This window comes from Callithrix jacchus, chromosome 5, assembly GCF_049354715.1.
Source record: "Callithrix jacchus isolate 240 chromosome 5, calJac240_pri, whole genome shotgun sequence".
Taxonomy (NCBI): Eukaryota; Metazoa; Chordata; class Mammalia; order Primates; family Cebidae; genus Callithrix; species Callithrix jacchus.
The window spans coordinates 59629214-59913332 of NC_133506.1; the positions used below are offsets into that span (position 1 = coordinate 59629214).

A 284119-nucleotide genomic window follows, 5' to 3' on the forward strand; every position below is an offset into this window, starting at 1 on the left:
TATTCCCTGAAAAACCCTCTTGCGCCCACGAAGCCACGCTGCACATGTTGGTTTCTCCCTGATGCCACCTCTGCTTCGTGGTGGTTTCTTAGGCCTGACTATTGCATGTCTGAATTAAGTCACTTTCATGAAACCTTGGGTGTTGTTGGGAAATAAGGCTGATTCAGCAGTGGCCCTCCCTTTGATTCTATCTCCATCATGGAACAATGGCCTGCAAGCCTGCCCGGAGCCTGCAGCCTGCCGATAAGAGTTTAATAGAATTTCTGAATGCCGAAGGTTTGGGATGTAAAACATCCTAGCACAGTATGTCCAGAGGAGATAGAAATGGTTTTTCAGGAGATCGCTCAGCTGAATGTGTCCTTTTATGCTAATGGATATAAGTTTATGAAAGAATTAAAAAATGGCAGGCAGTCATTGTGGAAACCTCAAACTGTTCTCATTTGACTAATTAATATTTCATCCTCAGTTTGACCAGTGCAGGCCTGCATTAATTTCCTTGTGCTCAATCTAAACAATAGCTCTATGTGCATTTTGTGTTTTATTTGTTGAGGATAATGTGTGTGTAGAAGAATCTAAGATACTTGCCTTTGGGGTGAAGCTCATTGATTTGTATGTAATATGTAAAGCACTAACTGCATGTTAAAAATAAGCCACTAAGATTTTCAAACCTGCTGTCGTGGAGAAAGCAGAATATTTCAGTTCTGTCTCATTTACACTTTTGGTGGCCTGGGCCCTTTAGCGCCAATTAAGTTGGGGTTAATTGTGTTCTTGCATAATTTACCAAGAAATGATGTTTACTGTCTGTTGCAATCTCTGCATTTAACTCCTGAGATGAGAGTTTTGCTGGTTCTCCAGCTGGCCCCTGATGGTAGCATCTCTGCAGGTGTCTCACATTCACTTTTCATCCTTAGGTTTCAGTTTAGTTTTTGACATCCTGATATGATAATGGACAACTGTTTGCCTGATTTATTAGTACAAGAAGGAGATTTGGGCCGCAAACAAGAATAATACTCTGGCTCTCGATTACTTGTACTGAGGAAATTCCTACATTTATCCCTGAATGTCAGGCAAAAAATCACAAACTGGCAGATGAGAAGGCAGACAGTCAGGTTGCATAAAGAGTGGGTGGGCACGTCCATTGTGTGTGTTACGGATTTTTATCTTCATTTTCATTGGATAGCTTCTTCAGGCAGTTTGTAAAAGAATCAGAAAAAGAGTAGAAAACTTGGGCAGTGTTCTTCCCTCTAGTCGGAGTAGACTTAGTGTTTTTAGGGGTGGGTTACCCATGCCCCAGGGATCCCTGAGTTCTCTTTGGGAAGGTTTTATTATTGTAAAAATTAAAGTGAAAGGGAACATGTGATAACAGAAAAATGTCTTTTGCTGATCTATTCTTTGTGTGCATGACTTTATTTGTTGGTCTGTGGCTATAGTTACCTTTTATGCAGTTAAAAAAATACATATCCATTTATGTCATGGGTACTTGAATATGCAGATGAGCCAATATGTAATATTCCTTGTTCATTTGAGTAATAAATTCTGCAGCCCGTTCTTTATGATGGAAGGTCATATTCCTAACCACCAATAAATATTGTAAAGTACTTTCGCTGTAGCCATGCTAACCCAGGGCATCTGTCATTCCGGTTGCTGCTATTAGGAATTATTGGACTGAACCACTGGCAGAGAAAGCAGAGGGGGGTGAATGTGGTGGTTGTAATACTCTCTGCCCTTTCGTGTGTTTTGCATTTAAAAAAAAAAACTCAGTTGTGCTGCACATTGATTATGAATCAATGTGGACAAATGTAGGCACCTTCTGTTGGCCGAGCCTCCAAGCAGGGGACAGTTCTCTGCTGGCCTCGGACACCTCTCACCCCCAATTCACCAGATCCATCTTTCTGATGCTATACTGTAAATTTATTTCACCTCAGAGAGTAAACAGATATATTGGAGCCCCAAGGGTTCATGGGTAGCGTATTTACAAAGGAGCCTCCTCCGCCAGCCCGTGCCACCGCTGCTAATGAGAGCAGTCATTAAGTAAATGAGACGTCGCCTTTAGCTGGCTTAGGAGTTCGCACACTAAGGGGAGAAGATATTTAATTGAAACCCGCACGCAGGCTTCCCCACATGTGACCGTGTAAGGGAGGCAGCTGCCTTCCCTCTCCTCCCCCAGTCCACCCTGCACCCCCCATGTAAATTTCATGATTGCTTTCCGTGATGTCATTTTGAAAGAGGACAGACAATAGCTGTGGGGAAAGGTAAGTCAATGTTATGTTCTTTCTGACAAAGGCAGATACCCAATGCCTGGCTTTTCCTCTTGGACAGAGACAGGGAGAGGGCGCGAGGGCAGAGTTAATTTCTAAGATGAAGGCTCTCTTTGCAGGAAAGGCAGGTCTGAGGGTGGCTTTTTGAAACTGCTCAGGAGGACTGATGCTTTCTTCTCCTCCCTGGCCTGCCGTGTGCTGTTTTCCTCTGGTCTCTCTGTTGTTCCTGCTCCTCTGAGATTCCAGGGGACATGTTGTGCGTCTGACAGAGGAGACATTCGTGGAGGGGAGTGCAGCTTGAGACGAGAAACTTTATGCGCATTTCTGGAAGAGGAACAACGGATGTGTCTGTGGCCCTTGGACCCAGCAGCTCTGTACCTGGGGAAAGCACTGGCCCCGTAAACAGAAGATCTCTCTGAAGTAGGGTCTCAGAGTCTGGGGCATGTCATGTGTGACCCCCCACCCAAGGTACTGAGTAGAGGTGCTCACGTGAGCATTTTGTCTGCATGTCATGTGTTTCTAAACTTGAGGATCAATATTGAGGGTGCATGTGTCTGTGGATAGATGTACAGAAGTAAATATCGGCCGCTCCTCTCAGCCCCTTTTCTCCTTACGTGTCCGTGGGGTTGTGGAGTGTGGTTGTGTATGGTGGTAGTGTAACTGGAATTTTATATTTAAAACTAGAAATCAGGGTTAGCTAAGAAGTTGGTGTAAGCGATGAACACCTTCATGCCGTTGTCTGCAGTTCTGGGGCCGTGGACTTTGGTTCTGTCCATTGAATTCACTTTCTTCTTCACAAACCAGGAAAATAAACAAGTGCTGGTGGCTTTGTGTTGGAGGGGTGGGTTCTCACTGCTCCTTCTGAACCACCCAGGGCTTTTCTTGTCTCAGCAGCACCTTTGAATCAATGGACACCATTGGCTGGTAAAGTTGGTTTTTAATTTTGGAAACAAAACATCTGCGGTGGCGGGGGGGGTTCTGTGGCTGCATGTGGGTTTGGTCGTGGGCATCGACACTGTCACTATAATGATGATAATGACAGCGATGATTATAATTATCCTTTTGGGAGAGGGAGGTGGAGAATTTTGCCCTTGTAGTTGTTTTTTTTTTTAAAATCACAGAAACCCGAGGACACTTCTAACACCAGTGGCTTAGTGCACAAAAGGTGGGAGGGATGTTGGGGCAGACTTGGGGGCTCACTTGGTGCTGAGGGGTGTGCTCTGGCTCTGTCTCCTCTGAGGTGCTGACAGAGCCTGCCCTGGCTGCACTCTGGCCTGGGGAGTGGGGTGCTGTGTCCTCACCCAGGGCTGACTAAGGGAGGCTCCCCTTGGCCCCCAGGCCGACTGCCACCCAGGGCTCCCCTCCCATTGGTCCTTGACTGTGATTATCACCTCCTTCCATATGGCCTTGTTAATTAACGGTAAACAAAAGAGTAAGAGAGCAGGGATTGGGGTCCAGTGGTACCAGCCAGGGCGCTGCTACCCTGCCCTGTCTCCCTGGGTAGCTGTTCCTTGTGCAGAGGAGGCTGGGTCAGGGCTTAGAGGGCAGTTTGTTTTCAAAGAGAAAGAGTCAGCTTTATGAACTCTTCTGTCCTGTAGAGACTGAGACTCCCACAGGGTTCTCCTGCCCCCTGGGCACCTGGTCAGTGCTGAACTTCACAGGGTGCTTGCTGATCCAGGAGCCTGAGCAGGAGCTACAGAGAGTTAGACAAAGAGGCCTTTCCACTCAGGAACAGCCTGAGCTCTGACCCCTTTGGGCTATGAATCCCTGAAGAGGGCCTGGGAGCTTACCCAAGGCAGGGGGCTGCTTCTGTCTAAAGTGCCACTCAGTGGGCTGTGTGACCCTCAGTCATTGCTCACAGATCTCGAGGTAGCCTCAATTGTTCAGTGCCAATGCTCTGACCCCTCTTGGAAGATTCTGGCAAAGGCAGTGGTCACCCACTGCCTTGAATGCTCCTGGTGCATGAGTGGGGAAAAACTCTGAGATGACCCTTTCTAGCCATGTGGGATGCGAAGTTGCTCTGGTCTGGGGGTTGCAGTAGCTTCTACTTTGAATCTCTCTTAGTGCCCAGAGATGTCAGGGAGAGGCTGGCAGAGGGTATGCGGGCACTGGCATGCACGCTGGGCAGCTCTGGCAGCTGACCAAGGCAGTGCTGGCTCCGCAGTCAGCCTGGATTGGCTGGAGCTTGGCCTGTCCCCTACGTGGACGTTGTGGGCGCTCTCCCTGGTGCTGCCCAGAGACCCAGCCCCCCCAGCCCTGCCTCCGCCCGGGCCTGGGGTCACTGAATGTGCAGACAATGACATTTGTGGTGGTATGGGGGGCAGAGCAGACCCACCACTCTGCATTGGGGAGATGGGGGTCAGAGCCTGACTAACCTCCTTCCTCCTGCTCAGTCTAGTGATGGCTGGGCCATTTGGAAATGCCAGTTAGCAGAGAGAGCAGGAGAGGTTCCTGAAGACTGACAAAGTGCCAGAGAGCTTCCCGGGGCCTCCAGCAGCTGCTCAGGGTGATGGGCAGGCTGGTGGAGGCTGAGCTTTTCCTGGATGGACTCGGTGCAAAAGGCACGTCTACTTTGGAAAAGACTGATCAGGGATTGGGGCCACCCAATCCCTCTGTCAGGACTCAGGGTAGGGATGAGACCAGGAACAACCATAATGCTTTAATCAGCACCGGGCCTGGAGTGGATAAGGAGGTAGAGAACGGAGCCAGCTGGTGGATCGGGGTCAGGGGTTAGCTGTGGGGTGGGTGGGGGCTGCTGGCGGTCACCTGATCTGCGAGCCGGCAGGGCACTGGACGGTCAGCTAGACTTCATGTTACTCAGGCATCTTGGAGAGCAGATGATCTGCCTGTCCTGATGCTGGAAGAGGCATCTCAGAGTCCCTCTTTTGTTGCCTCTTCTCTTGCAGAAACCTGGGCCAGAGAGAAACCTGCGGGGAGCTGGGGGCTTTTCTTTCTTCCTCTCTCCCATCCTCCTCATCTTAGATCCTCCCCCTCTGCCTTTACCTTGTGAACTCACTCATGAATAAACCAGAAGTTAGTTGTCTACAGACATAATTTTAACAGGAATTTTGTTGTGTGAGTTTACTGGAAAATGGTCTTTGGGAACCAGCATCATTAGATTAGTCAGACCCAGAAACACAGTGTTTCCCAGGAGGGAAGAGAGCGGTGGTCGCTGTGCCGCTGTGCCGTGGGAAGAGAGCGGTGGCTGCTGGGCTGCTGTGCTGTGGGAAGAGAGCAGTGGCTGCTGGGCTGCTGTGTGGCTGCTGGGCTGCTGTGCGGCTGCTGGGCTGCTGTGCCGTGGGTTTTCTGCTCCTGGGAGACCATAGAACCCCTCCCTGCTTCAGGACAGCCCCCAGGGGCAGCCACTGCCCAGCCCAGAACATCTGCGGGGCCTCAGGGTGGGATGTGCGTTCATGGCCTCTTGAGGTTCCCAGCACTTTTTCTGTCTTTCAGACAAAATCTCCCCAAACGCCACTTTAAAATACTCAAAACAAAAATGAGCAAGAGGAATTTCACCTGAATTAAAATGTTTTTGATCTCAGGCTTCCACTGAGCCTGATTCAGAGAGAATGATTAATAAATACCTGCCAGTGGAAGTGTAGTTTGGAAATGTCTCCCTTTTTATCTTCAGTGTTGAGGAACCAGCCTGATACAAATATGGTCTCTTCTCCCCACGGGTAATGGCATGAGGCACTTTCCTTGTGGGAAGATTGGTTTCACCCATCACTTCATCCTTTTTCTCATTTTACAATTTGCACTTTAAATTTTTTAAGTGCAAATATTAAGTGTTTTAATTGGGAATGAAATTAACTCAGAGGATGCTTTAATCTGCCCTGGCTGAGCACATCTGCCTTGGCTAGGATTAGCAATCAGGCCTTGCAGAGGAGTGAGGTTGTTGACACAGGTGTGGGTGTCTGTGGCCCTACTCCCATCCCTCGTCCTGCAGCACCAGAAGCCTCTACTCAGCAGCCCTACCTTCAAGAGGGTGACTGTGTGCTCAGGCTACCGAATGTGTGGTTTTCCCTGGAGTTGCATGGAGTTGTAGGATATGTTTGCTGTGCCTCAGGGTTTATTTCGGACTGTGGCCGGGGAGCATGGCCTGTACCAGGAAGGTGCAGGTGGGGTAGCCCTCAGGAAGTAGGCTGCAGCACTCTGCATATGTCAGAGTGACCAGGCAAGGTGGGGGTGAGCACTTGGGATGTAGACGCTGGGGAGGAAAAGTGGAGGCACCATATGGCCTGAGCTGCTGACAGATGAGCTTGCTGGGCCCCACCTCTCTCTCACGCCTGGCTTCACACCTCCATCGTGTTCAACATTGGTCTGAGGGCTCGGGCAGCAGCCATCTGGGTCCTCTTCTTTTTTCCCATTTTGCTGCCTGCAATCCACACACCAGAAGAGGAGTGTGAGAAGAGGGGCCCTGGGTCAGGGCAGGTGGAGCCTCTCACCTGGTCCTGGGGGCCCCTCCAGGTCTCCCAGCTCAGGGACCACTGAGCTGCCAGTGGCTGACCTGCCTAGCCTGAGTGGGAGGAGAGCGGGAGCTTAGGTGCTGCATTATGCTCCAGGGCCTGCTTTAGAAGGCTCTAGAAGATCCCTGAGACTCTTGGACAGCAAACTGACAGCAGCAGGTGCCTGGCGTAGTCTCACAGTGAGCCAGACCCATGGTGCATCCCCGGTTCCCCTGTGCATCGTGCTGAGGAACTTGTCAAAGCACTTGGGTTTTTACACCTACAGGGTTTTTTTGAGTTCTGAAAATCAAAAGTCTTTAGCAGTCATGCTCTGTGGGCAGCCCAAGTGGCTCCTAACTGGAGGTGCTGCCCACTCTTTACAATACTCAGAGCTGGGGGACAAGTTCCCTCTCGGCTCTGAGTTTCCAAGGCGTCAGCTGTCCTACGGATCCCAGGTGTGGGTGGTTCAAACCCTGCCCAGTTGCTGCCAACTGAACACTTGGTTTGTCAGTCATTCGTCAGCACCTGGAATTGTGCTCATTCTGCCCTCACCGAAGTTTTGTTTAGGGAAAAATGGATTTGAAATTGGGATGACTTACTATATTTAACATTATTTTCATTGAGACTGGGCCTTTATGAAATGGAACAATAAATATGACTTAGGTAGCAAGGGGCAAATAAACACATTTGACAGTGTTATTTTAATCATTGGGACTGTGCTAACTCGTTTAATTCTCGTTAATGTGTTCTGTGCTGGACACTGAGGCTGGGAGGCAAATTAGCTTCCCAGGTGAGTGGTGTAGCTCGAATCTGAACTGTTTCCAGGACAGCCCCCGTCTCAGTCCCACCCAGCCCCACCCAGCCTTCCTGCCCAGTGTCCCAGACTGCCGTGGAGGCTGCCTGCAGACCACAGGGTGACCCTTACTGCTCTCATGTCTCTTCCTTTCAGCCTGGGAGGCACCTAGGTCCTGTCCCCAGCTTTCCCTCCAACCTTTTTCTGCATCCCAAAGTGGGTTGTTGCCCAAGATCCCGGAGCACACCTCCCTATCTCCCTCCATCTCCCGCTGCTGGAGCTTTGCTTCTCGTTCAAGGCTTCGTGCAGATGCCGCCCCGGGTTCTTTACCTACGTTTACTCTCATGTGTCTCACATTTGAAATCCCTCTCTCAGCAGCGCTGCTGTGACATTGCATCAGAGTGATGGGTGTCCCCGCTTGCCTTCCAGGAAAGCCTGCAGGCAACCGGCTCCAAGGCCTGCTGGGCCTGGGGGGCACCCCAAGTCTAGGACATGCTGGGCCTGGGGGTACCCCAAGTCTAGGACATGCTGGGCCCAAGAGGCACCCCAAATCTAGGACCTACTGGGCCCAGGGGGGCACCCCAAGTCTAGGACCTGCTGGACCCGAGGGGATACCCCAAGTCTAGGACCTGCTGGGCCCGAGGGGATACCCCAAGTCTAGGACCTGCTGGGCCCGAGGGGGCACCCCAAGTCTAGGACCTACTGGGCCCGGGGGGACACCCCAAGTCTAGGACCGGGACCCGATGGGGCCCCCCAGTCTGGCTCTGGCACAAATGCATGTGCTTGCCTGGGGTCCCCTTGTCAACACAATGTGTGGAGTTTTCAAAGCTGATCTGGACCAGGAAAGGATCTAGTTTTGGCTTTGAGGTTGGAAGGATACTTGTGGTGGGAGGAAAAGCTACTTAAATGCTCAGCTGTGGAGTTCTGAATTTTCCTGCAGCATCTGCTCCTCCTTGAGGTTGAGCCCTGCCTTCTGGTTATTTGAGATAATGTCCACCCAGATAAAATGTTGGACTATGAATGCACATTACAGAGGTACCTCTTACAGTCACTTTTAAAAAGTGGTCTGATTTTGAACAGGTTATTTAGAGTTTTGTGCTACCTTGTTTTATTTCTGCAAAGGCCATGCCCAACCCTAGCCTTGGTGAGTTGTGACCCAGCCATGTCACTGATGCATCAAAGTGGGTCCGCTGTGAAGTGTTGGTTCCCTCCCCATGACACACACAGACAAATGTGTCCAATTATATTTTATTTTTTCAGATGGAGTCTTGCTCTGTCACCCAGGTGGAGTGCAGTGGGGTGATCTCAGCTCACTGCAACCTCTGCCTGTGGGTTCAGGCGATTCTCCTGCCTCAGCCTCTGGAGTATCTGGGATTGCAGGTACATGCCACTATTCCCGGGCTAATTCTGTATTTTTTAAGTAGAGATGGGTTTTTGCCACGGTCAGGCTAGTCTTGAACTCCTGACCTCAGATGATCTGCCTGCCTTGGCCTCCCAAAGTGCTGGGATTACAGGTGTGAGCTACCATGCCTGGCCTAATTTGCCCAGTTTTTAAGAGTTAAGAGGCGCTGTGAGCTTGCTGCTTTCCCTCATCTGGCAGTAAGTCCTGTAGGTAGGGAGTCTGCTTCCTAGGTGCACCAGCCAGATGGGAAAAACAAAGTGGGTTTGTTACTGAATGGCATCAGGGAAGTAATCCTCTAGAAGGCTGCCTGGAGCCTGTCTTGGGGCCCTGCCCCTCTTCCCTGTGAGCACCATCACACTGGTTATCACACATCATCCACACTGGTGGCCTGGGCTTGTCTGGCTGCAAATCGCACCTGCAGCTTCTAAGTCAGAACCTGCTACTGGATGTGGATGGAGCTCCCTCCATCTCCAGGGTCTCAGCCTTCAGGCTTGGCTGACCCCCTACACCTCTGGCATGTGGAGGAACCCAAACCCACTTTGATGTAAGATTTAGAGTCCAGACCGGGCGTGGTGGCTCAAGCCTGTAATCCCAGCACTTTGGGAGGCCGAGGTGGGTGGATCACGAGGTCAAGAGATTGAGACCATCCTGGTCAACATGGTGAAACCCCGTCTCTACTAAAAATACAAAAAATTAGCTGGGCATGGTGGCACGTGCCTGTAATCCCAGCTACTCAGGAGGCTGAGGCAGGAGAATTGCCTGAACCCAGGAGGCAGAGGTTTCGGTGAGCCGAGATCGTGCCATTGCACTCCAGCCTGGGTAACAAGAGTGAAACTCCATCTCAAAAAAAAAAGAGAGTCCAATTCCTCTTCCAGGAGAGCCCTCTGAGGGTCTTGGACCTGGTGAGCTCTCCCCTGCCAGCCCCTCCTTCTGGGCACCTACTTCCTGCCCACTCCCTAAGAGGCCAGGCCACCTCTGGGGTCTGTAAAGTGTTTGTGTTTTCCCCAAATGCTGTTCTGTTTTGGCTCTTGTGTACTGACCACTGTCCATCCAGGTTGGGAAATTAGCATACACATTGCCCCATCCCCCACAATTTTTCTAAGTCTGAAAAGCAGCACAGGGGGCTGCTCTGAGCCCTGGAGCTGGGGCTTCCGTCAAACCCACCAGAGAGGAGCTGCCTGGGCTCACCCTAGCCAAGCAGGAATTTAGGTAGGGGTCCTGCAGTGAGAGAGCCTGGGGTTAGAGAAGGAAAAGGGAGCGGCTGTCAAAGCCATAATCCCCAAGGGCTCTGAGGCCTGGGGATCTTCCCTCGAGCCCTCTCTCTTCTGAACTGGGGATGAGCCAGGGCATGGACAGACCTGAAAGAGAATGTGGGATGCCTTTCCTAGTGGAATAATTTTCTCTTCAAGGCCTCAATAAAATGTGTTCTTTTTTTTTTTTTTTTTTTTGAGACGGAGTTTCGCTCTTGTTACCCAGGCTGGAGTGCAATGGCACGACCTTGGCTCACTGCAACCTCCATCTCCTTGGTTCAGGCAATTCTCCTGCCTCAGCCTCCTGACTAGCTGGGACTACAGGCACGCACCACCATGCCCAGCTAAGTTTTTGTATTTTTAGTAGAGACAGAGTTTCACCATGTTGACCAGGATGGGCTCGATCTCTTGACCTCGTGATCCACCCGCCTTGGCCTCCCAAAGTGCTGGGATTACAGGCTTGAGCCACCGCGCCCGGCCCAAAATGAGGTTTTAAGGAAGAAGGAGATGGCCATTGCTTCTCTTCTTGGGCTGGAAAGCTGAACGGTTCTAAGAGCAATTTCTGGGACTGAGGAACCAAAGTGCTGGAGCAGAATTCCAGAGCAGGCCCCCTTGACCATGCAAAGCCAGCGTGTCTTCTGGGGAGTTCCCAAAGATCCATGGGGAGGACGCCCCCAAACCCAGCCCTGCTGGCTCTGGCCATACCCTCTTTTTATCTTTTTTTAAAGATGGGGTCTCGGGCTGTTGCCCAGGCTGGAGTGCAGTGTCTCGGCTCATTGCAACCTCCGCCTACTGGTTTTAGTAATTCTGCGCCTCGGCCTCCGAGTAGCTGGGATTACAGGCATGCGCCACCTCACCTGGCTAATTTTTGTATCTTTAGTAGAGACGGGGTTTCATCATGTTGGCCAGGCTGGTCTTGAACTCCTGACCTCAAGTGATCCAGCCATCTTGGCCTCCCAAAGTGCTGGGATCACAGGCGTGAGCCACTGTGCCCAGCCTCTTAACTCTCATCCTGCATCTGGAATACCTGTTGGACCAGGCCTGTTTCCATCGCAGCCCCTTCTTACTGCCTTTGTTTTCTCTGTGTTCTCCCCCATCTGTACCCCGGGATTCAGGCAAGCAAGTCTAGTTGTGCCTGATCTGAAAAAGGGTCTCTGATGGTGGCCCAGTGAGGCAGGGCCATGGGTCAGCCTGGCTACCTTCCCTCCCTTCCTGAGCACTGTGGGTGGGTCAGGCCTCAGGCAGCCCTGGGAGGCAGCAGCCACAGACGGAGGTGGGCTGGTGGGCAGGTGTGGCTGACAGAGTGGATGTCTTTTGTGGCCTGGCCTGGTCAGTGGAGATGGTCAGGGGAGCAGGGGGAGCCCCCAGCCCAGTGCCTGAAGCTGTGTCCATTTCCCCCTCCCTGGCTTCTCTTCCTGTTGCCCTGGGTGGGCTCTTGGGAGCCACCTATTTCTAGAGTTCTCCTTTCCGGGCTCCTTGTCCTGGATGTGGGGTGAATGTGCCGGACTGGGGTCACAGGGTTGCACCCACCTGGAGCTGAGGCTGTTCTTGCCCCAGAAGGAAAATCCCACCTGTCTGCGTGGAGCAGAGTGTGGATTGGTTTGCTTGCTGCCGCCTGGGTCCTGGTGCCCGGCCTGAGGGTGATGCTGGTCCCACAACTGGACTCTCCCAGGCGCCCCGGGATGGATCAGTGTGACACTTTCGGCATCCCTCCGGCACACTGCCTGCCCTGGGCTGGGCACACCCTCCCCATCGGCAGCTAGGGATGACAGGCTGCCTGGAGAGCCATCCTATGATTTGGTTTGGAAAGTCATTATTACTGCAGAGCAGTTTAGCTGTTGTTTTTACAGCTTGGTAAAGTTAAAAGAAATAATAATAATAATATAAGAAAGACTCAGCCACAGTAACTGCCTGCAACATGCTATTTGCATTTTTAAGGAAACAGTTCTTTGAGACAGCCTGGGTGAAAGGTCACTATTTGCATATAAATGGAAAAGAAAGTGTATGATGCTGGAAGTTACATCTGTATTATTTTCTCAGCAGTGAGCTGCTGTTGGAGAGATTAGAGGACATGGCTTGCATTTGGCTTTTATTGAATAGAGAAAGTAGCAGCGAGGCTGATTTAGAAGCAAAATAATGAGAGAAATGTGCAAAGCTATAGAATTGCCAACTCCCCCTGCCCCCACCTCTCCCTTCTCTCATTTTCACCTAAACTCAGCAAAAGCTGGTCTGCCTTTGCGCCACTCAGCAAGTCTTCATTTTACTTCTCTCTGGATTCCAGAGAGGAAAAAAGGGAAAGAAAAAGAGCAAAACTTGCCCTCATTTTCCCCTCAGTCCCATGTGTGTCTCCTACCAATGTTTCCTCCAGATGCCCCAAACCCAGGAGCAGAAGCCCCTGTGACTGCACTGCTCTTCCAGAGTGTGGAGCAGAAGAGGCCTTCGGGGGGCAGGGACCAGCAACCAGGGAGCACCCCTCTCTGGAGTTAGTGGGGCTGTTCTGGACCTGCTGCTGGGAGAAGCTGGGGGCAGGGATCAGATGAGGGGGTCCTGTTCTGCCATCATCACAGCCCCATGGGACCCACAGTTTCTGGGACATGGCTTCCACTTTCTTCATGGAAATTTCCAAGCTTGTCAGACTTTCCCAGGTGCCTGGTCCCCTGGGCTTTCCAGGAGGCCCCAGGAACAGAGCCGACCATCCCTGAGAGAAGCCCTGGGTGGAGCTGGGGCCTGTGCCTGTCCAGCCAGCTTTGGCAGCCAGCTTGTCTGAGCACATCATAGACTTTAGGGGCCTCCAGGAGCAGTCCTGGGACAGAGGGAGGTGGAGTGTCCTGCCTGGAGGAGGGGCTGCAGGATCCCCTGGGTCCCAGCTTCTCTCCTCACAGAGGCCTCCACTGACCACTGATTACTTAAATCGCACCCCCATCCTCATTATTTTCAAAAATGCTTTTTGAAACAATCTCAAGCCCACAAAAATGTTTCAAGTCAAGGCCACACTGCTTTTCCCGAGCTGTTTGAGAGTGTATCACCCAGGACACTTGGGCGGGTGTTTCCAACGACAGGGTCGCCTCCCACTTACCATTGTCTCCTTCACGGCCATCTGGTCCTCAGACCCATTCAAGGGTGGGCTGAGAATCCCGTGTGTGCTTGGTCATGGTGCCTCGTCGGCCTCAAGTACTTTTCAGCCTTGTCTTCCCCAACCTTGTGGTTTTGGAAAAGCACTGCTCAGTTACCTGGTGGGACGCCCGTCACAGAGGCGCCTGTGGCTGGGCTTGGGTTATGCAGGAACACCCAAGTATGAACTTCTTTCTTCACCTGCCCCTGATTTGTTCCTTAACTGATGATGCTGACTTGGTCACTGGATTAGATGGGGCATCCTGGCACCCCTATGCCAAAGGGAAATGCCAGTCATTTTCCCTTTGCAATTAATACATATTTGGGGGGAAGTTTCTTTGAAACTGTGGACATATCTCCATCCTCAACAAACCATCACTTAATTTTCACGGCTATCTTTATAGACTGATTATTTCCTGTTTTCTCCAACGGGCTGAAAGCCTTTCAGATTGCCCCGACTGGCCAGCGGGAACTCAGTGCAGAGGCTCCCCTAGCCTCAGCACAACACCACTGCTTTTTCTTGTTCTTGCCTTTTCTGCTTGGGGCCTGGAACTCTGGTTCCTTCGATTAGAAAATGGTGGTTAGCCTGAGACCTGGGTGTTGGGCCTCGAGTGGACAGGGCTGGAAGATGTGTGTGTGCACACACATGGTTACACACACGCTCCTTTTCACCCAGGTCTGTATTCTCTATCTACCGATGTATATCGCAAAACACAAGTTCACTTTGACAGTTTCTGATTCCAATTCCCACACAGGGTTCACTCCAGAGCTCTGCCTTTCCATAGGCATAACTTACTCTTCCAACATTGAGAAAGCTGATTTCTGTTGTCTTTAATATATTTACGTATTTGGTCCACCCCCTTCCCTGTACCAACAGCCTCCTTACTCCACAGAAGTGCTGACCCCTCTCTGGGCCCCTCTCTCAGGCCAACCCTCTGGCTCTCCAGGATACCCCACCCTCTGCTCTAGGCCCTGAGGGCCACCTCTCCCCTGCAAGGGCTCTGGTGCTAGGGAGCCTCACGGGCCAGTTACCCAGCACTGTGGGGCTCATGGGGTGTGGGACAGGGCAGCCCCAAGTGTCATGGGGTGGTTGGCCTCCCTGTGGCCCCAGAACTGGACCCATCTGCCACTTGTGCTCACAGTGACCAGTTAGCTTCCTTTGTAGCATTGAGCATTATCTTTATCTTCAATGTTTCACTGCTGGACCAAGCAGTATTTACCAGTGTTGTTTCTCATACAAGATTTTGTGTTTTGTTTTTCTTGAAGAAAATTATCACCACCCCTGCCCCATGCACCGCCCTGGCCTCATTCCACTTGCTTAGTGTTCAATGTGCAGTATTTGCGACTCTGCATATCTGATGTATTTTTATTCTACTACATCCCTTGATCAATATTTTGTCTGGGCATAGAGGGTATGCCCTGAAGTCAAAAATCAACTCTTAAAATTGGGAAGCCTTTCTCTGCTGTCTGTGAACACCCCGCTGCTCCTGACTAGTGTGATCCTATTCCAGTTAGAGGTTTCGTTTGTGACTTTTTTCCCCTTTAAAAGTTTTTAGGGACTTTTTTCTATTCCTGGTTAAAATTTTACAGTGCTGGGCTTGGTTACATGTGGGTCTTTTTTTATTCACTGTGATGGGCACTTAATGGGCCTTTTAATCTAAGAATATAATTTCCTTTAGTTCTGAGGAGTTTTTTTCATTATTTAACTTATGCTTTTCCTTCCCATTTTCTTGATTCTCTCTTTCTGGGACTCCCAGATTGGATGTCAGGCCTCACCCAGTGTTTCTTCTAACTCTTCTATCTCTTTTACCTTTTGTTCACTTTTTTAAAGTATATGTCTTTGACTCTATCTCCCAAGTCTCTATTGAATTTTTCATTTTGGTTTTACCATTTATTTCCAAGCTGGGGAGGACTGACATGATGGTATTAAGCCTTCCCAGGCAACTCCTCCTGTCACCGTCTGGATGGGGCCATGTCTGTCCTGTCCACATGCCTGCTGGACAGTCTGTCCTTGTTCCTGCTCTAACCGCTGTCCACACTGTTAGTGGAGGGAGACTGAAGGAGCTCCTGAAACATTCATTTACTCATCCAGTGCAGGTTCCTCCTGCAGGCCAGGGACAGTCCCAGGCACAGCTGCTACTGAGCACCCTGGCAGTGCTCAGACTGGGGTGCGGACCTCCCATTTTGAACCTTGAGAGACAGATGCGGCCTCCTCCAGGAGCCGTGTGGCATGGATGAGTCTGTTTGCCTCTGAGGGCTCACCTTCCCCTGTCTGGGGGCCATGTTTTGGGTGTCAGAGGCTCTTGGGTCTAGAGAGGGGAAGCCTGGGCTGTGGTGCTCCCAAGAGTCTCCTGTGACCTGTGGTTGGTTTTGTACAGGCCTTAAGTGGTTTCTAAATGTGTATCGTAAACCTTTTCTTGGTGCGTTGCTGGGCTTTGCTTTAAACCCAAGTAGCAGCAAGAATAGGGATTAAGAGAAGTAGGAAGAATGTTTGTTTTTTTCCTTTGGAGTGGCAAGATGTAAGTTTATACAAAATCCAGGGCCCAGCTGTTCAGTTTCACCCTGCATGAGGTATGATGAAAGCTAAGAAGGCCTGCTCTCTCTGGGGAAGTGGCAGCTGGAGCAGCCACAGTGTCCTAGGATGTGGCAGGCCCAGCCATTGCACATGAATGCTGCTGGTTGGTTACTAGGTGGGATTGGCCCTGGCCTCAGCTCAGCTGCCCGGAGAGCTGTGGGCACATCCTGACAGAGCCCTGGTGGAGGTGGGAGGTGAGCTGCTGCTGTTCTGGGTCACGACTCTCCTGGCTGCACAGAGGCAGTTGCCTTCCTTTGGCTCTGTTGGATGAGTACAGCCCTAACTGCCCTGGGGAGCGGGAGGGTGAAGTGGACCAGGGGTTCTCACTCTGACCTCCATGGCCTGTCTCCTGCCACTAGCATTACCCATTCTCCTGTTGTATCCCTGGACCTGGCCCTCCCTGGCCTCCAGGGGCAAGGAGTGATAGGCATCCAAGGTGGTACAGCTGGGGTTGAGCTGGGGTCGAGGCAGTGTCACCCAGGACATAGGCTTGCAGAACCCAGTCTAGAGAACCAAAGGGGGCTTGCTGGGACCTCCTGCCCTGTGCAGGAGTCCCCAGAGGCGTCCCACTGACCATCCATGGGCTACTGTTTAAAAACAGCTTTATTGGAATGTAATTTACACATCACAGAATTCATCTATTAAAAGTATACAATTCAGTGGTTTTAGTGTATTTATAGAGCTGTGCATCTATCATCACAACCCAATTTTAGGTGATTTTGATCACCCCGGAAAGAAACCCCGTGCCCACGAACAGTCATTGTCCATCTGCTCCTCCACGCGTCCGAGGTGACACAAATCTACTTTCTGTCTTTGTGGATTTGCCTGTTTTGCACCTTTGGTAAATACAGAATTGGTCAATACGTGGCCTTTTCTGCCTGGCTTTTTCCACCAAGCATGATGTTTTGAGATGCACCCACATTGTCCTGTGTATAAGCGCTCCATTCCTTTTTATTGCCAAAGACTATGCAACTGTATCTTGTCTCACTCAGCGGTTGATGACATTGGGTTTCTCCACTTTTCTGCTAGTGTGAATAAAGCTGCTATGCATAGTTGTGTACAAGCTTTTATGTGGACATATGTTTTTATTTCTCTTGGGCAAATATCTAGGAGTGAAATCCCTGAGTCATATGATAACCCTATGTTTAACATTTTGAGTGACTGCCATGCCATTTTCCAAGTGATTGTCCTATTTTACACTCCCATCAGCATTATATGAGGGTTCCAGTTTCTCCATACTCTCACCAACACTGGTTACTGTCTGTTTATTTTTAAAACTACATGGTACAGTGGTATCCGAGTGCGGTTTTGATTTGCATTCCCTGAGCCACTAGATGATGGGCATCTTTTCATGAGCTTATTGGCCATTTCTGTGTTATCTTCGGAGAAATGTCTATTCAAATCCTTCACTCATTTTTAAATTGGATCATTTCTCTTATTATGGAGTTGTAAGAGTTCTTTATTCCAAATACAAGTTCTTTTTCAGATATATGATTTGCAAATATTTTCTCCCAGGTTTTGGGTTGTCTTTTCACCTTACTGACAGTGTTATATATTTATTTTTGAGGTTGAGTCTCACTCTGTCACCCAGGCTGGAGTGCAGTGACATGATCTTGGGTCACTGCAACCTCTGCCTCCCAGGTTCAAGTGATTCTCCTGCCTCAGCCTCCTGAGTAGCTGGGACTACAGGCACACACCATCACACTTGCCTAATTTTTTGTATTTTCAGTAGAGACGGGGCTTTATCATGTTGGTCAGGCTGATCTTGAACTCCTGACCTTAAATGATCTGCCCACCTTGGCCTTCCAAAGTGTTGGGATTACAGACGTGAGCCACCTTGCCCAACTGACAGTGTTATTTTAACTACAAAAGTTTTAAACCTTGTTGAAGTCCAATATATTATTATTTTTTTAATGGCTTGTACTGTTGTTGTCATAGCCAAGAAACCATTGCTTAACCCAGAGTCAGAAAGATTTACTCCTAAGTTTTTTAAGAGTTTTGGTTCTTACATTTAGATATGTGATCCAGTGTGAGTTAATTTTTGACAGGGGTCCAAGTTCATTTTTTCAGGATATCTAGTTGTCCTAGCACATTTGTTGAAAAGACACTTTTTTTCCCATTAGATTTTTTAATGCCTTTGTGAAAAGCAAGTGACCATCAATATAGGGTTATTCCTGGACTCTCAATTCTGCCCACTTACCTACATGCCATCCTTATGCTAGTACCACATTGCCTTGATGACTGCAGCTTTGTAGTAAGTTTTGAAATTGAGAAGTGTGTCTCCCAACTTTGCTCTTTTTCAAAATTGTTTTGGCTAGTCTGTGTTACTTGAATTGCCATATGAGTTTTAGAATGAGTTTGTCAATTTTTGCAAACAGAACAAAACAACACAGCTGGAGAGGTCAGAAATGGTCACATTCTGGTGAGATTTAGGAAACCATGTTGGCAGGATTTGGGGCCAAGGATGACCCTCAGGGTTCTGTCTTGAGGAGCTGATGACTGAAGATGGGAAGAGGAATGCCCAAGTCACATACCAAGCAGAGATTGTGGGCAGAGGGGAAGCAGAGAGGACAGGGTATCTGCCGTGGGGTGGCCAGTGGCCAGGAGGAAACTATACAGTGACTGACAAGGTCGGGGGCAGGTGTTTGCCACAGGAGTGGGGAACAGACGTGCATTTCAGCAGTGCATAGTGGGCCCTCATGTGCCCTGTGACGTGACGCCGGCTGCTGTTTCAGTAGTGGGATTGGGTGGAGGCCAGTTGTGCTGGGGCTGTAGGAAGAGTCAGCAGGAAGTATAGTTATGAAGCAGGAGGTGAGGGAGAGGGGGCCGGCAGGAACGTGGGGTCCAGAGAGACTGTTTTTAAATATGGTTGCCTCAAGCCTGCTGAAGAGTTGGAAAGAGCAGTTAAATATTCCAGAAGAAAGGAGGGAAGAGTTGATACTCCTGGGAACTTTAACCGACAGTGGGAAGAAGGTAGGTATAAATCCAGATGGAGAGGCCTGCTCAGCAGGGAGGCAAGATCCCACCTCCTATGCTGGAGACACAGGAGGGCTGAGAGGGTACACGGGAGAATGGAGATGTGGGCTCCTCTCGAGAGACTCCATTTCCCCTCTGCATGCTGAGGAGCAGGTGGTAACAGCTCCTGGCCCCAAAGGCAGCCCTAGTCACCAGTGAAGACTGAAAACGTTTGTCTTTCCATGCTCACCACCTGGCCTCTCACTCAGCTTTCCTGTGGTTTTGTTCTTGTTTTCAGAGTAGGGAGGTTGTGCACAGTGGAAGGGGGTCGGGTTGCCAGTGCTAGAGTGGTTCAGAGCTAAACACCACAGGACACCATGAGGGCAGGTTGGTTCAGGCCAGATTCCAGGCCACCCAGCCAGCACGAAAGCAGCCATGGTCACCTGTGTGAGGTCCCTCATGGGGTTGTGAGTGGAGTGGCCCCAGTGCCAGTGCAAGGAGGAAGTGTGTGATGGCAAAGTGTCAGTGGGTGGCTCTCCTTGCCATGACGACAGAAGGAAACCTTGGGGTAGGCCAGCAGCACTCCCTGGGAAGAGCCCAGCAGAGTACTGGTTCTCGGTGAAATGTCGTGTCTGGGGCCTGGGTCAGACTGGTCTCCAGTTTGCGGTGCTGCTGAGTTGGAAAAAGAGGGCTTCGTTAGGAGAGGGGCAGAGAGGCTGCAGCTCAGCTCTGCACATCTCCCTGGCCTCTGCTAGAGTCTCCAGCCAATGAGGGGTGGTTGCCTCTCTGGACCCTCGTGCAGCAATCTCAGCCAAGCAGGCTGTTTGTTTACTGAGTTTTTCTGCCCACCAGAGTCCCACAAAAGTGAGTCTGGGGCCACTGTTGGGACAGATGTGGGAGCAACCTTGAGCAGGCAGGACTCCAGGTACAAAGATGCCAGGTCTATAGAGAGGGGTCCCAGCAAAGCCAAGAGTAAGGGCTTGTCTTGATGAAAACCTCCTCTTCACTTTAGATTCCCGACAGGAAAGGCCATGGTGGTGACGGCAGTGCTGATGTCCTCATGCTTTCAGTTCCAGGCTCTTCCTATGCACGTCTCTCCATCTCCAAATACATCTTTTCCTCCCATGTTATGGGTGAAGAACTTAAGTCTCACAGAGGGTTGTGACCTGCCGGTCAGGTCTGAGTTGCTAGCAGTGCTCTGTGTGAGCTTTGGGGGCCCTTGTTCCCACTGCAGAGTGTCCATGGAGCAGCATGACTTCTGGAAGGGGCGTCTTTATGGAACCCCTTACATTTTGGTGGAGAGTTTTCCTTTAGCACGTGGCCCTGGTACGTGTGGACTTAATGTGCTGCTGGGGATGCTGATTGCGCAGAGCCTTTGGACGTGGAGCCTACTGAGCCCACGGGGCAGGGCGTGGCCACACACAGGACCCAGTAGGGGACTGAGGGAGCCATAGGAGAGGAGCTGGTAAACCTTACTGGGCTTCTAACAGTGCTTGTTTGCTGCCAAAACATTTCCTGGAAAAGGGAGGCTAAATCATGTCAAGGTCGAGCTGGGTCCTCAGGTCCTCACAGATGAGGTTCTGAGCTTGGGGGTATGTACTTTGATTACTTGTGTGCTCTGCATCCAGGGGTGTGGTGCAAAGGCTTTTACCAGGTGCCATTCTGCTCTTTTGCCCAGATAAGCTCAGTGGCTTTGCTGCTGCAGGGAGGCAGGGGTGGCTCTTTGGAGGAGCACAGGACCCCGTGACCCTAGTGCTTTGCCTGAGCAGGTATGGGGCCTCAGGGCCTCAGGGCCTCAGACTCCAGGTCTGACTGACCTAGGATGGAGTGTCAGGGATGTGAGCAATGAAGAGTTCCACAGGGCTTAATTTCCAGACCTTCATGGGTGGGTGTGGGTGGAGAAGCCCCAGTGAGCTGGTTAGCTCCCATCAAACAAAACATCCCTTTGCAGAGACGTTTGCAGTTCATGCCCACCTGGCTTCTCTGAGAAGCAGGAAAGACTCAAAGCAGAACTCAGGGGAGTCACCATCGGGAGAGGCAGTGCCTGTGGAGCACCCAGACCTTATGCCCTTTCCTCCAACTGTCAGTCAGACATGCCCCAGTTGTCTTGCGTATTTACATATGTAACCCTAACAAGAAATTCTGCTTGAGCCTTGCCAGTCAGCCCAGTGAGCAGGTTCCCGCAGCATCTTGTCTCCTGGGACAGATACTCAGAAAGCGAGCCCTGTGCACTCTGGGGCTTTGCCTCTCGCCTTCTGTTGTGACCACACAAGAGCCACCCAGAGAACCCCACGCCCTGTCTTCAAAGTGTGAGGCATCCTCCCTGGCTGGGGGAATTATTCTTTGTTCAGGTGCGGAATCTTCTGGTACATTTTGCCTCCCTATGCCCTGCATCCCTGTCATAGAGTTGAGAATTTGGTTACCTGGTGGGCAGGCTGGGCCCTCTCAGAGGCACCTCACACTGGCTCAGTGCAGATGGGAACCCAAGGGGCCTCGAGATCTGGGGTTATGGGGAGACCCCCGCAGCTCACTCCTCACTAGTCCAGGCACCGGTGCCTGTGGTGGGAGCCCTGTCATCTCAGCGATGGCCTGTGATTTTGTTACAGCTCAATGAGGGGAGGCACGTAGTAGGTGCACACAGTAGGTGCTGAATCTGAGTGGTTTTATTCTTTCCTCTGAAGACCTTGTATTATGCTGTCTCCTTGACGACCAAATCTGCTTTCCTCTGTGTTTATGCTCTGGAAGGTAATCCGAAGCCCTTTAATAGGATGGAAGCATTTCCAGATAAGAAGAAGATGCTGTGGCCAGAGCCACAGGGCTGCCTGGGGCCAGGAGTGGCCAGAATCCTAGAGAAAAATTGCATTTGGGGATGCATGGGGAAGCATAAGAAAAAGGAAGAAAACGGGTGGGAACAGTGTGCCTTCAGCAGAACCCAAACTGACTTCCAAGGCAAAGGCAGAGCAGAATGCAAGAATATTCATTTCCTGTTTTTATTGTTGGTTACTTAATGACCTTTCTTTGAAATGCTGCAGTTATGTAGAAAGCAGGTTGTCATGGAAACGGGGAGTGACGTGCAGGGAATAGGTACACAATGCATTTCTTTGTCATGTCCAGCTGATGCATTCAGCCTCTGTTTAGACATGGGAATTTATGTGAGGAATTAAATATTAACTGGAGGCATTGCCCTGGAGAGAGGCAGAAACACAGGGTGAGAAAGGACGATGAAAACCGGGGCAAAGAGCCTGGTGGGGCCCCCAGGATCCTGTGGGAGGCAAAGCTGACTGGACACCATGGGTGGATCTCACTTTCTTCCATCAATGGGCTCCAGAGAAGTTGTACAAAACAATCTGCTTTTTCAAATGAATATGTACTGTGCATTCTTTTGAGGGGCAGAAGGATCTGGTTGTAACATGAATAATGACTCGTTAGTCAGCTCATTTTCAAAGCTGGAGAGATTAAATGCCACATTTTCTCAGGTGGGTCTCAGCTGCCTTGTCCCAGCACTCTGGTGAGCACGGCTGACAGTGGGACCCAACCACCTACCCAAGGCACGTTGCATGAGTAGCACCAGAGCTGGGACAATGGTGGAGGGCTCTGAGGAGGCTCCTGAGTCGGAGAGAAATTGTTTCTTGTCCCTGGAACAGCCATGGAGCCATGACCTTGTCTGTTGCTCCATTAGATTTCAGAAAATAGGGATTGAATGTATGATGTATAAAAAAGTACCCCAAGCTTCTCACTTTTTCCTCTTGAGCCAGTGTGGCTGGCACCCACCAAGCTTTCCTTTTCTGAACTTGTATCTTTTAAACCCTCAGAAAATGAGTTCCAGGGTGAGCTGCTAAATCAGAGGTGGACACACGGAGGCAAGGCCAGCAGCTGCAAGACCTCAAGACCCCTCCTGGGCAGACCCTGCAAGGTGAGGCACTAGACGGCGGCCCCTGTCCTGGGGCTCCACCACGTGGTTGCCTGCACAAAGCCTCTCCTCGGCCGCAGGCACAAAGCGCGGAGGTGACTTTTGGTCTGATTATCACCAGAGTCCAGGTCAGGTGAAGGGTAAATGGGGACCAGGATCAGCAATGATCTGGTAACTTTAAAATTAAGGGAAGAGGCCAGGCGCAGTGGCTCACACCTGTAATCCCAGCACTTTGGGAGGCTGAGGTGGGTGGATCACAAGGTCAGGAGTTCAGGACCAGCCTGACCAACATGGTGAAACCCCATCTCTACTAAAAATACAGAAATTAGCTGGGCGTGGTGATAGGTGCCTGTAATCCCAGCTTCTTGGAAGGCCGAGGCAGGAGAATCAGTTGAACCCGGGAGGCGGAGGTTGCAGTGAGCTGAGATCACACCACTGCACTCCAGCCTGGAAGACAGAGAGCAAGACTCAGTCTAAAAAAAAAAAAAAAAAAAATTAAGGAAAGAAAAATGACTCTGAGCAGATCAAAACTAACATGTGACCCCAGGCTGGGTGTGGTGGCTCACACCTGTAATCCCAGCACTTTGGAAGGCCAAGGCAGGTGGATTATTTGAGGTCAGGAGTTTGGGACCAGCCTGGCCAACATGGTAAAACCCATCTTTACTAAAAATACAAAAATTAGCTGTGCTCAGTGACACACGCCTATAATCCCACCTACTTAGGAGACTGAGGCAGGAGAATCACTTGAACCTGGGAGGCAAAGGTTGCAGTGAGCCGAGATTGTGCCACTGCACTCCAGGCTGGGCAACAGAACAAGACTCCATTTCAAAAAACAAGCAAGCAAGCAAGCAATCAACCAACCAAACAAAAAAACCCCACAAAACTAAAATGTGAACCCAGAGTCTCACTTCCCTGCTTTGAGATAGGAGCACTTCTGGGCTCTGTGATGTGCCTGAGCAGCTGTTCTCTATTCACTGGCTTTTACCAGGGTGGGCTGAGTCCCTGCAGGATCTGACAGCAGAGTTTGCCAGCAGGAACTTATGAGGTCTATTGGCCTTATTTTGATTTTCCTAAGGGGAGGCAGATGGTGCATGCCCTTCCTATACCTTCCCAGAATTCGGGATGGAGGGGACCTCCCCTGGGGACACTCCCAAACTGTGATGTCACACGTGCTTATAGCCACTGTTCTCCACCAACACTCTGATTCTAGAACTTCCCGCCAATACTCTCTGGTGAGGCCAGGTCCACTCAGAGCTGGACGTAGAGGCCGACAATGGCTTAGGGTGCAGCCCTTTCCAGGCATCAGATTCTGTCTGCCCTCTTGTTTTCTTGCATGTGGGTGCTCTCCAGCAAGGACCCAACTGTGATGCAGGGACTCAGGGCTCAGGGACAGTGATGGCCTAGGGTGTAGGCAGGGAGGGCTGTGCAGTTACAGTGGGACCTTCATTTGAGGGTGCTTGTAATTTACTCTCAAGACCCAACCTTTTTATTTTGAATCTGGTGGTGAAAATGTACATTTTAATGGGTCTGTTATAGATACCTTGTTCAGCCTCTCCGCTCATATTTTGGCTCCCATAGGATTATCCATGCTCTACTGATTCACCTTGGAGCCTGAGGCACAAGGAAGTGTCAGTCATATTGGTCCTGTCTTTATTTAAAGTTTTGGTATTTTGTTTATCATGGTTTTTTTGTATCATGTTGATGTTTCTAAATATTGAATTAAAATATTATTTATCTTGATCGCTGAGTTTTTGGCCTCATTCCCCTCACACTACCACAAGCCCTGAAGATTCACATAGAGCTGTCCTGGCATGAGGTCATGTGAGAAGTTACTTGATTTGAGGACAGGGCCTCTGCATGAAGTGTTATCTACAAATGTCTGATGCCACGTCAGGGGTGGGTAGGAAGATTTTTGTCTACCCCTGGCCCCAAATATGACGCACTTATAGAGTTTGGGACCTGCCATGGATGACCCATGGCTGTTCAAAGTGCAAATTCTGTGAACAAAGCCAGGGGCCCATGCCCAGGTTCTCGCGGCATCACCAGCTCTTTCATCACTGCTCTGTTTGAGAGTCATTTTCCTTTGGGATAGGGCCTGAGTTACTGCTCTGAATAGAGAAGCTAAGATGAAAAGTGTGCCAGAGAAGGCGAGAGGATGAGAAAGGTCGACTGCCCAGAGGACAGTGGGGCTGGTGCAGGTGGCGTCTCCTGACTTAGGGGCTGAGGAGGGTGGCAGCACAGGTCATGAGAATGTCACACAGCTACAGCAGCACTGGATCAGCCTTGCAGAGGCTGGCTTCGGACAGGAGACAGGTGAGGTGAGGAGCCAGCACGGGAGGGCAGTTAACAGACAAAGCCTGTGCCAGGGACCGTGATAGCGTGCCGCTTGCTCTGAGTTCAGCACCAGGCATGTGGACAGCTCAGGACCGGTTGGAAGCGGCTGCCAGAGAAGTTAGGTGGTGGTGTGTCAGTGGGAAGTGCAGGTGCTGACGGTAACTCCTTAACTCCCTTCTTGCAAAACATTCAGTGGATGACTGTGGAGATATGGAATCATAAAAAAGGGCAATTGCATGACCATTCAGCCAACACTTCTTCTGCCACCCAAGGCAGGGGGTGCCTCTGGCAAGGGCGACTGGATAGAGGCTCCTGCAAGGGAAGGAGCTGCCACAGGGTGTGGCCATTCTGCTTGCCTCACTTGATGTTGCAGGAGTCTGCCCTGGGTAGGTGTGAATTCCACTTATGCTGGGGTTTTTAACAGATGGTTGCAGATGTGGCTGCTTCACCAGGGTACCCATTACGTAGGTATAATTCTTAATTTGGGAGTGAAGTGAGCCAGTAGCCCATGCTTACAGCTGTCAAGAGAACCCCTTCTCAGACATGTGTTAAATAATGCCCCATGGAGGTGTCCTTTCAATGTCCTAAGGAGGAGGCTGGTGTAATCTGCTGAATTTGTCAGGAGAATTTCAGAATTTCAGATGTGCAACAGGACATCACCCAATGTGGAGAGAGAACTATCACTACAAGGAACCAGGGGGTGCTCCCAGTGGGGCGCAGGGGTGAGGGCTCATGGTTTAGCCTCAGAGATCAAGGGAGTAGAAAGCAGGATGTGTGTCAAGGTCACTGACTTTCTGTATCTGTTCTGTGGGCTGAGCTGGCAGGCAGGTGACCCTCCCGGGATTCTTGGGAGGGGAACGAGGCAGATGCTTAAATGCTGCTCTGAGATCGCTGAGTGGGAACGTGCACCTTCCTCAATACTGTCTGCTGTGATGGCTTCCCAATGGTGACAGGGAAGTTGGTGCTGCCTCAGTACATAAGTGAGAGAAGAAAACAGGTCAGAAGATGGCTCTGTCCATCTCCCCTCCCCTCACTGACGAGAAGTGAAACTGAATGTAGTGTGAGGCACTGCTGGAGCCAGGCAGGGTGGGCAACGGCCAGCTTCTGGCCTCCTCCTCTCCCCCAAGTCCTTCTGGGAAGGGGCTGCCTGTGGTCCCTGGAGCTCAGCAGGTGCTCTCCTTCTTCTTTTGGGTCTCTGGGAGGAATATCATCATGCAAGAGGCTCAAGCATCCCACCAGGACACCCAACCTATGTAATTTTATGGATTTTTAAGAATAGTTGTAAGACCATCCTAAATCTCCAGATTTGCTGGCTGTCAGAACATATTTTAAATAAAATGAAACACTAATGTGTCTCCTCCTTTAGTCCAGAGCTGGGGTATATGGTCCCTGTTGTGTCAGAATGCCTGGAATCCCCCAGCTCAAGGCCCCCACATGTGGCCTTGTGTCGCCCCTCTGACCACGGCTCTCCATGTACCACAGCCCCAGGATTTCAGAGATGTTTCTGCCTGTCCCCATTTATTCATCCATCCACCTGTGCATCCGCCCATCCTCACATGATATGCACTGAGCAGCTCTCTGGAGGAGAGACAGTGACCTTAACACCATGAATGCAGGAGCTCATTTCAGACTGAGAAGAGGACTGCGGGGGAAGCAAGCAGGCACATGGTGGGGACTTTGAGAGGTGGAGGAGGCAGGGTGCTGGCCACGCACGAATGCACCCAGCTCCACGTCTGGAGTGTCTCCCACTGCACATGTCTTCGGATCACTGCTCCTTTCACCCTTCCTATCCCTACCTGGCTCTCAAGCCTTAGCAGCTCCCTCTGCCTCGGGCTCTCCCCTCACCACTCCCTGCCTCCTTGGAGTGACATACAAACCTTGGGGTGCCAGGCTCATGCCCCTCAAGGCCAGGACACCCTCATGCCAGGACCAGGATTCTGTCCTTTGAGCAGCCCTGGGCCCTTGGTACAGAAGGGATGTGATGGGGGCTGAGGGAGGGGGCTGTTCAGCTTTGAAGCATGAGAAAGGAACGACAGGGGCAGAGAGAGACAGAGAGGGAGTGAGTGACTGAGCAAGGAGAAACAGGCATCCCTGAGCTGGGCCAGGGAACGGCGGGAAGTCACAGCTTCTGGGGCAAGGGTGGAAGTTGGCACAAAGCCTGTTGGGCTTCATGGAAAATCCCTAGCCCTGACATCTCTGGCAGTTGAGTCCACCATTTTCCCTTAGAGATGAGACCTGAGTCGTTTGCTTCTGGCTATGTTTCTGGTTGTTTTTCTTGTTGTTTTTTGAGACAATCTTGCTCCAGCCCAGGCTGGAGTGCAGCGGCGCAATCTCGGCTCACCGAGGTCTTCGCCTCTTGGGTTCAAGTGATTCTCCTGCCTCAGCCTCTTGAGTAGCTGGGACTACAGGTGGCTGCCACCACACCCAGCTAATTGTTGTATTTTTAGTAGAGTCGGGTTTCACCATGCCTGCCTCAGCCTCCCAAACTGTTTGTTGGGATTACAGGTGTAAGCCACCGCACCCAGCCCTTTTTCTGGGCTCTGAGTGCATTTCTCACAGCTTCAGCCTCAGAGTCCAGATTGCTCTGCAGGCTTCTGGACTGCTTATTGCATTTGCTTTTTTTTTGGTTCCTGAGTTTGTAAACACCCAACTCAGGGAACTCTGTTTTGCCAAGGGCCGTGTGCAGATGAGTCTGGAAAAGGGGCTGGTCTTCGTAGCATGTCATGGTGACAACTACGTGTATATATATATCTATATTTCCTTTTTTTTCTTTTTTGAGATGGAGTCTTGCTCTGTCACCCAGGCTGGAGTGCAGTGCTGCAGTCTCGGCTCACTGCACCTTCCGCCTCCTGGGTTCAAATGATCCTCCTTCCTCAGCTTCCCAAGCAGCTGAGACTACAGGTACCTGCCACCACTCCCTACTAATTTTTGTATTTTTAGTAGAGACAGGGTTTCACCATGTTAGCCAGGCTGATCATAAACTCACCTCAAGTGAGCCACCTGCTTTGGCCTCCCAAAGCGCTGGGATTATAGGCGGGAGCCACCACGCCCAGCAGAACTACGTATATTTTCAAAAGAGCTTACATGATTAATCCTGACTTTACTAAAAAGTAATATAAAACAGAACACACTTTTGAGGAGACTGCTTTTACATGGTACTAGGGAAGCAGGTTAAATGGATGGACAAAGAGACAATTCTCTTGGGTTAATTTGGCAATATACAATGTATTTGCATTTGTGAATTATTCTCCTCCCCATAGTTTTCCTATTGAAGGCAGAACTATTGAAATATTAATTAGAGCCCCAAGACATGTTCGCACTGGCAGAATGAAGTTGGCATTGGAGCAACAGAGCAGAGGTTCTTGAGAGAGATTCTGGCCCAGCAGTGAGAGTGGGTAATGGGGTCATCCTGTCTCAACAAAGGAAACTTTTCACCCTCAAGGGGAGAGGGCACTGGCTTATTTGTGAGTTGTACAAAAACAGGGACCTGGTTGGCTTGTGTTTGGAACAAGTAAAGTGTGTTTTAAACATCAATGAAAAATTGAGAAGTGTTTAGTTTTCTTCGAATCATTGAGCTGCCCTTAAGGGCACAGCTGCCACTGTGTGATGGGGGCAGAAGGTCTGGGGGGTTGCCACCAGTAATCACCAGGATGAGCCTGGGTGGTGCTGGGCACATGGCTGCCCCCACACCCCTCTCCATCTCCCACATCGGGGTGCTGATCTTGCGGCAGGAGGAGAGCAGAGAACCCACCTCTGAAGTGCTTTGAGTTCGTTGGAAAAATGACGTAAATCAAGCAGTGTCAGCCAGCACTGCTGATTTCAAACAGCTCAGAAACCAGTGTCCCAAGTCACCCAGCTCTTATGGATTCATTCTCATATTAAAGAGCCTGTTTTTTTTTCTTCAGTAGTTCATTTTTTCCCTTTAAAAATAAAAGCTACATGCACCTAAGAGAAATTCTCGCTTATTGACCAGTCAATGCAGATAAATTGCAAATGTAGGGTGCTCAGCAGAGGAAGCGGCAGAGCTGTCAGCTTCATCAATGGGAGCTCACAGTTTACAAGCAGCGCCCATTACACATCCCTGCAACCCTCTCTATTCTCTGCTCTTTGAATAATTTATCTGCAGGAAATCCAAATTGCCCAGGCACGCTTTAACCTAGCAGAATGCTAGCCAATATCCTTGGGAACACTGACAAAAAAAATAAAGCCGTAGATTGCATTTCAGCTGAGTGTGGGCACCATGCAATCAGACACATCAGCCCCATTGTGCATCCTGCAGCGGAAGGCATTGCGCACTGGCTCAGAGCAGACGACATTTGAAGGCTCATAAATGTAATGAAGTCCCTGTGACACCTGCTCCTCTCTTCACTTTAAACGTGAACCATTGGTCCATGGGGAACCTCCGCTTTAAAAATAGAAATTGTAGTAATTGTCTTCTGTTCTATTGGAAGGCTGTAATAAACGCATGGCTCAGAGCACTGTGCTCTGCAGCCCAGAGTCGACAGGTTGCATAAATTACCCAGGTTTTGATTTTTCTTCCTTAACAAATCACATATATCACTGTATGTTAGTGCTGCTGCTTGGGGAGGTTCAATTTGCAAATTTTGTCTTACTAATTGGGGGAATTCCTTTTTCTTTCTTCCCAGGTGGTACTGTAGACATTTGTCTCTTGCTGGCTTTCAGGAACTAAAGCCCCAGTTAAGATGTAGGGGCCTCTGAGCCCCCTCCTGCTGCCTCCCTTCCTTTCTTCTGCTACTTCTTCCCACACCCCTGCTTTCCCTTTGACAACCTCGCACATGGAGCTCTTGCTGCTCTTGTGTCTGTGGCCTGGGACAGGTGTGGATTTGCTGTGGTGATGTGGTGGAGTCCCGTGCTGTCCTCTTGGGCCTCCTGGGGTGTATGGAGCATCCCCTGTCCAGCCAGAGATGGCCTCCCCGACCTGGCATAGCTCCCTGAGAAGGATGTTTTGCATAGCATGGAGTGTGTGAGATTTATCTGCCTGCCCAGATTTGTCATGGTGACACAGGATTGGGATTCTGTGTGTGATCCTCACCCCAGGCATGTCCTTTCTGTGATTGTCACCCTCTTGGGGGCTCCTCCTTGACTCCCTTGCAGGACAAATGCTGTGGGCAGCATCCCCATGGAGGCCAGTCAGACTTGGGGATCAAAGGTGGGGAGGGTCACTGATGGGCTCAGGCAAGGCAGCCAGGCCCTCTAGGCCAGAGAACATATGGGCTGGGGCTGCTCCAGGCTGCCTATTTGCTCCTAGTGTAGGAGGGGCATTGAAGCCTTTGCTGTAGTGGGAAGAAAGGGCCCATGGGAAGCTGTGCTCTGGGGACACGTTGAGGTCAGAAGCTGTTGGATGACCTGCCCTGCCACGGTGGCTGAGTGTGGTGAGAGGTGAGCAGTGGGTGCTGCTCTGTGTCAGGCCAGGAGACCCTCATAGATAAAACATGAACTTTCATAAGGCTTCGGTGGGGCAGGGCCCATGCCTCGGCACTCGTTGGCAGGTGCACCCAGGGGCAGCGGGAGGGCACGGTGCTCTGCAGCCTCCTTGCCAAGGGCTGGGACATGCCGAATGGGATACTTCCAAGCCTAGTAGAGGGTCCTTCCTCCACAATGTCCTACCTGCTGCTCCTGGCCCCAGGCCTCTCCTGTCCTGTGAGCCCATCCGTGTCATTCTGTGCCCCAAACCACCTTCACTGTCAAAGCTTGAGACAGAAAATGGCCAGACTGATGGTTCTGTATTCCAGAGGCACTGGCTGGTGTTCTTGTTAACGTCACGGTTTTTTTGCTTGCAGATGAGCTTAGAAAATGAAGACAAGCGAGCTCGCACCCGATCCAAGGCCCTGCGAGGTGAGTGCTGCCCTTCCTGCCTCCAGGGCTGTAAATGCCACTTTCCTCTGCAGTCTTCCTCGGGCGTGCAAACCCCTACCACACATATGCAGAGATGCCCTGGGGACCTTGGGCCTCTGCAGCCTCTTTTATCCTCAGGCCTGCTGAGCTTTGAAGCTGGCATCTAAGAGGGCTGCTGAGGGGCCTTTGCCCCAGATGAACCTGCCTTGAGGCAGACCCAGCTCCACGGTGGGAATGGCAAGGCTCAGTTAAGAGACCATTCTGTTTGGAAATGGGAGGCTGCCAACCTTTCACCACCAGCCCCCATCCTTCCCAAGAGATCAGTCTTGGTGCTGATGGGGAATAGGAGGGTGTTGGGTTGAGCCAGCAGTGCAGTGGGGGGAGATGGGGCTGAGGCCTCACTCACTCTGCTAGGATCTAAGCCCTAACCCTTGGCTGGACTTACCTCCCTGATACATGGTTGGGGGAGGTCTTCCTGTTGTGTCCCACGCAGTGGCCAGGAGCTCCCCGCATTTCAGCTGTGCCTGCCTGGTCGGTGCCCTGCACATCTTTGCAGCCGTCACTGAAGGACCAGCTGCTTGGTCCGGTTGTTCTCTTCTCTGTCCAGCTTGATCTGGTGGTTTGTGTTCCCTGCCAAAAGCTGACTTCTATCTGCAATTAGAGAAAGAGACCCCATCCCTGGCCCTGAGGTCCCAGAGATCGTGCTTGAGGTGGAGTATCTGTCCCATTCAGCAAAACAGCCAGGCTTCTCAGGGGGGCTTCTGGGGTGAGCATCAGGCTAGAGGGAGCAGCTCACTCTGTTGACCTTGGACTCTCTGGGAGGTCAGGACAGGGTGAGGGCCCCAGAGAACCACGCAGGTCTCACTGAGATTGCCTCCACTTGTCTTTGGCAAACCTCTTGGCTGTTCAACTTGGTTTCTGCTGTTAGGGCAGTGAGGCTTTAAAATCACAATACCCATGTTTTCCCTGTTTTTCTCTTTTTTCCAGGAGCCCCAGAGACCACAGCTGCAGACCTCAGGTAAGGAAGTCTTCCTGTTAGCACCAAGCATTGTCTATGCATCTGTGACCCTGGAGATATCTTAAATGTCCCAATCGAGGTCTTCTTGGATTGACTGAATGTGCCTGGTGAGCCCCTGCTTTCCTTAAGGAGGCTGCCTTTCTCCTGGCCATGCATCCAGCTATCTTGGCCCCATCTCTACCCTTTCTCACCTCTGTCCTGGCCCCAGCACCATGGTGGAGACACAGATGTGCTTGCACCTGGTCACCATGAGGACCTGGACTGTCACCACGGTCCCCCAAGCCAGGAACAAGCTACTCTTTTTGCAGACTCTTACAAATGCTTCTGTGTCAAATGGTTGGAGGCCCAGTTTGGGGATGAGATAAGAGAAGAGGGTCTCCTGCATCCTGAGTCTTCCATTGGCTCAGGATGCAAACAGCCGTTCTGTGTACTGATGATCTGGCTGGCTGAGCTCTGTGACTGTTTTCTCCCTGCTTCTTAGGGATACGGATTCTCAGGGCAGGGACCATCTCTGTTCACCATACAATTGAAGAGTAGATGGCTTCTGCCAATCCAGAAAATGAGAGGCCTGTAGTTTACTTTGTAAACCTTTCGCAGAGGTGGGACGGAGGGATGCTGTAACTTGGAGATGAAGTAGAGGGCTAGGGGAGGGAGCTGGGGTGCTCCAAGCCCCAGGCCCTGTGTTGGTCACAGACTCTGTGCCTGCCCAGTCAGAGCCCTGTACCTCTTTGCAGCCATAACTGAAGGACCAGCCACTTACATTACAGCCACAGCATTACAGTCTTGATCTCTGGGAATGTCATGGAAGCACTGCCTGGTGTGTTACCACCCCGTTTGTGAAGTGGGGAAACCAAGACTCAGGGATTCACCCTCACCTAACCAGAAGAGCTGTATCACATGGGCTACTTGCTGGAAGCCCCACCCTGGGTAACAGGTGGGAGAGGCGGGGTGGAACCTCAGACAAACCAGGTTATGTGGCAGCACTTGTGGTCTGGTGTCCTCCGCATCCCATGGGTGCTCCCCAGAACATAGCCCCCCAAAGCACAGGGGTCGGCTCCCTGGAAGGGGGACACTGTCTGCTTGGCCAGCCTGCTGAGGAAGCAGTAATTGCGATGCCGAGAGATACTCAGAAGGACCCTGAGAAAAGGGCAGAGGAGGTGCCAGGTGGCATTTGCCTGGAGACACCGTGGAGGCAAAGACAGAGAAGAATCCCGAGCAAGGGTGCAGCAAGTGAGGCACAGGAGTTGCGGAAACTCCAGGCCTTTTGGGTAACAGATGGAGTGTGGAGGAAGCTGAAAAGGCAAATACAAATGGCTGGGTGCTCCCTTGTAGCTTTGAAACAGCAGAAGGAAAAATGACTCTCAAATAGATTTGTCTGTTTTGAAACATTCTGAGAGGACCTATCCAGCCTAACTGAGGGGGTTCTGTGAGCATTTAGATTTTGACACCCTCATTAGTCTGTGCTCCCAACCTATTTACTTGGTAATAGTGAGACTCTGAAACTTTTTAATGGAGAAACTATGGGGAAATATGTTGACATCTAGTGTTCCAACAACAATTTATTCAGCAATTTTTCATGGCTGAAAAGTGATGCTTAGAGGAAAATAGAACAAAGATTATGTTCCAAGGAATCAGATGCATTCTGCACGGAAGCTGCTGTGCATTCTTGTGTTCCCAAACATCCGTTGGCCACACGCTTCACGTGGGCGTGCCTGTGACTGTGCGCCCAGCCACGGTGGCAGCATTTACACCACAGAAATGGCAGAAATGGGCTGATGATGTTCTCCCTCCCAAAGGCCTGCGTTCTTGCCTACTGTGGGTGCTGACTGACAAGCAGATGAGGCCTCTGTCCTGGTGGGGCCCACACTGTGGGTGCTGGAACAGGGAGCGTGACCCCAGAGAAAACCCACTGCTGTGGCCTGTGAGAGGAGCAGCCCGTGGCATGGGACGAGCTCGTAGACACAGTCACCTTTTGGAATCCCTGCATGCAGGACTTTCTCTGTGGATGAGGGACTTAACACTCAGAACTTCCCAGCCCGCAGTGCCCCAACCCCAGCTCATCTCCCCACCGGCTCAGAGAGACCTCCCAGGAAGACACTCTTGGTTGTTTACGAGGTGAGCTGAGGAGTGGTCGGACTTGGATCGAGTAGGACCCTGAGCTGCTATTTCCGACTTCAGAGCCCACTGGGAGTGTCTGTGTGCCCTGATTTTAACACTCCAAGTGCCTGAGAGAAGAAGTGGTTCAATGGTTTTTCCTTTCACCCCAGTGGAAGAACTGATGACATTTCAGCTTGTGTTTTCGTCTGGGTCCATCTGTTGTCACATGGCCTCAGACAGACTCTGCTGGAGGGTTAGGGTTGGGGTTAGGGTTAGCATCTTTGAGACAGCGAGGTGCCGACAACACTGAGTTCAGGGCCACCTCTGAGCTCAGAGAGAGAACACGTCTGTGTCCTGACTCCCTGCAGCTCACCCTTCCCTTCTGGTGCCTTCTCCTTGAGTTGTTGGCCAATTCCCAACCAGATGACAGGAGGGAGTGGGGGGTTTTCCACCTGCCCCAGGGGAGGGAGGGAAAGCAGTGCCTGCAAAGGATGGTAGCTGAAGCTTGGGGCCCCAAGCCAGGCTTCAGCCCCTCTCCTGCCTTGCCATCTTCAATGCCAAGTGTGGGTTCCAGGTGAGCTGACCTCTCCTCAGCTCACCTGGTAAGCTATGCAGGTTGCCAGCTGAGGGGTGACTGTGAGCCACACCCTCTTTCCAGCCTCAGGTGCATCCTTTCCTTGTATCTCTGACACCAGCCCCCATCACAGGTGGGGAGTCAAGGCTGGGGAATTCCCTCCTCCCAGAGAAAGAGGCTCTGGAGTCCTGGAGCCCTGGTCATCTTCCTCTCCCTATAGCCCTAGCCCCAGAGGAAGTCAGTGAATAAGAGCTGGAGTGCTTGCAGGTGAAGCGGCAGGGCTGTCATCTGCTGTGGTAACACCCCTGGAGGCCCTGGCAGGTCTCTGGTCCGCTCGGCTGTGGGGTAGGGAGCAGGCATCTGTATTTCCAGCTTCCTGTCCCGGAGTGGCCTTGTCAGCTCCATGCACTTGGGCTCACAGCCCTGTCTCATGCCCTCTGAGACTGGGGCTGGAAGGTGCAGGACCACCTTTCTGGGGACTGGACTCTTCTGAGCTGAGGGTGATGTTCAGAGCAGTGCCAGTCTCCCCAGGCCTCAATGGCAGCTGTCACCTAATTTCCTGATTAACTCAGTGATTTAATCGACTAATTGGGACCTCAGCTTCAAATCCCCAATAACAAGGAGGTTTTTGTGAAAAGCTTCAAAGCTAGTTCTTGAAAGAGTGAAAGCAAGTGTGGGCCTGGATTTTAGAAGAGACTGGAGGCGGGGAGAAGGGGTGGCAGCAGGAGCAGCTCCCTCAGTTTGGAAAGGGAATCTGCGGTAGAGTGTGGCATGCCCTCCCTCTCTCCCTCTTCCTCCCTCCTCCCCTCCTTTTCTGCTTGGGTTCCTTCTTACCTCCTCCCTCCTTCCTTCCCTTCTTTTCTGTCTTCTTTTTAACACTCTAAGCCGGCATTAAGATCAGCCCCGCCCTGGAAGGCTGCAGGGAAGGTCCACCTTAGAGCTCCCACACCCGTGGTTGCTGTTGAGCCTAGGGATGGGGTGAGGCTGGATTCTCCTGACAGTTCTCCCTGAGGTGGTTGGGGAGTGTGGCCTGTAAGGCCAGGTGGGCGCCACAGTTGTCTGCAGTCAGGCCTGTGGTCAATCAAATTAGAAAGGATCAGAGGTGTCTAAACAGAGGTTGGGATGGTGTTCTTTTCCCTGGGTCTCAGGTGTGGGGGTGCCAGCCCTTCCCTTCCTCCTTTCGCAGGCTCTGGAAGATGTGCTTGTGTTTCGGAAAGAGCTGAGACTCACAGTGTCAATCCTGTTAAAAATAAGGTACTCCCATCTTGGCAAGGAAAGCCTCTGTCTTCCCACAGGCAGCACAGGCCTGCCCCTCCTGCCTGCCTTAGGTGACCTTGCATGGGCATCTCCCTTTATAAGCAAGGGAGACGCCAGTGCAAGGTCACCTAAGGCAGGCAGCTTAGGTCAGTTTGTGGTCAACTCTGGCCTCACACTCCACACCGGCCCCTGTCTGGCCACTTTTGCCGGAGGCTGCTGTGGGAGCCATGGTCCTGTTGCTATGGTTGGTTGGCATAATCAGTACTCATGCTCAGAGGCTTCCAGAGCTTCCTGCTGTTTTGGTTATGTAGGGAGGCAGATGATGGTTCAGGAAGAGGAACTCCTGGGTGTCCTGCCTTGGGCTTACCAGCCCGGGGGGGAGAGACGCAAGAAGGTCAGCATCACCCTTCTTCAAACTGCTCTTAGCATAGCCCGAGTCCTCCACCAAGGCGGATACTGTCAGCTCCTGGTTCATTAGCCCTCCTGGACTCATTTTCCTCCATGGGAGCCTCAACCCACACCAGCTACAGGCACTGGGGTGGAATCTTCACCTCCATCTTTGGCTTGGGCCACAGAGTCCCTCCTGCCTGGCAGTCCCAGCTCAGTTTGTTGGGGCATGAAGGTCGCAGCTGCCAGGGAAGGCAGAGACTGTTGCCCTTGATGGCCATAGGCCTTACAGCATTAGTGATGGCTGCAGGCCTTATAGCATTAGTGGTGGCCGTGGGTTTTACAGCATTAGTGGTGGCCACAGGCCTTACAGCATTAGTGGTGGGCATGAGTCTTACAGCATTAGTGGTGGCCGTGGGCCTTACAGCATTAGTGGTGGCCGTGGGTTTTACAGCATTAGTGGTGGCTGCAGGCCTTACTGTATAGTGGTGGCCGTGGGCCTTACAGCATTAGTGGTGGCCGTGGGCCTTACAGCATTAATGGTGGCTGCGGGCCTTACAGTATTAGTGGTGGGCATGAGTCTTACAGTATTAGTGGTGGGCATGAGTCTTACAGCATTAGTGGTGGGCATGAGTCTTACAGCATTAGTGGTGGGCATGAGTCTTATAGCATTAGTGGTGGGCATGAGTCTTACAGCATTAGTGGTGGGCATGAGTCTTATAGCATTAGTGGTGGGCATGAGTCTTACAGCATTAGTGGTGGCCATGGGCCTTACAGCATTAGTGGTGGCCACAGAGAAGGCCAACTTTTGTGCCTTGGGCGTGGGTCCTCTGTAGAGAGGGTGCTGTGTTCGAGGCCCCTCAGAATGTTTTGTGTCTCGCCCTGGAACCCTGCAGGCGAGATGCCTGCAGAACAGCTGTCCCAGAGACTCTGGCCTTGGAAGTCTTGCTCTTATATACATAGATCTTTAACCGAATCTTTTAAAACTGTAATGAGCCATGAATTTATTTGAATGAGGGGAGTTATTAAATTTCAGCAAATGGCAAGCAGTATTCTGAGCTGAATTGTTCGGAGGTAATCTGCTCTCTGGGGTGAAGGTCTGGGATGGGCCCTGAGATCTGAACCCCTTTGCCTTATTATTTCCCCTCAGCTGTCCCACCCCTGGATGCACTGGCTCAGGACATGTCCGGGGCAAGTACTCCAGACACCGAAGGTAAGAGGACTCTGGGGTGTCACAGAGGTTCCTGGGAGTAGATTTGGAGCCTTCCCCTGCTCTAGGCCCTTTTGCGGATAGAGAACCTTCCATCTTTGTCCACAGCTGACGAGGACAGGCTGCTGCCCCTCCTGCGAGGTGGCATCCTCTCACTCTGGCATGGAGGCCAGGGTGGCTGTGGGCACGCCACGTGGGGGCAGACAGATTACCGGTCCTCCCACACTACACTTGGGCTTTTCTGTCCAGGTCCCCTGAAAGGACTGGATGAGTGTGTGGAGGAGGGAGAAAGGACCCTCGGGAGGGGCTCATGGGGTGGCTGAGGCCTCTTGTGGCTCTAGCCTGGCCCTCTCCACTGCCTACTCCTCCCTCCCAGTTTACAGAGCTGCCCCCTGGCCAAGAAGAGGAAGCTGGAGGGCACTGAGGCTGAGCACCTGGTGTCCAAGAGGAAGTCGCACCCCCTGAAGCTGGCTCTGGACGAGGGCTATGGTGTGGACAGTGACGGCAGTGAGGACACTGAGGTGAAGGACGCCTCTGTTTCAGATGAATCGGAAGGAACTCTGGAGGGGGCCGAGGCTGAGACATCAGGACAGGAGGAGATTCATCGCCCCAAGCCAGCTGAAGGTGCTTTGTCGCTCTTTCTTCTCTGAATAAAGGACGCTTAGTGTGGCCCTGGAGAATTGCAGCCTGTGAGCGGGAGGGGCTTACTCTGGGCAAGAGAAAGCCCTTCCTGAGAACAAGGCATGTCTTGTCCCAACATGTGCTGGGCTTCCTGGGAGAGAGGTCTGCCCTGGTGTTTGTGGGGCCTATGGTGTGTTTGTGTGCGAACACTGTGTACGTAGGAGGGAGGCAGGGCAGACAGACTCAGGGCTGTGTGTGTGTGTGTTTCGGCAGGTGTGTCTGCATGTATGGGAGAGAGACAGACAAGGCTGTGTCTCTGTGTCTGTAAGCAGGGAAGGAAGGGAGGGTCTTAGACTGCCTCTCTGTTTGGCCTGGCCCTCTGGGAGACCTGCCTGGGGGCAGGGGTGAGGGGTCTGCTTCCCCCTGAGGCGCTCACAGGCAGATGCTGAGGAAATACCTGAGCTTGAGTTCAGGGGACCAGGTGGGGCCTCTGAAAATGGGGTGCCCAGGGAGGCCAAGAGGGGAAGAAGGAAAGCAGATGAGTCCCCCACTTCCTGTGGGGTCGACCAGGACTGCCATGTTGGGGCACCCAGCTCTTGGCAAAAGCGGGTGAAGTAAGTGCTTGGGCCCTGGGTTCCGGAGAGAGGGATCTATACCCCTGAGAGCCCTGGCACATTTGTAGACCTGGGGTCAGACGAGGCCCAAGGTCCACCCCACCCCTACTAACTACCACCCAACACTCCCCAAGCTTCTGCAATGGGGAAGGGTCTGAGATGGATTTTAGAAGCAAAGCCAGAGAGGGTCCCCAGACTCAACTCCCTTGTGGGGCTCTGGAGTGAGTGTGCTGCCCCATGGGATCAAGCTATCCCTAGACCCCAGGTAGAAAAGACACAAATGTTCCTGCTTTCTTATAACGAAGGGCACCTGGAGTTTAGGCATCAGCCTGGGCTTGGACTTTCCCCTCCGAAGTGGGTGGATGGCAGGGATGGTTCCTACCACTGTGGGGTGTGCTGGCCCGAGAGTCCTGCTGACAACCCTGCAGGGCCTGCGCGTAGTGAGCACCTACCACATCTTAGTTTTGTTTTGTTTTTTGTTAGTTTTGAGAGAGTCTCACTTTGTTGCCCAGGCTGAATTGCACGATCTTGACTTACTGCAATCTCCTCCCGGGTTGAAGGAATAGCTGGGACTACAGGCGTGTACCACCATGCCTGGCTAATTTTTGTATTTTTAGTAGAGACAGGGTTTCTCCATGTTGGCCAGGCTGGTCTCAAACTCCTGACCTCAGGTGTCCCGCCCACCTCGGCCCCCTCAGATGCTGGGACTACAGGTGTGAGCCACTGCGTTTGGCCACATCTTAGTTATTTTGGTTAAAAGAATTAAATCTAAGTCCTTTAAAAATATAAATTTATTTACTGCTTTTGTTTTCCTTCCTTCCTTCCTTCCTTTCTCTCTCTCTCTCTCTTTTTCTTTCTTTCTTTTTGAGACAGTCTTGTTCTGTGGCCCAGGCTAGAGTATAGTGGTGCAATCTCAGTTCACTGTAACCTCCACCTCCCATGTTTAAGTGATTCTCCTGCGTCAGTCTTCTGAGTAACTGGGATTACAGGTGCGCGCCATCACGCCCAGCTAATTTTTGTATTTTTGGTAGAGACGGGGTTTTGCCATGTTGGCCAGGCTGGTCATGAACTCCTGTCCTCAGGTAATCCACCCCCCTCAGCCTCCCAAAGTGCTGGGATTACAGGCATGAGCCACTGTGCCTGGTCTTATTTACTGCTTTTATATTGTGAAATATATATATTTTTAAATCAGATTTGCTGTTTCAGCCCCATTGTATGAAATGCAGGTTTATCTGGTTTGGGAAAGTAAACGTGATGGGAGAGGAGCAGGAATAAAAAGTATCAAAGTAATTCTCGGTTTACAAAGTATGTCAGTGGCTCATGACCTGCCTCCTAAGATATATTCACTGTGATTTCTGGATTCAGGCAGAAGGGTTGACAGAAATCCCCATACCAAACCCCCACTTCTGGAATTCCTTGTTTCCCCAGGCTCCCGTATGAAGGGTGAGTGGTAGGTCAGGTACAGGGAGGCTGCCCTGTTTCCCTGGGCTCCCGTATGAAGAGTGAGCGGTAGGTCAGAGCGTGCTGAGGGCTGGAGACATGAGGCTTCCCACATGCCCTCTGGCCCCCATGTTGATTCTGCTTTTGTGCAGGAAGGAGCCCCGTCAAGTCCCATTTTGGATCCAACCCCATCAGCAGCCCCACTGGCTCCTCCAAGGGCAGCTATAGCAGCTACCAGGGAATCATTGCAACTTCTCTCCTGAACTTGGGCCAACTTGCTGAAGAGACCCTGGTGGAAGAAAACTTGGGCCAGGCAGCCAAACCAGGTCCTGGCATTGTGCACCTGCTTCAGGAGGCCACAGAGGGAGCTGCCAGCGTGGAGGGTAAAAAGGGCCTCTTCATCCAGCCAGAGGATGCCGAGGAGGTCATTGAAGTCACCAGCGAGCGTTCCCAGGACCTGTGTCCCCAGTCCCTGGAGGATGTAGCCAGTGAGGAGTCCAGCAAGCAGAAAGGCATCCTGAGTCACGAGGAGGAGGATGAGGAGGAGGAGGAGGAGGAAGAGGAGGAGGATGAAGAGGAGGAAGAGGAAGAAGAGGAGGAAGAGGAAGAGGAGGAGGAGGAGGAAGAGGAGGAGGAGGAAGAGGAGGAGGAGGAGGAAGAGGAGGAGGAGGCAGCCTCTGATGTGATCTTTCAGGAGGACGCCTCCCACATCTCTGCCCAGAAGGCCCCTGAGCTCCGGGGCCCAGAATCACCCAGTCCCAAGTCTGAGTACTCTGTTATTGTGGAGGTCCGCTCGGATGATGACAAGGACGAGGACACCCACTCCCAGAAGTCAACAGTCACTGATGAGTCGGAAATGCATGACATGATGACCCGGGGAAACCTGGGCCTCCTGGAGCAGGCCATTGCTCTGAAGGCTGAGCAGGTGCGCACAGTCTGTGAGCCGGGCTGCCTGCCTGCCGAGCAGAGCAAGCTGGGCCTGGCAGAGCCAGGGAAAGCAGCAAAGCCCCTGGACACTGTGCGGAAGAGCTACTACAGTAAAGGTAGGGGTCAGGGGTGGCCTGGTCCTGCACACTCATCCTTTCACCCCGCCCCAGGTGTGCAGATGCAGCTGAGAGGCCTTACAGGACAGGGGACTGGGGGAAGGCAGAAAAGCAGACAAAGGGACAAATACATTACACAGACTGTGGTCAGATACTGAGCAAATGGGCTCCTACACTGCTGTATGTAAAGCAGTCTGGAGAGAGACGCAGAGCTGAGATGTGTGAGAAAGAACCAGGTGGGAGAGACAGTGACCCAATGCAGTGACTGGTCACAGCACCATCTGCTGTCTGGAGAGGGTGGAGACTGTCCTGTCCCTTCCACCCTGGCACACACTTGTGGCAGGGTTTGTGCTGTGACAGAGCCCGCTGTTTCCGACAGCCACGCTGGGTCTTCCTGACCCTCTTGTTGGGTGGAGACCTGCAGGCAGATGAGAGGGGTGCCCTTGCTCCTCAGTGGGAGCAGCCTGCCACTGGCTCTGCATCTGCCTCTGGATTTGGCCCTAAAGCATGCAGGGCATAGGGGAGGCATCCCTTGCCATACTGAGTGCCTAATGTTGAGGTGAGGATAGGCAAGGAGGGCTGCTGGGAGTGGCCTGGGGCCGGGCGGAAGTGGTTGGGGAGCAACTGGGAGCTTGGAGTGCTGAGGTCTGAGGATGGATTCTGAGTAAATGGTTGTGGCCTTCATTGTTACTGGGGTGTCAGGGTCTGGACAACAGGCTGGCTCTGCTCTGCAGACTGCCCACCTCAGATTCCTCCTTGGGACAGGAGTCTGGGGTGCAGGCTTCAGGGCTGGCCAGGGGCTGCTCCCTTGGTGAGCCATGCCAGTGAGGCCAGGCCTTGGACAGGTCAGCTTTGGCCCACTGGGCCTGGCACAGGGGGCCTCCTGCAGGTGGGCACCTGGCCTCTGCTCTCTTGAGACTGGAGCTGCCCTGACCTCGGTCTCTTTTCCCTGATTCCAGTTCTTCATGTCTTCTCCAGGTGGACAGGGGCAGTGGGAGTTCTCAGTGCTCTTCCAAGAGTCCCCTCCCCTTGGAAGGGTGAGCTGAGACCAGGTCGGGAGCAGATAAGGAGAGAGAACTGGGCTGGGAAAGGACTCAGGTGCTGGAGCCAGAAACCAAAAATGGAGGAGACACAGACTCGGGGCCAACCCTGGGCAGGTGCACTTGGGACATGGGAGAGACAGACTTGAGTGAGATGTAACTCAAGGGGCATGACAGCCGGGCCAGTGGAGATGTGAGGGGTGTATTTTCTGGGAACCCCCATGCGTAAGAGACAAGCTCAGGGGAAAGACACTAAGGGGTCACAGGTAGGGACGTGGTTTCAGGGTGAGATGGACCCAAGGATGGCCTTGAGGGGAGACCCTTTAGGGCAACACAGACTGCGGGACAGCTCTTTGGGGACCCAGATTTAGGTCAGCACTGTCAGGCTGTGACCTTGTGTGGCCATGGGCACAAGGAGACACAGGCTGCAAGTGAGACTTAGGGACAGGTGGCATGGGCCCGGTGTGGTTACTAGCTTGGGCCCCACAGCTCAGGGCAGAATTTTGTGGGATACATGTAAGGAACACAGACATCAGGTGACAGCCCTAGGCCCAGATGTTTGAGGGTCTCAGACCTGTGGGACAGACATAGGGGGACCCAGCAAGTTTTCTGCCTTCGGGAATAGATTTTCAGTGCTTGGACCCAAAGGGACACAGGCTCGGTGACACAAGTGGCCAGGCTGAGAACACCAGGCAGAGCTGAGTTGGGCTGTGTTTGTGCAACGTGAATGTGTGGGACTGCCTCTGAGGACTGAGGACATAGCTGCAGTGAGAATTCTGGACAGAGGCTGGGGACAAGGTGGCAAACCCAGGAGACAGATGTTGGGCACGGATTTGAAGCCCTTCAGGACACCCCTGCCTGTCCACATGGGTGGAAGTCTGACTTTCTGCTCCCTTGAACTTGAGGCAGCAGAGCAAGGGCTCCTTCCCTTTGGAGTCCACTGCTGGGGCCTTCCCCTCTAGGGTGGGGGCTCTGAGTTTGGCTCTGTGACCTCTGTACCCTCCCAAAGGGGACAGCGCGTCTAGAAGGTGTTTCACTGAGACGTCAGCTCTGCTCTGAGGGTCCTCTGTGTTCCTGCTGGTCCCTACAGTGACCAGCCTGGGCTTGCAGGGCTAGACGAAGTCAATAACTGAGATTTGGGTTTAAGTTTCTGCCCAGGCGTACATTAGTCATGCAGCCTTGGGTGAGTTACTGAACCCCTTTGTCCTCTTTTTGCAAATCCCAGGATATCTCCTGGCAGGAATATTGTCAAACGCCTTGACCTCTCTAGGCAGAAGGCTGAACCTGGAGGCCCCCTGCACTGTCAGAGGAGAGAGGAAAGAGGCTGGCAGCTGCCCTGTGGGTTGCTCTCCTTAGAATACTGCACATCCTGTTATTTGGGATAGTCAGGGTGGTCTCTTCAGGGTCACCTCACTGCCCAGCCCCAGTCCCTGTTCAAGCTCACCGGCAGTCTTGCTTCCCTTCTCTCTGGACAGGCAGAGAGAGGGTTCATGAGCTACCCCTGCCCCTCCCTGCTTACCACCCAGCTTCCTGGCTCTAACTGATGCAACTTGTGTGTTTTAGATCCATCAAGAGCTGAGAAGCGTGAGATCAAGTGTCCCACGCCAGGCTGTGATGGCACTGGCCATGTTACCGGCTTGTACCCTCACCACCGCAGCCTTTCTGGCTGTCCCCACAAGGATAGGATCCCCCCAGAGAGTGAGTAGCCCTGTGCAGCATTAGCCCTAACTGTGAAGCTAAGGCTGCCTCTGTGGTGTTTGGGTGGTATCTGTGGGAGGCGTGGCCTGCCCTGGGCCATAACCTGTCCCTTTGGTTTGTCCAGATGCTCATCCTTATGTCTTCCACCCACATACCCCCTGCTGCCCACAAACTGCCTCAGCTCAAACTTGAGCCCTCTGAGGCTGGGGCCCTGCAACCTGGGTCACAGTTCCAGATCGATGGGAGGGGACAGGCTAGTGCCAGCTAAGTGGGGAAGGTAGAGTTCTTGCAGCAACCTCTGTGCTCTGAAAGCTTAGAAGCAATTACTTGTTCTTAGTTTTAGGCTAGAAGCAGTAATTGTGAAAATTAAATTAATGAAAGGTTTAAAAGCTGAATCTGGCTTCTGTCACAGGAGGGAGGGAACATAGTGGTGGGGGGCATAACCTGACCTGGTGGGGGTGTGCATGTCTGCAGGCTCTTGGGGGCTGGAGCTGCCCTGTGTTGCTGCCCTAAGTTGCTGTGTTCCCCAACTGCCTACCAAGCAGCAGCCTTTGGACAGGGCTCCTGCATCCTTCTCGGCTCAAGGTCCCCCCACACACAGCTGGTGCTCCCCAGATTCTCTGACAACTTTGGCTCCCTCCACCCCCGGTTCTCTTTCAGTCTTAGCCATGCATGAGAACGTGCTGAAGTGCCCTACTCCTGGCTGCACGGGCCAAGGTCACGTGAACAGCAACCGCAACACGCACAGAAGGTACTTGGACTGAGCTGGGCCACGGTGGGCCATGTGGGGCCTTGGTGGGGGCCCATGTGTGATAGGGCACCTGGGTTGGGCCTGTGTGTCTCTGCCTGGGCATTGAGCCATGACATGGGATTGGGATCTGGCCTGCCAGGTAGCTCCCTCTGTGCTGCTGCCCTGAGGAGTGGGTATAAGGTTGGGGCACACCTGGGATGTGAGGGGCCTTGCCGTGGCAGAGCAGCAGCTGGAGGCACAGTCACCCAGGGGTGCTGCTGCCCACACCCCTGTGAGCTGGGGTCCCAGGAGAGCAGGGGGCGGCCTGCCTAGGAGTGAGCATGCACCCTCCGTGAAGAGAGGTGCAGTGACCACGTGGAGAGCCTGGTGAATGGTTTGTATCCTGGCCACATTCAGAAAACCTCTGTCCACTGGCTGTTGCTCACGAGTGGAAAGGACAGACACAAGCAGTAACCTCGGCAGGCCAGGGCTGTGCTCTGGGCTGCTTTGTGGGAATTCTGAGGCCCAGGTGGACCTGAAGCTTCCAGACCACCCTCGAGATATAGATGTTGGCTGGTCTTCTGTGGTGAGGGGGGACTACTCCCCCAGCCTTACCCAGAGTGCCATGGGTGGCCATGGTCTTAGTGGGATGTGCCTTTGCCCCAGCAGGCATATGCTCAGCTGAAAGGACTGCCAGAGCTTTTGAGGTCACTTCGTTTGAAAAGAGGCCAATTCCCCATTACGTCACCTCCCCAGGCTGGCTGGGGGCCTGGCACTGGAGCTCACAGTTGCTTAATTCTGACAGATGAAGCTGCTGCCTCCATGTCTTAGACCGAGTACTTTCCTGGGCGTGAGTCTTCCAGGGTCAGTGCCCACGTTGTGGTCCAAGTGAGGCCCTGGGCTGCCCTGGGGCAGCTAATGGAACAAGAGCCAGAGATGGTTGCAGAATCCTGCCCCGGAAGCTGGGGAGGGAGAGGAAGTGGGTGAGGGGCAAGCCTGTCACCCAGACCCATGCAGAGGAGGCATCTTTGCCCAGAGCTTTCAAGGCCTTTAGGATATATTTCATCTTTGTGGTCATTGGCGTAGAATGTTCTAAAACAGAAACTGACTGGGCAGCTTGTACTTTGAGGGCTCAAGGGCAGAGCCAGAGAGAAAAGCCCTGTCCTGCAGAAAGACAGAATTATTCCCAGCTCTGGGCTTCTTGCACACCTGGAGTTCTCACATCTGAATAACCTTGCTGTGAGACACCAATACACACAGAGACACCCAGGACAGGACAGGTGTGGAGGGCAAGGCTCAGATACCCCTCCTTTTTCTTCCTCTAGTTTGTCTGGGTGTCCCATTGCTGCCGCTGAAAAATTAGCCAAATCCCATGAGAAGCAGCAGCCGCAGACAGCAGATCCTTCCAAGAATAGCTCCAATTCTGATCGCATCCTCAGGTGAGTGAGATGAGCCACAGAACTGAAGAGCTGCCTCCCAGATGCCTGCAGGGGGCTCCTCAGTCTCCCCCAGGATGTATGTGCATGTGAGTGTGTACATGCCCCAGGCCCCCCAGGAAGAGAACTGTGGGGCCGTTTTGGGGGCACACAGGACAGAGTCTCATGTCTGCCATGTTCACCAGTGCCTCAGCCAAAGCACAAACTCCTGCACAGCTGCCTCTACCTTGGACGTGGTGCTCTGCCTCCTCAGAGTCGTCTGAGGTGCTCACTTAAGGCTACTTGGGGATTCATTTGTGGAGATGCTGGTCCTGTCTGGAGAGAGCAGACTGCACCAGCCAAGGACCATGGCTGTCCAAGAAGCACCATGAGCCACTAATCCCTGGTTGTCCTGCCTCTCCCTCCCCGACCCCAGAGATAGACCCCAAGTCAAGGAAGAGGGGCGGGTGCAGGCCTTGCTCCCCAGAGTGTGGCCCTGGAGGTTCTGAGATAGCAGTAGGTGTGAGCATGTGTGAGTGTGTGGGAGTGTGTGTGAGCATGTGGGAGCATGTGAGTGCAAGTCTGTGTGTGTGTGTGTGCATGTGTATATTTGGCTCTCATCACTAAGGACCATTCAGAATGTGTCTGATTAGTGTCCCCTCCTTCCATGTGGCTCTAAGAATAAGTGCCAGAGGTTCAGAGACTTGCCCAAGGCCAGTCTGCCCAGCCTGCCTGCTTCAAAGTGTCCCCTCTGAGTCCTTGGACCTGAGGTACTCAGTGTCAAAGAGGACACTTCCACCTGCTCCTTCGACCTGCTGTCCTCACCCAGCAGACATTGCTCCCCACTTCCCTGAGGACCTAGAACTCATACACAGCTCCTCCTCCCCAGTTCTCAGACCCCTGTTCCATGTCTGTTTCACCAAATGAGAGTGTGGGAGACCCTGGCTGGGGTGAGTGTGAATGACTGCGTAGCCCCTTCCACCCGTCCGCCTCCTTTTAGGGCCCACCTGACCCGGTCCCTCCCTGGCACGTAATTGGCAAAGCCGTAGCCAGATGACCTTGGCTACTGGCCCTGGCTGTGTCATACCCAGGCCCTTCCCTGGCCTGCTCCAGAGGGTTCCTCTGAAGGTGCAATTCCCACACGTGGGATCTCTGGGTGGAGGACAGAGACTGCCTTCCTGCTGTATGGGCATACTTGCCATCCCACCCATGGGGCACCTTTAGCCCTGCAGGTCCCAGCAGGCTGCTTTCCGCCAGCTGGCTCTCACTATGGTTCGAAGCTGCTTTTTCTATCTTGTCTGCCATTCCCTCCAGCTTCTTGTCAGTTGCTAATTCGATCCTTACCCTTTTTGATCAAAATCACCGATAAAATGTCAAACCACAGATTTGGTCCCCGTGTGAGGCCAGGTGAGGCCAGGAAGGGGTGTCAAACAGGCTCCAACCTTGGAGACTGCACTTCCTGAGACTAGGACCTCAGTTTGTTCACTTATAAAAGTTGGACAACAAACTAAGTCGCTCTCATGAGGCTCAAGTGACACCCTGCTGCCCTCAGCCTGTGGTGAATACTCACTGAATGCTAGAGACTGTGGCTAGGGTGGAGTAGGCCTCCCATTAGGCTCTGTTGATTCTACCTAGCCCACATTTCTGGTTGTTGAACTTCGGGTGTGAGGACAGGCTTTGCAAAGCTTCGTTGGCATTGCAGACAATCAGTCTGCAGATTCTGACAGAAGCCTTGGACAAGGAAGCCATCGAAAGTGGTCCCAGCGTTAAGTTTATTATTATTATTTTTAGTGGTAGAGTCTTACTCTGTTGCCCAGGCTAGAGTCAGTGGTGCCCACAATCATAACTCAACGTAACCTCAAACTCCTGGTCTCAAGTCATCCTGTGACCTCAGACTCCTGGGTAGCAGGGAGTACAGATGTGCCACCATGCCTGGCTATTATGTTAGGATTTTTTGTAGAGAGGGTCTCACTGTGTTGCCCGAGCTGGTCTCTTACTCCTGGCTTCAAGAGACCTGTCTTGGCCTCACAAAGTGCTTGGATCATAGACATAAGCCACCGCACCTGACCCAGTGTTAAGTTTAAAGTTAGTTTTTTCCCTCCTGGCCTCACTCTTAGCAATTTTTCTCTCTGCCACCAGGGCCAGGGTCCATCCCGGGGCTCCCACCCTTCCTAGAGAAGGAGAACACACCCATTCCTGGTAGGGTTCGGTTTTCCCAGGCCCATCACAGCTGGTCATGGTTGCAGGGCTGGTCTGGAGTTCCTCTGTGCTGGGCTGTGTTCTTAGTCCACACTTAAGTTCTCATAGAACCCAGAACCTTGGACGCTGCCACTGTTAGCTCCTTCTTAATTTCACTGATTGCACACTTTCCAGATGGAAGTCATTGCTTGGTCCAGACAGGAACCAAGAAAGCCATGGCTGCTTGCCGGGACCACCTCTCCTCTGAGTTGCCAGGTTCAGAAGCCCCTCTGTGCCTTTGTGGTCCCCAGCATCTACCACCAGTCTTCCCGCCTCCTTGCCTTCTGGGCCAGTTTCTTCATGCCATCTTTTGTGCTTGTAAAATCCTGAAGTCTTCCAAGAGCGTTAGTGGCCGTGAACTGAGTGCTCGTAGTAGCCTTTTCATGGCTGTCATTAACCCGCCCAGCAGTTCCTTGAGGGTCCACGTCAACATGGCTTTAAGAAGAGGACAGCTGAGGGCTGAGTCCCTGGCTGAGTGAAGAAGGGTCAGGCCTGGCCCTAAGCCCACTCCTCAGAAATGTACCTGACATGGCTCCTCAGTCTCGTGGTTGTCTCCTCAGATTCCTCGACTTCCTCCTCACTGGGGAGTTCTAGGTTACTCTGCCTTGAAGGGGCTCGCTGCTGGCCTGGGCTTCGCCATGTATGGCTCCCGCCCAGTCCTCACTCCAGCTGTAGCTGAGCTGTTTGAAACCTGCTCTCCTAAGTTCTGGGGAAAATCTGAGGTCCTCCCACCTCTAGCTGATGCCATCAGCAGAACAGGCCGAGAGTCCTATTGCTTCCGCACTGTAGGCAATTCTTCACAGGACTGCTCTGAGAGCCCTTGACCCTGGGAGGTGGAACTCTGCCCAGCTTCAGTGGCAGACAGTGCAGGCGAGTGCCTCCCCGAGTCTCCTTCCTCACTAGATGCTGTGAAGCCCCTGCCTCGGCTGTGAATTGGAGTTGGGGAGGGTGGCATGGGAACCCCAGCTCCCATCTCACTGGCTGTGCATCCCTGTACTGCACTCCAGGCCCATGTGCTTCGTGAAACAGCTCGAGGTCCCTCCATATGGGAGCTACCGGCCCAACGTGGCCCCCACCACGCCCAGGGCCAACTTGGCTAAGGAGCTGGAGAAGTTCTCCAAGGTCACCTTTGACTACGCAAGTTTCGATGCTCAGGTTTTTGGCAAACGCATGCTTGCCCCAAAGATTCAGACCAGCGAAACCTCACCTAAAGCCTTCCAATGTAAGTTGGGGAGAATTGTTCTTGTTTCTCTTCTGCGTTGCTCCTGGGAGGGGCAGGATTCAGGGGGCAGTGGAGGAGGGACGCTCTCAAGGAGCTAGTAGGGAGGGAATCTCTACTCTCATGGGGGGACCACGATGCAGGCTGGAGGTGTTAGCTGTCTCAGTGGGCACTGTGGTAGCTTTTTTTGGGGCCTGCATCTCAATCATGCTGCCACCTTCATGTTCACCGTTAACATTTATGTGTCTCCTAATTATTTGTGAAACAAAATCCAGATCTGTTATGGGCCTGTATGTCCAAAGACCAGAGCAACTTCACCAACATGGTTCACCCTGGGAGATCCCCCTCTCCCCACTGTCCTCATGCAACCTGTTTAATCCCAATGCAGCTGGTGTCCATTTCCCACACTGCCTCTGGGCGGGGCCAGTATCCTGGCAGGAAGCCATTGCTTTCCTGGTGGGGCAACTTACTGGATACAATGTGTTGTTTGTGACATTAGTAACACATTTTCTGGGTAATTGTACTGAACAGAATCATTTCTACAAATCGTTGAGAACAATCCTTTCAGTCTTTTCTTGTCACTTACGGCCCTAATTTGTGGAATAAGCCCATTAGCCCTAGAAATGCTGGTGAAATGGAAAAGCGTGGCCTGTACACATGAGATTGGGAGTGGCATCTTGTGGCAGATGGTCAGCCCCAAACCTGACAGTGACGAGTTTCCTACATGAGAATAATAAAAGTACTGATTGATGCAGCTGCCAGTGGGGTGTGAGCCTCTCTTCCTAGCTTTGACAGAACCTGCTGCTCGTTAGGATGGTTCCTGCCTCTGGGCACACACATGCCTGCTTGGGTGCAGGAATGCAATGGTGCCAGTGGAGAGGGGACCGCACCACTAGTTTTCCATATATCTAGACCTTTCTGGATATACTGGTGACATCATGATTACTGAGAACATCGTGTTTGAGAATGATTTTGTGGCTACGGTACAATTACTAGAAAAGATGACATTCCATGCCTTCATTTGTCATGTTCATTTGAGCAATCAGTGACGGTTACTGGGGACACCAAGTCAGCCTAAATATGAGTACACCCTTTTGAGATGATGTGACAAAATGCCCATTTGGGGGATGTGGCAGAACACTTATCTTATCCACAGAATGCTTTAGTTTCTGATAGACAAGTTATTTTTGTTTGAAATATCAGGGCTGCTGGCATGTCTTGGAGACTTTTAATCTTTCTGCCCACATTTTCATTGAGCCAGAAATGAGATTGTCTTCTGAAGGAGGGTGGGTGGGAGTGAGGTATGTGAGGGCCTGGGAGTGGCATGGGTGGCCAAGCCCCTGGCTAACTTCGACAGCTGTGCCCTGGGCCCTCCCATCCCTCCCAAAGTCTCCCTCCCCACTGACTTGTCTGCATTGCTGCCTCTTTTCAAGTTGTGTATCAGCCTGGTGTTGTTCCCTTTTTGCAGCTAAACCTTTCCTAAAGGCCTCTTCCCCCAGGCACAGCCCCTCCAGTAGTTATGTGAGGAGCACTTCATCCTCTTCTGCAGGCTTTGACTATTCGCACGATGCCGAAGCCGCACACATGGCCGCCACCGCCATCCTGAACCTCTCCACGCGCTGCTGGGAGAGGCCTGAGAACCTCAGCATGAAGCCACAGGACCTGCCTAGCAAGGTTAGTGCATCCGTACAGAGCCTTTCTTTGGAAAGGTGAGTTGGTGGAATTGCAGTCAGGCCTATCCGCACCTGCACAAAATGTCCCTAGGAATGGCTAGTGTCTAGTTGTCAATTCTCATTCTTTCTTTTCTCCCTCCTTGCCACGACCCAAGGACTGCAGAGGTTGTTGGAGGGGTGCACCAAGAGAACCCTTGCGCTGAGTGAAGGGAGACCAGGGGCTGTGGGCACACGCTCCCACGTGCTTCCCTCTGAGCGTGAGGTTGAGCCCGCCCTGTACTTCCATGCATCTCACTCTGGGCCTGAGGGTGGTGTACACACATTCCTGTGCGTTTCCTTCTGAGTCCAGGGTGGTACACGTGCCCTGTTGATGTATGTTTCCCGCAGAGTCTTCTGGTTGCTGACACCATCTCCTTGATCAGAGGACCCAGTTTTCCCCTGGTTTATGACATGTCTCAGGGGATTGGTTTTTGTGCTGTTGGGAGGCAAGAGGAATTGTAGGGCTTCCTTCATGGCAAATAAAGAAATGGCAGTTGGATTTTTTTCTCTCACTGCCTGTCTATTCTTGTTCTGTTTCCTTATATGGGAATCAGTGTTCTGGACTCTGTGTATTTGATTAAAATGTATGGAAAGCACGCACGGAACGGGGCTGGAATCTAACAGATTTCACCTTTGCAATTACAGTCTGTGGATATTGAGGTAGATGAAAATGGAACCCTGGACTTGAGTATGCACAAACACCGCAGACGAGAAAACGCTTTCCCCAGCAGCAGCAGCTGCAGCAGCAGCCCTGGCGTCAAGTCTCCCGACCCCTCTCAGCGCCAGAGCAGCACCAGCGCCCCCAACAGCTCCATGACCTCTCCCCAGTCCAGCCAGGCCTCCCGCCAGGACGAGTGGGACCGGCCCCTGGACTACACCAAGCCCAGCCGCCTGAGAGAGGAGGAGCCTGAGGAGGTGGGTGCAGGGCGCCCGGGCGAGCAGTCAGGCGGCTGCAGCCAGCTTGCCCTGCCTGAGGCTATTGTACCATTGGCTTCTCAAGGCAGCTCCTCCTCTCAGGCTTCCTGCAGAGCCTCTGGGGGAGCCATCACTTTCTATGAAGAGCCCTTCATCTTCTGAGCAGCTGGGACTCAGGGGCCCATCCTCTGGGTGGCATCTTCGCAGCAGGGCCATGCTGTCGCCTTGTCTGTAGAGAAGGAGGTGGTCTTCTCACCCCCTGTGGAGCATGGTGGCCAGTACCAACGTGGGCATTCTGGAAGCATGGGGAGGAGAAGGGTATCCTTCAGATCCCAGGAGCTGATTGGGGAAAAGCTTGGGTTTCGAGCCTCCTGGCACCCTGCAGAGCTGACCTGCTGTCCAGTTAAGGGCCCAGCCACTTGGCTCCTTGGGCTGAGCCCATGAGAGAACTCCTGGCTCAGGGGTCCTGGGCTTAGAATCTTCCATGGTGGGCAGTGACAGGTCTCTGACACTGGACCAACCTGGCGTAGGTGTCAGAACTGTGGTCTGGGAAGCAGGGGGTCCTTCCCTTTTTAGTTGTTCCTTAGAACATGAAAGAAAAGCCCTCAGAGCCAAGGGAATTCTGGGCTTCTTCCAGGAGACGTGTGTCTTGAAGGGCAAAGTCCAGCTCTGAGGGCAGCCCAGGGTCTAGGCGGGTACCAGCTGCATCTGTGAGACTAGCAGGCCCCTTTCTCTCTCCTTCCCCTCCTTGCAAGCCCCTCAGAAGGTGGAAGGGGTCCCTGTGGAAGGAGCAGGGCCAGACCCCCAAGGAGGAATGAGGGAGCTGGGGCTAGGGCCCTATGAAGGGTGGGGGCTGGGTCAGGCCCCCTCCATAATCCGGCCTCAGTGGGAGCCAGAATTCCTCACTGGCCCTCATCCCACCCTCAGGTGGGCCTCACAATTACCCAATTTTATAGAGGAGCAGCCTGGGAGCCCACAACAAGGTCCGCTCCCAATTATCCAAATACTGTTATTATGCTGGGCTGTGTGCTTCATGGGAATTTCCTCATTGGACCCCCCAAAAACCCATGAAGGGCTGCTGTTATCTCAAGTTTGAAAGTGTGGCATCTGGGCCCCAAGAGCCTGAGCCACTTGCCTGGGACACATGTGAGTACTTGTCAGGACTGGAATTTGAGCACTGGTTACAGCATCCTGCAGAATGTTGGCCTTCTGCCACTTCATGGGCCCCAGGCCCCTCTGTGGGAGGGATTGTGTCCTGCTTACCTGTGTCCAGAGCCCTGAGTGTCCATACCCAGCATTCCGTTTGAAGCTTTTATCAAGTACCCACTGTGGTCAAGGCCAGGTGGTGTCAAGATCACTGTAGTGATCGTAATTTGTATTTTTTTTTTTTTTTTGAGACGGAGTTTTGCTCTTATTGCCCAGGCTGGAGTACAGTGGCACGATCCCTGCTCAACGCAACCTCCGCCTCCCGGGTTCAAGCGTTTCTCCTGCTTCAGCCTCCCAAGTAGCTGGGATTACAGGCACACCCCACCACGCCCAGCTAATTTTTATATTTTTAGTAGAGATGGGGTTTCACCATGTTGGACAGGCTGGTGTTAAACTCCTGACCTTGTGATCCGCCCACCCTGACCTCCCAAAGTGCTGTGATTACAGGCGTGAGCCCCAGCACCCAGCCTCGTAATTTGTGTGTTATTACCCTCATTGTTCCATCTCATCTTCAGGACATTTCAGGAACACTTATTTAGTGCCTGGTGTCTATTGAGTGCCTTCGCTTGCTCTGAAGGGAACTGTATACTGATGTTTACACTGTGGAGTGACATGGTGGCGGGACCCACATACCTGAGGCCAAGGAAGGTGTCAGGAGCCTGCCACACTGGGCAGCACCAGGCCTCCTCGTTTCTAGGGTGGCTCAGGAGCTCTGGCTGAAGTGGGGAGGAGTCCAGCCCCTCAGGGTTGTCATTTGCTGGGGGGAGTTATGCCTTCTTCCCTTATCCAGAAGACAGGAGACTCCGGGAAATGCTTCTGTGGACACTGCCCTGAAGGGTCCCTCTCCCTCGCCCACCGGGTTGGGCGCCCAGGCCTCCCCGCCAGCTGGTTAAAACATCTCCCTGCTGGTTTTTTGCAGTCAGAGCCAGCAGCCCATTCTTTTGCTTCTTCTGAAGCAGATGACCAGGAAGTGTCAGAAGAGAATTTTGAGGAGCGGAAGTATCCGGGGGAAGTCACCCTGACCAACTTTAAGCTGAAGTTTCTCTCCAAGGACATAAAGAAGGAGCTGCTCACGTAAGTCTCTGCTTTGGCTGACACAACTCCTAGGGACCCTCTGTGGCCTGGGGAGGAACAGGCCCTGGTCCCAACCCATGGCGGCCAGGTCTGCTCAGCCTTCCCCCAACATGTCCTGACCACCCTGAGCCAGGCAGCCTGCGACAGGAGCCAGGGGAGTCAGAGGCTTCCCAACACCTTTGCTCTGTGCTGGGCTTTACTGCAATCTTCTAAAAGTGATTAAGAACAAAGAAATGCCCTGGCCAAGCTCACCAAGCAGGACAGAGCAGAGCAGGGAGAGAGCGGAGGAGTTCAGCAGAAAGCTTCACAGGAAGCCCTCGGGGCAACCAGGAGCCGGGCCCTCTCCCTGAGGCCGCAGCTGGGCATGTTCTGCCTTGGGCTCCGTGCCCAAGGCCTGGAATGTACTACCTTAGGACTTGCCACACTCACCTCTGTCAGCCTGGCTGGCCCTGATGCTGCGTGTCTGAGCTGGTCCTCATGGGGTTGGAGCAGACAGAGTTGCTGATGGATGTAAGTCAGATGTCAGTGACCTTCTGGTCAACCTTCATTGCCAGCCACCTCTCTAGGGGATTGTCAGAGGCTGTGCCTGGCACCTGCCACACAGGTGATCCAGCTCTCACATGTGCTCAGTGTCCATTTCTGGGGTCTCTCTTCTCCCCAGCTGGAACCTCACTTGTATCCTCATACTTGTGGCTTGTCCTCCTGGGAATGGCTGGATCCAGAGAAGGCCTTGCTGCTTCAGGGCCTGGAAAAGGGAAGAAGCTCCTTCCCACAATGTTCTTGGGCATGTACATGTGCACACACAGCAGGTGTGCATCAGAGGCATCCTAACTTTAACCTCGACTTTAATTTGGTTATCTTTTCTTCTTGAGTTAAGTTGTGTGGAAGAAACTTCTAGTCTGAGAGGCATGGGCTGTGCCTCAAGGACAGAGGGGAGGAAGAGCCATGCTTAGCTTGTGGGTGAGCCAGGAGTGGGCCCCAGTGCCCTCCCAGAGCAGGCTCGGCCTAGGGGGCAGGCCTGCAGGTACACACTGCTCTCTGGTCTGACACTCTTTTTCCTTTGTCCAGCTGTCCCACCCCTGGCTGTGACGGCAGTGGCCACATCACTGGGAACTATGCCTCCCACCGCAGGTTTGTCTCCCGCTCGGGTCTGGCCTGGCCTGGGTGCTTCGTGGTGGGTCTTCCTCCTCTCCTCCTCTGCTCCCCCTCTTTGGCTTACCCCAATATCCCATCTCTTCTCTTTCAGCCTCTCTGGTTGCCCTCTTGCTGACAAGAGCCTCAGAAACCTCATGGCTGCCCACTCTGCTGACCTCAAGTATGTTTGCGCTCCCTGACCTCCTGTCTCTTGGGCGGCACCCTCGCTTTGCTCTCCTTCCATGAGGCTCCTGCCAAAATCAGCCTTCTCCAAGGTGTCAAGCCTCAGCTAGCCCTGGCTCTCCTGAGACGGGCAGAGGGGCAGGGCCATGGAGGGGCCGATTCTGCTTGGCTGGGGCTGCTCTGTGTCCCCCTGCTCTGAGCTCTGTTACTTGCCTCTCCACTGGGGGCTGGGGGCTGCTGCAGGCTCCTGTGCTGCCCTTGCCCCATCCCCCATCCTCCAGCCTCTCCTGAAGACCCCCGACAGGGCTGCCTGGGCCTGCTTTCCCACTGCCCTAGAGATTTGGGAAAAGCCCAGAATCGGCCAAGAAATGTAAGCCCTGTCGTGGCTCGACAGGCCGCAGGCTGTGCGTCTCTTGCTAAATGATAATGAAGAGAAAGCTCCTTGGCCTCCCTCCTCCTGTGATGCTCCGGCTGCTTCTGCTTTGGCCCTGATGCCCTCCTCCATGCCCATACCTTCCCTTTGCTGGGCCCACCTGTTTCTGCTTCTGCACCTCTCTGCCCATAATGCGTGGGCAGGGCAGGCCCCGCAGGCACACGCTAGCCTGCTTGACAGCCCTGCACAGCCACGTGCAAGCACTCAGAGGTTTCCAGGTATGAGTGTCCTCTTGGGGCCGGAGTCAGGGACTGTTACTGCGTTTGGTTTTCATGCCTCCAGTTGAGCTGTGTGACTCTGCAGCCTGTGTGACCCTGAGCCATGGGGAGCTCATCTTGGGCACCGGGACTGAGCTGAGGCCTTGGAGGAAGGGGGTCTCATTCTTGTCTCCTTAGGTCACCCCTCTCCAGGGGTGTCCCTCCCCACCACAGGCCTCTTTGTTGGGGGCCCTGATTCTAGGCCAACACACCCTGGCTCATTCCATTCTGGGACCAGACAGGAGCCTGGACGCTGGTGCCTCTAAGATAAGGAAATGAAATTGCTCAAGGTTTCTAGGGACCTTAGCTGGCTCAGAGCTGGACAGAAAGCTATAGGTCTCCTAGAGTCTCCCAACAGCAGCCTTGGCTCCGTTCCTCAGTGGAGGCTGGTCTGGCCCCAGCAGCCAGGAGGAGTGTGTCATCAGGCCCTTCAGTTCCCACAAATGGGGACAGGGTGCACCATCTCAATTTCCTTTCTGGAAGTTAATAGCTTCAACATAAGCATTTTCTGAGGCTTAGATCACCACAGCAGATTCATTCATTAATTTATTCATTCATTCTGCCCCACCCACATTGTCTAGTCCTAGGAACCCAGAGATGAAACACTCAGTCCTGCAGCCTCTGGGACTATCCTCTCTCCCTCTTTCTTTCTTCTGTTGCATCCCTTCTTCCTTTTCCAGTTCTATTTTCTTTTCTATGATTAGTTTCCATGGTGTTCCCATTTGAGGGCCTGAATAATTTGAGAGCGAGAAGTGTGGCTGCATGCACTCAGTGGCCCCAAATGTCACAACTTCCTTTCTGTCCTGCAAAGTGGATGCCCAGGCCTGATGGAAAGGAGCTTGGCACCATCCGGGCCTGGACACATGGCTATCTGGGAGAGTTGGTGCTCTTTTAAGATGAAGAACCTGTGAAGAACTTTAACCCACACTCTAGAAATAATGGCCAAAAGTCTCCCATGTGTGAAAATGAATCACTCATCAGCATCAGCAAGGATTGGGCTGGCAGCCCAGGCTTCCAGGTTCCTTCAGAAACTCCACTCTCCCCCAGCGGACTTTTCATGGGAGGCCACTTCCTCTCCTCCCTCAGACCACTGCATGAACTTGGGACAATGGTGGTAGTACCCCCACATGTCCTGATGTACCAAACTTCTTGCTCTCTGACACCTCCTGTTTGAGGGGGCATCAGGCACTGGCTCCTCGTGATCAGCTTTGTGGCAGCCATGGGTGAGGGTGGACTTGGGGCAAATGAGGTTCCTTTCATGACCTCCCTATCTATACCTGGCTGCAGAGACAGTCAGATGATCTGTTTTCTGTGTTTTAAGTGAATCCCAAGTCAAGGACTGGGCACAGGGCTAAGAGGGCATGGCTGCCTCAGGCCACTCAGCTCGTCTTGCGCTGGGAGTTGAGTTGCAGCCACATACCTGCCTGGCCATGACAGGCTCTGTGCAGGGTGAAGGAGGTCTGTCCACAGCACAGGGATGGGGCTTAGAGAGGTGATACCTGGTGTGTACTGCCAAGGCAGAGGTGCTCCTCAGACATGGCGCTCCTTTTTGCCCAGATGGGGCACTCAGAAGCAGGTAGTGGGAGTGGTGAAGGTGGCTCCGGACTCTTGCAGCTGACCTTGGGGGTCCACAGAGCCATAAGGGGCCTGCTCCTCTGACTATGTGAGCACTTTCCTCTCTTGGACACAACTTGAGAAAAGCCATTGAATCAGGCCTCAGTGAGAAGTGCAGTGTGTCCTCATGTGTGTTAGTACCTGCTGGCCCCGAGGGAGTTACACCCCCACCTGAGACTTGCTCACAGATGCCATCAGGAGTATCTGCTCTGCTATTATTATCCCTATCGAGGCCTGCAGCCACTGTGGGTTGTCACCCTAGCCACCCGAGTGTCCACTTGCCCACCGCACTGACCCTAAGCTCTACCCGCGGCTTTCCTGCCACTGACACAAGGAGTTGGAGCCCCAAGTGGCCACTTGAACAGCCACCAACCCAGGAAGGAGAGGCAGGCTGTCTTCGGTTCTCTGGGCTGCACAGCAAAGTATCCAATGCGTGGCCCACGGGGTGAGGATGAAGGAATTTGAGACTCCCCAGGAGGAACCCCGAGAAAACTCCTAGGGGTTGAAGACAAGGTTGCAGGAGATAGGGCCAACTCTGCTGTGCTGTCATAGCCTTTTGGGTGCCAGGCAGTGCCCAGCTTTGTCTTCCTCCAAGCGAGATGTCCTGCCCAGTGGCCAGGTGTCATGTGTTCTGGTAGAAGACTGGCAAGGAAGAGCCGTCAGTACAGAAAGTGGGATGTCCTCCCTGGGGTCTGAGCGCCCCAGCAAAGTGCCCATGAGTAGCAGGTGATCTGGACACAAGCACTGACCTCCTGCCTGGCTCCTGCAGGGTCAGGATGCCTGTGAGGAGAGTTGCAGAGAGCAGGCCTGATGGAAGACGGATCTGACCACAGAATCAGGCCATCTCCTCCTACTCTGCAACACCAGCAGGAACTCACATCTTTTTCCTCAGTAGACATTCGGAAGAAAATGACATCCATGCTTGTAACATTAAAGTGGGATATTTTACTGCCTTATATGATACATTCATCTAATATTTTTGGGTAGATAAAGCTGGACTTCTGTGTTTTGTGTTTCTCCTCCTTAATCTCCGCTGGCTGTGTGAACTCTGCGGTCACGCTACATAATAGCCAGGCTTGGCATGGCCCGCGCAATCTGCTATGCAGCAGGTGTGCAGAAAGCCTCTGTTCATTTACCAGCCTGTGGTGGCAACCCTAGGTGAGGGCCAGCTCCCAGCCTATCCAAGAAGATGAACTGGTCTTAGGATCTGGAGCTCTCATACTTAAAGTTATGGCTTAGATATGTTCTGAACGCCTCTAGTCCAGCCTAGACCCTACAGAAGTCTGAGTTGGGAACCCATCGTGTCCTTTGGCTGCAGTGCACCCTGGAGGCCTGTCCCAGTGCCCGGCTTGGGTGTCTCAGTGTAAACCCATCCTGGAGCAGCAGTTGGCTGCTCTCATCTCAGACTTCCTGGTCTCCCTTGGGGAGACTGGGGAGCAAAGTACTAAAACTCTGAGATGATCACATCAGACACCCTGTTGCTGGCAGCAGGCAGCTGGGGAGAACATGGGTGACATTCTTCTGTGGACAAGAAATGTGGATGGGCCCACTCAAGGGCTGAGCCCAGAAGGCTTTCCTCTGGGGGTCCCAGGGCTCTGGGCTGGGGCTAAACATCTTCATGGGCTCTGGTTCCAGTTCTGCATTCTTCTGCAGGTGCCCCACGCCTGGCTGTGATGGCTCTGGCCACATTACAGGGAACTATGCTTCACACCGGAGGTGAGCCTGCCATACCCTCAGGTCCTGGGCCTCAGGGGTGGGTAGGGAATCTTTTCCTTAGATGAAGATTAGAAGACATTAATGTTGCTGACAGCTAGAGTCCATTTTCATCTCTTTAATCTGAATTGTTGCTGCTTCCAGAACCTGATTAGATTGTCCTCTGCAGTAAGATACAATGACAAAGGGTGAGGGTTAGGAGCTCATGGCAATGCTTCTCATTTCCGATCCTTCTGCCTTGTGTGAAGGCTTTGTGTCTGTGGATTCTGCTTCTTACAACTGATCCATCAGTTGTCCCCACTCCCTCTCACCCCCACCTGGGGTCACAGAGCTTGAGGGGAGAGGATGAGATGAATGGGTGTGAGAAGCTGCTGTTCTAATACTAAGGTGGCCTTTTTTCCTCTTTCAAAATCAGCTTGTCTGGCTGCCCTCGTGCAAAGAAAAGTGGAGTCAAGGTGGCACCCACCAAGGACGACAAGGAGGACCCCGAGCTGATGAAGTAGGTTGGGCCATGCTGGCTCTTTTGTTGCTTTGCAGAATTGGGATTTTCCTGTGTTTTATAATGTAAAAAAACCTCTACTGGATTCCCTTTTCTTTAATACGGACGGGTCACCAAACTGATCAATGCCAACATTCTTTTTTGTGGAAGCTCTCACACCCTGCACATTGGTACCTACAAAGATGTGAGCCCTTGATGTTAAAACGCACGCACTCTGACTGAAGAGACCCCCCCACAAACAGGCTTTGTGTGAGCAACATGGCTGTTTATTCACCCGGATGTGGGCGGGCTGAGGACGAAAGTGGAGCCAGCGAAGGGTGGTGGGATAGGAGTTGGTTTTATAGGTTTGGGTGGGCAGTGGAAAGTTACGGAAGTTAGAGTTGACGTTTTTTTTTGCAAGCTGGGAGGGAGGGGGTTGTAGGGTGTGGAGTCAAGAGGTTGACCAAGGTTGCTTACAAACTCCAATGGCCTTGTCAGTTGAGGCCAGAATAAGAAACAATAGTGCATGTCTCAGGTTAGTTAGGCTCCACAGGGGTTGATGGCTTCTTCCAGGAACTCATCTGGGGTGTTGTTCAGGTCACAGAGATTACCATGCCGTTTATGGCACAAGTCAGACCTTACACTGGATGTTGTATGGAGGGCATGGGTGGCAGATCCTCTGGGCTTCTCAGGTCTGAAGTATTTGATGGGGGTGGAAGAAGCAGAGCACCCCACTATCTGTGTCTTAGGACCACCTGGGAGTGGGACCCAGGGCCTCAGGGTGGCCCCAGGGCTTTGCAACCTGAAGACTTTGGTCTGGCAGGAAAGGTAAGATGCAAGAGTCAAGGAGTAGAGGATGCTTAGAAAGATGTTAAAGCTTTGAATCCCATGTGTCCGTCCACCCACACACCAATGCAGAGAACTGGTAGATTGAGAGAGCCTGGGAGGATCTAAACTGGGAACCAGACACTGTTGGGTGAAGGAAAGAGGACATCCTCAGCCTTAAGTGACCCAAGTCCTTGAGGCAAAACGACTCTCCTCTATTGCTCTTCTAACTGGGGCAAGGTGGGGGCTGATAGGTGGACCCTGAACCCTGACTCTGCGTGTTACCCTACTTGGTGGGGGTTTGTGTCCTTGCAAGCTTATTCTCCCAGTAGGGAACTGGTTCCCTGCACTGCCCACTTGTAGTTGGGGGCAATGCTTTGCCAGAGACTTGAACTGGGTGACCAACTGGTCAGTCTGCCCAGGACTGACGTACTTTCAGAGTTGACATCTGGCAAAATGGGCAGTGAGTTCCCCAGCAGGTGAGCAGTGGAAGTGATGGCTCTGGACACCTTGTTGCCCAGGGCCTTGGGGCTGGCTTGGTGGGGACAGGGCCCCACCATGCCCACAGGAAGCAGGTTGCCCTGATTGTGTTACCTGCTGGGCCAAGAGCAGCCAGACCTCACCCCTGGAGAGGGGCAATTTGCCTGAGAGTGGGTTGCTCCTCCTGGTAGGTTGCTCCAGCTGGGCCCAAACATCTGCTCTGCCACACTGGAGGAGCCTGATCAGCCAACGTCACATCCTTCAGAAGGGGATGGCCCCCCCAGCTGTTTGGCATGATAGGCTGTGGCTTGTTTAGTTATTTAATTTTTTGCAATAAAACTGTAATCAATGCTAAATTAACAATGCAAAATGTGTAGTTGTTAGTACTATGAAGGCTGCATACTAAATGCTGAGGTGGGTAAAAAGCATTTTGCCCCTGAGAATCCAGGAATTTGCCTATGATTATGTAAGTGCAACACCTTTACGGATTTGGCAAGGATCCTGCTGGCAGGGATATTATAAGTGAATTGTGCTGCATTTGCAAATGATTAAAATCAAGATCAGCATTTTTCAAATTAACCAGGAAAAATAAATGGTCTTCCTTTCTAATGTGCTGTCAACTTAGCTTTAAAAAAAAAAAAAGAGTTCTGCAGTCAAGTGGAGACTGTGACTTTCAGAAACACTTCAGCATTTGCAGGAGAGATGAAGTTCCTAATGGTTCCATGGCAGAGGGAACCTGCCCACTTGACACGCCCATTTTACAGGGTCTGCGTACCCCCAGCCATAAACTTTAACTGCATTTGTAATTGCCTAGCATCTTTAAACGATGCATATCAAAGCAGAAACTTTAATAGATGTGTCAGGTCATGCTGAAGGATGGGATTTTGTCAGCGTGTGTGAGCTGTGATTTGGAGAGCCTGCTGGATGGAGCAAGAGTTCCCTTTTCTGACATCTCACGCCTGCACTATTCAAAATTAAGTCACATCAGGCACTTTGTGGTAAATCCTTTTGCCACAGCTTTATAACTGGTCGTAAGTCTTGCAGAGGTTCCATCATGGGAGTCAAGAAATGAATGCTCCCCCTGCCCTGCCCACTATCCCTACAGGGAGCCCATGCTGCCCCTGGCCACACAGACACCCAACAAATGAAATGCACCTCTGGTTCCTGGTCCTGGCCATGTTTCTCATGTCACTGGCACACACGGCTTCTGCAGCCCAACACGTGCTAGGAAACACTAGGTCACCCAAGAAGCACAGAGGCCACACCAGCTCAGTGCCTGCCACCCACCCACCCCAGCATGTATTAACATGATGTCCCTGATGACTTGGAAGTTTCCACACCACGTGTTGTGAGAAAGGGAACATAGCTGAAATCTGAAATACCTTCCATGTATGCGACTCAAGGGAACAGCAACAGTTTCTCTTGATGAAGGGGAGTAGTGTTTTGCAAGAAAAGGAGTAAAAATAATTCTGATTTGGGTCAGGCACAGTGGCTCACGCCTGTCATCCCAGCACTTTGGGAGGCCCAGGTGGGTGGATCACCTGAGGTCAGGAGTTTCAGACCAGCCTGGTCAACATGGGGAAACCCCATCTCTACTGAAAATATAAAGGTTAGCCGGGTGTGGTGGTGGGTGCCTGTAATCCCTGTTACTTGAGAGGCTGAGGCAGGAGAATCGCTTGAAGCTGGGAGGCGGAGGTTGCAGTGAGCCAAGATGGTGCCATTGCACTTCAGCCTGGGCAACAAGAGAGAGACTCCATCTCAAAAAATAATAGTAATAATTCAGATTTGACTGTGGGATGACTGAAGAGCCACCTCCCATTTGGCCAGTTCCTCTTCTCAGCCCAGGCCCTCACCTCAGGGCACCATGGCTGGGAGGCACCCCCATCTGAGGGGGACACCCCCATCTGAGGGGGACTTGCCAAAGCCCCCATAGAGGCCCCTGGCATTGTCTCTGCTCTGGACAGGGATGAGATGACCTTGGACTGGCTCAGGGAATGTCCTGTGTGTTTCTGAGGGATGGGTGGGTGGGATGAGTAATAAAAGGAAAAGAACCAATAGAGGGGCCGGTGGGGAGAGAGAACGCAGGGCCCTGGCCAAGGTGGCTGGGAAGGGTCCAAAATGGCAGCTTTGGAGATGAGGCCAGAGTGTGGGGGCAAAGAGTCGGAAGCTGCCCTTCCTGTCCAGGCCTTGCCAACCTTCCCCTGGGCAGTGCAGCCCATGCCCCCATCTCAGCCCTGCAGCAGGAGCCTTTGCTGCGGACCCCGCCCCCGTCCCCGCCTCCACCGCTGTCCCGAGCGCTTCCTGCACTGACCTGACTTCCCTGATTGCCGTGGAGCTCCTGGTAAAGGGAGAAGTGGTGTCCTCTCGTGGGGTCCTGTGTTGTCAGGTCTTCAGCACACAGTGAGTGTGTGACAGATGGTAATTTGGATGAGTTTCATTTGCTGGAGAGAGAAGAGTGAACTTTGCAGATTGAAGATCTTGTCCTAGGTCTGGCGTGGGTTCCTGGATGACCTGGTCCCTCAGATCCCCAAATCCTGGTCCAGGTCCTTCCCTGAGGCAGCGGGGACAGACACTCAGAGAGGTCGTGGCCCTGGGCCATCTGCATTGTCCTGTTTGTCTCTGGCTCACACTGTGCCCAAGGCGTTTGCCGGTCTGAATCTATGTTATTTTCATAAGGGCCTCTATCCCTCTCCTGGAACACTCAGAACAAAGAAAGGAAAGGAAAACACGGTTCAAGGCAGGCATCAGGCAGGAGTGACTGTGGGATACCCTAGCGGAGTCTCCCCAACATGAGGTCTGTGTTCTTTCTTCTAGAACATAGATCTCAGTTGTGGCAAAGCTGCAACATCTATGGGCATCACCCCCCGATTGCACTGGCCTCAGGCTGGGGAGCTGTGGGGTGACAGGCCCCTCCTGTCCCTGAGCTCCCTTGCTTAGGGTACCTTGTCATTCTATTGTGATCCATAGGCCCCCAGGTCTATGCTTGATGCAAGCTCCCGGGGAGTGGCCACTGGGTGAGCTCAGCTGACAACATGGCTCCACGTTGCTGAGTGACATGGAAGTGACTCCAGCAGCAAGGCTTGGAGTGAACCTGAGGGCAGCCCCCAGGCCCAGGGTCACAGCTGCTGGAGGGCAGGGAAAGAAGGTGGCTGTGGAGACTCCAGCCATGCAAGGGCTGTGAGGCCAAAGCAGAAGAGGGAGTATGGCCCCATGGCCTTCGTATTAAGGGCCAGGTTCTTCCCTGAGGCTCCAGGACCTCAGCTGCCCTCCCTGCCTTACTTGGAAGTCCTTTAATGTGTGATGTTGGGCTCCCTTATGTCTGGCTTGGGAGGGTCTCCAGGCTTCTCCTCCCAACCCTGGCGCCACTGTACTCATCCTGGCCTTTCTGTGCCCAGGTGCCCAGTTCCAGGCTGTGTGGGGCTTGGTCACATCAGCGGAAAATACGCCTCTCACAGGAGTGCCTCTGGCTGCCCACTGGCCGCCCGGAGGCAGAAGGAAGGTTCCCTCAATGGCTCATCGTTCTCCTGGAAGTCCCTGAAGAACGAAGGCCCAACCTGCCCCACCCCGGGCTGTGATGGCTCTGGCCATGCCAATGGGAGTTTCCTTACCCACCGGAGGTAAGTGTGCCTGCACTCCCTGCCCCTCTGTGCTCCCAGAGGGGACCCTCACCTGGGCGCTGGGGCTGAAGCTCCTGAGGGAGGGCCAGACCAGGGCTCAGTGTGACCCAAGTTTCTCAAGGGAAAGGCAAGGCCACATGGGTAGTGCCTGGGGCAGGGTTAGGGTCTGTTGGTGCCGGGTGATGGTGTTGGCCGTGTCTTTGCCATGCGTCTCCCATCATGAGCCTTCCACATCCTGATGGAGCCCTTCCAGGCTGGGTGTCATGCTGGACACAGAGGCCACACATGAGCAGAGCCCTGGGTCTGACATGTTCTCTTATCAGGCTGACAACTTCTTAGGAAAGGTTTGTTTCCTAACCCTTATGCCCTGCCCTCCCATTCATGTGTCTTCTTTGAACTCTGGGCAGAGACTCCTGCCTGCTTTGCAAGGGAGCTTGTGACCCCTCACTGTCTGGCAGTGAGCCTGGGCAGGATTCACCAAGTCTCACCTGCCCTCCAACACCTGCCCCATGCTGAGAGACCTTGCTTCACCACCCTGACTTCCTGTCTGTGCCCTATGGTGACAACAAGTGCCTGGTCCCATCAGAAACCCTGTGTCTGGGCCTAGGGCCAATGTGACTCTTCGTTCCCTCCCCTCCCCTCCTTCCCTCCTCCTTCCCCTCCTCCCTTCTCCCTCCCTTCCCCTTCTCCTCCCCTCTCCTCTCACTCTCTTCTCCCTGTCCCTCCCCCTCTGACTCCCCTCCCTCTCCTACCCCTCTCCTACCCCTCCCCTCCCCTTCCCTTTCCCTCCCCCTTCCCTTTTCCCTCCTCTCCCCTCTTCTTACCCTCCCTTCTCCTACCCCTCCCCTCCCGTATCTTTCCTCCACCTGCCCTCTCCTTTCCTTCCCCCCTTACTCCCTCCCCTTCTTCCTCTCCCTCTCCCCTCCCACCTCACCTTCCCCTTTCCTTCCCTCTTCCTCTCTTCTTTTTCTTCCCCTCCCCTCCCTTCTCCCTTCCTTTCTCTACCTACAAGATTAATTAACTCATTCATTCAGCAAAAGCCTTTGCACCACATACCTAGCCTTGGAGAGAGAGCAGAGACAAAAATGACAACTAGCCCTTCAGCAAACAAATAATAAGTAAAGTACTTAGTATGGTGAATGGTGGCTTTTGACAGAGTAGGTGGGGGGACAGCCTGTAAACAAATAAATAAGCAAAATACTTAGTATGGTGAATGGTGGTGTCTGCTCTGGGCAAAACTGAAGCAGGGAAGAGGACAAGGAAGTCCTCTTTGAGAAGGAGGTAGCAGCTTGGCCTGAGGTGTCTGGGACACAAGCCCTCAGTCAAGTGGCTGGAGCTGGGAACAGTCTGGCCCCCTTGACAAGGTTGGAGGAGCTCGGGAGCTGGAGCCAGGGAGAGGGAGCAAAAGGAGGTGAGGTAGGAAGTTCTGAGCCGGGGCTTATCTGGCTGCCAGCTGGCAAGGATTCAGCTTTCACTGTGAGTGAGGGGCCCTGGCAGGAGGCAGAGGAGAGACTAAATCTGTTGTGGGCAACTGGCAGGAAGGCCACTAAAGGAAGCTACCGCAGCTGGTCTCAGGTGGGCAGAGGAGACTCACTCTGGGCTTCCTAAGGACAGTCCACCTTGCCTCAACCTTTACTTATAGTGGGGATACAATCACTTCTTAAATGAAATCATGCCTGAGAATTGACACATTTTGACGCATTTTACTGCTTGAGTATCTACATTAAGGAGTGATCGGTGACTGTCATTACCACCACATCCTGTGGGTAGCTCAGGGGCAAAGTCAGCTGGGACAGGCTCCTCTGGGAGGTCAGGGCTGCAAAGTGCTGGCAAGAGGGTCCTGTGGACCTTAGACCCCAGAGGGAGCCCTGCTCAGAGTATCAGGCAGGGTCAGCTATTGCTGTGCCAGATGAGGTGAGCTCTGTAGTGTCTCCTTCCCAGCCTCTGCCCTCCTAGAAGTAGCTTCTTTTTCCCCATAGAACACAGTTTGGCCATAGGGAGGCCCTCTGGGTGATCTAGGCAAGGGGGAACATGCCTTCTATTAACCCATAATGTGTGACCCTGGGCTGGTCATGGTGTCTGACCCCAGACTATCCATGTTGACCCCTAGACTAGCCCATAGTGTGTGACCCTGGACTGGTCATGGTGTGTGACCCTGGGCTGGCCCTGGCATGTGACCCTGGGATTGATCATGGTGTGTGACCCTTGTCTGGCTCTGGTAGGTGACCCTGGACTGGCTCTGGTGTGTGACCCCTACACTGGTGAATGATATGTGACCTCTGCTTCCAGTTTGTCAGGCTGTCCCAGAGCAACATTTGCTGGAAAGAAGGGAAAACTGTCAGGGGATGAGGTCCTCACCCCAAAGTTCAAGACTAGCGATGGTAAGGATGGCTTCCTGGATTTCCCTGCTCATGACTGGGTGCCGGGTGAGTGAGAACTGTGCACCTTTTTGTGCTGCTGGGAAGAAGGCAGAGAGATGAAGCCCCTCCTGGAATGAGGCTGAGGCAGATCCCTTGACCTGAGCTGAGAGCATTTTGGACCTTGACACTGAAGCTCTTGACACCTGTGTCTGGGACCCTTGGCCCTCAAGAGATCATGACTGCACTAACATGTGGCTTTGACCACTGGGATCAGAGTCCAATGGAGCCCATGTGCTATGCGTTTGTGGAGAGGTGTGACTCATTCCCACTTAAGTGAGGAAATTCAGCATCCCCTGAACAAACTTCCATCTTTAATTTGGCAATTAATACCTCCCAAAGAGATTTAAGGCTTTCCACCTGCCATCCAGCTCAGGAGGCAAACTATAAACACTCATCTTACAATTGTCAAGACAGACTTCTCCAGCGTGTAGCGTGGTGTATGAGCTCCAGAGAGAGATGAGGTCAGAAAGCCAGGAGAGGGGACCTCTGCTGCACAGCGGGTTTCAGTTCCATCTAGAAAGCAGGCTTCCCTACACCACTCTGGCTCAGGCCTGAGGCCCAGAGCCACAACTAAGGTTTCTCTCTGGATCAGTGTTGGAGAATGACGAAGAGATCAAGCAGCTGAACCAGGAGATCCGAGACCTGAACGAGTCCAACTCGGAGATGGAGGCCGCCATGGTGCAGCTGCAGTCCCAGGTGGGTGGTGCCGCTCCCCACTCCTGGGCTCTTTGCTCTCCCAACCCCAACATTCATCCTGGGGACAGTGAGGCATCCATCAGCAGGGCTGAGCCAATGGACAGTGCAGTGCCTGGCACACAGGCACACTTAGGACTTGCTGGCCACGCACACTGCAGTGTCTATGAGGTCACACTGTGATGCTGGCAGACTGCCAGAGCTGGTTGTCCTGGTAGGGCTGTGGTCTCGTTAGGGTTAATAATACTGTTAGTTTTGGTAGGCCCATTAAGATGAGCAGCACTGTCGCTTTTACTCTCGTTAGAATGAGTAGTCTGTAAAGGCTAGTGGGGCCCATTAGGGTTACTAGTCTTGTGAGCACCAGCAGTCTGTGAGCTGGTGCCTCTGCTGGGCCTCTGGAGCCAGGTTTCCTCCAGCACAGCCTCATACCAGCTGAGTGACCTGGCAAAGCTTTCGGCCTCTTCCTCAGTCACTTCCTCCGTAAAATGGAGTTAAGAAAAGGATTCTACTCCAGGCGGTTATTGTACAATGAATGCTTTTCTATGAGGAAAACATTTAGCATATGCACCCGATCCAGAGTAAGTGTGGTCGATGAGAGCTGCTGTTGCTGAGGAACAGGATTACAAATTACTTTAAATGTTTGTGTCCTATTTCATGATTTCCCTAAAATGAGCATTTGTAATCAGAAACAAAAAAAAAGCAGTAAGGATCTTATTTTGAAAATAAGAGCATGCCTCACCTGTGGCTGCTGAGTGGAGTCTGCAGCAGTGCTGGGGCAGTGGGCACTCATCAGTGTGTGGACCAGGCCCCACAGGGAATTTGGGCAGAGCCCCCTGGGCAGGGACAGATGGGGAGATGGCGGCTTCCAACAAGGCTGCAGAATATGCGTGACACATTCCAGCCCCACGTGTCTTGTTACTCTGCTCTTGTTTCTACTGGCAAACAGGCCCACGCTGACCACTTATTACTGCTTATTACTCAAAAGCCTGTGTAAAGATAGCCTCACCCCACGGGGATCAGGAAGAGTTTTTGCTGTCATGCACATGGTGATGCCTCCCTCCCCCGGGGTTCATAGGCAGTGACAGCAGGGAAGGAGGGGTGGCTGTCCTGGCAGGGCTGTCCCCGTCCCCTCATGGTGTCTCTGGAGATGCAGAGTGTAGTGTGGGTGTCCCACTTTGTGCCCCCTGCTCCTCCCCTTCTCAAAGTCCTCAGGGCCCTCATCAGTGTCTGTGTCCTCGGATAGCACCTTAGATTTCTCTTTATTTGCCGAAACCAATCTTTTTAAGGACAGATGATTACCTTTTACTAGCATCCCTTTGGAAGGACTCAGAAGCGCCTGTCCCTTTGAGGGAGTTTGGCGAGTGGTACCCTCTGCAGAAGGCAAAGTGAAGGCAGGTCCCTGTCCCCCATGCAACCATTTCAAAGCCACATGCTTATCACCAGGTGGCGGAAGAAGCGTGCTTGGCCCCATCCACAGCTTCCCAGGAAGGAGCTCACCACTCCTGCCTCGTGTGTCACACACACTGTCTTCCTGTGAGTTTAGTTTCTGCCTCTGTGGCTCCCTGAAGATAGACGGTCAGCCTGGGGGCTATCCCTGGACGCAAAAGGGAAGACTTGCCTGTAGTCGGCCTGGGGAAGGCGTGCTTGGGAGGCCCCGAGGAGCTCTTTGTTGGTCTTCCTGGTGAGGAGAAGACCCAAAGGCAGTTTGACACCCCATGAGGTGGGTGCAGTGATTCCCACTTCACAGCTAGCAGCAGGAAGCATGGTGAAGCTAAGACCACAGCAGGTGGTGTCCAAGATTGAGATAGGGTGCTGTGAAGTCTGTGCTCCCACCCCATCCTCTCAGGACAGACAGGGTGGAGAGACATGCCACGGTAGTCCCTGGCACAGTCCTTGCATCCCCTTCCTGGCTTCCCTGGAGCCAGGCCATGTTTCAGAGGGCCCTTGCCTTCCTCTCCTCTGCCAGTCCCTCACCTGTGGCAGGATCCCCTACAGGAAGGCAGGGGCCCTGCCTCTTCCCCCACCCGAGGGTTTTGCATTCTCCTGGAAGGTTGTGAGAGGCAGCCCAGAGAGAACCCCCAGGAGGATGGGGGCCAAGAACGGGTGGCACCTCAAATCTGTCTCTGGCACAGATCTCCTCCATGGAGAAGAACCTGAAGAACATTGAGGAGGAGAACAAACTCATTGAGGAGCAGAATGAAGCCCTGTTTCTGGAGCTGTCCGGCCTGAGCCAGGCTCTCATCCAAAGTCTCGCCAATATCCGCCTTCCACATATGGTAGGCAGCACACGGCCCTGTGGGCACCATGGCTACCCCCCAGGGTTTCTTCAGAAAGCAGTAGGGCAGGTCTCTCCCACCCCTCTGCCTCTGGGTCCCACCTTAGGGGTCCTGTGCCCTTGTGGAGATTCTCTCGACCCCGAATGGCCTGGGCAGGATGTTGGCTGTGGTGGCTTTAGCTCTCCTGAGTAGCTGATGAATCCAAAGCAAAATGGTGATTCCATCAGCAGAGAGGCTACTTCTGGGTTGGCTGCAGAGGGGAGTAGGCGTGGTTGTTTCAGCATGAGGACAGTGCAGCCAATGCTGTCTCTAGCTGGTATGGGCTTGTCTTGGGTCACGTGGGGACATAGGTCACACTCCCACATCAGGTTCTGTGGCATGGCGCCCACTGAATGGATGGGGCTTGCTAACCTGGTTCTGTTCTCTAGGAGCCAATCTGTGAACAGAATTTCGATGCCTATGTGAGCACCCTCACCGACATGTACTCCAACCAGGAGTGCTACCAGAACCCGGAGAACAAGGACCTCCTGGAGAGCATCAAGCAGGCTGTGAGGGGCATCCAGGTCTAGGCCAAGTGGTACCCAGGAGTTTCCCAGCGCTCCACACCATTTACCTCCCCTGCCCCACCCTGCACTGTGGGGATTCCCAACTCACAGTGACTACCTGTTTGTGGCCTGGTGTGGCCTCGGGCAGGTTTATCCAAAGGGATGCCTGGAAATTGGCTTCTCCCATGATGGTCCCTCTAGGCTTGGGGCCACGGCAGCCCCATCCTTGTGCATAGGGGCACTGAAGAATTACAAAGTAATTTATTTTTGTTTTCTGAACGAAATCTGAAGAGCAGCTCAAAGTCTCCAGTGGAAGCTCATGGACAAGGTTCTCAGGGAAGTTTTGGAGTTTGCAACCACAGTATTCCTTTGTCTGTCGAGGCTGGGAGGGTAACCGTGAGCGTGGTGGGCGGGTGATTTGAGTGGCATCTTGGCCTGGAGGATGTGCCCGGGGCAGTGTGTCTGTGCTCAGTGAGGCCCCTGAAGCAAGTGTGTTTTCTGTTTCCATTTAATTCGGTTTTGCGTTAAGGGTGGAACAAAGCTCTGTCCCTGAGGGAAAGTTAGGAATAGGCCTCCCAGAGGACACTCCAGACAGTTGGAAAGCATCGTAGCTGCTGTCAAGTCAAGGAATTTTAGCCTGGGAGACTCCTGAAAATCAGCCTGATGTCTGGGGGCAGCTGGTGCACTGAGGCTGTGCAGGTGTGTGTGGCCTTGGGTCACAGCTCCTACTGGGGCTGCAGCCTTTAGACCCTGGGTCTGGGCTCCAAGTCCAGGGATGACTCTGGCTTCTGTGCGTCCACCCAGGCCCCTGACCTATCACTGCCACATTATCCGGGCCGTGGCCAAGCTTGACCTCTGCATCCATGGTGATGGAGGTGGGGATGACATCATCAGGGTCAGAGGGTAAATTCCTAACAGGAGACCACCAAGGTTTCACTCCTTTTAGATCCATTCAATATGTGAAAAAAGGGTAAATTTTAATTTAATGTGTTAAAAACACAATATTGTTACTCTGTAAATAGAATCCAAGTCAATTGTGACTGCTATTCCAAGTTAGTATTTAAAAGTAGAGAGACTGCACTTCCTGGAAAAAATTAAAAAGTAGTTAGTTTAATTATTCTGTAAATTATTTAATTTTGTCAAGATGTAAGTATTTATATTCACAACCTCTTATGTTACCGTTTGCTATTTATTTAACATTTTTATTTATTAATTTTATACTATTTCAACTAGACCCCATACCAGGACACCATAAGAGGGGAAAAAAGTGAATTCAAAGCAAAAATAACTATTTGACTGTAATATAGGCCACAACAAAATCTTGATATAACTCCTAGTTATAATTTTGAGGCAACCAAGTTATTTTTTATATATTTTGTTATTTATTCTTTTAATAATGGAATTTTTTAAAAAAGTATTTTGTAACTGAGTAATTTTGATAATTTGGGGATTTTTTTTCCTCAGTCCAATGGAGAGAAAGACATTTTTGTTTTCTTTTTCCCTTTTGGGTTCCTTTTGTTTCAGGCACAGATAACAGCCAGTGGAATTCTGTATTTATGATTATTTAAGTGTAGCGCAGATGTGTATGCTTGGGCGTGTTTCTCATGTAGTGTTTGTGTGTCCGCTCTCGCGACGGAGCCTTGTGCTGAGGGAGTGCTGGCCGCCAGGCTCACAGGCTGTGCCACCAACCCTCCCTCCGACAGCTCCAATACTGTGACCCTCCTTCCTCAGGAAACGTGTTGAACCCACAGAACTCCGTGGTGTGTTTGCAGGGTGATTTCCTAATAAAAGTCCACTCTGACTGTGAGCCGGTCCTGTGGTCTGTGGGGAGGACATTGTCTCCGTTCCTGGTCAGCTCTGTTGTGCCCCCTTCTGGGAGTGCATGGGTAGGAGCGGGACCCTTCCATCTCTGGTCTCTCCTTGGTATCATAAGTGGGGCCCCCCTGCTGTCAGCTTAGCCAATATCTCCTTTTGAAACCACCCTCCCCCCGGCTTATGAGCATTTCTAGAAGATCTAAGTCACTCTGTCTTGCCTTTTCCCATATGACCAGTCATATGCAAATTGAAGTTTTTCCCAGGAGTCTTCTCCTAGGGTCAGGGAGAAAATGTTTTCCTGCTGAGGTTGTTAGACTTGGGGGTGTGGAACTGGGGCTGTTCTGGGCTATCTCTCCTGGCCAGAGGAGGAATCCATCAGTAGTAGGAAAGAGTTCGGACATCCTGGAGGAGGCAGAGCGGACAGTACAGGTGGACATGGAGGAAAAGAGAGCTCTCTGATATTGTTTTTAGAACTCATGGACCCAGCCATGCCTGAAGGCAGTCTACCCTTGAACTGCCCAGTTATGTAAAGCAATGGATTTTTTCAAGCTGGTATACAAGGTCAAAAAGCCAATGCAAACCAGTTTAAAAAAAAGTGACTTCTCCCCTTTTTCATTTTCATTCTTTAGTGACAGGAATGAAAGTGCCCAGAGTATGACTTGGACTGGGGCTTCTAGTCACATTTAACCTGAACTGTCAACATGCTTTTGACCTCCCTGGAATCTGGCCCCAGTGGTAGACCCGGAGCATCCATCTGACGTGCAAACAAGGGTCCATCTTCACTGACAAATTCTTAGAAATTCTGGACTCAGTTTCCACCCTCTGTTGTAGTCAGACAGGGTCCAGAACAGCTGTGGAGGACATTTGATCTGCCCTCAGGGCTCCAACTGCTGGCTGTGGGGGCCAGAGCAGGTGCCAGCACCCACTAGCAGGTTATGCAGAACCTGTGTGACTATGAGGAAGGGCTCCTGGGGGTCCCCTTTAGCAAGGCCCCATTTGTGACAGGCAGATCAGTGGCCTGGAGTTGTACCCCCTCATGTCAGCATGACAGATGCTGGGGTGGGTGTCAGCAAGATCGATTCTAAAGTGTCCCCTCATGGAAAGTCATTCTGGGGGCCTGAGAGCTGGCTGGAGAGGTGGGGGCTGTGATGTTCCTGCTAGGGGAGTCAGGCTGTTACCATGATGTTAGAAAGCTGCACAGTCCCACAGCCTGATAATGGCGTGAACTGGTCACCCCCAAGAAGATTCTCTCACTTTTTGCTTAGAAGCACTGGCTGAGCCACCAGCCTGCTGGGAGCTGGGAGAGAGTGTCTGGAGTCACAGGCATGTGCTCTCAGGATTTATTTTTCTCTGCTATCCCGCAGAGCCTCCTGTTTACCATCTCCAGAGGGTAAGCTCAAGGTTTCATCAAGAGGGAGGGAGTGTTGGCCTGGCTCTCTGAGTCTGGGTGGAGTTCTGGGGAAGGGCTCCCGAAACACTTTTCTACCAGTTGTCTTCTTGCATCTCCAACAGAATCTGGTGCTGCCAGTTCTTGTGGTTCTGAGATGTGGACTGTGTTGGTTCTGAACTTTCTATACTCTGGCTAGAGTTCAGTGTTTTGGGTCTCCTAGGCCATTTCTTTTACATCTGTGAGTTTTCTGGCTTCTAAATTGCATTGTTGTCTCCTCTTTCATCTCCAAGCTCTTGCCAATTTTTTCCTAAAATCTGTCATTTTAGCCAGGTTTAAGAGAGAACAAGGGTAAATGCACACGTATACCTGCTTTCCTTACCTGAATGGGTTTGCTGCAAGTTGATGAGCGCACGACTGTCTCCCTGCTGGGTCGACGTCACCCCGTGAGTAAGTAAAGTCTCAAGTTCAGGTGAGATTTTCTCCTATGAACCACTCTGCCCCCTGAAGCCAGTGGCCACTCAGAGGCTGCTAAAGACATGGATGTGGAGGGTGTCCTAACCGTCAGCCGACTGGGAATTGTGCAACAAAGGCCACCCATGCTCCCAGGGGTTATAGCCTCTGTGCCACTCTCTCTGCCATTCTTAAAATACGGAGGTAGAATGTGGGCCTCTCTAATAGAGCCTTAGTCTTCACAAGGGCACCCTTATCCATGATGGTGGACGGCCGGGCCAGGCAGCTGACCTTTGGTAGAGCTGTGCTCTGAGCCACTCTGGCCCTCACAGCACCCCAAGCCCACCCCACCTCCTGGCTGTTCCCATCGTCTCTGCCTCTCTGTCTTTCTCTTCATATCTACAGCATGCAGGTCTCCATGTATACTGACTTTTCTAAAGCCTGGCCCATCCTCTTCCAGCACCTTCTGTGGCTCCCTCATCCTCTCCCTCCACTGTATCTTCCCCCCACCTGCTTCTGTGCTCCGGCCTCTCCTCCTTCCTGATTTCCACCCTAGCCTGCAGCTGCCTTGGGGCTGTCCCAGCCTGTGTCTCAGTCCTTTTCTCCTCATTCCCAAGGCCAATGTCTGCTATGTGCAGAGAACTCCTGTACTGTCTCCCAATCCTTTCTTCCCTGGCTCTAGTACCTTTGCGGTCTGCACTTGGATGCTGCAGAGGAATCATGTCACATGGCTGGGTGACCACAACAGCCTGCCCACTACTCCCACCTGGCCCTCTCTGAGCCCAGCGAGGCCCGAAACCCCATCAGCCCCTGGTCTTCACTTACCCAGCTGAAGGTCACATGGCCATACGAGAGCTGCCAAGAGGGGCCACAACTGCCTGATGTGCCACATGAATGTGAATGCCTCTGTGGTGCACCCAGCTTGTGCTATGTGCCACCCCAGAGGGCAACCACAGAGCAGCCCTGACCAGGCAGGTGTACGAAGTGGGGGAAGAATGGATGCTTATTTTAGATCAGAATAAAGCCATGCAGGGATGTGTGTACAGCAGCACAGTCTGTGCCCTGCCCACCATGTGGATGTAGTGACTTTCCTGAGCTCCAAGGAGACCCTCCCAGTAACTCGTGTGACAGTTTCGCTGAGTTGTCTACTTGAGCTGATTGTAGCTCCTGAGAGCTGGCCACACCTGGCAGCCTCTTGAGCCAGCCTCTTGAGGGTCACACTGGGAGACCCATGAAGTTGGAGGCTGTGGTAGTCTCAGCCCTGCAGATCATCCCCGAGCACCCACCACTCCAGGGTGAGAAACCTTGCTGGAGGGGTAGAGGGTGCATGTGAAGCCGCCCTCCACCAGCATGGGAGCAGGAGGTTGAGCAGGAAACTGCAGCCAGCACTCCAGCACCCAGTGAACACTCCTCATGGGAGCCATTCGTCTCTGCTCATGGGGCACCTTTGGCCAAATTAGACACACTTTTGCCTATTTATTTCACACACTGTCAAAAGTGTTTTCCTTGTCTTTTATTCTGTCACAGCTCTCTCTGTAGAAGTTGTCAAAATAAGCAGAAGACAAACCTGGTAAGGTTTATGACTAAAGATGGTGAGGAGCCATGTGAGAACCAACCTGCTGCCTAGAAAAGACCAACCAGAAGTGCTGCAGGTTCTACCCTGTATCCCCTTGGGCCACTGCTTGGGACCCCTGATAGGTGGGTCATCTCAGACCCCATCAGGCACCAAATGTATAAGGGCTCCATTATGGCTTCCCTAACTCCCATCCCACGCAGAAGCCCTCCTTGGCTCAGGTATGAGCAGTTAAGGAGAAATAAAGACTGACCATTATTGAATCTTATCCCTTTCTACACATATGGGCTCCTTCTTCCTCTCAACCACCTGTGATACAGGCAATAGGATTGCCCCATCATGCAGATGAAGAAACCAAGGCCCTGGGAGGCCCAGAAGGCTGCTTAGCCTTCACATGGCTTGGCTGTGCAGCCAGGATTTGCCTGCAGGCCCTTAACTCCAGAGCTGGTGCCTTCACAACCACATGATGGTATCTGTAGCATATCCAGAAGAGTGGATCCTCACAGAGCAGTAGGATTCAGTGGGTAGCTAAGGGGCCAGAGGAGAAGAGGCTGCTCTGGTCCCTAGGCCAGTGGGAAGGGCAGGAGGCACCAGGAAGAATCTGCCTGGACAGGACGGGGAAAGACGGGAGCTCACAGCTGGGTTGCTCCAGTCTCAGGAGAGTTGGGAACCATCTGGGTCCCCAGTCAGGGTGCCTGAAGAGGAGGGCAGGGGAGGCCAGGTAGATGTCATTGCCTCTGGGGGCAATCTGACCATTGCTCAGGGCAGGTGGGACTGGCTGGAGACCACTAAGTCTCCTCGAAATGGAGGCAAATTCTCCAGCCTCATCTGCCTCAGTATTTGGTGAACAGAGCTACAGAGAAATCATGGAGGGAGAATGAGATACAATGGTGGTCAAGGGATGCCCCTTCTGAGGGGTTTAAACTTGACCTGAGGGAGGCGAGATCCAGCCCTGTGGGTGTCTGAGGCAGGGGCAGGGACCCTGGTGGGAGGGAGGAAGGGTGCCAGCCAGTGGGACTGGGCAAGGGGGGGAGGGGCAGAGGGAAGCATGATGGATGAGGGGCTTCAGCCACTGCCAGACTTTGACACTGAGTGAGATGCAAACACAGGGGACTTGGGGCAGTGGCGTGACCTTGCTGGTGAGTTTTCTGGTGTATTTGTCTGCTCAAGATCCCTAAGATAAGGGACTTGTAATACTAACCCTGGATGCCCAGGGCCAAGAGAGCCATCTGCCCTTGCAGGCAAACAGTGCTGTGTGGAGGGAGGGAGGGGGAGTCTAGGGCTGGCCTCAAGTCACTGGGGACATCTGGATGAGTGCTGAGACAGGGCAGGGGGCTCCATGTGGCATTTTCTCACCCAAATCCCAGCGCTGGGCTGCCTGTGGGAAGCTGACTTGGAGCTCGCTCTCCAGATAGTTGGCAACTGGGTACCTCTCCCTGTGCCTGGCACCCCTGCCTGCCACATAAAGCCATTCTGCAAAGGTGCACTTTGGTCCCAGATTCTGGGACATCCCTACATCTCCCATCTATATCAGCCACCCCTCTTGGCTTCGAGGTCTGCTCCTGGTGGGTTGCTGGCTACCTGATGTCTGACAACAGCTGCCAGCCTGGTTCAGAAGTGTTACCCAAGGCCCTCCTGTCTGCACCTCCAGGTCCAGCTGCAACCCACCTGGTGTCCAGGGAGTGAAAACATCCTCTTCTACCACCTCATCCTCACGACAAGTCTGGTCTACCACCTGTTGCAGAAAGACATTTCTTGGGGGGGGTCCCTCCATCTTCAAGGCCGACATCCACTCAAGCGTTCCTCTCCAGTTTTTCCTTTCACAATTCAGAAGAAGCAGTGAGGAGTGGGGAGTGGGGAGTGGTGCAAGAGCTGGCACAGGGGAGTTCCTGAGGGTGGCAGCAATGCCACCAAGAATGCTAGGTCCCACATTCTAGGAAGTGTGGGTGTCAACTCAAGGCATTCCCACCTCAGGTGTCTTGTGGACAGGGCTCTGGGCCCTGAGTGTGACACCTCTTCTCTGTGAGGACCTGTATTATACAGGGTCCCCAGAGAAACAGAACCAATGGGAATACGTATGTGTCTCCTACATAGACCCAGCAAAGTCGACATCGCAGACCTCTTCCCTATGCCTACATAAAGTGGTTTGTTTTAAGATAAGAAATAATTTTTAAGAATCATTTCCAACCGTTTTATACATGTGAATATATTTGAGTTCACCGGTATTTTCAAATCAACATCAAACTGCTGTCACCTGTGTGGCATGAATAGCAGAGAAGCCTTGACAGATGTCTGAAAACAGACCAGCTCATTCCACTCTCTGGCTATGGGGATTAACATGAGGAAGAACACCTTCTCCTTCCGGATGACCCAGTTTGTCTCCTCCCAAGAGAGCAGCTGTGCAGCAGTGACACCTGGTGGTAAATTCCTCATATCAGCCTCCACCCTGGCTCTTTGCATAGACTGGCCAGAGGCAAGAGCAACCAGGTGTAAGGCCATTCCTCAGGAATGCAGGCCTCCTACCCCTGAGGCCCTGACAAAGCCAATCTGTGTTTGATGCATCTGTGGGCAAGTATCTCAGAGGTCCAGGACACCCAGAGTGGGCATGAGACCCTGCTCCTCCACCGGACTGCAAAAAGCACCCAGAGGTGACGTTGGAAGAGTGGCAGGGAAGGGGCTGAGGTTGCAGGGTAGCTTCTGCAGAGCCTGTTCACATATTCACCCACTTCCCTTGTGAAAGCATTGCTTTCTGCTTAGGATGGGGGGAAAGCTCCTGGCACATCTTCCATCAGAGCTTCTTGTTCTGACTCCCCTTCATCTAGCCAGCCCTGACTCAGTCATCCCTGACCACCACCAAGTACTGAGCAGGGAAATGGTGAGGCAGCCACTGTCTGGTACTAAGGAGTTGAGCTCCTCAAGAATAGTGTGCTGCTGGCGCGGTGGCTCATGCCTGTAATCCAGCACTTTTGGAAGCTGAGGTGGGTGGATCACCTGAGGTCAGGAGTTCGAGACCAACCTTGTCAATATGGTGAAACCCTGTCTCTACTAAAAATACAAAAAAAAATTAGCCGGGCATGGTGGTGGGCACCCGTAATCCCAGCTGCTTGGGAAGCTGAGGCAGGAGAATCATTTGAACCTGGGAGGCAGCGATTGCAATGAGTGAGATTGGACTACTGCACTGCAGCCTGGGTCACAGAGTGAGACTTCATTAAAAAAAAATAAAGAGAATGGGGTGCTATTTGTAAAACCCTTAGAGGATAACAAAAAAAATTAAATTGTTGTCATTGCAAAAGCAACATTGCCCATCATACAAACAGATATAACAGAGGTAAATAAACTGAGAAGTTGTGTCCTTAGCCAGAGCTGATAGATACTAAGAAATTAACCTTACATATTTATTCATGGAGTTCTCATTTCCAGTGTTCTTTCTTAAATGTAGATCTACTCTTCCATCTGCTTCATCTGCTATCTGCCGGAAAAATTCCCTTTAATATTTCTCATTGTGTGGGTCTGCTACTGAATTCTTTTAGCTTTGTATGTCTGAGAAAAATCTTTCACTGTTTTAAACACATGACAATAGAGCAGTTTGAGGTTTACAGAAAATTTGGGCAGATGGTACAAAGAGTTCCCATAGACCCCTCTCCTGCACACAATTTTCCTTATTAGTAACATCTTGAATTACTATGGTATGTTGTAACAATTAATATATCAATATTGATGCATTGCTATTAACTAAAGTCTATAGTTCACATTAGGGTTCACTCGTTGTGTTGCAGTTACATGTTTTGTTGTTTCTTTTTTTTTTTTGGAGGCAGACTCAGGCTTTGTTACCCAGACTGGAGTGCAGTGGCACAATCTCTGCTCACTGTAGCTTCAACCTCCTGGCCTTAAGCTATCCTTCCTGCCTCAGCCTCTGGAGTAACTGGGTCTACAGGCCTGTGCCACCATCCCTAGCTAATTTTTTTTTTTTCGTAGCGATGAGGTCTCACTATGTTGCCAAGGCTGGTCTTGAACTCTTCCTGCCTCAGCCTCCTAAAGTGCATAAGCCACTGCACCTGGCTAGTTATATGGGTTTTGACAAACACATGATAACATGTATCCACCATTACAGTTTCATACAGAATAGTTTCAGAGCCCTAAAAATTCCTTTGTGCTCTGCCTGTTCATCTCTCCCTCTCCCTCCAACCCCAATCCCTGGCAACCACTGATCTTTTTACAGTTTCTACAGTTTTTGCTTTTCCTGAATGTCTTATCATTGGAATCATATAGTGTTAATATGTATCCTTTTCATTCTGGTTTCTTTCATTTAGCAATAAGCATTTAAGGTTCCTCCTTGTCTTTTCATGGCTCCAAGCTCATTCTTTTTATGATTGATTAATACTCCACTGATCAGCATGACGAGTTTGCTCATTAATTCACCGATTGAAGGACATCTTGATTGCTTCCAGTTTTTGGAAATTGTGAATACAGCTGTTATAAAAATTTATGTGCAACTTTTTGTGCGGACATAGTGGTTATTTGAGTAAATACCTAGGAGTGCAAATGCTGGGTCATAAGGTAAGACTTGTGTCTTTCATAGAGCAGAAGTTTTAATTTTAACAAAACCCACCTAACCAATTTTTACTTTCATGGATTGTGTGTGTGACTTGTCAAAAAAACCATCACTAATCCCAATGCCACCAGGAGTTTCTCCTATATTATCTTCTAGAACTTTATGTAAAAACTAGATCTGTGTCTAGTTTTTTGTTTTTTTGTTTGCATGTGGATGTTCAGTTGTCCCAGCATCATCTGTTGAAAAGACTATTCTTTCTCCACTTAATTGCTTTTGCTCCTTTGTCAAACAACAGTTGACTGATTTGTGTGTATTTCTGGACTTACTGTTACATTCCACTGATCCATTTGTCTCTTCTTTTGCCAACATCACAATGTCTCGATTATTGTAACTTCATAGTATGTCTCAAAATCTGGTTGCGTCAGTCCTCCAACTTTGTTCTTCTTCAGTATTGTGTTGGCTATTCTGGGTATTTTGTCTTTCTATGTAAACTTTAGAATCAGTTTGTTGATATCCATGAAATAACTTGCTGAGATTTTGACTGGCATTGCATTGAATCTCTAAATTAAGTTGTAAAGAGCTGATATCTTAGCACCACTGAGTTTTTCTATCCATGAACATGGAATATCTGTAAATATTGGCTTTAAATATTTGATTTATTTTCTGAGAGCTTTGTAGTTTTCCTCATATAGATCTTGTACTTTTTTTAAGGTTTATGCCTAAGCATCACATTTTTTGGTGTTATTGTAAACATTATTGCATTTTTAATTTCGAAGTCCAATTGTTCATTGCTGGTATATAGGAAAGCAATTTTGGCTTTTGTTTATTAACCTTACATAGTAGTCCCCCATCTATGGTTTTGCTTTCCATGTTTTTAGTTACCTGCAGTCAACCACAATTTAAAAATATTAATTTGAAAATTACAGAAATAATTTGTACATTTTAAATTGAGTGCTATTCTGAGTAGTGTGATGAAATATCGTGCCATCCTGCTCCATGCTGCAGAACAGTACATGAGTCACATTTCTGTTCTGCATACCCACACCATACACACTACCTGCCCATTAATCACTTAATAGCTGAGAGGCCACATTCATGCAACTTTTATTACAGTACATTGCTATAATTGTTCAATTTTATTAGTTACTGTTAATCTTTTGCTATGCCCAATTTATAAATTAAACTTTATCACAGATGATCCATATAGAGGAAAAAGCATAGTATATAAAGGATTTGATTCTATCCCTGGTTTTAAGCATTCCTATATGTACTACAGGGTCTGGTACAGATCCCTGACAGGGTCTTAGAACATATCCCCTAAGGATAAGGTAGGGGGGCACTACTAGATCCAGCAACTCTGCTGTAGTCACTTGTATTAGTTTCAGGAGTTTTTTTTGGTAGTATCTTCAGGATATAATATACAGTTTATCTTATCATCTGTGCACAAAGACAGTTTCATTTCTTCCTTCTAAATCTGTAAACCTTATTTTCATGTCTTATTGCATCAGCTAGGACTTCTATATGATCTTGAACAGAAGTAGTGAGAGGGGACATTCTTGCCTTATTGCTGTTCTTAAGGGGAAAAGGTCCACTTTCTCACCATTAAGTATGATATAAGCTGTTGGTTTTGCGTAGATGTTCTTTATCAAGTTGAGGAAGTGCCCCTCCATTACTAGCTGGCCGAGAATCTTTAACGTGAATGGGTATAGAGTTCCAGTTGGGGGTGATGAGAAAAATCTGGAGCTAGACAGTAGTGACGTTGGACAATAATGCAAATGTACTTCATACCACTGAACTGTACGCTTAAGAATGGTTACAATAATAAATGTTTTGTATATTTTACCATAATAAAAACTGTATTTTGAAGACAACAACACAACCTCCCATGTGTGGCTGTAGCCACTTGCTCCTCAGACACCCAGCCGCACCCCACCTCAAGCTCTTGCATGAGGCTCCTCCTGCAGAAACGACAAAGATGAGTGGACAGATGCAAGGGGATGGGCAAGGGGATACTGGAGACACATTCAGAAAACTCCCTGTAGATGTTATCTGTGAGGAGGCCAGGGCAGAGGGAGGCTCAGCTGTAGCTGGTAGAGGAGCTGGAGTCATTGCTACTAACTGGGAGAGGATACATAGATTTTGTGGGTGGCACAGTGACCCAATTATTTGTGCTTAGACAAAATTATGACATGGCCTTGGATCATGATGGTGCTCCTCCACAAGATTACTTATGTCCAATAGGAGACCACGTGGCCTTGATCTGAGCGCCAGGCCAGTTCCTGATGTCACGGTCCACTTTTCTCCTTGGAAGTCATGTTAGTACCTATTTCATGGAAATAAGCTATGTAGAGTGCTCAGTATGTACCTTATGAAGGGTTAATGCTATGAATGCTGATAGCAGTGGGAGCTGATATGGAGGTGAATGGAGGAAACACCTTGGAAAGCCACACGAGTCTGAAGGTGTGGCACGCCAGGTCTCGCTGACTCAGGCCTCCATTATGATTCCAGCATGGACTGAGTAGCCAGGTTTCACATCCAAAGCTGATCGAGCCACTGCCTTTATACAAAGGTTGGAATGTAACGAAGAGCCCACCAAGAGTTCTGCCTTGGCTTTTCCTGGGCCGTGAAGCATGACAAGATAATGAATGAATTCTTAACAGGACCCTTTTTAGTATTAAACAAATTTTACTGGGGTCTGAAGAAATTCCCCAAGCCTCCATAAACGAGTTTATTGGGGTCTAAAGGAACTCCCCATACCATAATGATTTAGCAGGAGACAAGATAAGGGCAATCACCCCAGCGCCTAGACCCACTTATATTAAGTAAATTTACTGAGGCTCCAGAAGAGGGTCTTCAGGACTTAGACCTTAGTTACAGATTAAAAGAAGTTAATCACTTACGTCTTTAGTTAGCTGAACGCACACTTACATGTAGACATATAGCTTAGAAGGTGTATAAGCTCTGGAAAACTTTGTAATTTTGAGTTGGTCCGGTGATAATTTCCAGGCCTTCTCCCTGTAACCAGTTGCAGAAATAAAACCTCTCTTACTCCCCAGTTCTTTGGCATCTTGTGTTATTGGGCCACAAGAAACAGCAGCCCGACCCTGTTTGGTCCGGGAACAAAGCGACTGTCTGAAGACAGCAGTGATGTGATCACACTGTTTCAGGAGGACCACTCGCCAGAGCCCAGGGGAGCGATGGGAAAGGTGGGGAGAGGTGGGGGAAGCTGGGGCAGGGTAAGGAGGGATTATGGGGGACGTGTCCCCTGGCAGTGGGAAGAGGGTCAAGGATGACTCCAGGGCTTCTGTAATTTGAAAAAGTCACAGATAACCACAGGCTCTCGGGTGGAAGGACGCTGAGAACCCCGTGAAGGTCATGAGGTGGTGGGCAACCTCAGGTCCATGGATCCAGTACCGTGGATCAACAAGAGAAGTGAGATCTCCGTGGGACCACATACGTGGTGAGGGCGCCGGCCTTTGGTTTCAAACTCTGCTCCTAAGTGGAGTTCCAGGGTCTGGGAGGAATGCGGGGCAGGAGGGAGGCCGGGACCGGAGACCCAGGCCCATTCCTCTGCAGCAGTGACGCTGGCACTTGCCGCACATACGAGGCTGTTTGCATGGCTGTCCTTGAAGAAAGGGTTCTGCAGCTAAAGCCCCATGTGAGGTTTGGGCAATGGGTTGTGTGAACCCAGAAAATCTGAGACAGGTCTCAGTTAATTCAGGAAGTTTGTTTTGCCAAGGTTGAGGACGCGCCATGACACAGCGTAGGGAAGTCCTGGCGACAGGTAAGCAGTGGTCAGGGTTAGGGGGACAGAAGACATCAACACGCAGCGCATTGGTTCGGTCCGGAAAGGCGGGACAACTTGAAGCAAAGGGGGAGGTTACGGATAGGTTACACACAAACGGTTACATTCTTCAGAGTTTCCTATTAGCCTTTCCAAAGACGCCAAGCCAGATACCTATCTAGCTCAGTGAGCAGAGCAGTGACTTTGAACGCAAGGCAGGTTGCCCTAAGCAGTTTCCTGCCAGAATTTTCCTTTGTGATCTTGGAAGCCGGTTGGGTAGGAGGGCCCCAGGGCCAGGTGGCAGAGAGGGGTCCTAGGCGGCTACGCGCCGTGCAGGGAGGCCGCCCGAGGGCAGCGCCGGCCCGGAGTCCGCAGCCGCAGGGCGCCCTCAGGATGCGGAACGCCCCCAGCGGTGGGTCGGCAGCGGCGGCTCAGGTAACCCTCGGGGAGGCTTCTCAGGTAGCCTCGGCGAGTCGGTCCTCCAGGCTGAGCACTGCGCGGACGGCGCGCCCACGAGACTCAGACACGGCCGAGGGCCCAGGGGGGCGGGCGGACACCGGCAGCCCAGAGGAGCGGGGCCCTCCCTGCGCCGCCATCGCCCCGTTAAACCTCAGGCCCGTGGCGCACGCGCAGTCCGGCCGTTGTGCGCAGGCGCAGAGGCGGCGGCGGCGGATGTTTACGGTGGCCGAGGTTGGAGCGGCGTACCCGGGGCGCGGACATACCAGGGACGCGCCAGAGGAGCTGCAGGTCGCAGCCCAGGCAGTCCGAACCCGCCGGCCGGCCGAGCCTGGAGGTAGAGCCGCCGCCGCCGCCCCTCGGCCCGGCCTGCGGCGAGCGGGCGGTGTGTCCCCTCGGCCCCTTCCCTCCCCCTACACCCGGCAGCCCTGTCCCCGGAGCGGTCCTCTGGGGGCCTCGCTCCTCCCCACCTCGGGACACCCTCACCCCCCAGCGGACCCCGGGGCGACCCGCGTTTCTCTCTCCCAGCGCTCGCGGTTTCCCGGCGGTCCCTCCTGGGTGTGCTTAGTCCAGACCTGCAGCTTGTCCTTGAGTCCTTAAGTGGGAAACGTTTGCAGTTCAAGGCAAGCCGGGCACTGCGGTTTAGAACAAAGTATATATACATTGGACCCTTTCAGAAGATGACAGAATCTTTTAAAAAATCGTTGCCCCCCGCCCCTGCGCGCCTTGGAGATAGTAAGACTTAGAGCAGAGCTCTAGGACCTCAATTCACGCGTCGAAAAAGGTCTTTGTTAATTGGAGGAAGGAGAACTGGCCTGAGCTCCGCGCCTTTGTTTTTGTTTTTGTGAGAGGGATGTCTCTCAAATGGATGTGTGCCCCAGCGTTGCACCTCAGATAAGTCATCCAAGTATCCACCCCCTCTTTACTCGTGTGAATAGTTTTCTTTTTTCTTCTCACAAGGGAATGGCTAAACAGCTCCGATCTGGGCGTTTGATAGACTGTCCTTCAAGAATTAGTGAAGTTGAGGTGCCTGTCAGCAACTCAGAAATTGCTGCGGTCGTGCTTGGGGGAAACGGAGCTGTACACTCACGTGATGAGAGGAGACCTCTGAGGTGATATGGTTCAGCTTTTGAGGCCAGTGCCTTTCACCCTGCCCCACTCCAGCTCGTACCTCCAGTGTAGTAACTTGGCTGGGGGCTCTTTTCATTCTTTGCAACTTCAGTTGTTAGAAAGCTTCTCTGTGTATTTAGGTGGCGTTGTCTGCAACATGTACCGCTGGTCTGGCTTTTGTTAGGCCCGTTAATGGTGTGCATGTGACAGCCTTTCAGGTACAGATGCTGCTTGACTTAGGATGGGGTTGCATCCCAGTAAACACATCGTTAAACCTTGAGTCGAACCATCCTAAGTCGGAGATTATCTGTATTTGAAAAATGCCCCTTTGCCTTCCTTGTAAGAGTTCTGGTTTTCTAGGTGAGAAATCTATTTGTGTGTGTGTGTGTTTGGTCGTTCTGCCCAAAGGAGATGTGGCTTTGGGTTCTTTCCCCATTCATCTTCCACAGTGAATTACTTTGTCCATATTCCCGTTAAGAAGTGACATCAGGTTGGATTGTGGTCTTCTGTATGTAGCCTCCCAAACTGCCATTACCATAGCTTCGTGCTTGTGTTGACACAGCCACAATCACGACCTCCTCAGGTATCAATTCTGAGACCTTCCCATGCCTGCTGCCACTCAGCAAGTGTTCCTCATGTGCCCTGGTAGTTGGTATTTTAAGGAGCAGCAAGGTTGTTATGGACTGCTGCTAGTTACTGCAGAGGAGTGAATAATATTAAGGATTACAGCAGATAATTTGCACAGTATAATCGAGTGCAGCATTCTGAAAAGATTCTACACTTTGAAAAATTGGATTTGACTGGATTGTAGAATCTAGGTGAAAATGATAGGATTTGGTTTTGCAAGGAGCTTAGTTTGTTGTCAGTGTTTTTGGTGACATGACTGATCACATCCACAGTCTGTTGTTAACAGCCCTGGTTTCCAGTGTGAGGGAGTGTTAGATTACCAGGCAAAGATGGTAATAAATATCAGACCCACAGATATTCACATTCACCCTACCATTGGCAATAGGTATAGATAGGATTACCCCATAGTCAAAGGATTACCAAAGTGTTGTGTGATAAAGAACATTGCTGTCTTGAGTATTTTTAAAAGCTGCATTGGTGTGGTATTAAAAACACAGGCCTTTTGCCATACAGTCCTGGGTTTGAATCCAGTGCCCTCCTCACAAACTGTGTAATCATGAACAAATTAACCAACTAGCTCCAGTTTGCCTCTTAGTGTTGCGACTCTGAATGAGGCCATGACTGACAGGTGGTACCTGGAAAACACTTGCTAGCTGTTTTTACTAAGAAGCGGTCTGAACTTTCAAATTAAGGAAGAGTTTAAAATAAATGATAGTTACTTAGTAGAAAATGAAAATGAAACCTATCCAACATACAGTTTGCGGATACCTTCTAAAGATGTGGTATTGAGATAGAATGATAGAACATTATATACAGGCTTGTGGATGCAGAGGTGGCTTTCACTGAGTAGGGTATGTGATTTCCAGCTCTTTTCCTAAATAGATCCTTAAGCATCAAAACACCTGATTCCGCTTTTAACCACTGACCTAAATTTTAAGATGACTGTGTTAGGCTATGGGTGTAGCCTCAGAACTAAGTGGCTTATCCAGGATTAAACTCGACCTCATTAGGACTTAATTCCTCTAAGTCAACTGGCTATGGACCGTAATCTAACAAGGGCTCCAAAACAATTCAAAAAATTCAAAAAGGGTGTGAAAATTTAATGACTGGACCATCCTATTGATTTGCAAAACCTAACATTTAGCTCTAAAATCTTGATTATGAAGATTGAGTAGTCTACCATAAAAACAGAAGATAATTTGTGTTGAGCCACACCCTTCACACTTTTTGTTCACTTGCAAGAAACTATGTGATTATTTTCACTCCTGGAAAAACCTCTCCCACCACTGTCACCAGTTGTGTTCATGGGTGTGTATGAAGTCTGCCCACTGCCCCCTCGGTACCCCCAGGATTTCTTTATTATCCTTTATTATCCTGCTGTTAGAAATCCAGAGGAATGTGAGGAGGAAAGCAAGAATGAACTTCATCATAATTATAAAAGGTTTTTAAAAAGGCTGTGTTCATGAAAATGTCTTCATGAGGTCTGGTGGTCTTTTCCCCCAACAATCTGTATCTGGTGTTTTGTAAAGCATTACCATTTTATGTGAAGTTAAAGCTTTGAAAAAGTTACATGGGGTAAGTATAAAATTGGAAAGGATATTTTTGTAGCTTTAAGGAGGGTAAGACTTCTCCACATGAAAGAATGTTTTCCTGTGAATTAGATGAAGCTACACTGTATGTTTTAATAGTTAGGCTCAGAGGTGACACCTCCTGCACTTTTTCTTTTTGAAGGCAGCTTGGGAGAAGGTAAGACAAGTAGTTGTTATTTTTAAAGAGCTGGGAAAGCTGCATATCATGCAATTGAGAAGGGGCTGTATGTAGGAAGTTCTGGTAGCGCCCCGCTCCCCCCCCGCACTTAAACCTGAGCCAGGAAGCTGATTTTGCATTTGTTAGAAGAAGGTATTTGTCATAGTATGTTATATTTGGGAAGAGTGTTTTCTTGATGTTTTTATCTAAAATTTGAACATCAAAATATCCAAATCAACAGGTCGAATGGATTGCTTGACTTGGGTGGGTACTTTTGTGTATGTTGGGGATGTAGAGTTCCCAGATACAATATAGGACACCACTAAATTTTCTTTTTCTTTGTTTTTTTTTTTTTTTTTTTTTGAGACAGAGTCTTGCTCTGTTGCCCAGGCTGGAGTGCAGTGGCACAATCTCTGCTCGCTGCAACCTCTGCCTCCCGGGTTCAAGCAATTCTCCTGCCTCTGCCTCACAAGTAGCTGGGATTACAGGGATCCACCACCATGCCTGGCTAATTTTTGTGTTTTTAGTAGAGATGGGGTTTCACCATGTTGGCCAGGCTGGTCTCGAACTCCTGACCTCAGGTGATCTGCCCACCTTGGCCTCCGAAAGTGCTGGGACTATAGGCATGAGCCCCTGCTCCTGGCCTAAATGAGAATTTCAAATAAACATCAAACAATTTTTAGTATTGTTTACTTGAATTTTCAGTTGAACTGAGATTTTTTTTCCTTCTAAATCTGGCAATTCTGGGTGGTGGTGAGGTAGGTGTTGACAGAAGATTATTATTTTCAGAATTCAGCATTTGAAATTGGTATCTGTTTAGAACTTTTATTGTTCTGCTCTTACCTTTAACATATATAGCTCTTTTTAAAAATTTTTAATTATAGTATTGCCTAAGTGTAATCTTGAACATGGGCGGTGCTGTGAGTGCTGGTGAAGACAATGATGAGCTGATAGATAATTTGAAAGAAGCACAGTATATCCGGACTGAACTGGTAGAGCAGGCTTTCCGAGCTATCGATCGTGCCGACTATTATCTTGAAGAATTTAAAGAAAATGCTTATAAAGACTTGGCATGGAAGCATGGAAACATTCACCTCTCAGCCCCATGCATCTACTCGGAGGTGATGGAAGCCCTAGATCTGCAGCCTGGACTCTCATTTCTGAACCTGGGCAGTGGCACTGGGTACCTCAGCTCCATGGTGGGCCTCATTCTGGGTAAGTGTGGAAGGAGAGTCTGAAAACTCATCTGTTTCAGGGAAGTAGGCACCTACTTTGACAGAAAATATAGTCTGCTGATGGGCTGCCTGGGTAGAGACCACAGCCTTTTCAGTAGTTACCTGACGTTGACCCATCACTGGGTGGTGGATAGAGCGATGAGGGAGGAAGGCCTGCATGGCTCTCTTGGGCCCCAGGTTCTCCAGAGGGACCCCTCTTGTTCTCTGTCCCCTTTGCCTGAACTTGCCACAGTCTGTACTGTGCACCTGCCCTCTGAACAGTGGAGAACAAAGACAGTTGTGTAAATCTTGACCCCACTATGATTTCTTGATCCAATTTAATCACTCAGTCTCCCTTGTCACTCTTTCTCTAAACCAGTGAGAATTAACTTTAAAGTCCTTCTGGAGTTAAAGTACTTCTAAGCAGTTTTTGTCTTGTTGGGTTTTGTTTTTGTTTTGACAGAGTCTTGCTGCATGGCCTAGGCTGGAATGCCGTGACGTGAACAAGGCTTACTGCAGCCTTGACCTCCTGGGCTCTAGCAATCCTCCTGAGTACCTAGGGCCACAAGCACACACCACCATGCTTGGCTAATTTTTAAATTGTTTTTAGAGACGGGGTCTCGCCATGTTTCCCAGGCTGGTCTCAAACTCCTGGGTGCAAGCTGTCCACCTGCCTCAGCCTCCCAAAGTGCTGGGATTACAGGCATGAACCATCATGCCTGGCCTGCTTTGTTGTTTTAATAGTAACAGTAATACCTGTAGATTTTAAAATTAATTTCAGAGATGGAAGGGATTTCACAGGTTATATTATTTGAAGCAATTTAGCCTATTTTCCCAAACAAATGAGTTGTGAGGGAATTCTGCACATGGGAATATGGCTATTTTTAACAATAACAGTACCAAACAACTGAGGAAAAATGTCACTTGGTGCAAAATGGAACAGGTGGGGAAAGGCATCCCTTTTTATTTTATTTATTTATTTATTTTTTTGAGTGAAGGAAAGAAAAAAAAATGAGTAAAGGAGAGGAAGAAAGAGGAAGAGAAAGAGGGAGAGTGAATGGAAATATTGCTTTATTCTGAAAAAAAAAAGGGTATTAATAATGGCCAATCAATGTTTCATTTAAACCTATGAGTAGGTGTGATGTGGTATTGACTAGAATGTTTATTTTGTGTATTTGAAGTGGAGAGCTCTATAAATATTTATTAAGTTTACTTGTTCCAGATCTGAGTTCGAGTCCTTGATATCCTTATTAATTTTCTGTCTCATTGTGTCTAAGTCTGTATGTAACTGGGTGTTAGGATCCTTAGCTCTTGTTGTTGCATTGATCCTTTTACCACTATATCTTTGTTGCTTTAAAATCTATTTTATCTGATATGAGAATTGCAACTCCTGCTTTTTATTTATTTATTTTTGCTCTCCATTTGGTTGGTAAGTCTTTCTCCATCCCTTTGTTTTGAGTCTTTGCGTATCCTTGCCTGTGAAACAGGTCTGGATGTAACATGCTGTTGGGTTTTGGCTGTGTTTTTTGATTGGGGGATTTAGTCAATTTAAATTTAGGGTTACTGCCATTTGATGTTAACTGGCTGTTTTATCCATTCGTTGGTGTAAATTCTTCTTTATGTTGGTGCTCTTTACTTTTTAGAAGGGCTGATACTGGTTGTTTCTTTCTGTGTGTAATGCTTCTTTCAGAAGCTCTTGTAAAGCAGACCTGGTGGTAATAAAATCTCTGAGTTCTTGCTTGTTCATAAAAGATTTTATTTTTCCTTCAGTTGTGAAGCTTAGTTTGACTGGATGTGAAATTCTGGGCTGAAGGTTCTATTCTTTGAGGATGTTGAATATTGGCCCCCACTCTCTTCTGGCTTGTAGAGTTTCTGCTGAGAGATCTGCTGTAAGTCTGATTGGCTTTCCTTTGTGGATAACCTGACCTTTCTCTCTGGCTGCCCTTAGTATTTTCTCCTTTGTTTCAGCCCTAGTGAATCTAACGATTATGTGCCTTGGGGTTGCTCTTCTTGAGGAATATGTTTGTGGTGTTCTCCGTATTACCTGGGGTTGAATATTGACCTGCTTTGCTAGTTTAAGAAAATTTTCCTGAATAATTTCCTGAAGGGTATTTTCCATCTTGGATTCATTCTCTCCGTTGCATTCAGGTACACCTATCAAACGTAGATTTGGTCTTTTCACACAGTCCCACATTTCTTGGAGACTTTGCTCATTTTTTTTTGTCCTTTTTTCTCTAATCTTTTCTTCGCATTTTATTTCATTAAGTTGGACTTTGACCTCTGATATCCCTTCTTCTGCTTGAACAATTCGAGTGTTTAAACCTGTGCAAACTTCTCGGAGTTCCTGTATTGTATTCTTCAGTTCGATTATTTCACTCATACTCCTCTCTAAGTTGTCTATTCTCAATAGGATTTCATCAAACTTTTTTTCAAAGTTCCTAGTTTCTTTACATTGGGCTACAACATGGTCTTTTAACTCACCGAAGTTTGTTATTATCCATTTCCTGAAGCGATATTCTAGCATTGGGATGCGCTAGTTCTCCATCAAGCCTTGTTCCATTGTTGATGGGGAACTGTGATCATCTTTAGAGGGAGAGGCGTTCTGACTTTGAGTATTCTCAGCTTTTTTACACTGGTTTCTTCCCATCATTGTAAGTTTATCCTCCTGTGGTCTTTGAATTTACCAACTTTCAGATTAGGTCTCTTGAGTGGGCGTCCAGGTTGTTAGTTCCCAGGGACAGAGCAGCGGCGTTAAAACTGATGGTGCTTTTCTCTCCAGGATTCTCTTGTCTGGCTTCCTTCTTGTGTCAGTAGTGGGCGACTCTGCCTTCCCGGGGCTCCAAACCTCGGTCAGAAGGGGAGCCGGTCCCGTTTACTCTGCGCCGAGTGCTGCCACGCTGAGGTGCCGTCACAGCCGCTGCGCCGGGCTCTGGTGTCATGCTGGGGGCCCTTGTGGGTCCTCTGAACCTGTTTACTTTGCTCCAAGAGCTGCCGCGCCGAGGCCCGGGCGGAAGCGCTGCGCGGGCCACGAAAGTCGCGCTGGTGACCCGTGTGATTCCTCCACTGGGGATCTTCTGCTCCGTGAGCGACCAGAATTTGTCTGAAAGTGTGGTGTCTTCTAGTTACCTGCGCCTTCACTGAGAGCTGCAGTCCGAGATGTTAGAGATTGGCCATCTTGGATCGGACCCAGGCATCCCTTTTTAACTCAGTAAGGTGGAATGGTTTTGCCAGAGGAGTGATAGGAGCTGATCTATGCTGTACAACCTTGCTCTAAAGAGGAAGCAGGGGTCAAGCTGCTGTGGCAAGCTGGGTGAGAGACAGTGCAGAGAAGCTGGAGTCTATATTGTTTCCAAATCCTGTTAGAATTGACAGGATTTATGGATGGACTGTATATGGTTGTGAAGGAAACATCAAGAACGTGGCTGGGCTTGGTGGCTCATGCCTGTAATCCCAGCCCTTTGGGAGGCGGAGGCTGGAGAGTTGCTTAAACCCAGGAGTTCAAGACTGCAATAAGCTATGATTGCACCACTTTACTCCAGCCTAGGTGATAAGACTGAGACCCTGTCTCTACTTGATTTTTGTGAATATGGAATGAGAATTTGGGTTTCTTTATATAGTTTGTATAAATTGGAATTTGGTGAAGTTTTGGGACTGATCATTTGGCTTTTGGCTGTAGATTGCTACCTTCAGATATAACAGTGTGTAGATTTTTATAATGCTTTTTGACCTTAATTTCTCTTCAATTGAGACTGTTGTGGCCCGCGTGCTTTGAGAAGAGTGCTCAGATTATTTATCATTTTTGAATTTGGGAATTGTGATTTCCTCCATTGTAGCTGAAAAATTGGAGCTAAGGTAAAATCTTGGGAGAAATAGATGATCAAGCTGACTCAGTTAGAAATGCTACTGAAAAGAGCCAAAATGCTTAGGAAAAGGTCACTTAAAGTAATCCTGAAGTGACCAGGCACGGAGGCTCACACACCCATAATCTCAGCACTTTGTGAGGCCGAGGCTGGCAGATTGCTTGAGGTCAGGATTTTGAGACCAACCTGGCCGACATGGTGAAACCCTGTCTCTACCAAAAATATAAAAAATTACCTGGGTGTGGTGGTATGCACCTATAATCCCAGCTACTTGGGAGGCTGAGGCAGGTGAATCACTTGAACCTGGGAGATGGAGGCTGTAGTGAGCAGAGATCGTGCCACTGCACTCCAGCCTGGGTGACAGAGCAAGACTCCATCTCAAAAAAAAAAAAAAAAAAAGTAAGCCTGAAAGGGCCTTGCTGTACTTGGCATCCCTTAGAAGATATAAAGAGAGGCCTTCCAACTTGATATTGTTGCTTCTCTTTTCTGAATCCCCTGTTTACTGGGAATTTTACTGGATTTTGGGAGGAGAGAGGTCTGAAGGAAGGAAAGGCCTGTTTTCTACTGTAATGGATGTAACATGCTGCTTTGATGCAGTTGAAGGAAGTGACTTTAGGGTTTACTGTCATGGATGCACATCTTGGCTGTGTCTCCAGATGCTGCAGCTTATTCAACCTTAACAGCATTTTGTGCAAAGCACTCCAGAGTGAAACCTTATTGGCTTCCCGGTGCCTGTGAATGTGAGTCTCTCATCTGACAGAGTTTCTTTTTTTTTTTTTTTCTTTTTTATTGCATTTTAGGTTTTGGGGTACATGTGTAGAACATGCAAGATAGTTGCATAGGTACACAGATGGCAGTGTGTTTTGCTGCCTTCCTGCCCTTCACCCACATTTGGCATTTCTCCCCAGGCTATCCCTCCCCAGCTCCCCCTGCCCGCTGTCCCTTTCCATTTTCCCCAATAGATCCTGATGTGTAGTACTCCCTTCCCTGTGTCCACATGTTCTCATTTTTCCTCACCTGCCTTTGAGTAAGAATATTTGGTATTTCATCTTCTGTTCTTGTGTCAGTTTGCTGAGGATGATGTTCTCCAGATTCATCCATGTCACTACAAAGGACATGAACTCATCGTTTTTCATTGCTGCATAGTATTCCATGGTGTATATGTGCCACATTTTCCAGTCCAGTCTATCATCGATGGGCATTTGGGTTGGTTCCAGGTCTTTGCTATTGTAAACAGTGCTGCAATGAACATTCGTGTGCATGTGTTCTTCTAGTAGAACGATTTATAGTCCTTTGGATATATACCCAGTAATGGGGTTGCTGGGTCAAATGGAATTTCTATTTCTAGGTCCTTGAGGAATCGCCACACTGTCTTCCACAATGGTTGAACTAATTTACACTCCCACCACCAGTGTAAAAGTGTTCCTTTTTCTCCACATCCTCTCCAACATCTGTTGTCTCCAGATTTTTTAATGATTGCCATTCTAACTGGCGTGAGATGGTATCTCAGTGTGGTTTTGATTTGCATCTCTCTAATGACCAGTGATGATGAGCATTTTTTCATGTTTGTTGGCCTCATGTATGTCTTCTTTTGTAAAGTGTCTGTTCATATCCTTTGCCAATTTTTGAATGGGCTTGTTTGTTTTTTTCCTGTAAATCTGTTTGAGTTCTTTGTAAATTCTGGATATCAGCCCTTTGTTAGATGGGTAAACTGCAAAAATGTTTTCCCATTCTGTTGGTTGCCGACTCACTCTAGTGACTGTTTCTTTTGATGTGCAGAAGCTGTGGAGTTTGATTAGGTCCCATTTGTCTATTATGGCTTTTGTTGCCAATGCTTTTGGTGTTTTGGTCATGAAGTCCTTGCCTACTCCTATGTCCTGAATGGTTTTGCCTAGATTTTCTTCTAGGTTTTTTATGGTGCCAGGTCTTATGTTTAAGTCTTTATTCCATCTGGAGTTAATTTTAGTGTAAGGTGTCAGGAAGGGGTCCAGTTTCTGCTTTCTGCACATGGCTAGCCAGTTTTCCCAACCCCATTTATTAAACAGGGAATCCTTTCCCCATTGCTTGTTTTTGTCAGGTTTATCAAAGATGGTATGGTTGTAGATATGTTGTGTTGCCTCCGATGCCTCTGTTCTGTTCCATTGGTCTATATCTCTGTTTTGGTACCAGTACCATTCTGTTTTGATTACTGTAGCCTTGTAGTATAGTTTGAAGTCCGGTAGTGCGATGCTTCCTGCTGTGTTCTTTTTGCTTAGAATTGACTTGGCTATGCGGGCTCTCCTTTGGTTCCATATGAAGTTCATGGTGGATTTTTCTAGTTCTGTGAAGAAAGTCAATGGTAGCTTGATGGGGATAACGTTGATTCTGTAAATTACTTTGGGCAGTATGGTCATTTTCACGATATTGATTCTTCCTAACCATGAACATGGAATGTTTCTCCATCTGTTTGTGTCCTCTCTTATTTCATTGAGCAGTGGTTTGTAGTTTTCCTTGAAGAGGTCCCTTACATTCTTTGTGAGTTGTATTCCTAGGTATTTTATTCTTTTTGTAGCAATTGTGAATGGCAGTTCGTTCTTGATTTGGCTCTCTTTAAGTCTGTTATTGGTGTATAGGAATGCTTGTGATTTTTGCACATTGATTTTATATCCTGAGACTTTGCTGAAGTTGCTTATCAGTTTCAGGAGTTTTTGGGCTGAGATGATGGGGTCTTCTAGATATACTATCATGTCATTTGCAAATAGAGACAATTTGGCTTCCTCCTTTCCTCTTTGAATACCCTTTATTTCTTTTTCTTGCCTGATTGCTCTGGCTAGAACTTCCAGTACTATACTGAATAGGAGTGGTGAGAGAGGGCATCCTTGTCTAGTGCCGGATTTCAAAGGGAATGCTTCCAGTTTTTGCCCATTCAGTATGATATTGGCTGTTGGTTTGTCGTAAATAGCGTTTATTACTTTGAGATACGTTCCATCAATACCGAGTTTATTGAGGGTTTTTTGGCATAAAGGGCTGTTGAATTTTGTCAAAGGCTTTCTCCGCATCAATTGAGATAATCATGTGGTTTTTGTTTTTGGTTCTGTTTATGTGGTGAATTACATTTATAGACTTGCGTATGTTGAACCAGCCTTGCATCCCTGGGATGAATCCTACTTGATCATGATGGATAAGTTTTTTGATGTGCTATTGCAATCAGTTTGCCAGTATTTTATTGAAGATTTTTGCATCTATGTTCATCATGGATATTGGCCTGAAGTTTTCTTTTCTTGTTGAGTCTCTGCCGGGTTTTGGTATCAGGATGATGTTGGTCTCATAAAATGATTTGGGAAGGATTCCCTCTTTTTGGATTATTTGGAATAGTTTCAGAAGGAATGGTACCAGCTCCTCTTTGTGTGTCTGGTAGAATTCGGCTGTGAATTTGTCTGGACCTGGGCTTTTTTTGTGTGGTAGGCTCTTAATTGCTGCCTCGACTTCAGACCTTGTTATTGGTCTATTCATAGTTTCGGCTTCCTCCTGGTTTAGACTTGGGAGGACACAGGAGTCCAGGAATTTATCTATTTCTTCCAGATTTACTAGTTTATGTGCATAGAGTTGTTTGTAATATTCTCTGATGATGGTTTGAATTTCTGTGGAATCTGTGGTGATTTCCCCTTTATCGTTTTTTATTGCATCTATTTGGTTGTTCTCTGTTTTCTTTTTTATCAATCTGGCTAGTGGTCTGTCTATTTTGTTGATCTTTTCAAAAAACCAGCTCTTGGATTTATTGATTTTTTGAAGGGTTTTTCATGTCTCTATCTCCTTCAGTTCAGCTCTGATCTTAGTTATTTCTTGTCTTCTGCTGGGTTTTGAGTTTTTTTGATCTTGCTCCTCTAGCTCTTTCAATTTTGACGATAGGGTGTCAATTTTGGATCTCTCCACTCTTCTCATGTGGGTACTTATTGCTATATATTTTCCTCTAGAGACTGCTTTAAATGTGTCCCCAGAGATTCTGGTATGTTGTGTCTTCGTTCTTGTTGGTTTCGAAGAACTTCTTTATTTCTGCCTTCATTTCATTGTTTATCTAGTCAACATTCAAGAGCCAGTTGTTCAGTTTCCATGATGCTGTGCGGTTCTGAGTTAGTTTCTGAATTCTGAGTTCTAACTTGATTGCACTATGGTCTGAGAGACTGTTTGTTATGATTTCAGTTGTTTTGCATTTGCTGAGGAGTGCTTTACTTCCTATCATGTGGTTGATTTTAGAGTGGGTGTGATGTGGTGCTGAGAAGAATGTATATTCTGTGGTTTTGGGGTGGAGAGTTCTGTAAATGTCTATCAGGTTTGCTTGTTCCAGGTCTGAGTTCAAGCCCTGGATATCCTTGTTGATTTTCTGTGTGGTTGATCTGTCTAATATTGACAGTGGAGTGTTAAAGTCTCCCACTATTATTGTGTGGGAGTCTAGGTCTCTTTGTAAGTCATTAAGAACTTGCCTTATATATCTGGGTGCTCCTGTATTGGGTCCATAGATATTTAGGATCATTAGCTCTTCTTGTTGTATCGATCCTTTTACCATTATGTAATGACCTTCTTTGTCTCTTTTGATCTTTGTTGCTTTAAAGTCTATTTTATTGGAGATGAGAATTGCAACTCCTGCTTTTTTTTTGCTCTCCATTTGCTTGGTAAATCTTCCTCCATCCCTTTATTTTGAGCCTTTGTGTATCCTTGCATGTGAGATGGGTTTCCTGCATACAGCACACTGATGGGTTTTGGCTTTTTATCCAATTTGCCAGTCTGTGTCTTTTGATTGGTGCATTTAGTCCATTTACATTTAGGGTTAATATTGTTATGTGTGAATTTGATACTGCCATTTTGATGCTAGCTGGCTGTTTTGCCCATTAGTTGATTCAGATTCTTCATTTTGTTGATGCTCAGCATTTGGTATGTTTTTGGAATGGCCGGTACTGGTTGTTCCTTTCTATGTGTAGTGCCTCTTTCAGGAGCTCTTGTAAATCAGGCCTGGTGGTGACAAAATCTCTGAGTACTTGCTTGTTCACAAAGGGTTTTATTTTTCCTTCACTTATAAAGCTCAGTTTGGCTGGATATGAAATTCTGGGTTGAAAGTTCTTTTCTTTAAGGATGTTGAATATTGGCCCCAACTCTCTTCTGGCTTGTAGTGTTTCTGCGGAGAGATCTGCTGTGAGTCTGATTGGCTTCCCTTTGTGGGTGACCTGACCTTTCTCTCTGGCTGCCCTTAGTATTTTCTCCTTCATTTCAACCCTGGTGAATCTGACGATTATGTGCCTTAGGGTTGCTCTTCTTGCGAAATATCTTTGTGGTGTTCTCTGTATTTCCTGAACTTTAATATTGGCCTTCCTTGCTAGGTTGGGGACATTTTCCTGGATAATATCCGGAAGAGTATTTTCCAGCTTGGATTCATTCTCTTCGTCCCCTTCTGGTACACTTATCAAATGTAGGTTAGGTCTCTTCACATAGTCCCACATTTCTTGGAGACTTTGTTTATTCGTTTTTGTACTTTTTTCTCTAATCTCTAATCTCAATTTCATTGAGTTGATCTTCAACTTATGATATTCTTTCTTCTGCTTGGTCAGTTCGGCTGTTGAAACTTGTGCATGCTTCGTGAAGTTCTCATGTTGTGTTTTTCCACTCCTTTAATTAATTCATATTCCTCTCTAAGTTGTCTATTCTTGTTATCATTTCCTTGAATTTTTTTTCAAATATTTTTTCAAGGTTCTTAGTTTCTTTTCATTGATTTAGAACATGTTCTTTTAGCTCACAGAAGTTTCTCATTATCCACCTTCTGAAGTCTGATTCTGTCATTTCGTCACACTCATTCTCCATCCAGCTTTGTTCCCTTGCTGGTGAGGAGTTTTGGTTCTTTGTATCAGGGGAGGTGTTTTGGTTTCGGGTGTTTTCCTCCTTTTTGTGCTGGTTTCTTCCCATCTTTTTGGATTTATCCACCTGTCATCTGAGTAGTTGCTAGCTTTTCAGTTGGGTCTCTGAGTGTATGCCCAGATTGTTGATGCTGAAGTATTTCTGTTTCTTAGTTTTCCTTCTAAAATCTAGCCCCTCTGCTTTAGGACTGCTGAGGTGCACTCCAGTCCCTGCTGCTGAGGGCTCTGCCCTGCTGCTGTGGACTCCGCCCTGCCGTCCTGGGTTCTGCCCTATTGCCCATGGACTCTGCCCTGCTGTTGTGGGCTCCACCCTGTTGGCGGAGTCTCTCTGTTATGGTGGGTTGCCTTGGCAACGGCAGGCTGTGTCAGCAATGGGCATGTACCTCAGTAGGGGTGGAATGTCTCGGTAGTGGCGGACGCCCCTCCCCCACGGAGCTGCACCGTCCTGGATTTAGCTGTGCCCGCAGTGAAACTCTCAACCCCGAGCGTTTCCAATCGCTGTTTTGTTTGTCCCTGTTGGGGTGGGACCTGCCAAGCCTGATCACCTGGCTCCCTGCCTCCGAGTACTTTCTTCCTCTTTTTTTTTTCTTTTTTTAAGTTGAACGGTTGACTCTCTCCCAGGTGTTTTAGTCGCCTGCTGGTAGGGCACTGGGATCTGTGTGATTTCCCTGTGCAGGGGCCCACTGCACCGGCTCAAATGTCGCTTCTCGGGAATCTCCTTGTCTGGCTCACTGTCCAAGTCCCGTTTAATCAGATGGATATGCTAATCTGCCCTCTCAAATCTCAGATTGCCGGTTTAACAAGGCACCCAGATCAGTGCATTTTGTGTGAGGTGCCGCTGCGCTGCGGTGCCGGCCAAAACGGCCCACGCTAGCCGGGAGGGCTGCGCTGGCTTCCTGTGTCTCTCCTACACCTGGGAATTTCCCCGTTCTGTGGGCAACAAAGATCCGTCTGGAAATGCGGCTAGGACTCACCCTCTGCGCCTTCACTGAGAGCTGCAATCCCGAGTTGTTCCTACCCCGCCATCTTGGAAAACTCCCCTGACAGAGTTTCTTACTGTGACCCCACTGCCTTTCATGAGGTCTGAGCTTCATCTTGGGTCAGCCACGTTTCTGTGCTTGCTCTGTGGGCTCCTCTCCACTTTGCTCAAGGCTGTCGTCCTTACCTTTGTTTGTCATCAGCAGGGGAGAATACAGTAGCTACTTAAGAGATGGTGACTCAGGCTGGGTGTGGTGGCTCACGCCTGTAATCCCAGCACTTTGGGAGGCCGAGATGGGTGGATCATCTGAGGTCACGAGTTCGAGACCAGCCTGGCCAACATGGTGAAACTCTGTCTCTACTAAAACTACAAAAATTTGTGAGGCTGAGGCCTACTTGTGAAGCTGAGGCAGGAGAACTGTTTTAACCCAGGAGGTAGTGTTGCAGTGAGCCAAGATCGTGCCATTGCACTCCAGCCTGGGCAACAGAGTGAGCTATTATGTCGCAAAAAAAAAAAAAAAAAAGATGATGACTCATAAGTAACCTACCTGAAAACGGCTGTGTGAGTAGGGAGCAGGCATACCTGGGGGTGGCCTTGCAGATTTGGCTTCAGTGCCGTGTTCCAGTGCTGTGTCCCAGGTGCTGTGTTCCTAACACCTCCCGGCCACCCTGTGTCCTCTTTCCCCTGCTAGTCATTTTTTTTATTAAGCAGGTGGGTGGAGGGATTTGTGTTACTATTATTTGGTGTTAAGCTTCTTGGGAATAGGAACTGTATCTCATATCTGTTATTAGAATTAACTGCTTATTAAGTATTTGATAGTGATGGTGAGGGGTCAGTGAAAATGAGTGGGAAAAATCAAGCAGCTTTTTTCGGTCTCTGGCATGGTGACAGAGTCATGGGAATTGAAATCAGAGTTGGCAGAAGGTCTTGAAGTTCAGAGTAATTCAGGATATGAGGTTGTAAATAGTGAAAAGATGGACTGTCAGGTAGGGTGTATTTTGATGAGGTAATGTTTTAGCAGCAGCTCTGTGTATGAAATATGGTGAGAGAAAAGAGCAGCAGGTACAGCTGTCCAAATGGGGGCCAGAGAAGCCTTGTCCTGGGCTGGTGGCTGTTGTACTAGGAAGACCCACACAGCAAGATGAAAAAGTGTGGGATAAACAGAAGGTTGCTCACTTACCAGCATTTCTGCTAGATTGTAGACCACTGTGGTATATCTGTCTACTACATAAAGTCCTACATGCCCTCTCGATTTTTACATGTAGATTAAAAAATTAATGTGTAACTTACCTATAGTATGAATAAGCATAAAGTGTGAATTCTGGTGGACTTTTGCATATGCATCCAACTCCATATAAACTCCACCCAGAGCAAGATGCAGAGTAGCAACAGCACCCCGAGAAGGCTCCATTGCCTTCTCCTCCTTCTAGAAAGGTTACCACTGTTGTGCTCCCCTTCCAGAAAGCTGATGACTGTTTTGCCTTTCTCAGCACAGATAAATTTTGCCTGATTTCTACATTCGTGTAAGTGGATTCCCACAAGAAAGAGACTCATTTATGCTGGGTGTCAGTATTTCGTTCCCACTTAACATAGGGGCAGTTTTATATAGAGGGAGCACTTTCATCATTAAGTAGGCTTGTAACATTTCTCAGTTTTATTTCAAATTACTGGTGAATATCCTTTGATGTATAACACGTTTTATTGTGACTTGGAAGCATAGTTTTATTTTAATGACGGTGATTGAACCCTGTTTTGTGAATATTAAAATGCACACATCTGAATGTTTTGGGGAACCTTTCAGGGAAAACAGAATCGTCTTAAATGTTACCTCCAGACAAACAGCCTGTGTCCGTTTCACTTGCAAATACATGTTTCTTCTTTAATTCATTAGTTAGACTTGAATAGTTGTTTTTTTTCCATTTTCAAATGATTCTTTAAAAGTTTGAGGATAGAGAAGCCCAGGCATCAGAACAAGTATTTATGATGTGGTGAGCCATGGTAATATAATGAGACCTCAAAACTTTGTGAATTTCTGTAATTATACATGTTAAATCAGATGTGTTACAGTTGATAAAAGAGAAGCAAATGAATGAGCAAGAGTTCTTGTTCTGTTTTTACATGGTTTCTTATTCTTAAACCTTCTAGGTCCTTTTGGTGTGAACCATGGGGTGGAACTTCATTCAGATGTGATAGAGTATGCAAAGCAGAAACTGGACTTCTTCATCAGAACAAGTGATAGTTTTGACAAGTAAGATGAAATACTATCCATTGGGTCAGAGAATGTGAATTACAGTTTTACAAACTTTTTTTTTTTTTGAGACGGAGTTTTGCTGTTGTTACCCAGACTGGAGTGCAATGGCACAATCTTGGCTCACCGCAACCTCTGCCTTCTGGGTTCAAGCAATTCTCCTGCCTTACCCTCCTGAGTAGCTGGGATTACAGGCACACGCCACCATGCCCAGCTAATTTTTGTATTTTTAGTAGAGACAGGGTTTCACCTTGTTGACCAGGATGGTCTTGATCTCTTGACCTCATGATCCACCCGCCTTGGCCTCCCAAAGTGCTGGGATTATAGGCGTGAGCCACTGCGCCTGGCCAGTTTTACAAACTTTTGATCAGATAGAAAGAAATCAGCTTATTAGTGTTCATGTGCCAGCAAGCATGATTAAACTATGGTAGGATGGGTGGGGTGCAGTGGCTCACGCCTATAATCCCAGCACTTTGGATGGCTGACCGAGGTCTGGAGTTTGAGACCAGCCTAACCCACATGGAGAAACACCATCTCTATTAAAAAAAAAAAAAAAATTAGCCGGACATGGTGGCACATGCCTGTAATCCCAGCTACTTGGGAGGCTGAGGCAGGAAAATCGCTTGAACCTAGGAGGCGGAGGTTGCGGTGAGCCGAGATTGTGCCATTGCACTTCAGCTTGGGCAACAAGAGCGAAACTCCATCTCAAAAAAAAAAAAAAGAAAGAAAAGAACAACAATAACAAAACCCACTGTGTTAGGAGATGATGCCATGTGCCTGTTCTAATTTAAAAAAAAAAAATTCTGTGTATTTGAGGGTTTTAGGTTTTTCTAAATGTTACACCTACATAAAGGTAATTTCTCACCGGGCGTGATGGCCCATGCCTATAATCCCAGCACGTTGGGAGGCTGAGGCGGGTGGATCACGAGGTCAAGAGATTGAGACCATCCTGGTCAACAAGGTGAAACCCTGTCTCTACTAAAAATACAAAAATTAGCTGGGCATGGTGGTGCATGCCTGTAATCCCAACTACTTGGGAGGCTGAAGCAGGAGAATTGCTTGAACCCAGAAGGCGGAGGTTGCGGTGAGCCGAGATTGTGCCATTGCACTCCAGTCTGGGTAACAACAGTGAAATTCCGTCTCAAAAAGAAAGGTAATTTCTCAGCAATATAAGAATAGAAGAAAACACAAAATGTTCATTTTGCTCAATTTTCACGTTTCCTATTTAAGATAACTTTTTACCACCTAATCGTTTCTAAAATAAAATTGTTGCATTTGTCTCTAAACAGTATATGTAACTAGCTTTTGCCATTTTAAAATAAGGCATTACAGTTCTTATTTTAGGGATTAAAATTTTTAGAAACCCCAAACGTAGTTTTGCCACCCCCACATCTCACTCGTGTAGTATTAATAGATCTTACACAAGATGATAAGATGACAAAGACAATAGTGACTGGAGATTGTGTTAAATCCGGGTAATACTTTTGATATTTACTTTTATACTATTCTGTTTGGCATTTCTAGAGTTCTAGATATAAAGTGAAATTCTTTTTGGAATTAATTCTTGGACGTTTGTAATTCTTTTCTTCCAGCTCCCTGGCTCTGTAAACTGTTACATTGCTGTGGGATTTTAACCTGTGGTTAGCATAGATTTACTGTGTATACTTGTTGCAATGTGATACCTTTAGTTGCAGGAAACATTTTGTACTTCCAGGTTTGACTTCTGTGAACCCTCCTTTGTTATTGGGAATTGCCTGGAGATTTCTCCGGATTGTTCTCAGTATGATCGTGTATACTGTGGGGCTGGTGTGCAGAAAGAGCACGAAGAGTACATGAAGAATCTTCTCAAAGTGGGAGGGATCCTTGTCATGCCGCTGGAAGAGAAGGTCAGATTCCCTTCATAACTGACATTTTTGCACACTTTTTGCCAATGTCTGTTCTGGGCAGTTTATGTATACTTAACCCTTTTAAGAAATTCCTGCATTTCACAAATTAGGAACCAGAGGCAGGGACAGGTGAGGGAGCTTGTGAGGTCATACACATATTCTAGATGGGGCCAGAACCTGATTCAGGTATGTACTTCAGAGACTACACGTGAAACTCTTTTCTCCATCTTCCTTCTCTGTTTCTTTTCCTCCTTCTATCCCTTCCCCGTCACCTCCCTCTTCCTTCCCCTTCTCCTTCCCCTCTTCCCCCCACTGTTCTAATTCTAATTGTTAATCTATTATAATTGTTCTGTTATTATAATTATATATAAAAGTATTAGAATAAATGTATTCTCATTGTTAGTCTAATCGATAAATGCCTTGATGTTATGCATTGTACAGGAACCCTTTGCTTAGTGAGAGTCTTGTCCAAGTTTGCTGTTTGGCCATGCATGTTTGTCTGTTACTATATTTCACTGGGTAATATAGTTCATAGTAAATGAACAGATTAACAGACACGAATTGGTCATCAAGAAGAATGCCTCTCAGTCACAAAGAACTAGGAAAATAAAAATAAAAATTAGGAGTTTGTAATTTTTTTTTTTTTTTTTGAGACGGAGTTTCGCTCTTGTTACCCAGGCTGGAGTGCAATAGCCTGATCTCGGCTCACCGCAACCTCTGCCTCCTGGGTTCAGGTAATTCTCCTGCCTCAGCCTCCTGAGTAGCTGGGATTACAGGCATGCGCCACCATGCACAGCTAATTTTTTGTATTTTTAGTAGAGATGGGGTTTCACAATGGTGACCAGGATGGTCTCAATCTCTTGACCTCATGATCCACCCACCTCGGCCTCCCAAAGTGCTGGGATTACAGGCTTGAGCCACCGCGCCCGGCCTGTAATTGTTTAAATAAAAATTTGGAGATGGGATCTTTCTCTGTCATATAGGCTGGAGTACAGTGGCATGATAATAGCTCACTGTAACCTCAAACTCCTGGGCTCAAGTAACCCTTCTGCCTCAGCGTCCCAAGTAGCTGGCACTACAGACACATGCTGCCATGCCCAGCTAATTTTATTTTTTTTAGTGACAGGTTTTCACTGTGTTGCCCAGGCTGATCACAAACTCCTGGCTTTAAGCAGTCCTCTCACCTCAGCCTCCAGAGTTGTTGGCATGAGCCATCACACCTGGCAGAATATTGTTTTAGATGTCTTTACTGATACAAGTGATATTAGAAATCTTTGTTGCTATATAAAAATGCATTGGATTTTTTATTCGAATTGTATCATCTTGATTAATTTGAGGATTGTGGACATCTTTATAATGTTTCATGAAATAGAGGTTTATAGTTTCATTTAAGGTTTCATACATCATTTATTGATTATATTGAAATACTTGTTTTTCATTATAACTAGAAAGTCTACTTTTAAAAATGTTTAAATAAACATAAGTTTTGCTGGTATACAAGAATGTTAGTTGATGTTTACCTAGTACATGGCTACTTAATCCTTTTAGGTTAAAAGATTCATGACATAGAATCTTAGTTTTTAGTGGATTTACTGACTTTGATATTTTTAGAAAAGATCAGCATATAATCATAGCATGAAAGAACTGACCAAAAATAGTTCCGTGACCTGGGTAGGCCACTTGGAGACTGACCCAGCCACGTGCAGCACACAGAGGGTTGTATCTAAGAAGGTTCTCTGGTGCTCCTAATACTTTAATTCAAGAGAAATGTTTTGATGACCTACACTGCAGTATGTTAAGCCACTAGATTCCAGTGCTTTTGCGGGGCTGATGTCAGGGCAAGGCTCCTTTAAACATTTCAGTATTTATCTCCAAAGCATGAGGATAATTGCCTAGGATTTCCAGGATGACAAGTTTGCATTTAAAAAAGTAACAGGGATACTGTAACAGTATCTGTTACTATAGTGCCTATCGGGAGTTAGCCCCCCACCAATAAAAGCAGGTCAGGATTCAGTTGGTTGGTATGTATCTTTAATTACTTTTTACTTTAGAACAGACCCCCTTTTCACCCTCAATATTGACTTTTTTTGGAGAGTGCAAGAGCGTTCTTCCAAGAATCCCCACATTCTTTGTGTGGTTGTTTCCTCTTGCTATCCTATAACTAGTTTCTCTTTAATATATATTTTCTATAAACATTACTTAGGCCTAGGTCCTGAATATATTCAGGTTAAGCATTTTTGCAGGCATATTCATAAGATAGATGCATTACATGGCACATCTCATTAGGGGTCTGTATGTCAAAATACTTCATTTTATTGTAAGCATATCTGTGTATTTTTATAGTATGTATAGGAAGGATTATATTTAAATATGAGCTATTTAGTAGCCAAATATTTTGAATATTCTCATTTTGTTTCTTGGATAGTTGACTAAGATAACACGCACCGGTCCTTCAGCTTGGGAAACCAAAAAGATTCTCGCTGTTTCTTTTGCTCCTCTGATCCAGCCCTGCCATTCAGAGTCAGGAAAACCAAGACTTGTCCAGTTGCGTGAGTATACCAGTCGTCTACCAGTCTAGCAGTCTACCAGTCTTTACTTACTTTATCTTTTAGATCTTTTTCGTCTCATTATATTTTAAAAGGAAACAAAATTTTCAAAGAACCTTCTGATAATAAACAGCACTACTCCCATGCTGAAACTTTAAAATTCTACAAGCAATTTCAGGCATTTAAAAAATTATAATCTATTTTTAGCCTATTTCAGGTTATTTTAGCCATCTTTTAAATCTACAAAGAGCTGTTGTTGGTCACGCCACTGAAAGCAAAGGACGCACATAAAAGGGAGTTCATTTTGCCACATAGGGGACTTAGCGTATTTGCCACCTCCACTAGGAGAGGTCTTACAGAGAGAGCCATCAGCCAAAGAGCTCCTACAGAGTCATGGGGCTTTTGTTCCCCAGGGCTACTTAGCGCCTGCTGCCTTGTGGGTAGATGAAGGGTAGAGAACACATTGCAGCTAATCTACTGGAGTGTGGATAGGAGACTTTCTGTAGAAGCTTCCACAGGCAAGCCTTTGTATTTTACTAGTTTAGGATGCAGACTGAGCAAGGAACTGATACCAGGGCCAGCACAATAGCAAAACGTCCTAATATTTTAAAATTTAAACAACTCACACGGAAGATGCTCTGATCATTTAGAAAATTTGGAAAATACCAAAAATATTAGGAAGGAAAAAAATTGTGCATAGTCCCACCCAGAGACAATAACATTTTGGCAAATCTCTTCTAGAAATGTTTTTTAATTTATTAGGAATCATTTATTAAATGATTACACTTTGTTTTGGTCTCTGCTAAGTACAGGTCCTAAGAAATAGACATGATTCTTGAAATTTGATAATGAGCAACAAGAGGATATGCAAAAGGGTCTGAGTAATTAGGGAAGGTTTGACAGAGGATGATGTATGTGCTTGGTCTTCAAGGGCAAAAAAGAATTCCCTAAACAGAACAAAGGGGAGAAAAGTATCAGCAACGGCAGGACAGAAGTCAAAGGGCGTGTTCCCCCATGTAGTCAGAGTTGAGACAGGTGGGAGAGACTACTGGTATGTAGGTTAGAATTGGGCTTATCATGTAGGCTGGAGAAAGCTATCAGATACTTTAAATAAAAGATGCAGTGCCTCTGTATCCTGGTTAAGCCTGCTGGTTGGGTGGAGGGTGAATCTGTCAAATGCATGCTCTGAAAATCTCACCAGAATAACGTTTTTAGGTAAGTGCTGCTCTTGGTGGGGAAGGCACCAGCTTCCAGAGCCTTAGCAGAGTTTGGGAAGGCAAGGACATCTTTGGGATACTTATGAGAATTTTTTAGGGTCTGGTTAAATGAGTCTTTCCCTGTGAGGGTTTCCTCTGGCCTGATTAAGAATCATGACAACGTGGTGGGCACTTGGGATGCTTGTTTTGAGGAGATAGCTTTGAAGAGAGTGTTAGACGATCAACATTAATGCGATGCTTTTAGAGTTTCTTAAGAGACCCATCAAGTTATTTGCAACTTTTCTTTTCCTGGGCTAGAGTTTCCTAGACTAGTAAAGTCATGTTTGTGAAGACAGTGGAGTAGAAAACTGTGAGTGTAGACATACATGATATGGGATCATGTGAGTGTAGATGCGTGGGGTGGGGTGTGTAAGTTTAGACCTGCATGATATAGGGTCGTGTGGTGTGGGGTCGTGTGAGTGTGGAAATGCAGTGTGGGGTCATGTGAGTGTAGATGTGTGTGGCGTGAGAGGGATAGGTTAGCTCTCTGATTGAATGGACACAGGACACATTGGAAGCAGAAACCAGTGGAAAGCTGTTGGAATTTTCCAGGCGAGAGATAAAGATGAAAACTAAGACACTGGTTTCTACAGTGGAGAAGATTGAATGATACATACAGTGATACAGTCCATCTGAGGAAGGACTTGTGAGCCTGAGGTGTTCATTGTCTGTTGTAGACCTGGGTCTGTGGGAGGATCAGGATCCTGATCAGGACTGGATTAGAAACTTGGGAGCTGTTGGCTGGCCTCTGTCATTTAAAACCACAGAATGGATGTAAAACCAAGGACTAGCAGTCATACCTAGAGGGGGAAATGATAGAAATTGGAACGTTAGGAGCACAACTGGACTGGCTGGAAGAGGAAGAGCCTGCAAGAGAAAAGAGCTGTGGAGATCAGAGAGAGGGCTGTGACTTGGGCCAGGGGAGCAGCGAGCACTGGGTTCCTTATCCCAAGCCGACACCTTGAGATCTAGGGAGGCCAAAGCTGAAGATGAACTCTGAGGACTTCGGAAGGAGTTGTTTCAGCCTCTGGGGCAACAGCAGATCCCAGTGGCTCTGGAAATAATCTTTTTTGTTGTGAGATGATGAAGGAAGGAAGGATGACAGTACTTGAGGAAGGAGCTGGGTCACAGATGGGGCAAGAGGCATGATCGTGTGGTTCAATGAAGAGACGAAGTGCTGGAGCCTATCCTGGAGAAAGGATATGGGACCTCTTGCCTCTGGAGTCAGAAAAGCAGGAAAGGTTGAAGGGGAAAGGTGTCTACTTATTCAGTGCCAAGAGCCCGGGACACAAACAAGCCTGTCTGAGACAGTTTCCAAAGAACAGTGACGATTGCTGAGATTCAGTGCAGGCCTCTCTGATTTTGGTAATAAATGTACACAGGCCAGGCACGGTGGCTCATGCCTATAATCTCAGCACTTTGGGAGGCCAAGGCGGGTGGATCACGAGGTCAGAAGATCGAGACCATCCTGGTCAACATGGTGAAACCCCGTCTGTACTAAAAATACAAAAATTAGCTGGGCATGGTGGCTCACGGCTCTAGTCCCAGCTACTCGGGAGGCTGAGGCAGGAGAATCGCTTGAACCCAGGAGGCGGAGGTTGTGGTGAGCCAAGTCGCGCCACTGCACTCCAGCCTGGGTGACAAGCGAAACTCTGTCTCAAAAAAGAAAATGTTGTGCACAACACAAGAGCGCTTTCTGTAGTGCAGACTTGTTCTTTGGAGAAGCTGAGTACTGTAGGGGAAAAGCTATGCTGATTTTTAGTTTAATGTAATTTCTTTGCCTTTGAGAAATATTGCCAGCATGAAATTGTGAGCTTTAATTGTCAAATCTTTCTCCTAAAAGTGCTTTGATGTTTCTTTTTTTTTCTGAAAAAATGTTTGGATTTGCATTTTCCTACTTTACTGAAAAAGGAACAAATATTCAATTAATAAATAACTATGAAAATATTAATAGATAAAAGAATGTTAGGCCGGGCATGGTGGCTTACCCCTATAATCCAGCACTTTTGGAGGCCCAGGTGGATGGATCACTTGACATCAGGAGTTTGAGAAGAGCCTGGCCTGCATGGTGGCATGTCCCTGTAGTCCCAGCTACTGGGGAGGCTGATGCTGGAGGATCACTTGAACCCAGGAGACGGAGGTTGCAGTGAGTTGAGATTGTACCACTGCACCCCAGCTTGAGTGACAGAGTAAGACTGTGTCTCAAGAAAAAAGAATGTTGGAGACATATTCACTCTATTACTAGTAGTTGAGTATTAATATACACATGAACACAGCAAATAATAGAGTAATGAAACTAGGCTGTCATAAGAATAAACTGTAACCCAGTTTTAATTCCAGCACTGATTAATATAGCCAAGCAATATTGCTCCCTTTTCCTTTCAAAGTTAAGGATTAAGGCATTTGAAAATATCTTTTGAAAAGTATCAGTAAATTGGAGCACTAATTGACATTTGCTTAGCATGCTCTCATATTCTTATAACATATTCGTCAATTTGCCAGTTAATTCAAACGATGTTACGGTTTTTAGGTGTTTAGGTGTGGTGGTGTCACTCAGATGAGTCTGACTGTGTGTCATTCTTTTGTGCTGCAGCGCCAGTGGCAGTTCGCAGCCTCCAGGACTTGGCTCGCATCGCCATCCGGGGCACCATTAAGAAGATTATTCATCAGGAAACTGTCAGCAAAAACGGAAACGGACTAAAGAACACCCCCAAGTTTAAGCGAAGAAGAGTTCGCCGCCGTCGCATGGAAACGATTGTCTTTTTGGACAAAGAAGTCTTTGCCAGTCGTATTTCCAACCCCTCAGATGACAACAGCTGTGAAGACTTGGAAGAGGAACGGAGGGAAGAAGAAGAGAAGACCCTGCCTGAAACAAAGCCCGACCCCCCAGTGAACTTCCTACGCCAGAAGGTCCTGAGCCTCCCTCTGCCAGATCCCCTGAAATACTACTTGCTTTATTACAGAGAAAAATAAGTCTCCTGTTTGAAAGGGGGAAATGAGGAAGAGCAGATTGCTGAGTTTGAAGTTTGTGCTGCCTGTGTGCGGCTGAAGAGTGATCTGGAAGCAGATGTTGTGGGGAAGGGAACTGCTGGACTCATCCACATCATGGTTTTTTTCTAGTTCCCGATTGACCTCTAAAATTTTGTTCAGTTGTATGATTTCTTTACATAATTCAACAAGACTTACATTCCATAGAAGACTGCTTTCCCAAATTGGAGAGGATCTTCATAGAGAAAAAGAGAAAGGTGTTTCTTTTTCAGCTGTGATGAAACACTAAAGTGTGCATAAGAGTGACTGATGACCATTTCTGATACAACATGCATGTTACTCACTATAAATGAAAACTGAAGTGGAAACTAACCTGTGTTGCTTATAAAGTGTGAAAGCACAAGCTTATAAATGTATAAAATCTTTCGCGGGTATGACACACCTGTGTCCAAGTTTGAATTTTTACGATATGTGCCACTTAATTACTGGCACGGAGTATCACTGAACTTGTTAGTTTCTAGTGGGGAAACATTATTGAGAAGCCCTCCCTTATTTTAAGTAAGGTAATTAAATCTTAGGCGAGTTGTCAGTTGTAATTTTTCAAAGGAAAAATTTTGATGGGGTGGAGGAATGAACAGCCAGGTAATCTTTCTGGAATTCCAGAATTCTAAAGAGGTTTTTGTTTTGTTTTTTGTTTTTTTTTGACACCTTCTTTTGATATCTTTAAAAGAACCACTGTCAAGTCATCCTTAAAAGAATATCCTCGAAAATGAAGCAAGTTTTTTCCTGCGTGTAAGCAGTAAGCAAAGTTACATTTGCCCTAACTGCAGGGATGATTCTTTACCCAATTTTAGGTGTTGACACCCTCCATCCTCAGAACAGGTAGAAAGTATTAGGCCTGCAGGAAATAGAATCAGGACTGTGTTATGGGCAGCCTATGCCTTTTGACTTCAGTTTGCTATTTTTCTGTGATCACATTAGAGTACTGATTCATAGATTCTATCTTTTATAAATCTGGAGAAAAAGAGATTTGTTAGTTTTGTAATTTTTCATAAGAATAAATGTATGTATTTTAGTAGCATACATTTAGTGTTGCATGAGAACAGTGTAACTCACACTAGCTTGTGAAGTCGGCCATCTCTGGGCCTTGTGTGTGGAGAGCCGTCTTACTAAGGGTAGGGCTCAAAGTACAGCAGCCCCTTTGGTAGTCACGTGGCAGGATGATCAAAGTTACATCGCTTATTCCAAAACATTGGTTCTTTTTAAAACTTTTTTTTTAACCCAATAAAAAGAGTAGTATAAATTACTAACAGTAAACATAAATTCAGAGTGTTGATGTAGGATTAAATATCCAGATTTTATTTTTAATCTTAATCCTCAGCTTTTTGGGAGTCTGTGGTTTTGCCAGCTTAGCTGAGCTCTGGTTATTTTGGATCTTTTCTGCATTTGTAAGTAACTGAGTCATTTTTGCTACACAATACAGTTTGCATGTATAGCTGGGAAAACGTGTATTGCTCTAGATTGGCCAACTTCAGCCATTTTAAAGAAAGTTAGTTCATAGTTGTTGCCTTTTAACTCATAGTCAAGCTTCATTCTTTCAGAGAGAGAGATGTGTGATTTACATTTACTTGCTAATATGTTGTAGTTTTGAGATCCTTGTGGGCATTATTCTAACTCATATGTAGACACATGGAAATTTTTGGACATATTAAATGAGTGTTATCTGTGAAATTTGTTATATTAGGTGGCTTGACTAATTTTTTTCCTATAATTGTATATGGGCTACATTTTTTAAAAACCACATTTGCCTTTATGCTAGATTATAAAAAATTACATTACAATGCATAAGACATGTTTTTCCCTCATATATTAGACATTTCCTAGCATTTCGTATTTATGTGTTGTCAGTTTGTGCTTTTAAAACCAGAATTTGGTTTAAAAAAATATGGTTGTAAAATTGTGAGAAATAGTTTGGTGTTTACCTTATGAAAATAAAGGATTGTAAGTAAGGTTTCCTGTGCACCTTATACCAGAAATTCAGTATCATATACTACTTTCCATTTTCAGAGAAATCGTAATATATTCTGTATTGTCTGTAAGATCTATATCATAAACCACAATCTTGACAACTATTTACTCTTGAGTAGTTTGTATTTTAATGTGACTTTTGTTTTGAAAAGTAATAAAGCCATAGACTTGTACAAAGCAAATTTCAAGTTTAGAGATATTAAGTATGTAATGTAAAAATCAAATGTTTATGTAAAAATACTTTTGTCAGTCTGGAACTTGGGAAAAATTGAAGGAAACAGAAACATAGATTTTAATGAGCTAATAAACAAATTATGTTAATAAACGTAGTCAGGGCACCTCATCCTGAGCATTGCTTCTGCACCTTGTGTGGGATTCAAATTCTTGAATATGTTCTTTTCAAAACCTTAAGAACGTTTTTTCCTTACTAACATGTATTTACTTTCAGCAAATATTTGTATTATTGCTTGATTCTGTAACATTCACAGTAGATGTAGAGAAGGCATTATTTTTCATTAATAAATGTGGAATTGGAATGAACAAATGGAGAAATGGCTAGCTCCAAGTACATAAGAGAATAGGGCTTTGAAGATGGCGGGTAATGGTTTTGGCATAATCTTCCCACATTCAGCTGTCTGAAGGAGCAAAAATTTTTTTTTTTGTTATCAGTTATCTATTCAGAGCACAAATGTTATTTAGATGTTGGAATTCTGGGATCAGTCTCCCAAAGAACTTATATTTTCTTTTTTATTGTATGTGCTTCTAGGTGCTGGCTGTATAGGAACTGCCAGGGCGTGTTGCTCACTTTCATCAGGGAGCAGGCTCAGTCCTGAAAATTCTAGAACCATGACTCAGCCAGTTGCATCATGTCCATTTTGGGAAAAATAAAATCTCTGGAGCTGACCTTTGACTGGGACTGGACTTCCCAAGAAGTGGCACCTATGCAATGGTTAGAGGTCTGGTCCAACGAGAGGCTGAAGACTTCTCACCCGCTCCACTTCCACCTGTGGGGAGGGGCCACTGCCCTCAGCATCCTTTGCCCAGAGCACCCCCCCAAAACACTTCCCCCTCTCCCCTTTCTGGCCTTATCCCTGACCTCTCTGAGAAGAGGGATATGCCCTTACCTCCTTAAAGGGCCAGCCTGGGCCCAGTGGACACAGGTGAGGCACCATCTTGTGCCTCTTTCTGTGCCTTCTTGAGGCACCTTTACTAGAGATGAATGGGACATGATGGCTGTTCCAAAGTGTGGATAGCTGGAGGAGGAGCCAGGGGAGGTGTGAGAGGTGGGGTTTGGGTTAGCCCTGAGTTTTCAGGGCCCCAGTGACAGCAGGATGGAGGCTCAGGGTCAGCTCTGGGTACAATGGGGTGGAGACTCAGGGAGAGCTTCAGGGAGGCTACTCCTGCCCCATCCCTCCTTGTCCACACAGATTTGTTGTCTCCAAGTTCTGAAGTGCAGAGTCTGGAATGAAGGTGTTGGTGGGGCTGTGCTCCCTTGAAGGCCCTAGGGAGGCATCTGCTCCAGGCCTTTCTCCAGCTTCTGGTAGTTTCTTTGCTTATGACAGCAAAGCACCAGGCTTCACAAACCTTCCCTGTGCATATTTCTGTGTCCAAGTTTCCCTTCTGATAAAGACGCATCATATTCATGAATCAGGCATGAATATTCTGTTGGTTAATTTTTGACATTTGCTTGATTGGATTAAGAGACACATAGCTGGTAAAGCACAATTTCAACATTTCTACTCATTTGATTACAAGTTCTCAGGCATCCAAAATAAACAAAATGACAATTTCTAGGGCTTCTGTGGGAGAATATGGAAGGTCTTTTTGAACTTTTTAACACTAAACTAAAAACAATGATGTGGTTCATAAATTTGGAAAGGAGAGATTTCTTTATTTTTATTTAATTATTTTTTTGAGAAGGTGTTTCACTCTTGTTGCCCAGGCTGGAGTGCAATGGCGTGATCTTGGCTCACTGCAACCTCCACCTCCCGGGTTCAAGTGATTCTCCTGCCTTAGCTTCCCAATTAGCTGGCATTATAGACACCCACCAGCACACCCAGCTAATTTTTTGTATTTTTAGTAGAAACGGGGTTTCACCATGTTGGCCAGACTGGTCTCAAACTCCTGAACTCAGGTGATCCACTTGCCCTGGCCTTTCAAATTGCTGGGATTACAGGCATGAGCCACTGCACCCAGTGAGAGGTTTATTTCCTCTGAAGGGTTGCAGCCTGCAGGGTAGTCCTGACAACCTGGGAAGCATAGCCTCCAGCCAGAAGGCAGAAGCAGACATTTCAATGGAGAGGTAAAAGAAAGAGTAATTTATGGTGAGTGGCATGGCCAAATACACATATATAATAAGCTTTAGGATGGGTCATCAATATTTATGAAAGGAGAAATGCATGCACGTGCAATTGAGTTTCTTACTCCTTCATGGGTCCCATGTACCAAAAATGGCAGTGTTAGCATAATCCCAGGGTGGAGTTTTCAGCCCTCTTGACATTAAAAGGTGAAGCACAGGACGTGAAAACTTGCTCTGTGCATCCTCTGTATGCTGGCCAGAACCTCTTTGTCATGGGTGGTCTCTTATCAGGCAAGAAAGGAGAGGAAGCTTCAGGCAGTTGGTTAGTATCAGTGGTGGAATGTTTTGAAATGGCTGGTTTCTCTTAAAGCCTTTCGTGAGGTGCCTGTTTAGAGTTGTGTGCATCTTTAATTGGGCTGTTTTACTTAGCTTTAAGATTTTTTTGTATATTGAATAGAAATTCTGTCTCATCTGTATTTTGCAAATATTTTCTTTCAATATGTGGCTTGTCTTTTTATTCTCTTAACAAGGTCTTTTCCAGAGTATACACTTTTTTTTTTTTTTTTTTTGAGACGGAGTTTCGCTCTTGTTACCCAGGTTGGAGTGCAATGGCGCGATCTCGGCTCACCGCAACGTCCGCCTCCTGGATTCAGGCAATTCTCCTGCCTCAGCCTCCCGAGTAGCTGGGATTATAGGCACGTGCCACCATGCCCAGCTAATTTTTTGTATTTTTAGTAGAGATGGGGTCTCACCATGTTGACCAAGATGGTCTCGATCTCTTGATCTCGTGATCCACCCGCCTCAGCCTCCCAAAGTGCTGGGATTACAGGCTTGAGCCACTGCGCCCGGCCCAGAGTATACACTTTTAATATTTAACAAATCTGCTTAGTTCTTTGTTCTGTGTGTATTGACACTGTGTTGTTTGTTAAAATTTATTACCAAACCCAAGGGCACATAGCTTATATTCTGTGTTTTCTTCTAGACATTGTATAGTTTTGCATTTTTAGTGTAAGGATGATTTTGAGTGATTATTTGTATGAGTTGTAAAGTTTTCATCTACATTCATTTCTTTTTCTATGGTTTCCAATGAATTGTTCCTTCACTACTTTTGGGAAAGACACAGGATAGTGGGCTCTGTCAGAGTAGGTTGGATAGCTAGACATGAACATGATGGGAAGGCTCACCTGGAGGGATCATAAAAAAATTTATATATTAGTAGCATCTCTAATGCTGGAGTGGATGGGCACTTGTCAGTGTGGGCAGGAGGGAGAAGAGGTACCTATGCAGAAAGAAACACCCTAGAACTCTTCTTAGGGTGCCCCAATCATTTACTCTACAGTTAAAATGTCAGAAAATTGCTATCTACATGCTGATAAGAAGGACAAAGGGGGCATTTTTAAGAGAAACTTGGCACCATAAGTACATATTAGGGCAGGGAAGGACATCCAAAAGAGATAGGCACAGGAGGTACAGACGTGACTGCTGTAGAGCCTTCCTGGGAGGTGGGAAGGAGCCAGCCCCCAACAGTGAGGAGGCCCCACAAGCCAAAGAGGGGCAAGTCGGGGACCTAAGGTAGGAGCAGAAAAACCAGACAAAACACGTGGAGAGTTGAGACAGAGGCAGGAATGTGAAGAAGTACAAAATAAAATTCCCTGCACAGGACTCTTGAGCTGTTTTCCTGCACAATCAGCCCGCGCCTCACCTGGGGCCTACTTATATTTTCTATAATAAGCTCTTTACACTATATTTATTTTCAATAAACTTATCTGCCGTCTTTGTACTGCCTCTTGGTTAAACTCTTTCTTCCAAGTTAGACAAGACCTGGGACATCAGCTCTTTCCAGTAATAGCTCTGTTTCAGTTTGAATTTCCAGAACTGTGGGTGTTGAATAACTGGCTTTCTGACTTTAAGTGTTGCAGAAGGAGGCCAGTAGGGGGCGCCAGCCACCACACTATGAGCAAGAGGGACCTGTGGTGTCCCAGCTTGCACTGTGTGCAAGATGGCCCTGAAGTGTCCCAGCTGCCAGCAGGGGGCGTGACACCTCTACACTGTGAGCTAGAGGACCCTACAATGCGCCAAGCAGCCAACAGGGGACACATGAATACCACACCATGAGCAAGAGGACCCTGCAGTGCAGCACAGGCACCACACCGTGAGCAAGAGGACTTAGCATTGCCCTGATTGCCAGCAGGGGGCATGTTGCCACTACACTGTGAGCCAGAGGGCCCTACAGTGTGCCAAGCAGCCAACAGGGGGCACATGAATACCACACCATGAGCAAGAGGACCCTGCAGTGCTCTAGTTGCCAGTACCGGAATGCTACCAAGACATTATGAGCAAGAGGGCCTTGCAGTGTCTCCAGCGGCCAGCAGGGGGCGTGCCTCCACTACACCGCGAGTAAGAGTGCCCAGCAGCAAAGGCACCACACCGTGAGCAAGAGGACTTAGCATTGCCCTGATTGCCAGCAGGGGGCATGTTGCCACTACACTGAGCAAGAGGGCCCTGCAGTGCTCCAGCTGCCAGCAGGTGATGACGGTCACCACATTGTAAGAGGGCCCTGCAGTGGTCCTAGCTGCCAGAAGTGGGGGGCGCAGGCACAGCAGGGGATGCCCACGCCCGCCTTTCAGATTCCTGATGCTCCGCCACAGGTGTGCATCGTGTCACACCGCCGCCATGCGTCGTGTCACAGCGGTCTGTGGAGTTGCATTCTCCTCAGTACAGACCTGTGGGGCACGGTGAGGGCGGAGCTGCGTCCTCCTCAGCACAGACCCTGGGGCGGGGTTCTTACTGCAAGAGGACCTTGCAGTGGCCCTAGCTGCTAGCAGGGGTGCAGGCACAGCGCCATGAGCAAGAGGGCCCGGCACTGCCTGGCCACCAGCAGAGGGCGCCCGAGGCTGCCTTTTCAGATGGTGTCACGGCGCAGGCGTCATGTCACGGCGGTCTGCGGAGTTGCATTCTCCTCAGTACACACCTGTGGGGCGCGGTGAGGGCGGAGCTGCGTTCTCCACCGCACAGACCTAGCGGGCACAGCCTCGGTTCCAGACAACTCTGGGTCGTGCTACGGTGAGTAAAATCCTTCCTGTTGCATTCCTGACTGCTTAGGGTCAGAGACTAGTAGGAAGATCTCGGTGTGGAAAACTGGACACCACAAGCCCCTCTGAATCCCGTGCACCTGGGTTCTCGCCACCCAAGTCCCGGCGGTTGCAGTGCGAGGTGCTCACCGCAGCCTCAGAACACAAATGGAGCGTTCCTAAGGCAGACATGACATCCAGAGTACGAATACAACACCCACAGTGCTCATGTAGAAAACACCTATGATGCTAATGCGGGGCCTCTCTCCAAAAGTGTTACTATAAAATCCGCAATACTCATGCGGCCTTGTCAATACAGCAGCTTTAACAACCAACACTGACATATCAGTGCAAGTGTAGAAACTAATTTATGGTTAGGGTTTAGGGTGAGGATTAGGGCTAGGGGTTAGGGTTAGAGTTAGGGGTTAGAAGAATTTTAGGCAAAATAAATTTAAATGGCTTATTTGAGCAAAGGAATGATTCATGAATCACGCCTGAAGCACAAGAACAGAAAACCGGGCTTGGGGCTTCAGCTCTTAGCGGTGGCAGCTAAGTGAGGTTTCTCATTGGCTCCAGCTAGGCGACCGTCTCTTGTGGGGATGGTTCCCTCAGCGTCCCTAGTCATCCAGCCGACTGGCAGCTGGGCTTTTTGTCATTGATTGCTTGGTTGGTTCGTGTTTTTAAGTCAGTTTACATGCCTCCAAGTTTGGTTCCGTTTGCTTAGACAAGACCTCAGGCTAATGGCTTCTTCCTTTTTTACTTTAATCAGAACCATAATTCATTTTCATTTTACTTTACTGACATTAATAAAAGTAAGTTCACATTTTTGTTGTCATTCAGAAAGTTGGTTTAATTGGCAACCTAATAGGTACATAAAATAATGTCTGTTAATCATTAGCGTCTTAGATTAGATGAAATATGTTAACTCTATTAAGCTTTGTTATTAAACCATAACAGGAGTTTGGTTTCTTTTTTTCTCCTAGGTTTTAACCATTTAAAACTCAGTCATGCAGCTGGACGCCGTGGCTCACGCCTGTAATCCCAGCACATTGGGAGGCCGAGGCAGGTGGATCACGAGGTCAAGAGATCGAGACCATCCTGGTCAACATGGTGAAATTCTGTCTCTACTAAAAATACAAAAAATTAGCTGGGCATACTGGTGCGTGCCTATAATCCCAGCTACTCAGGAGGCTGAGGTAGGAAAATTGCCTGAACCCAGGAGGCAGAGGTTGCAGTGAGCCAATATTGCACCATTGCACTCCAGCCTGGGTAAACAAGAGCGAAACTTCATCTCAAAAACAAACAAACAAAAAAACAAGCAAAAAAACCCCCCCACAGTCACGCGTCTCCTAATGATGTGGATACTTTCTGAGAAATTTGTCCTTAGTGATTTCATCTTTGTGCAAACACCTTCGAGTGTCCTTATAAAACCTAGATGGTGTAGCCCACTTCACATGTAAGTAATATGGTATAGCTTATTGCTCCCAGGCTACATACCTGTATAGCACATCTCTGATTGTGGATTGTGATCCCAAAATATCTGAGTCAGGTCTCAGTCAATTAGAAAGCTTATTTCACCAAGGCTAAGGACATGCCCATGACACAGCCTCAGGATGTCCCAACAACATGGGTCCAAGGTGGTCAAGGTAGAGCTTGCTTTTATATATTTTAGAGAGACATGAGACACCAGTCAATATGTGTAAGATGTAAAATCATTTGGTTCAGTAAGGTGGAAAAACTAGAAGTAGGAAGGTGGGGTGGGGGGTGGTTCCAGGTCAGAAGTTGATAAAACAAAAGGTTGCATTGTTTTGAATCCTTTGATCAGCCTTCCACTGAATACAATTCAGTCTGGTTCAGTGAATTTGCATTTTTACATATACAATAGGGCAGAGGAATGGTGTGATCTTGGCCCACCACAAACCTCCACCTCCCTGGTTCAAGCTATTGTCTCACTGCATCCTCCCCAGTAGCTGGGATTACAGGCACGCACCACCAAGCCTGGGTAATTTTTTGTATTTTTAGTATAGATGGAGTTTCTCCATGTTTGTGAGGCTGGTCTCCCTCACTTTGACCTCTCAAAGTGTTGGGATTACAGTCATAAGCCACCATGCCTGGTCAGGAAGCTTATTTTGATTCTGATATTGTCAACTGTATTTCAGATATAACTTGTTTTCCTTGGAGCGTTAAATACTGCTTTGGTATTGCATTACACAAATAAAACACAGATCCCTTTTTAATCATATTCATTGCTAGTGATATTGACATCTATATTTAAAACATTCCAGAGTCTGGGCTTCCAGTAATTATTTGTGATCCTCTAAAAGGTAGATTACTTTTTCTCACAAGACACAGCGACATCTAAAGTCACATTGAGTGTCCTCCCACTTTTGTTTCTCTAGTTTCATTGATTTCTTCAAAGCATCTTTGGGGGAATAATTTTGACTATGCCTTTAAACTTTTCAGTATTAGAAAGCATCGTGATGAAACATTGAATAATTGTGGTCACAGATTTCATTTACAGTCTTCCTGTCTTTGAATATTTTTTTTCCAATGGCAAATATTTGCTTTTGTTGTATTGATGCTAAAAGGAATGCTGGGAAACAAAACTAAGACCAGCATTCATTAGAATAAGTGATTCAGTCACAATCAAATGCTATTTTAATTTTTTTCCTTTATTTTATTTTATTTTTTTAAATTTTTTATTGCATTTTAGGTTTTGGGGTACACGAGCAGAGCATGCAAGACAGTTGCGTAGGTACACACATGGCAGTGTCCTTTGCTTTCCTTTTCCCCTTCACCCACGTTTGGCATTTCTCCCCAGGCTATCCCTCCCCACATCCCCCTCCCACTGGCCCTCCCGTTTTCCCCCCAATAGACCCTAGTGTTTAGTACTCCCCTTTCTGTGTCCATGTGTTCTCATTTTTCATCACCCGCCTATGAGTGAGAATATGCGGTGTTTCAATTTCTGTTCTTGTGTCAGTTTGCTGAAAATAATGTTCTCCAGATTCATCCATGTCTCTACAAACGATACAAACTCATCATTTCTGATTGCTGCATAATATTCCATGGTGTATATGTGCCACATTTTTCCAATCCAGTCTATTATCAGTGGGCATTTGGGTTGATTCCAGGTCTTTGCTATTGTAAACAGTGCTGCAATGAACATTCGTGTACATGTGTCCTTATAGTAGAACGATTTATAGTCTTTTGGATATATACCCAGTAATGGGATTGCTGGGTCAAATGGAATTTCTATTTCTAAGGCCTTGAGGAATCGCCACACCGTCTTCCACAATGGTTGAACTAATTTACACTCCCACCAACAGTGTAAAAGTGTTCCTATTTCTCCACATCCTCTCCAGCATCTGTTGTCTCCAGATTTTTTAATGATCGCCATTCTAACTGGCGTGAGATGGTATCTCAATGTGGTTTTGATTTGCATCTCTCTGATGATCAGTGACGATGAGCATTTTTTCATATGATTGTTGGCCTCATATATGTCTTCTTTCGTAAAGTATCTGTTCATATCCTTTGCCCACTTTTGAATGGGCTTGTTTGTTTTTTTTCCTGTAAATCTGTTTGAGTTTTTTGTAAATTCTGGATATCAGCCCTTTGTCAGATGGGTAAACTGCAAAAATTTTTTCCCATTCTGTTGGTTGCCGATCCACTCTAGTGACTGTTTCTTTTGCCGTGTAGAAGCTGTGGAGTTTCATTAGGTCCCATTTGTCTATTTTGGCTTTTGTTGCCAATGCTTTTGGTGTTTTGTTCATGAAGTCCTTGCCTACTCCTATGTCCTCGATAGTTTTGCCTAAATTTTCTTCTAGGGTTTTTATGGTGCCAGGTCTTATGTTTAAGTCTTTAATCCATCTGGAGTTAATTTTAGTGTAAGGTGTCAGGAAGGGGTCCAGTTTCTGCTTTCTGCACATGGCTAGCCAGTTTTCCCAACACCATTTGTTAAACATGGAATCCTTGCCCCATTGCTTGTTTTTGTCAGGTTTATCATAGATTGTATAGTTGTATGTATGTTGTGTTGCCTCCGGTGCCTCTGTTTTGTTCCATTGATCTATATCTCTGTTTTGGTACCAGTACCATGCTGTTTTGATTACTGTAGCCTTGTAGTATAGTTTGAAATCCGGTAGTGTGATGCCCCCCGCTGTGTTCTTTTTGCTTAGAATTGACTTGGCTATGCGGGCTCTCTTTTGGTTCCATATGAAGTTCATGGTGGTTTTTTCCAGTTCTGTGAAGAAAGTCAATGGTAGCTTGATGGGGATAGCGTTGATTCTGTAAATTACTTTGGGCAGTATAGCCATTTTCACGATATTAATTCTTCCTAACCATGAACATGGAATGTTTCTCCATCTGTTTGTGTCCTCTCTGATTTCGTTGAGCAGTGGTTTGTAGTTCTCCTTGAAGAGGTCTCTTACGTTCCTTGTGAGTTGTATTCCAAGGTATTTTATTCTTTTTGTAGCAATTGCGAATGACAGTTCGCTCTTGATTTGGCTTTCTTTAAGTCTGTTATTGGTGTAGACGAATGCTTGTGATTTTTGCACATTGATTTTATATCCTGAGACTTTGCTGAAGTTGCTTATCAGTTTCAGGAGTTTTTGGGCTGAGGCGATGGGGTCTTCTAGGTATACTATCATGTCGTCTGCAAATAGAGACAATTTGGCTTCCACCTTTCCTATTTGAATACGCTTTATTTCTTTTTCTTGCCTGATTGCTCTGGCTAGAACTTCCAGTACTATATTTAATAGGAGTGGTGAAAGAGGGCATCCTTGTCTAGTGCCAGATTTAAAAGGGAATGCTTCCAGTTTTTGTCCACTCAGTATGATATTGGCTGTTGGTTTGTCATAAATAGCTTTTATTACTTTGAGATACGTTCCATCGATACCGAGTTTATTGAGGGTTTTTAGCATAAAGGGCTGTTGAATTTTGTCAAATGCCTTCTCTGCGTCAATTGAGATAATCATGTGGTTTTTGTTTTTGGTTCTGTTTATGTGGTGAATTACGTTGATAGACTTGCGTATGTTGAACCAGCCTTGCATCCCCGGGATGAATCCTACTTGATCATGATGAATAAGTTTTTTGATTTGCTGTTGCAATCGGCTTGCCAATATTTTATTGAAGATTTTTGCATCTATGTTCATCATGGATATTGGCCTGAAGTTTTCTTTTCTTGTTGGGTCTCTGCCGGGTTTTGGTATCAGAATGATGTTGGTCTCATAAAATGATTTGGGAAGGATTCCCTCTTTTTGGATTGTTTAAAATAGGTTTAGAATAAATGGTGCCAGCTCTTCCTTGTGTGTCTGGTAGAATTCGGCTGTGAACCCGTCTGGCCCTGGGCTTTTTTTGTGTGGTAGGCTCTTAATTGCTGCCTCGACTTCTGACCTTGTTATTGGTCTATTCATAGTTTCAGCTTCCTCCTGGTTTAGGCTTGGGAGGACACAGGAATCCAGGAATTTGTCCATTTCTTCCAGGTTTACTAGTTTATGCCCATAGAGTTGTTTGTAATATTCTCTGATGATGGTTTGAATTTCTTTGGAATCTGTGGTGATTTCCCCTTTATCATTTTTTATTGCATCTATTTGGTTGTTCTCTCTTTTATTTTTAATCAATCTGGCTAGTGGTCTGTCTATTTTGTTGATCTTTTCAAAAAACCAGCTCTTGGATTTATTAATTTTTTGAAGGGTTTTTCATGTCTCAATCTCCTTCAGCTCAGCTCTGATCTTAGTTATTTCTTGTCTTCTGCTGGGTTTTGAGTTTTTTTGATCTTGCTCCTCTAGCTCTTTCAATTTTGACGATAGGGTGTCAATTTTGGATCTCTCCATTCTCCTCATATGGGCACTTATTGCTATATACTTTCCTCTAGAGACTGCTTTAAATGTGTCCCAGAGGTTCTGGCACGTTGTGTCTTCGTTCTAATTGGTTTCGAAGAACTTCTTTATTTCTGCCTTCATTTCGTTGTTTACCCAGTCAACATTCAAGAGCCAGTTGTTCAGTTTCCATGAAGCTGTGCTGTTCTGGGTCTGTTTCTGAATTCTGAGTTCTAACTTGATTGCATATGGTCTGAGAGGCTGTTTGTTATGATTTCAGTTGTTTTGCATTTGTTGAGCAGTGCTTTACTTCCAATTATGTGGTCAATTTTAGAGTAGGTGTGATGTGGTGCTGAGAAGAATGTATATTCTGTGGATTTGTGGTGGAGAGTTCTGTAAATGTCTATCAGGTTTGCTTGCTCCAGGTCTGAGTTCAAGCCCTGGATATCCTTGTTGATTTTCTGTCTGGTTGATCTGTCTAATATTGACAGTGGAGTGTTAAAGTCTCCCAATATTATTGTGTGGGAGTCTAAGTCTCTTTGGAAGTCATTAAGAACTTGCCTTATGTATCTGGGTGCTCCTGCATTGGGTCCATATATGTTTAGGATTGTTAGCTCTTCTTGCTGTATCAATCCTCCTTTTACCATTATGTAATGGCCTTCTTTGTCTCTTTTGATCTTTGTTGCTTTAAAGTCTATTTTATCAGAGATGAGAATTGCAACTCCTGCTTTTTTTTGCTCTCCATTTGCTTGGTAAATCTTGCTCCATCCTTTTATTTTGAGCCTTTGTGTATCCTTGCATATGAGATGGGTTTCCTGGATACAGCACACTGATGGGTTTTTGATTTTTATCCAATTTGCCAGTCTGTGTCTTTTGATTGGTGCATTTAGTCCATTTATATTTAGGGTTAATATTGTTATGTGTGAATTTGATACTGCCATTTTGATGCTAAGTGGCTGTTTTGCCTGTTAGTTGTTGTAGATTCTTCATTGTGTTGATGTTCTTTAGCATTTAGTGTGATTTTGGAATGCCTGGTACTGGTTGTTCCTTTCTATGTGTAGTGCCTGTTTTAGGAGCTCTTGTAAAGCAGGCCTGGTGGTGACAAAATCTCTGAGTACTTGCTTGTTCGCAAAGGATTTTATTTTTCCTTCACTTCTGAAGCTCAGTTTGGCTGGATATGAAATTCTGGGTCGAAAGTTCTTTTCTTTAAGAATGTTGAATATTGGCCCCCACTCTCTTCTGGCTTGTAGTGTTTCTGCCGAGAGATCTGCTATGAGTCTGAGGGGCTTCCCTTTGTGGGTGACCCGACCTTTCTCTCTGGCTGCCCTTAGTATTTTCTTCTTTATTTCAACCTTGTTGAATCTGATGATTATGTGCCTTGGAGTTGCTCTTCTTGAGGAATATCTTTGTGGTGTTCTCTGTTTTTCCTGAATTTGAGTGTTGGCCTGTCTTGGTAGGTGGGGGAAATTTTCCTGGATGATGTCCTGAAGAGTATTTTCCAGCTTGGATTCATTCTCTTTGTTCCCTTCTGGTACACTTATCAAATGTAGGTTAGGTCTTTTCACATAGTCCCACATTTCTTGGAGACTTTGTTTATTCCTTTTTGCGCTTTTCTCTCTGATCTAGGCTTCTCGTTTTACTTCATTGAGTTGATCTTCGACTTCAGATATTCTTTCTTCTGCTTGGTCAATTCGGGTATTGAAACTTGTGCGTGCTTCGTGAAGTTCTCGTATTGTGTTTTTCAGCTCCTTTCATTCATTCATATTCCTCTCTAAGTTATCCATTCTTGTTAACATTTCCTCGAATCTTTTTTCATATCTTTTTTCAAGGTTCTTAGTTTCTTTGCAGTGGTTAATACATGTTCTTTTAGCTCACAAAAGTTTCTCATTATCCACCTTCTGAAGTCTAATTTTGTCATTTCATCACAGTCATTCTCCATCCAGCTTTGTTCCCTTGCTTGTGAGGAGTTTTGGTCCTTTCTAGGAGGCGAGGTGTTCTGGTTTCAGGTGTTTTCCTCCTTTTTTCGCTGGTTTCTTCCCATCTTTGTGGATTTATCCACCTGTTGTCTGCGTAGTTGCTGACTTTTCGATTGGGTCTCTGAGTGGACACTCCGATTGTTGGTTATGAAGTATTTCTGTTACTTGATTTTTTTCCTACCAGTCTAGCCCCTTCGCTGTACGACTGCTGAGGTCCACTCCAGGCCCTGCTTGTCTTGGGTGCACCTATAGCAGCTTCAGAATAGTGAGGGATGCTACCAGTTTCTTTTTCTGCTATCTTTGTCCTAGGATGATGCCTGCCAAATGTCAGTCTTTTGGATATAGAGGAGTCAGGGAGCTGCTTGAGGAGACAGTCTGTACTTTGTAGGAGGTCAGTTGCTGAGATGTGAGCTCTGTTGTTTATTCAGGGATGTTAGGCTACTATGTTTAATTCTGCTGCAACTGAGCTCATTAAAAAACCCTTTTTTTTCAGATGCCCTGTCTTGGCGGGTTGGGGCTTTATTTCTGGATGTCTGTTTAGGTGTCCTGTCCTGCTAGGAGGCAGTCTAGTCACTCTTTGCCTGCCGAGGCTCCGCCCTGCTTTTGTGATGTTCACCCTGTTGCTGCAGGCTCTGCTATTCTGCTGTGGTCTCTGCCCTGCTCCCATGGGCTACGCCCTGTGGCGGAGTCTCTCTGTTGTATTGGGTTACCTCGGCAACCATAGGCTGCGTCAGCAGTGGGCGTTTATCTCAGTAGGGGCGGGTTGCCTCGGTAATGGTGGACGCCCCTCCCCCATGGAGCGTCTCAGGGAACGTCTTTACCGGGAGCATTTGGAATCGCCGTTTTGTTTGTCCCACTGTGCTACCCCAAACGCTGTGTCCCTGCAATCCCCTCGGCTAGCCCACTGTTCAAGTCCTGTTCAGTCTCAAGTTCAGCTCTTTCAAGTCTCATGTTGCCGGTTCAACAGGGCACCTGGACAAGCACGCCCTGTGCGGAGGGCTGTGTTGGGCCAGCCGCCGCCACCCCGGCTGCCGCCTGCACCAGACAAAACCTCTGCCTGGCATCCCACATCTCCTTTATACCTGGGAATTTCTCCGTTCTGTGGGCAACAAAGATCAGTCTGGAAATGCAGCTCTGACTCACCTCTTTGCGCATTCACCAAGAGCTTCAATCCTGGGTTGTTCTCACAGCACTATCTTGAGTCCTCCTCCTCCCTCCTGCTGCATTTTAAAGTATACTGGGTGGTGCCTATGATGAGTTCTTCTTTGCTCCTCAGCTGGACAATCTGCACAGTTGCTTCTGTGCCTTGCCGGCCTTGATAGATTCCTGTGCAGGCCCTGGCTCCCTGGCCATGAATTCTCACATGTGAATGATTACACTCTATGACAACGAAGAGGTGGGGTCTGAGAGTGCAAAGGGAACACAGTCACTGCTGACAGAACTGGTGCTGCAGTGGATCTCAGCCTCGTGCCAGCACCTGATGACCTTCGAGGAAGTCATACCCAGGTCCTTCATGATCAGCGCAGACATGGCCCATGCCCATGCCATGCACCCCAGCTACCTGGAAAAGCATGAGGAGAATCATTGGCCCTTATTCCACAAGGGTCCTGTGATCAAGGTGAACAGAAAGTAACACTATGTCTCAAACACAGTTTCAGAGGCCCTGATCTGAGAGGTGGCCAAGAAAGTCAATGTCCCCATACAGGACCTCATGGTCCAGAATGATTCCCCCTGTGGAACCACCATTGGACCCATCTTGGCTTCTCAGCTGGGGCTGCAGGTGCTGGATTTAGGCAGCCCCCAACTGGCCATGCACTCTATCTAGGAGATGGCCTGCACCACAGCAGTCCTCCAGACCCTCGCCCTCTTCAAGGGCTTCTCTGAGCTCTTCCCTTCTCTGAGCCATAATCTCTTAGTGGATTGAGCCCTCTTGGAAAGACTTCTCTGCCAGCTTTTTGTACCTGAAAGGGGAGGTTCTCAGATAAGCTGAAGCTGGATTATTAAAGTGGATTTTTCACTCAGAAAAAGAAATGAATTTACAGAAAGCCACAGAGGTGTAACTTGTCTCTACTACTAGCAAGCCACCAGTGAGGTGTACAAGTACATAAGTACATACATTTTTGTTTTTTTACTGAGTCAGAATTATTTTATCTCCAAAACCACTTTTTCACTAATCAAAATCCACACATAAATTAAAGCACAGTAACAACAACCACCAAAAGCCAGTGAGACCTTGAAAACAGTAGGATCTGAAGTCATTTTCCCACCATAGATTACCTGATCAGCAGGAGCAGCTCTAACCCAGAGAGACCTGTCTGTGGCTTCAGCTCCCCCAGAATGTGGAAGGAGGAAGCAGGGGTGTTGTGGTAGGGCTTTGTGTTTTTTTTGAAACTCTTGGGTTGTTAACAGCTTTGTTGAAGTATAATGACATACCATACAACCCAGCCATTCAACATTCACAGTTCAATGATTTTTAGTATATTTAGAGTTCTGTAACCATCATGATAGATTTTACAACATTTTCATAAACCTCCCAAAGAAAAACTCATACTCCTTAACCACACTTCCTCCCCCTACTTTCTTAGCCCCTCAGGCCACTAATCTATTTTATGACTTAGATTTGCCTATTCTGGACATTTCCTATAAATAAGATGGTAGATGCATCTGGCCTTTGCATCTGGCCTTTTCCTAATTTGAGATAGAGTTTCACTGTTGTTGCCCAGGCTAGAGTGAAATCTCTGCTGCAAACTCCGCCTCCAGGATTCAAGTGATTCTCTTGCCTCAGCCTCCCAAGTAGCTGGGATTACAGACTTGCAGCACCTCACCTGGCTAATTTTGTATTTTCAAATTTAAAGGTGTAACAATGTACATCTTTATGAACACTTGTATGGTGTATGTACAGGCACCAATGCCTGCTCTTGGGGTACTTTTTTGTTTTCTGAAAATCACTCTCAGGATTGCTGTCCTCACTGCTGGGGGCATAAGCCCCAGCCCCTGCACCACCCCTCCTGCTGTCTGGGCAGGGGAAAGTGGGGGGCATGATGCCTGCAATTATTAAACATGAATTCATCTGAAAGTGTGGTATCCTCTCGTTTTCTGCGCTTTCACTGGGAGCCACTATCCCAAGCTGCTAACCATCAGCCATCTTGGATCTATCTCCTTTTTGTCTTTTTTTCTTTTAGTTTGAAAAATGTTTTATTCAAGAATTACATAATTTCAAATATCTTCCAAAATACAGTTTCCTAGATTGCTACAGAAGAAATCTGATAAGAAATTTAATTCATTAAATATGTTTCACGGGGGAGGACTCAAGATGGCGCTGTGAGAACAACCCAGGATTGGAGTTCTTGTTGTGTCTGCGGAGAGGTGAGTCTGAGCTGCATTTCCAGACTGATCTTTGTTGCTCACGGAACGGGGAAATTCCCAAGTGAAGAGGAGACGCGGGACGCCAGGCAGATATTACGCCTGGCGAAGCCGGCAGCTGGGGTGGCGGCGGCCGGCCCTACCCAGCGCTCCCCACAGGGCGCACTTGTCCGGGTGCCCCATTGAACCGGCAACTGGAGACGTGAGAGGGCTGGACTTGAGACTGAGCTAGACTTGAACAGTGGGCCAGCCCAGGGGATTGCAGGAACAGAGCGTTAGGATTGGCCCAGTGGGACGAACAAAACCGCGATTTCAAACAAGCCCCGTGCAGACGGCCCGAGACGCTCTGAGGGGGAGGGGCGGCCACCATTACCGAGGTAACCCGCCCCAACTGAGATACACGCCCATTGCTGACGCAGCCAGCTGTTGCCGAGGCAACCCGTCCCTACTGAGATACACGCCCACTGCTGACGCAGCCTGCCATTGCCGAGGCAACCCGCTACAACAGAGAGACTCCGCCGCAGGGCGTGGCAGAGAACAGCAGAACAGCGGAGCCGGGGCGAGCCTCACAACAGCAGGGTGGAGCCTCGGCAGGCAAACAGTGGCTAGTCTGCATCCTAGCTGGGCAGGACCTCAACGGACATCTAAAAATAAAGCCCAAACCCCTCAACACAGCATTTGAGAAAAAAAAGGGTTTTTTTAATGAGCTCTGTTGCAGCAGAATCAAACATAGCAGCCTAACAGCCCTGAATGAACAACACAGCTCACAGCTCAGCAATTAAACCCCTATAAAGTACAAACTGTCTCCTCAAGCAGCTCCCTGACCCCTCTATATCCAAAAGACTGACATTAGGCAGGCACCATCCTGGGACAAAGATAGCAGAAAAAGAAACTGGTAGCATCCCTCGCTGTGCCACAGCTGCTAGAGGTGCACCCGAGACAAGCAGGGTCTGGAGCGGACCTCAGCACTCGTACAGCGAAGGGGCTAGACCCGTAGAAGGAAAACCAAGTAACAGAAATACTTCATCATCAACATTCAGGGTGTCCACTCAGAGACCCAATCGAAAAGTCAGCAACTACGCAGACGACCAGCGGACAAATCTGCAAAGATGGGAAGAAACCAGCGCAAAAAGGAGGAAAACACCCCCCGAAATCAGAACACCTCGCCTCCTAGAAAGGACCAAAACTCCTCACCAGCAAGGGAATAAAGCTGGACGGAGAATGACTGTGACGAAATGACGGAATTAGACTTCAGAAGATGGATAATGAGAAACTTTGGTGAGCTAAAAGATCATGTATTAAATCAATGCAAAGAAACTAAGAACCTTGAGAAAAGATTTGAAAAAAGATTTGAGGAAATGATAACAAGAATGGATAACTTAGAGAGGAATATGAATGAATTAAAGGAGCTGAGAAACACAATACGAGAACTTCGCGAAGCATGCACAAGTTTCAATAGCCGAATTGACCAAGCAGAAGAAAGAATATCTGAAGTCGAAGACCAACTCAATGAAATAAAACGAGAAACCAAGATTAGAGAAAAAAGCGCAAAAAGGAATGAACAAAGTCTCCAAGAAATGTGGGACTATGTGAAAAGACCTAACCTACGTTTGATAGGTGTACCAGAAGGGGACGAAGAGAATGAATCCCAGCTGGAAAATACTCTTCAGGACATCATCCAGGAAAATTTCCCCCACCTACCAAGACAGGCCAACACTCAATTGCAGGAAATTCAGAGAACACCACAAAGATATTCCGCAAGAAGAGCAACCCCAAGGCACATAATAGTCAGATTTAATAGGGTTGAAATAAAGGAGAGAATACTAAGGGCAGCCAGAGAGAAAGGTCGGGTCACCCACAAAGGGAAGCCCATCAGACTCACAGCAGATCTCTCGGCAGAAACACTACAAGCCAGAAGAGAGTGGGGGCCAATATTCAACATTCTTAAAGAAAAGAACTTTCAACCCAGAATTTCATATCCAGCCAAACTGAGCTTCAGAAGTGAAGGAAAAATAAAATCCTTTGCGAACAAGCAAGTACTCAGAGATTTTGTCACCACCAGGCCTGCTTTACAAGAGCTCCTAAAAGAGGCACTACACATAGAAAGGATCAACCAGTACCAGCCATTTCAAAATCACACTGAATGCTAAAGAGCATCAACATAATGAAGAATCTACAACAACTAACAGGCAAAGCAGCCACTTAGCATCAAAATGGCAGTATCAAATTCACACACAACAATATTAACCCTAAATGTAAATGAACTAAATGCACCAATCAAAAGACACAGACTGGGTGGAGGGACTCAAGATGGCGCTGTGAGAACAACCCAGGATTGGAGCCCGCGTTGAATTCGCAAACGGTGAGTCAGTGCTGCATTTCCAGACTGATCTTTGTTGCCCACAGAATGGGGAAACTCCCAAGTATAAAAAGACACGGGACGCCAGGCAGTAGGTCTGCCTGGCAAAGCCGGCAGCCGGGGCGGCGGCGGCCGGCCCTACCCAGCAATCCCCACAGGGTGCGCTTGTCCGGGTGCCTTGTTGAACCGGCAACCTGAGACTTGAGAGGGCTGGACTTGAGACTGAACAAGACTTGCACAGTAGCCCAGCCCAGGGGATTGCAGGGACAGATCGTTTGGGATACCCAGTGGGATGAACAAAACCGCGATTTCAAACTATCCTGGGCAGACGGTCCGAGACGCTCTGTGGGGGAGGGGCGTCCACCACTACGGAGGCAACCCGCCCCAACTGATATACACGCCCACTACTGACGCAGCCAGCCGTTGCCGAGGCAACCCGTCCCTACTGAGATACACGCCCACTGCTGACGCAGCCTGCCGTTGCTGAGGCAACACGCTACAACGAAGAGACTCCGACGCAGGGCGTGGCGGAGACAACAGCAGAGCCCGCAGGAACAGCGCGAATCACACAACAGCAGGGCGGAGCCTCGGCAGCCAAACAGTGGCAAGTCTGCCTTTGAGCTGGGCAGGACACCTGATTGGACATCCAAAAATAAAGCCCAAACCCCTCAACACAGAGCATTTGAGAAAAAAAAAGGGTTGTTTAATGAGCTGTGTTGCAGCAGAATCAAATATAGCAGCCTAACAGCCCTGAATGAACAACAGAGTGCACAGCTCAGCAATTAAACCCCTATAAAGTACAAACTGTCTCCTCAAGCAGCTCCCTGACCCCTCTATATCCAAAAGACTGTCATTTGGCAGGCATTATCCTGGGACAAAGAGAGCAGAAAAAGAAACTGGTAGCATCCCTCGCTGTGCCACGGCTACTAGAGGTGCAACCCAGACAAGCAGGGTCTGGAGCAGACCTCAACAGTCGTACAGTGAAGGGGCTAGACTGGTAGAAGGAAAACCAAGCAACAGAAATACTTCATCATCAACATTCTGGGTGTCCACTCAGAGACCCAAAGGAAAAGTCAGCAACTACGCAGACGACCAGCGGACAAATCCACATAGATGGGAAGAAACCAGCGCAAAAAGGAGGAAAACACCCAAAACCAGAACACTTCGCCTCCTAGAAAGGACCAAAACTCCTCACCAGCAAGGGAACAAAGCTGGACGGAGAATGACTGTGATGAAATGACAGAATTAGACTTCAGAAGATGGATAATGAGAAACTTTTGTGAGCTAAAAGATCATGTATTAAATCAATGCAAAGAAACTAAGAACCTTGAAAAAAGATTTGAAAAAAGATTCGAGGAAATGATGACAAGAATGGATACCTTAGAGAGGAATATGAATGAATTAAAGGAGCTGAAAAACACAATACGAGAACTTCGCGAAGCAAACGCAAGTTTCAATAGTCGAATTGACCAAGCAGAAGAAAGAATATCTGAAGTCGAAGACCAACTCAATGAAATAAAACGAGAAACCAAGATCAGAGAAAAAAGCACAAAAAGGAATGAACAAAGTCTCCAAGAAATGTGGGACTATGTGAAAAGACCTAACCTACGTTTGATAGGTGTACCAGAAGGGGACGAAGAGAATGAATCCCAGCTGGAAAATACTCTTCAGGACATCATCCAGGAAAATTTCCCCCACCTAGCAAGACAAGCCAACACTCAATTGCAGGAAATACAGAGAACACCACAAAGATATTCCGCAAGAAGAGCAACCCCAAGGCACATAATCGTCAGATTCAACAGGGTTGAAATAAAGGAGAGAATACTAAGGGCAGCCAGAGAGAAAGGTCAGGTCACCCACAAAGGGAAGCCCATCAGACTCACAGCAGATCTCTCGGCAGAAACACTACAAGCCAGAAGAGAGTGGGGGCCAATATTCAACATTCTTAAAGAAAAGAACTTTCAACCCAGAATTTCATATCCAGCCAAACTGAGCTTCAGAAGTGAAGGAAGAATAAAATCCTTTGCGAACAAGCAAGTACTCAGAGATTTTGTCACCACCAGGCCTGCTTTACAAGAGCTCCTAAAAGAGGCACTACACATAGAAAGGATCAGTCAGTACCAGCCATTCCAAAATCACACTGAATGCTAAAGAGCTTCAACATAATGAAGAATCTACAACAACTAACAGGCAAAACAGCCACTTAGAATCAAAATGGCAGTATCAAATTCACACATAACAATATTAACCCTAAATGTAAATGGACTAAATGCACCAATCAAAAGACACAGACTGGCAAATTGGATAAAAAGCCAAAACCCAGCAGTGTGCTGTATCCAGGAAACCCATCTCACATGCAAGGATACACAAAGGCTCAAAATAAAGGGATGGAGGAAGATTTACCAAGCTAATGGAAAGCAAAAAAAAGCAGGAGTTGCAATTCTCATCTCTGATAAAATAGACTTTAAAGCAACAAAGATCTAAAGAGACAAAGAAGGCCATTACATAATGGTAAAAGGATCGATACAACAAGAAGAGCTAACGATCCTAAACATATATGGACCCAACACAGGAGCACCCAGATACATAAGGCAAGTTCTTAATGACTTACAGAAGGACTTAGACTCCCACACAATAATAGTGGGAGACTTTAACACTCCACTGTCAATACTAGACAGATCAACCAGACAGAAAATCAACAAGGATACCCAGGGCTTGAACTCAGACCTGGAGCAAGCAAACCTGGTGGACATTTACAGAACTCTCCACCCCAAATCCACAGAATATACATTCTTCTCAGCACCACATCACACCTACTCTAAAATTGACCACATAATTGGAAGTAAAGCACTGCTCAACAAATGCAAAACAACTGAAATCATAACAAACAGCCTCTCAGACCATAGTGCAATCAAGTTAGAACTCAGAATTCAGAAACAGACCCAGAACCGCACAGCTTCATGGAAACTGAACAACTGGCTCTTGAATGTTGACTGGGTAAACAACGAAATGAAGGCAGAAATAAAGAAGTTCTTCGAAACAAATGAGAACAAGGACACAACGTGCCAGAACCTCTGGGACACATTTAAAGCAGTCTCTAGAGGAAAGTATATAGCAATAAGTGCCCATATGAGGAGAATGGAGAGATCCAAAATTGACACCCTATCGTCAAAATTGAAAGAACTAGAGGAGCAAGATCAAAAAAAACTCAAAACCCAGCAGAAGACAAGAAATTACTAAGATCAGAGCTGAGCTGAAGGAGATTGAGACACGAAAAACCCTTCAAAAAATCAATAAATCCAAGAGCTGGTTTTTTGAAAAGATCAACAAAATAGACAGACCACTAGCCAGATTGATTAAAAATAAAAGAGAGAACAACCAAATAGATGCAATAAAAAATGATAAAGGGGAAATCACCATAGATTCCACAGAAATTCAAACCATCATCAGAGAATATTACAAACAACTCTATGCGCATAAACTAGTAAACCTGGAAGAAATGGACAAATTCCTGGATTCCTGTGTCCTCCCAAGCCTAAACCAGGAGGAAGCTGAAACTATGAATAGACCAATAACAAGGTCTGAAGTTGAGGCAGCAATTAAGAGCCTACCACACAAAAAAAGCCCAGGTCCAGACGGGTTCACAGCCGAATTCTACCAGACACACAAGGAAGAGCTGGCACCATTTCTTCTAAAACTATTTCAGACAATCCAAAAAGAGGGAATCCTTCCCAAATCATTTTATGAGACCAACATCATCCTGATACCAAAACCCGGCAGAGACCCAACGAGAAAAGAAAACTTCAGGCCAATATCCATGATGAACATAGATGCAAAAATCTTCAATAAAATATTGGCAAGCCGATTGCAACAGCAAATCAAAAAACTTATTCATCATGATCAAGTAGGATTCGTCCCGGGGATGCAAGGCTGGTTCAACATACGCAAGTCTATCAACGTAATTCACCACATAAACAGAACCAAAAACAAAAACCACATGATTATCTCAATTGACGCAGAGAAGGCATTTGACAAAATTCAACAGCCCTTTATGCTAAACACCCTCAATAAACTCGGTATCGATGGAACGTATCTCAAAGTAATAAAAGCTATTTATGACAAACCAACAGCCAATATCATACCGAATGGGCAAAAACTGGAAGCATTCCCTTTGAAATCTGGCACTAGACAAAGATGCCCTCTTTCACCACTCCTATTCAATATAGTACTGGAAGTTCTAGCCAGAGCAATCAGGCATGAAAAAGAAATAAAGGGTATTCAAATAGGAAAGGTGGAAGCCAAATTGTCTCTATTTGCAGACGACATGATAGTATACCTAGAAGACCCCATTGCCTCAGCCCAAAAACTCCTGAAACTGATAAGCAACTTCAGCAAAGTCTCAGGATATAAAATCAATGTGCAAAAATCACAAGCATTCGTCTACACCAATAACAGACTTAAAGAAAGCCAAATCAAGAGCGAACTGCCATTCGCAATTGCTACAAAAAGAATAAAATAGCTTGGAATACAACTCACAAGGAACGTAAGAGACCTCTTCAAGGAGAACTACAAACCACTGCTCAACGAAATCAGAGAGGACACAAACAGATGGAGAAACATTCCATGTTCATGGTTAGGAAGAATTAATATCGTGAAAATGGCTATACTGCCCAAAGTAATCTACAGAATCAATGCTATCCCCATCAAGCTACCATCGACTTTCTTCACAGAACTGGAAAAAACCACCATGAACTTCATATGGAACCAAAAGAGAGCCCGCATAGCCAAGTCAATTCTAAGCAAAAAGAACACAGCGGGGGGCATCACACTACCGGATTTCAAACTATACTACAAGGCTACAGTAATCAAAACAGCATGGTACTGGTACCAAAACAGAGATATAGACCAATGCAACAAAACAGAGGCACTGGAGGCAACACAACATACATACAACTATACAATCTTTGATAAACATGACAAAAACAAGCAATGGGGAAAGGATTCCATGTTTAACAAATGGTGTTGGGAAAACTGGCTAGCCATGTGCAGAAAGCAGAAACTGGACCCCTTCCTGACACCTTACACTAAAATTAACTCCAGATGGATTAAAGACTTAAACATAAGACCTGGCACCATAAAAACCCTAGAAGAAAATCTAGGCAAAACTATCCAGGACATAGGAGTAGGCAAGGACTTCATGAACCAAACACCAAAAGCATTGGCAACAAAAGCCAAAATAGACAAATGGGACCTAATGAAACTCCACAGCTTCTGCACGGCAAAAGAAACAGTCACTAGAGTGGATTGGCAACCAACAGAATGGGAAAACATTTTTGCAGTCTACCCATCTGACAAAGGGCTGATATCCAGAATTTACAAAGAACTCAAACAGATTTACAGGAAAAAAACAAACAAGCCCATTCAAAAGTGGGCAAAGGATATGAACAGATACTTTACGAAAGAAGACATATATGAGGCCAACAATCATATGAAAAAATGCTCATCGTCACTGATCATCAGAGAGATGCAAATCAAAACCACATTGAGATACCATCTCACGCCAGTTAGAATGGCGATCATTAAAAAATCTGGAGACAACAGATGCTGGAGAAGATGTGGAGAAATAGGAACACTTTTACACTGTTGGTGGGAGTGTAAATTAGTTCAACCATTGTGGAAGACGGTGTGGCGATTCCTCAAGGCCTTAGAAATAGAAATTCCATTTGACCCAGCAATCCCATTACTGGGTATATATCCAAAAGACTATAAATCGTTCTACTATAAGGACACATGTACACGAATGTTCATTGCAGCACTGTTTACAATAGCAAAGACCTGGAATCAACCCAAATGCCCATTGATAATAGACTGGATTGGAAAAATGTGGCACATATACACCATGGAATATTATGCAGCAATCAGAAATGATGAGTTTGTGTCGTTTGTAGGGACATGGATGAATCTGGAGAACATTATTTTCAGCAAACTGACACAAGAACAGAAAATGAAACACCGCATATTCTCACTCATAGGTGGGTGATGTAAAATGAGAACACATGGACACAGAAAGGGGAGTACTAAACACTGGGGTCTATTGGGGGGAAAAGGGGAGGGCCAGTGGGAGGGGGAGGTGGGGAGCGATAGCCTGGGGAGAAATGCCAAATGTGGGTGAAGGGGAGAAGAAAAGAAAGCACACTGCCATGTGTGTACCTACGCAACTGTCTTGCATGCTCTGCTCATGTACCCCAAAACCTATAATCCAATAAAAAATTTAAAAAAAAATTATTAAATGAAGTTTCAAGAAATCATGGAGTAGGCATATGTATTGTCTATCAAATTAAAATTCAGGGAATATGTGTCAGTTATCAGCTTGATAAGTATGATTTGTAGGGTTGATTTAACTAAAGGTCTAACCATAAACTAAGTGAGCTATTACTGGGTTACTAAATATACATGAATGGCTTCCTTTTTTCTTTAAGGAAGAATCCCAGAACCATGCTTAAATCAGAAGCAGAAGGCTCATGTTCTAAGGACACATCTGATCATCACCCTGAGTTCCACAAAGATACAGCATATTGTAGAAGGCATATCAGTATGCAAGGGGGAGATTTAGAGTATAGATCTCTATGTATTTCTAGCTCTGTCACCAACTGGCAACATGACTTTGGGCAGAAACTTACTTTCTTATTAATTCCATCCCCTTACAATAATATAAAAGGGCATAACTAGATAAGTTCTAAGGCCCTTATAACTCCAAAAGGCATGATTAACCCTGTGAAGCACTGTGAAAACTTGGAGATTCTGAAGATGAATCTCTTCCAATAATATAAAATATAAAAGTGATTGTGATTCTATGAGGAATTAAAGACTATACGTGCACAATCAAATGAGAAACTGTATAAAACCTATGAATCAACTTGTAAATAATCTGCTTTGTGTTATAAAATCTGAAAAGTACTATAATTATTCTTGTCATAACTGATGCCACTAATATAATTTTAAAACATAAAAGCCTAAGTCAGAATACTTAATTACTCACTCTTTTCAAATTATATTGTGTGTGTGTGTGTGTGTGCATATGTGTGTGTTCCCGAGTCAACCTGGGAATTGTTACCATATACCTAATGGGGGCTGCTCCACTGAAGAAAAAATATGAAAAAGTGTGAGATGTACTTTTTTTTACATATATTGTACATGTACATGTGGCACCTATACACTATGTAATGTATATACATACATAAGTGGCATGTACACAGAGTACTTGTATACATACAGTACATGTAGTTCATACTATATATACAGATGTATGTATATATACAGTATATATGTACATATATATATACTGCATATACTTGTACATCCACATATATACAAAAAAGTGTACTGTTCTATATATTGACATATAGATTAAAGTACTGCCTGTTTTTTGCCAGTACTGCCCCCCAGTAAGTATGTATGTAAAGTAAGGGTACTGTAAGTGTCTTTTTTAATGTTTAAAATTAGTGACTTTATTGACAAAAACTTTGCAGTGAAAAGTGTCATCCTAATAGTATAATAAGAATCAGTTTCTGTCTCATACACACTTGACAAAGTAGCCAGATGCATTTTTAATCACATGGTTTAACTTCTGGTTGCTGTCTCTGTGAAATCCAGATTGTCTGGGGAAGGCCAAATTAAATGCCCTGCATTTCCTTCTCCCCTGGAAGTGAGAAAGTGATAAATTCGAAACAACATGCAGCAGTGAACAGATGTAGAAACAAAGCAGTAAAGAGAAGCCACAAAGCCTCCTGCTGACCTTCGGCAACTGGAGGCTCCTGCGGAGTAATGCCAGTAGGGACATATGAGTCACAGGCTTTGCTTTTATTTCATTATTATTAAAAATATTTTTTAGAACATAAAGTTCCCTAAAAGCCCTTTCTCAAAGAATCACAAAATGATAAAGGTTTAGAAAAACTTTAATTTTGTGTATGATAAAGTCTTGTACAGTGATTAGAACACCTAGTTAAGACACAAATCTTCCCTGGATATAAAAGATTCCATTGCAGAGCAATTTGCAACACACACAATATCTTAGGGTCTAATTCAGTCTTCTGGTTATGAAGTAACTGTTAGGTTCAGGATAGACAGTCATGACTAACAAGACCCCAAATCTGTCAACATCTGCATAGTACCTAGCACAGGATGGACATTCAATGTTTAGTAAATAAATATACAATCTGCCAATGGAAGGAAAGAAGGAACAATGACACTACCCATTTGGGTTTGAAGAATAACAGAGTTAGCAGATAAGGAGGTTGAGTACCTGACCTTTGACCCCCATATCAGTTCTCTGGACTATGTTATCTAAATATAACACCATTAGGCTGCCTATTTCTGCTAAATATGGAATTTATTGGTATAGTTTGGTACAACTTTAGTCCTATCTTTCCCAATCCCAGGCATGTTAACAGTCCTTGAAAAATCATGCTCCATTACTTTGCAGGAAAATACTTCTAGTGTACTTACACAATGTAGGTACTAGGTGCACCTACATTGAAGTACTTGATATTCTCAGGGCCCATATATGGGGCGGAGGTTGCATGTCATCAGGAACACTATGCAGAGTGTGATGTAAAGCAGGCCCATGCGAATATCCAAGCAGAAGAAAAGAATTGCATTGGCCACTTTACTAAACATAAAAATGTTGCCTATATGTTGCTCCACCATGATGGATCTGTGGTTCTTCATCATCACAATGACACTAAGTGGCTTCTTCACTGTTGGAGAAATATGTGCTGTATCACGAAGTTATAAGAAAGAAATTGGTCGGTTTTTTAAACTTATTTTGAAAGCGCTAGAAACCAGTGTGGATTTGATTACAGCTGGGGACTTTATGTCCAGGTTCTGTTCCAACCTTTGTCTTCCTAAACAAGTGCAGATGGCAGCTACACATATAGCCCCTAAAGCTGTGGAATTGGACTTGGTTCCTGGGAGGAGCCCCATCTCTGTGGCAGCAGCAGCTATTTACATGGCCTCACAGGCACCAGCTGAAAAGAGGACCCAAAAAGAAATTGGAGATATTGCTGGTGTTGCTGATGTTACAATCACACAGTCCTACAGACTTATCTATCCTTGAGCCCCAAATCTGTTTCCTACAGATTTCAAATTTGACACCCCAGTGGACAAACTACCACAGCTATAAATTGAGGCAGCTAAAGTCAACTTCATGAATACAAAACTTTGCCTATTGTATATAGCCTATACAAAATGATGGGTCGAGCCTTTCATGAGGAAGAAAAAGACATGGTATGCATTCCAGGGATGACTATTATTGCTTGGCATTCTGTATGTATATAGTAGTGAAACATATTTTTTTTTAAATTTTTTATTGGATTATAGGTTTTGGGGTACATGAGCAGAGCATGCAAGACAGTTGCGTAGGTACACACATGGCAGTGTGCTTTCTTTTCTTCTCCCCTTCACCCACATTTGGCATTTCTCCCCAGGCTATCGCTCCCCACCTCCCCCTCCCACTGGCCCTCCCCTTTTCCCCCCAATAGACCCCAGTGTTTAGTACTCCCCTTTCTGTGTCCATGTGTTCTCATTTTACATCACCCACCTATGAGTGAGAATATGCGGTGTTTCATTTTCTGTTCTTGTGTCAGTTTGCTGAAAATAATGTTCTCCAGATTCATCCATGTCCCTACAAACGACACAAACTCATCATTTCTGATTGCTGCATAATATTCCATGGTGTATATGTGCCACATTTTTCCAATCCAGTCTATTATCAATGGGCATTTGGGTTGATTCCAGGTCTTTGCTATTGTAAACAGTGCTGCAATGAACATTCGTGTCCATGTGTCCTTATAGTAGAACGATTTATAGTCTTTTGGATATATACCCAGTAATGGGATTGCTGGGTCAAATGGAATTTCTATTTCTAAGGCCTTGAGGAATCGCCACACCGTCTTCCACAATGGTTGAACTAATTTACACTACCACCAACAGTGTAAAAGTGTTCCTATTTCTCCACATCCTCTCCAGCATCTGTTGTCTCCAGATTTTTTAATGATCGCCATTCTAACTGGCGTGAGATGGTATCTCAATGTGGTTTTGATTTGCATCTCTCTGATGATCAGTGACGATGAGCATTTTTTCATATGATTGTTGGCCTCATATATGTCTTCTTTCGTAAAGTATCTGTTCATATCCTTTGCCCACTTTTGAATGGGCTTGTTTGTTTTTTTCCTGTAAATCTGTTTGAGTTCTTTGTAAATTCTGGATATCAGCCCTTTGTCAGATGGGTAGACTGCAAAAATGTTTTCCCATTCTGTTGGTTGCCGATCCACTCTAGTGACTGTTTCTTTTGCCGTGTAGAAGCTGTGGAGTTTCATTAGGTCCCATTTGTCTATTTTGGCTTTTGTTGCCAATGCTTTTGGTGTTTGGTTCATGAAGTCCTTGCCTACTCCTATGTCCTGGATAGTTTTGCCTAGATTTTCTTCTAGGGTTTTTATGGTGCCAGGTCTTATGTTTAAGTCTTTAATCCATCTGGAGTTAATTTTAGTGTAAGGTGTCAGGAAGGGGTCCAGTTTCTGCTTTCTGCACATGGCTAGCCAGTTTTCCCAACACCATTTGTTAAACATGGAATCCTTTCCCCATTGCTTGTTTTTGTCATGTTTATCAAAGATTGTATAGTTGTATGTATGTTGTGTTGCCTCCAGTGCCTCTGTTTTGTTGCATTGGTCTATATCTCTGTTTTGGTACCAGTACCATGCTGTTTTGATTACTGTAGCCTTGTAGTATAGTTTGAAATCCGGTAGTGTGATGCCCCCCGCTGTGTTCTTTTTGCTTAGAATTGACTTGGCTATGCGGGCTCTCTTTTGGTTCCATATGAAGTTCATGGTGGTTTTTTCCAGTTCTGTGAAGAAAGTCGATGGTAGCTTGATGGGGATAGCATTGATTCTGTAGATTACTTTGGGCAGTATAGCCATTTTCACGATATTAATTCTTCCTAACCATGAACATGGAATGTTTCTCCATCTGTTTGTGTCCTCTCTGATTTCGTTGAGCAGTGGTTTGTAGTTCTCCTTGAAGAGGTCTCTTACGTTCCTTGTGAGTTGTATTCCAAGGTATTTTATTCTTTTTGTAGCAATTGCGAATGGCAGTTCGCTCTTGATTTGGCTTTCTTTAAGTCTGTTATTGGTGTAGACGAATGCTTGTGATTTTTGCACATTGATTTTATATCCTGAGACTTTGCTGAAGTTGCTTATCAGTTTCAGGAGTTTTTGGGCTGAGGCAATGGGGTCTTCTAGGTATACTATCATGTCGTCTGCAAATAGAGACAATTTGGCTTCCACCTTTCCTATTTGAATACCCTTTATTTCTTTTTCATGCCTGATTGCTCTGGCTAGAACTTCCAGTACTATATTGAATAGGAGTGGTGAAAGAGGGCATCCTTGTCTAGTGCCAGATTTCAAAGGGAATGCTTCCAGTTTTTGCCCATTCGGTATGATATTGGCTGTTGGTTTGTCATAAATAGCTTTTATTACTTTGAGATACGTTCCATCGATACCGAGTTTATTGAGGGTGTTTAGCATAAAGGGCTGTTGAATTTTGTCAAATGCCTTCTCTGCATCAATTGAGATAATCATGTGGTTTTTGTTTTTGGTTCTGTTTATGTGGTGAATTACGTTGATAGACTTGCGTATGTTGAACCAGCCTTGCATCCCCGGGACGAATCCTACTTGATCATGATGAATAAGTTTTTTGATTTGCTGTTGCAATCGGCTTGCCAATATTTTATTGAAGATTTTTGCATCTATGTTCATCATGGATATTGGCCTGAAGTTTTCTTTTCTCGTTGGGTCTCTGCCGGGTTTTGGTATCAGGATGATGTTGGTCTCATAAAATGATTTGGGAAGGATTCCCTCTTTTTGGATTGTCTGAAATAGTTTTAGAAGAAATGGTGCCAGCTCTTCCTTGTGTGTCTGGTAGAATTCGGCTGTGAACCCGTCTGGACCTGGGCTTTTTTTGTGTGGTAGGCTCTTAATTGCTGCCTCAACTTCAGACCTTGTTATTGGTCTATTCATAGTTTCAGCTTCCTCCTGGTTTAGGCTTGGGAGGACACAGGAATCCAGGAATTTGTCCATTTCTTCCAGGTTTACTAGTTTATGCGCATAGAGTTGTTTGTAATATTCTCTGATGATGGTTTGAATTTCTGTGGAATCTGTGGTGATTTCCCCTTTATCATTTTTTATTGCATCTATTTGGTTGTTCTCTCTTTTATTTTTAATCAATCTGGCTAGTGGTCTGTCTATTTTGTTGATCTTTTCAAAAAACCAGCTCTTGGATTTATTGATTTTTTGAAGGGTTTTTCGTGTCTCAATCTCCTTCAGCTCAGCTCTGATCTTAGTAATTTCTTGTCTTCTGCTGGGTTTTGAGTTTTTTTTGATCTTGCTCCTCTAGTTCTTTCAATTTTGATGATAGGGTGTCAATTTTGGATCTCTCCATTCTCCTCATATGGGCACTTATTGCTATATACTTTCCTCTAGAGACTGCTTTAAATGTGTCCCAGAGGTTCTGGCACGTTGTGTCCTTGTTCTCATTTGTTTCGAAGAACTTCTTTATTTCTGCCTTCATTTCGTTGTTTACCCAGTCAACATTCAAGAGCCAGTTGTTCAGTTTCCATGAAGCTGTGCGGTTCTGGGTCTGTTTCTGAATTCTGAGTTCTAACTTGATTGCACTATGGTCTGAGAGGCTGTTTGTTATGATTTCAGTTGTTTTGCATTTGTTGAGCAGTGCTTTACTTCCAATTATGTGGTCAATTTTAGAGTAGGTGTGATGTGGTGCTGAGAAGAATGTATATTCTGTGGATTTGGGGTGGAGAGTTCTGTAAATGTCTATCAGGTTTGCTTGCTCCAGGTCTGAGTTCAAGCCCTGGATATACTTGTTGATTTTTTGTCTGGTAGATCTGTCTAGTATTGACAGTGGAGTGTTAAAGTCTCCCACTATTATTGTGTGGGAGTCTAAGTCCTTTTGGAAGTCCTTAAGCACTTGCCTTATGTATCTGGGTGCTCCTGCATTGGGTCCATATATGTTTAGGATCGTTAGCTCTTCTTGTTGTATCGATCCTTTTACCATTATGTAATGGCCTTCTTTGTCTCTTTTGATCTTTGTTGCTTTAAAGTCTATTTTATCAGAGATGAGAATTGCAACTCCTGCTTTTTTTTGCTTTCCATTTGCTTGGTAAATCTTCCTTCATCCCTTTATTTTGAGCCTTTGTGTATCCTTGCATGTGAGATGGGTTTCCTGGATACAGCACACTGATGGGTTTTGGCTTTTTATCCAATTTGCCAGTCTGTGTTTTTTGAGTGGTGCATTTAGTCCATTTACATTTAGGGTTAATATTGTTATGTGTGAATTTGATACTGCCATTTTGATGCTAAGTGGCTGTTTTGCCTGTTAGTTGTTGTAGATTTTTCATTATGTTGATGCTCTTTAGCATTCAGTGTGATTTTGGAATGGCTGGTACTGGTTGATCCTTTCTATGTCTAGTGCCTCTTTTAGGAGCTCTTGTAAAGCAGGCCTGGTGGTGACAAAATCTCTGAGTACTTGCTTGTTCGCAAAGGATTTTATTTTTCCTTCACTTCTGAAGCTCAGTTTGGCTGGATATGAAATTCTGGGTTGAAAGTTCTTTTCTTTAAGAATGTTGAGTATTGGCCCCCACTCTCTTCTGGCTTGTAGTGTTTCTGCCGAGAGATCTGCTGTGAGTCTGATGGGTTTCCCTTTGTGGGTGACCCGGCCTTTCTCTCTGGCTGCCCTTAGTATTCTCTCCTTTATTTCAACCCTATTGAATCTGACGATTATGTGCCTTGGGGTTGCTCTTCTTGCGGAATATCTTTGTGGTGTTCTCTGAATTTCCTGCAATTGAGTGTTGGCCTGTCTTGGTAGGTGGGGGAAATTTTCCTGGATGATGTCCTGAAGAGTATTTTCCAGCTGGGATTCATTCTCTTCGTCCCCTTCTGGTACACCTATCAAACGTAGGTTAGGTCTTTTCACATAGTCCCACATTTCATGGAGACTTTGTTCATTCCTTTTTGCGTTTTTTTCTCTAATCTTGGTTTCTCGTTTTATTTCATTGAGTTGGTCTTCGACTTCAGATATTCTTTCTTCTGCTTGGTCAATTCAGCTATTGGAACTTGTGTTTGCTTCGCGAAGTTCTCGTATTGTGTTTCTCAGCTCCTTTAATTCATTCATATTCCTCTCTACGTTATCCATTCTTGTTATCATTTCCTCAAATCTTTTTTCAAATCTTTTCTCAAGGTTCTTAGTTTCTTTGCATTGATTTAATACATGATCTTTTAGCTCACAAAAGTTTCTCATTATCCATCTTCTGAAGTCTAATTCCGTCATTTCATCACAGTCATTCACCATCCAGCTTTGTTCCCTTGCTGGTGTGGAGTTTTGGTCCTTTCTAAGAGGCGAGGTGTTCTGGTTTCGGGTGTTTTCCTTCTTTTTGCGCTGGTTTCTTCCCATCTTTGTGGATTTGTCCGCTGGTCGTCTGCATAGTTGCTGACTTATCGATTGGGTCTCTGAGTGGACACCCAGAATGTTGATGATGAAGTATTTCTGTTGCTTGGTTTTCCTTCTACGGGTCTAGCCCCTTCGCTGTACGAGTGCTGAGGTCCGCTCCAGACCCTGCTTGTCTGGGGTGCACCTCTAGCAGCTGTGGCACAGCGAGGGATGCTACCAGTTTCTTTTTCTGCTATATTTGTCCCAGGATGGTGCCTGCCTAATGTCAGTCTTTTGGATATAGAGGGGTCAGGGAGCTGCTTGAGGAGACAGTTTGTACTTTATAGGGGTTTAATTTCTGAGCTGTGAGCTGTGTTGTTCATTCAGGGCTGTTAGGCTGCTATGTTTGATTCTGCTGCAACAGAGCTCATTAAAAAAAACCCTTTTTTTTTCTCAAATGCTCTGTGTTGAGGGGTTTGGGCTTTATTTTTGGATGTCTGTTGAGGTCCTGCCTAGCTAGGATGCAGACTAGCCAGTGTTTGCCTGCCGAGGCCTCGCCCTGCTGTTGTGAGGCTCACCCTGGCTCAGCTGTTCTGCTGTTCTCCGCCACGCCCTGAGCCCTGTGGTGTAGTCTCTCTGTTGTAGCGGGTTGCCTCGGCAATGGCTGCGTCAGCAGTGGGCGTGTATCTCAGTAGGGACGGGTTGCCTCGGCAATGGGCGTGTATCTCAGTTGGGGCGGGTTGCCTCGGTAATGGTGGCCGCCCCTCCCCGTCAGAGCGTCTCGGGCTGTCTGCATGGGGCTTGTTTGAAATCGCGGTTTTGTTCGTCCCACTGGGCCAATCCTAACGCTCTGTTCCTGCAATCCCCTGGGCTGGCCCACTGTCCAAGTCTAGCTCAGTCTCAAGTCCAGCCCTCTCACGTCTCCGGCTGCCAGTTCAATGGGGCACCCGGACAAGTGCGCCCTGTGGGGAGCACTGGGTAGGGCTGGCCGCCGCCACCCCGGCTGCCGGCTTCGCCAGGCAGAATATCTGCCTGGCGTCCCACGTCTCCTCTTCACTTGGGAATTTCCCCATTCCGTGGGCAACAAAGATCAGTCTGGAAATGCAGCTCAGACTCACCTCTCCGCCGACACAACGAGAACTCCAATCCTGGGTTCCATTTAATAATTTAAACAAGATTGATTTGGTTTTGCTCTCAATTTTTATTCATTCTTCATAGAATTACAGTTACCTTTATAGATCATATATTATTGGCAGAGATTCCTCAGTAATCTCTGGTCTCAGTGTCTCACAGATTTGATCAATGGCTTTGGAACTAGAAAGACCTTAGAACTTACGTGATTATGCTTACAATAGGCAATAGCAGACAGCATTGTGCAATTAAGAAGGGAGGATACGTATTATTCAATGGGTAGCAAAGAAGGAAGTTAAAGAACCAAAGCCATTTGGCAAGCCCTCAGCCCTGGCCTTTTAGGGCAGGGGAAACCTCAACCACTGCACCCCTTAACCATCACAGAGAGCCACAGTGCATACATCCCAGGTCCTAAACTAATGAGAGAATGTCAAGGAAGGAGGGGAGACAGTTGGAAATATTCTCAACAAATGGTTGATCTCATTATCTAAAAATGGGTATATTAGAAAATTTTTTTCCACGATGATTTTGGATAATAAAAGTTGTATTCACTTAAATTGAAAAAAATGTATAAAGTGTACATAAATATGAATACATATTTTAAAAATATATACATTTTTTGGTGCAAAACCAGCTCAAGTTTAATTGTGACATTTTAAAATTGTACAAGTATTTTGACATCTACCCCCCATATTTAATCTCTTAAAATGACAGAAAAACATCAAGCAATCACGAGTTTGATATGTTTACCCTTTCAGCTCCTATTTGCAGCACCCAATATTTCTTTGAAATATCAAACAGACCTGGCAGTGGCCAAAAGTAAGTTCCTGCCCACTGTCTCCTACCCCCAACAGATTTGAAAAGTTCAGGTTTAGTGTGTTGTTGCAATGGCAACAACACTAATTCTGTTGTCCAGAATTGGTAGTTCCCCATAGTTGAGGGACTTTAAATGTACCAGTGAAAATAGCTTTTTCCCCTTCAAGTGGAAAAAAGAAAATCACTCCTCAAAACCCAGCAGATCTGGCTGTGAGGTTTTTCCTCTTATCTCATCTCTTCAGGTTTTTTTTTTCCAGTGGAGCAAGAGAGACCAAAACCTAACCTGAGTTACAAGAAACAAGATAGTAATGGCTATAAAGGGAGTGACCAGGAGCAACTGGAACACTCCTTTACCTCCCATATACAATGTATGTGATTCACAGAAAAGTGACCAAAATAACAAATCCACAAAATACAACAGCTAGAATTACAAAATCCATTCATCCGATGGTGGTAGAAGGCAGGATGGAAAGGTGGGAGGGTAAATGGCACAGGGAGAAAAAAAAAGTATTCAGAGGAGGACTCAAGATGGCGCTGTGAGAACAACCCAGGATTGAAGCTCTCGGTGAATCTGTGGAGAGGTGAGTCAGAGCTGCATATTCAGACTGATCTTTGTTGCCCACAGAACGGGGAAATTCCCAAGTATAAAGGAGACGTGGGACGCCAGGAAGAGGCTCTGCCTGGTGAAGCCGGCAGCCAGGGTGGTGGAGCCAGCCCTACCCAGAGCTCCCCACAAGGCGTGCTTGTCCAGGTGCCCTGTTGAACCGGCAACCTGAGACTTGAGAGGGCTGAACTTGAGACTAAACGGGACTCGGACAGTGGGCCAGCCCAGGGGATTGCAGGGACACAGCGTTTGGGGTAGTGCAGTGAGACGAAAAAAATGGAGATTTTAAACACTCCCCATGGAGACAGTCCCTGAGACGCTCCGTGGGGGAGGGGCATCCACCATTACCGAGGCAACCCGCCCCTACTGAGATACACGCCCACTGCTGACGCAGCCGGCCATTGCCGAGGCAACCCGCCCCTACTGAGATACATGCCCACTGCTGATGCAGCCTGCCATTGCTGAGGCAACCCACTACAACAGAGAGACTCCGCTGCAGGGCATAGCCCGTGGTGGAGACCGCAGCAGAAGAGCAGAGCCTGCCACAACAGGGCGAACCTCACACCACCAGGGCGGAGCCTCAGCAGGCAAATAGTGACTAGACTGCCTCCTAGCTGGGCAGGACACCTAAACGGACATCCAAAAATAAAGCCCCAACCCCCCAAGACAGAGCATTTGAGAAATAAAGGGTTTTTTAATGAGCTCTGTTGCAGCAGAATCAAACAGAGCAGCCTAACAGCCCTGAATGAACAACAAAGCTCACAGCTCAGCAATTGAGCTCCTATAAAGTACAGACTGTCTCCTCAAGCAGCTCCCTGACCCCTCTATATGCAAAAGACTGACATTAGGCAGGCATCATCCTGGGACAAAGATAGCAGAAAAAGAAACTGGTAGCATCCCTCACTGTTCCGCAGCTGCTATAGGTGCACCCCAGACAAGCAGGGCCTGGAGTGGACCTCAGCAGCCGTATAACGAAGGGCCTAGACTGGTAGAAGGAAAACCAAGTAACAGAAATAGGTCATCACCAACAATCTGGGTGTCCAATCAGAGTCTCAATCGAAAAGTCAGCAACTACGCAGACAAGTGGATGAATCCACAAAGATGGGAAGAAACCAGCGAAAAAAGGAGGAAAACACCCAAAACCAGAAGACCTTGCCTCCTAGAAAGGACGAAAACTCCTCACAAGCAAGGGAACAAAGCTGGACAGAGAATGACTGGATGAAATGATGGAATTAGACTTCAGAAGGTGGATAATGAGAAACTTTTGTGAGCTAAAAGAGGATGTATTAAACCAATGCAAAGAAACTAAGAACCTTGAAATGAGATATGAAAAAAGATTTGAGAAAATGATAACAAGAATGGATAACTTAGAGAGGAATATGAATGAATTAAAGGAGCTGAAAAACACAATACGAGAACTTTGCAAAGCATGCACAAGTTTCAATAGCCGAATTGACCAAGCAGAAGAAAGAATATCTGAAGTTGAAGATCAACTCAATGAAATAAAATGAGAAACCAAGATCAGAGAAAAAAGCGCAAAAAGGAATGAACAAAGTCTCCAAGAAATGTGGGACTATGTGAAAAGACCTAACCTACGTTTGATAGGTGTACCAGAAGGGAACGAAGAGAATGAATCCAAGCTGGAAAATACTCTTCAGGACATCATCCAGGAAAATTTCCCCCACCTACCAAGACAGGCCAACACTCAAAAGCAGAAAATACAGAGAACACCACAAAGATATTCCTCAAGAAGTGCAACCCCAAGGCACATAATCGTCAGATTCAACAAGGTTCAAATGAAGGAGAAAATACTAAGGGCAGCCAGAGAGAAAGGTCGGGTCACCCACAAAGGGAAGCCCCTCAGACTCACAGCAGATCTCTCGGCAGAAACACTACAAGCCAGAAGAGAGTGGGGGCCAATATTCAACATTCTTAAACAAAAGAACTTTCAACCCAGAATTTCATATCCAGCCAAACTGAGCTTCAGAAGTGAAGGAAAAATAAAATCCTTTGCGAACAAGGAAGTACTCAGAAATTTTGTCACCACCAGGCCTGCTTTACAAGAGCTCCTAAAAAAGGCACTACACATAGAAAGGAACAACCAGTACCAGCCATTCCAAAATCACACTAAATGCTAAAGAGCATCAACATAATGAAGAATCTACAACAACTAACAGGCAAAACGGCTACTTAGCATCAAAATGGCAGTATCAAATTCACACATAACAATATTAACCCTAAATGTAAATGGACTAAATGCACCAAACAAAAGACACAGACTGGAAAATTGGATAAAAATCAAAAACCCATCAGTGTGCTGTATCCAGGAAACCCATCTCACATGCAAGGATACACAATGTCTCAAAATAAAGGGATGAAGGAAGATTTACCAAGCAAATGGAGAGCAAAGAAAGCAGGAGTTGTATTTCTCATCTCTGATAAAATAGACTATAAAGCAACAAAGATCAAAAGAGACAAAGAAGGTCATTACATAATGGTAAAATGATCGATACAACAAGAAGAGCTAACGATCCTAAACATATATGGACCCAATACAGGAGCACCCGGATACATAAGGCAAGATCTTAACGACTTACAAAGAGAAATAGACTCCCACAGAATAATAGTGGGAGACTTTAACACTGCACTGTCAATATTAGACAGATCAACCAGACAGAAAATCAACAAGGATATCCAGGGCTTGAACTCAGACCTGGAGCAAGCAAACCTGATAGACATTTACAGAACTCTCCACCACAAATCCACAGAATATACATTCTTCTCAGCACCACATCACACCTACTCTATAATTGACCACATAATTGGAAGTAAAGCACTGCTCAACAAACGCAAAACAACTGGAATCATAACAAACAGCCTCTCAGACCATAGTGCAATCAAGTTAGAACTCAGAATTCAGAAACCAACCCAGAACAGCACAGCTTCATGGAAACTGAACAACTGGCTCTTCAATGTTGAGTGGGTAAACAATGAAATAAAGAAGTTCTTCGAAACCAATGAGAACGAAGACACAACCTGCCAGAATCTCTGGGACACATTTAAAGCAGTCTCTAGAGGAAAGTATATAGCAATAAGTGTTCATATGAGGAGAATGGACAGATCCAAAATTGACACCCTATCGTCAAAATTGAAAGAGCTAGAGGAGCAAGATCAAAAAAACTCAAAACCCAGCAGAAGACAAGAAATAACTAAGATCAGAGCTGAACTGAAGGAGATTGAGACACGAAAAACCTTCAAAAAATCAATAGATCTAAGAGCTGGTTTTTTTGAAAAGATCAACAAAATAGAGAGACCACTAGCCAAATTGATTAAAAAGAAAAGAGAGAACAACCAAATAGATGCAATAAAAAATGATAAAGGGGAAATCACCACAGATTCCACAGAAATTCAAACCATCATCAGAGAATATTACAAACAACTCTATGCACATAAACTAGTAAACCTGGAAGAAATGGATAAATTCCTGACTCCTGTGTCCTCCCAAGCCGAAACCAGGAGGAAGCCAAAACTATGAATAGACCAATAACAAGGTGAGAAGTCGAAGCAGCAATTAAGAGCCTACCACACAAAAAAACCCAGGTCCAGATGGGTTCACAGCCGAATTCTACCAGACACACAAAGAGGAGCTGGTACCATTCCTTCTAAAACTATTCCAAATAATCCAAAAAGAGGGAATCTTTCCCAAATCATTTTATGAGCCCAACATCATCCTGATACCAAAACCCGGCAGAGACCCAACAAGAAAAGAAAACTTCAGGCCAATATCCATGATGAACATAGATGCAAAAATCTTCAATAAAATATTGGCAAGCCGATTGCAACAGCAAATCAAAAAACTTATCCATCATGATCAAGTAGGATTTATCCTGGGGATTCAAGGCTGATTCAACATACGCAAGTCAATAAATGTAATTCACCACATAAACAGAACCAAAAACAAAAACCACATGATTATCTCAATTGACGCAGAGAAGGCATTTCACAAAATTCAACAGCCCTTTATGCTAAAAACCCTCAATAAACTCGGTATCGATGGGACGTATCTCAAAGTAATAAAAGCTATTTATGACAAACCAACAGCCAATATCATACTGAATGGGCAAAAACTGGAAGCATTCCCTTTGAAATCCGACACTAGACAAGGATGCCCACTTTCACCACTCCTTTTCAATATAGTACTGGAAGTCCTAGCCAGAGCAATCAGGCAAGAAAAAGACATAAAGGGTATTCAAATAGGAAAGGTGGAAGCCAAATTGTTTCTATTTGCAGACGACATGATAGTATACCTAGAAGACCCCATCACCTCAGCCCAAAAACTCTTGAAACTGATAAGCAACTTCAGCAAAGTCTCAGGATATAAAATCAATGTGCAAAAATCACAAGCATTCGTCTACACCAATAACAGACTTAAAGAAAGCCAAATCAAGAATGAACTGCCATTCACAATTCCTACAGAAAGAGTAAAATAACTTGGAATACAACTCACAAGGAACGTAAGGGACCTCTTCAAGGAGAACTACAAACCACTGCTCAACGAAATCAGAGAGGACACAAACAGATGGAGAAACATTCCATGTTCATGGTTAGGAAGAATTAATATCGTGAAAATGGCTATACTGCACAAAGTAATTTACAGAATGAACGCTATCCTCATCAGGCTACCATTGACTTTCTTCACAGAACTGGAAAAAACCACCATGAACTTCATATGGAACCAAAAAGAGAGCCCGCATAGCCAAGTCAATTCTAAGCAGAAAGAACACAGTGGGGTGCATCACACTACCGGATTTCAAACTATACTACAAGGCTACAGTAATCAAAACAGCATGGTACTGGTACCAAAACAGAGATATAGACCAATGCAACAAAACAGAGGCACTGGAGGCAACACAACATATCTACAACCATACAATCTATGATAAACCTGACAAAAACAAGCAATGGGGAAAGGATTCCCTGTTTAACAAATGGTGTTGGGAAAACTGACTAGCCATGTGCAGAAAGCAGAAACTGGACCCCTTCCTGACGCCTTACACTAAAATTAACTCCAGATGTATTAAAGACTTAAACATAAGACCTGGCACGATAAAAACCCTAGAATGAAATCTAGGCAAAACTATCCAGGACATAGGAGTAGGCAAGGATTTCATGAACAAAACACCAAAAGCATTGGCAACAAAAGCCAAAATAGACAAATGGGACCTAATCAGACTCCACAGCTTCTTCACAGCAAAAGGAACATTCAGTAGAGTGAATCAGCAACCAACAGAATGGGAAAAAATTTTTGCAGTTTACCCATCTGACAAAGGGCTGATATCCAGAATTTACAACGAACTCAAACAGATTTACAGGAAAAAAACAAGCCCATTCAAAAGTGCGCAAAGGATATAAACAGACACCGTACAAAAGAAGACATATATGAGGCCAACAATCATATGAAAAAATGCTCATCGTCACTGGTCATCAGAGAGATGCAAATCAAAACCACATTGAGATACCCTCTCACGCCAGTTAGAATGGCGATCATTACAAAATCTGGAGACAACAGATGCTGGAGAGGATGTGGAGAAAAAGGAACACTTTTACACTGTTGGTGGGAGTGTAAATTAGTTCAACCATTGTGGAAGACAGTGTGGCGATTCCTCAAGGCCTTAGAAATAGAAATTCCATTTGACGCAGCAATCCCATTACTGGGTATGTATCCAAAGGACTATAAATCGTTCTACTATAAGGACACATGTACACGAATGTTCATTGTAGCTCTGTTTACAATAGCAAAGACCTGGAATCAACCCACATGCCCACTGATAATAGACTGGATTGGAAAAATGTGGCACATATACACCATGGAATATTATGCAGCATAAGAAATGATGAGTTTGTGTCGTTTGTAGGGACATGGATGAATCTGGAGAACATCGTCCTCAGGAAACTGACACAAGAACAGAAAATGAAAGATCGCATATTCTCACTCATAGGCAGGTGATGAAAAATGAGAACACATGGACACAGGGAGGGGAGTACTAAACAATGGGGTCTATTGGGGGGAAAGGGGAGGGTTAGTGGGAGGGGGAGGTGGGGAGGGATAACCTGGGGGTAAATACCAAATGTGGGTGAAGGGGAGAAAGGAAGCAAAACACACTGCCATGTGTGTACCTACGCAACTGTCTTGCATGTTCTGCTCATGTACCCCAAATCCTAAAATGTAATTAAAAAATTAAAAAAAAGTATTCAAATCAGTCCAGGCAGAAAGACTGGCAAATGCTAGAAAACAGTTGCAGAAAAACTGTGGTCCTTTCAGACTCAGGATGATGTTAAAAATCCACACACTTGTGTCAGAAACATTCTGCCTTATGTGCACCAGAGACAAAAATTCCAATTCCCCAGACAGAAGGGAATACACAGAGGGCCCTTGGCAGAGTGGGTCCTGCCTTCCCTAGCAGGGGGAAGTGAACAAGGAAAGAGCTGCCACAGCCTCCTTCCAATCCCACCCATCCCCTTTGGATGACAGGCAACTCAGTGGCCTGTAGCATCCTTCAGTTTGGCAGGAGATGGATTCAGTGAAGGGAACTTCTCTGCAGAAGTGGAGCTACTTAGGGCAGACTGCAGGTAGACTGTCTTGTGGAAAAGTCTGTTGCTTAAGAAGACCACCAAGAAGAAGAGGTGCAACTGGAAGAGATATGCTTTGCCAGGGGTTTTTGCTTCATTGGTGCTGATAATGAATAAAGGAAAGAGGATAGAGAAAATAGAAGTAAGTGTTTGTGTACTGTTTTTGTACATATGTACTTTATGAGCATATGTACATACTTAAAATGTATATAAGTATGTATACTATACATACGTGGATCCCCATGGTATTTTTTTTTAACTTCACAGCGACATTTATTGTTCCAGCCTGGAAATACATCCCTTTTTAAAATTTCAAACCGCGAAACATGTTAAAAACTTCACTCATCAAATACATGTTAATTTAAACAATAACTTGCTAAAGAAACTTTATCACAACAACGTTTTAGGGCCTGATCACGTCAAGTCTATAGGGCCATTACTGAATATCAACCAAGTGTCTTTTTTTTTTAATTTTTATTGGATTTTAGGTTTTGGGGTACATGAGCAGAGCATGCAAGACAGTTGCGTAGGTACACACATGGCGGTGTGCTTTGCTTTTCTTCTCCCCTTCACCCACATTTGGCATTTCTCCCCAGGCTATCCCTCCCCACCTACCCCTCCCACTGGCCCTCCCCTTTTCCCCCCAATAGACCCCAGTGTTTAGTACTCCCCTTTCTGTGTCCATGTGTTCTCATTTTTCATCACCCACCTATGAGTGAGAATATGCGGTGTTTCAATTTCTGTTCTTTTGTCAGTTTGCTGAGGATGATGTTCTCCAGATTCATCCATGTCCCTACAAACGACACGAACTCATCATTTCTGATTGCTGCATAGGATTCCATGGTGTATATGTGCCAAATTTTTCCAATCCAGTCTATTATCAATGGGCATTTGGGTTGATTCCAGGTCTTTGCTATTGTAAACAGTGCTGCAATGAACATTCGTGTACATGTGTCCTTATAGTAGAACGATTTACAGACTTCTGGATATATACCCAGTAATGGGATTGCTGGGTCAAATGGAATTTCTATTTCTAAGGCCTTGAGGAATCGCCACACCGTCTTCCACAATGCTTGAACTAATTTACACTCCCACCAACAGTGTAAAAGTGTTCCTTTTTCTCCACATCCTCTCCAGCATCTGTTGTCTCCAGATTTTTTAATGATCGCCATTCTAACTGGCGTGAGATGGTATCTCAATGTGGTTTTGATTTGCATCTCTCTGATGACCAGTGACGATGAGCATTTTTTCATATGATTGTTGGCCTCATATATGTCTTCTTTCGTAAAGTATCTGTTCATATTCTTTGCCCACTTTTGAATGGGCTTGTTTGTTTTTTCCTGTAAATCTGTTTGAGTTCTTTGTAAATTCTGGATATCAGCCCTTTGTCAGATGGGTAGACTGCGAAAAATTTTTCCCATTCTGTTGGTTGCTGATCCACTGTAGTGACTGTTTCTTTTGCCGTGCAGAAGCTGTGGAGTTTGATTAGGTCCCATTTGTCTGTTTTGGCTTTTGTTGCCAATGCTTTTGGTGTTTTGTTCATGAAGTCCTTGCCTACTCCTTTGTCCTGGATAGTTTTGCCTAGATTTCCTTCTAGGGTTTTTATGGTGCCAGGTCTTATGTTTAAGTCTTTAATCCATCTGGAGTTAATTTTAGTGTAAGGTGTCAGGAAGGGGTCCAGTTTCTGCTTTCTGCACATGGCTAGCCAGTTTTCCCAACACCATTTGTTAAACATGGAATCCTTTCCCCATTGCTTGTTTTTGTCAGGTTTATCAAAGATTGTATAGTTGTATGTATGTTGTGTTGCCTCCGGTGCCTCTGTTTTGTTCCATTGGTCTATATCTCTGTTTTGGTACCAGTACCATGCTGTTTTGATTACTGTAGCCTTGTAGTCCAGTTTGAAATCCGGTAGTGTGATGCCCCCTGCTGTGTTCTTTTTGCTTAGAATTGACTTGGCTATGCGGGCTCTCTTTTGGTTCCATATGAAGTTCATGGTGGTTTTTTCCAGTTCTCTGAAGAAAGTCGATGGTAGCTTGATGGGGATAGCATTGATTCTGTAAATTACTTTGGGCAGTATAGCCATTTTCACGATATTAATTCTTCCTAACCATGAACATGGAATGTTTCTCCATCTGTTTGTGTCCTCTCTGATTTCGTTGAGCAGTGGTTTGTAGTTCTCCTTGAAGAGGTCTCTTACGTTCCTTGTGAGTTGTATTCCAAGGTATTTTACTCTTTTTGTAGCAATTGCGAATGGCAGTTCGCTCTTGATTTGGCTTTCTTTAAGTCTGTTATTGGTGTAGACGAATGCTTGTGATTTTTGCACATTGATTTTATATCCTGAGACTTTGCTGAAGTTGCTTATCAGTTTCAGGAGTTTTTGGGCTGAGGCAATGGGGTCTTCTAGGTATACTATTATGTCGTCTGCAAATAGAGACAATTTGGCTTCCACCTTTCCTATTTGAATACTCTTTATGTCTTTTTCTTGCCTGATTGCTCTGGCAAGAACTTCCAGTACTATACTGAACAGGAGTGGTGAGAGAGGGCATCCTTGTCTAGTGCCAGATTTCAAAGGGAATGCTTCCAGTTTTTGCCCATTCAGTATGATATTGGCTGTTGGTTTGTCATAAATAGCTTTTATTACTTTGAGATACGTTCCATCGATACCGAGTTTATTGAGGGTTTTTAGCATAGGGCTGTTGAATTTTGTGAAATGCCTTCTCTGCGTCAATTGAGATAATCATGTGGTTTTTGTTTTTGGTTCTGTTTATGTGGTGAATTACATTGATAGACTTGCGTATGTTGAATCAGCCTTGCATCCCTGGGATGAATCCTACTTGATCATGATGAATAAGTTTTTTGATTTGCTGTTGCAATCGGCTTGCCAATATTTTATTGAAGATTTTTGCATCTATGTTCATCATGGATATTGGCCTGAAGTTTTCTTTTCTCGTTGGGTCTCTGCCGGGTTTTGGTATCAGGATGATATTGGTCTCATAAAATGATTTGGGAAGGATTCCCTCTTTTTGGATTGTTTGAAATAGTTTTAGAAGGAATGGTACCAGCTCCTCCTTGTGTGTCTGGTAGAATTCGGCTGTGAACCCGTCTGGACCTGGGCTTGTTTTGTGTGGTAGGCTCTTAATTGCTGCCGCAATTTCTGACCTTGTTATTGGTCTATTCATAGTTTCAGCTTCCTCCTGGTTTAGGCTTTGGAGGACACAGGAGTCCAGGAATTTATCCATTTCTTCCAGGTTTACTAGTTTATGCGCATATAGTTGTTTGTAATATTCTCTGATGATGGTTTGAATTTCTGTGGAATCTGTGGTGATTTTTCCTTTATCATTTTTTATTGCATGTATTTGGTTGTTCTCTCTTTTATTTTTAATCAATCTGGCTAGTGGTCTATTTTGTTGATCTTTTCAAAAAACCAGCTCTTGGATTTATTGATTTTTTGAAGTGTTTTTCGTGTCTCAATCTTCTTCAGCTCAGCTCTGATCTTAGTTATTTCTTGTCTTCTGCTGGGTTTTGAGTTTTTTTGATCTTGCTCCTCTAGCTCTTTCAATTTTGACGATAGGGTGTCAATTTTGGATCTCTCCATTCTCCTCATATGGGCACTTATTGCTATATACTTTCCTCTAGAGACTGGTTTAAATGTGTCCCAGAGATTCTGGCACGGTGTGTCTTCGTTCTCATTGGTTTCGAAGAACTTCTTTATTTCTGCCTTTATTTCGTGGTTTACCCAGTCAACATTGAAGAGCCAGTTGTTCAGTTTCCATGAAGCTGTGCGGTTCTGGGTCGGTTTCTGAATTCTGAGTTCTAACTTGATTGCACTATGGTCTGAGAGGCTGTTTGTTATGATTTCAGTTGTTTTGCATTTGTTGAGCAGTGCTTTACCTCCAATTATGTGGTCAATTTTAGAGTAGGTGTGATGTGGTGCTGAGAAGAATGTGTATTCTGTGGATTTGGGGTGGCGCGTTCTGTAAAGGTCTATCAGGTTTGCTTGCTCCAGGTCTGAGTTCAAGCCCTGGATATCCTTGTTGATTTTCTGTCTGGTTGATCTGTCTAGTATTGACAGTGGAGTGTTAAAGTCTCCCACTATTATTGTGTGGGAGTCTAAGTCCTTTTGGAAGTCCTTAAGCACTTGCCTTATGTATCTGGGTGCTCCTGCATTGGGTCCATATATGTTTAGGATCGTTAGCTCTTCTTGTTGTATCGATCCTTTTACCATTATGTAATGGCCTTCTTTGTCTCTTTAGATCTTTGTTGCTTTAAAGTCTATTTTATCAGAGATGAGAATTGCAACTCCTGCTTTTTTTTGCTTTCCATTAGCTTGGTAAATCTTCCTCCATCCCTTTATTTTGAGCCTTTGTGTATCCTTGCATGTGAGATGGGTTTCCTGTATACAGCACACTGGTGGATTTTGGATTTTTATCCAATTTGCCAGTCTGTGTTTTTTGAGTGGTGCATTTAGTCCATTTACATTTAGGGTTAATATTGTTATGTGTGAAGTTAATACTGCCATTTTGATGCTAAGTGGCTGTTTTGCCTGTTAGTTGTTGTAGATTCTTCATTATGTTGATGCTCTTTAGCATTCAGTGTGATTTTGGAATGGCTGGTACTGGTTGTTCCTTTCTATGTGTAGTGCCTCTTTCAGGAGCTCTTGTAAAGCAGGCCTGGTGGTGACAAAATCTCTGAGTACTTGCTTGTTCGCAAAGGATTTTATTTTTCCTTCACTTCTGAAGCTCAGTTTGGCTGGATATGAGATTCTGGGTTGAAAGTTCTTTTCTTTAAGAATGTTGAATATTGGCCCCCACTCTCTTCTGTCTTGTAGTGTTTCTGCCGAGAGATCTGCTGTGAGTCTGATGGGCTTTCCTTTGTGGGTGACCCGACCTTTCTCTCTGGCTGCCCTTAGTATTCTCTCCTTTATTTCAGCCCTGTTGAATCTGACGATTATGTGCCTTGGGGTTGCTCTTCTTGCGGAATATCTTTGTGGTGTTCTCTGAATTTCCTGCAATTGAGTGTTGGCCTGTCTTGCTAGGTCGGGGAAATTTTCCTGGATGATTTCCTGAAGAGTATTTTCCAGCTTGGATTCATTCTCTTCGTCCCCTTCTGGTACACCTATCAAACGTAGGTTAGGTCTTTTCACATAGTCCCACATTTCTTGGAGACTTTGTTCATTCCTTTTTGCGCTTTTTTCTCTGATCTTGGTTTCTCGTTTAATTTCATTGAGTTGGTCTTCGACTTCAGATATTCTTTCTTCTGCTTGGTCAATTCGGCTATTGAAACTTGTGTTTGCTTCGCGAAGTTCTCGTATTGTGTTTTTCAGCTCCTTTAATTCATTCATATTCCTCTCTAAGTTATCCATTCTTTTTATCATTTCCTCGAATCTTTTTTCAAGGTTCTTAGTTTCTTTGCTTTGATTTAATACATGATCTTTTAGCTCACAAAAGTTTCTCATTATCCATCTTCTGAAGTCTAATTCCGTCATTTCTTCACAGTCATTCTCCATCCAGGTTTGTTCCCTTGCTGGTGAGGAGTTTTGGTCCTTTCTAGGAGGCGAGGTGTTCTGGTTTCGGGTGTTTTCCTCCTTTTTGCGATGATTTCTTCCCATCTTTATGGATTTGTCCGCTGGTCGTCTGCGTAGTTGCTGACTTTTCGATTGGGTCTCTGAGTGGACACCCAGAATGTTGATGATAAAGTATTTCTGTTGCTTGGTTTTCCTTCTACCAGTCTAGCCCCTTCGCTGTACGACTGCTGAGGTCCGCTCCAGACCCTGCTTGTCTGGGGTGCACCTCTAGCAGCTGTGGCACAGCGAGGGATGCTACCAGTTTCTTTTTCTGCTATCTTTGTCCCAGGATGATGCCTGCCTAATGTCAGTCTTTTGGATATAGAGGGGTCAGGGAGCTGCGTGAGGAGACAGTTTGTACTTTATAGGGGCTTAATTGCTGAGCTGTGAACTGTGTTGTTCATTCAGGGCTGTTAGGCTGCTATGTTTGATTCTGCTGCAACAGAGCTCATTAAAAAATCCTTTTTTTTCCTCAAATGCTCTGTGTTGAGGGGTTTGGGCTTTATTTTTGGATGTCCGTTGAGGTCCTGCCCAGCTAGGACGCAGTGTAGCCACTGTTTGGCTGCCGAGTCTCCTCCCTGCTGTTGTGTGATTCGCCCTGTTCCTGCAGGCTCTGCTGTGGCCATGCCCTGCGGCGGAGTCTCTCTGTTGTAGAGGGTTGCCTCGGCAATGGCAGGCTGCGTCAGCAGTGGGCGTGTATCTCAGTAGGGACGGGTTGCGTCGGCAATGGCAGGGTGCGTCAGCAGTGGGCGTGTATCTCAGTAGGGACGGGTTGCCTCGGCAACGGCAGGCTGCGTCAGCAGTGGGCGTGTATCTCAGTACGGACAGGTTGCCTCGGCACCGGCTGGCTGCGTCAGCAATGGGCGTGTATCTCAGTTGGGGCGGGTTGCCTCGGGGCTTGTTTGAAATCGCGGTTTTGTTCGTCCCACTGGGCCAACCCTAACGCTCTGTCCCTGCGATCCCCTGGCTGGCCCACTGTTTAAGTCTAGCTCAGTCTCAAGTCCATCCGTCTCACGTCTCCTGTTGCCAGTTCAACGGGGCACCCAGACAAGCATGCCCTGTGGGGAGCGCTGGGTAGGGCCGGCCGCCGCCACCCCGGCTGCCGGCTTCACCAGGGGGAGGTTCTGCCTGGCATCCCGCGTCTCCTCTTCACTTGGGAATTTCCCCGTTCTGTGGGCAACAAAGATCAGTCTGGAAATGCAGCTCAGACTCACCTTTCCGCGGACACAACGCGAGCTCCAATCCTGGGTTGTTCTCACAGCGCCATCTTGATTCCTCCCCCCAAGTGTCTCTTTATAGTCTGCAAGTTGTTTATCCTACAACAAGAAGGCATAACATGTTTTCTTGACTCAGGTGATACATAAGAAAAGAAATCATGATTTGTTTCTTTTGCTGTAACAGGCAGACACTGCATTTCTTGTTGTGATCAGGAAAGATGGAATGACTGATTCCCTTTTCTTGCTGCTATCAACAGTTTTTTATGCATTATCTCAATGCTTGAATAGTCCAGCAACTGAAGATAGTTCACACAAGTCATTACAGAGTGCAAGTAGTCATCTCAGTTTTCTGTTGATTCAAATGTCTTTTGGACAATTGTCAAAGGTGGATTCAAACTTTGGAATCCTCCAACAGGCAATCTTGGGCTACCAGTCTCAAACTAGAGAAACAACCTCTGCTGCTCATTATCAAAACTACTGAGAATCTCAAGAAAAAATTTCACAGCTTGACTGTCATGAGCATAACTGTGATCAGGCCTGCAGCATTCCATCAGTGTCTTTGCATTCCAAGTGTCTGCTTTACTGCCACAAAGGAGTTGATCCACTTCCACCAGGTAGAAGTATTGAAGATGACTGAGTGGGAAGAATGATTCAAATCCATCTCTGAATGAATCAAATTGCCTAGAAATGCCTTCATTTAGTGCCCAGAATATAACCAGTCTTAGATACTCCTCTAAATGGTGGATAGTAACTGGTATATCCTTCCCTCCTTTCTTCAGTTTGATATTGGGAAACCCTGGAAAAATGAAATCCAGCCCTAGATCTTCAACAGAGCAGCCATTCATAGTCAGGGTTTCTAATGCATACTGCAGACTCTCTTTGGTCTGGAATTTACCTTGTTTGAGTCTTTTCTTCTGCCTGACAATGTCTTCTAGGTGATAAACTGATCTGGCTACAACAGGGTCGATGTCAAACAAATCATGTGATGTTAGTGAAGTTTCTTGCTGTAGCATCCGTTTATAAAAGGGTAAGCCAAGGGGAATGTCCACCAATCTGAAATCCATGATAGCTTTGGCCATTAATTTTCCTAAGAAGTGAAACTTCATCTTAATCTTTGCAATATAAGCTGGCTTAGCTGTCCTACCAAAGGGAAGTGCAAATAAGCCCTGGAGGTTTTGAATTTACTTCGTCCTTTCTTGGCCTCCTTTTGGATTGCTAAGAGTTACTTCTTCACCTCTCCAAAGCCCCAAGTCAGCTCTCTGTAGTTCCTGAGATACAAGTGCATAAAACTCCAGTGTAGGCCCAAGACCTGTACCAACCTCATTTTCATACTGGATTTCTAACATGGCCCTGGAGCTGCCAAGGTCCTGCATCACAGATGCAGCCTCTTTCAGCAGCTCCTCTCTGTTCACAGTACATTTTTTTCTAGCCAATCCAGGTGCAACTCTGCTATCTTGAGAATCAGACTGTTTGATTTCTGGGTTCGTATCAAGTAATCTTTGCATTGCTTGATCCCGATCAAATGCACTTACATAAAAAAGCATTTGCCGGGTATCAAAAGGAAAGAAAAATGGGCAGGTTTTTCCTAGCCGAGTAAGCCATGTTGCGATGATTCCTGTCATGATTACTAAAGGATCTTGAAGTTGTCTATTTGCTTTTGCTGTTAACTTACTGTTAATAAATTCACTAGTTGGAATAATTTCCTTGCACATTGCATTATTATACAACTAATACCAGTATCGACTGATAGCATTTAAAACTCTTAGAAGGAGGATCACATCTAATGACGGGTCTTTAAATGTTATATTTTCAGGTTGTGTGGGAATGAGGTAAACTTCTAAAGGATTTGATACTGATGGGCACACTCCATTGTGCCATAACTCATTATGCTTTTTTGCATTTCTAGGAGAAGTTTTTGTTGGAGCTGTCTGGGCTCTTCCTCTTTTACTACCAACACAATCTTTATTATTTTCTTCATCCTCTCTCAGAGGTTTATACCATATTGTATGAGTCTTTGTTCAAATACCAGCTCTGCCTAGAGGATTGCTCTCATCATTTGTGGATTCTCTTTCATCTTCAGCCTGTATACTAAACTGCCATACTGCCTGATACACAGTCATGTTATATGGCAGCAAATGTTCTCCAATATAAAACTGCAGCCTGTGTCTTACATTTTTAGAATGTAGGAGAGGTGGGTACAAGACCTCTCACTTGTCAGGGAAGTGGGAGAAAAGCCCATAGTCACAGGCTTCACCGAGTTCCCATACAAACTGAATGTCTGGTCTCACTCCCACTGTGCCCCCACAATATATATAATGTAGACCCACCTTACTAATCATAAGATAATTCAAACTGGAGTGAAATCCCACAAATGTAAAGAATGTAACAAATCCTATAGGTGGTTCTCACACCTTGCTAGACATAAGATAATTCATGCTGAAGGGAAACCCTACAAATTTAATAAATGTGGAAAAGCTTTTAAGTGGTTCTTGGACCTTAGTAAACATAAGAGAATTCACACTGGATAGAAATGCTACATCTGTCAAGAATGTGGCAAAGCCTTTACCTGCTGCTGAACCATTATTAACCACAAGAGAATTCATATGGAAGAGAGACTTTATAAATATGAAGAATATAGCAAAACCTTTAAGTGCTTCTCAGACCTTACTAATCATGAGAGAATTCACACTGGAGATAATCCCTACAAATGTGAAGAATGTGGCAAAGCATGCAGGTGGTTCTCACAACTTATTGAACATAAGATAATTAATACAAGAGAGAAGTTTCACAAGTGTTAAAAATGTGGAAAAGTCTTTAACAAGTGCTTATATTGTGTTCAACATCAGAGATTTAATACTGAACAGATGCAGGATAAATGTAATGTCTGATGAAGAACATTCAACGCCTCAAGGGGCTCTAAAAAATTGCTTTAGAATCTGGGTGCTTTTGTGTTGGGTGCATATACAGCCCTTTAATATACAGCCATTTACTGTTTAAAAAAACACTTAGAGACTTAGAGATTATTAAAATTGTTTTTTCAGGGAAAAAATTCAGGTGCAGTGGCTCACACCTGTAATCCCAGTACTTTGGGAGGCCAAGGCAGGTGGATCATGAGGTCAAGAGATAGAGACCATCCTGGTCAACATGGTGAAACCCTGTCTCTACTAAAAATACAAAGGATTAGCTGGGCATCGTGGCATGTGCCTGTAATCCCAGCTACTCAGGAGGCTGAGGCAGGAGAATTGCCTGATTTTGGGAGGCAGAAGTTGTGGTGAGCTGAGATTGTGCCATTGCACTCCAGCCTGGGTAACAAGAGTGAAACTCCATCTCAAAAAAAAAAAAAAAAAAAAAGAATGGATCCAGAGGTATCCAGAATGAAGATGGGCCAGACTCAATGCGTACATACACAGTCATATGTGTACAGCCCATAATTATTTGTGAGCTATTTCTCTTTTGGCCTAAGAATTTCACTGGCTATAAAATTTACCTGGATGTCTTATTTATGGAATTACTTTTGCAGAATCATAATTTAGCAACTATTCATTATGGATGAAAGAGATCTGTAAAACCTGCCCATGAACTTACAGAATTTACTCTGCAGAAGTGTTATCTTACTCCATTTACATCTGTGTTACACGTGCTCTGCTTACCAGGCATATTAGGAAATACCTCTTAGGAAGCAATAGTGGTCTCAGGCCAATTACTGTGGAGCAGCTTTCATTCCTACCTGGTTGCAAACTTTGGCACTGTTATCTGAGATTGCTGCAGCCATTCTTGTGTTACAATGGTATTTCTCCAGCTTTATGAAAACCTGCACTTACTTTTCCTTGCATGGCAGGTCCCTGTCTTGTCTGTCATGGGAAGAGTTCTGCCAATTTAAATGTGACTGTGGTATAAACAGCAAAATAATTTAAAATTAAGTCATTTCTCTTTTATTAATTTACTATTAAGTTATGTTTTCATGCTCAGAACAGCCAGAGCTTTCCCTGAAAACATATAGGAAGTGGGTAGCCGTTTTTCCCACTCCATATATCAGAGTTTTACAAAAAGGCTTACTTTTTTTTTTTTTAACCTTCTTTTTTTTTTTTAGAGGGAAAAAGAGAAAAAGAAGGGGAAATAAAGAAAAAGAGGGAAAAAGGAATATTACTTCATTCCTAAAATGGGTTTCAATAATGGCCGATCAATATTTTGAGTGTTTAAAGTGGTTAATGCATATTTTATGTGTTTAAAATGGAGACCTCTATTGTGTTTATTTGTTCTGGCTCTGAGTTCAAGTCCTGGATATCGTTATCAATTTGTTGTCTTGTTGAATCTAAATCTCATTATGTGTCTTATGTATCTGGGTGTTAAGATCTCTTATTGTTACATTAATCCTTTTACCCTTGCATCCTTGTAGCTTTGAAATCTATTTTATTAAGTGTGAGAATTGCAACTCCTGCTTTTTATTTATTTATTTTTGCTCTCCATTTCGTTGGTGAGTTTTTTTCCATCCCCTTGTTTTGAGTCTTTGTATATCTTTAGATATATCATTAGATTTTGTGGATAATGTATATTTTGTGTGTTTAAAATGGAAAGCTCTATTGAGTTTATTTGTTCTGGATCCTAGTTCCAGTCCCGGATATCGTTATCAATTTTCTGTCTCGTTGAATCTAAATCTCATTATGGGTCTTATGTATCTGGGTGTTAAGATCTCTTATTATTACATTAATCCTTTTACCCTTGTATCCTTGTAGCTTTGAAATCTATTTTGTCAAATGTGAAAATTGCAACTCCGGCTTTTTATTTATTTATTTTTGCTCTCCATTTGGTTGGTACGTTTTTTTTTTTTCCAACCGTTTATTTTGAGTCTATGTATATCTTTGGATATACCGTTAGATTTTGTCTGTATCTTTTGATTGGGAGATTTGGTCGATTTAAATTCAGGGTTGCTGCCATTTGATATTAACTGGCTATTTTGTCCTTTCGTTGATAAAAATTCTTCTTTATGTTAATGCTCTTTACTTTTTGGTGTATTTTTAGAAAGGGTCATACTGGTTGTTCCTTTCTGTGTATAATGCTTCTTTTAGAAGTTCTTGTAAAGCAGGCCTGGTGGTAATAAAATATCTGAGTACTTGCTTGTTCCTAAAAGATTTTATTTTTCCTTCAAATGTAAAGCTTAAATTGGCAGGATATGAAATTCTGGGCTGAAAGTTCTGTTGATTAAGTATATTGAATATTGGCCCCCACTCTCTTCTAGCTTGTAGGGTTTCCATTGAGAGATCTTCTGTAAGCCTAATAGGCTTACCTTTATGGGTAACTTGATCTTTCTCTCTGGCTACCCTTAATATTTTCTCCTTCGTTTCAATCTTGGTGAATCTAACGATTATGTGCCTTGGGGTTGGTCTTCTTGAGGAATATCTTTGTGGTGTTCTCTGTATTGCCTGGGGTTGAATAGTGTCCTGCTTTGCTAAATTAGGAAAATTTTCCTGGATAATGTCCTGGAGAGTATTTTCCAGCTTGAATTCATTCTCTCTGTCACATTCAGGTACACCAATCAAGCGTATATTAGGTCTTTTCACATAGTCCCATATTGCTTGGAGACTTTGCTCATTCCTTTTTATCTTTTTTTCTCTATTCTTGTCTTGTCGTTTTGTTTCATTAAGTTGGTCTTCAACCTCTGATACCCTTTCTTCTGCTTGATCCATTCGGCTGTTTAAGCTTGTACATATTTCACTAAGTTCTCGTGTTGTATTTTTCAACTCCATAAGTTCATTTGTATTCCTCTCTATATTGTCTATTCTTTTCAACATTTCATCGAACCTTTTTTCCAAGTTCTTAGTTTCTTTACATTGGGTTAGAACAAGTTCCTTTAACTCCCAGAAGTTTCTTATCATCCACCTTTTAAAGCCTACTTCAGATAATGGAACACAGTCCTTTTCCATCAGGGCTTGTTCCGTTACTGATGAGTCCTTTTCCATCAGGGCTTGTTCGGTTGCTGATGAGTCCTTTTCCATCAGGGCTTGTTCCGTTGCTGATGGGTTCTGATTTTGAGTATACTCGGTCTTCTTAGGCTGTTTTTTTCCCTTCATAGTAGATGAACTGCCTTTCTAATGAGGTTTCTGAGTTGACGTCCAACTTACTGATTCCCAGTGCTGGGATCTAAGCAACCCACTGTGGCGGCCTAAATAGCAGCAATAAGACTGATGGTGCTCTTCTGCCCGGGAATCTCTGGTCTGGCTTCCCTCTTGAGTCCGCAACAAGTGGCTCTGACTTCCCGGAGCTCCCAACTCCAGTCAGTAGGGGAAGCAGTCCCGTTGGCTCTGCATGAAGAGCTGCTGCGCTGAGACGCCAGCAAAACCACTGCGGCAGCCACAAGAGTCGCTCTGGCGACCCGTGGGGCTCCTCCACTGGGAATCGGCTAATCGGTGAGTGACGAAAATTCGTCTAAAGATGTGGCGTCGTCTCGTTCTCTGAGCTTTCACTGGGAGCTACAATCCTGAGCTGTTAGTGGTCGGCCATCTTGGATCGATCTCAAAAAGGCTTACTTTGAGATAACTGTTGCATTTTGGGGTACTAATAAATGATTGCCAATGGAAAAAAATGGCAAAAAGGTAAATATACATTTACACACTTCTGTTAGACTGTTTTTTTTTTAATTTTTTATTGAATTTTAGGTTTTGGGGTACATGAGCAGAGCATACAAGACAGTTGCAAAGGAACACACATGGCAGTGTGCTTTTCTACCCTTCTCCCCTTCACCCATTTGGCATTTCTCCTCAGGCTATCCCTCCCTACCTCCCCCTCCAACTGGCCCTCCCCTTTTCCCCCCAATAGACCCCAGTGTTTAGTACTCCCCTCTCTGTGTCCATGTGTTCTCATTTTTCATCACCCGCCTATGAGTGAGAATATGTGGTGTTTCATTTTCTGTTCTTGTGTCAGTTTGCTGAGGATGACGTTCTCCAGATTCATCCAGGTCCCTACAAACGACACAAACTCATCATTTCTGATTGCTGCATAATATTCCATGGTGTATATGTGCCACATTTTTCCAATCCAGTCTATTATCAATGGGCATTTGGGTTGATTCCAGGTCTTTGCTATTGTAAACAGTGCTGCAATGAACATTCGTGTACATGTGTCCTTATAGTAGAATGATTTATAGTCTTTTGGATACATACCCAGTAATGGGATTGCTGGGTCAAATGGAATTTCTATTTCTAAGGCCTTGAGGAATCGCCACACCGTCTTCCACAATGGTTGAACTAATTTACACTACCACCAACAGTGTAAAAGTGTTCCCTTTTCGCCACATCCTCTCCAGCATCTGTTGTCTCCAGATTTTTTAATGATCGCCATTCTAACTGGCGTGAGATGGTATCTCAATGTGGTTTTGATTTGCATCTCTCTGATGACCAGTGACGATGAGCATTTTTTCATATGATTGTTGGCCTCATATATGTCTTCTTTCATAAAGTGTCTGTTCATATCCTTTGCCCCCTTTGAATGGGCTTGTTTTTTTCCTGTAAATCTGTTTGAGTTCTTTGTAAATTCTGGATATCAGCCCTTTGTCAGATGGGTAAACTGCAAAAATGTTTTCCCATTCTGTTGGTTGCCAATCCACTGTAGTGACTGTTTCTTTTGCCGTGCAGAAGCTGTGGAGTTTGATTAGGTCCCATTTGTCTGTTTTGGCTTTTGTTGCCAATGCTTTTGGTGTTTGGTTCATGAAGTCCTTGCTTACTCCTATGTCCTGGATAGTTTTGCCTAGATTTCCTTCTAGGGTTTTTATGGTGCCAGGTCTTATGTTTAAGTCTTTAATCCATCTGGAGTTAATTTTAGTGTAAGGTGTCAGGAAGGGGTCCAGTTTCTGCTTTCTGCACATGGCTAGCCAGTTTTCCCAACACCATTTGTTAAACAGGGAATCCTTTCCCCCTTGCGTGTTTTTGTCAGGTTTATCAAAGATTCTATAGTTGTAGCTATGTTGTGTTGCCTCTGGTGCCTCTGTTTTGTTCCATTGGTCTATATCTCTGTTTTGGTACCAGTACCATGCTGTTTTGATTACTGTAGCCTTGTAGTATAGTTTGAAATCCGGTAGTGTGATGCCCCCCGCTGTGTTCTTTTTGCTTAGAATTGACTTGGCTATGCAGGCTCTCTTTTGGTTCCATATGAAGTTCATGGTGGTTTTTTCCAGTTCTGTGAAGAAAGTCGATGGTAGCTTGATGGGGATAGCGTTGATTCTGTAAATTACTTTGGGCAGTATAGCCATTTTCACGATATTAATTCTTCCTAACCATGAACATGGAATGTTTCTCCATCTGTTTGTGGCCTCTCTGATTTCGTTGAGCAGTGGTTTGTAGTTCTCCTTGAAGAGGTCCCTTACGTTTCTTGTGAGTTGTATTCCAAGGTATTTTATTCTTTTTGTAGCAATTGCGAATGGCAGTTCGCTCTTGATTTGGCTTTCTTTAAGTCTGTTATTGGTGTAGACGAATGCTTGTGATTTTTGCACATTGATTTTATATCCTGAGACTTTGCTGAAGTTGCTTATCAGTTTCAGGAGTTTTTGGGCTGAGGCGATGGGGTCTTCTAGGTATACTATCATGTCGTCTGCAAATAGAGACAATTTGGCTTCCACCTTTCCTATTTGAATACCCTTTATTTCTTTTTCTTGCCTGATTGCTCTGGCTAGAACTTCCAGAACTATATTGAATAGGAGTGGTGAAAGAGGGCATCCTTGTCTAGTGCCAGATTTCAAAGGGAATGCTTCCAGTTTTTGCCCATTCAGTATGATATTGGCTGTTGGTTACTCATAAATAGCTTTTATTACTTTGAAATACATTCCATCGATACCGAGTTTATTGAGGGTTTTTGGCATAAAGGGCTGTTGAATTTTGTCAAATGCCTTCTCTGCGTCAATTGAGATAATCATGTGGTTTTTGTTTTTGGTTCTGTTTATGTGGTGAATTACGTTGATAGACTTGCGTATGTTGAACCAGCCTTGCATCCCTGGGATGAATCCTACTTGATCATGGTGAATAGGTTTTTTGATTTGCTGTTGCATTCGGCTTGCCAATATTTTGTTGAAGATTTTTGCATCTATGTTCATCATGGATATTGGCCTGAAGTTTTCTTTTCTTGTTGGGTCTCTTCCTGGTTTTGGTATCAGAATGATGTTGGTTTCGTAAAATGATTTGGGAAGTATTCCCTCTTTTTGGATGGTTTGAAATATTTTTAGAAGGAATGGTACCAGCTCCTCTTTGTGTGTCTGGTAGAATTTGGCTGTGAACCCGTCTGGACCTGGGCTTTTTTTGTGTGGTAGGCTCTTAATTGCTGCCGCAATTTCTGACCTTGTTATTGGTCTATTCATAGTTTCAGCTTCCTCCTGGTTTAGGCTTGGGAGGACACAGGAGTCCAGGAATTTATCCATTTCTTCCAGGGTTACTAGTTTATGTGCATAGAGTTGTTTGTAATATTCTCTGATGATGGTTTGAATTTCTGTGGAATCTGTGGTGATTTCCCCTTTATCATTTTTTATTGCATGTATTTGGTTGTTCTCTCTTTTATTTTTAATCAATCTGGCTAGTGGTCTATTTTGTTGATCTTTTCAAAAAACCAGCTCTTGGATTTATTGATTTTTTGAGGGGTTTTTCGTGTCTCAATCTCTTTCAGTTCAGCTCTGATCTTAGTTATTTCTTGTCTTCTGCTGGGTTTTGAGTTTTTTTGATCTTGCTCCTCTAGCTCTTTCAATTTTGACGATAGGGTGTCAATTTTGGATTTCTCCATTCTCCTCATATGGGCACTTATTGCTATATACTTTCCTCTAGAGACTGCTTTAAATGTGTCCCAGGGGTTCTGGCATGTCGTGTCTTCGTTCTCATTGGTTTTGAAGAACTTCTTTATTTCTGACTTCATTTCATTGTTTACCCACTCAACCTTCAAGAGCCAGTTGTTCAGTTTCCATGAAGCTGTGTGGTTCTGGGTCGGTTTCTGTATTCTGAGTTCTAACTTGATTGTACTATGGTCTGAGAGGCTGTTTGTTATGATTTCAGTTGTTTTGCATTTGTTGAGCAGTGCTTTACCTCCAATTATGTGGTCAATTTTTGAGTAGGTGTGATGTGGTGCTGAGAAGAATGTATATTCTGTGGATTTATGGTGGAGAGTTCTGTAAATGTCTATCAGGTTTGCTTGCTCCAGGTCTGAGTTCAAGCCCTGGATATCCTTGTTGATTTTCTGTCTGGTTGATCTGTCTAATATTGACAGTGGAGTGTTAAAGTCTCCCACTATTATTGTGTGGGAGTCTAAGTCTCTTTGTAAGTCATTAATAACTTGCCTTATGTATCTGGTTGCTCCTGTATTGGGTCCCTATATGTTCAGGATCGTTAGCTCTTATTGTTTTATCGATCCTTTTACCATTGTGTAATGGCCTTCTTTGTCTATTTTGATCTTTGTTGCTTTAAAGTCTATTTTATCAGAGATGAGAATTGCAACTCCTGCTTTTTTTTGCTCTCCATTTGCTTGGTAAATCTTCCTTCATCCCTTTATTTTGAGCCTTTGTGTATTCTTGCATGTGAGATGGGTTTCCTGTATACAGCACACTGATGGGTTTTGGATTTTTATCCAATTTTCCAGTCTGTGTCTTTTGTTTGGTGCATTTAGTCCATTTACATTTAGGGTTAATATTGTTATGTGTGAATTTGATACTGCCATTTTGATGCTAAGTGGCTGTTTTGCCTGTTAGTTGTTGTAGATTTTTCATTATGTTGATGCTCTTTAGCATTTAGTGTGATTTTGGAATGGCTGGTACTGGTTGTTCCTTTCTATGTGTAGTGCCTCTTTTAGGAGCTCTTGTAAAGCAGGCCTGGTGGTGACAAAATCTCTGAGTACTTGCTTGTTCGCAAAGGATTTTATATTTCCTTCACTTCTGAAGCTCAGTTTGGCTGGATATGAAATTCTGGGTTGAAAGTTCTTTTGTTTAAGAATGTTGAATATTGGCCCCCACTCTCTTCTGGCTTGTAGTGTTTCTGCCAAGAGATCTGCTGTGAGTCTGATGGGCTTCCCTTTGTGGGTAACTCGACCTTTCTCTCTGGCTGCCCTTAGTATTTTGTCCTTTATTTCAAGTTTGTTGAATCTGACGATTATGTGCCTTGGGGTTGCTCTTCTTGCAGAATATCTTTCTGGTGTTCTCTGTATTTCCTGCATTTGAGTGTTGGCCTGTCTTGCTAGGTGGGGGAAATTTTCCTGGATGATGTCCTGAAGAGTATTTTCCAGCTTGGATTCATTCTCTTCATCCCCTTCTGGTACACCTATCAAACGTAGGTTAGGTCTTTTCACATAGTCCCACATTTCTTGGAGACTTTGTTCATTCCTTTTTGCGGTGTTTTCTCTGATCTTGGTTTCTCGTTTAATTTCATTGAGTTGGTCTTCGACTTCAGATATTCTTTCTTTTGCTTGGTCAATTCGGCTATTGAAACTTGTGCATGCTTCACGAAGTTCTCGTATTGTGTTTTTCAGCTCCTTTAATTCATTTATATTCCTCTCTAAGTTATCCATTCTTGTTATCATTTCCTCATATCTTTTTTTAAGTTCTTTAGTTTCTTTGCATTGATTTAATACATGTTCTTTTAGCTCACAAAAGTTTCTCATTATCCACCTTCTGAAGTCTAATTCTGTCATTTCGTCACAGTCATTCTCCATCCAGCTTTGTTCCCTTGCTGGTGAGGAGTTTTATTCCTTTCTAGGAGGTGAGGTGTTCTGGTTTCGGGCATTTTCCTTTTTTTTTCGCTGGTTTCTTTCCATCTTTGTGGATTTATCTGCTTGTCGTCTGCGTAGTTGCTGACTTTTCGATTGGGTCTCTGAGTAGACACCCAGATTGTTGATGATGAAGTATTTCTGTTACATGGTTTTCCTTCTACCAGCCTAGCCCCTTCGCTGTACAACTGCTGAGGTCCACTCCAGGCCCTGCTTGTCTGGGGTGCACCTCTAGCAGCTGTGGCACAGTGAGGGATGCTACTAGTTTCTTTTTCTGCTATCTTTGTCCCAGGATGATGCCTGCCAAATGTCAGTCTTTTGGATATAGAGGTGTCAGGGAACTGCTTGAGGAGACAGTCAGTACTTTTTAGGAGCTCAATTGCTGAGCTGTGAGCTCTGTTGTTCATTCAGGGCTGTTAGGCTGCTATGTTTGATTCTGCTGCAACAGAGCTCATTAAAAAAACCCTTTTTTTCTCAAATGATCTGTGTTGGGGGGTTCGGGCTTTATTTTTCGATGTCTGTTGAGGTGTCCTGCCCAGCTAGGAGGCAGAATAGCCACTGTTTGGCTGCTGAGGCTCTGCACTGCTCTTGTGTGATTTGCCCTGTTCCTGCAGGCTCTGCTGTGGTCTCCGCCATGCCCTGCGGCAGAGTCTCTGCATTGTAGCATGTTGCCTCAGCAACGGCAGGCTGCATCAGCAGTGGGCGTGTATCTCAGTAGGGACGGGTTGCCTCGGCAATGGCTGGCTGCGTCAGCAGTGGGCGTGTATCTCAGTTGGGGCGGGTTGCCTCAGTAGTGGTGGACGCCCCTCCCTGACAGAGCATCTCAGACCGTCTGCTCGGGATAGTTTGAAATCGCGGTTTTGTTCGTCCCACTGAGTACCCCGAACGCTCTGTTCCTGCAATCCCCTGGGCTGGCCTACTGTCCAAGTCTCGTTCAGTCTCAAGTCCAGCCCTCTCAAGTCTCAGGTTTCTGGTTCAAGAGGTCACCCAGAGAAGCACGCCCTATGGGGATTGCTGGGTAGGGCCAGCCGCCGCTGCCCCGGCTGCCGGCTTCGCCAGGTAGACATACTGCCTGGCGTCCCATGTCTTTTTTATACTTGGGAGTTTCCCCGTTCTGTGGGCAACAAAGATCAGTCTGGAAATGCTTCTCCGACTCACCTCTTTGCGGATTCAACGAGAGCTCCAATCCTGGGTTGTTCTCACAGCGCCATCTTGAGTCCTCCCCCTAGACTGTTTTTTTTTTTAACAGAAGGTGAATAAAGGCTTTAATTTCGTACACACAAAAAAACTCTATGCATAATTTAAAAAGGAAAAAAATCAAGGAAAAACCATAAAGGATACAGAGGAACAGTTCTGCTAAGACGCAGATAAAAGTGCCGCTCCATACAAAACATAAAGAATCAGAATCAAAAGTCACTTCGAACATAAAGGAAAAACTTACCTCACAGATAATGTGGACACAGCTGCCAGAAAACCTGGTAGTGGCTTAATTAGGCAAAGTGTAGAAATCTCATTGTTTTTCTCTCCTTAAGTATAAAGAAACAATATTGACAATAGGCCAGAGAAGTTAGGGAGGGAAGGACAAGCTCAGAGGGAGGCAAACCTGGGGACAAGAGGTGTGCACACCCACATGTGGTCTCAGTCTTCACACAGGCCCACTATTTTTGAAACAGGCTAGTTTAGTTGACTGCTCTTCTTTGTTCTGGCATCTGACCAGGCAAGCCTGTATCCTGGTCCAGACCTTCACCCACTCTCTTCTCATGCCAATAGACATACCTATACTTTGAACCTCTGTACTTTTAAGAAAAGTCCAATGTTACAAAATCAAATGCTTACATTCAGACTGGCACACTTTTTAATAAAAACGGTATACACCTCAGACTTATAGCACACATGTAAACAACTTACTAATTGTATGTAAGTATGATACAATGAATGAGACTGTCTCAAGTCTAGTAATCAAAGCATGCCATAAGGTACATGATTGTGGTGAAACACAGCAAAATAATTGTCACAAAACTCTCAAGGCCTGACAAACTAGTTTTCCAATAAAATAAAATATTTCAAATGTTAATAACACATATCAATAGAGACAAAATTAGAATTTTGAAGTAATGCAATAGAAAGACTTTAGAGGGCAGAAGTCTATTTAATCGTTGTATATACTTGTAAGAGTGCATTACCCAGTATAAAGCAAAATGGGGAGGAAAAAGACAGATGTCTTTATCCATTTTATTGGAACACCTTTATGTGCCTTGCATCTGGTGTTGGGTTGCTGATTTTCCCAAAAAATATTCTAGATATAGAAAAATCCACATGTACTTGGATTTTTTCCAGCTCTGTTTCCTCTGTTTAAAACAAAATACCACCCGGGGAGGTGGTCAATTAAGTTAAAAAGGTCCCCCACACCCCAAAAATGGGAGAGTATCCACTACAATCATTTCAGAGGGCAAAGAAGGGTAATATTTTTATTTGCTTTAATATAACCTCTTTTTAGTAGCTCACAAGTGAGTTTACAAACTACTTTTTTTCTCTTTAATTTAGGTGTTTGTAGATAATTTTCATTATACAACTATATCCGTAGCTGTACACATGTACAGTTAAATAACAGTAACTATACACGATGTGGAAAAGTAAGTAAATTCATGGATTATTTTGCTAAGGTTTTAAATTTTAAAGCCTCTGTTTCAGAATTTGACACTTGATCAAGGAGAAAACAAATGTGTGGTCTAGTATTTGCTTTCTGTAGTTAACTGACTGATCTGTAAGTACCACTGCATTATGTCTTAAAATGTAAACACATCAGTTGTTGTATTTGTTATTGAGCCTTTTAAGTTAGGTACAGAATGAACAGACAATAGCAAGTAAACAAAACTTTTGGAATCAAAGTATTAATAGAAGATCAATTCATGGATTTGCTTATTTTATCCTGCTGGGACAAAACTCATGAGTGTGCACCCCCTCTGGTGGGCCTCTCCATGGGGCTGAGCTTGGAATGCATGTGGTCACCAGGACCAAGTCGCTTGGAACAGCAGCCTGCTCCTTGCACACCACAGGGATTAATCCTGCTTATGCTGGGAAATGCAGCTCACCTATTTGGCCAAACAGAAGTGTTCACTTATCTAGTGCAATATGTTCACAGTCTATTAATGCTTTAAACAGCTTCATGTTTTAGAATTTGTATATTATCAATACTTAATTGGGGGTGGGAGAGACTAAGCTACACTACTGCTAAACTATTTTTAGTGTAATATATATGATTTCTGTGAGTTCCCAAGTTTACTAGGAGGTTCTGGTCCATCATTTCATTAATTCTTCATAGAAACAGTTTGGGGAGTAGGAACTCAGTCCTCTGATCTGCAGCAGAACCTGCTTGCCTTTAATAGCCAGTTTACAGCACTTGCCTCAGCCTGCTTTACAGACTGGCCACTTACCTTGTCACTAATTTTGGGCTATAAGTGATCCTTTGATACTTCAATAAGGCGAACATGAGAGCTTTGTTTTTTACTTTTCACTCACTATTTCACTTTATTAATATGACTGTACAGCAATTTGTATATCAAGCTTATGATGAAAACCTATTTTGAACATACAAAAATTTAATGCCCAACAATGTAGGTACTTTAAGTACATATATATGTATTTATACCTCCATGTGGGGGTACATATGTACATTTAGGTGTACAAATTTACAAATATACATACTGTACATTTACTTTCCAAGTAAAACACACAGAAGCCTGGGGGATTTCTCTCCAAAAAGCCTTTTTCAAGAGGCCCCAACTCACTTCTCCCACATGCACCCACACAGATTTAGGAGCTTGGACACACTCCTCATTTTCATATATTTTTAGTTCTTCTTCACTGGAATAAATATAAAGTTGGCAATGCTCATACACCACAGCACAGACAATATTTCAGGCTTTAGCATACAACTGTAAACAGTGACTAGGTTAAATTTTTTAAAAAAGTAAGTTAAATTGGAATGTTTTTTTAAACAAAGAGACAAAATTCCTAAGAGCCGGGCATGAGCTACTCAAGATTTTGTTGGGTTAAGGTTTATGACACAAGATTCTGGTTTAGGTAGATGCCCTTGAGAGTCCAAGTAGACTCAGGGTGGTAGTCAGAGCACCGTCTACGGCAATTGAGAATACATGGTCTGGCAGACAACCTGCCCCTGATCAACCTTGGCAGTAAGTACATCTTCAAGCTGCCACATTTGAGATATGACCACAGACATCTTTATAGTTCCATCATTGGCTGCCATCTAGTGTAGCAGGAATGTGTGGGCAAAGGAATAAAAATTTGCTGGGAGAGGAAGATAATAGCATCTCTGGAAAGTTGACCCCTTAATCATGATACACCGATCACAAATTTGGGTCAAATAAAACAGCAGACAAGTACTTAAAACACATTTACCATTTTTTTTGGAGAGGGAGCAGGACCTCTTGGAGGGAGGGGAAGACACGTTCTGCAGCCTCCTGGCCAGTGCATGAGAGGTCCCTGGGGAACAGCAGAGGGGCTGCTGCTGATGCATGGGGAGGGGCAGGGCTGCACCTTTTGGAGGAAAGCCTGACTTTGTGCTGTGGACATGGGGGGACTGTTCTGGGCTCCTTGATGGGTACCCTGGGCTGAAATGCGGTGGGAGCCAGGGTCTTGTCTCTCCTGGAAGGGTGGTAACAGGGCTTAAGGGAAGAGATTAGTGGTTGAAGGCCCTCCAAGGGATGCTCAGGGCTGAGAAACCCAAGACTGTACTCCTCTCCCCAGACTCCAGATGTGGGTGGGCTGGGTGGGGGATCCTGGCATGGTGAGGAGGAAGCAGAGGATGAGGGCAGGCCAACTGACCCCATCCATGGGTTCTCCTGCTGCACCTTGTGGCCCAGGCTCCCTGGCATGTGAGGGAGGGAGAGAAACAGGGATGTCTTCTGTTTAGACATTTAGAACCAAGCACTTCAACTTCCTAAGCACAGGGTTGAGGGGGTGGGGGCCTGGGCCAGAGCCAAGCAGGTGCCTGAAAACAAGGACCTGCAGCTGGTACCCACAGTAGCCAGGGGAGCATGATGGCTCCCCTCAGGCAACAGTGAGAAGGCATCAGATGGGCATTATCTGCAGGCCAAAAGCCTCCATGAGTCTTCTAAGGTGCTGAACAGTGCCCTGGGGTTTCCCTGGCTCGGGCCAAGCCCCAAGGTGGCCTCCCAGCGTGGCTAGGCCTGAGTGTCCCCGCTGGCCCGGAGGGTACGAATATGCTCTGTTGTGAGAGAGTGTGTGTGCATGTGGAAGGCACAGGAGGCTCCACCTGCTCTACATGCTCTCATGTTCACACACACATGCTTATGCACAGTCACTTGCACATGCTTATACACACATGCTCACACACATGCTCCCACATTCATGCACACATGCTCAGGCACATTTTCACACACTCATATGCATACACACATGCTCCCATGCACATGCGCATGCATACACATACACATATGCATATGCTCCCACATGTGTGTGCACTCAGCCCAGGTATCTCCCCAACGCACCTCCCCTTACTCACCTCCCCACCTCTCCTCCTGCTCTGCTAAGGCCCCAGCCTCTGGCCATTGGTCCTGATGCCAGGGTTCTCCGTGAAGTTCAGGCTGCAGAATGGCCCACTGGAACTCTTATGTGCTGCCATTTGATGTGCTTAGATGGGCCCATTTGTTTTTACTGTATATTTATAGTAATACAATCAGGCATTTAAAAAAAAGGCTGCAACAGGGGAGTGGAGGGCGGAGGGCAGTGAAGACCACAGTTGCAAACGTGGCTCAGAGCAGAGACCGCAGAAACCCATCTGCCGGGTCCAGCGAGCTTGACAACTCCTTTCAGGACCCAGCTGTGATCCAGCACCGACCCAGCTGGCAGCATGCCATGCTTGACATCTACAACCCTTTTGAGACCCGGGAGCCACTGCCAGCCTATGGGCTTCCAGCCCCTGCTTTATTGCCTCCACCCTCAGCTCCCTCCTTGAAATCCTCGAGAAAGCTCAGCCCCACAGAATCTAAGAACTATGGCTCCTACAGCACTCAGGCCTCAGCTGCAGCAGCCACAGCTGAGCTGCTAAAGAAACAGGAGGAGCTCAACTGGAAGGCAGAGGAGGTGGACCGAAGGGAGTGAGAGCTGCAGCATGCTATCTGGGGGGCCCTGCTACTCGACAGAACAATTGGCCCCCTCTACCTTCTTTTCATCCAGTTCTGCCCTGCTTTTTCCAGGACATCTCCATGGAGATCCTCCAAGAATTTCCAGAAGACTGTACCCACCATGTACTACCTCTGGATGTGCAGCTCTCTGGCTCTTCTCCTGAACTTTCTTGCCTGCCTGGCCAAGTTCTGTGTGGAAACCAGAAGTGGCTCAGGCTTTGGGCTTTCCATTCTCTGGATCCTCCTTTTCACACCCTGCTCCCTTGTCTACTGGTACTGCCCCATGTATAAGCCTTTCCAGAGTGACAGTTCATTCAGTTTCTTCATTTTCTTTGCCCAGGATGTGCTGTTTGTCCTCCAGGCCATTGGTATCCCAGGTTGGGGATTCAGTGGCTGGATCTCTGCTCTGGAGGTGCTGATATCAGTCCAGCAGTAGCTGTGCTCATGTTGCTGGTCGCCCTTCTCTTCACTGGCATTGCTGTGCTAGGAATTGTCATGCTAAAACGGATCCACTCCTTGTACCACTGCACAGGTGCCAGCTTTCAGACGGCCCAGCAAGAATTTGCTGCTGGTGTGTTCTCCAATACTGCGGTGTGAACCGCAGCTGCCAATGCAGCTGCTGGGGCTGCTGAAAATGCCTTCCGGGGCCCATGACCCTTGACTGGGATGCCCTGGCCCTCTCACTTGAGGGAGCTGACTTAGCTTCCATCCCTAAGGTCTCTGGGACTTGGGGAGACATTACTACCTGATGGCTCCTTCCTAGTGCCCCAATTTTATGGCCATGACCACTGAACCTAACAGGCGTGTGGGGAGTCCACTGTGACCTATCACTGCTCACTCTTCCCCCTCCATCTGGCCACACTGCTGCCACCTCCTACACACCCCAACTCAGCTTCCCTCTGCTGTGCCACAGCTGTTGCCTCAGTTATTTAAATAAAAAGAAAGTGGAAATGGAACTGAAAAAAAAACAGTGACTGTATTACACAGTACTCCCTTGTCATTTTTGGTACACCATCAAAATACCTGTGATGTACTTAAGGGTAGAAGTGCTTTTTGTACATTAAAAAAATATGTACAAAATGGTATATACATGCACCCCAGTTTTTCATCTGCATTGTCAAGACTGAGTGGTTGGATGGCAAGCATGTGGTTTTGGCAAGGTGAAAGAAGGCATGAATATTGTGGAGGCCATGGAGCACTTTGGGTCCAGGAATGAAAAGACCAGCAAGATCACCATTGCTGACTGTGGACAACTGCACAGTCAGCATGTACAGTACTCAACTTTAAGAGTACATTTTGTGTACAAAGTACTTATATGTATGCATATACAGTATATACTGTATATGTATATATACATAAAATAATTTTATTGCATATGGCTAAGTATATGTACATATATATGTATGTACACATTTACTGAGGGGGCAATTCTAAATTTACATATATACATACATACTCACATATACTTTGTATACATACAAATAATTTTTGTACACATATATAAGTATATATGCCACATGAGTGGATACATAGAGTGACAGCATTTTACACATAAATGTAAATTTTTGTACGTGGTTTTATTTTCTTAGGAAATAAAATACATGTTCTCAAAGCATTTTTTCTAACCATATACAGTCAATTTAAAATCATATGTACTGATTCTTAATATCTTAGACTTTCAGAATAAATAAAAATATCAAAATTTGGAGATTGAAAAAAAAAAAAGGCGGCAGCTGCACCACCTCGTTGCTGCCAGTCCCGGCCCCCGCCCAGTCTCCCCACGCACCTCAGAGTCCAGCTTCATCATCCCAACATGGGAGCCTGCTCTGTGGCCTTGAGAATCCTATCCCTGCAGCCCAACAACAACAACAAAACCTCCCGTCTTGCCCCGTCACTGGGGAGGGGGGAACCATGTCCCAGTGGGTGAGGTGCAATGGGTCCCCCATGCCAGCTGGCTCCCTTTGGGGTGGTGCGGTAGCCACAGCCGGGGAACCCGGGAGCCGCTTGCAGCCCATATGGGCGACGGTTCTGTTCCAGCTGAAGCAGCAGCAGCAGCAGCAGCAACATGGCAGCCCCATGTGGAGCGGCGGCGGTGGCGGCAGCGGAGGTGACAACAACAACAGTGGTTGCTGTGGTGGCGCTTCAGGCCCTGCAGGCGGCTGCAGCGGCGGCGGCCCGCGCACCGCCTCGCGCAGCACCAGCCCCACGCGCGGCGGCGGGAACACGGCCAAGCGCACCAGCCCCACGGTGGCCAAGCAGATGGGCGCGGCTGCGATGTCCACACGAGGCTTCAGCCCCACGCGCCGCGGTGCGCCCGGGATTCGTGGGAGCCGCCGCCACTGCTGCTGCCGTTGCTTGGTACCGTGTAGTCGCCCAGCTCATTGTCCACCCACCTGTGGACCAGCGAGGTGAGCGCAGCCCTACCCCAGCCCGCGTCCAGCATTGGAGGATGTCTCCGGAGCAGAGCAGAAGCTCCCGGGAGAAGGGGAGCCCCAGCGCCCCAGTTTGCAAAGCAGGCCTTGCCGGCAGGAGAAAAAGCAGCTGGACGTTGGAGAGTACAGTTGGATGTCAGAGGAAAGCAGCTTGACTTCAGAGGGACTGCTTGACAGCGCAGCTTCAGAGAAAAGTCTGGATGGCTGGACTCCAGGGGAAGATTTCCTTCCTGCTGTCCCCTTTTCAGCTGTCTTTCCCACTTAGAGCCATTTTCATTGGCAATAAAATCCCCTACATTTACCATTTAAAAAAACCCTCATATATACACATATATTGATCATATACTACATATGATATATAGTATATAAAATAAACTATATACATATAGTATAAATTAATATATGTTGTACCACTTGCAATTTTTTAAAAAAGTTTAAAACATGTATTTAAAATACAATTTATAAAATGCTGAATCTGCCGACTCAGGAGCCCACGGTGCAGGGTGGGGTGGGAGTGGGCAGCTGTCTGCTACACCAGCAGAGTAAGACTGCAGGGGTGTGGCCCTCCCTACAATGCCCTTCTGTTCAGATACCCAGGGGCCCATGAGCACCCCTGGGATCACATGACCAGAAAACAGGACCCAAGAGGTTTCTTGAGTCTCTGCTTACCAGGGAGGCTGGGTACAGCTCTGCCAGCCCATCGCTCCAGTGCCTCCACTCCATCCCCCGCGGGTCTGCTCTGTGTGCCATGGACGGCATTGTCCCAGATATAGCAGTTGGTGCAAAGCAGGGATCTGATGAGCTTTTCTCTACTTGTGTCACCAACAGACCATTTATCATGAGCAGCAACTCAGCGTCTGCAGCAAATGGAAATGACAGCAAGAAGTTCAAAGGCAACAGCAGAAATACCGGCATCCCCTCTAGAGTAATCCACATTCAGAAGCTCCCCATCGATGTCATCAAAGGGGAGATTATTTCCCTGGTGCTGCCCTTTGGAAAGGTCACCAATCTCCTGATGTTGAAGGGGAAAAACCAGGCCTTCGCCGAGAAGAACACGGAGGAGGCTGCCAACACCATGGTGAGCTACTACACCTCCATGACACCAGTGCTGCACGGCCAGCCCATCTACATCCAGATCTCCAACCACAAGTAGCTGATGGCTGACAGTTTGCCCAACCAGGCACGTGCCCAGGCTGGCCTTGGCTGCCTCAGCGGTGGCCGTGGATGCAGGAATGATGATGGCTGGGCAGAGCCCCATGCTGAGGATCATCATGGAGAACCTCTTCTACCCAGTGACCCTGGACATGCTGCACGAGATTTTCTTCAAGTTCAGCATGGTGTTGAAGATCATCACCTTCACCAAGAACAATCAGTTCCAGTCCCTGCTGCAGTATGTGGACCCTGTGAGTGCCCAGCTCGCCAAGCTGTCTCTGGATGGGCAGCACATCTGCAACGCCTGCTGCACACTGCACATTGACTTCTCCAAGCTCACCAGCCTCAATGTCAAGTACAGCAAAGACAAAAGCCGTGACTACATGCACCCAGACCTGCCCTCCGGGGACAGCCAGCCCTTGCTGGACCAGAACACGACTGCAGCCTTCGGTTCACCTGGTATAATCTCAGCCTCTCCATATGCAGGAGCTGGTTTCCCTCCCACCTTTGCCATTCCTCAAGCTGCAGGCCTCTGTTCCCAACATCCACGGAGTGCTGGCCCCTCTGGCCATCCCCTCAGTGGCAGCGGCAGTTACAGCAGCAGGCCAGATCGCCATTCTGGGCCTGGCTGGGGCAGGAAACTCTGTGTTGCTGGTCAGCAACCTCAACCCAGAGAGAGCCACACCCCAAAGCCTCTTTATTCTTTTCGGTGTCTATGGCGACATGTAGCACATAAAGATCCTGTTCAATAAGGAGAATGCCTTGGTGCAGATGGTGGACAGCAACCAGGCCCAGCTGGCCATGAGCCACCTGAGCGGGCACAAGCTGCACGGGAAGCCCATCTGCATCATACTCTCGAAGCACCAGAATGTGCAGCTTTCCCGTGAGGGCCAGGAGTACCAGGGCCTGACCAAGGAAAATGGCAACTCGCCCCTGCACTGCTTCAAGAAGCCAGGTTCCAAGAACTTCCAGAACATATTCCTGCCCTCGGCCAGCCTGCACCTCTCCAACATCCTGCCCTCAGTGTCCAAGGAAGATCTCAAGGTCCTCTTCTCTAGCAATGGGGGCATCATCAAAGGATTCAAGTTCTTCCAGAAGGACCGCAAGATGGCGCTGATCCAGATGGTGTGGTGGAGGAGGTGGTCCAGGCCCTCATTGACCTGCACAACCACGACCTTGGGGAGAGCCATCACCTGTGGGTCTCCTTCTCCAAGTCCACCATCTAGAAATGACATGACAACAACCCACTCATGGGGGACATGAGTCCCCCATGCCCAGGCCCCCTGACAAAACTTCCAACATTTTAGAGAAAAGCCACTTTAAAAAGCAGCTGAAGTGACATTAACAGACCAGAGATTTTATTTTTTTAAAGAGAAATCAGTTTGCCTGTTTTTTAAAAAAACAAACCCAGTTCACCTTGCTTAAAAAAAAATGAGCTGAGTTGGGGAAAGCTGAAAAGAGGAAGATTTGGGGAGTAGCCAGACCCTAAGGGCTGGAGCTTGCAGGACATGGATGCCTTCGTGCTCATCTACGACATCTGCAGCCTGGACAGTCTCAACTACGTGAAGGCAGTGCATCGCAGAGACCAGGTCCTCCACGTCCTCTTCTTCCTCCCATCTGTTCCATCAAAGGTCCAAGGAGCCCCCAGGGACACCTCATCTTCCTCCACCAAAGCCATCTCCATCCATGCTCTGGCCACCACAGAAGCAACCTCTGTCTCCTCTGTGGCCACCTCTGAACATTCCACCAGGACAACCACAATCCATAAGGCCACCTCTTCCTCCCCACATGCCACCAGGGCCACCTCTGTCACGATCACTACCTGAGATGAGAAAAGCAGGGCGACAGCAGTCAGTGGTGGCTGCAGAGACACTGAGGACACACCAGAAGCTGCTCTGCTTCCTTCTCTCATGACAGAAACAAACCAAACATTTCACTCAATCTCACCATCTGGCTGACAATTTAGAAATGACACGACAACAACCCAAGGTTCTTAAGCAGAGAGCAGCTGGAGTTTACCAAGCCCAAAGTAAGAAAAGAGGTTTAGCACCAGGAAGCTGAGGGGACACTCATGAAACCTGCTCCTAACCGGGGGCAGGAAGGGTGGCAGGAGGAAGCCTTCAGGCTTTGTGGCCTTACACTGGTTGCACTCTTTTCTCCAGGTGAAGTTCTGGTTTCCACAACCCCTGCATACAATTACATCACAGCAGAAATCACCGATTGAACTAAAGAAGATAAACAAGGAAAGGTGGTGTGTGAATAGGTACACACTCACTATCAAGAGAATGTATGTACACCCAGGCTACAAGGCACAGCCTCAGGCAGCAGTGCACCCACAGGACAGGTCAAATCAATCTTCTGAAGGCTCTGAAGCATCCAGGGAATGGCTGGTTAGTGCCCCTAACCAGCCATCAGGGTCATCATTCTATTCCCCTGGGCAGAGCAATCCACTCTAGAGTGGGGATGGGGTGTGGGAAGGGTGACTTCACTTAAAGGATATCAACTTGCCAAGACAAGTACATATGGATTGGGACACTGCTGGTTTCCAGCTCGGTGCTGGATGTTTCCTCCTCTGGAGGGGTTCCCTTGGGAACCCCGGGGTCCTCTGGGAGGGAAGCCTCCTCTATCTCCATGGCCTCTCATTCGACCCATGGGTCCCCCAGGACCTCCTGGGCCTCCTGGACCTACCACAAGAAACAGCAAGTCATTTCTCTGTAGCACCAGATTTGCTATGGGAAATAAAAATCACTAAGTAAACCCCCACACACATAAACGTATTGTTAAAAACCAATATACATCTGTCGTGTCTAGAGTATATTTTTTTCAAATCCATATATATGTACTAATACAATGATATTTTTAAATCTAGTGGGGAACAATGTACATTTGCCACATGAGTACATACATATACTGTACATATATATGTACTGTAAAAATACATATATTTTTGTACATATTTATGTACACAAATGTTCCACTCTTGTTACCCAGGCTGGAGTGCAATGGCGTGATCTCAGCCACATGTGTGTTCCTATGCAATAATCTTGCATGTTCTTTACATGTACCCCAAAACCTAAAATGCAATCAATTAAAAAAATGTAAAAAATACAAAAAATATACATATATATATGTATATGTATAAGAGCATGGATCTCCTTGGCAACTGGAGGGCTGTCTGAACAGGAGCCAGCCCAGAACAAGTGCTCCAGGTTTGCAGAGAGGATCAGGTATAGCAAGACAACAAGGGACTTCAAGGCGAGCTGTGCTCTGGCTCAAGGGCAGACACGTGGGAGAGCTGACCTCTAACCGGATCATGTGGGAAGGCTTCCTGAGAGATGGTCTCCTTGCCAAGCCTTGAGAGACAGGATTTTGCCTCATGAAGGGGACTAGGAGAAAAATGCATTGTCCAGTGAGGGAAGGGCCTGAGTCGACACCTGGATGGAGGAAAGACTAAAGAGTGTCTGGAGAGGAAACAGACATGTTTGGAAAGTTTGTGAGTTTGGTGTGAATTCCACATCGCCTCTGCTGGCCTCCTGCCTCCAACCGCCCCCCACCCACAGGCTCCTGAGCCTTAGTTGGTGCTGAGCATCCTGCTTGGGATAAATACAGCAGGTTTTTTTTCAACAATTGAAAGTATTTAAGGCTTAACTCTAAGACACTTCTGTGATTAAAATATATGCTGACATCATAGAATCTTTCAGCCTGAAGATACTCTTTGATTCATTTTTCTGCCTTTAGGCATTCATTCATTCATTCATTCATTTCTTTGGTAAATATTTCTGACTGCCACCAGGTCCCAGGCACTGTGCCAGACCTCAAAACACAAGACAAATGCTTCAAGAAGCTTATACACTAATGAAAGACCGACACATAAACAGAAGATTAATGGAGAATGATTTGTGCAGAATAAAGATGTCTGTATGGTTCAGCTGGACCTTCAGATAAATGCACTTCAGTGTTGAACTAAGGATCCGGAGAGATTTTCTAGAAGAGATAAAACTTGAGCCAACTCATAAAGGAAGAACAAGAAATGTGCAGCACAGGAAAGGGATCAAAGTGAGATGGGAAAGTGGGTTGAAGTTTGTAGACAGAAAAAGGATAGAGTGTGTACATAGTCATAGAAGAGTCTGAAAATTGTAAGTTTGGGGATGTACAAGCCATTTCACAAATTTACCATCTCAGAGAGAGGATGACTGACCTTGATTTTTTTTTGAAGTAACAGCTTTATTGAGATATAATTAGCATACCATTCACGATTTCAAAACATATGTTTCAGTGAGCTATCATGTATTCAGAGTTTAATGTACTTATAGAGTTTTAGTATATTTATAGGATAACCTGCATACTACCTAATTTCAGAACATTTTCATTTTCCTAAAAAGAAGTCTTATATCCATTAGCAGTCACATCCCATTCATTCATCCCTCAGCCCTGGAAACGTGAATCTACTTTGTTTCTATGTGTTATCATATGCAGAAAATTTTATATAAATGGACTGGAATCTTTTACTTGATGTTTTGAAGGTTTATCCATGTTGTTGCATGTATCAGTACTTAATTCCTTTCATATTGCTAAATAATATTCCATTGTATAGATACATCACCTTTAAAAATTCATTCATCATTTTGGTAGATATTGAGTTGTTTCCATTTTGGGCTACTATAAACAAAGCTCCTGGGAACATTAAAAAAAAAGACCACAGCAGAGAATAAAACATGCAACTTTGAAATACTGTATTTTTCAAACAAGAATCTAATGTAGATACTGAGCCTCCTTCCAGGTCTGCTATGAAGGTTGTGGAAAATATTAGTACAACTATTGGAATCAGATGTAAAGATGTTGTTGTCTTTGGGGTAGAAAAATTAGTCCTTTCTAAACTTTATGAAGAAGGTTCCAACAAATGACTTTTTAATGTTGATTGGCATGTTGGAATGGCAGTAGCAGGTTTGTTGGCAGATGCTCATTCTTTAGCAGATATAGCAAGAGAAGAAGCTTCCAACTTTAGATCTAACTTTGGCTACAATATTCCACTAAAACATCTTGCAGAGTGGCCATGTATGTGCATGCACATACACTCCACAGTGCTGTTAGACATTTTGGCTGCAGTTTCATGTTAGGGTTTACAGTGTGAATGACGGTGCACAACTCTACATGATTAACCCACCAGGTGTTTCATATGGTTATTGGGGTTGTGCCATTGGCAAAGCCAGGAAAGCTGCAAAGATGGAAATAGAGAAGCTTCAGATGAAAGAAATGACCTGCTGTGATATTGTTAAAGGAGTTGCAAAAATAATTTACAAAGTACATGATGAAGTTAAGAATAAAGCTTTTGAACTAGAACTCAGCTGGTTTGGTGAATTAACTAATGAAAGACATGAAGTTGTTCCAAAAGATATAAGGGGAGAAGCAGAGAAATATGCTAAGGAATCTCTGAAGAAGATAAATCAGATGATGATGATATGTAATATTTACTCCAGCATCTATCGTATTTTAAATTTCTATTCCACTGTAACTATTTAGCCCTGTGAATTATAAATACTCACTGTCCAATTTTTATTACATTTTTTTCTTATAAAAAATAGTACATTTCAACAGTGCTTGGACTAAACCTGGCTCTCATCCTCTACCCCGGTTGGCGGCCCACAGCCAGCCCTCTGTCACCTCCACACCACATCCTCAGACTGCCCCTAATCCCCCGTCTCTCCAGCACCATGCAGCCACCGCCATCACTGCCTCTCCTTAGCCACTGCCATGACGACTGCATCACCTTCGCAGGTGTGCCAGAACTACCACCAGGATTCAGAGGCCACCATCAACTGCCAGATCAACCTGGAGCTCTATGCCTCCTATGTTTACCTGTCCATGTCTTACTACTTTGACTACAATGATGTGGCTTTGAGAAACTTTGCCAAGTACTTTCTTCACCAATATCATGAGGAAAGGGAACATGCCGAGAAACTGATGAAGGTGCAGAACCGAGGAGGTGGCTGCATCTTCCTCCAGGATATCAAGTAACCAGAGCATAATGACTGGGAGAGCAGGCTGAATGCAATGGAGTGTGCATCACATTTGGAGAAAAATGTGAATCAGTCACTACTGGAACTGCACAAACTGGCCACTGAAAAAAATGACCCACATTTGTGTGACCTCATTGAGACACATTACCTGAATGAGCAGGTAAAATCCATCAAAGAATTGGGTGATCACGTGACCAACTTGTGCAAGATGGGAGCACCCCAATCTGGCTTCTTGGCAGAATATCTCTTTGACAAGCACACCCTGGAGACAGTGAAAATGAAAGCTAAGCCTTAGGCTAATTTCCCCATAGCCATGGGGTGACTTCCCTGGTCACCAAGGCAGTACATGCATATTGGGGTTTCCTTTACCTTTTCTATAAGTTGTACCAGAACATCCAGTTAAGTTCTTTGTACCATTCCTTCAAATAAAGAAGGAATGGACTTATTGTGTACTTATGTACAGGGAAAATATGAGTACACTTTGTTTACATAATGTACTCATATTTTGAGTATGTATGTTTACATTTATGTAAACATATTTTTTTGTTATATAGGTAAATTGCGTTAAGAAAGTTTGTTGTAAAGATTATTTTATGATGCAAGTACTAAGCCTAATACTCAATAGTTACTCTTTCTGCTTCTGTCCCACATCCGGGACATGGGGTGGGAAAAACCTGCTGCTGACTGGCTGGAAATGCAAATGCTGGTTGGTGCCTTCAGTACAGACAAGTGGGGCTTCTGGTCCCACACAGTGGTTCTGCATGGGAAGTCGGGAATTGGAAAATCAGCTCTGGCCAGGAGGATCGTGCTGTCCTGGGTGCAAGGTCGACTCTTCCAGAATATGTTCTCCTACATCTTCTTCCTCCCCATTAGAGAGGTGCAGTGGAGGAAGGAGGCCAGCATCTAGGACCTCATCTCCAGGGAGTGGCCAGACTCCCAGGTTCCTGTGACGGAGATCATGTCCCAGCTGGAAAGGATGCTGTTCATCCTTGATGGTTTTGACCACCTGGTCTCCAACATCCACAGTGACACAAAGCTCTGCTAAGCCTGGGCTGAGCCCATGGGCACCCTCACACACAGTCTGCTGAGGAAAGTCCTGCTCCCTGAGTCCTTCCTGACTGTCACAGTTTGAGACGTGGGTGTTGAGAGGCTCAAGGCGCAGGTGGTGTCCCCCCGTTACCTGCTTGTGAGAGGAATCTCTGCAGAAAAAAGAATCCACCTGCTCCTGGAGCACGGGACCAAGGATCATCAGAAGGCACAGGTGGTGCATGCCATGATGCGCAACTGTGGGCTTTTCAACCAGTGTAAGGTCCCTGCCATGGGTGTGCTGGTCTGCATGGCTCTGAAGCTGCAGGACGTGGAGGGGAAGGTCACCTGCTTGTATGCCGCCTTTGTGTTCCATCAGCTCACCCTTCGAGACGTGGCCCAGTGCTGTCTTGACCTGGAAGAAAGGGCAATCCTGAAGTGCCTGTGCCGCATGGCTGTGGAAGGAGTGTGGAATATGAAGTCTGTGTTTGACAGCAACGACCTCCTGATTCACGGACTCAGGGAGTCTGAGCTCCGTGCTCTGTTTGACATGGACATCCTTCTCCAGGATGGCCACTGCGAGGAGGAGCACTTCACACTTTTCCACCTCAGCCTCCAGGACTTCTGCATGGCCTTGTACTACATGTTAGAGGTGCTGGACATCGAGCCGGCACTCTATTTTCTGTTCATGGAGAAGGGGAAGAGGTCGATGGAGCTGAAACAGGCGGGCTTCCACAGCCACCTGCTTTGGATAAAACGTTTTTTGTTTGGCCTCATGAACAAAGATGTAAGGAAGCCGCTGGAGGTCCTGCTGGGCTGCCCTGTTCCCCTGGGGGTGAAGCAGAAGCTTCTGCACTGGGTGTCTCTATTGGGTCAGCAGACCAATGCCACTGCCCCAGCTGACACCCTGGATGCCTTCCACTGCCTTTTTGAGACTCAAGACAAAGAGTTTGTTCGCTTGGGCATTGAACAGCTTCCAGGAAGTGTGGCTTCTGATCTGTCAGAACATGGACTTGATGGCGTTTTCCTTCTGTCTCCAACCCTGTCTAAATTTGTGGAAAATTCAGGTGGATGTCAAGAGGATCTTCCCAAGGGATGAGCTGGCTGAGGCATGGCCTGTGGTTCCTCAGTGGATGCGGGGTAAGACCCTTGTTGAGCAGTGAAAGAATTGCTGCTCTGTGCTTGGCACCCACCCTCACCTGCAGCAGCTGGACCTGGGTAGCAGCATCCTGACCGAATGGGCCATAAAGACCTTGTGTGCCAAGCTGAGGCCTCCCACCTGCAAGATACAGAACCTGAAGTTGAGAAACACACAGATGACCCGTGGTCTGCAGCTCCTCTGGAGAACCCTCATAACCAACTGTAACTTAAGATCCCTCAACTTGGGAAGCACCCACCTGAAGGAAGAGGATGTCAGCATGGCATGTGAAGCCTTAAAACACCCCAAATGTATGTTGGAGTGTTTGAGGCTGGATCAGTGTAATCTGACTCATGCCTGTTACCAGAAAATCTCGCAGATCACTACCACCTCCCCCAGCCTGAGCTCCCTGAGCCTGGCAGGAAATGAGGTGACAGACGAGGAAGTGAAGGCTCTTGGTGAGGTCTTGAAGGTCTCCCAGTGTGCCCTGCAGAAGCTGACACTGCAGGACTGCAGCATCACAGCCAAGGGCTGCCAGAGTCTGGCCTCAGCCCTCATCCCCGACTACAGCTTAATACACCCGTGCCTTTCCAACAACAACCTGGGGAATGAAGGTGTGAGTCTGCTGTGTCGATCACTGAGGCTTCCCCACTGTGGTCTGCAGAGGCTGATGCTGAATCACTGCAACCTGGACACAGCTGGCTGTGGCTTTCTCGCATTTACGCTTCTGGGCAATGCATGGCTGATGCACCTGAGCCTCAGCACCAACCCCTTGGAAGACAGTGGTGTAAAGCTTCTGTGCAAGGTCATAAGAGGACCATCTTATCATCTCCAGGACCTGGAGCTGGTCAGCTGCCATCGCACTGCCACGTGCTGTGAGAGTCTGTCCTATGTGATTGCGAGGAGCAGATACCTGAGGAGCCTGGATCTTGCAAACAATGCCATGAGTGACGTCGGGGTCACTGCGCTGTGTGAGGGGCTGAAGCAAAGGAGAAGTGTTCTAAGGAGACTGGGGTTGAAGGTATGCGGATTGACTTCTGGTTGCCATGAGGAACTCTCCTTGGCCCTTTCCTGCAACCAGAACCTGGCCAGCCTAAACCTGGTACAGAATAACTTCAGTCCTACAGGAATGAGGAAGCTGTGTTCATCCTTTGTGTGTCCCATGTCTAATCTACAAATAATTGGGCTGTGGAAATGGAAGTATACTGTACAAATCAGGAAGCTGCTGGAGGAAGTACAACTGCTCAAGCCCCGGATGGTAATTGATGGTAGTTGGTATGTTTTTCATGAAGATGACCAGTACTGGTGGAAAAAGTGAAGACAAAAAAACCTGCCCCACTCACACTAATCTGATGGAGAAACTTTAGAAGTTGTTGTCTCAAAGCAAGTCATGCCTAGGAGTTTCTTCTCATAGATGGAGAATGATTTCTGATTCTCACAAAGCCCTCAGTGCTAGTGATTCTTTTGTGTTCAGTATACCATGATTACTGGATTTGAAGACTTCAAATCATAGGGCCTCAGTATCTTCAAAATGTCTGTCCTACCTCAGAGAGCACAGAGGAAATAAAATAAACACAGAGCATTTGGAAAAAAAAAACCTCCCAGCCACAGAAGTCTTAAAAACTAGCAGACGGAGGAAGAAAAGTACAATGTACTTTTTTTTTCTAGTTCACATGCATTGATTTTATTTTATTCACATTGTACAATTGTTACACAACCTACAAAAAGTACAAAAGCCTAGCCCATTTTCCAATGCCAGGTCAGAACCGAGTTGCAGAAAAGGAATACAGCACAGTAAGCTACAAGAAGAGCTCAGGGGTCCTGTACAAGACACATGACATATTTAAAGCTGTAAATATTGCCACAGGAGAATCTCTTGTCTTTGCAGTGACCACACAGTTCTTGTCGATGAGGCCTCCTTAGATCAATGTGTCTTTTCTCTTGAGGACAGGAACAATGAGACTTTGAGCAAGTCTGGCATTGGATTTCTTCTACTAGAAAAGGGTTACAACTCTTTTGGCATTTACAACAGATTTGTTTGAAATAAACCTTGTTAGTTCCAGAAATGCACCACACGTAAGCACTCTCCCACCTGGTCTTACAATCTTTGCAGTGAAAATAGCCATATTTTGGTTCCAAAAACTGGAAGTTAGGCCTCCAAAGCGGCTTGGTAGCAGTGTCTCTAGGTGCCTGCTTGCTCTTGGTTTCTTGAGAGCATGGGAAAGTGGTGTCACTTTTTCTTCCCAGCCCTGCAGAACTGTCAACACCTTCATGTCCTTCATATTCCCCATGGTGAGACACCCTTCTGTGTGAAGGGATTGTAAGAGCTATGTGCTGGAAAATTCATCTTGGAGTGACAACTGTACCTGGAATTTGTAATGGTAACAAAGGCCTGTTTTTCTTCTGAACCTTAATCATCTTCAAACTCTACCACAACTTTGATCTGAGAGCTCTTCAACAAGATGGATGAAGCTCAGGCTTGAGCCTGGGTCCTGATTAAAAGCTTTTTCTGAAAGACTCCAGACTTCAAAGGCCTCAAATCTGTTTTTGAGGAAATTAATACCTATGAGGACTAGGACTCTGAAGACCGAGGCAAAATCTTCATGTTGAAGCGATAGGAAAGAACAGTCCTATTGGAACAAGAGGCTACTGTTGCACACCAGACTTCTGACTTCTGCCACAAGCTGATGATATCTGATATCACAAAATGTGCTTCCTCTTTCCTTGACTGCAAGATTGACCTTATCAGCTCTTCCCCCTGCCCTAAGACTGTTCTTTCTCCATATATCATTCCTTTGTTACTGATGAGCTCATTTTTCCTATGCCAAAAAGGAGGGCCTTGGGGACTCAAACTTGTTAAATCTGAGTGTTCTTAGCCCTTTCACCTGATCTACAGAAGATTTGGGTGTGAACAGGAAAAGGTTGGATAATAACTGAAGTTATACCTCCTGGAATGAGACATTAATTTATGAGGATGACAGGAGAGCAACAAGCCATGTTGTCCAGGCTGGCCTTGAACTCTTGGACTCAAGCTATCTGCCCACCTCAATCTCCCAAAGTGCTGGAATTACACCAAGTGTGTGCCACCATGCCTAGCATTACTATTATTATTATTATTTAAGACTGGGTCTTGCCATGTTGCCCAACCTGGTCTCAAACTCATATCCTCAAGCAATCTGCCAACCTCAGCCTCCTAAATAGCTGGGATTACAGGCATGAACCATCATACCTAGCATGTGGTTTTTAAATGCAATTTCAATATACATGTGGTAGGAAATCATGCCCTTGGTATTCAATAACACATTACAATTTATAGAAAACACATTATCAAGATGTGCAAATAGGGTAAAGCACAAGCTAGCCAATAAATTGAGTTCTTATTCTAAACAATTCTTAGGTATTCATTGCACTAGGAACATTAGCTCCATTTTCCAGGCAACATTCCAGCTTTCCTCAGGCTACCCTCTGGAAAAAAATCACCAGGTGTGAAATATACTGTACAGTACTTTGCTTAAAACTCCTGCTATGCCCTGGCCGTCAGCCCTGATGCCAAGGTTTGTTTGCTTCTCCTTCTGCAACGATGGCAACATTGTGGTATGGGAACACATATGGACAATTAATGTTTATTTTAAAGGCAATTTTTTAAGTTTATTTGATGCGTTTGATGATCAATGATTAGTTCTCATCCACATTGACTGTACATTTTTGAAAGTGATAACAGGTACATAGGTAACCAAAGTATAGAGCTTATTTGGTGAATCTTCATTCTCATTACATTTTCTGAACAACCACACATGGATTGTAGATAAATATACAAGATAAATATACAAGGTATGTAGATAAATAAACAAGGTACAAACCTTGTATATTTACATACCACTTCTTATTGGAGTTAAGATACAAGGAAGGGGTCCAGTTTCAGCTTTCTGCAGATGGCTAGCCAGTTTTCCCAACACCATTTATTAAATAGGGAATCGTTTCCCCATTGCTTGCTTTTGTCAGGTTTGTCAAAGATCAGATGGTTGTACATGTGTGGCATTGCTTCTGAGGTCTCTTTTCTGTTTTCCACTCTCAGTTCTGGCCAACAGTTTGTCTCCACTCAATATTATATCACAAATCCTAATTGGGAGGTTCCATCAACCTGTCACCACCACCTGAGTTAACTGGCAGACTTCTACAAGGTCCCCTGGAGTAAAGGTGAAGCAGTATTTTGATTTGGTCATGTCTTATACCCTGTCTGAAATCCTCTCTTCTGTGAACTTGCACAATCATTCCATGCCCATCATGGTTGCTTTCTCCTAGGCAACTAACAGCATTGGCTCCCTGCATAGGTGGTCTGGAGGATGAGAGGGGTGAGAGAGTCACCTCAGTTTCATGCTTCCACATATTTTGGAACCACCATACTGTGCATACATACGTATGTGATCTTAGTACCTTGCAAAACTGTTTGCCATGCCCTCGGATTCAAATATATTTCGACTGGCATGGTTTCTTTTTAACTGTCCTTATTTTGTACTGAGAACGTGCTGTTTTTACCACTGGGGTTTTGCACATGCTGGCCACCTCCAGCACTTTTCAGTAATATCTAGTTTTCCCAGGCTGATGTTACCTCTCAACTGCCCATCTGCACCCATGCCAGGAGGGATGCCATCATCCAGACACAACCCAGGGAGTGAATACCTTCACAGCTCGGCCCTGCAGGACGTGCACATGACAGCTCTCCTGAGACAGGGCAGGACAGCTATCAATACTATTTCAAGAAAGTGAGCGACAAGTTTGACTGTGGGGTGGTGTTTGAGGAGGTCTGAGAGGATGGGGCTCTCCTACCCATCTTCGAAGAGAAGATTATTCGCAAAATGGAGAAGGTGGACTGACTGGCTGGCCATGGCTCCAGGCTAGGCTCTTGGCGGGCACAGGCATGGCACACAGGTGTCATAGCCAGGGGATGACCGGTACTCAGGAGCCCTGTGGGGAGCCGGCCTGTGGCCCACCCCTGCAATCTGTCTGTTTATGGGTGGGTGGGGTCCCTCCACCTGCTCTACAGGCTTCTGTCCTGCCCCCAAGGAGGCAGCCCTGACCATCCCCATAGCAATACTTGGAGGAAGTAGCCGAGGTCCCTGCTGTGGGCTTCAGGTGATCCCCAGCACCTCCCCTGGACATGCGTGCTGGAATCTACTTCCTCTCTGGGATTTGCCCAGGTACTCTGGTCTGGCTGGGCCCAGGCCTTGGCACAGGCAGGGCCTGTGTCAATTGTACATGCCACTGAGTCCCTTCACCACAGCTTGTCTCTTGCCTGCCACTGTGCAAATCAGTGACGGAGCACTGTGCCTGCCACCCACCGCCAGCTGTGCAGTCCCAGGTTCTCCTTTTTCAGGGCCCATGTAAATATGTACATTTCTCAGGCCAGGTCCAGCAGGGGCTGCCTGGGCCTATTTTTCATGCGATGACACTTGGACAATTATCTTTTCAAAGGGACTTGGATAATAATGAAATAAAACTGTTTTTGAATCTGCAAAAAAATATGTACAGTACTCATATACACAGTCAAGCTGGTCAAGCTTGAGTATGTATTTTATGTACTGGATCTTCAGACTGTTAAAAATCAATGTAACTTTTTTTAATTGCTATGAAAAGCAATTAATATTTCACTGCATGTCTTCCACACTAATGCTCTTTTCTAAGTCTTATATGTAGGCATTTGTAGTTCCAATGATTTCCTCACTAATATAACACTTTTTAATGGTAATCTTTCCACCTAGAGCTCTGGAATGATAATGCTACAGTAATTCTTCTGAATTAACTTTTTCTTTCATCCTGTCAGCTTTGGACATTATCCCAATAATGGCAGGGAACAGGTGAAGTAAGATCAGTAACAAGGAATGGTAGATGTGTCAGCTTTGTATTGGCTCAGATATCACTGTGCCCATATGAAGTAGGCGAAATACCTCAGTTAAAATTTTTTCATTAAAGTCTTTAAAAGAAGAGTATACTAAAGGGCATTCACAGTACTTACTTCTAACAGCTTCTAAAGCGTACATGCTTAACATTTTATTTCAAAATCAACCCAAATTTGCACTAAATACCAAGGAAGTGTTATTTTGCTTTAGCTGTGTTGCAGTTTTCTGAGCAACGAACTACGGGGAAATTCTGTAAAAACATATAAAAAGTTAAAGACTTTTTTTAAATGAATGATTACTATGTTAAATGCAAGCTTTTTTTTAAACAAACATACACTTCCCTGGCAAGGTTATAGATGATAAACCTCTGTTCATAGACTTATATATAGGACTAGAGGATTTTTTGTTTACTTTTTTAATTTTTCAAGTGCAATTGTTTCTTATACAAACATTATTAATTACTATTAAATTATCATTTAGCCAGTTATCTGCAAATGTATAGTATGTATTGTCTCTTCTTGTGATGTTTAGTTTAATTGCTTATTTTAAAGCAGAAACATTAGTTACAAGCGTTTTACAATATTTTTACTGACAGTAAAGTTGAGACTTAAAGAAAATATCTTAGTATGATTTTAATATAATTTGGATATTTTGGTTGTATAAAGTTTAATGTAAAATGTCCATGATTGAAGGGAAAAGAGCTTTCAATAAAAAATACCCATGAGAAAAAAAAATCATGTCATTTAATGGTATATATATATATACCATATATATATATATATAACTTTAACATTAAAAATATGTTTTTTTTCATTCTCTTATCTCTTTAATTATATCTTGCTATGCCATGTTTTATTTTTAGGCACATCATTTAGGTTCTTGAAGAAAGGATATGAACATGTAAACAAAGTCTATGCAGCCAGTGTCTGATGATTCAACTTCCAAGATATATGTATTCCAGAACAAACAGATCAGCAGATCCAGGCAAACTCCCTCCTGACCTCCAGCTGCTGAAACAATTGTTTGTCCACATGGTGACTGAACAGGGGAAGTAGGTTGCTGGGGAAGGCCAGGGGTTCTGCCAGAGAGGCTGCAGGCATCTGGGCTATCTCCCAGGCAATCAGAACCACCCTGTCTGTCCAAGATGTACAGTCAGTGTTGGGTTCCTCTAGGGAAGAATTCAGTGATACCAGCTGCTCCCCATGACTCAGCAGGGCATAGAACAAAGATATTCCAAACCGATTCTGAAGCACCATGGTGACTGTCTGCTCTGAGGAGCCAGGTGGTAACAGCATTAGTCTCTGAAGTCCTTGGAGGAGTTCATGGAGGGTCAGGTGACTGATATAGTTGCCCAGAGGTTTGAACAACATTTGTAGGATCTGATCAGCCACATCCCTCCGGACCAGGAAGGGGAGATGGTGGGTGATAGCCAATAGAATGGTAACAGCCTGATCCTGGGGCAGGAAGGGGAGCAGCTGGGACACCAGGGCCTTGCCCTTCCTCACAGAGAGCACCTGCAGGAGGCCATCTGCTGCCTCCTCCACATTGTTCTGCTCCTGGGTCTTTAAGGTCTGGAAGAGCTTCTCAACCTGGTTGCTTTGCTTCTCAGAAAAGCAGGGCTGTGGAGGCCTATTCTTGCAGCCTTCCTCTATTTCTAGTAACTGACGGCACATCTTCTCAATCCAGTATAATACCACAAGCCTCTGACTGCTTGCAACTCCTATATCCTGCTATTGAGTTCCATGAGGTACAGCATCAATAGCTCGGTGAGGGCTGAAACACATTGACACAACTATCTGGCCCAGGGAACCCTCGATTTGGACCACTGACTCATAAGACTCTGCCTTCTGAATGTAAGGCATTACCAGGCTGAGGGACTCAACCCAGTTTCTTTGTCCAAGTAGCTCTTCATCTGCCTACTTCTTTTCTAGCTGCTGGTAATATTTCTGGTAGTAGTAGTCATCCAGTTGGGGCTTTATACTCTGCAGCTGCACCATCTGTACTTTTATCACCCAGTCCTTCTCTTTTCTGGTCATGAGGTTAGCATGGGGATCTGGCTGCTGAGACCAGCAGTACATGTACTTAGCCATATGCAATATGGCTCTGTATATTTAAAATGTGTAACATATTTAAGTGTAGTGAGTTCTACATTTTTTAAAGGCAATTTTTAAAGTTTATTTGATGTATTTGACAATCAGTGATTAGTTCTCATCCACACTGACTGTCTGTAGATTTTTGAAAGTGATAACAGGTACATAGGTATTCAAAGTATAGAGCTTATTTGGTGAATCTTCATCCTTATTACGTTTTCTGGACAACTGCACATGGATTCGGTATGGGACATTTTTTATTCCTTTGGCCCAGACAGCTTTGTTGAGCCTGGTATCAATGTGCACATCTGGAGTTACCATCTCCTTCATAGCAAATTTCTGAATCTCTTTGAGTGCTCAAGGGGCATGCTTCTTGAAGCCCACTCCATGGATGCGCTTGTGAATGTTGATGGTGTATTCTTGGGTCACCACCTCGTTGATGGCAGAACAGCCATTTTTCTTCTAGCCACCCTTCTTTGTGTGAGTCATTCTGTTGGGTCCAAGCTGGAAAGACGTGTGAGTGTTTTGTAGTGAATGATGTGTACATCATGCCAGGGATCCATGAGATAGGCCATTAAGATGCTTGCCTTTATTTGATATAGATAATAATTGACATCTTTATACTGCTGCTTCCAAGTTCATGGTACCTTGTGCCTAGATTACTAAATTGATCACTGTTGACTGTCGACATGTATATATGTATACATATATAAATGTATGTATGTATACAAATTTATATATGTATACATATATAAATATTTATGTATACATATATAAATATATATGTATATATGTATACACAAATTGATGTACACAATATATGTATGTACACATTTACCTTTTATAAAAAGGTATTATATCTAACATGGGTAGAAATACTCCTGTCCTAGAGGAGGTGGCTGAGAGAACTTACAGGCTACGATGATTATAATAAGAAAGAAAATAGAAAGAGACAGTGCTAGGGCTGTTTGCCACATGGCAGAATTAGAAAAAGTGAAAAAGAGACAGGGTTAGGGCTATTGGCCACATGGCAGAATTAGAGGAAGTGAGGCCTCAGTAGTAAAAGAAGAAGAGGAGAAGGAAAGAGGACAGAGTTACTTTTAGGGGCATAAATTCAGTAAAGGTTCTCTGCAGCCAGTGGTCTATTACCCACTGTAGAATATTTCTTACTTCAAGGGAAGCAGGCTTAACCCACTGCATATCAGCTAACAAGAGTCTAACAAAACTGGCAAATTTACAATAAAGACAGAACCACATATAAAATTGACAGACAAAGCATGGGTGCCCCCCAGATGGGAGACCAGTCTGATGCCTTCCTGGCCACTTCCTCAAAGGGATGTTTCAGGCTGTCTTGGCTAAGGTGTACCCATATAACCCCCGGGCCTGGTCACCTCAGGACTGAAAGTTCTGAGGTGAATCACCGTTATGCCTTATGACGTCCCTTTGGAACCACGGGTTAAGGATGTTTGAGTCAACTGTATGTGCAAAGTCCTTGTGGCACAAAGAGATCTGGTTGGAGTTGGAGGGTGAGAGAAAATGAATTCTTTTTCTAATTTACCTGCAGAGAACTTAACCATTGCAGTCAATATGACAAAGACTTTGCCTACAGCAGTACATGGATTTAATTCCACTAACGACCCACCTTCAATGTCAATTACAAGGCTTTTTCCAGCCTTACTAGAATGCTTTGGCATTGTCCTTTGTGGCTACATAGCAGGAAGAGCCAATGTCATAACATCCACACATGCCAAAGGACTGAGAAATTTTGTCTCCAGATTTGCACTTCCGGCTTTATTATTCAAAAACATGGTTGTTTTGAATACAAAAACAACTCAAAGAGCCAGTAAATCTGTACTGTATGTGCCTTTCTCTTTGGGAGCAATCTTTTGACATGTACTTTAAAACTGTACAACATGTGTTGTACTTGGTGCTCAAATAATCCAATGGGACAACTGTGCTGTGAAACACTGGCAGCAGATCCTGATGTTATGCATGATCATGGAGGGCCAGTACCAGGCGCAGCGGTTTTGCCAGTGCCTTGGCCCGGCAGAAGTAAGTACTGTGTACAGTACATAAGTACTGTAAGTGCTACAGCAGGTTCAGGCTTTGATGCAAGCATTACTGCCACGTAAGCTTTAGGAACTGTACATATGCTTTATATATTGTAAAAATATATAATATATGCATATATGTACATGGGATTTTTTTGCATTTTATACTTTATTTAACATTAATAAAAGGATATATATAGTTACAGGCAAATGACAATTCAGTACACTTATTTAGATAATACTTTAAAATTTATATCCTTTACCGCCATGGAATATTTTAGCCTATGTAGTCAAAGTCTTCTGGAATTCCAAAAATTTTATCAATTTTATTTTCTTTAAACCCAAATTTTTTTTGGCCAAAGATTTTATGGCAAATATGTTATCAGTCCATCTGTTAATAGCTTCTTTGGCTACTTTATTTGCTTGGCATATTTCTTCCATGACTTGTGGGTTGCAATCTTTGTATTTTTCTACTTCTGCCTTTAGCTGTTCCCTTTGGTCTCGAAGTGAAGAAAGTTCTTTTGTTAGCGTGGTTTGCTCTTCCATTTCACATCGGCCAATTTTATCTTTTTCAATGCTTTTCTGTATGCTTGCATGCTATTGGCTTCCCTCAGACAACTGAGATTCCAGAGCTTCCAACTTACATTTCCTTGCATGAAGAGCTTTACTTGGAAAAGCCCAATAATAATTGGAAGTTCTGGGTCAGGTGTAATGGCTCACGCCTGTAATCCCAGCACTTTGGGAGGCTGAGGTGGATGGATCACAAGGTCAAGAGATCGAGACCATCCTGGTCAACATGGTGAAACCCCATCTCTACTAAAAATACAAAAAATTAGCTGGGCATGGTGGCATGTGCCTGTAATCCCAGCTACTCAGGAGGCTGAGGCAGGAGAACTGCCTGAACCCAGGAGGCAGAGGTTGCGGTGAGCCGAGATCATGCCATTGCACTCCAGCCTGGGTAACAAGAGCAAATGTCTGTCTCAAAAAAAAAAAAAAAAGAAGTTCTGATCCTCTCACAGTCAACCATACTATCATCAACTAAGCTTTGATGGACTTCTTTTACTGACATAGAAGTAATGCCTTGTAACAACTCCATATGTTGTTAAGGTACCTTTTAAAACATGCGCAGGTGGGTATGTGCTGGAGTGTACATGTCACTCTGTTTCCCCAAAGAACAATTTCAAAGCAGCTTATCACTGGATGAATAAACTTACTGAAGGCTAAGAACTCCAAGATCAAAGTGCCAGCATGTCTGGTGTCTGGCTGGCTTCTTGGTTTGTAGATGACTTTCTTCTTTTTCTGCCCTCACATGGACAAGTGAAGCACACTCTTTTGTGACTCTTGTAAAGACACTAACCCCATTCATGAGAACTTCATCCTTATGACCTGATCATCTTTCAAAAACCCCACCTCTCGATACCATTACACAAAAAAATGGGCTTTCAGTATATCAGTATTGGGGAAATACAAATTTTCAGTATAAAAAGTATCTTGTGGTAAGAAGTTTTTATAAAAGTCCTTGTGTATTTTCGCATTTTTAAATCACCTGACATTAATAGTTATTACTATCTCCAGTAAACATAAAAGGAAATAGAGATTCAGAGAGGTATGGACAGAGCTCAAATTTATAATTAATTTTCTCTGACTATAAAGGCCATGTGCATTCTATTAGTTAAGCTAAAGTTATTCTGTGCTTCGAAACAAATAATGTTTATAGGTTCTTTTAACTCTTTACAAATTTCTGGCATATAAAACGACATCATTTGAAAAATAATGAAGAGATTATTTGATCTAGAATTTTCCTGAAGTTTATCTTTTTTTTCCTGCATGATGACATTGCTTATGTTTTTACTTGCATTGCATTTATGTCAAATGCCAACAAACTGGAAATATATTCTCTGTAGCAATCTTGCATCATATTTGAAATGTATGGTAAAATGCAAGCTGGAACTACACTTAATTACCCCATATGTTCTAATTACTAATAAACAGAATTCTATAAGGCATAAAAAAAAAAGAGTACTAAGATTTTTTTTCACGCTTAGAAATGTAATCTGGGGATCTAGAAATTCTACACAATGAGAAGCTCAAAAACAGCCCCCATGCTGTCAACAGCCAGAGCCAGTTGGGGCTCATCCTACCCTGGCCCACACAGGGACCAAGTTGGGACCCCTGGTCCCTTGCCAGGATAAATGGGCCCAACTAAGCCACCTGCAGCCTTGCCTGCATCCCAGGCTGGAATTATTCACAGAAAACCAGCCCTGGCTCAGTGTGCAGCCTAAGCCAGGCGGGCCAGGCCCTCGTGCAACTCACTCAGCTTGAACAGCCTGACTTCCAGCAGCTGTGCCACCCAGCCCACCTTGGCCTGTGCCAGCTCCTCTCTGCCTGTGCCTCCTCGAGGCTGTACTCCATTGCCCACAGCTGGTGCTCCAGTTCTGTGTTGTGGGTCTCCAGGTCCTGCACCTTCTGCTGAGTTTCCTCATGCTTGGCAGCCTCTGGAGCTTCTTGGGGCCCCCCAGTCTGACTCTCCAGGGTCTGGATCTCCTGGTCCTTGGTTTGCACCAGAGCTTCCAGCTGCTCCAGTGACTGGTCCTGGCCTGGCCCCTCCTTCTCACTGGCTGGGGTCACCTCTGAACCTGCCTGGGCCTCCAGCTCAGCCACCTGCTGCAGCAGCTGCTCAGCCTCTGCATGCTGAGCCTCCAGCTGCTGCCTCCACTGGGCTGCGGCCGCTTTGGCCTCTCGCAGGGTGCCTGCCAGCTTGTTGTTGCTGTCCTGCAGTGCAGGACTCAGTCTCCCACTGTACCTCACCCACGGAGCCCTCGGACAGCATCTTCTTGAGCTACTCATGCTCTGTGGAGCCAGGGGCGTCAGTACTCTGAATTCGGAACAGTTTCTCCTCACCCGGGCTGTTGGCACTGACAAGGGGGCTTGGGGGCACCTGGTGGGAGGCGAGTCCCAGGGCTGGACTGGTGAGCTCCCTGCCATCCTGAGATTTCTCCCTGGACAGTCTGGAAGCTGGACAGCCTGGAAGCTTCCTTCACTTCCTGGAACTTCTCAGCAAACTGTGTCAGATGCTGTTCAGAGGCAAAGCCGAGGCCGTAAATGGTGTTGGCGTGACTGCCCACGGCTCAAACTTCTGGGAGGTTTTGGTAAAGGTCATGCTGGGAGTGACAGTGCTGTTGATGATGGCCTTGGTGCCCCCAATGCTGATGAGGCGGTAGACATTTCGGGTGGCATAATAGAAATAGGAGACTGTGAGTGCATGCTTGCCGGCCGGGATCCAGTTTTGCTTGGTGGCTGGGTTGATTTGGAACATGTGAGCCAGTGTGCTGAAGACTGGCTGCTCCCTGGCTGTCGACATTGTTCAGGCTGGGCTGGGCAGGCTCTAGGGGGCAGCCAGAGAGGTGGGAGGAGCAGCTGGTTTTGCCCCCTGCTGGGTCAGCACCCTGCGAGTGTCCAGGCACGAGTCAGGTGCAGGCGCTGCGGCACTGACTCCATGCAGCTGGATGCCCCACTCGCTCCCTGGCCCCCCGGTCCACGCCCTCCGCCCCCGCCTTTTTTTTAGGTACACACAGCAACGTTTATTTTGGTGCATGGTATACTTCACTCCATTAAAAATAAATTAATCAGCAAATTCCTGCCTGGCTCAGCTCTGGTTTTTGTAAATAGTGCCCAGCTGTAATGAGTTACAAGGTGTTATCATCTCACACACACAGGAGGCTTCACTCTAGAGCTCCGCTCACAACTAAAGCATCTTAAATAAACTGAGAGAAGGTGGTTTGATTTGTAATGTTTTCACAGAAGTGGGATATACCTCACCCATATAGAGTTTTTTTATATGACTCATTTTATAGCAAGCTAAATGGAGGAAGTCTAATGGGGGATGGAGGGGCAATATGGTTCCCCACCCTTTTTTTCACTTTGAGAAAATTTCCCAAGAGATGACTGGTACTGAGGGAGGAAGAGCTGGTCCTCAGGTGCTCAGACATGGCCCCAGGTGAAGAGGAGCAGGGAGGGGGCTGGGCAGGTGGAGCAGGCTCTGATGCCTGGGAGTTAGAGCCTGCTTCAGGGGAGCTGAGGGAAGCACACACTCAGCTGGGGCCTGTCCCATCAAACCCTGCTGTGTGACACTGGCAGACTCATGTGGCCTCTCTGGGCTTCATCTTTGCAGGGGGAAGTGCTTGAAGCTGATCTTCTGTCTCCCATTTTGAACACGTTGATGCTGGTGTAGCCAGGCTTTTCAGCATCATCAAGAGACTTGGTAGTTTTTCAGCTGGCACAGTGGCTCACACCTGTAATCCCAGCATTTTGGGAGGCCAAGGTGGGTGGATCACCTGAGGTCAGGAGTTTGAGACCAGCCTGGCCAACATGGTGAAAATCCACCTCTACTGAAAATACAAAATTAGCTGGGTGTGGTGGTGCATATCTGTAGTCCCAGCTACTTGAGAGACTGAGACAGGAGAATTGCCTGAACCCGGGAGGCAGAGACTGCAGTGAGCAGAGATCACACCAGTGCACTCCAGCCTGGTGAGACAGACCTTGTACAGTATGCTGCAGACAGAATGATGACAAAACCCATCCCTACCTTAGAAGCCTAGTCTGGCAGAAGACAGACATCTCACAGCCAGTTACAACAGAAGGCTGTGAGAGGCACATTTTCATAGCTGTCATCTCTCTGGAGCCCCAATTTTCTGCCAGGTCCTGAGAATTCCTGACTCCACTCAATCCCCGGAACTTTCCAAGGCCCAGTTTCCTTGGCCATCTTTATTTTCCAGTTCACAGACTGAGGATCAGAGGGGAATGCACTTCACTCAAGATCACCCAACAAATCCATGGCAGGGCTGAGATTCCCAAGCCTGGAGCTCCTAACCTGCTTCTCCTGCTTTGTCACCATCAGAAACATCTGTGAAATGGGCACAGTCAGAAGTGGCTATCTGTGAACAAAGTCATCACCCCCTATCCAACAGGAGATACGTTTCTTAAATAATGAATTGAAAGCCATACCCTAGCATGAAGGGGTGAAAATGAATGTTTATCCAGCTCCTACTGTATGTCAGGATGGTTCTCATGTCAATGTAATATTAACTTGTTCTTCTGTATGTTCCCCCAAATTTTACAAGGCGGGGATGATAACAACAACAACAACAACAATAAAAACCCCACCCGGGTGAGGGGTCTGCCAGCTGAACCGGTCAGTCTCATGGCTCCTGGAAGCATCACCAGCAACAGCTCACCCTCCTTGACTTCCACAGCAGGATCATCCAGGTCTCCTGAATCTGAAAAGCCAGACCCAAGCCACAGCAGCTTCCCAGTGGGATGCCACCACCACCCCATGCTGCACATGGTGCTGGAGGCACTGCAGGCAGGGGAGCAGTGCCAGGGCACATAGGTGGTAGCCATCAAGCTCTACATTCTGCAAAAGTACCCAGCAGTGGATGTCCTTTGCTTCAAGTACCTGCTGAAGCAGGTGCTGGCCACTGGCATGCTCCATGGCCTCCTTGCCAGGCCTCTCAATTTCAAAGCCAGGGGGGCCACTAGCAACTTCAAATTAGTTACCAAGCACAAGAGGAAAATTAAGCCCAGGAAGATGGCCCCCCAGAAGGCCCCCAGGAGAGCAGGCGAGACCAAGGGGAAGGTCCCAAAGAAACCAGATGAGGCCAAGGAGGAGCCTCCCAAGGCAGGAAAGGTGAAAAAGGCAGCCAAGAGGCCAGGGGAGGTGCAGAAGTATTCTCTCAAGCCAGGCACAGTCACAGAAAAAGCTTACGAGCAAGGCAGCAAGTCCAAGGACATCAAGGCACAGCCAGGTGAGGCTCAGAAGGTGCCCACCAAGCCAGACAAGGCCATGGGGGCCCCTTATAGTGCCAGTGGGTTCAGCAGGAAGGCAGAGGCCAAAGGCAGCAGGAGGAGCCAAAGAGATGCTGAGGCCTGCAGGAAAAGCAAACCTGGGAGTAAGAGTTCAAGACCCACGGTCAGTAAGGTCAAGAATGGTGCTGCTTCCACAACCAAAAAGAAGTTGGCAGCCAAGGCCAAGGCCCAGGGCCCTAGAGGGGCAGCTGGCCCTGGGGCTGGGCAGGGGCCAAATGCCAAGGGTGCTTCTGCTAAGGCCGGTGGGTCCAAGGTGGTGCCTACACACCTGTCCCAGAAGACAGAGGCCCCTAAGGGCTTGAGACAGGCTGGGCTGCTCATCAACATCAAGTCCTCATCATCCAAAGTGCCCAGCCAGAGGGCTAAAGCTTAGGGCCAGAGGCAGGGGTGGAGAGACACCTAGCCTCTGTCCTAGTTTTTATTATTTAACAAACCACTGCTCTATTTATTTCATTGTAAGCTATTTGTCAATAAAGACTTTTGTTTCTTCCCCCACATCCCCAAAAAATTGAATTTACAGAAAGCCACAGAGGTGCAACTTGGCCCTACTACTAGCAAGTACCAGTGAGACTGTATGATAACCACCTTTCCATATGGGAGATTGGAATCTACTTTGTCATTTATCCACCCACAGTGACAAAGGAAAAGTGGTGTCGTTATGCAGTCCATTGAACTCATCAACATATCACTCTGAGTAACTGGCCAGCCATTCATCGGATCCTTCATTGGGTACTCCTAAAATCAGACAAGTTCCTGTAAAAAAATTTTAAGTTAGGCTTTCTGTGCACCTTTCAAGAATCAAGAGAATAGATTGTATCAAACAATGGCAGGGAAATCCTTTAGCAATTCTAATCTACTTTGGGTTTTCAGCTGTTTTTACATCTAAAGCAATAGACTAGAATTGAATTCTCTTCTACATTGTAAAATCACAATTGTGGAATTACAGGAATTCTGGTGATGATATTAAGGTAAAATAAAAAACACACAAAAGGCCCTATTTTAACAGTTGATGTGACAGTACATTTTAATAAAGAGAGAGAACGTGTAACTTCATTTTGGAAATGCTCCTCCACCAAATAAGGGCTTTTCCCCTATTGTTTAAGGAGGCAGATAGACTGAAAGATATGGAAATAGGCAGCTCTAGACCTTGATCTTCCAAGTACCCCATGTACTGTTATTGAGCTTAATTATAATACTGTCAGGTTGCCATGATTTCACTAAAGGACTTCTATTTGCTGTCAGTTAAAAATTTTTATTCTTTCTACTAAGTGCATTGTCTGTTTCCTTTGTAAATGCAGTACAATAAATTATTTAATAACCTAAAAAAAGCACTTTCACATATTTTCTCACTTCCTCAAAAAAAATCACAGAGGGAGGAGCTCTGAAAACAGTCCCCACAAGCCATGTAGGAATAGGAGATGAGCTTCGGGTAATTGAGCCTTATCCACTTTTCAGGAATGTGGATTAACTCAGAAGGGAAGGCAGAGAAGCCAGTGGGCATGTAGACCTTCATCCGCTCATGCTTCTGGGTCATCAGTCCTGTCCCAGGTTCTCCTTGTAGAAGCTCTGGAAGGAGACGATGCTTCCTGTTGTCCAGTAGAGCATGACATTGGTCAGCATGTCGTCCAGGGAGAACTTCCTTTCCAAGCCTCCATCCTCCAGGTATCAGAATTCCATATTGGTCCAAATGGAAAACATCTATAGGATATAGGCGGCCAGGCCCAGAGGAGAGTCATTCAGAGCACAGCCCACGGTGTCAGGCTTGGTACACTGGATGTGCATATAGCCACTCTCCCTCATCAGGCTGTAGAAGACCTTCTCCTTGAAGGGGTACAGCAGCTCCATGTCCCTCTGTGTCTTGTCAAATACAGTAGTACACATTATTAGATTCTGTTATTTTTTCTTGCCCATATGTTTTTGTGTACATGTAAAAAACTTTTGAGGACCCAGTCACCGCCATCACCACCACCGCTACCACCACCATGGCTGAGAGTGGTGAAAGGGGTGGCCCTCCAGGCTCCCAGGATAGCACTGTCAGAGCCAAAGGTGCCAGCGCCTCCACAGCCACTGCCTCTGCAGAGCCCAAAATTATGAAAGTCACCATGAAGACTTCGAAGGAGAAGGAGGAATTTGCTGTACCTGAGAATAGCTCCGTCCAGCAGTTTAAGGAAGAAATCTCTAAACGTTTTAAATCACATACTGACCAACTTGTGTTGATATTTGCTGGAAAATTTTTGAAAGATCAAGATACCTTGAGTCAGCATGGGATTCACGATGGACTTACTGTTCACCTTGTTATCAAAACACAAAACAGGCCACAGGATCATTCAGCTCAGCAAACAAATACCATTGGAAGCAATGTTACTACATCATCAGCTCCTAATAGTAACTCCACATCTGGTTCTGCTACTAGCAACCCTTTTGCTTTAGGTGGTCTTGGAGGACTTGCAGATCTGAGTAGCTTGGGTTTGAATACTACCAACTTCTCTGAACTACAGAGCCAGATGTAGCAACTTTTGTCTAACCCTGAAATGATGGTCTAGATCATGGAAAATCCCTTTGTTCAGAGCATGTTCTTAAATCCAGACCTGATGAGACAATTAATTATGGCCAATCCACAAATGCAGTGGTTGATACAGAGAAATCCAGAAATTAGTCATATGCTGAATAATCCAGATATAATGAGACAAACGTTGGAACTTGCAAGGAATCCAGCAATGATGCAGGAAATGATGAGAAACCAAGGATAGAGCCTTGAGCAACCTAGAAAGTATTCCAGGGGGATATAATGCTTTAAGAAGCATGTACACAGTTATTCAGGAACCAATGCTGAGTGCTCCGCAAGAGCAGTTTGGTGGTAATCCATTTGCTTCCTTGGTGAGCAATACATCTTTAGGTGAAGGTAGTCAACCTTCCTGTAAAGAAAACAGAGATCAACTACCCAATCGATCCCAACTGGGTAGTCCTAAACCAGGGCATGGAGATTGTGCAGTCCATGAACAGTGATCCTGGTCTGGCAGTTCTGGCAGTGGGATACACGGCTTTTAATGGAGTTGACTTCGAAGAGACCTTCCATGTCAATACCCAGACAGATCATGACTATGCAGGCTTTATCTTTGTCTATCAGGATAGCTCCAGCTTCTATATGGTCATGTGGAAGCAGACGGAGCAGACCTACTGGCAGGCCACCCCATTCCGAGCAGTTGCAGAACCTGGCATTCAGCTCAAGGCTGTGAAGTCTAAGACAGGTCCAGGGGAGCATCTCTGGAACTCCCCGTGGCACATGGGGGATACCAGCGACCAGATCAGTCTGCTGTGGAAAGACTCCAGGAACGTGGGCTGGAAGGACAAGGTGTCCTACTGCTGGTTCCTACAGCACAGGCCACAAGTGGGCTACCTCAGGGTGCGATTTTATGAAAGCTCTGAGTTGGTGGCCAACTCTGGCGTCACCATAGACACCACAATGCGTGGAGGCCAACTTGGCATTTTCTGCTTCTCTCAAGAAAACATCATCTGGTCCAACCTCAAGTATGGCTGCAATGACACCATCCCTGAGGACTTCCAAGAGTTTGAAACCCAGATTTTTGCCGCTTAGATAATTAAACCAAGGAAGCAATCTGTAACGGCTTTTCAAATGCTAAAATGGTATATTTTTATTATTATTATTTTTTAAATTTTTTATTGGATTTTAGGTTTTGGGGTACATGAGCAGAGCATGCAAGACAGTTGCGTAGGTACACACATGGCAGTGTGCTTTGCTTTCCTTTTCCCCTTCATCCACGTTTGGCATTTCTCCCCAGGCTATCCCTCCCCACCTCCCCCTTCCACTGGCTCTCCCCTTTTCCCCCCTATAGACCCCAGTGTTTAGTACTCCCCTTTCTGTGTCCATGTGTTCTCATTTTTCATCACCTGCCTATGAGTGAGAATATGCGGTGTTTCATTTTCTGTTCTTGTGTCAGTTTGCTGAGGATGATGTTCTCCATATTCATCCATGTCCCTACAAACGACACAAACTCATCATTTCTGATTGCTGCATAATATTCCATGGTGTATATGTGCCACATTTTTCCAATCCAGTCTATTATCAGTGGGCATGTGGGTTGATTCCAGGTCTTTGCTATTGTAAACAGTGCTGCAATGAACATTCGTGTACATGTGTCCTTATTGTAGAACGATTTATAGTCTTTTGGATATATACCCAGGAATGAGATTGCTGGGTCAAATGGATTTCTATTTCTAAGGCCTTGAGGAATCGCCACACCGTCTTCCACAATGGTTGAACTAATTTACACTCCCACCAACAGTGTAAAAGTGTTCCTTTTTCTCCACATCCTCTCCAGCATCTGTTGTCTCCAGATTTTTTAATGATCGCCATTCTAACTGGCGTGAGATGGTATCTCAATGTGGTTTTGATTTGCATCTCTCTGATGACCAGTGACGATGAGCATTTTTTCATATGATTGTTGGCCTCATATATGCCTTCTTTCGTAAAGTGTCTGTTCATATCCTTTGCCCACTTTTGAATGGGCTTGTTTTTTTTCGTCCTGTAAATCTGTTTGAGTTCTTTGTAAATTCTGGATATCAGCCCTTTGTCAGATGGGTAAACTGCAAAAATGTTTTCCCATTCTGTTGGTTGCCGATCCACTCTAGTGACAGTTTCTTTTTCCGTGCAGAAGCTGTGGAATTTAATTAGGTCCCATTTGTCTATTTTGGCTTTTGTTGCCAATGCTTTTGGTGTTTTGTTCATGAAGTCCTTGCCTACTCCTATGTCCTGGATAGTTTTGCCTAGATTTCCTTCTTGGGTTTTTATCGTGCCGGGTCTTATGTTTACGTCTTTAATCCATCTGGAGTTAATTTTAGTGTAAGGTGTCAGGAAGGGGTCCAGTTTCTGCTTTCTGCACATGGCTAGCCAGTTTTCCCAACACCATATGTTAAACAGGGAATCCTTTCCCCATTGCTTGTTTTTGTCAGGTTTATCAAAGATTATATAGTTGTAGATATGTTGTGTTGCCTCCGGTGCCTCTGTTTTGTTCCATTGGTCCATATCTCTGTTTTGGTACCAGTACCATGCTGTTTTGATTACTGTAGCCTTGTAGTCTAGTTTGAAATCCGGTAGTGTGATGCCCCCGCTGTGTTCTTTTTGCTTAGAATTGACTTGGCTATGCGGGCTATCTTTTGGTTCCATATGAAGTTCATGGTGGTTTTTTCCAGTTCTGTGAAGAAAGTCAATGGTAGCTTGATGGGGATAGCGTTGATTCTGTAAATTACTTTGGGCAGTATAGCCATTTTCACATTATTAATTCTGCCTAACCATGAACATGGAATGTTTCTCCATCTGTTTGTGTCCTCTCTGATTTCGTTGAGCAGTGGTTTGTAGTTCTCCTTGAAGAGGTCCCTTACATTCCTTGTGAGTTGTATTCCAAGGTATTTTATTCTTTTTGTAGCAATTGTGAATGGCAGTTCGTTCTTGATTTGGCTTTCTTTAAGTCTGTTATTGGCGTAGACGAATGCTTGTGATTTTTGCACATTGATTTTATATCCTGAGACTTTGCTGAAGTTGCTTATCAGTTTCAGGAGATTTTGGGCTGAGGCGATGGGGTCTTCTAGGTATACTATCATGCCGTCTGCAAATAGAGACAGTTTGGCTTCCACCTTTCCTATTTGAATATCCTTTATTTCTTTTTCTTGCCTGATTGCTCTGGCTAGGACTTCCAGTACTATATTGAATAGGAGTGGTGAAAGAGGACATCTTTGTCTAGTGCCGGATTTCAAAGGGAATGCTTCCAGTTTTTGCCCATTCAGTATGATATTGGCTGTTGGTTTCTCATAAATAGCTTTTATTACTTTGAGATACATTCCATCGATACCGAGCTTATTGAGGGTTTTTAGCATAAAGGGCTGTTGAATTTTGTCAAATGCCTTCTCTGCGTCAATTGAGATAATCATGTGGTTTTTGTTTTTGGTTCTGTTTATGTGGTGAATTACGTTGATAGACTTGTGTATGTTGAACCAGCCTTGCATCCCCGGGATGAATCCTACTTGATTATGATGGATAAGTTTTTTGATTTGCTGTTGCAATGGGCTTGCCAATATTTTATTGAAGATTTTTGCCTCTATGTTCATCATGGATATTGGCCTGAAGTTTTCTTTTCTTGTTGGGTCTCTGCCGGGTTTTGGTATCAGAATGATGTTGGTCTCGTAAAATGATTTGGGAAGGATTCCCTCTTTTTGGATTGTTTAAAATAGTTTCAGAAGGAATGGTACCAGCTCCTCTTTGTGTGTCTGGTAGAATTCAGCTGTGAACCCGTCTGGACCTGGACTTTCTTTGAGTGGTAGGCTCTTAATTGCTGCCTCGACTTCTGACCTTGTTATTGGTCTATTCATAGTTTCAGCTTCCTCCTGGTTTGGGCTTGGGAGGACACAGAAGTCCAGGAATTTATCCATTTCTTCCAGGGTTACTAGTTTATGTGCATAGAGTTGTTTGTAATATTCTCTGATGATGGTTTGAATTTCTGTGGAATCTCTGGTGATTTCCCCTTTATCATTTTTTATTGCATCTATTTGGTGGTTCTCTCTTTTATTTTTAATCAATCTGGCTAGTGGTCTGTCTATTTTGTTGATCTTTTCAAAAAACCAGCTCTTGGATTTATTGATTTTTTGAAGGGTTTTTCATGTCTCAATCTCCTTCAGTTCAGCTCTGATCTTAGTTATTTCTTGTCTTCTGCTGGGTTTTGAATTTTTTTGATCTTGCTCCTCTAGCGCTTTCAATTTTGACGATAGGGTGTCAATTTTGGATCTCTCCATTCTCCTCATATGGGCACTTATTGCTATATACGTTCCTCTAGAGACTGCTTTAAATGTGTCCCAGAGATTCTGGCATGTTGTGTCTTCTTTCTCATTGGTTTTGAAGAACTTCTTTATTTCTGCCTTCATTTCATTGTTTACCCAGTCAACATTCAAGAGCCAGTTGTTCAGTTTCCATGAAGCTGTGCGGTTCTGGGTTGGTTTCTGTATTCTGAGTTCTAACTTGATTGCACTATGGTCTGAGAGGCTGTTTGTTATGATTTCAGTTGTTTTGCATTTGTTGAGCAGTGCTTTACTTCCAATTATGTGGTCAATTTTTGAGTAGGTGTAATGTGGTGCTGAGAAGAATGTGTATTCTGTGGATTTGGGGTGGAGAGTTCTGTAAATGTCTATCAGGTTTGCTTGCTCCAGGTCTGAGTTCAAGCCCTGGATATCCTTGTTGATTTTCTGTTGGTTGATCTGTCTAATATTGACAGTGGAGTGTTAAAGTCTCCCACTATTATTGTGTGGCAGTCTAAGTCTCTTTGTAAGTCATTAAGAACTTGCCTTCTGTATCTGGGTGCTCCTGCATTGGGTCCATATATGTTCAGGATCGTTAGCTCTTCTTGTTGTATCAATCCTATTACCATTATGTAATGGCCTTCTTTGTCTCTTTTGATCTTTGTTGCTTTAAAGTCTATTTTATCAGAGATAAAAATTGCAACTCCTGCTTTTTTTTGCTCTCCATTTGCTTGGTAAATCTTCCTCCATCCTTTTATTTTGAGCCTTTGTGTATTCTTGCATGTGAGATGGGTTTCCTGGACACAGCACACTGAAGGGTTTTGGATTTTTATCCAATTTGCCAGTCTGTGTCTTTTGATTGGTGCATTTAGTCCATTTACCTTTAGGGTTAATATTGTTATGTGTGAATTTGATACTGCCATTTTGATGCTAAGTGGCTGTTTTGCCTGTTAGCTGTTGTAGATTCTTCATTATGTTGATGCTCTTTAGCATTCAGTGTGATTTTGGAATGGCTGGTACTGGTTGTTCCTTTCTATGTGTAGTGCCTCTTTTAGGAGCTCTTGTAAAGCAGGCCTGGTGGCGACAAAATCTCTGAGTACTTGCTTGTTCGCAAAGGATTTTATTTTTCCTTCACTTCTGAAGCTCAGTTTGGCTGGATATGAAATTCTGGGTTGAAAGTTCTTTTCTTTAAGAATGTTGAATATTGGCCCCCACTCTCTTCTAGCTTTTAGTGTTTCTGCTGAGAGATCTGCTGTGAGTCTGATGGGCTTCCCTTTGTGGGTGACCCGACCTTTCTCTCTGGCTGCCTTTAGTATTTTCTCCTTTATTTGAACTTTGTTGAATCTGACGATTATGTGCCTTGGGCTTGCTCTTCTTGCGGAATATCTGTGTGGTGTTCTCTGTATTTCCTGCATTTGAGTGTTGGCCTGTCTTGGTAGGTGGGGGAAATTTTCCTGGATGATGTCCTGAAGAGTATTTTTCAGCTGGGATTCATTCTCTTTGTCCCCTTCTGGTACACCTATCAAACGTAGGTTAGGTCTTTCACATAGTCCCACATTTCTTGGAGACTTTGCTCATTCCTTTTTGCACTTTTTTCTCTAATCTTGGTTTCTCATTTTATTTCATTGAGTTGGTCTTCGACTTCAGATATTCTTTCTTCTGCTTAGTCAATTCGGCTATTGAAACTTGTGCATGCTTCGCGAAGTTCTCATATTGTGTTTTCAGCTCCTTTAATTCATTCATATTCCCCTCTAAGTTATCCATTCTTCTTATCATTTCCTCATATCTTTTTTCTAGTTCCTTAGTTTCTTAGCATTGATTTAATACGTGTTCTTTTCGCTCACAAAGGTTTCTCATTATCCACCTTCTGAAGTCTAATTCCATCATTTCGTCACAGTCATTTTCCGTCCAGCTTTGTTCCCTTGCTGGTGAGGAGTTTTTGTCCTTCCTAGGAGGCGAGGTGTTCTGGTTTCGGGTGTTTTCCTCCTTTTTTCACTGGTTTCTTTCCATCTTTGTGGATTTATCTGCTTGTCGTCTGCATAGTTGCTGACTTTTCGATTAGGTCTCTGAGTGGACACCCAGATTGTTGATGATGAAGTATTTCTGTTACTTGGTTTTCCTTCTACCAGTCTAGCCCCTTCACTGTACGACTGCTGAGGCCCACTCCAGGCCCTGCTTGTCTGGGGTGCACCTCTAGCAGCTGTGGCACAGTGAGGGATGCTACCAGTTTCTTTTTCTGCTATCTTTGTCTTAGGATGATGCCTGCCAAATGTCAGTCTTTTGGATATAGAGGGGTCAGGGAGGTGCTTGAGGAGACAGACTGTACTTTATAGGAGCTCAATTGCTGAGCTGTGAGCTCTGTTGTTCATTCAGGGCTGTTAGGCTGCTATGTTTGATTCTGCTGCAATAGAGCTCATTAACAAAACCCTTTTTTTCTCAAATGATCTGTGTTGGGGTGTTCGGGCTTTATTTTTGGATGTTCGTTGAGGTGTCCTGCCCAGGTAGGAGGCACACTAGCCACTGTTTGCCTGCCGAGGCTCCGCCCTGCTGCTGTGTGGTTTGCCCTGTTGCTGCAGGCTCTGCTGTTCTGGTGTGGTCTCTGCCACGCCCTGCGGTGGAGTCTCTCTGTTGTAGCGAGTTGCCTCGGCAATGGCTGGCTGCGTCAGCAGTGGGCGGGTATCTCAGTAGGGACGGGTTGCCTTGGCAACGGCTGGCTGCATCAGCAGTGGGCATGTATCTCAGTTGGGGCGGGGTGCCTCGGTAATGGTGGACGCCCCTCCCGCACAGAGCGTCTCAGACCGACTGCACTGGGATCGTTTGAAATCGCGGTTTTGTTTGTCCCACTGGGCTAGCCCAAATGCTCTGTCCCTGCAATCCCTTGGGCTGGCCTACTGTCCAAGTCTCGTTCAGTCTCAAGTCTAGCCCTCTCAAGTCTCAGGTCGCCGGTTCAACAGGGCACCCAGACAAGTGCACCCTGTGGGGAGCACTGGGTAGCGCTGCCCGCCCCCACCCCGGCTGCCGGCTTCACCTTGCAGAGGTACTGCCAGGCATCCCGCGTCTCCTTTATACTTGGGAATTTCCCCATTCTGTGGGCAACAAAGATCAGTCTGGAAATGCAGCTCTGACTCACCTCTCTGTGGATTCAAGGAGAGCTCCAATCCTGGGTTGTTCTCACAGCGCCGTCTTGAGTCCTCCCCGAGTTTGTTCATTTCTTTCTGCGCTTCTTTCTCTAATCTTGGTTTCTCATTTCATTTCATTTAGTTGATCTTCAACTTCTGATATTCTTTCTTCTGCTTGGTCAATTCGGCTGTTGAAACTTGTGCATGCTTTGCCAAGTTCTCGTTTTGTGTTTTTCAGCTCCTTCAATTCATTCACATTCCTCTCTGTGTTCTTGTTATCATTTCCTCGAATCTTTTTTCAAATCTTTTTTCAAGGTTCTTAGTTTCTTTGCATTGATTTAGAACATGTTCTTTTAGCTCATGGAAGTTTCTCATTATCCACCTTCTGAAGTCTGGTTCCGTCATTTCATCACACTTATTCTTCATCCAGCATTGTTCCCTTGCTGGTGAGGAGTTTTGGTCCTTTGTAGGAGGCGAGATGTTTTGGTTTCGGGTGTTTTTCTCCTTTTTGCGCTGGTTTCTTTCTATCTTTATGGATGTATCCACCTGTCGTCGGAGTAGTTGCTGACTTTTTGATTGGGTCTCTGAGTGGAAGCCCAGATTATTGATAATGAAGTATTTCTGTTCCTTAGTTAACCTTCTAACAGTCTAGCCCCTCTGTTGTAAGACTGCTGAGGTCCACTCCAGGCTTGCTTGTATGGGGTACACCTGTAGCATTCTGCAGAACAGTGAGGGATTCTACCAGTTTTTTCTTCTGCTATCTTTGTCCAAGAATGATGCCCGCTAAATGTCAGCCTGATTAGTGTTTTTTGAGGTGACTCTTAGAAATACAGGTGTCAGAGATCTGCTTGAGGAGACGGATTGTACTTTATGGAAGCTCAAGTACTGGGCTGTGAGATCCGTTATTCATTCATGGCTGTTAAGCAGGTGTGTTTAGGTCTGCTGCAGCAGAACTCATAAAACCCCTTTTATTTTAAGATGCTCTTTCTCAGAACGTTAGGACTTTCTTTATGAGTATGTGTTGCACTGTCCTTCCTACCTAGGAGGCAGTCTAGTCACTATTTGCCTGCCCAGGCTCCACCCTGCTGCTTTGGGGTCCACCCTGTTGTCATGGGCTTTTTCCTGCTGTCGTGGGCTTTGCCCTGTTAGTGGAGTCTCTCTGTTATGGTGGGTTGCCTTGGAAATGGCAGGCTGCATCAGCAATGGGAGTGTACCTCAGTAGGGGTGGAAGGCCTCGGTAATGATGGATGGCCCTCCCCCACCGAGCTGCACCATCCTGGATTCAGCTGTGCCCGCAGTGGAACTCTCAACCCTGAGCGTTTCATCTCACCGTTTTGTTTTTCTCTGTGGGGGTGGGACCCGCCGAGCCTGATCACCTGGCTTCCTGCCTCAGAGCCCTTTTTCTCTTTTTTTTTGAGTTTAACGGTTGACTCTCTTTCTGGTGTTTCAGTCGCCTGCTGATTGGGCACCGGGATCTGTGTGATTTCCCATGCAGCGACCCACTGCACCTGCCCAAATGTCGCTTCTTGGGAATCTCCTGGTCTGGATCACTGTCCAAGTCCTGTTTAATTAGATGGATATGCTAATCTGCCCTCCTAAATCTCAGGTTGCCGGTTTAACAGGGCAACCAGACCAGTGCATTTTGTGCAGGGTGCCGCTGTGCTGCAGCGTCGGCTGAAATGGCCATGCAAGCCAAAATGGCTGCACTGGTGTACTGTGTCTCTCCTACACCTGGGAATTTCCCTGTTCTGTGGGCAAAAATAATTTGTCTGGAAATGCGGCTAGGACTCTCCCTCTGTTCCTTCATTGAGAGCTGCAATCCTGAGTTGTTCCTACCACACCATATTGAAAATCTCCTCTCTGCTATTTCTTACATAGGCTGAGGTTACACTGGGAATGTCTGTTTTTAGATTCTCCAACGAAAATGTTTTCAAACTGCTGCATACACAAATCAGTTTAATTCTCTAAGATGAATGCACACATTGACAACCTTTCTGATAGATAGCTCTGTTTTCGTTTTAGAATCAGATATTTCTTATTACAGCCTGTACTCTTGTTCACTCTGGATTTGCAAATACAGCTCATAGAAAAAACGTGTTTCTAACTCGGTGAATCTAACCATAGATTCCACTCTCTTTGTTGAACAAACACACAGCAGAGCAGTTTGAAAGATACGCTTCTTTTGTGTTTTAGATGCAGTCTGACTGCTATTTCTTATATGTGCTGGGTTTTGGCTGGAAATGTCCATGTTTATATTCTCCAAGGAAAATGTTTTCAAGCTGCTGCATACACACATCAATTTATCTCTATCAGGTGAATGCACACATTGACAACCATTCTGTTAGAGTACTTCGTTTTCGTTTGAGAACCAGTTTTTTTTTCATTACAGGGTATACTCCCATTAACTCTGGAATTTGCAAATGCAGCTCCTAGAAGAAACGTGTTTTTAACTCGCTGAATCTAACCATAAATTCAACTCCCTTAGTTGAACAAACACACAGCAGAGCAGTTTGAAAGATACAATTGTTTTGTGTTTTAGACACAGTCATACTGCTGTTTTTTATATATGTTGGGATTTGGCTGGAAATGTCTGTTTTGGGATTCTGTACAGAAAAAGTTTTCAAACTGCTGCATACACACATCAGTTTACCTCTAAAAGTTGAATGCACACGTTGACAACCTTTCTGTTAGATAGCTCCGTTTTCATTTTAAAACCAGATGTTTTTATTTACAGCCTAAAGTCCCATTTATACTGAAATTTCCAAATGCAGCTATTGGAAGAACTGTGTTTCTAACTCTCTAAAGCTAACCATAGATTCAACTCTTAGTTGGACAAACGCACAACAGAGTAATTTGAAAGATACATAGGTCATCATCTGAAAATATTACAAACAACTCTATGCACATAAACTAGTAAACCTGGAAGAAATGGATAAATTCCTGGACTCCTGGGTCCTCCCAAGCCTAAACCAGGAGGAAGCTGAAACTATGAATAGACCAATAACAAGGTCAGAAGTCGAGGCAGCAATTAAGAGCCTACCACACAAAAGAAGCCCAGGTCCAGATGGGTTCACAGCCGAATTCTACCAGACACACAAAGAGGAGCTGGTACCATTTCTTCTGAAACTATTCCAAATAATCCAAAAAGAGGGAATCCTTCCCAAATCATTTTATGAGACCACTATCATCCTGATACCAAAACCCGGCAGAGACCCAACAAGAAAAGAAACCTTCAGGCCAGTATCCATGATGAAAACGGATGCAAAAATCTTCAATAAAATATTGGCAAGCCCATTGCAACAGCAAATCAAAAAACTTATCCATCATGATCAAGTAGGATTCATCCCGGGGATGCAAGGCTGGTTCAACATACACAAGTCTATAAATGTAATTCACCACATAAACAGAACCAAACACAAAAACCACATGATTATCTCAATTGATGCAGAGAAGGCATTCGACAAAATTCAACAACCCTTTATGCTAAAAGCGCTCAATAAACTCGGTATCGATGGAACATATCTCAAAGTAATGAAAGCTATTTATGACAAACCAACAGCCAATATCATACTGAATGGGCAAAAACTGGAAGCATTCCCTTTGAAATCCGGCACTAGACAAGGATGCCCTCTTTCACCACTCCTATTAAATATAGTACTGGAAGTTCTAGCCAGAGCAATCAGGCAAGAAAAAGAAATAAAGGGTATTCAAATAGGAAAGGAGGAGGCCAAAGTGTCTTTATTTGCAGATGACATGATAGTATACCTAGAAGACCCCATCGCCTCAGCCCAAAATCTCCTGAAACTGATAAGCAACTTCAGCAAAGTCTCAGGATATAAAATCAATGTGCAAAAATCACAAGCATTATTCTACACCAATAACAGACTTAAAGAAAGCCAAATCAAGAACGAACTGCCATTCACAATTGCTACAAAAAGAATAAAATACCTAGGACTACAACTCACAAGGAATGTAAGGAAACTCTTCAAGGAGAACTACAAACCACTGCTCAATGAAATAAGAGAGAACAGAAGCAGATGGAGAAACATTCCTTGTTCATCGTTAGGAAGAATCAATATCGTGAAAATGGCTATACTGCCCCAAGTAATTTACAGAATCAACGCTATCCCCATCAAGCTACCATTGACTTTCTTCACAGAACTGGAAAAAACCACCATGAACTTCATATGGAACCAAAAGAGAGCCCACATAGCCAAGTCAATTCTAAGCAAAAAGAACACAGCGAGGGGCATGACACTACTGGATTTCAAACTATACTACAAGGCTACAGTAATCAAAACAGCATGGTACTGGTACCAAAACAGAGATATACACCAATGGAACAAAACAGAGGCATCAGAGGCAACACAACATATCTACAACCATACAATCTTTGATCAACCTGAGAAAAACAAGCAATGGGGAAAGGACTCCCTGTTTAAGAAATGGTGTTGGGAAAACTGGCTAGCCACGTGCAGAAAGCACAAACTGGACCCCTTTCTGACACCTTACGCTAAAATCAACTCCAGATGGATTAAAGACTTAAACATAAGACCTGGCACCATAAAAACTCTAGAAGGAAATCTAGGCAAAACCATCCAGGACATAGGAGTAGGCAAGGTCTTCATGAACAAAACAGCAAAAGTATTGGCAACAAAAGCCAAAATAGACAAATGGTACCTAATGAAACTCCACAGCTTCTGCATGGCAAAAGAAACAGTCACTAGAGTGAATCAGCAACCAACAGAATGGGAAAAAATGTTTGCAGTTTACCCATCTGACAAAGGGCTGATATCCAGAATTTACAAAGAACTCAAACAGATTTACAGGAAAAAAACAAACAAGCCCATTCAAAAATGGGCAAAGGATATGAACAGACACTTTACAAAAGAAGACATATATGAGGCCAACAAAGATATGAAAAAATGCTCATCGTCACTGGTCATCAGAGAGATGCAAATCAAAACCACATTGAGATACCATCTCATGCCAGTTAGAATGGCGATCATAAAAAATCTGGAGACAACAGATGCTGGAGAGGATGTGGAGAAAAAGGAACACTTTTACACTGTTGGTGGGAGTGTAAATTAGTTCAACCATTGTGGAAGACGGTGTGGCGATTCCTCAAGGCCTTAGAAATAGAAATTCCATTTGACCCAGCAATCCCATTACTGGGTATATATTCAAAAGACTATAAATCGTTCTACTATAAGGACACATGCACACGAATGTTCATTGCAGCACTGTTTACAATAGCAAAGACCTGGAATAGAGACCCAAATGCCCATCGATGATAGACTGGATTGGGAAAATGTGGCACATATACACCATGGAATATTATGCAGCAATCAGAAATGATGAGTTTATGTCGTTTGTAGGGACATCGATGAACCTGGAGAACATCATTCTCAGCAAACTGACACAAGAACAGAAAATGAAATACTGCATATTCTCACTCATAGGCGGGTGATGAAAAACGAGAACACATGGACCCAGCGAGGGAAGTACTAATTACTGGGGTCTACTGGGGGAAAAGGGGAGGGCCAGCGTGGGGGGCGGAGAGCTGGCGAGGGATAGCCTGGGGAGAAATGCCAAATGGGTGAAGGGGAGAAAGGAAGCAAAACACACTGCCATGTGTGTACCTATACAACTGTCTTGCATGTTCTGCACATGTACCCCAAAAACCTAAAATGCAATAAAAAAATAAAAAAAAATAAAAAAAGAAAGATATGTAGGTTATGTGTTTTAGATGCTGTTTTACTTCTATTTCTTATATACACTTGGATTTGCCTGCAAATGTCCGTTTTTAGGTTCTCCGAGTAAAATGTTTCCAAACTGCTGCATACACACATAAGTTTATCTTTGTAAGTTGAATGGACACATTCACAAGGATTCTGTTAGATTGCTTCATTTTCATTTGAGAACCAGATATTTCTCATTACAGCCTATACTCCCATTCACTCTGAAATTTCCAAATGTAGCCCCTAGAAAGAACATGTTTTTAACTCGCTGGATGTAACCATAAATTCAACTGTCTTTGTTGTACAAACACACATCAGAGCAGTTTGAAAGATACAATTGTTTGTGTTTTGTGTTTAGTCTTACTGCTATTTATTATGTATGTTGGGATTTGGCTGTAAATGTCCGTTTTGCAATTCTGTAAAGAAAAGGTTTTCAAACTGCTGCATACACACATTAGTTTAACTCTGTAAGTTGAATGCACACATTGACAACCATTCTGATATATAGCTTTATTTTGGTTTGAGAACCAGATATTTGTCATTACATCCTGTGATCCCATTCACTCTGGAATTTCCAAATGCAGCTTCTTGAAGAAAAGTGTTTCTAACTCACTGAATCTAACCGTAGATTCAACTCTTTTAGTTGAGGAAACACACAGCAGAGCAGTTTAAAATACACGTTTGTTTTCTGTTTTAGACGTAGTCTTACTGCTATTTCTTATATATGCTGGGATTTGGTAGGAAATATCCCTTTTTAGATTCTCCACAGAACGTGTGTCTAAACTGCTGCATACACAGATGAGTTTTACTCTGTAAGTTGAATGGAGACATTGACAAGCATTCTAATTAGCTATCTCCGTTTTTGTTTTAGAACCAGATATTTCTCATTAAAGCTTCTCCTCCCATTCACTCTGGAATTTCCAAATGCAGCTTTTAGAAGAAACGTGTTTCTATCTCACTGAAAGCAACCATAGATTCAACTTTCTTAGTTGAACAAACTCACAGCAGAGCAGTTTGAAAAATACATTTGTTTTGTGTTTTAGATGCAGTCTTATTGCTATTTTTTATATATGCTGTGATTTGGCTGGAAATGTCCGTTTTTACATCCTCCACAGAACATGTTTCCGAACTGCTGCATACACACGTCATTTTGACTCTGTAAGTTTAATGCACACGTTGACAACCATTTTATTAGATTTCTCCGTTTTCATTTGAGAACCAGATATTTCTCAGTACACCCTATACTCCCATTAACTCTTGAATTTCCAAATGCAGCTCCTAGAAGAAGCGTGTTTTTAACTCACTGAATCTAACCATAGATTCAACACTATTAGGTGAACAATAAAACAGCGGAGCAGATTGAAAGATACGTCTCTTGTGTTTTAGACGCAGTCTTACTGCTATTTCTTATATATGTTGAGATTTGGGTGGGAATGCCTGTTTTTCGATTCTCCAAGGAAACTGTTTCGAAACTGCTGCATACACACCTCAGCTTAACTCTGTAAGTTGAATTCACATATTGACAACCATTCTGTTATATAGCCCCGTTTTCGTTATAGAACCAGACATTTCTCATTACAGCATATACTCCCATTCACCCTGGAATTTCCAAATGCAGCTCCTTGAAGAAACGTCTTCCCACCTCCCTGAATCTATCCATACATTCAACTCTTTTAGTTGAACACACATCAGAGCACTTTGAAAGATACATCTGTTTTGTGTTTTAGACACAGTCTTACTGCTGTTTCTTATATATGGTGGGTTTTGACTGGAAATGTCCGTTTTTAGATTCTCCACAAAAAAATGTTTCCAAACTGCTGCATACACACATCAGTTTAACTCTGTAAGTTGAATGCACCCATTGACAGTCATTGTGTTACATAGCTCTGTTTTTGTTTGAGAACCAGATATTTCACATTATAGCCTATACTCCCATTTACTCTGGAATTTACAAATGCAGCTCTTATAAGAAAGTTATTTCTAACTCGCTGAATCTAATGATAGATTCAACTCTCTTAATTGAAGAAACAGGTACTAGAGTAGTTTGAAAGATACCTTTGTTTTGTGTTTTAGATGTTGTCTTAGAGCTATTTTTTATATATACAGGGATTTGACTGGAAATGTCCATTTTTAGATTCTCCACACAAAATGTTTTCAAACTGCTGCATACACCCATGAGGTTAACTTTGGAAGTTGAATGCACACATTGACAATCATTCTGTTCGATAGGTGTTTTCTTTGAGAACCAGATATTTCTCATTCCAGCATATACTCCCATTCACTCAGGAATATCCAAACGCAGGTTTTACTAGAAACGTGTTTCTAACTCCTGAATCTAAAGATAGATTCAGCTCACTTAGTTGAACGAATGCACAGCAGAGCAGATTGAAGGATATGTTTCTTCTGTGTTTTAGAGGCAGTCTTACTGCTATTTGTTATATGCGGATATTTTGCTGGAAATGTCTGCTTTTAGATTCTCCACAGAAAGCGTTTCCAAACTGCTACATAAACACATCAGTTTACCCCTGTAAGTTGAATGCACACATTAACAACCATTCTGTTAGATAGCTCCGTTTTCATTTTAGAACTAGATATTTCTCATTACAGCATATACTCACATTCATTCTGGCATGTCCAAATGCAGCTCCCAGAAGAAACGTGTTTCTAACTCTCTGAATCTAAACAGATTTAACTCTCTAAGTTGAAAGAACACACAGCATAACAATTTGAAAGATACGTTTGTTTTGTGTTTTAGACCCAGTCTTACTGCTATTTCTTTTTTTTTTTTGGGGGGGGAGGAAGGCAGGAAGGAAGGGAAGAAGGACAGTAGGGAGGAAGGAAGGGATGAAGGAAGGAAGGAAGGGAGGAAGCGGGGAGGGAGGGAGGGAAGGGAAGAAAGGAAATCAAGCAATGAAAGAGACATTGCCGACCTGGATCTAGAGGTTTACAAGTTGATTTCTTTTTTTTTGAGAGAAGGAAAGAAAAAAAAAATAAGTAAAGGAGAGGAAGAAAGAGGAAGAGAAAGAGGGAGAGTAAATGGAAATATTGCTTTATTTTGAAAAATATTGGGTATTAATAATGGCAAATCAATGTTTCATTTAAACTAATGGGTAGGTGTGATGTGGTATTGACAAGAATGTATATTTTGTGTATTTGAAGTGGAGAGCTCTATAAATATTTATTAAGTTTACTTGTTCTGGATCTGAGTTCGAGTCCTTGATATCCTTATTAATTTTCTGTCTCATTGAATCTAAGTCTCCTATCTGGGTGTTAGGATAGTTAGCTCTTGTTGCATTGATCCTTTTACCACTATATCTTTGTTGCTTTAAAATCTATTTTATCCGATACAAGAATTGCAACTCCTGCTTTTTATTTATTTATTATTTATTTTTGCTCTCCATTTGGTTGGTAAATCTTTATCCATCCCTTTGTTTTGAGTCTTTGTGTATCCTTGCATGTGAAACAGGTCTGGATGTAACATGCCATTGGGTTTTGGCTGTGTCTTTTGATTGGGAATTTAGTCAATTTAAATTTAGGATTACTGCCATTTGATGTTGACTGGCTGTTTTATCCATGTGTTGGTGTAAATTCTTCTTTATGTTGGTGCTCTTTACTTTTTGGTGTACTTTTAGAAAGAAACTGGTTGTTTCTTTCTGTGTGTAATGCTTCTTTCAGAAGCTCTTGTAAAGCAGGCCTGGTGGTAATAAAATCTCTGAGTTCTTGCTTGTTCATAAAAGATTTTATTTTTCCTTCAGTTGTGAAGCTTAGTTTGGCTGGATATGAAATTCTGGGCTGAAGGTTCTGTTCTTTGAGGATGTTGAATATTGGCCCCCACTCTCTTCTGGCCTGTAGAGTTTCTGCCGAGAGATCTGCTGTAAGTCTGATAGGCTTGCCTTTGTGGGTTATCCGACCTTTCTCTCTGGCTGCCCTTAGTATCCTCTCCTTCGTTTCAACCCTGGTGAATCTAACGATTATGTGCCTTGGGGTTGGTCTTCTTGAGGAATATCTTTGTGGTGTTCTCTGTATTACCTGGGGTTGAATGTTGACCTGCTTTGCTAGTTTAGGAAAATTTTCCTGAATAATATCCTGAAGGGTATTTTCCAGCTTGGATTCATTCTCTCCGTTGCATTCAGGTACACCTATCAAACGTAAATTTTGTCTTTTCACATAGTCCCACATTTCTTGGAGACTTTGCTCCTTCCTTTTTATCCTTTTTTCTCTAATCTTTTCTTCACGTTTTATTTCATTAAGTTGGACTTTGACCTCTGATATCCCTTCTTCTGCTTGAACAATTCGAGTGTTTAAACCTGTGCATACTTCTCGGAGTTCCTGTATTGTATTCTTCAGTTCCATTAATTCACTCATACTCCTCTCTAAGTTGTCTATTCTCAATAGGATTTCATCAAGCCTTTTGTCAAAGTTCCTAGTTTCTTTACGTTGGGCTACAACATGTTCTTTTAACTCACCGAAGTTTGTTATTATCCATTCCTTGAAGAGTGATTCTGTCATCAGGAGGCGCTCGTTCTCCATCAAGCCTTGTTCCATTGTTGATGTGGAACTGTGATCATCTTTAGAGGGAGAGGCATTCTGACTTTGAGTATTCTCAGCTTTTTTACACTGGTTTCTTCCCGTCATTGTAAATTTATCCTCCTGTCGTCTTTGAAATTACCAACTTTCAGATTAGGTCTCTTGAGTGGACGTCCAGGTTGTTAGTTCCCAGGGCCAGAGCAGCGGCGTTAAAACTGATGGTGCTTTTCTGCCCAGGATTCTCCTGTCTGGCTTCCTTCTTGTGTCCATAGTAGGCGACTCTGCCTTCCCGGGGCTCCAAACCTCGGTCAGAAGGGGAAGCGGTCCCGTTTACTCTGCTCTGAGAGCTGCCGTGCCCAGGTGCCAGCGGAACCGCTGCGCCGACCACGAGAGTCGCGCTGGCGACTCCTGTGTTTCCACCACTGGGGGATCTTCTGCTCCGTGAGCGACCAGACTTTGTCTGAAAGTGTGGCGTCCTCTAGTTCTCCGCGCCTTCCCTGAGAGCTGCAATCCCGGGATGTTAGCGATCGGCCATCTTGGATCGTCCCCCACTGCTATTTCTTATATATGCTGGCATTTGGCTGGAAATGTCCGTTTTGAGATTCTCCACAGATAGGGTTTCCAAGCTGCCACATACATATCTGTTTACCTCTGCAAGTTGAATGCACACATTGACAACTATTCTGTTAAATAGCTCCGTTTTCATTTTAGAACCAGATATTTCTCATTACCTCATATACTCGCATTCATTCTAGCATGTCCAAATGCAGTTCCCAGAAGAAACGTGTTTCGAACTCACTGGATCTAAACATAGATTTAACTCTCTTAGTTGAACGAACACATAGCAGAGCAGTTTGAAAGATATGTTGGTTTTGTGTTTTAGACGCACTCTTACTGCTATTTCTTATATATGCTGGGATTTGCCTGGAAGTGTCCGTTTTGAGTTTCTCCACAGAAAGTGTGTAAAAACTGCTGCAGACACACATCCGTTTAACTCGGTATGTTGAATGCACACGTTGACAACCATTCTGTTAGGTAGCTCCGTTTTTGATTCAGTACCAGATGTTTCTCATTACAGCATATACTCCCATTCATTATGGAATATCCAAACGCAGCTCCTAGAAGATACGTGTTTCTAACTCGCTGAGTCTAAACATAGATTTATCACTCTTAGTTGATCAAACACACAGCAGAGCGGTTTGAAAGATATGTTTGTTTTGTGTTCAAGATGCAGTCTTACTGCTATTTCTTATATATACTGCAATTTTCCTGGAAGTGTCCTTTTTGAGATTCTCCAAAAAAAGGGTTTCTGAACTGCTGCATACCCACGTCAGTTTAACTCTGTAAGTTGAATGCAAACTTTGACAACCATTCTGTTAGATAGCTCCGTTTTTGTTTCAGCGCCAGATATTTCTCATTACAGCATATGCTCCCCTTCATTCTGGAATATCCAAATGCAGCTCCTAGAAGAACCGTGTTTCTAACTCGCTGAATCTAAACATACATTCAACTTTCTTAGTTGAACGAACACATAGCATAGCAGTTTGAAAGATACGTTTGTTTTGTGTGTTTAGAACCAGTGTTACTGCTATTTCTTACATATGCTGTAATTTGGATGGAAATGTCCGTTTTGAGATTCTCCAAAGAAAGTTTTTTCCAAACTTCCGTATACACACATCAGTTTAACTCTGTAAGTTGAATGCGAACATTGACAACCATTCTGTTAGATCGCCTTGCCCTGCCTTGCCTTGAATTGCCTTGTCTGGAATTGCCTTTCCCTGCCTTGTCTCGCCTTGCATTGTCTGGAATTGTCTTTCCTGGAATTGCATTGTCTTGCCTTGCCTTGCATAGAATTGCCTTGCCTGGAATTGCCTTGCCTTGCCTGAAATTGCCTTCCCTGGAATTTCCCTTTTTTGCCTTGCCTTGCCTTGCCTCGAATTGCCTTGCCTGGAATTGCCCTGCTTTGCCTTGCCTTTATTTACCTCGAATTGCCTTGCCTTGAATTTCCTTGCCTGAAAATTTTTTGCCTTGTTGGAAATTTTCTTGCATTGCCTTTCCTTGCCTAGCCTGGAATTGCGCTGTCTGGAATTGCCTTGCTTTGGCTTGCCTTGCCTTGCCTGGAATTGCCTTGCCGAGAATTGTCTTGCCTTGCCTTGCATTGTCTGGAATTGCCGTGACTGGAATTGCCCTGCCTTTCCTTGCCTTGCCTGAAATTGCCCTGCCTGAAAATGCCCTGTCTGGCCTGATCTTGCCTGGAATTGCCTTATCTTGCCTTGTCTTGCCTTGCCTTGCTTAGATTTGCCTTGCCTGCAATTTCCTTGCCTAGCTTTGCCTGGAATTTACTTGCCTGGAATTGCCTTGCATTGCCAGGGATTTTATTGCCTGTAATTGCCTTGCCTTGCCTAGAATTGCCTTGCCTGGGATTGTTTTGCCTTGCCTTACCTGGAATTGCCTTGCCTGAGTTGCCTTGCCTTGCCTTGTCTGGGGTTTCCTTCCCTGGAATTGCCTTGTTTTGCTTTACCTGTAATTGCCTTGCCTGGGATTGCCTTTCCCTGCCTTCTGTTGTTTCAGTTTTCCAGGAGTTGCCTTTCTGGCAATTGCCTTGCCTGAAATCACCCTGGCTTGCATTTTCTGGAGTTGCCTTCTGTGAAATTGCCTTGCCTTGCCTTGCTTTACCTAAATTACCTTGCCTGAAATTTCCTTTCTCTGCCTTGTCTTGCCTAGTATTGCCTGGAATTCCCTTTCCTGCAATTGCCTTGCCTAAAATTGCATTGCCTTGCCTTGCCCTCACTTGCATTGCCTTGCCTGGCATTGCCTTGTCTTGCCTTGGCTTGGCTTGGTTTGCCTTGCCTGGAATTGTCTTGCCTGAAATTGCCTTGCTTTGCCTTTCCTGGAATTGTTCTACATTGCCTTCCCTGGGATAGCCTTGCATGCAATTGCATGGTCTTGTTTTGCCTTGACTGAATTGCCTTGCTTTGCCTTGCCTGAGATCGCCTTGCCTGTAATTTCCCTTTTTGCCTTGTATTGCCTTGCCTCGAATTGCCTTCCTTGAAATTTCCCTGACTTGCCTTGCCTCGAATTGCCTTGCCTGACATTTCCCTGCTTTCCCTTGCCTTTCCTTACCCCTAATTACCCTGCCTGGATTTTCCCTGCCTTGCCTTGCCTGGATTTGTCTTCCCTGGAATTGCCCTGCCTTGTCTTACATGGAATTGACTTGTCCTGCCTGGAATTGCCTTTCCTGCAATTGCCTACCCTGGAATTGCCTTGCCTTACGTTGCCTTGCATTGCCTGAATTGCCTAGCCTGAATTTGCCTTGCCATACCTTGCCTTGCCTGGAATTGCCTTGCCTGGAATTGACTCTCCTTGCCTTGCCTTGTTTTGCTGTGCTTAAAACTGACTTTCCTGGAATTGCCTTGCATTGCCTTGCCTTGCCTGGAATTGTCTTTCCTGGAATTGTCTTGCCTGGAATTTCCTTCCCTTGCCTAGTGTTGCCTTGAATTGCCTGGAATTGCCTAGCCTGAAATTGCGTTGCTTTTTCTTGCCTGAAATTGCCTTGCCTTGCCTTGGGTTGCCTTACCTTGCCTTTCTTTGCCTGGAATTACATAGCCTGAAATTGCCTTGCCTTGCCTGGAATTTCCCTACATTGCCTTGCCCTGCCATGCCTGGAATTGCCTTGCCTAGAATTTCTCTGCATTCACTTGCTGTTTTTTGCCTAGCCTAAAATTGCCTTCCCTGGAATTGACTTTCCTTGCCTTGCCTGGAATTTCCTTGCTTGGAATTGCCTTGCATTGCATTGCCTTGCCTTGTCTTGCCTTACTTTTCCTTTCCTGGAATTGCCCTGCCTTGAATGCCCTGGAATAGCCTTGCCTGGAATTGCCTTGTCTTGCCTTGCCTTGAGTGGAGTTGCCTTGTTTCGAATTGCCTTGCCTTGCCTTGCCATGACTGTAATTGCCTTGCCTGGATTTGCCTTGTTTTTCCTTGCCTCAAATTGACTTTTTGGCAATTGCCTTGCATTGCCTTGTCCTTCCTTGCATGGGATTGTCTTGCCTGGAATTGCCTTTCCTTGCCTTGTGTTGCCTTGTCATTCCTGGCCGAGAATTGCCTTGCCTACAATTGCATTGCCTTCCCTTCCCTTCCCTTCCCTTCCCTTCCCTTCCCTTCCCTTCCCTTCCCTTCCCTGGAATTTCCTTTCCTCAAATTGCCTTTTCTTACCTTGCCTGGAATTACCTTGTCTGGAATTGCCTTGCCTAAAATTGCCTTGCCTTGCCGTGCCTAAAATCGCCTTGCCTGGAATTGACTTTTCCGTAATTTCCCTGCATTGTCTTGCCTTTTCTTGCATGGGATTGCCTTGCCTGAAACTGTCTTGCCTGGAATTGCCTTGGGTTGCATTGCCTTGCTTTGCCTGGAATTTTTCAGCCTGCAGTTTCCTTGCCTTGCCTTGCCTGGAATTGCCTTGCCTGAAGTTGCCTCTTTTTTCCTTGCTTTGCTTTGCCTTGCGTTGCCTTGCCATGCCTAAAATTGACTTTCCTGAAATTGACTTGCCTGGTGTTGCCTTGCCTTGCCTAAACAAGCCTTACCTAGAATTGCCCTACATTGCCTTGCCCTGCCTGCCTGGAATTGACTTGCCTAGAATCGTGCTACATTTTCTTGTCTTGCCTTGCCTAGCCTAGAATTGTCTTGTCTGAAATTGCCTTGCCTTTCCTTGCCTGGAATTTCCTTGCTTTGAATTTCCTTGCATCACATTGCCTTGCCTTGTATTGCTTTTCCTTGCATGGAATTGCCCTGCCTTGCCTTCCCTGAAATAGCCTTGCCTGAAGTTTCCTTGTTTTGCCTTGCCTTGACTGGAGTTGCCTTGTTTCGAATTGTTTTGCCTTGCCTTTAGTCGCCTGGAATTGCCTTGCCTGGAGTTGCCTTGCCTTGCATTGCCTTGACTGGAATTGCCATGCCTTGCCTAGCCTGGAATTGCCTTTCCTGCAATTGCCTTGCCTGGAATTGCCTTGTCTTGCCTTGGGTTGATTGTAGTTGCCGTTTTCGAATTGCCTTGCATTGTCTTTCCTCGCCTGGAATTGCCTTGCCTAGAATTGCCTTGCCTTGCGTTTCCTTGCCTTGCCTTGACTGAAATTGCCTTGTCTTGCCTTGCCTAAAATTGCTTTGCCTGGAATTGCCTTTCTTGCAATTGCCTTGCCTGGAATTGCCTTTCCTTGCCTTTCTGGATTTGCCTTGCATTCCTTGCCTGGAATTGACTTTTCCGCAATTGCTTTGCATTGCCTTGTACTTTTTTGCATAAGATTGCCTTGCCTATAATTGTCTTACCGGGAATTGCTTTGCCTTGACTTGAGTTGCCTTGCCTTGCTTTGTCTAAAATTGTCTAGCCTGAATACCTTGCCTTGCATTGCCTCGCCTGAAGTTGCCTTGCTTGGAATTGTTCTGCCTTGCATTTCCTGGAGTTGCCTTCCCTGAAATTTCCTTGCCTTGCCTTACCTAAAATTGCCTTGCCTGGAATTGCCTTTCTTTGTCTTATCTTGCCTTGCCTTGCCTTGCCTGGAATTGCCTTTCCTTGCCTTTATTGCCTTGCCTGGAATTGCCTTCCCTTGCCTTGCCTGAAATTGTCTTGCCTGGAATTGCTTTTTTTTTTTGCCTTGCCTTGCCTTGCCTCAAATTGCCTTGCTTGGAATTTCCCTGCTTTGCTTTTCCTCGAATTGCCTTCCCTGGAATTGCCCTGCTTTGCCTTGGCTCGAATTGCCTTCTCTGGAATTGCCCTGCTTTGCCTTGCCTTTCCTTACCTCGAATTGCCTTGCCTGGAATTGGCCTGCCTTGCCTTCTTTGCCTTGCCTTGAATTATTTGGCCTGGAATTTTTTTGCCTTGCTGGGAATTTTCTTTCTTTCTTTTTTTTTTTTTGAGACGGAGTTTTGCTCTTGTTACCCAGGCTGGAGTGCAATGGTGCAATCTCGGCTCACCTCCACCTCCTGCGTTCAGGCAATTCTCCTGCCTCAGCCTCCTGAGTAGCTGGGATTACAGGCATGCACCACCGTGACCAGCTAATTTTTTGGTGTATTTTTAGTAGAGACGGGGTTTCACCATGTCAACCTGGATGGTCTCGATCTCTTGACCTCGTGATCCACCCACCTCGGCCTCCCAAAGTGCTGGGATTACAGGCCTGAGCCACCGCGCCCGGCCTTGGGAATTTTCTTGCATAGCTTTTCCTTGCCTAGTCTGGAATTGCCCTGTCTGGAATTGCCTTGCTTTTACTTGCCTTGTCTTGCCTGGAATTTCCTTGCTTAGAATTGTCTTGAATTGCCTTGCATTGTCTGTAATTGCCCTGCCTTGTCTTACCTTGTCTGCAATTTCCCTGTTTGCAATTGCCCTGACTTGCCTTGCCTTGCCTGGAATTTCGTTGCCTTGTCTGAATTTGCCTTGCTTGCAATTTTCTTGCCGAGCCTTGCCTGGCATTTGGTTGCCTAAAATTGCCTTGCATTAACTTCCCTTGCCAAGAATTTTCTTGCCTGGAATTGTCTTGCCTTGCCTTGTCTTGCCTTGCCTGGAATTGCCTTGACTTTCCTGGCCTTACCTGAAATTGCCTTTCCTGGAATTTTCTTTTTTTTTTTGCCTTGATTTGCCTGGAATTGCCTAGCCTGAAATTGCCTTGCCTTGCCTTGTCTGGAGTTGCCTTGCCTGGAATTTCCCTGCCGTGCCTTACGTGGAATTGCCTTGCCAGAAATTGCTTTGTCTTGCCTTGCCTTGCCTTGCCAGGAGTTACTTTTCCTGAAATGGTCTAGCCTGGAATTGCCTTGCCTTGCCTTGCCTGGAACTGCCTTGCCTGGATTTGTTTTTTTCTTGCCTTCTCTTGCCTTGCCTTTCCCCACCTAGAATTTCCTTGCCTGGAATTGCCTTGCCTGAAATTGCCCTGCTTTTCTTTGCCTTGGCTTTCTTTGCCTTGCGTTTTCTTTCCTTGCCTTGCCTGGAATTTTATTGCGTTGCCTTGCTTTGCCTTACCTGGAAGTGCCCTGCCTGAAATTGTTTTGCCTTGGCGTTACTTGCCTTGCCTGGCATTGCTTTACCTATAATTGCCTTGCCTTGTCTTGCCCAGAACTGACCTGCCTTGCGTTACTTTGGCTGAAATTTCCGTGTCTGGAATTGCACTGCCTTGTTTTGCCTTGCCTGGAATTGCCTTGCCTTTCCTTGAATGTAATTGACTTTCCCAGAATGACCTTGCATTGCCTTGTCTTTCCTTGCATAAAATTGCCTTGTCAAGCGTTGTCTTGCCTGGAATTGCCTTGTCTCATCTGGCCTTGCCTTGCATTGCCTGGAATTGCCTAGCCTGGAATTACCTTGCCTTGCCTGGAATTTTCTTGCTTGGAATTTTCTCTCCTCCCTTGCCTATAAGAGCCTTGCCTGGAATTGCCCTACATTGATTTGCCCTGCCTTGCTTGAAATTGTCTTGCCTGGAATTGCGCTGCATTCCCTTCCCTTGCCTTGCCTGAAATTGCCTTTGATTTCCTTGTCTGGAATTGCCTTGCATTGCATTGCCTTGCCATGCTTTGCTTTTCCTTTCCTGGTATTGCCCTGCCTTGCCTTTCCTGGAATTGCCCTGCCTTGCCTTTCCTGGAATAGTCTTGCCTGGAATTGCCTTGTCTTCCCTTGCCTTGACTGGAGTTGCCTTGTTTCGAATTGCCTTGTCTTGCCTTGTCTTGCCTTGCCTTGCCTGGAATTGCCCTGCCTTGCATTGCCAGGAATTGCCTTGTCTTAATTGCCTTGACATACATTGCCCTGCCTTGCTTTGCCTGAAATTGCCTTACCTGAAATTGCCCTTTTTTTGCCTTGCCTTGCCTTGTTTCTAATGCCTTGCTTGGAATTCACTTGTCTTGCCTTGCTTCAAATTACCTTGGCCAGAATTGCCCTGCTTTGCCTTGCCTTTTCTTACCTCGAATTGCCTTGCATGGAATTGGCCTGCCTTGCTTTGTTTTGCCTTGACTTGAATTCCCTTGCCTGGAATGTTTTTACTTTGCTGGAAATTTTCTTGCATTGCCTTTCCTTGCCTAGCCTGGAATTGACCTGTCTGGAATTGCCTTGCTTTGGCTTGCCTTGCCTTGCCTAAAATTGCTTTGCCTAGAATTGTCTTACCTTGCTTTGCATTGTCTGGAATTGCCCTGCCTTGCCTTGCCTTGCCTGAAACTGCCCTGCCTGCAATTGCCCTGACTTGCCTTTCCTTGCCTTTCATTACCTGGATTTCCCCTGCCTGCAATTTCCTTGCCTAGACTTGCCTGGAATTCACTGGCCTGGAATTGCCTGGCATTGGCTTGACTTGCCAGGAATTTTCTTGTCTGGAATTGCCTTGACTTGCCGGGTATTGTTTTGCCTTGCCTTACCTGAAATTACCTTGCCTGGAGTTGCCTTGTCTTGCCTTGTCTGGAGTTTCCTTCCCTGGAATTGACTTGCCTTGCCTTACCTGGAATTGCCTTAGCTTGCCATATATTGTTTTGCCTTGCCTTACCTGGAATTACCTTGCCTGGAGTTGCCTTGTCTGGAGTTTCCTTCCCTGGAATTGACTTGCCTTGCCTTACCTGGAATTGCCTTGGCTGGGATTGCCTTTCCCTGCCTTCTCTTGCCTTAACTTTTCTAGAATTGCATTTCTGGCAATTTCCTTGCCTGGAATTGCCTTGCCTTTTATTTCCTGCAGTTGCCTTCCCTGGAATTGAATTGCCTTTCTTTACCTAAAATTGCTTTGCCTGGAGTTGCCTGTCTCTGCTTTGTCTTGCCTTGCCTTGCCTTGCCTTTCCTGGAATTGACTTTCCTGCAATTGCCTTTCCTAAAATTGCATTGCTTTTCCTTGCCTGGAATTGCGTTGCCTGGCATTGACTTGTCTTGCCTTGCCTTGCCTTGCCTAGAATTGCTTTGCCTGGAATTGTCTTGACTAGAATTTTCTTGTCTTGTCTTACCTTGAATTGCCTTGCATTGCCTTGCTTTTTCTTGCCTGAAATTGCCTTGCCTTTCCTTCCCTGGAATAGCCTTGTGTGAAATTGTCTTGTCTTGCCTTCCATTGACTGGAATTGCCTTGCTTCTAATTGCCTTGCGTTGCCTTTCCTAGCCTGGAATTGCCTTGCCTAGAATTGCCTTGTCTTGACTTGGCTGGAATTGCCTTGCCTGACATTGTCTTGCCTTGCCTTAGCTGGAATTGCCTTGCCTTCAAATACTTTTCCCTGCCTTGTCTTGCCTTGCCTTGCCTGGAATTGCCTTTCCAGCATTTACCTTGCCTTGTCTTGGATTGCCTTGCCTGTAATTTCCTTGTCTAGAATTGCATTGCCTTGCCTCACCTTGCCTTTCCTGGAATTGCCTTGCCTGGAATTGCTTTTCCTTGCCTTGCATGGAATTTCCTTGTCTGGAATTGCCTTGCCTAGTCTTGCCTTGCCTTGCCTGAAATCGCCTTGCCTATAATTGCCCTTTTTTGCCGTGCCTTGCCTTGCCTCGAATTGCTTTGCTTGGAATTATTCTGCCTTGGCTTGCCTCGAATTGCCTTGCCAGGAATTACCCTGTTTGCCTTGCCTTTCCTTATCTCAAATTGCCTTCCCTGGAATTGGCCTGCCTTGCCTTGCCTTGTTTTGAATTCTTTTGCATTGAATTTTTTGGCTTTGCTGTAAAGGTTCTTGCGTTGGATTTCCTTTCCAAGCCTTAAATTGCCCTGTATGGAATTACCTTGATTTGGCTTGCCTTGCCTTGCCTGGAATTGCCTTACCTAGAATTTTCTTGCCTTGTCTTGCGTTGTCTCGAATTGCCCTGCCTGAAATTGCCCTGAATTGCCTTGCCTTGCCTTGCCTTGCCTTGCCTGAAATTGCCCTTCCTGCAATTGCACTGCCTTGCCTTGCCTGCAATTTCCTTACCCAGCCTTGTCTGGAATTTACTTGCCTGGAAATGCCTTGCGTTGACTTGCCTTGCCAGGAATTTTCTTGCCTGGAATTGCCTTGCATTGTCTTTCCTTGCCTTGTCTTGCCTTGCCTTGCCTGGAATTGCCTAGACTTTACTGGCCTTGCCTGGAATTGCCTTTTCTGAGATTTCTTTCCCTTGCCTTGCCTTGGCTGGAATTGCATAGCCTGGAATTGCCTTGCCTGGAGTTGCCTTGTCTGGAATTGCCTTGCCTTCCCTTGCCTGGATTTGCTTTTCATGAAATTGCAATGCAATGCCTTACGTGGAATTGCCTTTTTTGGAATTGCCTTGTCTTGCCTAGAATTGCCTTTCCTGCGATTTTCTGGTCTGGAATTGCCTTGCCTTGCCTTGCTTTTCCTGGAACTGCCTTGCCTGGATTTACCTTGTCTTTCCTTGACTTGCCTGGAATTCCCTTGCCTGGAATTATCTTGACATTCCTTGCCTTGCCTTACCTTGCCTTGCCTAGTATTGCCTTGCCTTGCCTGGATTTTTTTTTTGCGTTGTCTTGCTTTGCCTAGCCTGGAATTGCCTTGCCTGGAATTGTTTTGCCTTGGCTTGCCTTACTAGACCGAAATTGCCTTGCCTATAATTGCATTGCCTTGTCTTGCCTGGAACTGACCTGCCTTGTATTACCTTGAGTGAAATTTCCCTGCCTGGAATTACACTGCCTTGCCTTGCCTTGCCTGCAATTGACATTCCTGGAATTGCCTTGCATTGCCTTTTCTTTCATTGCATGGGATTACGTTGCCTGAAATTGTCTTGCCTGGAATTGCCTTGCCTTGCCTTGCATTGCCTGGAGTTGCCTAGCCTAAAATTGCCTTGCCTTGCCTTGCCTGGAATTGCCTCTATTTGCCTTGCTTTGCCTTGTCATGTCTAAAATTGACTTTCTTGAAATTGCCTTGCCTTATCTAAAAGGGCCTTGCCTGGAATTGCCCTACAGTGCCTTGCCGTGCCTAGCCTGAAATTGCCTTGTCTAGAATTGCGCTGCCTTCACTTGTCTTGCCTTGCCAATCCTAGAATTGCCTTTCCTGGAATTGACTTGCCTTGCCTTTCCTGGAATTTTCTTTTCTTTTCTTTTTTTTAATTTTTATTGGATTTTAGGTTTTGGGGTATATGAGCAGAGCATGCAAGACAGTTGCGTAGGTACACACATGGCAGTGTGCTTTGCTTTTCTTCTCCCCTTCACCCACATTTGGCATTTCTCCCCAGGCTATCCCTCCCCACCTCCCCCTCCCACTGGCCCTCCCCTTTTCCCCCTATAGACCCCAGTGTTTAGTACTCCCCTTTCTGCGTCCATGTGTTCTCATTTTTCATCACCCACCTATGAGTGAGAATATGCGGTGTTTCATTTTCTGTTCTTGTGTCAGTTTGCTGAGGATGATGTTCTCCAGATTCATCCATGTCCCTACAAACGACATAAACTCATCATTTCTGATTGCTGCATAATATTCCATGGTGTATATGTGCCACATTTTTCCAAACCAGTCTATTATCAATGGGCATTTGGGTTGATTCCAGGTCTTTGCTATTGTAAACAGTGCTGCAATGAACATTCGTGTACATGTGTCCTTATAGTAGAACGATTTATAGTCTTTTGGATATATACCCAGTAATGGGATTGCTGGGTCAAATGGATTTCTATTTCTAAGGCCTTGAGGAATCGCCACACTGTCTTCCACAATGGTTGAACTAATTTGCACTCCCACCAACAGTGTAAAAGTGTTCCTTTTTCTCCATATCCTCTCCAGCATCTGTTGTCTCCAGATTTTTTAATGATCGCCATTCTAACTGGCGTGAGATGGTATCTCAATGTGGTTTTGATTTGCATCTCTCTGATGACCAGTGACGATGAGCATTTTTTCATATGATTGTTGGCCTCATATATGTCTTCTTTCGTAAAGTGTCTGTTCATATCCTTTGCCCACTTTTGAATGGGCTTGTTTGTTTTTTTCCTGTAAATCTGTTTGAGTTCTTTGTAAATTCTGGATATCAGCCCTTTGTCAGATGGGTAGTCTGCGAAAATTTTTTCCCATTCTGTTGGTTGCCGATCCACTCTAGTGACTGTTTCTTTTGCCGTGCAGAAGCTGTGGAGTTTGATTAGGTCCCATTTGTCTATTTTGGCTTTTGTTGCCAATGCTTTTGGTGTTTTGTTCATGAAGTCCTTGCCTACTCCTATGTCCTGGATAGTTTTGCCTAGATTTCCTTCTAGGGTTTTTATGGTGCCAGGTCTTATGTTTAAGTCTTTAATCCATCTGGAGTTAATTTTGTTGTAAGGTGTCAGGAAGGGGTCCAGTTTCTGCTTTCTGCACATGGCTAGCCAGTTTTCCCAACACCATTTGTTAAACATGAAGTCCTTTCCCCATTGCTTGTTTTTGTCAGGTTTATCAAAGATTGTATGGTTGTAGATATGTTGTGTTGCCTCTGGTGCCTCTGTTTTGTTCCATTGGTCTATATCTTTGTTTTGGTACCAGTACCATGCTGTTTTGATTACTGTAGCCTTGTAGTATAGTTTGAAATCCGGTAGTGTGATGCCCCCCGCTGTGTTCTTTTTGCTTAGAATTGACTTGGCTATGCGGGCTCTCTTTTGGTTCCATATGAAGTTCATGGTGGTTTTTTCCAGTTCTGTGAAGAAAGTCGATGGTAGCTTGATGGGGATAGCGTTGATTCTGTAAATTACTTTGGGCAGTATAGCCATTTTCACGATATTAATTCTTCCTAACCATGAACATGGAATGTTTCTCCATCTGTTTGTGTAATATTCTCTGATGATGGTTTGAATTTCTGTGGAATCTGTGGTGATTTCCCCTTTATCATTTTTTATTGCATCTATTTGGTCGTTCTTTCTTTTATTTTTAATCAATCTGGCTAGTGGTCTATTTTGTTGATCTTTTCAAAAAACCAGCTCTTGGATTTATTGATTTTTTGAAGGGTTTTTCGTGTCTCAATCTCCTTCAGCTCAGCTCTGATCTTAGTTATTTCTTGTCTTCTGCTGGGTTTTGAGTTTTTTTGATCTTGCTCCTCTAGCGCTTTCAATTTTCACGATAGGGTGTCAATTTTTGATCTCTCCATTCTTCTCATATGGGCACTTATTGCTATATACTTTCCTCTAGAGACTGCTTTAAATGTGTCCCAGAGGTTCTGACACGTTGTGTCTTCGTTCTCATTGGTTTCGAAGAACTTCTTTATTTCTGCCTTCATTTCATTGTTTACCCAGTCAACATTCAAGAGCCAGTTGTTCAGTTTCCATGAACCTGTGCGGTTCTGGGTCGGTTTCTGAATTCTGAGTTCTAACTTGATTGCACTATGATCTGAGAGGCTGTTTGTTATGATTTCAGTTGTTTTGCATTTGTTGAGCAGTGCTTTACTTCCAATTATGTGGTCAATTTTAGAGTAGGTGTGATGTGGTGCTGAGAAGAATGTGTATTCTGTGGATTTGGGGTGGAGAGTTCTGTAAATGTCTATCAGGTTTGCTTGCTCCAGGTCTGAGTGCAAGCCCTGGACATCCTTGTTGCTTTTCTGTCTGGTTGATCTGTCTAGTATTGACAGTGGAGTTTTAAAGTCTCCCACTATTATTGTGTGGGAGTCTAAGTCCTTTTGTAAGTCCTTAAGAACTTGCCTTATGTATCTGGGTGCTCCTGCATTGGGTCCATATATGTTTAGGATCGTTAGCTCTTCTTGTTGTATCGATCCTTTTACCATTATGTAATGGCCTTCTTTGTCTCTTTTGATCTTTGTTGCTTTATAGTCTATTTTATCAGAGATGAGAATTGCAACTCCTGCTTTTTTTTGCTCTTCATTTGCTTGGTAAATCTTCATCCATCCCTTTATTTTGAGCCTTTGTGTATCCTTGCATGTGAGATGGGTTTCCTGGATACAGCACACTGACGGGTTTTGGGTTTTTATCCAATTTGCCAGTCTGTGTCTTTTGATTGTTGCATTTAGTCCATTTACATTTATGGTTAATATTGTTATGTGTGAATTTGATACTGCCATTTTGATGCTAAGTGGTTGTTTTGCCTGTTAGTTTTTGTTGTAGATTCTTCATTATGTTGATGCTCTTTAGCATTCAGTGTGATTTTGGAATGGCTGGTACTGGTTGATCCTTTCTTTGTGTAGTGCCTCTTTTAGGAGCTCTTGTAAAGCAGGTCTGGTGGTGACAAAATCTCTGAGTACTTGCTTGTTCGCAAAGGATTTTATTTTTCCTTCACTTCTGAAGCTCAGTTTGGCTGGATATGAAATTCTGGGTTGAAAGTTCTTTTCTTTAAGAATGTTGAATATTGGCCCCCACTCTCTTCTGGCTTGTAGTGTTTCTGCCGAGAGATCTGCTGTGAGTCTGATGGGCTTCCCTTTGTGGGTGACCCGACCTTTCTCTCTGGCTTCCCTTAGTATTCTCTCCTTTATTTCAACCCTGTTGAATCTTATGATTATGTGCCTTGAGGTTGCTCTTCTTGCGGAATATCTTTGTGGTGTTCTCTGTATTTCCTGCAATTGAGTGTTGGCCTGTCTTGCTAGGTCGGGGAAATTTTCCTGGATGATGTCCTGAAGAGTATTTTCCAGCTTGGATTCATTCTCTTCGTCTCCTTCTGGTACACCTATCAAACGTATGTTAGGTCTTTTCACATAGTCCCACATTTCTTGTAGACTTTGTTCATTCCTTTTTGCGCTTTTTCTCTAATCACGGTTTCTCGTTTTATTTCATTGAGTTGGTCTTCGACTTCAGATATTCTTTTTTCTACTTGGTTAATTCGTCTATTGAAACTTGTGCATGCTTCGCGAAGTTCTCGTATTGTGTTTTTCAGCTCCTTTAATTCATTCATATTCCTCTCTAAGTTATCCATTCTTGTTATCATTTTTTCGAATCTTTTTTCAAATCTTTTTTCAAGGTTCTTAGTTTCTTTGCTTTGATTTAATACATGATCTTTTAGCTCACAAAAGTTTCTCATTATCCATCTTCTGAAGTCTAATTCCATCATTTCGTCACAGTCATTCTCCGTCCAGCTTTGTTCTCTTGCTGGTGAGGAGTTTTGGTCCTTTCTAGGAGGCGAGGTGTTCTGGTTTCGGGTGTTTTCCTCCTTTTTGCGCTGGTTTCTTCCCATTTTTGTGGATTTGTCCGCTGGTCGTCTGCATAGTTGCTGACTTTTCGATTGGGTCTCTGAGTGGACACCCAGAATGTTGATGATGAAGTATTTCTGTTGCTTGGTTTTCCTTCCACCAGTCTAGCCCCTTCGCTGTACGACTGCTGAGGTCCGCTCCAGACCCTGCTTGTCTGGGGTGCACCTCTAGCAGTTGTGGCACAGCGAGGGATGCTACCAGTTTCTTTTTCTGCTATCTTTGTCCCAGGATGATGCCTGCCTAATGTCAGTCTTTTGGATATAGAGGGGTCAGGGAGCTGCTTGAGGAGACAGTTTGTACTTTATAGGAGCTTGATTGCTGAGCTGTGAGCTCTGTTGTTCATTCAGGGATGTTAGGCTGCTATGTTTGATTCTGCTGCAACAGAGCTCATTAAAAAAACCCTTTTTTTTCTCAAATGCTCTGTGTTGAGGGGTTTGGGCTTTATTTTTGGATGTCCTTTGAGGTCCTGCCCAGCTAGGATGCAGACTAGCCAGTGTTTGCCTGCCGAGGCCCCGCCCTGCTGTTGTGACGCTCGCCCTGGCTCTGCTGTTCTGCTGTTCTCCGCCACGCCCTGCGGCAGAGTCTCTCTGTTGTAGCGGGTTGCCTTGGCAACGGCAGGCTGCGTCAGCAGTGGGCGTGTCTCTCAGTAGGGACGGGTTGCCTCGGCAATGGCTGGCTGCGTCAGCAATGTGCGTGTATCTCAGTTGGGGCGGGTTGCCTCGGTAATGGTGGACGCCCCTCCCCCTCAGAGCGTCTCAGGCCATCTGCACGGGGCTTGAAATCGCGGTTTTGTTCGTCCCACTGGGCCACCCCTAACGCTCTGTCCCTGCAATCCCCTTGGCTGGCCCACTGTCCAAGTCTAGCTCAGTCTCAAGTCCAGCCCTCTCACGTCTCTGGTTGCCGGTTCAACAGGGCACCCGGACGAGCGCGCCCTGTGGGGAGCACTGGGTAGGGCCAGCCGTCACCACCCCGGCTGCTGGCTTTGCCAGGCGGAATTTCTGCCTGGCGTACCGCATCTTTTCTTCACTTGGGAATTTCCCCGTTCCGTGGGCAACAAAGATCAGTCTGGAAATGCAGCTCAGACTCACCTCTCCGCGGACACAGTGAGAGCTCCAATCCTGGGTTGTTCTCACAGCGCCATCTTGAGTCCTCCCCTTGCCTGGAATTTTCTTGCTTGAATTTGCCTTGCATTGCACTGCCTCGCTTTGCCTTGCTTTTTTTTTTGCCTGGAATTGCCCTGCCTTGCCTTGCCTGGAATAGCGTTTCCTGGAATTGAGTTGTCTTGCCTTGCTTCGACTTGAATTGCCATGTTTCGAATTGCCTTGCCTAGCCTTTTTTCACCGGGAATTACATTGCCTAGAATTGCCTTGCCTTGCCTTACCTTGCCTTCCCTGGAATTGCATTGCCTCGAATGGCCTTTTGTTGCCTTGCCTAGAATTACCTTGTCTGCAATTGCCTTGCCTTGTCTTGCCTTGCCTTGCCTGAAATTGTTTTGTCTTGCCTTGCCTGAAATCCCCTTGCGTAGAATTGCCTTTCCTGCAATTGCCTTTTCTGGAATTGTCTTGCCTTTCTTTGCCTGGATTTGCCTTGCCTTTTCTTGCCTGTAATTTACTTTTCCACAATTGCCTTGCATTGCCTTGCCTTTTCTTGCATGGCATTGCCATTCCTGGAATTGTCTTTTTTTCCAGGAATTGCCTTGCCTTGCCTTGCCTTGGGTTGCCCTTCCTTGCCATGCCTGGAATAGCCTAGCCTGGAATTGCCTTGCCTGGAATTGCCTCTTTTTGCCTTGCCTTGCATTGCCTTGCCATGCCTAAAATTGACTTTCCAGAAATTGCCTTGCATTGCCTTCCCTTGCCTAAAAGAACCTAGCCTAGAATTGCCCTACATTGCCTTGCCCTACCTTGCCTGGAATTGCCTTGCCTAGAATTGCACTGCAGTTCCTTGCCTTGCCTTGCCTGGGATTGCCTTGCCTATAATTTCCTTGCTTGGAATTGCCTTTCATTTCATTGACTTGCCTTGCCTTGCTTTCAATTCCCTCGAATCGCACTGCCTTGCTTTCCCTGGAATAACCTTGCCTGGAATTGCCTTGCCTTGCCTTGACTAAAGTTGCCTTGTTACGAATTGCTCTGCCTTGCCTTTCCTCGCCTGGAATTACCTTGCTTGAATTGCACTGCCTTTCATTGCCTTGTTTTGCATTGACTTAAATTTCCTTGCTTGGAATTGCCTTGCCTTGCTTTTCCTTTCCTGGAATTGCCCTGCATTGTTTCCCCTGGAATAGCCTTGCCTGGAATTGCCTTTCCTTGCCTTGCCTGGAATTTCCTTGTCTGGAATTACCTTGCCTTGCCTTGCCTAAAATTACCCTTTGCCTTGCCTTGGCTCTTTTTGAGTTGCCTTGCTTGGAATTTACCTGCCTTGCCTTGCCTCAAATTGCCTTGCCTGAAATTGCCCTTCTTTGCCTTGCCTTTCCTTACCTCGAATTGCCTTGCCTGGAATTGGCCTGCCTTGCTCTGTTTTGCCTTGTCTTGAATTTCTTTGTCCGGAATTTTGTACCTTGCTGGAAATTTTTTTGCATTGCTTTTTCTTGCCTAGCCTGGAATTGCCCTGTCTGGAATTGCCTTGCTTTGAATTGCCTTGCCTTGCCTGGATTTGCTTTGCCTAGAATTGTCTTGCCTTACCTTGCATTGCCTGGAATTGCCCTGCCTGGAATTGCCCTGCTTGCATTGCCTTGTCTGAAATTGCCCTGCCTGCAATTGCTCTGTTTTACCTTGCCTTGTCTGGAATTTCCTTGCCTTGCTTTGCCTTGCCTGAATTTTCCTTTCCTGCAATTTCTTTGCATAGCCTTGCCTGGAATTTACTTGCCTGGAATTTCCTGGCATTGACTTGACTTGCCAGGAGTTTTCTTGCCTCAAATTGCCTTGCTTTCCCTGGATTTGCCTTGCAGGGTATTGTTTTGCCTTGCCTTAACTCTAATTGCTTTGCCTGGAGTTGCCTTGCCTTGCCTTGTCTGGAGTTGACTTCCCTGGAATTGTCTTGGCTGGGATTTTCTTTCCCGGCCTTCTCTTGCCTTAATTTTCCTGGAATTTCATTTCCGGCAATTTTCTTGCCTGAAATTGCCCTGTCATGCCTTTCCTGGAGTTTCCTTCCCTGGAATTGAATTGCCTTGCATTACCTAAAGTTGTCTTGCCTGGAATTGCCTTTCTTTGCCTTGTCTTGCATTGCCTCGACTTGCCTGGAATTGCCTTTCCTGCAATTGCCTTGCCTGGAATTGCGTTGCCTGGCATTGCCTCGTCTTGCCTTGCCTTGTCTTGCCTTGCTTTGCCCTGCCTTGCCTAGAATTGCCTGGCCTGGAATTGTCTTGACTGGAATTGTTTTGCCTTGCCTTACCTCGAATTGCCTTGCCTGGAATTGCCTTGCTCTTTCTTGCCTGAAATTGCCCTGCCTTGGCTTCCCTGGAATAGCCTTGTGTAGAATTGCTTTGTCTTGCCTTCCCTTGACTGGAATTGCCTTGCTTCTAATTACCTTGCCTTGCCTTTCCTAGCCTGGAATTGCCTTGCCAAGAATTGCCTTGCCTTGCACTGCCTTGCCTTGCCTTGACTGGAATTGCCTTGCCTAAAATGGTCTTGCCTCGCCTTAGCTCGAATTGCCTTGACTGGAAATACATTTCCATGCTTGTCTTCCTTGCCTTGTTTGGAATTGCCTTTCCTGCAATTGCCTTGCTTTGCCTTGCCTGTAATTGCCTTGCCTGAAATTGCCTCTTTTTGTTTTGACTTGCCTTGTCTAGCCTTGCCTTGCATTGCCTTGCCGTGCCTAAAATTGACTTTCCTGAAATTGCCTTGTGTTGCCTTGCCTTGCCAAAAAGAGCCTTGCCTAGAATTTCCCTACATTACCTTGCCCTACCTTGCCTGAAATTTCCTGGCCTATCACTGCACTGCGTTCCGTTGCTTTGCCTTGCCTAGCCTAGAATTGCCTTGCTTGAAATTGCCTTGCATTGCATTGCCTTTCCTTGCCTTGATTTTCCCTACCTGGAATTGCCCTGCCTTGCCTTCCCTGGAATAGTCTTGCCTGGAATTGCCTTGTCTTGCCTTGCCTTGCCTTGACTGGAGTTTCTGTGTTACAAATTGCATTGTCTTGCCTTTCCTCACCTGAAATTGCCTTGCTTAGAATTGCCTTGCCTTGCATTGCCTTGACTGGAATTGCCTTGCCTTACCTTTCCTTGCCTTTCCTGGAATTGCCTTGCCTTGCCTTGCCTGTAATCGCCTTTCCTGGAATTGCCTTGCCTGGATTTGCCTTGCCGTTCCTTGCCTGGAATTGGCTTTTCTGCTATTGCCTTGCATTTCCTTGCCTTTTCTTGCATAGGATTGCCTTCCTTGGAATTGTCTTGCCTGGAATTACCTTGCCTTGCCTTGCGTTGCCTTGCCATGCCTAAAATTGACTTTCCTAAAATTGCCTTGTACTGCCTTGCCTTGCCTAAAAGAGCCTTGCCTAGAATTGCCCTACATTGCCTTGCCCTACCTTGCCTGGAAATGCCTTGCCTTGCCTTGCTTTGAATGTTCTTGCTTGGAATTGCCTTGCATTGCATTGCCTTGCCTTTCCTTGCTTTTCCTTGCCTGGAATTGCCCTGCCTTCTCTTCCCTGGAATAGCCTTGTCTTGCCTTGCCTTGACTGGAGTTTCCTTGTTTCGAATGGTCTTGCCTTTCCTTTCTTCGCCAAGAATAGCCTTGCCTAGATTTGCGTTGCTTTGCTTTTCCTTACTTTCCCTGGAATTGGCTTGCCTAGAATTGCCTTTCCTTGCCTTGCCTGGGATTACCTTGTCTGGAATTGCCTTTCCTTGTCTTGCCTTGTCTTGCATAAAATTGCCTTGCCTTACCTTGCCTAAAATCACCTTGCCTGGAATTGCCTTGCCTTGCCTTTCCTGCAATTTTTTTGCCTAGACTTCCCTAAAATTTACTTGCCTAGAATTGCCTTGCTTCGAATTGCCTAGCCTTGCCTTTCCTTGCCTGGAATTGCCTTACCTAGAATTGCCTTGCCTTGCCTTGGCTGGAATTGCCTTGCATTGCCTTAGCTGGAATTGCCTTGCCTGGAAATATCTTTCCCTGCTTTGTCTTCACTTGCCTTGCCTGGAATTGCCTTTCTGGCAATTGTCTTGCCTGGAATTCCCTTTCCTTGCATTACCAGAAATTGCCTTGCCTTGCCTTGCCTGAAATCGCCTTGTCTGGAATTGCCTTTCTTAGCCTTGCCTTGAATGAAATTTCCCTGCCTTGCCTTGCCTGGAATTACCCTGCTTTTCCTTACCTAAAATTGCCTTGCCTGAAATTGGCCGGCCTAGCCTTGTTTTGCCTTGCCTGGAATTTTTTGACTTGCTGAAAATTTTTTTGCATTGCCTTTCCTTACCTAGCCTGGAATTGCCCTGTCTGGAATTGCCTTGCTTTGGCTTCCCTTGACTGGCCTGTGATTGCCTTTTCTAGAATTGTCTTGCCTTGCCTTGCATTGTCTGGAATTTCCCTGCCTGGAATTGCTCTGCCTTGTCTTGCCTTGCCTGAAATTTCCCTGACTGCAATTGTCCTGACATGCCTTGCTTTGCCTGTATTTTCCTTGACTGCAATTTCCTTGAATAGACTTGCCTGAATTTACTTGCCTAGAAGAGCCTTGCATTGACTTGCCTTGTCAGGAATTTTCTTGCCTGGAATTGTCTTGCCTTGTCTTGCCTTGCTGGGAATTGCCTTGTCTTTCCTGGCATTGCCTGGAATTGCCTTTCATGAAATTTATTTGCCTTTTCCTGGAATTGCCTAGCCTGGAATTGCCTTGCCTTGACTTTCCTGGAATTGTCTTGCCTTGCCTTGCCTGGATTTTCGTTGTCTTGTTTTACCTTGCCTCGAATTGCCTTTCCTGCAATTTCCTAGCGTAGAATTGCCTTGCCTTGCCTTACCTGGAACTGCCTTTTCTCGCCTTTCTTTGCCTGGATTTGCCTTTTCTCGCCTTTCCTTGCTTTGCCTTCCCTAGAAGTGCCTTGCCTTTTATTCTTGCCTTGACATTCTTTGACTTGCCTTTCCTTGCTTTGTTTTTCCGTGCCTCGCCTGGAATTGCCTTGCAATGCCTGTTTTTTTTTTTTTTGCGTTGCCTTGCTTTTCCTAGCCTGCAATTGCCCTGCCTGGGATTGTTTTGCCTTGGCTTGCCTGGAATTGCCTTGCCTTTTCTTGCTTGGAACTGACCTGCTTTGCATTACCTTGCATGAAAATTCTTTGCCTGGAATTGAACTGCCTTGCCGTATCTGGAACTGCCTTTCCTTTCCTTGCCTTGAATTGACTTTCCCAAAATTACCTTGCATTGCCTGGCTTTCCTTGCATGGAATTGCCTTGCCGGGAGTTGTCTTGCCTAAAATTGCCTTGCCTTGCCTTGCCTTGCGTTGCCTAGACTGGAATTGACTTGCCTTGCATTGCCTGGAACTGACTTGCCTGGAATTGCCTTTTTTACCTTGTCTTGCCTTGCCGTGTCTAAAATTGACTCCCCTGAAATTGCGTTGTGTTGCCTTGCCTTGCCTAAAAGAGCCTTGACTGGAATTGCCCTACATTGCCTTCCCCTGCTTTCCCTGGAATTGCCTTGCTTGGAATTGTCTTGCATTGCCTTGCCTGGAATTTTTTTTCTTGGAATTGCATTGCATTGGATTGCCTTGCATTGCATTTCCTTGCCTTGCCTTGCTTTTCCTTGCCTGGAATTGCCCTGCCTTGCCTTCCCTGAAATAGCCTTGCCTGGAATTGCCTCATCTTTCCTTGCCTTTACTGAAATTGCCTTGTTTCGAATTGCCTTGCCTTGCATTGCCTTGACTTGCCTTATCTGGAATTGACTTCCCTGGAATTTTCTTGATTTGTCTTAGCTGGAATTGCCTTGTCTGAAATTGCCTTTTCTTGCCTTGTCTTGCGTTGCGTTGCGTTGCGTTGCGTTGCCTTGCCTTGCCTTGTCTGGAATTGTCCTGAGTGGCATTGCCAGGAATTGCCTTGCCTAGAATTTCATTGCCTTGCCTTACCTTGCCTTGCTTGGAATTCTTTTCCCTCGAATTACCTTTCCTTGCCTTGCCTAGAATTACCTTTTCCGGAATTGCCTTGTCTTGTCTTGCTTTGCCTTGTCTGGAATTGGCCTGCCTTGCCTTGTTTTGCCTTGCCTTAAATTCCCTTGCCTGAAATTTTTTGACCTTGCGGGGAATTATTTTGCATTGCCTTCCCTTGCCTAGTCTGGAATTTCCCTTTCTGAAATTGTCTGGCTTTGGCTTGCCTTGTCTTGTCTGGAATTGCCTTGCCTAGAATTGTCTTGCCTTGCCTTGCATTATCTGGAATTGCCCTGCCTGTAATTGCCCTGCCTTGCCTTGTCTTGCTTGCAATTACCCTGTCTGTAATTGCCCTTTCTTTCCTTGCCTTGCCTAAAATTTCCTTGCTTTTCCTTGCCTTGCTTGCATTTACCCTGCCTTCAATTGCCCTTTCTTTCCTTGCCTTGCCTAAAATTTTCTTGCCTTGCCTTGCCTGGATTTGCCTTGCCTGCAATTTACTTGCCTAGATTTGCCTAAAACTTACTTTGCTAGATTTGCCTTGCATTGACTTGCTTTGCCAGGAATTTTCTTGCCTGGAATTGCCTTGTCTGGAATTGTTTTGCTTTGCCTTACCTGGAATTGTCTTGCCTGTAATTTCCTTGCTTGCCTTGTCTGGAGTTGCCTTCCCTGAATTTGCCTTGCCTGGGATTGCCTTTCCCTGCCTTTTCTTTCCTTAATTTTTTGGCAACTCTTTTTCTGGCAATTGCCTTGCCTGGAATTGCCCTGCCTTGCATTTCATGGAATTGCCTTGTTTTGCCTTACCTAAAATTGTCTTGCCTGGAATTGCCTTTCTCTGCCTTGTCTTGTCTTGCCTTGACTGGAATTGCCTTGCTTCGAATTGCCTTGCTTTGTCTTTACTCGCCTGGAATTTCCTTGCCTAAAATTGCTTTGCCTTGTGTTGCCTTGCCTTGCCTTCGCTGGAATTGCCTTGCCTGGAAATATTTATCTCTGTCTTGTCTTTCTTCTTTTGCCTGAAATTGCCTTTCTGGCTATTGTCTTGCCTGGAATTGCCTTGCCAGGAATTGCCATGTCTTGCCTTGCCTGAAATTGCATTGCCTGGAATTGCCCTATTTTGCCTTGTCTTTCCTTGCTTGACATTTCCCTGGCTTGCCTTGCCTCGAATTGCCTTGACTGGAATTGCCCTATTTTGCCTTGTCTTGCCTTGCTTGACATTTCCCTGGCTTGCCTTGCCTCGAATTGCCTTGACTGGAATTGCCCTGCTTTGCCTTGCCTTTTCTTACCTCGAATTGCCATGCCTCTTATTGGCCTGCCTTGCCTTGTTTTGCCTTGCCTTCAATTCCCTTTCTTGGAAAATTTTTGCCTTGCTGGGAATTTTTTTGCCTTGCCTTTTCTTGCCTAGCCTGGAATTGCCTTGCTTTGGCTTGCCTTGCCTTGTATGGAATTGCCTTGACTAGAATTGTCTTTCCTTGCCTTGCATTGTCTGAAATTGCCCTGCCTTGCCTGAAATTGCCCTGCCTGCAATTGCACTGACTTGCCTTTTCTTGCCTTGCCTGCATTTTCCTTGCCTGCAATTTCCTTGCCTGGCCTTGCCTGGAATTTAATTGCCTGGAATTGTCTTGAATTGACTTGCGTTGCCAGAAATTTTCTTGCCTGGAATTGCCTTGCCTTGTCTTGCCTTGCCGGGAATTGCCTTGATTTTTCGGGCCTTGCTTGGAATTTCACTTCCTGGAATTGTCTTTTCTTGCCTTGCCTTGCCTGGAATTGCCTAGCCTGGAATTGCCTAGCCTGGAATTGCCTTGACTTGCCTGGAACAGCCTTGACTGGGTTTGTCTTGTCTAGCCTTGCCTTGCCTTGCCTTGTCTTGGCTTGCCTAGAATTGCCTTGCTTCCCCTTGCCTTGACTTTCTTTGCCTTGCATTTCCTTTCCTTGCCTGGAATTTCCTTGCCTTTCCTGAAATTTTTTTGAGTTGTGTTGCTTTGCCTAGCCTGGAATTGCCCTGCCTGGAATTGTTTTGCCTTGGCTTGCGTTGCCTTGCCTACAATTGCCTTGCCTTGTTTAGCCCAGAACTGACCTGCCTTGCATTACCTTGCCTGAAATTTTCCTGCCTGGAATTGCACTGTCTTGCCTTGCCTTGCCTGGAATTGCCTTGCCTTTTCTTGCCTGGAATGGACTTTCGTGGAATTGCCTTGCATTACCTTGCCTTGCCTGGAATTGCCTTGTTTTTTCTTGCCTGGAATGGACTTTCGTGGAATTGCCTTGCATTGCCTTGCCTTTTCTTGCATGGGATTGCCTTTCCTGGAGTTGTCTTACCTGGAATTTCCTTGCCTTGCCTTGCCTTCCCTTGTCTTTTGTTGTCTGGAATTGCCTAGCCTGAAATTGCCTTGCCTTGTTTTGCCTGGAATTGCCTTGCCTGAAATTACCTCTCCTTGCCTTGCCTTGACTTGCCGTGCCAAAAATCGACTTTCCTAAAATTGCCTTGCCTTGCCTTGTCTTGCCTTGTGTGAAATTGCCTTGACTTTTCTGGCCTTGCCTGAAATTGCCTTTCCTGGAATTGCCTTTCCTTTCCTTGCCTTGACTGGAATTGCCTACCCTGAAATTGCCTTGCCTTGACTTGCCTGGAGTTGCATTGCCTGGAATTGCCTTTCCTTGCCTGAATTTGCCTTTCCTGGAGTTGCTCTGCCTTGCGTTACATGGAATTGCCTTGTCTTGTCTTGCCTTGCCTTGCCTGGAATTGTGTTTCCTGGAATGGCCTTGCCTGGATTTGCCTTGAATTGCCTTGCTTGCCTTGCCTTGTCTTGCCTTGCCTTGCCTTGCTTTGCCTTGCTTTGTTTTGCCTATAATTGCCTTGCCTTGCCTTTTTTGGATTTGCCTTTTCTGGAATTGCCTTGCCTTGCCTTATGTGGAATTGCCTTGCCTGGAATTGTCTTGTCTTGCCTTGCCTTGCCTTGCTTTGCCTTGCTTTGTTTTGCCTATAATTGCCTTGCCTTGCCTTTTTTGGATTTGCCTTTTCTGGAATTGCCTTGCCTTGCCTTATGTGGAATTGCCTTGCCTGGAATTGCCTTGTCTTGCCTTGCCTTGCCTGGAATTACCTTTCCTGCAATTGCATAGCCTGAAATTGCTTTTCCTTGCCTATAACTTTCTTTCCTGGATTTGCCTTGTCTTGCCTTGTCTTGCCTTGCCTTGCCATGCCTTACTTTGCGTTGCCTAGAATTGATTTGCTTGGAATTGCCTTGCCTGGCATTGCCTTGCCTTTTCTTACATTGCCTGGAATTGCTTTGCCTTGCCTGAATATTTTTTCCGTTGCTTTCTTTACCTAGCCTGAAATTGCCCTGCCTGGAATTGCCTTGCCTTGTCTGGCCCAAAACTGACCTGCCTTGCATTACCTTGCCTGAAATTTCCCTGCCTGGAATTTCACTGCCTTGTCTTGCATTGCCTGTAATTGCCTTGTGATTTCTTACCTGGAATTGACGTTCCTGGAATTGCCTTTCTTTGCCTTGCCTTTCCTTGCATGGGATTTGCTTGCCTTAAGTTGTCTTGCCTGGAATTGCCTTGACTTGCCTTGCCTTGCCTTGCCTGGAATTGCCTTGCCTTGCCTTACCTTCTCTGGAATTGCCTTTCCTGGAATTGCCTTTTTTGCCTTGCCTTGCCTGGTATTGCCTACCCTGGAATTGTCTTGCCTTGACTTGCCTGGAGTTGCATTGCCTGAAATTGCCTCGCTTGTCTTGCCTTGCCTGGATTTGCCTTTCCTGGAATTGCTCTGCCTTCAATTACGTGGAATTGTCTTGCCTGGAATTGCCTTGTCGTGACTTGCCTTGCCTTTCCTGCAATTGCCTTGCCTGAAACGGCATTGCCTTTATTTGCCTTGGCTTGCCTTGCATGGCCTTGCCTTGCCTGGATCTGTCTTTTCTGGAATTGCCCTGCCTTGCCTTATTTGGAATTGTCTTGCCTGGAATTGCCTTGTCTTGCCTTGCCTCGCCTGGAATTGCCTTTCCTGCAATTGCATAGCCTGCAATTGTCTTGCCTTGCCTATAACTTTCTTGCCTGGATTTGTCTTGTCTTGCCTTATCTTGCCTTGCCTTGCCTTTCCTTACTTTGCCTTGCATAGAATTGATTTGCCTGAAATTACTTTGCTTGGCATTGCCTTGCCTTTCCTTGCCTTGCCTTTCCTTACCTTGCCTGGAATTGCCTTGCCTTGCCTGAAAATTTTTTTCCGTTGCCTTTCTTTATCTAGCCTGGAATTGCCCTGCCTGGAATTGCCTTGCCTTTCCTTGCATGGAATTGCCTTGCCTAACGTTGTCTTGCTTGGAATTGCATTGCCTTGCCTTGCCTTGCCTTGCCTTGTGTTGCCTGTAATTGCCTAGCCTGAAATTGCCTTGCCTTGCCGTGCATTGCCTGGAATTGTTTAGCCTGGAATTGCCTTGCCTTGGCTTGCCTGGAATTGCCTTGCCTTGCCTTGCCTGGAATTGCCTTGCCTTGGCTTGCCTGGAATTGCCTAGCCTTACCTTGCCTGGAATTGCCTTGCCTGAAATTATCTCTCCTTGCCTTGCCTTGACTTGCCATGCCTAAAATGGACTTTCCTAAAATTGCCTTGCATTGCCTTGCCTTGCCTGGTCTTGCCTTGTGTGGAATTGCCTTGACTTTCCTGGTCTTGCCTGGAATTGCCTTTCCTGGAATTGCCTTGCCTTGTCTTCCCTGGAATTGCCTTTCCTGGTATTGCCTTTCTTTGACTTGCCTTGCCTTGTCTTCCCTGGAATTGCCTTTCCTGGTATTGCCTTTCTTTGACTTGCCTTGCTTTGCCTTGCCTGGCCTGGAATTGCCTATCCTGAAATTGCCTTGACTTGCCTTGCCGGGAGTTGCATTGCCTGGAATTGTCTTGCCTTGCCTGCCTGGAATGGCCTTCCTGCAATTGCATAGCCTGGAATTGCCTTGCCTTGCCTTGTTTATAACTTTCTTGCCTAAATTTGCCTTTTCTTCCCTTGCCTTTTCTTACTTTGCCTTGCCTAGAATTGATTTGCCTGAAATTGCCTTGCCTGGCATTGCCTTGCCTTTCCTTGCCTTGACTTTCTTTGCCTTTCCTTTCCTTACCTTGTCTGAAATTGCCTTGCGTTGCCTGGACATTTTTTCCGTTGCCTTTTTTTACCTATCCTGGAATTGCCCTGCCCAAAATTGCCTTACCTTGCCTTGCCTGGAACTGATCTGCCTTGCATTAACTTGCCTGAAATTTCCCTGCCTGGAATTTCACTGCCTTGCCTTGCCTGTAATTGCCTTGTGATTCCTTACCTGGAATTGACGTTCCTGGAATTGCCTTGTTTGCCTTGCCTTTCCTTGCATGGGATTGTTTTGCCTAAAGTTGTCTTGCTGGGAATTGCCTTGCCTTGCCTTGCCTTGCATTGCCTGGATTTGCCTTGCTTTGCATTGTCTGGAATTGCCTTGCTGGGAATGGCCTCTCCTTGCCTTGCCTTGCCTTGCCGTGCCTAAACTTGACTTTCCTGAAATTGCCTTGCGTTTCCTTGCCTTGCCTAAAAGAGCCTTGCCTGGAATTTTCCTACATTGCCCTGCCCTGCCATGCATGGAATTGTCTTGCCTAGAATTGTGCTGCCTTCCCTTCCCTTGCCTTGCCTAGAGTTGTCTTGCCTGGAATTGCCTTGCATTGCCTTGCCGAAATTTTCTTGCTTGGAATTGCCTTTTGTTGCATTGCCTTGCCTTGCCTTGCTTTTCCTTGCTTGGAAATTCCCTGCCTTGCATTGCCAAGAATTGTCTTTCCTGGAAATGCCTTGCCTTACATTGCCTTGTTTTGCCTGGAATGGCCTAGCCTAAAATTGCATTGCTTTGCCTTAACTTGCTTGCTCGGAATTCCCTTGCCTCAAATTGCCTTTTCTTGCCTTGCCTGGAATTACTTTGTCTGGAATTGCCTTGCCTTGTCTTGCCTTGCCTTGCCTTGCCTTGCCTTGCCTAGAATTTCCTTGTTTTGCCTTTCCTAGAATTGCCCTTTTTTGCCTTACCTTGCCATACCTCCAATTGCCTTGTTTGGAGTTTCCCTGCCTTGCCTTGCCTCGAATTGCCTTGTCTGGAGTTGCCCTGCTTTGCGTTTACTTTCCTTACCTCGAATTGCCTTGCCTGGAATTGGCCTGCCTTGCCTTGTTTTACCTTGCCTGGAATTGCCCTGCCTTGCCTGAAATTGCCGTGGTTGAAATTTTTATGCCTGGCTGGGAGTTTTCTTGCATCGCCTTGTCTTGTCTACCCTGGAATTGCCCTGTCTGGATTTGCCTGGCCTTGGCTTGTCTTGCCTTGCCTAGAATTGCCTTGCCTTCCCTTTTCTCGTCTGGAATTGCCCTGCTGGGAATTGCCCTGCATTGCCTTGCCTGAAATTGACCTGCCTGAAATTGCCCTGCCTTTCCTTGCCTTGCATGGAATTGCCTTGTTTTGCCTTGCCTTGTCTGGCTTGGAATTGCCTTGTCTAGAATTGCATTGCCTTACCTTACGTTGCCTTACCTGGAATTACCTTGTCTGAAGTTGTCTTGCCTTTAGTTGCCTTGACTTGCCTTGCCTGAAATCGCCTTGCCTGAAATTGCCTTTTTTGACTTTCCTTTCCTTTCCTCTAATTGCCTTGCTTGAAATTTTTCTGCCTTGCCTTGCTTCGAATTGCTTTGCCTGGAATTACCCTGCTTTGCCTTGTCTTTCCTTACCTCGAATTACCTTGCCTGGAATTGGCCTGCCTTGCCTTGTTTTGCCTTGCCTGGAATTGCCTTGCCTGGAATTGCCATTCTTTGCCTTACCTAGAATTGCCTTGCCTACAATTGCCCTGCCTTGCCTGGCTTTGCCTTGCCTGGAATTGCCTCGCCTGCAATTGCCTTGCCTTGCCTTGCCTGAAATTGCCTTGCTTGGAATTTCCATGACTTGCTGAAAATTTCCTTGCATTGTCTTGCCTTGCCCATCCTGGAATTGCCCAGTCTGGAATTGCGTTGCCTTGGCTTGGCTTGCCTTGTCTGGAATTGTTTTGCCTAGAATTGCCTTGCCTTCCCTTGCGTTTTCTGGAATTTCCCTGCCTTGTCTTGCCTTGCCTTGCCTAAAATTGCCATGCCTGGAATTTCTCTGCCTTGCCTTGTCTTTTCTGGAATTGCCTTGCTGTGCCTTACCTTGCCATGCCTAAAATTGACTTTCCTGAAATTGCCTTGCATTGCCTTGCCTTGCCTAAAATAGCATTGCCTGGAATTGCCCTACATACTCTTGCCCTGCCTTGCTTGGAATTGTCTTGCTTAGAATTGCCCTACCTTGCCTTGCCTTGCCTTACTTTGCCTTTTCTTGTCTTGTCTTGCCTTGCCTGGAATTTCCTTGCTTGGAGTTGCCTTGCATTGCATTGCCTTGCCTTGCCTGAAATGTCCTTGCCTTGCCTTGCCTTTCCTTCCCTTCCCTGGAATATTTTTTGCCTTGCTTTGCCTGCATTGCCTGGAGTTGCCTTGCCTGAATAGCCTTGGCTTGATTGAAATTGCCTTGCCCTGCGTTGTCTTGCCTTTCCTGGAATTGCCTTGTCTTGCCTTGTCTGGTATTGCCTTTTCTGAAATTGCCTTGTCTTGCCTAACCTGGAATTGCCTTTCCCTGCCTTCTCTTGCCTTAAGTTTCCTGGAATTATTTTTCCAGCAATTGCCTTGCCTGAAGTTGCCCTTTCTTACATTTCCTGGAGTTACCTTCCCTGGAATTGCCTTGCCTTGGCTTACCTAAAATTGCCTTGCCTGGAATTGCCTTTCTCTGCCTTGTCTTGACTTACCTTTCCTGGAATTGCCTTTCATGAAATTGCCTTGCCTAGAATCGCATTGCCTTGCCTTGCCTTCCCTCGCCTTGCCTTGCCTTCCCTAGCCTGAAATTGCCTTGTTTTGCCTTGTTTGAAATTGCCTTGCTTGGAATTTTCATGCCCTGATGGAAATTTCCTTGCATTGTCTTGCCTTGCCTAGCCTGGAGTTGCCCTGTCTGAAATTGCCATGCCTTGGCTTGCTTTGCCTTGTCTAAATTGTTTTGCCTAGAATTGCCTTGCCTTGCCTTGCATTTTCTTGAATTGCCCTGCCTTGCCTCGTCTTGCCTTACCTTGCCTTGCCTGAAATTGCTCTGCCTGGAATTGCCATGCCTTGCCTGGCCTTTTTTGGAATTGCCTTGCCTTGCCTTGCCATGCCTAAAATTGACTTTCCTGAAATTGCCTCGCACTGCCTTGCCTTGACTAAAAGAGCCTTGCCTGGAATTGCCCTACATACCCTTTTCCTGCCATGCCTGGAATTGCCTTGCTTAGAATTGCCCTGCCTTGCCTTTTCTTGCCTTGCTTTGCCTTGTCTTGCCTGAAATGTCCTTGCCTTTCCTTTCTTTTCCTGTCCTTGCCTTGCCTTTCCTTCCCTTGCCTGAAATTTTCTTACCTGGATTTTTATTGCCTTGCCTTGCTTTGCATTGCCTGGAGTTGCCTTGCTTGGAATAACCTTGCCTTGCCTTGATTGGAATTGTCTTGCCCTGAATTGTCTGGCCTTGCCTGAAATTGCCTTTTCTTGCCTTGTTTAGTGTTGTCTTCCCTGGAATTACTTTGTCTTGCCCATCCTGGAATTGCCTTGCATGAAATTGCATTTCCCTGCATTCCTTTTCCTTAAATTTTCTGGAATTGCCTTTCCGGCAATTGCATTGCCTGTAATTGCCCTTCCTTACATTTCCTGGAGTTACCTTTCCTGGAATTGCCTTGCCTTGGCTTACCTAAAATTGCCTTGCCTTGAATTGCCTTTCGCTGTCGTGTCTTACCTTGCCTTGCCTGCAATTGCCTTTCATACAATTGTCTTGCCTAAAATTGCATTGCCTTGTTCTGCCTTCTCTTGCCTTGTCATGCCTTGCTTTGCCTCGCCTAGAATTGCCTTGCCTGCAATTGCCATGCCTGGATTGTCTTGCCTTGCCTTACCTGGAATTGCCTTGCCTGGAATTGCCTTGCCTAGAATTGCTTAGCCTTGCATTGCCTTGCCTTGCCTTGACTGAAATTGTCTTGTCTTGCCTTAGCTGGAATTGCCTTGCCTGGAATTGGCCTGGCTTGCCTTGTTTTGCTTTGCCTTGAATTCCCTTGCCTATAATTTTTTTGCCTTGCTGGGAATTATTTTGCATTGCCTTTCCTTGCCTAGTCTGGAATGCCCTGTCTGGAATTGCCTTGCTTTCGCTTGCCTTGCCTTGCCTGGAATTGCCTGTCTAGAATTGTCGTGCCTTGCCTTGCGTTATCTGCAATTGCCCTGGCTGCAATTACCCTGCCTTGCCTTGCCTTGTCTGCAATTGCCCTGCCTGAAATTTCCCTGCCTTTTCTTAAATTGTCTGGAATTGCCTTTCTTTGCTTTGCCTTGCCTGGATTTGCCTTGCCTAGCCTTGCCTGGAATTTACTTGCCTGAAATTGCCTTGCAGTGACTTGCCTTGCCAGGATTTTCTTTGCCTGGAATTGCCTTGTCCTGCCTTGTCTGGAATTGCCTTTCCTGGTAATTCCTTCCCTTGCCTTGCCTGCAATTCTCTAGCCTGGAATTGCCTTGCCTTGCTTTGAATAAAATCGCCTTGCCTGGAATGGCTTGCCTTCCCTTGCCTGGATGGGCGTTTCCTGGAATTGCCCTGACTTGGCTTATGTGGAATTGCCTTGCCTGGAATTGCCTTGTCTTGCCTTGCTTGGATTTGCCTTGCCTTAAATTGCCTGGATTTGTCTTTCCTGGAATTGCCCTGAATTGCCATACATGAAATTTTCTTGCCTGAAATTGCTTTGTCTTGCCTTGCCTTGCCTGGAATTGCCTTGTCTTGCCTTGCTTGGATTTGCCTTGCCTTAAATTGCCTAGATTTGTCTTTCCTGGAATTGCCCTGAATTGCCATACATGAAATTGTCTTGCCTGAAATTGCTTTGTCTTGCCTTGCCTTGCCTGGAATTTTCTTTCCTGAAATTGCCTGACCAGACATTGCTTTGCCTTTCCTTCCCTTCCCTTGCCTTGCCTTGTCTGAAACTGCCTTCCCTGAATTTGCCTTGTCTTACCTTGTCTTGTCTTGACTTGTCTTTCCTTGCCTTGCCTTGCCTAGAATTTCCTTGCCTGGAATTGCCTTGATTGGAATTGCGTTGCCAAGAATTGCCTTGCCTTTCTTTTTCTTGACTTATTTTGCCTTGCATTTCTTTGTCTTGCCTGGTATTGCCTTGCCGTGCCTGAAATTTTTTTGCGTTGGCTTACTTTTCCTAGCCTGGAATTGCCTTACCTTGTCTAGCCTTGCCTTGCCTGGAATGCCTTGCGTATAATTGCCTTGCTTTGTCTTGCCTGGAACTTACCTGCCTTGCATTACCTTGCCTGAAATTTTTTTTGCCTGCAATTGTCCTGCCTTGCCTTTCCTTGCCTGGTATTGACTTTCCCAAAATTGCCTTGCATTGCCTTGCCTTTCAGCAAATGGGATTGCATTGCCTGGAATTGTCTTGCCTGCAATTGCCTTGCCTTGCCTTGCGTTGCCTGGAATTGTGTAGCCTAAAATTGCCTTGTCTTGCCTTGCTTTGTTTGTAATCGCCTTGCCAGGAATTGCCTTGCCTTTCTTTGTCTTGACTTTTTTTGCCTTGCATTTCCTTGCCTTGTCTGGTATTGCCTTGCCTTGCCTGGAATTTTTTGCATTGCCTTGCTTTGCCCAGCCTGAAATTGCCTTGCCTATAATTGCCTTGCCTTGTCTTGCCTGCAACTGGCCTGCCTTGCATTACATTGCCTGAAATTTCCCTCCCTGGAATTGCCTTTACGTTCCTTGCCTGGTAGTGACTTTCCAGGAATTGCCTTGCATTATCTTGCCTTGCCTTACCTTGCATGGCACCGCATTCCCTGAAATTGTCTGCCTGAAATTTTCTTGCCTGGAATTGCCTTGCCTTGCCTAGCATTTCCTTGCTTTGCCTGAAATTGCCTAGCCTGAAATTTCCTTGCCTGGAATCACCTTGCCTGGAATTGACTCTCCTTGTCTTGCCTTGCCTTGCTGTGCCTAAAATTGAATTTTCTGAAATTGCCTTGCGTTGCCTTGCCTTGCCTAAAAGAGCCTTGTCTAGAATTGCCCTACATTACCTTTCCCTGCCTTGCCTGGAATTGCCTTGCCTAGAATTGAGCTGCCTTCCCTTGCCTTGCCTTGCCTGGCATAGAATTGCCTTGCTTGGAATTGCCTTCCATTGCATTGCATTGCCTTGCCTTGCCCTGCCTTGCCTTGCCTTGCCTTGCCTTGCCTTGCCTTGCCTTGCCTTGCTTTTCCTTGCCTGGAATTGCCCTGCTTTGCCTTCCCTGGAATAGCCTTGCCCAAAATGGCCTTTTCTTGCCTTGCCTTGACTGGAGTTGCCTTGTTCCGAACTGCCTTGCCTTGCTTTTCCTCACCTGGAATGGCCTTTTTTAGAATTGCCTTGCCTTGTGTTGCCTTGGCTTGCCTCAACTAAAATTACGTTGCCTGGAATTGCCTTGCCTTGCCTTAGCTGGAATTGCCTTGCTTGGAATTGCCTTTCTTTGTTTTTCTTGCCTTGCCTTGCATTGCTAAAACTTGCCTTGCCTGGAGTTGCCTTGCCTTACATTGCCTTGTCTTTCCTAAAATTGCTTTGCCTAAAATTGCATTGCCTTGCCTTACCTTGCCTTAACTGGAAGTGCCTTGTTCTGGATTGTCTTTCTTTGCCTTGCCTGTAAATATCTTGCCTGAAATTGCCTTGTTTAGCCTTGCCTGACATTGCCTTGCTTGGAATTTCCATGCCTTGTTGGAAATTTTCTTACATTGCCTTGCCTTGCCTAGCATGAAATTGCCCTGTCTGAAATTGCCTTGCCTTCGCTTTCCTTGCCTTGCCTGGAATTGCCTTGCCTAGAATTGTCTTGCATTTACTTTCCTTGTCTGGAGTTGCCGTGCCTGGAATTGCCCTGTCTTGCCTAGCCTTTGCTGAAATTGCCCTGCCTAGAATTGCCCTGCCTTGCCTTCCCTTTCCTGGAATTGCCTTGCTGTGCCTAAAATTGACTTTCCTGCCTTGCCTGGATTTGGCCTGCCTTCAATTTCCTTGCCTAGTATTGCCTGGAATTTACTTGCCTGGAATTGTCTTGCATTGACTTGCCTTGCAAGAAATTTTCTATTTTGGAATTTCCTTGCCTTGCCTTGCCTTGTCTTGCCTTACCTGGAATTGCCTTACTTTGCCTTGCCTGGGTTTGACTTGCCTTGCCATGCCTGGATTCCCCTTACCTGGTATTGCCTTGCCTTGCCTTAGGTGGAATTGCCTTGCCTGGAATTGCCTTTCCTGCAATTGTCTAGCCTGGAATTGCCGGGTCTTGCCTTTCCTTGCCTTGTCTTGCCTGGTACTGCCTTGCCTGGATTTGCCGTGTCTTGCCTTGCTTGCCTTGCCTTGTCTTGCCTGGTACTGCCTTGCCTGAATTTGCTGTGCCTTGCCTTGCTTGCCTTGCCTTGCCTTGACTAGAATTGCCTTGTATGGAATTGCCTTACCTTTCCTTGCTTTGCCTTTCCTTGCCTTGCCTGAAATTGTTTTGCCTTGGCTTGCTTTGCCTTGCCTGGAATTTCCGTGCCTATAATTGCCTTGCTTTGTCTTGCCCAGAACTGACCTCCCTTGCATTACCTTGCCTGAAATTTCCCTTCCTGAACTTGCCCTGCCGTGCCTAGAATTGCCTTGTTTTTCCTGGCCTGAAATTGTGTTTCCCAGAATTGCCTTGCATTGCTTTGCCTTTTCTTGCATGGGATTCCCTTGCCTGGAGTTGTCTTGCCTGAAATCACCTTGCCTCGCCTTGCCTTGCCTTGCATTGAGTGGAATTGCCTAGCCTGAAATTGCCTTTTCTTGCTTGCCTGAAATTGCCTTGCCTGGAATTGCCTTACATTGCCTTTTTCTGCCTTGCCTGGAATTGCCTTGACTAAAATTACACTGCATTCCCTTGTCTTGCCTTGCCTAGCCTAGTATTTCCTTGTCTGGAATTGTCTTGCCTTGCTTTGCCTGGAATTTTCTTGCTTGGAATTGAATTGCATTGCATTACCTTGCCTGCAATTGCCCTGCCTTGCCTTCTCTGTAATAGCTGTGCCTGGAATTGCCTTGTCTTGCCTTGCCTTGCCTTGACTGTAGTTGCCTTGTTTCAAATTGCCTTGCATTGCCTTTCCTTGCCTGGAATTGCCTTGCCTAGAATTGCTTTGCCTTGCGTTGCCTTGCCTTGCCTTGCCTGGAATTCTCTTGCCTTGCCTTAGCTGGAATTGTCTTCCCTGGAATTGCCTTTTCCTTCCTTGACTTGTCTTACCTTGCCTGGAATTGCCTTCCCTGACATTGCCTTTCTCTGCCTTGACTTTCCCTGCCTTGCCTGGAATTACCTTTCCAGAAATTGCCTTTATTGTAATTGCCCTGCCTTGAACTGCCAAAAGTTGTCTTGCCTGGAATTGTCTTGCCTTACATATTCTTGTTTTGCCTGGAATTGATTTGCATAGAATTGCATTGCCTTGCCTTACCTTGCTATGACTGGAATTGCCTTGCCTCGAATTGTCTTTCCTTTCCTTGCCTGGAAATACCTCATCTGGGATTTCCTTGCCTTACCTTGCCTTGCCTGAAATTGCCTTGCTTGGAATTTCCATGCCGTGTTGCACGTTTTCTTGCATTGCCTTGTCTGACCAAGCCTGGAATTGCCATGTCTGGAATTGCCTTGCCTTGGCTTTCCTGGAATTGCCTTGCCTTGCTTTGCCTTGCCTTGACTTGCCTTGTCTGAAATTGCCCTGCCTTCCTTTGCCTTGTCTGAGATTGCCCTGCCTGCATTTGCTCCGTCTTGCCTTGCCTTACCTGGAATTGTCTTCCCTTGCCTTGCCTGGAAATACCTTGTCTGGAATTTCCTTGCCTTGCCTTTCCTGAAACTGCCTTATTTGGAATTTCCATGCCTTGTTAAAAATTTTCTTGCATTGCCTTGCCTTGCCTAACCTGGAATTGCCCTGTCTGGGATTGCCTTGCCTTGCCTTGCCTGGAAATGCCTTGCCTAGAATCGCCTTGTCTGAAATTGCCCTGCCTTGAATTGCCCTGCCTTGCCTGAAATTGCCCTTCCTGCAATTGCTCTGCCTTTCCCTGACTTGCCTGGAATTGCCTTGCTTAGAATTGCCTGCCTTGCCTTGCCTTACCTTGTCTTTCCTTGCCTTGCTTTGTTTTCCCTTGCCTTGCCTAAATTTTTCTTGCTTGGAATTGCCTTGCATTGCATTGCCTTGCCTTGCCTGACATTGACTTGCGTGAAATATCCTTGCCTTGCCTTGCCTTGTTTTGCCATGCCTGGAATTTCCGTACCTGGAATTTTTTTGCCTTGCCTTGCCTTGCCTTGCATTGCATTGCCTGGAATTGTCTTGCCTGGAACAGCCTTGCCTTGCCTTGATTGGAATTGCCTTGCTCTGTGTTGTTTTACTATTCCTGAAATTGCCTTGCCTGGAATTGCTTTGCTTTGCGTTGTCTGGAGTCGCTTTCCCTGGAATTGTTTTGACTTACCTTACCTGGATTTGCCTTGCCTGGGATTGCCTTTCCCTGCCTTCTCTTGCCTTAATTTTTTGGAATTGCCTTTTTGGCAATTGCCTTGCCAGGAATTGCCTTGCCTTGCATTGCCTGGAGTTGGCTTCCCTGGAATTGCCTTGCCTTGCCTTACCTAAAATTGCCTTGCCTGGAATTGCCCTTCTCTACCTTGTCTTGCCTTGCCTTGCCTGAAATTGTTTTTTCTGCAAATCGTCTTACCTTGCCTTACCTGGAATTTCCTTGCATTGCCTTGCTGTTCCTTTCCTGGAATTTCCCTGCCCGGCCTTCCCCAGAATAGGCTTGAGTAGAATTGCCTTGTCTTTCCTTGCCTTGTCTGGAATTGCCTGGCTTAAAATTGCCTTTCCTCGCCTGGAATTGCCTGACCTTCCTTTGTCTTGCCTTGCCTTGACTGGAATTGTCTTGCCAGGAAATAACTTACTTTGCCTTGTCTTGCCTTGCCTTGCCTGGAATTGCCTTTCCAGTAATTGCATTGCCTGGAATTGCCCTGCCTTTTATTGCCAGCAATTGCCTTGCCTGAAATTGCCTTTCCTTGCATTGCATTGCCTTGCCTGGAATTGCCCTACATTGCACTACCCTGCCTTTCCTGGAGTTCCCTTGCCTAGAATTGCACTACCTTCCCTTCCCTTGCTTTGCCTAGCCTAGAATTGCCTTGCCTGAAATTTCCTTGCTTGGAATCGCCTTGCATTTTATTGCCTTGCCTTGCCTTGCTTTTTCTTGCCTGGAATTGCCCTGCCTTGCCTTCCCTGGAATAGCCTTGCCTGGAATTGCCTTGCCTTGCCTTTACTGGAGTTGCCTTGTTTAGAATTGTCTCACCTTAATTTTCCTCACCTGGAATTGCCTTGCCTAGAATTGCCTTGCCTTTTGTTGTCTTACCTTGCCCTGACTGAAATTTCCTTGTCTTGCCTCTAATTGCCTTGCCTAAAATTGCACTGCCTTGCCTTACCTTGCGTTTCCTTAAATTACATTGCCTCGAGTTGCCTTTCCTTTCCTTGCCCAAAGTTGCCTTGCCTTGACTTGCCTTGGCGTGCCTAAAATGAACTTTTATGAAATTGCTTTGCATTGCCTTGCCTTTTCTTAAAGAGCCTTGCCTGAAATTGCCCTGCATAACCTTGCCATGCCTTGCCTGGAATTTCCTTGCTTAGAGTTGCCCTGCCTTGCCTTGCCTTGCCTTGCCTTTTCTTTCCTTGCCTTCCCTGGCATTGCCTTGTCGTGCCTTGCTTTGTCTTGCCTTGCCTCTTCTTTCCTTGCCTTGCCTTGAATTGCCTTGCCTGGAATTGTCTTGCCTTGCCTTCCCTGGAATTGCCCTGCCTTGCTTTTCTTTGCCTGAAATTGCCATGCCTTGCCTTTCCTGGAATAGCCTTGCATGAAATTGCCTTGTCTTGCCTTGCCTTGACTGGAATTGCCTTGCTTAGAATTGCCTTGCCTTGCCTTTCCTAGCCTGGAATTGCCTTGCCTAGAATTTCCTTTCCTTGTGTTGCCTTGCCTTGCCTCGGCTGAAATTTCCTTGCCTAAAATTGCCTTGGTTTGCCTTAGCTGGAATTGCCTTGCCTGGAATTGCCTTTCCTTGCCTTCTCTTGCCATGCCTTCCCTGGAATTGCTTTTCTGGTAATTGCCTTGCCTGGTATTGCCCTGCCTTGCATTGCCAAAAATTGCCTTACCTGGAATTGCCTGGCCTTACATTGCCTTGACTGGAATTACCTTGCCTCAAATTGCGTTTCCTTGCCTTATTTGGAAATACCTTGTCTGGAATTACCTTGCCTTGCCTTGCCTGAAATTGCCTTACTTGGAATTTCCATGCCTTTTTTGAAATTTTTCTGCATTTCCTTGCCTTGCCTAGCCTGCAATTGCCCTGTCTAGAATTGCCTTGCCTTGGCTTTCCTTGCCTTGCCTGGAATTGCCTTGCCTAGAATTGTCTTGTCTTGCCTTGCATTGTCTAAAATTGCCCTGCCTGGAATTGCCCTTTCTTGCCTTGCCTTGCCTGAAATTGCACTGCCTGAAATTGCCTTGCCTTGCCTGGAATTACCTTGCTTTGCTCTGCCTTGCCTTGCCTGGATTTGCCTTGCCTGCAATTTTCTTACCCAGACATGCCTGAAATTTACTTGCCTGAAATTGCCTTGCATTGACTTGCCTTTCCAGGAATTTTCTTACCTGGAATTGCTTTGCATTGCCTTGCCTTGCCTTGCCTAGAATTGCCTTGCCTGGAATTGTTTTGCCTTGCTTTACCTGAAATTGCCTTGCCTGGAATTGCTTAACCTTGCGTTGTCTGGAGTTGCCTTCCCTGGAATTTCCTTGCCTTGCTTACCTGGAATTATTTTCCCTGAGATTGACTTTTCCTGCCTTCTCTTGCCTTAATTTTTCTCGAATATTTTTTCAGCAACTGCCTTGCCTGTAATTGCCTGCTTTGCATTTCCAGATGCTGCCTTCCCTGGAATTGCCTAGCCCTGCCTTACCTAAAATTGCCTTGCCTGGAATTGCCTTTCTCTGCCTTGTGTTGCCTTGACTTGCCTTGGGTTGCCTTTCCTGCAATTGCCTTGCCTAGAATTGCATTGCCTTGACTTCCCTTACCTTGTCTTGCCTTATTTTGCCTTGAGTTGTCTTGTCTAGAATTGCCTTGCCTGAAATTGCCCTGTGTGGAATTGTCTTGCCTTGCCTTACCTGGAACTGCCTTTCTTGGAATTTCCTTGCATTGTCTTGCTTTTCCTTGCCTGGAATTGCCCTGCCTTGCCTTCCCTGGAATAGCCTTGCGTGGAATTGTCTTGTCTTGCCTTAACTGGAATAATCTTGCCTGGAAATACATTTCCCTGCCTTGTCTTGCCTTGCCTTGCCTGGAATTGCTCTTCCGGCAATTGCCCTGCCTGGAATTGCCTTTTCTTGCCTAGTCTGGAATTGCCCTGTTTGGAACTGCCTTGCTTTGACTTGCCTTACCACGTCTAGAATTGCCTTGCCTAGAATTGTCTTGCCTTCTTTGTGTTGTCTGGAATTGCCCTGCCTGGAATGGCCCTGCCTTGCTTTGCCTTGCCTGAAATTGCCCTGCATGCTATTGCCCTGACTTGCCTTTCCTTTCCTGCAATTTCCTTTCTTTGCCTTGCCTTGCCTGGATTTGCGTTTCCTGCAATTCTCTTGGCTAGCCTTGGCTGGAATTTACTTTCCTGGAATTGCCTTGCATTGACTTGCCTTGCCAGGAATTTTCTTGCCTGGAATTGCCTTCCATTGCCTTGGCTTATTTTGCCTTGCCCAGAATATCCTTGACTTTCCTGGCCTTGCCTGGAATTGCCTATCCTGGAATTGCCTTGCCTTGCCTTTCCTGGAGTTGCCTTGCCTGGAATTGTGTTGCCTTGTTCTGCCAAAATTTGCCTTTCCTGGAATTGTTCTGCTTTGCCTTACGTGAAACTGCCTTGCCTGGAATTGCCTTGTCTTGTCTTGCCTTGCCTTGCCTGGAATTGCGTTCAATACAATTGCCTCACCTGAAGTTGTGTTGCCTTGCCTTGCCTGAAACTGCCTTGCCTAAATTTGCCTAGCCTTGCTTTGTCTTTTCTTTTCTTGCCTTGTCTTGCCTAGAATAGCTTGTCTGAAATTGTCTTGCCTGAAATTACCTTGCCTTTCTTTGCAGTGCCTTTCTTTGCCTTTCTGGAAATTGCCTTTTCTGGAATTGCCATGCCTTGCCTTGCCTTGCCTTGTCTTTTCTGGAATTTCCATGTCTTGTTTTGCCTTGTCTTGCCTTGCCTGGAATTGCCTTCACTTTTATGGCCTTGCCTGGAATTGTCTAGCCTGGAATTGCCTTGCCATGCCTTGCCTTCCCTTGATTTGACTTTCCTGGAATTGCCCTTCCTTGCCTTACGTGGATTTGTCATGCCTGGAATTGCCTTGTCTTGCCTTGCCCTGCCTGGAATTGCCTTTTCTGCAATTGCCTAGCCTGGAATTGCTTTGCCTTGTCTTGCCTTGACTGGAATTACCTTGTTTCGAATTGCATTGCCTTTTCTTTCCTCGCCTGGAATTGCCTTGGCTAGAATTGCCTTGCCTTGCATTGCGTTGCCTTGCCTTACCTGGAATTGCCTTGCCTGAAATTTCCTTGCCTTGCCTTAGCTGGAATTGCCTTGCCTGGAATTGCCTTTCCCTGCCTTGTATTGCCTTGTTTGGCCTGGAATTGCTTTTCCAGAAATTGCCTTGCCTGGAATTGCCCTGCCTTGCCTTGCCTGGAATTTCCTTGCATGGAGTTGCCTTGCATTGCATTGCTTTGCCACGCCTTGCTTTTCCTTTTCTGGAATTGCCCTGCCTTGCCTTCCCTGGAATAGAATTGCCTTGTCTTGCCTTGCCTTGAATGTAATTGCCTTGTTTTGCCTTGGCTTGCCTTGTCGTGCCTAAAATTGACTTTCCTGAAATTGCCTTGCCTTGCATTGCCTTGCCTTGCCTAAAAGAGCCTTGCCTGAAATTGCTCTACATACCCTTACCCTGCCTTGCCTGGAATTGCCTTGCTTAGAATTTCCCTGTCTTGCCTTGCATTGCCTTTTTGGTCCTTGCCTTGCCTTGACTCTAATTTCCTTACTTCGAATTGCCATGCATTGCATTGAATTGCCTTGCGTGAAATTGCCTTGCCTGGAATGTCCTTGCCTTGCCTTTCCTGTAATTTCCTTACTGGAATTTTTTGCCTTGCCTTGCCTTGCCTGAAATATCCTTGCCTGGAATACCCTTGCCTTGCCTTGTCTTGATTGGCATTGCCTTGCCCTGTGTTGTCTTGACTTGTCTGGAATTGCCTTGCCACTAATTGCCTTTCTTTGACTTGTCTGGAGTTGCCTTCCCTGGAATTGCCTTCCCTTGCCTTACCTGAAATTGCCTTGCCTGGTATGGCCTATCCCTGCTTTCTCTTGCCTTAATTTTATTGGAATTGCCTTTCCAGCACTTGCCTAACCTGGAATTGCCCTGCCTTGCATTGCCTGGAGTTGCCTTCCTGGAATTTTCTTGCCCTGCTTTGCCTAGAATTGCCTTGCCTGGAAGTGCCTTGCCTTGCCTGAAATTTCTTTGCTTGGAATTGCCTTGCCTAACATTGCCTTGACTTGCCTTGCTTTTTCTTGCCTGGAATTTCCCTGACTTGCTTTCCCTGAAATAGCCTTGTGTCGAATTGACTTGTCTTGCCTTGCCTTGACTGGAGTTGCCTTGTTTCAAATTGCCTTGCCTTGGTTTTCTTCGCCTGGAATTTCCTTGCTTAGAATTGCCTTGCCTTTTGTTGCCTTCCCTTGCCTTGACTAAAATTGCCTCGCCTTACATTGCCTTGCCTTGCTTAAAATTGCCTTGCCTAGAATTGTATTGCCTTGCTTTATCTTGCCTTCTCCGGGATTTCCTTGCCTCGAATTGCCTTTCCTTGTTTAGCCTGGAATGAACATGTCTGAAATTGCCTTGCCTTGCCTTGCCTGAAATGGCCTTGCCTGGAATTGCCTTTCCTGCAAATGCCTTGCCTGGATTTGCCTTGCCTTTCCTAGCATGGAATTGACTTTCTCACAATTTCCTTGCATTGCCTTGCCTTTTCTTGCGTGAAATTGCCTTACCTGGAATTGTCTTGCCTGGAATTGTTTTGCATTGTTTTGTGTTGCCTTACCTTGTTTTGCCCAGTATTGCCTAGCCTGGAATTGCCTTACCTTGCCTTTTCTGGTATTTTCTTGCCTGAAATTGCCTCTTTTTGCCTTGCCCTGCGTGATCTTTTCGTGCCTAAAATTGACTTTCTTGAAATTGCTTTGCATTGCTTTACCTTGCGTATAAGAGCCTTCCCTAAAATTGCCATACATAGCCTTGCCCTGCTTTCCCTGGAATTGCCTTGCCTAAAATTGCGCTGCATTCTCTTGCTTTGCCTTGCCTTGCCTAGCCTAGAATTGTCTTGCCTGGAATTGCCTTCCCTTGCATTGCCTGGTATTTCCTTGCTTGGAATTGCCTTGCATTGCCTTGCCTTGCCTTGCCTTGCTTTTCCTTGCCTAAAATTGCCCTGTCTTGTCTTCTCTAGAATAGCCTTGCCTGTAATTGCCTTGTTTTGACTGGAGTTGCCTTGTTCCGTATATCCTTGCCTTGCCTTTCCTTGCCTAGCATTTCCTTGCCTTGTGTTGCCTTAAATTGCCTAGACTTGAATTGCCTTTCCTTGCCTTAGCTTGAATTACCTCGCCTGGAATTTTTTTCCCTGCCTTGTCTTCCCTTGCCTTGCCTGGAATTGCCTTTCTGGCAATTGCCTTGTTTCAAGTTGTTCTGCCTTGCATTGCGAAAAATTGCCTTGCCTTGTATTGCCTTGCCTTACTTGCCTTGCCTTGCCTGTAGTTTCTTTGCCTAGAATTGCTTCTCCTTGCCTTACCTTGTCTTGACTGGAATTGCCTTGCCTCGAATTGCCTTTTCCTGCCTTGCCTGGAAATATCTTGTCTAGAATTGCCTTGGCGTGCCTTGCCTGAAATCGCCTTGCTTGGAATTCCCATGCCTTGTTAGAAATTTTTTGCGTTGCCTTGCATTGCCTAGCCTGGAGTTGCCCTGTCTGGAATTGCCTATTCTTGGCTTTCCCTGACTTGCCTGGAATTGCCTTGCCTAGAATTGCCTTGCCTTGCCTTGTCTGGTACTTCCATGCCTTGTTTTTCCTTTCCTGGAATTGCATTGCATTGCCTTGCCTTGCCTTGCCTTGCCTTGCCTTGCCTTGCCTTGCCTTGCCTTGCCTTGCCTTGCCTTGCCTTGCCTTGCCTTGCCTTGCCTTGCCTTGCCTTGCCTTGCCTTGCCTTGCCTTGCCTTGCCTTGCCTTGCCTTGCCTTGCCTTGCCTTGCCTTGCCTTGCCTTGCCTTGCCTTGCCTTGCCTTGCCTTGCCTTGTTTTACCTTGCCTTCACTTGCCTTGAACAATTGCCTTGCCTTGGGTTGCCTTGTGTGGAATAATTGCCTTGACTGAAATTGCCTTGCTAGAAATTGCCTTTCCTGAAATTGCCTAGAATTGAATTGAGTTGATTTGCCTAAAATTGCCTTCCCTTTTCTTTTTTGGATTTGCCTTGACTGGAATTGCCTTGAAATGCCTTGCCTGGAATTGCCTTGCCAGGAATTGCTTGGAATTGTCTTGCCTAGAATTGGCTGGAATTGCCTTGCCTTTTTTAGCCTTGCCTGGAATTGCTTGGATTGCCTTGCCTGGAATTGACTGAAATTGCCTTCTTCAAAATTGCCTGGAATTGCCTCGCCTTGACTTGCCTTGCCTTTCTTTGCCTTGTCTGGCCATGTCTGAAATTACCTTAAATTGCATTGTCTTGGCTTACCTTTTCTGGAATAATTGCCTTGCCTTGCCTTACGTAAAATAATTGCCTTTCCTGAAATTACCTTGACTGGAATTGCCTTGCCTGGAATTGCCTTGCTTGGAATTGCCTGGAATTGCCTTGCCTTCCCTTGCGTGGAATTGCCTTGCCTCTTCTTGCCTGGAGTTGCCCATATTTTCCTTGCCTGGAATTGCCTGCAATTGCCTTGCCTAGAATTGCCTAGAATTGTCTTCTTGCCTGAAATTGCCTTGCCTTGCCTTGCTTTGCCTTGTTTGGTATTATCTTGCTTTGCCTTGCCTTACCTTGCCTGGAATAATTACCTTGCATTGCCTTGCTTGGAATAGTTGACTTGCCTGGAATTGCCTAAATTGACTTGCCTGGAATTGCCTTGCCAGGAATTTTCTTTAATTGCCTTGCCTGGGATTTCCTTGCCTGTAATTGCCTTTAATTGCCTTGCCTGTAATTGCCTAAATTAGTCTTGCCTGGATTAGTGTTTCCTTGCCTTGCCTGGAATTGCCTTGCCTTGCCTGGCATGCAACGGCCTTTTCTTGCCTGGAATTGCCTTGCCTTGCCTACGATAACCTTGCCTTGCCTTGACTTTAATTGCCTTTCCTGGTCTTGCCTGAAATTGCCTTCTTGCCTTGCCTTCTCTGGAATTGCCTTGCCTGGAATTGCCTTGTCTTGCTTGGAATTGCCTTGCCTTGCCTTGCTTCAAATTGCCTTGCCTGTTCGTGCCTTGCTTGGGTTTGCATTGCCTTGCCTTGCGTGGAATTGTCTTGACTTGCCTTGCCTTGCCTGGAATTGCCTTGCCTTGCCTTGGCTTGTTTTAATTGCCTTGCCTGGAATTGCCTGGAATTCCCTTTCCTGAATTTGAGTTGCCTGGAATTGCTTTGCCTGGAATTGCCTAGAATTGCCTTTCCTGGAATTGCCATGCCTGGAATTGTCTAGCGTGTAATTGCTTTTAATTGCCTTGCAAGGTATTGCCTTGCCTGGAATTCCATTTTTTGGAATTGCCTTGCCTGGATTTGCCTGGAATTCCCTTTCCAGGAATGGTTTTGCCTGGAATTGCCTTGTCTGAAATTGCCTTGCCTGGAATTGCCAGAAATTTTCTTACCTGGAACTCTTTTGCCTAGAAATGCCTTGCCTGAAATTGCTTTAAATTGCCTTGCCTGGAATTGCCTTGTGTGTAATTGAGTGGAATTGCCTGGAATTGCCTTGCCTGGAATTGCCTTGCCTTGCCTTTCCTGAAATTGCCTTGTCTGGAATTGACTTGGCTTGCCTTGTCTAAAATGGACTTGCCTTGCTTGCATTTTCTGTAATTGCGTTGCCTTTCCTTGTCTGGAATTGCCTGGCCTTGTCTTGCCTGGAAATGTCTTGCCTTTTCTTGCTTTTCCTGGTATTGCCTGGAATTACCTTTCCTGGAATCCTGGAAATTCCTTGAATAGAATTGCCTGGAATTTTATCGCCTGGAATTGCCATGTCTTGCCTTGCCTTGTCTTGTCTTGCCTGGAATTCCCTTGCCTTGCCTTGCCTGGAATTACCTTGCCTAACCTGGCCTTGCCGTTCCTTCACTTGACTGGAACAATTGCCTTGCCTTGCATTGCCTTGCTAGGAATGATTGCCTTTCCTGTAATTTTCTTGCCTGGAATTGCCTTTTCTGAAATTGCCTGGAATTGCTTCTACTTGACTTGCCTGGAATTGCCGTCCCGTTCCTTGCCTGGAATTGCCAGAAATTCCCTTGCCTGGAATTTTCTTGCCTGAAATTGCCTTGCCTGAAATTGTCGTGACTTGCTTTGCCTTGCATGGAATTGTCTTGCCTTTTATAGACTGGAATTACTCTGTCTTGCCTGCTATTACCTTGCCTTGCCTTGAATTGCCTTGAATTGTCGTGCCTAGCCTTGCCTTGCCTTGCATTGCCTTGCCTTGCCTTGCCTTGAATTGCCTTGAATTGTCGTGCCTTGCCTTTTTTTGCCTGGAATTGTTTTGTCTTGCCTTTGATTGCCTTGCCTTTACCTTGCCTAGAATTGAGTTGCTTTCTCTTGCCGGGAGTTGCCTTAATTTGCCTTACCTGGAATTGCTTTGCCTTGCCTTGCCTGGAATTGCCTAACTTGCCTTGCCTGGAATTGTGTTGTCTGGCGTTGCCTGCAAATACCTTGCCTTGCCTTGCCTTGTCTTGCATTGCCTTGCTTGGAATTGACTTGCATTGCCTGGCCTGGATTTCCGTTGCCTGAATATGCCTTGCCTGGAATTTCCGTGCCTTGCCATGCCTGGATTTGCCTTGCCTTGCCTTGCCTTGCCTTGCCTTGCCTTGCCTTGCCTTGCCTTGCCTTGCCTTGCCTTGCCTTGCCTTGCCTTGCCTTGCCTTGCCTTGCCTTGCCTTGCCTTGCCTTGCTTTGCCTTGCCTTGCCTGGAATTGCCTTGCCTTGCTTTTTTGGAATTTTATTGCCTTGACTTGTCTGTAATTTACTTGGCTTGCCTTGGCTGAAATTGCCTTGCCTTGCCTTGCCTGGAATTGCCTTGCCTTTTCTTGCCTGGAATTACCTTTCCTGGTATCCTGGAACTGCCTTGCCTAGAATTGCGTGGAATTGTCTTGCCTGGAATTTCCTTGTGTGGAATTGCCTTGCTTGAAATCGCCTGGATTTGCCTTACCTGGAATTAAATGGAATTGCCTTACATGAGATTTCCTTCTGTAAAATTGGCTTGCCTGGAATTGCCTTGGCTCGCTTTGCCTTGCATGAAATGTCTTGCCTTTCCTAGTCTGGAATTGCCTTGCACTTCCTGGAATTGCCTTGCTTTGCCTTACCTTTTCTTGTCTTCTATTGCCTTGTCTTGACTACAATTACCTTGCCTTGCCTGAAATTACGTTTTTTGGAATTTGTGAATTGCCTTGCCTAGAATTGCCTGGAATTGTCTTGCCTGGAATTGTCTTGCCTGGAATTGCCTTGCCTTGCCTTGCCTTGCCTTGCCTTGCCTTGCCTTGCCTTGCCTTGCCTTGCCTTGCCTTGCCTTGCCTTGCCTTGCCTTGCCTTGCCTTGCCTTGCCTTGCCTTGCCTTGCCTTGCCTTGCCTTGCCTTGCCTTGCCTTGCCTTGCCTTGCCTTGCCTTGCCTTGCCTTGCCTTGCCTTGCCTTGCCTTGCCTTGCCTTGCCTTGCCTTGCCTTGACTTGCTTTGCCTTGCATGGAATTGTCTTGCGTTTCCTAGCTTGTAATTGCCTTGCATCGCCTTTAATTGCCTTGCTTTGCCTTACCTTCCCTCTCCTGGGTTTGCTTTGCCTTGCCTGCAATTGCCTTGCCTTGCCTTACCTTGTTTTGTCTTGAATTGCCTTGCCTTGCGGTGCCTAGAATTGCCTTGTTTTGCCTTTCCTGGAATTGTTTTGTCTTGCCTTGGATTGCCTTGCCTTTACCTTGCCTATAATTGAGTTGCTTTGCTTTCCCTGTAGTTGCCTTAATTTGCTTTGCCTGGAATTGTCTTGTCTGGCGTTGCCTGCAAATGACTTGCCTTGACTTGTCTTGCATTGCCTTGCTTGGAATTGCCTGGCCTTGCCTTGCCTGGAATTTACTTGGATTGCCTTGGCTAAAATTCTTTTGCCTTGCCTTCTTTTGCCTTGCCTGGAATTTCCTGCTCTTGCCTTGCCTGAAAGTGTCTTGTTTTTTTGTTGTTGTTGTTTTGTTTTGTTTTTTGCCTTGCGTGGAATTGCCTGGAATTGTCTTGATTGGAATTGCCTTGCCTTGCCTTGCCTTGCTTTGCCTTGCCTTGCCTGGAATTACCTTGCCTAGCCTTGCCTTGCCTTTCCTTCACTTGCCTGGAACAATTGCCTTGCCTTTCATTGCTTTACATAAAATAATTGCCTTACCTGTAATTGCCTTGCCTGGAATTGACTTTCCTGAAATTGCCTGGCATTGCCTTGCTTTAACATGCCTATTATTGCCTTTCATTTTGTTGCCTAGAATTGACTTTCATTTTGTTGCCTAGAATTGCCTTTCCTAGAATTAGCTGGAAATGCCTTTCCTGGAATTGCTTTGCCTTGCTGGAATTGCCTTCCTTGTGTTGCCTTGCGTGCAATTGCCTTAACTTTTGTTTCCTGGATTTGCCTTGCCTTGCCTTGCTTGGAATTGCCTTGCCTTGCCTTGCCTGGAATTGCCTTCCTTGTGTTGCCTTGCGTGCAATTGCCTTAACTTTTGTTTCTTGGATTTGCCTTGCCTTGCCTTGCTTGGAATTGCCTTGCCTTTCCTGGAATTGCCTTGCCTTGATTTGACTTGCCTTGACTTGCCTTGCCTGGAATTGCCTTGACTTGCCTTGCCTTGCACGGAATTGTTTGCCTTGGCCTGTCTTGCCTGATGTTGTTATGCCTTGCCTTGCCTTGCTGGAATTGTTTGCCTTCGCTAGCCAGGAATTGCCATGCCATGAATTGCCTTGCCTTGCCTAAAATTGCGTTGCCTGAAATTGCCTTACCTGGAATTGCCTGGATTAGCCTTGCCTGTAATAGACTTGCGTTGCCTTCCTTGGAATTGTCTTGCCTTGCCTTGCCAGCAGAGTCCTTGCCTTGCCTTGCCTTGCTTTGCCTGTCATTGCCTGGAATTGCCTTGCCTTGTTGGAATTGCCTTTTTTCCCCCTGCTTGAAATTGCCTTGACTTTCCGTGCCTTGCCTGGATTTCATTGCTTTACCTTGTGTGGAATTGCCTTGACTTGACTTGCCTTTCCTGGAATTGCCTTGCCTTGCCTTGGCTTGCCTTGTATTGCCTTGCCTTGCCTTGGCTTGCCTGGTATTGCCTTGCCTTGTCTTGCATGGAATTGCCTTGCCTGGAATTGCAATGTCGTGAATTGCCTTGCCTTGCTTGTAATTGCGTTGCTTTGCCTGGAATTACCTTGCCTTGCCTTGCCTGGTATTGCCTTGCCTTGCTTGGAATTGCGTTGCTTTGCCTGGAATTACCTTGCCTTGCCTTGCCTTGCCTGGTATTGCCTTGCCTTGCCTTGCCTTGCTTTGTCTTGCATGGAATTGCCTTGAATTGCCTTGCCTGGAATTGCAATGTCGTGAATTGCCTTACCTTACTTGGAATTGCGTTGCTTTGCCTGGAATTACCTTGCCTTGCCTTGCCTAGCCTGGAATTGAGTTGCCTGAAATTACCTCGCCTGGAATTGCCTTAACTTGCCTTGCCTTTCATGGAATTTTATTGTTTTGCCTTGTCTGGAATTGCCTTGCCTTGCCTTACCTTCCATTGCCTGGAATTGCCTTTCCTTGCCTTGCTTGCCTTGCCTGGATTTGCCTTGCCTTAACTTGCCTTGTTATGCCTTCCCTGGAATTGCCTTCCCTTGCCTGGAATTACCTTGCCTTGTATTGCCTTGCCTTAAATTGAATTGTCTTGCATTGTTTTGCCTGGAATTGCCTTGCCTTTTCTTCCCTGGAATTGACTTGCCTTTCCTTGCCTGGAATTGCGTTGCCTTCCCTTGCCTGAAATTGCCTTGCCTTGCCTTGCCATGCCTGAAATTGCCTTGCATGGCCTTATTTGGAATTGTCTTCCCTGGAATTGCCTTGCCTAATATTTCTGGGAATTTTATAAAATTACCTTACCTGGAATTGCCTTGTCTGGAATTTCCTTGACTGTAATTGATTGGAATTGCCTTGCCTGGAATTGCCTTGACTTGCTTTGCCTTGCATGGGTTTGTCTTGCATTTCCTAGCCTGAAATTTTCTTGCATTGCCCGGAATTGCCTTGCCTTGCCTTACCTTCTTTTGCCTGGGATTGCCTTTCCTTGCCTGCAATTACCTTGCCTTGCCTTGCCTGGAATTGCCTTGCCTTGCCTTGCCTGGAATTGCATTGGCTTGCCTTGCCTGGAATTACCTTGCCTAGCCTTGCCTTGCCTTTTTGTCACTTGCCTGAAACAAATCCCTTGCCTTGCATTGCCTTATGTGAAATAATTTCCTCGCCTGAAACTGTTTTGACTGGAATTGCCTTTCCTGAAAGTCCCTGGAAATGTCTTGCCTTGACTTGCCTAGAATTGCCTTCCAATTTTTTTGACTGGAATTGCCTTTCCTAGAATTGCCTGGAAATGACTTGACTGGAATTGCCTTGCCTAAAATTGCTTTGCCTGGAATTGCCTGGAATTGCCTTGCCTTTTTTAGCCTTGTCTGGAATCGTCTGGATTGCCTTCCCAGGAATTGACTGGAATTGCCTTGCCCAAAATTGCCTGAAATTGCCTTGCCTGTACTTGCCTTGCCTTTCTTTGCCTTGCCTTGCCTTGACTAAAATTACCTTGTCTTGCATTGCCTTGCGTTGTCTTTTCTATAATAATTGCCTTGCTTTGCATTGATTTGCGTGGGATAATTTCCTTGCCTGGAATTGCCTAAAACTGACTTGCCTGGAATTGCCTGGAATTGCCTTGCCTGGAATTGCCTTGCCAGAAATTTCCTTTAATTTTTTTCCTGGAATTGCCTTGCCTGGTATTATCTTTAATTGCTTTCCCTTGAATTCCCTGGATTAGCCTTGCCTGGAATAGCCTTGGTTGGAATTGCCTTTCCTTTCCTTTCCTTCACTTTAATTGCCTTGCCTAGCCTTGCCTTGAATTGCCTTTTTGCCTTGCCTGAAATTGCTTTGCATTGTCTTGCCTGGAATTGCCTTGACTTGCTTCGAATTGCCTTCCAGTTTTCTTGACTGGAAATCCCTTGCCTAGAATTGCCTGCAAATGCCTTGTCTGGAATTGTCTTGCCTGGAATTGCCTTGCCTGAAATTGCCTTCCCTTTTCTTGCCTGGAATTGCCTTGCCTTCACTTTCCTAGAATTGCCTTTCCTTGTGTTGTCTGGAATTGCCTGGAATTGCCTTGCCTAGAATTTCCTAGAATTGCCTTGCCTTGACTTTCCTTGCCTGGTATTACCTTGCCTTACCTGCAATTATCTTGCCTTGCCTTGCCTAACCTTGCCTGGAATAATTGCCTTGCATTACCTTGCTTGGAATAGTTGCCTTGCCTGGAATTGCCTAAAATTTACTTGCCTGGTATTGCCTTGCCTGAAGTTGCCTTGCCAGGAAATCTTTCTAATTGCCTTGCCTGGAATTGCTTTTAATTGCCTTGCCTGGAATTGCCTGACTTAGTCTTGCCTGAAATAGCCTTGTTTTTCCTTGCCTGGAATTGCCTTGCCTTGTCTGGAATTGCCTTGCCTTGCCTTGCCTGGACTGGTCTTCTTGCCTTGTCTTGCTTGCCTGGAATTGACTGTTCTTATCTTGCCTGGGATTGTTTTTCCTTGCTTGAAATTGCCTTGCCTTTCCGTGCCTTGCCTGACTTGCCTTGCCTTGCCTGGAATTGCCTGAATTTGGCTTTCCTGGAATTGTTTTGCCTGGAATTGAATGGAATTTTCTTACACGGAATTGTCTTTCTTCATATTGCCTTGCCTGGAATTGCCTTGACCTGCTTTGTCTTAACTTGTCTGAAATTACCTTGCCTTGCCTTGTCTGGCTTTGCCTTGCCTTGACTTTTATTTAATTGCCTAGCCTTGACGTGCCTTGCTTTGCCTGCAATTACCTTGCCTTGCCTTGCCTGGAATTGCATTGTCTTGCCTTCCCTTGCCTGGAATTGCCTTGCGTTGCATTGCCTAGAATTGCCTTGTATTGCCTTATCTGGAATTTTCTAACTTGCCTTGCCTGGGATTGCCTTGTCTTGCCTTGCCTGCAATTGCCTTGTCTTGCCTTGTCTTGCATTGCCTTGCTTGGAATTGACCTGCATTTTCTTGCCTGACTTTGCCTTGCGTGGAATTCCCATGTCTGGAATTTTCTTGCCTTGCCTTGCCTGGAAATGCCTTACACTGCCTTGCCTGTAATTGTCTTGCCTTGCCTTGCCTTTCCTGGAATTTCCTTGCCTTGCCTTGCCTGGAATTGACTTGTTTGCCTTGCCTAAATTTGCCATGCCTTGCCTTGCCTAAAATTGCCTTGCATTGCTTTGCCTGGAATTGCCTTGCCTTTTTCTTCCTGGAATTGCCCGGTCTTGCCTTGCCTGGAAGTGCCTTGCCGTTTTTTGCCTTGACTGGAATTGCCTGGAATTATCTTCCCTGGAATTTTGGAATTGCCTTGCCTAGAATTGCCTGGAATTACCTTTTCTGGAATTTTGGAATTGCCTTGCCTAAAATTGCCTGGAATTGTCTTGATTGGAATTGCCTTACCTTGCCTGGTTTTGCCTTTCCTTGCCTGGAATTACCTTTTTTTGCCCTCACTTGCCTGGAAAAATGGCCTTGCTTTGCGTTGCCTTGCGTGAAATAATGGTCTTGCCTGAAATTGTCTTGCCTGGAATTGCCTTTCCTGGAATTGCCTTAAATTGCCTTGCTTTTACTTGCCTGGAATTGCCTTCCCTACCCTTGCCCGGAATTGCATTGCCTGAAATTGCCTGGAAATGCCTTGTCTGGAATTGTCTTGCCTGGAATTGCCTGAAATTTTCTAGCTTGGAATTGCCTTGCCTTTTCTAACATTGTCTAGAATTGCTTGCTTTGCCTGGAATTACCTTGTCTGGCGTTGCCTTTCCTTACCTTTTCTGGAATAATTGCCTTGCCTTGCGTGGAATAATTACCTTTCCTAGAATTGCATTGCCTGAAATTGCCTTTCCTTGTCTTTCCTGCAATTCCCTTGGATTGCCTTTCCTAAAACTGCCTTGCCTTGCCTTGCCTTGCCTGGAATTGTTTTGTCTTGCCTTGGATTGCCTTGCCTCACCTTGCCTAAAATCGAGTTGCCTTTCCTTGCCTGGAATTGCCTTACCTTGCCTTTTCTGGAATTGCCTTGCCTTGCATTGTCTGGAAATACCTACCTTTCCCTGCCTAGGATTGCCTTGCCTTGCCTTGTCTTGCATTGCCTTGCTTAAAATTGTCTTGCATTGCCGTGCCTGGATTTGCCTTGCCTGAAATTGCCTTGTCTGAAATTTTATTGCCTTGCCTTGCCTGGAAATGCCTTGCATTGCCTTGCCTGGAATTGCCTTGCCTTACCTTTTCTGAAATTGCCTTGCCTTGCCTGGAATTGCCTTGCCTTTGCTTGACTGAAATTGCCCAGTCTTGTCTTGCCTGGAAGTGCCTTGTCTTTTTTTGCCTTGACTGAAATTGCCTGAAATTACCTTTCCTGGAATCCTGGAATTGCCTTTTCTAGAATTGCCTGGAATAGTCTTGTTTGGAATTGCCTTGTCATGCCTTGCCTTGCCTGGAATTGCCTTGCATTGCGTTGCCTAGAATTGCCTTGCCTTTCCTTATTTGGAATTGTTTTTTCTTTCCTTGGATTGCCATGCCTTACCTTACCTATAATTGAGTTGCCTTGCCATGCCTGGAATTGCCTTACCTTGCCTTCCTGAATTGCCTTCTCTTGCCTTGCCTGAAATTGCCTAACGTGCCTTGCCTGTTATTGCCTTTTCTTGCCTTGTCTGCAATTGCCTTGCCTTGCCACTCCTTGTCTTGCATTGCCTTGCTTGGAATTGACTTGCATTGCCTTGCCTGGATTTGCCTTGCCTGGAATTGCCTTGTCTGAAATTTTCTTGCCTTGCCTTTCCTTGCCTGGAAATGCCTTGCCTTGCCTGTAATTGCCTTGCCTGTAATTGCCTTGCTTTGCCTTGCCTGGAATTGACTTGCCTTGCCTAAAATTGCCTTGCCTAAAATTGCCTTGCCTGTAATTGCCTTGCCTTTCCTTGCCTGGTTCTGCCTTGCCTGGAAGTGCCTTGCCTTTTTTTGCCTTGACTGGAATTGCCTGGAATTACCTTTCCTGAAATCATGGAATTGCCTTACCTAGAATTGCCTGGAATTGCCTTGATTGGAATTGCCTTGTATTGCCTGGTTTTGCCTTGCCTTGCCTTGCCTGCAATTACCTTGCCTTTACTTGCCTAGAACAATGACACTGCCTTGCGTGGAATAATTGCCTTGCCTGGAATTGCATTTATTGTAATTGCCTGGAATTGCCTTGCTTTAACTTGCCTGGAATTGTCTTGCCTGCAATTGCCTGGAAATGCCTTGCCTGGAATTGTCATGCCTGAAATTGCCTGGAATTATTTTGCCTGAAATTGCCTAGAATTGCCTTGCCTTTTCTAGCCTTGCCTGGAATTGACTGGATTGTCTTGCCTGGAATTGACTGGAATTGCCTTGCCCAGAATTACCTGGAATTGCCTTGCCTTGACTTGCCTTGCCTTTCTTTGCCTTGTTTAGCCTGGAATTGCCTTGTCTTGCCTTGCCTTGCCTTGCCTTGCCTTGCCTTGCCCTGCCCTGCCCTTCCCTGCCTTGCCCTGCCCTTCCCTGCCCTGCCCTGCCCTGCCCTGCCCTGCCTTGCCTTGCCTTGCCTTGCCTTGCCTTGCCTTGCCTTGCGTGGAATAATTGCCTATCCTGGAATTGCCTTGCCTGGAATTGCCTTGCCTAGAATTGTCTGGAATTGCCTTGCCTGGAATTGCCTTTCTTTGCCATGCATGGAATTGCCAGGAATTGCCTTGCCTTGACTTATCTGGAATTGCCTTGTTTTCTGTTGCCTGGAATTGATTTTTTTTGCATTGCCTGGAATTTCCTGGAATTGCCTTACCTAGAATTTTCTAGAATTGCCTTGCCTTGAATTTCCTTGCCTTGCCTGTTATTGCCATGCCTTGCCATGCCTGGAATTATCTTGCCTTTCGTTGCCTTGCCTTACCTTTCCTGGAATAATTGTCTTGCATTGTTTTGCTTGCAATTGTTGCCTTGCCTGAAATTGCCTTGCCTGGAATTGCCTAAATTTGACTTGCCTTGCATTGCCTAAAATTGCCTTGCCTGGAATTGCTTGGAATTGCCTTGCCTTGAATTGCCTAAAATTGAGTTGCCTGGAATTGCCTGGAATTTCCTCTCCTGGAATTGCCTGGAAATTCCTTGCCTGGAATTGCCTTGTAAGGAAATTTTTTTAATTGCCTTGCCTGGAGTTGACTTGACTGGAATTTCCCTTAATTGCCTTGCCTGGAATAACCTGGATTAACCATGCCTGGAATAGTCTTGCCTTGTCTTGCCTGTAATTGCCTTGCCTTGCCTGGAATTGTCTTGCCTGAAATTGTCTTGCCCTGTCTTGACTTGTCTTGCCTTGTCTTTAATTGCCTCGCCTTGCCTTGCCTGGATTGCCTTCTTGCCTTGCCTTGCCTAAAATTGTTTTCTTTGTATTGCCTGGAATTGCCTTCCTGCTTGGAATTGCCTTGCTTTGTCTTGCTTGAAATTACCTTGCCTTTCCGTGCCTTGCCTGGGTTCGCATTGCCTTGTCTTGCGTGAAATTGCCTTGACTTGCCTGGAATTGCCTTTCCTTTTTTTGCCTTGCCTAAAATTGCCTTGCATTGTCTTCCCTAAAATTGCCTTGCCTCGCCTTGTCTGGAATTGTTTTGTCTTGCCTGGAATTGCCTTGTCTGAAAATTTCTTGCCTTGCCTTTCCTGTAATTGTATTGACGTGCCTTGCCTTGCCTTGTTTTGCCTGCAATTACCTTGCCTTGCCTCGCCTTTCCTTGGCTGGAATTGCCTTGCCTTGCCTTGCTTTGCCTGGGATTGCCTTCCATTGCATTACCGAGAATTGCCTTGCCTTGCCTTGCCTTGCCTTGACTGGAATTGTTTTGTCTTGCCTTGGATTGCCTTGCCTTACCTTGCCTAGAATTGAGTTGTCTTGTGTTGCCTGGAATTGCCTTACCTTGCCATTTCTGGAATCGCCTTTCCTTTCCTTGCCTTGTTTGGAATTGCCTAGCTTGCCTTGCTTGGGATTTCCTTGTTTTGCCTTGTCTTTAATTGCCTTGCCTTGCCTTGTCTTGCATTGC

The 284119-nt window shown here is 46.3% G+C and overlaps 2 protein-coding genes and 14 pseudogenes across 27 annotated transcripts; 11 read left to right on the plus strand and 5 right to left on the minus strand.

Moving 5' to 3' along the window:
- Window positions 1-1966: 1966 nt before the first annotated feature.
- Window positions 1967-82719, plus strand: MYT1 (myelin transcription factor 1). Of its 17 annotated transcripts, none has more exons than XM_078372205.1 (25): window positions 1967-2252; window positions 2378-2726; window positions 22602-22702; window positions 30835-30889; window positions 31877-31907; window positions 37373-37435; window positions 37809-38056; window positions 40260-41150; window positions 43754-43888; window positions 44549-44639; window positions 45944-46057; window positions 49279-49493; window positions 51040-51164; window positions 51848-52117; window positions 54243-54397; window positions 55466-55528; window positions 59672-59734; window positions 60147-60230; window positions 64910-65131; window positions 67421-67512; window positions 68144-68247; window positions 70377-70520; window positions 70949-74717; window positions 76248-76418; window positions 77945-82719. In XM_078372205.1, exons 4-23 carry the CDS (start codon window positions 30835-30837, stop codon window positions 71087-71089), a joined length of 3306 nt encoding a protein of 1101 aa, XP_078228331.1. In that variant the 5' UTR covers window positions 1967-2252; window positions 2378-2726; window positions 22602-22702; the 3' UTR covers window positions 71090-74717; window positions 76248-76418; window positions 77945-82719. The 17 variants fall into 17 exon arrangements, with proteins under 17 accessions (XP_078228331.1, XP_035155062.3, XP_078228328.1 ...); XM_035299171.3 differs by lacking the exon at window positions 2378-2726 and adding an exon at window positions 55644-55712 and having other exon boundaries at window positions 50959-51164; XM_078372202.1 differs by lacking the exon at window positions 2378-2726 and adding an exon at window positions 55644-55712.
- Window positions 82720-84884: 2165 nt separating this feature from the next.
- PCMTD2 (protein-L-isoaspartate (D-aspartate) O-methyltransferase domain containing 2) lies at window positions 84885-113999 on the plus strand. Of its 10 annotated transcripts, none has more exons than XM_035299186.2 (7): window positions 85297-85422; window positions 86046-86197; window positions 89453-89783; window positions 102649-102751; window positions 104466-104637; window positions 107063-107186; window positions 111033-113999. In XM_035299186.2, exons 3-7 carry the CDS (start codon window positions 89477-89479, stop codon window positions 111410-111412), a joined length of 1086 nt encoding a protein of 361 aa, XP_035155077.1. In that variant the 5' UTR covers window positions 85297-85422; window positions 86046-86197; window positions 89453-89476; the 3' UTR covers window positions 111413-113999. The 10 variants fall into 10 exon arrangements, with proteins under 10 accessions (XP_035155075.1, XP_035155083.3, XP_035155082.2 ...); XM_078372214.1 differs by having other exon boundaries at window positions 107063-107181; XM_035299184.3 differs by lacking the exons at window positions 85297-85422; window positions 86046-86197 and adding an exon at window positions 84885-85064.
- Window positions 114000-118427: 4428 nt separating this feature from the next.
- Window positions 118428-128576, plus strand: LOC100392807 (aspartyl aminopeptidase-like; annotated as a pseudogene).
- A 34346-nt stretch (window positions 128577-162922) lies between these two features.
- Window positions 162923-165371, minus strand: LOC100895443 (E3 ubiquitin-protein ligase TRIP12 pseudogene; annotated as a pseudogene).
- Window positions 165372-180145: 14774 nt separating this feature from the next.
- Window positions 180146-181311, plus strand: LOC100392438 (secretory carrier-associated membrane protein 3 pseudogene; annotated as a pseudogene).
- A 2529-nt stretch (window positions 181312-183840) lies between these two features.
- LOC100389910 (polypyrimidine tract-binding protein 1-like) lies at window positions 183841-185488 on the plus strand (annotated as a pseudogene).
- Window positions 185489-189049: 3561 nt separating this feature from the next.
- LOC100390269 (proteasome subunit alpha type-3 pseudogene) lies at window positions 189050-189727 on the plus strand (annotated as a pseudogene).
- A 286-nt stretch (window positions 189728-190013) lies between these two features.
- LOC100392802 (ferritin heavy chain pseudogene) lies at window positions 190014-190567 on the plus strand (annotated as a pseudogene).
- A 370-nt stretch (window positions 190568-190937) lies between these two features.
- LOC100393173 (NACHT, LRR and PYD domains-containing protein 5 pseudogene) lies at window positions 190938-193761 on the plus strand (annotated as a pseudogene).
- Window positions 193762-199311: 5550 nt separating this feature from the next.
- LOC100393532 (protein PAT1 homolog 2 pseudogene) lies at window positions 199312-200403 on the minus strand (annotated as a pseudogene).
- Window positions 200404-200506: 103 nt separating this feature from the next.
- LOC108590294 (large ribosomal subunit protein eL31 pseudogene) lies at window positions 200507-200919 on the minus strand (annotated as a pseudogene).
- A 1839-nt stretch (window positions 200920-202758) lies between these two features.
- LOC100393895 (meiotic nuclear division protein 1 homolog pseudogene) lies at window positions 202759-203577 on the minus strand (annotated as a pseudogene).
- Window positions 203578-204747: 1170 nt separating this feature from the next.
- On the minus strand, window positions 204748-205842 carry LOC100394255 (homer protein homolog 3 pseudogene; annotated as a pseudogene).
- A 1839-nt stretch (window positions 205843-207681) lies between these two features.
- LOC100390995 (histone H1.8 pseudogene) lies at window positions 207682-208719 on the plus strand (annotated as a pseudogene).
- Window positions 208720-210328: 1609 nt separating this feature from the next.
- LOC100394612 (ubiquilin-1 pseudogene) lies at window positions 210329-211295 on the plus strand (annotated as a pseudogene).
- A 1-nt stretch (window position 211296) lies between these two features.
- LOC100394970 (thrombospondin-4 pseudogene) lies at window positions 211297-211941 on the plus strand (annotated as a pseudogene).
- Window positions 211942-284119: the final 72178 nt, after the last annotated feature.

What these genes read in the sequence shown, in the direction of transcription:
- MYT1 (XM_035299171.3), top strand. Translation starts at nt 30,835, where the DNA reads ATGAGCTTAGAAAATGAAGACAAGCGAGCTCGCACCCGATCCAAGGCC. An exon ending in AACTATGCCTCCCACCGCAG is followed by an intron (nt 55,529 to 55,643) that starts GTTTGTCTCCCG and finishes CTTCTCTTTCAG; the next exon opens with CCTCTCTGGTTGCCCTCTTG. An exon ending in AACTATGCTTCACACCGGAG is followed by an intron (nt 59,735 to 60,146) that starts GTGAGCCTGCCA and finishes TTTCAAAATCAG; the next exon opens with CTTGTCTGGCTGCCCTCGTG.
- PCMTD2 (XM_035299191.3), top strand. Translation starts at nt 85,023, where the DNA reads ATGCGGAACGCCCCCAGCGGTGGGTCGGCAGCGGCGGCTCAGGTAACC. An exon ending in ACAAGTGATAGTTTTGACAA is followed by an intron (nt 102,752 to 104,465) that starts GTAAGATGAAAT and finishes TTGTACTTCCAG; the next exon opens with GTTTGACTTCTGTGAACCCT. An exon ending in ACCAAGACTTGTCCAGTTGC is followed by an intron (nt 107,187 to 111,032) that starts GTGAGTATACCA and finishes TTTGTGCTGCAG; the next exon opens with CGCCAGTGGCAGTTCGCAGC.